The sequence below is a fragment of the Leucoraja erinacea genome, chromosome 14, assembly GCF_028641065.1.
Source record: "Leucoraja erinacea ecotype New England chromosome 14, Leri_hhj_1, whole genome shotgun sequence".
Taxonomy (NCBI): Eukaryota; Metazoa; Chordata; class Chondrichthyes; order Rajiformes; family Rajidae; genus Leucoraja; species Leucoraja erinaceus.
This window is the reverse complement of record NC_073390.1, coordinates 25,128,061-25,400,999: the sequence shown is the minus strand read 5'-3', so window position 1 is coordinate 25,400,999 and position 272,939 is coordinate 25,128,061. Positions and strand designations below refer to the sequence as shown.

At 44.7% G+C, this 272,939-nt stretch overlaps 3 protein-coding genes across 7 annotated transcripts in view; 1 reads left to right on the top strand and 2 right to left on the bottom strand.

Moving 5' to 3' along the window:
• Positions 1–107,089: 107,089 nt before the first annotated feature.
• Positions 107,090–205,524, top strand: tp63 (tumor protein p63). Of its 3 annotated transcripts, XM_055645874.1 has the most exons (13): positions 134,848–135,036; positions 158,715–158,759; positions 161,609–161,860; positions 186,347–186,533; positions 187,461–187,576; positions 187,959–188,068; positions 188,643–188,779; positions 189,260–189,342; positions 190,037–190,161; positions 198,109–198,257; positions 199,884–200,025; positions 201,823–201,916; positions 203,294–205,524. In XM_055645874.1, the coding sequence occupies exons 1-13, from the start codon at positions 134,995–134,997 to the stop codon at positions 203,588–203,590; spliced, it is 1,779 nt and encodes a 592-aa protein (XP_055501849.1). In that variant the 5' UTR covers positions 134,848–134,994; the 3' UTR covers positions 203,591–205,524. The 3 variants fall into 3 exon arrangements, with proteins under 3 accessions (XP_055501851.1, XP_055501850.1, XP_055501849.1); XM_055645875.1 differs by lacking the exon at positions 158,715–158,759 and having other exon boundaries at positions 134,847–135,036; XM_055645876.1 differs by lacking the exons at positions 134,848–135,036; positions 198,109–198,257; positions 199,884–200,025; positions 201,823–201,916; positions 203,294–205,524 and adding exons at positions 107,090–107,211; positions 115,276–115,408; positions 193,170–196,562.
• Positions 205,525–206,572: 1,048 nt separating this feature from the next.
• p3h2 (prolyl 3-hydroxylase 2) lies at positions 206,573–249,271 on the bottom strand. Of its 3 annotated transcripts, none has more exons than XM_055645871.1 (15): positions 248,737–249,271; positions 219,907–220,059; positions 219,319–219,505; positions 216,829–216,960; positions 216,224–216,363; positions 215,497–215,586; positions 214,019–214,071; positions 213,296–213,388; positions 212,748–212,877; positions 211,835–211,930; positions 211,337–211,487; positions 210,637–210,757; positions 209,005–209,080; positions 208,569–208,709; positions 206,573–207,552 (listed from the first exon to the last, which is right to left on the bottom strand). In XM_055645871.1, exons 1-15 carry the CDS (start codon positions 249,130–249,132, stop codon positions 207,460–207,462), a joined length of 2,052 nt encoding a protein of 683 aa, XP_055501846.1. In that variant the 5' UTR covers positions 249,133–249,271; the 3' UTR covers positions 206,573–207,459. The 3 variants fall into 3 exon arrangements, with proteins under 3 accessions (XP_055501846.1, XP_055501847.1, XP_055501848.1); XM_055645872.1 differs by having other exon boundaries at positions 210,637–210,754; XM_055645873.1 differs by lacking the exon at positions 248,737–249,271 and adding an exon at positions 236,312–236,529.
• Positions 249,272–272,467: 23,196 nt separating this feature from the next.
• LOC129703435 (claudin-1-like) overlaps positions 272,468–272,939 on the bottom strand; it is an 18,208-nt gene continuing 17,736 nt past the window's right edge. The window contains exon 5 of the mRNA XM_055645870.1: positions 272,468–272,939. This exon is cut by the window's right edge and continues 1,054 nt beyond it. The gene's annotated coding sequence lies outside the window, so the exon portion shown is untranslated.

Here is a 272,939-nt window from a genome sequence, read left to right as displayed (position 1 = left end):
TATTTGTTGAGTTTCATTAATAGTTGAAATATAGATCAGGTTGCAGGAAGGACTGCAGATGCTGGTTTAAACCGAAGATAGACACCAAAAGCTGGAGTAACTCAGTGGGACAGGCAGCATCTCTGGAGAGAAGGAATGGGTGACGTTTTGGGTCGACACCCTTCTTCAGACTTTGATTCAGATTTCTCCAGAAATTGGTTTACTCTCGTTTGATCATGAACCAGAGTTTTAGTGGTGGAACAAAGCACAGGAACCAGGGATTTGGGGGTAGAAGAGAGCAGTGAAACCAGTTCCCTAGTGGGTAGAAGGGAGTGTATAAATCAGGACCCAGTTAACCAGAAACTGTCCATCAAAATTTCTGGAGCCAGAGAGGAGATTCCGTTCTGTATCCTTCCTTAAATATGGACACCAAAACTGTACAATGTACTCCAGGTGGAGTCTCACCAGTGCACTGTAAATTTGCATCAACATTTCCCAGTATATATACTTTACACCCCCTACAATAAAGAAAATCCATTCAACTTGCTAATTACCTACTCCGTCAACATTTTAAATGGGCTTGGATTCTTATGTACCTTGTACTAGAATATTTTGCAACTTCACTCATTTTAAATACTGTAATAATCTTTTTTTGTTCTTCCTTCCTGATTGGACACAGTAAGCTTCCCCAGACCTATTCCATCTGCCGACCTCTTGTCTACCTGCTTACCTTACATGTATCCTTTGACAGGCCCGTTTCTCCTCACATCTTTGTATCATCAACAACATGGCTGAATCAGCTTCCAACTCATCCAAATGTGTTTCATAACCAACAGGAGCAAGCCCTGCCGCCCATATTCAAATGTTAGCCGAATATAGGGAGGGTTTAAAATTGTGTAAAATACTCCACCAGAGTCTTTTACACAAAGGACCAAAATAACCCAGCATCTGAATTGTAAGTAGTTCTTCCTCGGGTGTATTGGTGTGTATGGTTACATTCCATTTCTTTGGCAGTCCTTCAAGTTCAAAGATGACTTGTTATCACTCAAGTTCCGTGGACTCTGAGCTTGCTGATGTTAATAAGGCACCTGAACTGAAGACTCATCCATGGATGAAGCAACAATTCCACTGCCAATTATGAGGAGGTTCTTTGTGTTATTGTGCAAAAGGATGAGGTCAGTGGATAGGTGAGAGCCTGAACCATCGATCCATCGATGGTTGCATCGATCCATTTGCCTGAGCTTGGCCCGTATCCCTCTAAACATCAGTCAGGTTGGTTAAATGCAATGTAGACACAAAGAACAACTGATACTAAGGGCATGTTTCCACTGCAGGTGGACATTTCCTACACATCTATTGTATCAACACATCTCATAAGTACACAGAGGTACTTAGGAGGGGTAATAAACACTGTAGAAACTGCAGATGCTGGTCTACACAAAGGGACAAAAAGTGCTGGAGTAATTCAGCGGGTCAGGCAACATCTCTGGAGAACTCCAGCACTGTCTCAATCTGAAAAAGGTCCCAACCCAAAATATCACCAATCCATGCCTGAGTTACCCTAGTACTTTGTGTTCTGGTTAAATGCAATGCTCTTTTTGCAAATCTGAACTGGTTTTCTTTTATCCACACTTGCTCAAATGACTATTATGCTCACTACTGATCAACTGCTGGCAAATGGGATGAGCATATATGGGTACAATGGTTTGCAGGGAAATGGTGGGCCGAATGGCCTGTTTTTGCTCTGTAACATTCTGTGATTCTATTAATTCTGTACATGATTATTGTTTCCAGCCAATCCCCATGACTGGGGCTTCACTGACAGACCTGAGAGTGTTCACTCTGTCTCATTGTAATTTTTTGAACCAAACTAGCGATTATAATATTTCCATCGCTGTCTCTTCCATTAGAGCTATAGCAGGCGTGGAATTTTATGGTAGAAACTTTACCTACTTTCACATTAAGGCACCAACAAATGTAAGCAGAACTCAGTGTCCTGATTTACAAACATCCAAATGCAAGGTAAGACGAATAAGGCTAAGTCCACAACCACAAACTTCCAACTAGACAAACCAGTAAAAGAATAAAAGACTTCTGATGCAACTTTTATGACCTTGATGTTCCAAATAATATTATCAATGAAATAGTTCTGGAAGTGAAGTCACCATTATAATGCAGGAAATGTGGCAATCAGTTCACCCACACAAATTCCCAGCAGTGTGATTAATGCCCAGTAAATCTGGTTATAGTCAGTTATGATCATGAGCTAGTTTGCTAGGCTTTGGCCAATGTGCTCACTGATGTAATGTTAATCTGTGGCAACTTGAACTACAATTTGGAGTACTGCTACTGTAGATTGCCCTGTGTATCAATGCATACAACTTCCACAGGTTTGACTGGTAGTTCACAAGAGGAGCAGGCCATAGGGTCATGCAGATTTAGATTAGTCTATTGCTGCTTACACCAGGACACAATGACATTCCTTGTTTAGTATTCCATCTGATGTACCACCAACAACCTGCACAATTGCAGCAAAACCACCCTATTTTTACAATCCAACCCGTTTGCAATGCGAACACAACAAAAACCATTATTCAATGTATCTGCCACTTTGTTTCTTTGTTGTTACTGATACACCAGCCTCATTCACTGGTATTAGTCAATTATTGCCATGTCTACAGGGATATGGTGAAAAACATTGCATGCTATCCAGTCAACTATAGGGTGATTTCACCAAAGGTCAAATGAGCGTAGATCCCCCCTCACGTGACCGAAAATTTTAACTGGAGGACATCTCTCAGTTTGGTACATGTAAGTGAATGGGGAAACACGCACATTCCCACCCGTTAAAAACATGGAAAACGGCCGATTTTTGAGCTGAAATTTTCTGTGCTAGTCGGGGTGACCGTGAAGCACAGCGACCTAAATTTTCAGGAAAAAAAGGATAGAAAGTAAGGTAATTACAAGAGGGAACTGAAGGTAGAAAGCGGCGGAAGTGAACAGCTGACAATTGCCGTGGTGATTTAAAGATCCAAAATATCGGGAATTATCGCGTTTGCTCGCTGAATTTCATCAAAAGTAAGGCATTATTAACTTACTTTTGATGAAATTCAGCGAGCAAACGCGATAATTCCCGATATTTTGGATCTTAAAATCACCACGGCAATTGTCAGCTGTTCACTTCCGCCGCTTTCTACCTTCAGTTCCCTCTTGTAATTACCTCACTTTCTATCTTTTTTTTTGCCTGAAAATTTAGGTCGCTGTGCTTCACGGTCACCCCGACTAGCACAGAAAATGTCAGCTCAAAAATCGGCCGTTTTCCATGTTTTTAACGGGTGGGAAAGTGCGTGTTTCCCCATTCACTAACATGTACCAAACTGAGAGATGTCCTCCAGTTAAAATTTTCGGTCACGTGAGGGGGGATCTACGCTCATTTGACCTTTGGTGAAATCACCCTATACATGCATACAATCAAGCCACACACAACTCCAGCCCCCAGACAACCTTGATCCACTGCAATTTGCCTCGGACTCAGCATCCACATCTACAACTGGGTGCTTGACCTCCTGACCCATAGACCACAATCAATAAAGCTTTCCAAGGATTCACCCTCATGAAGGATCTTCTTACGTTGGTTTTAGAAACTGAGATCTTCTGGGACCTGGTGGCTTGTGAAGCTACTCTGTTCTTCTTCATTTAGAAACAAGCAGAGAATGACTATTTCCGCAGAGACCGCTCCCTCCTTAACTCCCTGGTCAATTCATGGCAGATGCGTGGCAGATGCAGTATAATATAGATAAATGTAAGGTTATCCACTTTGGTGGCAAAAATAATGGGGCAGGTTATTATCTCAATGGGGTTAGGTTAGGTAAGGGGGAGGTACAGCGAGACCTGGGTGTCCTTGTACACCGGTCACTGAAAGTTGGCTTACAGGTACAGCAGGCAGTGAAGAAAGCTAATGGAATGTTGGCCTTCATAACAAGAGGATTTCAGTATAGGAGTCGAGAGGTTATTCTGCAGTTGTATAGGGCTATGGTAAGACCACATCTGGAGTATTGTGTACAATTTTGGTCTCCTAATTTGAGGAAGGACATCCTTGTGATTGAGGCAGTGCAGCGTAGGTTCACGAGATTGATCCCTGGGATGGCGGGACTGTCATATGAGGAAAGATTGAAAAGACTAAGCTTGTATTCACTGGAGTTTAGAAGGATGAGGGGGAATCTTATAGAAACATATAAAATTATAACAGGACTGGACAGGCTAGATGCAGGAAAAATGTTCCCAATGTTGGGCGAGTCCAGAACCAGGGGCCACAGTGTTAGAATAAAGGGGAGGCCATTTAGGACTGAGGTGAGAAAAAACTTTTCAACCCAGAGAGTTGTGAATTTGTGGAATTCCCTGCCACAGAGGGCAGTGGAGGCCAAATCACTGGATGGATTTAAGAGAGAGTTAAATAGAGCTCTAGGGGCTGGTGGAATCAAGGGATATGGGGAGAAGGCAGGCACGGGTTACTGATTGGGGACGAAGTTACCCAGGCGCTGTACTCTAGTTACGAGATGCTGTATTCTAGTTTGCACTTTGCTTCACCCATGACAGAGGAATAGACAGATCAGTGTGGGAATGGGAAGGGGAATTAAAGTGGCTGTTAGCCAGGAGATCCCAATGGCTACTGTGGACAGAGAGCAGATGCTCGACTAAGCAGATACCTAGTCTGCTTTAGGTCTCACTGTAGAATGAGGAGGCCACATCAAGTGCATGGAATGCAATAGATGGGCTGAGGGTTTCTTTATCTGTATTGCATGGCTCCACGCTAATTAGTTCACTAAACCAGCAGTGGAACTTGTGGCAGAGGGCCAAACTAAATAAATGCTTTGGTACTGTTTCTAAGCAGCAGGATTTAGCTGGCAAAATATCGAGCTGAGGCAGCAAAAATCCTGGAAGCGAGCCCATTGGTTAATTGTATAGCAACATCCAAGGATTACTGCACAGCCCCACAAAGGAGAAGTGAAGCATTTGCCAAAGGGCGTTAAAGCGACGGCCAGAATTCTCAGCACCTGGGGAAAAGTTAGGAAGGAGATTAAGGATCAAAGAAAAATAAGACAGGTTGTGAAACCCCTTTAATAATAAAAATTGATAACCCTTTTTATTTAAAATACTGCAGACTAGGTAACTGAACTAAAATAAGTATGAAATATGACCAATAAATAATTTGCTTGCAAGTATTGTACAGTGATGTGAACTGCTTCAGCATATATTGGTGGATTGAGATTAAATGATGCGTGTGTTGCTGAAGTATACTTGAGCAGTGCCCAAAATGAACTATTACATCAACTGTATTTCCATTGAGTTGTGTGGCTGGTTTGTTAACTTCTACTTAGGCTAATACCCAAAGGCCAATTTCAAACATATTGACAAGTAATTTCTTTCAAATGGAAACAAAGATTCTTTCAGAGATAGATGACGAGTTGAGAAAAACAAGAGGGCAATGACCCTTTCGGAGCTGGCCTGTAAGATACAATCTCATGGTTTCTGGTATTTTTCCATGTAATCGGTGAAAGACGAGGCGGTTCTGTGCTGAGTCTCCTTCTGAGCACTATTTCAGCATCAGGTCAGAGTCAACACAATAATACAACCCCTTGATACAATTTCAGACTGAATCAAGTGGTTCCATAGTTTAGTTTAGTTTAGTTTAGTTTAGTTTAGTTTAGTTTAGTTTGGAGATACTGCGCGGAACAGGCCTTTTACCCCACCGAGTCCGCACCGACCAGCAATCCCTGCACATTGACACTACTCTACACATACAAGGGACAATTTTGTTTTACATTTATACCAAGCCAATTAACCTACAACACTGTACGTCTTTGAAGATCTCGGAGAAAACCCACGCAGGTCACGGGGAGAGCGTACAAACTCCATACAAATAAGCACCCGTAGTCAGGATTGAACTCGGGTCTCTGGTGCTGTAAGGCAGTAGCTCCACGTCTATGCCACAGTGCCACCCAAGTTGTCTGCCGCCCAGTTGTGTGTCAAATCTATCTATCTCAGTCCTGAATATATAGTCAGAGGCTGCTATCAAATCCGGTTTAGAATCAGAGAGTCCTAATGCTCTACAGCATTGAAACAGAGCCCTCGGCTCTGTATCTGCGTGTGTGGAGAAAGTTGTCCCTCGGGTCCCTTTTAAATCTTTCCCCTCTTACCATAAGCCTATGACTTCCCATTTTCAGGTGAAAAGACTGTGGCCATTCACGTTGTCATGCCATTTATAATTTTCTAAATCTCTTCATGGTCATCTCTCAGCCTCCTGTGCTCCATGGAATAAAGTCCCAGCCTTCCAGCCTCTCCTTATAATTCGAACCCTACTTACCTGCTAACATCCTCATAAATCTTCTTGAATTCTTTCCTGTTTAATGACATATTTTCTACAGCAGGACATAGAACAGTACAGCACAGGAACCAGCTTTTTGGGCCACAATGTCTGTGGTGAATACGGTGTTAAATTATCTCCTCTGCCTGCACATGATGCATATCCCTGCATATCTATATGTCTATCTGAGTCTCTTAAGTGTCAGTATGGTATCTGTTTCCACCACCACCCGTGGCATCACGCTCTAGGCTCCACCACTCTCTGTGACAACTGTACGCAGTATTGCAAATATGGTATTTTCCACGGTTGTGGTTTCCTTGCTTTTCCTTGCAGCCCTTCTTTTGCAGAGTAATAGCCAACTCTCAGTCTTCTGGCACCTCACCCGTGGCTTTTGATTACAGGCTGAAAGGATACTTTTGCCCTCTGGCTAGCATCACCACTAAACTTGCCTTTTTTGTTTGTGGTTGTAGGATGAGTAATGCGCCAATGCCCTTCAGGGATTATAAATCTACAGTGGAACACACAGAAATATGCACTTGGCACTTCTGGGAACAAAAAAACAGGATCATCATCTTCCATGACAGATTGAACAGATTAATGCTAGCAACAAGAATTGTTATTGAACCTTTTGCTCAAACAAAACAATTCAGATATCAAAAGAACTTGATTGCATGAGGCATCCGGACATGATCAAAATAATCAACTGCATTTAATGCTGTGTAGTATAATTCTACATATTAACATTCACAATGATGAAGTATTTTACATATTCATAAAGTGTGCAATGATAGAACTTGCAGAGGGATATTTACCCCATATTACCCAATAAACGTGCTGTGGGGGGTGGTGGTGGAGGCAGATACAATAATGTTTCTTAAGTGATTTTAGGACAGGCATATACATATGATGGGAGAAAATGCATTATGTGCAATTGGTCTTGGCATCATGTTTGGTACAGACATTGTGGGCAGAATGGCCTGTTCTTGTGCTACACTGTTCCATGTTCTATATTGATAAACAGGTTATTTTGGGAGGTTGTGGCTTTAACACGGGTGTCATCTGCAAGTCAGAAGGCCAGATACTTGACACTCTGCAAGCCAGTTAAACCAGCTTGTTGAATGCCAAGCTGGAGCAAGCAAACACCAAGTGTTAGTAAGTGCACTTTTCCCTGGTGTCACCTCACTGTTCCACAATTTTCCATTTAGCTGGACCTTGTAGTGCTCCCAGTTCTTCATAGAATGGTTCTTTCATAAAAACATCTTTGACTACAAGTCAAAGTCACAAGTGTGCTGGAAGCCTGCAGGAAACGTACATGATGGGATGATCCACGTTGATCCCCCAAGCAGACTGTCAAAGTCATTTGGCAGAATGAAGCATTGCCAGGACAAACACCAAGACATCTCACTAGAGGGGAACCCTCATTGTCAAATACACAGCCTGCACAGCCAGAGCCTTACTCACACAGCACGCTGCCCTCGAGATGGCTGGGATGTGGATGAGATGATCTTTCACATCCTTGTGGATTATACAGTACATTTGGGAAGAAGGGCAGCATAGTGCGGCAGAGGTAGAGTTGCTGCCTTACAGCGCCAGAAACCTGAGTTCAATCCTGACCAAGGGTGCTGTCTGTATAGTGTTTGTACATTCTCCCTGTGATTTTGCCGGGTGCTCCAGTGTCCGCCCACATCCCAAAAACTTGCAGGTTTGTAGGTTAATTAGTGTCCGTGAATTGTCCCCAGTGTCTGGGATAGAACTGGTGTTGGTTGATTGCTGGTTGGCATGGAATCGGTGGGCCGAAGGGCTTTTTTGCACACTGTATCGCCCAACTAAACTCTGAAGGAGGCCTAGAAAAGGCTGCAATTATCCTTATCGGGGTTTTCCCCAAGTGGCTTGGTAACAGAGGATTCTATGATTTCCAGGCTGTTCACGGAATCGCCAAGACATACATGAACTACTGCTGGAAGATCAACTTTAGTCTGGCTGAAATTTGTTAATCTTAACATTTGTGGGTAAGTAACTGGCAGATTTCAGTGCTTGAGTACGTGCTGAGGGTTGCACTAAAACTTGGTGCAACCACCACCAAGGGTTCGTGGGTTAGACTTCACCATTCAACAGTGACTTATATGGTCTTGTCGCCAATGATCACTAAGAGCAGGGTCCTTTATAGCAGCTTCTCAAATGCTTCACAGGTGCAGTTTATGGAGGAAACATGAGTGATGCTGATGCATTAGAAACTGGAACAGTACAGCACAGCACAGCACAGCACAAGAACAGGCCCTTCAGCCCATGATGTCTGTGCCAACTATGATGTCAATTTAAACTGTACATATGCCTACATGCAGTCTCTATCCCTCAATTCCTTGCCTGTTTATGTGTTTGTCTAAATGCCCTTCAATGTTGCTGTTATGACTATTTCCACCATTTCCTCTGACAGCATTCTTGGTATTAAGAAAACTTGCCATCTAAATCTCTGTTAAACTTTCTATTTGTTTAAACTTCTTAAACTTTATATGAAAATGTATTCAATTGATAATACAAATATATACAATATACAAAATAGGACGTACATGGTAAATGGTAGGGAATTGAAGAATACAGTTGAACAGAGGGATCTGGCTATAACTTTACATAGTTCCTTGAAGGTGGAATCTCATATAGATAGGGTGGTAAAGAAAGCTTTTGGTATGCTAGCCTTTATAAATCAGAGCATTGAGTATAGAAGCTGGGATGTAATGTTAAAATTATACAAGGCATTGGTGAGACCAAATCTGGAGTATGGTGTACAATTTTGGTCACCCAATTATAGGAAGGATGTCAACAAAATAGAGAGAGTACAGAGGAGATTTACTAGAATGTTGCCTGGGTTTCAACAACTAAGTTACAGAGATAGGTTGAATAAGTTAGGTCTTTATTCTCTGGAGCGCAGAAGGTTAAGGGGTGACCTGATAGAGGTCTTTAAAATGATGAGAGGGATAGACAGAGTTGATGTGGACAAGCTTTTCCCTTTGAGAACAGGGAAGATTCAAACAAGAGGACATGACTTCAGAATTAAGGGACAGAAGTTTAGGGGTAATATGAGGGGGAACTTCTTTACTCAGAGAGTGGTAGCGGTGTGGAATCAGCTTCCAGTGGAAGTGGTGGAGGCAGGTTCATTGGTATCATTGAAAAATAAATTGGATAGGCATATGGATGAGAAGGGAATGGAGGGTTATGGTATGAGTGCAGGCAGGTGGGACTAAGGGGAAAAAAATTTTGTTCGGCACGGACTTGTAGGGCCGAGATGGCCTGTTTCCATGCTGTAATTGTTATATGGTTATATATAAAAAGATTGATCCATTCAAAATGTCCTTATAAATCCCAATCAATAGTTAAAGATAATTCTTGATTGGTACGGGTGTCAGGGGTTGTAGGGAGAATGGGGTTGAGAGGGAAGGATAGATCAGCCACTATTGAATGGTGGAGTAGACTCGATGGGCCGAATTGTCTAATTCTGCTCCTATAATTTATGAATTTATGATAATCTAGCCAGCCTGCAATTAAAGTACATAATGCTGACCTAGCAACCAACAGCCACATCCAGATTAAAAATTCACTACGATTTTCTGTATTGGCATCAGAAGTTATTTACATATTGACAGAGAAAAGATAATCATTGCCTACACACTGCTATCCAGTTCATAAAACATATGGAGATATTCAGCATGTCACATGATATCTGTAGAAAGAGGAACAATTAACTCCAGAAAGGTTAAGTCTATTTCATGCTCCATACAAACTGGCTGACTTGTATCTGCAAAACTTTGCATTTGCATTCCTGAATTCATCACGTCTTGACTCAGTGCAATTATTTTCACAATTTATACAACACTTAGATACCATAATGGTAGAAGCCAGCAAAACCACTGGTAATAATTGTCCAGTTCTGATGAAGGATGAGTGATACATTTTGGGAAGTTAAACCAGGGGAAGACTGTGAACATAGAAAACATACAAAAATAGGTGCAGGAGTAGGCCATTCGGCCCTTCGAGCCTGCACCGCCATTCGATATGATCATGGCTGATCATCCAACTCAGTATCCCATCCCTGCCTTCTCTCCATACCCCCTGATCCCTTTAGCCACAAGGGCCACAGCTAACTCCCTCTTAAATATAGCCAATGAACTGGCCTCAACTACCTTCTGTGGCAGAGAATTCCACAGATTCACCACTCTCTGTGTAAAAAATGATTTTCTCATCTCGGTCCTAAAAGACTTCCCTCGTATCCTTAAACTGTGTGACCCCTAGTTCTGGACTTCCCCAACATCGGGAATAATCTTCCTGCATCTAGCCTGTCCAACCCCTTAAGAATTTTGTACGTTTCTATAAGATCCCCCCTCAATCTTCTAAATTCTAGCGTGCGCAAGCCGAGTCTATCCAGTCTTTCGTCATATGAAAATCCAGCCATCCCAGGAATCAGTCTGGTGAACCTTCTATGTACTCCCTCTATGGCAAGAATGTCTTTCCTCAGATTAGGAGACCAAAACTGTACGCAATACTCCAGGTGTGGTCTCACCAAGACCCTGTAGAACTGCAGTAGAACCTCCCTGCTCCTATACTCAAATCCTTTTGCTATGAATGCTAACATACCATTTGCTTTCTTCACTGCCTGCTGCACCTGCATTCCTACTTTCAATGACTGGTGCACCATGACACCCAGGTCTCGTTGAATCTCCCCTTTTCCTAATCGGCCACCATTCAGATAATAGTCTACTTTCCTGTTTTGGCCACCAAAGTGGATAACCTCACATTTATCCACATTATACTGCATTTGCCATGCATTTGCCCACTCACCCAACCTATCCAAGTCACCTTGTAGCCTCCTAGCATCCTCCTCACAGCTAACACTGACCCCCAGCTTCGTGTCATCTGCAAACTTGGAGATGTTGCATTCAATTCCCTCATCCAAATCATTAATATATATTGTAAACAGCTGGGGTCCCAGCACTGAGCCTTGCGGTATCCCACTAGTCACTGCCTGCCATTCTGAAAAGGACCCGTTTACTCCTACTCTTTGCTTCCTGTCTGCCAGCCAGTTCTCTATCTTAAAAACAGCAGCAATAGTCAGCCCGGGGCAATTACGTTGAAAGTCGCAGAGGAGCAGCAGCCAGACCAACAAGTGAATGGATTGGCTGAAGGAAGGCTTTCTCCTAGGGTGGGAAGTCAGGGGCACTGCTGGAGTCACTGACCACTACACCTCTGGGAACTGTGTCCAGATGCAGCTCCTCAAGGACCGAGTTAGGGAACTGGAGCAGCAGCTGGATGCCCTGCGGTCCATCTGGGATGATGAAAGCTTCCTGGACAGGACCTACAGTCAGATCATCTCTCTAAGAGTGGAGGAGGTGCGAAGGGTAGAGACGGAAAGAAAGGGGATGAAGAAAGTGCAGGAGGCCTCGATGGAAGTACCTCTTGTGAACACGTACACCTTTTTGGGAGCTGTCGGGGCAGACGACACTTCCAGTCCGAGCGGCGGACAGCTCTGTGACTCGAATCCTAGCGCTGAGACTCGACCAGCGTGACCAATGTCAGGCAGAGCCTTAGTGGTGGTGTTAATATTGTCCAAAATAAAGCTATTATAAAATGGAGGATCTTTGCATCTGCGGGGCCTGCTTGGTCAATTTCTGCGTAAAGATGCAAGCTGCAAGCCAGCACCAGCCAGTCTGAACCCTAAGTTGATATGCAGGATGGGGAAAGATCCAGATGTCCTCTCTATTGTTAAAACGTATGAGGACTTCGCAGAAGAGCTCAAAGGTGTAGCAGATGCATTAGCAGGATTGACTGACAGCAGAAGGGTTGTAAATATTGTTAATAATGTTGCAAGGTGTTTGTGTTACAGTTTGATGATTGGCTGAAATGTGAAGCCCTGTTTGAATTGTTTATACTCCCCGGGAGAATGTTGTATTATGTGATTAATTGGCTTCCTTCCAGAAGTTTCTGTGTAATGGGGTGCTTTGTAATTGGGTTAGGAAACTGTCAATAACACTTTAATGTAATCGATATCTATGATTGGTTTGTAGTTCTGTAATTCTGCCCCACATTCGATGCGCAATGAGGATGGATCAGTTAGCAATCTTGTTGTGCAAGGCCCCTTGGGCAACAGTGACCATAATATGGTGGAATTCTGCATTAGGATGGAGAGTGACACGATTAATTATACTTAAAGGGTTGACAGTGGAGATGTAATGGCAAAGATTTAAAGACCGTATGGATGAACTCCAGAAATTGTTCATCCCTGTCTGGCGAAAAAATAAAACTGGGAAGGCGGCTCATCTGTGGCTGTCGAGGGTAGTCAAGGATAGTGTTAAATCCAAGGATGAGGCATATAAATCGTCCAGAAGAAGCAACAAACCAGACTGGGAGAAATTTAGAACTCAACAGAGGAGGACAAAAGGGTTAATTCAGACGGGTAAAACGCAGGGATGAAAGGGCTTGCAGGGAATATAAAAACTGACTGTAAAAGTTTATTTTGGTATGTAAAAAGGAAAAGATTAGTGAAGAAGAATGTAGGTCCCCTACTGTCAGAGACAGGTGAATTTATAATGGGAACCAAAGAAATGGCAGAACAGTTAAACGAGTACTTTGGTTCTGTCTTCACTAAGGAAGACACAAACAATCACCCTGAAATACTAGGGGACCGAGGATCTAGTGGGAGGGAGGAGCTGAAGGGAATCCACATTGGTCAGAAAATGGTGTTAGATAAACTGTTGGAACTGAAGGCCTGATGGTCTACATCCCAGAGTACTCAAGGAGGTGGCCCTAGAAATCGTGGATGCAATGGTGATCATTTTCCAATGTTCTCTCGACTCTGGATCAGTTCCTGTGGACTGCAGGGTAGCCAATGTAACTCCACTTTTTAAGAAAGGAGGGAGAGAGAAATGAGGGATTATAGATCAGTTACCCATATCGATAGTGGAGAAGATGCTGGAGTCGATTATTAAAGATGTTAAAACAGCGCATTTGGAAAGCTGTGATTGGATAGGTCAAAGTCAGCATGGATTTATGAAGGGGAAATCATGCTTAACTAATCTTTTGGAATTTTTTGAGGATGTAGAATGGATAAGGGAGAGCCAGTGGATGTGGTGTATCTGAATCCTAAAAAAGCCTTTGACAAGGTCCCTCGCAAGAGATTAGTATGCAAAATTAGAGCACATGGTATTGGGGGTACGGTATTGACATGGATAGAGAACTGGTTGGCAGACAGGAAGCAAAGAGTAGGAACTTACGGGTCCTTTTCATGGTAGGCAGTGACTAGTGGGGTGCTGCAAGGCTCGGTGCTGGGACCCCAGATATTTACAATATATATTAACGATTTAGACGAGGCAATTAAATGTAACATCTCTAAGTTTGCTGATGGCACAAAGCTGAGATGCAGTGTGAGCTGCGAGAAGGATGCTAAGAGGCTGCAGGGTGACTTGGATAGGTTGGGTGAGTGGGCAGAAGCATGGCAGATGCAGTATAATGTGGATAAATGTGAGGTTATCCTCTTTGGTGGCAAGAAAAGGAAGGTAGATTATTATCTGAATGGTGTCAGATTAGGAGAAGGGGAGGTGCAATGAGACCTGGGCACGCTTGTACTTCAGTTACTGAAAGTAAGCATGCAGTGGCGCCATGCTGGACTAGCAGTCGCAACACTTAGCACCGCTGCTGAAAATTCGCGATTTTTCGCGTTAAAATCGGGTCTGGAGGTCGGGACCGATTCAAAAACTTACCGGAGTCCCTGGACGTCGCGCTGATGATGTCATCAGTAAGCGCTGTGAATTAAACGGAGGTTAGAAGCTTTTAAATGAAAAAAACGTCTCCAGCTCAGAGCCCTCAGAGGACGGTCTCAAAATACCTGCTGAAAAGCCAGAAACCTGAAGAACTGACCTCTGAAGTGGTTTCTGTAATGGATACAAGATCCAAGACTGAGATGGCTACTAAGGAGAAAAATGAACTGGTGGAGATAAAGAATTCGGTAAGAGAACTGAGAAAGGATATTGAGGCTGGAAATTCAAAAATGATGGAAAATATGATGTTGAACATGAATGCCGGCAATCAAAAAGTTATTGGCATTTTAAAAAAACGAATTGATGATGTGCAAGAAGAGTTAACGGGGAGAATTGATAAAGTGGAAGAAGATTCCACGAAGAAGTTTGAGGCTGTGCATGAAACTGTTTCTTCATATCTAACTGCAATGAGAGACATGGAATCATCTATGGTACAAATGTCTGAAGATATGCAGAGAATGAAGCTAGAACAAGGCAGCCTCAAGTGTCAATTGGCGAAAGTCTCGGATAAATGCCTCGATCTCGAACCTCACTCAAGACGCAAACATTTAAGAATACTGGGAGTAACAGAGGGAGCAGAGGGAAACAACCCCCGTGAGTTTACTGCCAACTTAATCAAACATGTACTCAATTTACCCGTGGAACCGAAAATTGAAGTGGCACATCGAGTACCCAGATTTAAGTCAAGATCACAAGTAGGTCCAGCCCACCCACAACGAATCATAGTCAAACTTCAGGACATTTCAGCACTGGAAGAGCTGATGAAAAAAATCAAACATGGAGTGAAAATGACGTTTGCAAACGATTCTATCAAACTTTTCAGGGATTATCCCTATGAGATCGTGCAAAAGAGAAAACAGTTCTCACAGACAAGACAGATTCACCAAGGAGTTCAAGATGTCAGGTATGGCGTTTTTTTATCCAGCCAGGATGTGAATTACTTACAAGGGAAAGGAGAAATCATTTATCAACCCGGAGTCAGCGTACAAATATGCCCAAGAGATTGTGGCAGAAACAGATGATTAATTAATGCAGCGGGACGGTATGGACAAATTCTGTCTCTTTATTAGTTCACAGAAAACGCCCGAAGATAAGGGAAGAAACACCATTCTCTAAAAGTCTAAAATGGAGGAGAATCTCCATGTGCGCTGGTCTAGACACCTTATCTCTCTCGGACACTTTGGAATTTAACTCAAGGACACTCTTTGTTCAAAATGAAGGAAAGACTGATTAACAAGGCAGCAACGAACAGGAGAGCCGAATGTGGAAAACATCACAAGGACAAATGGCAGTTTTAATATCTTAAAATAGTTTCACAAAACATAGAGAATTAACAATAATTAACAATAATTAACAACACTAATATAGAAATAGAAATGGAAACTAACCAGAACTATATAATGGGGCTAAATGTAATAATGTTTTAAAAAGACAGACTATCCCGTATATAGAGGGAGACAGTTAAGCAGGGATAAAGAAATAACAAATAACAAATTTTAGAACTAACGTAGATAATATCATAAGTTTTAGTGCTATGTGCTTCGGGTGGGGAAGGGAGGAGAATCAGGCACCTGACATAGTCCCAGGAGCCTGATTCTGGTTAACCCTTTCAGCCGACAGCTGACTATTATCGAAGGTATAACTATAACTATAAATAGTTAGCAGATAAAAGTGTTAGATATATAAGTTTCACAGTAGCTGAACATACGATTTGATAAGTCTTATTGAAATATATATATATAGTGTAATTGGGTGAAATACAACTGATTTTGAAAAGGTCCCGCCCTCCTATGCTAAGAGTAATAAAGGGAGCGGAGCTAATTGTATAACATCAACATTGGAAGTCAAATTGATATCAAACCCCACAGCCGTGTGGGACACTCATTACAGTGTCGACCACTCTAGACACTGTAATTTCACTTGTTCCATTTTTTTAAAATCACAATATGTCATAAATATGTGGGTTGTTTTTTTAAGGACAATCGCAAAAGGGATCTACCAAAGGAAGTCAGTAACATAAACGTTCCCAAAATATCCAGAGTCCTGAGGTATGGATGCACCATAATAATTAAGGATATTAAAATCAGCGAAAATGCAAGACGATAAACAAAAGAAAATGGGAGGAATCACATTCTGTAGCTGGAACATAAGGGATATTAATGAACCAATCAAAAGGGGCAAGATACTAGCTCAGTTGAAATCATACAACACGGACATTACTTTTTTTTTACAAGAAACGCATCTTAAACACCAAGATCAGATGAGATTGAGGGCGAATTGGATAGGCCAAACATATCACTCTTCACACACCTCGAAATCCAGAGGTACCGCAATTATTATTTGCAAAGGAATACCATTTAAATCAAAGAACATTATATCAGATAAGGAAGGGAGATATCTTATAGTTACAGGAGAGATCCATGCTACGCCAATCACCTTGGTAAATATATATGCGCCCAATTTTGATAATCCCCAATTTTTTAATAAAACTTGAATACAATCGCAGAGTTAAACTACCAAAATGTTATAATTGGAGGCTTCAATTGTGTTTTAGACCCATACTTAGATAAATCGATGCAAAAACAGAGAGGTATTATGAAATCTAAAACTAGTGAACTCTTAAATACATACACAAAAAATACAAACATAACAGACGTTTGGAGGATCGCGAATCCGACTGGAAGGGAATACTTGTTTTATTCAATGGTACACAAAACATACTCACGTATAGATTATTTCCTAGTGGATACAAAACTAATCCCTTATACTATGAACTCTAAATATCACACCAATACGATTTCACCTCACTCCCCGCTAACTTTCTTTTTAAAACTGGAAGGAATGTCTACAAATAAATCGTTTTGGAGGTTTAACTCGCAAATGTTAAAAGACCCACAAGGGAGTATATATCTAAAAAAACAGATGGACTTATTTTTTGAGATAAACGATACACCAGACATATCGCCCACTTTACTATGGGAATCCTTCAAAGCATTTATTAGAGGAATCATTATCTCATACCAAGCTTTTCAAAACAAAAAGAATAAGAACGAACAAAGACAATTAGAAGAACAAATCAGACAACTAGATATAGATAATGCTAAAGATCCAACTATGGATAAACATAATAAAATATTAATATTGAAATTTAAACTAAATAAGTTATTATCAGATAAAGTTATAAGACTATTCCAAATTACAAAACAGGAACACTTTGAATTCGGGGATAAACCCCACAAACTTCTGGCACGCCAACTGAAAAAACGGGAAAAAGACCAAGCAATTTTAAAGATTAAATCAGATAGAGGGGAATTATTAACACTACCCAATGATATCAATAAAAGTTTTGCTCAATTTTACCAGAATTTATACACATCCAAAACGCTAACAGACAATAATAAAGTTTCAGAGTTCCTGGACAATTGTAATCTTCCAAAACTAGAATTGAAGGAACAAGAGGAACTGGGAGCACAAATTACATCTAAGGAAATAGAAGACACAATAAACACACAAAAAAATGGAAAAACACCAGGACCAGACGGATTCAGTAATGAATTTTATAAAAGTTTTTACGAAATAGTTACACCACGTTTACAGAAAATCTATACATATGCTTTTAAAGAACAAATCCTACCTGAAACACTAGCAGAATCAGCGATTACATTAATACTTAAAAAAGATAAAGACATAGAAGAACCAGGCTCATACAGAGCTATTGCATTGTTAAATACGGACCAAAAAATATTAGCGAAAACACTAGCTAGAAGACTAAGTAAATATGTTAGTAAATTAATAAACGAGGATCAGACGGGATTTATACCCAAGAGACACTCATTTAATAACCTGAGACGCCTGCTTAACATAATGCATTCACACAAACCTCAAGAACAAGAGTTATCAATCATTTCATTGGACGCAGAAAAAGCATTTGATCAAGTAGAATGGGATTATATGATTAAAGTATTGCAAAAATTTCAAATGGGAGAGAATTTCATCGCATGGATAAAATTATTATATAACAAACCTACGGCAAGAATATTAACTAATAATATACTATCTACGAAATTCCAATTATCAAGGGGCAATAGACAAGGATGTTCATTATCACCACTGTTATTTGCTCTGGTAATTGAACCATTAGCCGAAAAAATCAGAACACACCCGGATATTTACGGTTATAATACAAAATATTCAAATAACATAATATCTTTATATGCAGACGATGTACTATTGTACATCACAAAACCCCAAATTAGTATACCAAACATACTAAATCTAATTGAGGACTTTGGATCTTTCTCATGATACAGAATAAATTGGAACAAAAGTGAAATTATGTCAATAAAACCAAAAGACTCAAGACATCTCTTAAAATTCCCCTTTAAAATAGCCACAGAAAAATTTAAATATTTGGGAATTGAAATTACTAGAAACTATCATGCTATGTTTAATGCCAATTATAGTCCCTTACTTAAGAAACTAAATACTCTAATCAAATTCTGGAAAACGCTCCCGATGTCTTTAATAGGTCAAATAAATGCTATAAAAATGATCTTTCTACCACAAATCCTATACCTATTTCAATCAATCCCTATATATCTTCCAAAAAGGTTTTTCAAAAAACTGGACTCAGACATTACAAATTTTATATGGGACTATAAATCTCACAGAATACAAAGAACACACCTGAGTAAACCCAAAGAGCTGGGTGGTCTAGCATTCCCTAACTTTATGTACTATAATTGGGCAGTAAATATTAAAAATATGATTCACCTGCTGGACATCTCTGCCCAGCAGGTGGACTGGATTGTAATGGAGACAGAGGACTGAACTCCGTGCAATATAGGAGCGACTCTCCTCTCACCAATGAATCTGAATAACAAAAATTACAATAAAAATCCAATTATACATAGCACAATTAGAACTTGGAAACAAATAAAACAGAATCTAAAATTAAGAAATCTATCTCTTTTATCGCCAATAGTCAATAATCCGTCGTTTAAACCTTCTACTATAGATAAATCATTTACACAATGGGAAAGAATGGGAATCAAAACGTTCGGAGACTTGTATGAATTTGGAAAATTATTATCATTTCAACAATTACAACTGAAATATAATTTGAGAAATAATCAATATTTTAAATATCTTCAAATCCGTGACTATCTGAAAAAATACACAAAAGACTATCATAACATGCCGCCAGACTTACTGGACGAAGCAATGAAGACAAAGGCCGAATCAGCAAACCTAATATCATACTTATATAACACTATTTTAAATATAGAAATACCTACAACTGACGGTATTAGAAGAGACTGGGAACAAGAACTAGCTATAAAAATTTCAAACGAGAGCTGGGATAAACACTTACTATATGTGCATAAATGCTCGATCAACGTACGACATACTCTAATTCAATTCAAAACATTACATAGACTGTACTATTTAAAAACCAAAATAAATAAACTTTTCCCTAACGTTTCACCCATTTGTGATAAATGTCATTCTCATGAAGCTACCATAGCGCACTCTTTTGTTTTTTGTATAAAAATCCAAAAATTCTGGAACAAAATATTTGAAATTTTCGCAACATTATTTAAAATAAAACTGATACCAAAAGCAGAATGGATTATTTTTGGAATAACGGAAGGTAGCCCTGAACTAAACGTGTTTCAAAAGAATTTATTTAATTACGGGCTAATAATGGGAAAAAAGCTTATACTCAAATTCTGGAAAAACGCTCCTATACCAACAATAAAAATGTGGATTTCAAACATGTTCGAAACATTACACCTGGAAGATATGAGACTCCTCCTCGCAGGCAAAGCAGACCACTTCCAAAAGACTGCATTTATGAGCTTACTAGAAGCATAAGGTGCAACAGTAATTTAAAAAATAAATGGTGCCAGGATCTGGTAACGGGGGGTGAAAAATATGGTTGGTATATCCCTTTTTGCGGAATTTTTTATAATAGAGCGATTGTTTCTCTTTCTTTCTTTCTTTTCTAGGGTCTATTTCTTAACTTTCTTCTCTAACTCTCTCTCTAATGGGCTCTCTTTTTCCAACACTTTCCTGCACTTTCACGACTCTTTCTCACTTTCCTTACTTATTTTATTTCTATCTTTCTTAAAGCTCAAAAAGTGAAGGGGTACAACAAATGTAATGAGATATATGTGGTGTGTATTACTGTAAATTATTGTACTTCTAATAAAAATAAAAATAAATTTAAAAAAAAGAAAGTAAGCATGCAGGTACAGCAGGCGGTGAAGAAAGCTAATGGCTAAAGTTGGCCTTCATTTCAAGAAGAATTGAGTTTAGGAGCTAGGAGGTCCTACTGCGGTTGTACAGGGCCCTGGTGAGACTGCAACTGGAGTATTGTGTGTAATTTTGGTCTCCTAATTTGAGGAAGGACATTATTGCTATTGAGGAAGTGCAGCCTAGGTTCACCATGTTAATTCCCGGGATGGCAGGACTGGCATATGATGAAAGAATGGGTCGACTGGGCTTGTATTCACTGGAATTTAGAAGGATGAGAGGGAATCTTATAGAAGCATATAAAATTCTTAAAGGATTGGACAGGGATGCAGGAAAAATGTTCCCGCTGTTGGAGGAGTCCAGAACCAGGGGTCACAGTTTAAGAATAAGGGGTAGTCCATTTAGGACTGAGAGGAAAAACTTTTTCACCCAGAGAGTTGTGAATCTGTGGAATTCTCTGCCACAGAAGGCAGTGGAGGCCAATTCACTGGACGTTTTCCAGAGAAAGTTTGATTTAGCTCTTAGGGCTAAAGGAATCAAGGAAGATGGGGGAAAAAAGGCAGAACGGGGTACTGATTTTGAATGATCAGCCATGATCATATTGAATGGCGGCAGTGCTGGCTCGAAGGGCCAAATGGCCTACTCCTGCACCTATTTTCTATGTTTCTATGTTTCTAGAAGTAACAGTGCATATTTCCCTGAAAATGGCAACACAAGTTGATTGGTCGGTGTAGAATTTGTATGACATGCTTGCCTTTATTGGACAGGGCTCGACTACAAGAATTGGGACATCATGTTAAAGTTGTACATGACACTGGTGAGACTGCCCCTGGAAACCATGTGCCATTCCGACCTCCAGGGAGGATGTGATTAATCTAGAGGGTGTGCAGAAAAGATTCACAAGTTGTCGCAATAACTAATGGTCTTCAGATACAGGGAGAGACTGGATAGTTTGGGATTGATTGCCCTGGAACGAAGGAGGTGGAGGGGTGACCTTACACTGGTTTATAAAATCTTGATGGGAATAGATAAGGTGGATGGTCAGTCTTTTTCCAGGGCTATGGGTGTGTAAGACTAGAGGGCATAGGTTTAAAATGAGAGGGCAAAGAATTAAAAGGAATTTGAGGGGCAACTTTTTCATGCAGAGGTTAGTGATACATGGACCAAGTTGCCAGATAAAGTAGTTGAGGCACATACAATTACAATATAATTACACGTACTTGGTTAGGAAAGATTTTGATAGAGATCAGGCAAGCATGACCAAAAGGGACTAGCTCAGGAAGATACCTTGTGCAGCGTTAATGAGTTTGGTCCAAGGGACTATTACTGTGCTGTGCAATTCGATGACCTGAATCATTAATTGCTTCTCTTTCCATGGATGCTGCCTGACCTATTGAGTGTTTCCAGCATATTCTATTTTATTACCGTATATTACCTGCGCTTTAACTGTTGAAGTGTGAGATTCCACGTGCCTCAACCTGTTGCTTTAGCACTTCCTGGAAGGATTCATAATTCTGCTAGGTTCCACTGGCATGCATTGCCATTAATTCATTGCACAGGTTTAATATAATTAGCCAAAGGAAGAATACTCTTCAACTTTGCATCTCATTATCCTTCCTTAGCAGGAAGAATAGTTGAACCACCATCCAACAGTGACTTATACAGGCATCTCAGAATCCTATTCCATACACACTGCTGGCTTTATGAGGCTGGCTACCCTCTGCCTGACCCCTGGTGGGAATGTGTCTACAGTATGTGGATAGGGTTGTGCCTGATGTCATTGTCTAGTTGGACTACCATCTTCTGCACCTAGTGTAAGATGAGTGCCTCTTGTGATGATGGATGGCAGATGCAATGGATGAGATAAATTTGGCTCAGGGAGTTGTCACATCGTGGACAGCTGGGTGGTGAATCAGCCAGGTGTCTCGGGTTTAAAGAGCACCCTCAGCAGTCATAAACAATCTAACTTGAGCTGAGAACTTATTACAATAGTGAGTGCATTACACACTGCTTGGGAATGTGGTAAAAACAAAACAAACACACTACCCACACTCTTCACTTCTTTGAAAGCCGGGCAGCTGCTGAAACGATCGACAGTTGGCAGCACTAGGCGTATTTCTCACTGTGACATAGTGTTTAACCGCCTAGGAGGGGGCACATGGTTGTGTAATGGGTGTCTATCATCTATCAGTTGTTTCAGACGCTCTGTCCTACTTGCAACAGCTCTGCTGATGTCTGGGGGAGCGATGCCAGCCAGTAGGTAGATGTTGTTTATGTCCGTAGATCGGAAGCAACCAGTGATGCAGTGGCAGCTGGCATTCAAGGATGAGTCGATCTTCTTTGCATGTGTAGATCTCTCCCAGCAGCAGCCGTATTCTGCAGCAGAGAAGCAGGTATTCTGCAGCAGAGAAGCAGAGTGCTAAGGCTGTAGTACGTACTGCTGTTGGGTTGGCACCCCATTTGGTGGAGGTGAGTTTGTTCAATATGTTGTTGCGGGTGCCCACCTTTGCTTTAGTTTTCTCCACATGTGCCTTGAATGTTAAGCAGCGGTAGAGTGTGACTCCAAGGTAGACTGGGTTTGGGCAATGTGTTAGTGGGAATCTAGACCATATGACGTGTAGTTGATGGTTAACCTCTTGGTTCCTCAGGTGGCATGCAAAGACCTGTGTTTTCGATGGCAGCTGGTTTTCTTCATAGTATGAAGATAAACCGGTGATTGCCTCTGTCAGCGTTGTCTCAACATCTTGGAAGTGTGTACTCTGTGCTGTTATACAGAGATCACCAGCATAGATGAAACGCTTAGTTACCAGGTCAGTTGGCTGGTCATTGGTGTAGATGTTGGACAGGATCGGTGTCAAACCACTTCCTTGAGGGATGGTAGAGAGATGGGTCTATAATTCTTCGCCTCAGAGGCGTCCTTCCCTGGCTTCAGTAGTGCGATTACTCAAGTCTGGCGCCAAAGCTTTGGGATTGTCAGATTACGGAGCATGAGTTGCAGAAATTTAGAAGCCACTCTCGTGTCTGTGGTCCAAAGTGCTTGATTTGCTCAGTGGGCATGTCATCGATCCCTACTGTTTTCCCATCTGTAAGAGTTGCGATACCAGCATCTAGCCCTTCTGTCGTGAGTGGTTTTATGAAGACCCGGTCTCTGGTGTATTTAGTGCGATCTAGTTTTTGCTTCCTGGTGGACTTGGTAGCTTTGAAATTCAGTAGTAGCTGATGTGCAATTTGGTTGGCTGTGATGTTGCAGTATTGTTTAGCCTTCATGGGGTCACTACTGAGTTTACGGCCAAGAGACCGTGCCTTTCTGCTGTTATTTGTCATGTCAGTCAACTCCAACAGGTTCTGCCATGATTTGCTATGTTCAGCGGCGATGGCTGACATCAGCTGTTCTCCTGTGACAGTGGTCTCATCGGCAAATTGATCAACTTGGAATTGCTTCTTGTATTCCTCATACAGTGCTGCACTCTCTGGTGTGAGGTCAGGCAACCACATGGGATGTTCTTTCTAGATGTATCTTTGACCAGGTTGACAAAGCTGCTGTAGGCTTCTGTTGATGGCTCTGGTGATGACACTGCATCAAGACCCTCTGAGGCCTTTCTAATCAGCCTTTTTGTAGTTGAAGCTTCTTCGACATGGAGCAGTGGTGGGAGTGACTGTTGCTCTGACTTGGATACCGATTGGGTGATGTTGTTTCTTCGATATTGGATCTAGCATGATCATGTTACATAGTCCCATTATGTTTTCGCTGACAAATGCGAGGTCTGGATTGTATCCCCATTTCCATCAGCCACTATTGAATGAGCTAGGCAGTTTTGCGTCATGGACCAAACTCATTTTGTTAGTTTCCACCCATTCTTCTACAGATACTCCATCTGCATTGGTCTCTTTGTAGCTCCATTGTGTGCTGTGGCTGTTGAAATCACCAATTATCACCCATGGTTTGTTGTGGGGATTGTCTTGTGGGTCTTTAAACTTAAAGGCTGTGCCTGGTGGTTTGTACACTGATGTGATGATAACATTACTGAGTTCCAGAGTTAGGATTTCAATGTTATCCTCTTCAGACTTTGTGGTGGTATTGATGTCTATAACATCCTTAATAAAGATTGCACTACCATATTTCTCATGGGGTCTTTCGATTACCATGGTCATTCCTGGGATCTGGGGACGGTTGTGCTGGGGTCCCCGGTGTGTTTCTTGCAGACACAAGACACCACATTGGATATCTTTGCAAATACTTGCGATTAGATTTTGTTTCACAGTAGAAAAGCCTTCGATGTTCCCAGATATAACGGTCAGTGCCGGTCTTGAAAAAGACCCGCGTTGGTGACACTGACTAACATTGCAATCTTGAATCATTGTGAGTCTTTACAGCTGTGTGAGAGCGCTAATAGCACGAAGGTGGTAGTAGAATTAGCAAGTTACATGGAGCATACATGGAACTTGACAGGGGTCGTGACGTGAACGCTTCTACTATTACAGATGCTGAAAATCTGAAATATAAAAAAACATTGAAAACATTCAGCTGGTTAAGCAGCAGCTATGTAAATAGCTCGTTCTAAGCTCTCCCCAGACTAGTTTCAGTCAATAAAATACTGAATGAGGCACTTGAGTAACTAAACTTTATTTTGGATAAAACAACAGTTCCCCTCTACAATACCTAACCACCCCGTGTTCAATCCTTGTATCTGCTTGGCCAAGTCCTTCTAGTCTCGTGCAAGCAGAGACACTCCAAAATGTCACGCAGTCCCAAGCGCTCTTCCAGAAAATTGACAAAGGACCTCATGGGGGCTGCCTTTTGTAAGTCCCCGAAACTTGAGGGGCCAAACTACATGGAGATGGTCTCTGTACAGTCCAATAACATATATCGATTACAACAGTATATGACAGACAGTTCCCTAACCCAATAGCATAGTAACTAATACATTGTATCTGGCAAAGCTTCGAGAAGGAAGTTAACATAGATGAATAATGCAACATGTGCCTTGGGATTCAGACAACCCAGCCAAAGCTTAACATTTCAACCAATCAATAACTAACCAAGTAAGGCTTTGCAACATTATTTACACTATGTATATAACCATATAACAATTACGGCACGGAAAAAGGCCATCTCGGCCCTACAAGTCCATGCCGAACATATCTGGTTTGCATCGACCCAGTCAGTTCCATGCATTTTACACCTCATTGTCAGAATACTGCAGATGTCCCATTCTTTCTCTGCAGCTCTTCTCTGGAACACAGACATACTGGCACCATTCAAAAGCTTGTCTCAGCTCTGCAAAGGCATATTTAACTTGACCAAAATGACCTAGCAGTACACAAGCCCGTACTCAATTTTAATACCATGGCTGCTCCAATTTAGCCAGGATTAACATTCCTTTCTTTTATCATATACTAGACCAAGTGCAGACCCGTTGGGTCTGTTCCCCCAACGTGTGGTTTGGGGGGGGGGGAGGCGGCATGCAGCGTCACACACTAACTACCCCCCCCCCCCGCCCGCACTCACGCTAATGGAGGGGAGGAGGGGGCAGAGAGAGAGAGAGAGAGAGAGAGAGAGAGAGAGAGAGAGGAGAGAGAGAGAGAGAGAGGGGGGGAGAGGGGGGGGGGGGAGAGAGGGGGGGGGAGAGGGGGGGAGAGAGGGGGGGAGGAGAGCGGGGACAATAGATGAGAGGGGGGGGAGGAGGAGGGGGGGGGGGGGAGAGGGAGAGGAGGGGGGGAGGGGGAGGGGGGGAGAGAGGGGAGGGGAGGAGAGGAGAGGGGAGGAGAGGAGGAGGAGGGGGAGGATAGGGAGATGGAGGGGAGGAGAGGAGGGGAGGAGGGAGGGGAGGGGGAGGGAGAAGGGGAGGGGGGGGGGGAGAGGGAGGGGGAGGGGGGGAAGAGGGAGGGGGGGGGAGAGGGAGAGAGGAGAGAGGGGGGGGGAGAGGGGTGAGAGGATAGGTGAGAGAGAGGGGGGAGAGTAGAGGGGGGGAAGAGGAGGATGGGGAGAGGAGGGGGGAGAGGAGGGGGGGGAGAGGGGGGAGGGGGGAAGAGGGAGAGGAGAAGGGGGAAGAGGAGAAGGGGGGGAACAGGGGGGGAGAGGGGGGGGGAGGAGGGGGGGGGGAGGGGGGGGGGGGGGGGGGGGGGGGAAGAGAGAGAGTGCCTTTTTACTTCAACCCAAACCCAAACAACTATTTGCAGGCAGTGCTTTTTTACCTCTAACCATATTTTCATTTTCAAATCAAATTAAGGGTACTCACAGTGCTGTCAGTGTCATTCAAAGCTCTGATTGAGGCACACCACTTGTAGAGGCTGGTTGAGGCACACCACTTGCAGAGACTGATTGAGGCACGCCACTTCCTGGTTTTATAGTCGCTCCCCCTCCATCCAGCAGGGGCAGCAGAGAGAATGGAGAATGTTGTAAAAACATTAATATCTCTGTCAATTTTCATCGACGGGAAAAATCCTCGGCACACACGCGATGGAGGGGGCCTCTGAGCGAGGTGGCCAAAAATGACGGCCGTAGGTGGCGGCGTACTCTCAGAAACCGCAGCACAGAAAGCCGAAACTGATCAAGAACAGAATTTTAGTAATATAGATGATAAACCATCATTTATGATAATCAAATAATCAGATATACATGGGTGACTATTACATTATCAATCTATTAACAACAACAAGATGATGATGTCTCTTCCCAGAATCTCATCAAGCTTCCTGCGTTTACGTGGGCTAACTCCATGATTTCTGTCTGATGAGTCTTCACCTCCCGAGTTTGCATGGGCGCGAATCCCATCCTTGTCAATCTTTCCATACTTTATCCATAGTTGAACCTATAATTCCTAAGAAAACTTGGGATGAAGTAAGTTACCATTCATGCCCATACATTCATCTGCTGTACCATTAATATTCTGTCAGTCACAAGCCCTTTTTCTATTTACTTATCACTATTATATTCCATAATATAATCTCTCCTATCCTAGGATCAACATTAGTCAGCACTCTCTGTATTCACAAAATGTTCTTCAATGTATATCTGATGATGGTTTCTCATATAAATTTCAGCTGGGTTCAGTCCAGATTTCCCTCCAGGCGTGACTCTTATTCAAGGCAAACCATGAGGAATGTTTCAATTCAACCAAATTCAGCCTCAGCCTTCAATTTAATATTTTGAGTTTCAGGGTCCATCTCACCCTTCTCATTCCACAGCTTGTGGTCGATAACACAATTCATTCCTATTCCTGTGGAATTCCCAGCTGTTCAAATGTAATCAATTAATTTCCATAGGTTGTAGATTATTATAAAGATTAATATATTAGAATGACGAATCCAGGGACAATTTCCTTACACCTTGATAATAGGAGCCGCTTTACTATCAAGGGTTAGACAAATTTAGATTCACCGGTCAAATACATTGACTCTGACGCAAGTACCCATTCCCTCAATACTCCTTCTAATTCAATAAGACTTCTCTTCCAGTAACTCTTTCTTAGTACGTTGAATAGGTTCACAAACAATAGAGGTTCTTCCTTATAACTAATTTCCTCTTACCACTGAGTAACTTTTAGTATTGACCTTCTGAGGGGAACTTATTATCTAAACTTTCAGTATACCTCATCATTCTACATCACACCATAAGTCCCCAGGGAATTTCCTAACTTCTGATATCCGCTTGGGTCCCTTTCTTGATAGCTACTAAATAGTTCCGTCCCATCTTCGATTATCCTCCTATGGGTGAGACAAGAGAAGAATGCCAAGTCAACAATCAATTCTCTAATTATTTTAAGACTACATCCCAATCAATTTATTTTTAATAACTAAATTTAGGCGCAAAGTAAGTATCCCGCCCCTGAACCACAGAGGAGTATTCATTTTCAAATTACTAAATTCAATTTTTCAAATCGGAGCTTGCCCCAATAGTCTTCAGAGGTTGTCTGTATTTTTAGAAAGTGTTGGATGTTGTTCTTTTCTTTTCCCTTCACTGGTGTCAAATGTTATGTTATATTAAAGTTGGGCACTAGGGTAGGTATCTTCTTCTTCTTTCTCGATGTTAGTTCCAAAGGAGTTGGAATACCGAGGAGCAGCCTCCTTTGTTTGTTGGCCTTCCCCAGATGGTATGTTAAAGGGTCAGGACTGTATCACTTCTTCTTTGTTGTTGGTCTTTGTCTCTAGGGAGATACCTGGATGGAGATAACAGCTACACATCCTACCTGAGCTGTGTCTTCTGCCCGTTCTTAAGGGTCCACACACTCTGTTACCTCACTCTCCAGATAGTGGTATGTTGTAGGTGACACTGTCCTGGAGGCACAACAACTTTGTAACAAGTTATTACAATGGCTCCTATCCCTACTCCTGTACCTCCTGCGCAAATAATTCATTTCTTCTTTCCCTAGTGCCAATCTGAGTTCCCTTCAGTTATTTCCCTTCTTGACACCAGCTACTGTGTTCCTTTTCTTAATTTCCTTATTGCCGCTTGATTTCTCTTCCAGTCTGCTATATTCTGTCTTCTGGATGGGCACTCCTTACTCCAATGACCTAATTGTGTACAGTTGTGACAAGCTCATCAATTTACAGTGTTCTTTGCTTTAAGGTGTTTTCTTGGGCAGTTATAAGATTGTTTACAATTTTCTCTCATGTGATCTTCAGTTTTCACTATGATAGTACATCCAATTCATTCATTCTGGTAAATTACTTAAGGGGATTCTAGTGTAGTGGTCATAGAAACATAGACATAGAAACATAGAAAATAGGTGCAGGAGTAGGCCATTCAGCCCTTCGAGCCTGCACCGCCATTCAATATGATCATGGCTGATCATCCAACTCAGTATCCTGTACCTGCCTTCTCTCCATACCCCCTGATCCCTTTGGCCACAAGGGCCACATCTAACTCCCACTTAAATATAGCCAATGAACTGGCCTCAGCTACCTCCTGTGGCAGAGAATTCCAGAGATTCACCACTCTCTGAGTGAAAAATGTTTTCCTCATCTCTGTCCTAAAAGACTTCCCCCTTATCCTTTAACTGTGACCCCTTGTTCTGGACTTCCCCAACATCGGGAGCAATCTTCCTGCATCGAGCCTGTCCAACCCCTTAAGAATTTTGTAAGTTTCTATAAGATCCCCCCTCGATCTTCTAAATTCCAGCGAATACAAGCCGAGTCTATCCAGCCTTTCTTCATATGAAAGTCCTGACATCCCAGGAATCAGTCTGATGAACCTTCTCTGTACTCCCTCTATGGCAAGAATGTATTTCCTCAGGTTAGGAGACCAAAACTATACCCAATACTCCAGGTGTGGTCTCACCAAGACCCTGTTATATTTCCAAGACCTCAATTCCTGGACAGGTTGGTAAGTCAGGACTGAGAAAATGGGTTGGTTTGAGTAAACGGTGTGTGACTTCTTGGTTCCAGCTCGTTCTCTGTCTCTCGGCTCCCAGTAGCCTCTTGCATTGAAGGATCTCCTGTAATTCCTGGGTTCTCAGATATTTCTATATCCTCTAGGATCCCAAATTTCCTCATATTCCTGGAAACTCTTTCCGTGACCCCTCTCTCTCACTCGCTCCCTTGTCGGACAGCTCGACTCCAGTGTCCCATTCCCCCACAAGTGTAACATTGATTAGGCAATGTGGTTGAATTTCTTTTACCCCTTGCTTCCAGTGGAATGGGTTCTAAATTGGAAGCATAATTGGAATAATAATCTGGGTAGTTTGGGACTCTAATTTCTCCCATTCCATTCTTTGCCAACATTTGAGTTCTCCATGGTCCTGAGCCAGAGCTTGGTCCCTCCTTCTTGACCATATGTTCAGTTTCTCTTTTAGTTACAGGATAATTTTCCTGTTTCATACCATCCTGGCCATTTGACTGGTGCGGTTTTCAGACCAGTCCCTGTTATCAGTCTTAATTGAGTCAACCACTGTAGTGGGAAGACAATTCAATAAGATGGTACAATACTGTGGGGAACTTGCTCCATTTTGATAGTTTAAGTCACCTGATTGGTCCATGTATAATTTTGAGAAACGTTCTAAATATTCATCTGCTCCTTCCCCCTTTTCTGGTTCTATCTCCAGAATTCGTGCTAAATCACTTGGCTTTTGAAAAGTGTTTGCCAGGGCCGTTAAAATGGCCTCTTCTCTTGCACTATCATCCACTATTATGTTTGCCAATGCTTCATATGTTGGGTTTTCTAGGGCTACTAGACATTTGGTGTTTTCAGCTGGAGTAATTATTTGTTGTATAGCCTCCCATAGGTCTTGGGAATATGCATGATATACACGCATTGCGGTTCTTAAATAGTCTATAAAGGCAGCAGGTGACTTCTTTCTATCAGGGATTTTGTTTAGTACTGCTATTATTTCATGAGGCTTCCATGGAGTATAGACATCTGTGGTACGAAGATTGTTTACACCTACTGCGCTGGTCGAATCAAAGGCTGTATTCAGCACTTCCCTAACTAGGAACTGTCTATTGGATATCTGTTCAATTTGGAAACTTTCGGTTACATCAAAATCTATCTCGGTATCTTCAATTACTGTCTCACCCTTAGATGAATCTTCCCATTTGCTAGGGGGTGCCCGATACTGTCCAAATAAGTTGTTCCTCTTTCTCACTGCTCGTATAATCTATCTAGGTTGCGGCTCACAGAAATATTCTGGCAGTTGCACTATATCTATCATACCTTCCTTTTCTTGAAACACCGGGGCTAACCTCTTCGTTCTACTCTGGGTGCCGTAAGCTACTGGACAATCTATTAATGGTGGAGTAGATAGAGTCAAATAATCTGGCACCCCAGTCTCTGCTATCGGTAGAGTATGGTCATATGTAGAATCTGCAGAAGTCGTGTTAGGTTCTGCAGACCTAAAATCTTTATTACGGACATCTTTATTAGAACTTATTATGTTCTAAGCTCCCCCCCGGTCTAGTTACAATCAATAAAATATTGAATCAAGCACTTGAGCAACTAAACTTTATTTTGGATAACACTACAACAGTTCCCCTATACAATACCTAACCACTGCGGGTTTGATCCTTGTACCTGCTTGGCCAGGCCCTTCTATCCTTGTGCAAGCAGAGACACTCCAAAAGGTCATGCAGTCCCAAGCGCTCTTCCAGAAGATCGACAAAGGACTTCATGGGGGCTACCTTTCATAGGTCCCCGAACTTTGAAGGGCCGAACTACATGGAGGTGGACTCTGTACAGTCCAATTGCATATATCAATCACAACAGTACATGATAGACAGTTCCCTAACCCAATAACATAGCAACGAATACATTGTATCTTGCAAGGCATACTGACACCAATCAGCAGCTTGTCTCAGTTCTGCAAAGGCACATTCAACTTGACCAAAATGGCCTAGCAGTACACAAGCCCTTACTCAATTTTAATATCATGGCTGCTCCAATTTAGCCAGGAATAACATCTACATGAAAGATATATTATCTCCCTCCATTCCCCACCCCTATTCTTGAAACACATTTGTTTTCTCATCTTTCCAATTCTGATTACTCCACCTTTCTCTCTCTAGATGTTTCCTGACGTGAAAATTCCTTATCCCCAACATTTCTTTTCTGCTACCAAACTGAAACTTGCCCATCATTTCTACACTCTCTACCACTAGATTTTGTCCATACAGAACTGCCTTTATGTTCCATTACCTTATTCATAGCTAAGCACATAACTATGATCGTGTTAAATTGACAGGTGCAATGAAAGCCATTGCTTCTTTGCTTGATTAATTGATTGAAAGGAATTAATTACAGGTCCATATAAACCTAGAGGATGAAAACACCAAAATCACGAACTACTTCTTCTCATATATGGCATTCATCTTGAGACAGGAAGTGTAAGTGAGAATAAGCAAACACCAATGATGAAGATGGAACAGGGTTACACTAAACAGTATCGTCTCAACTATACAGATGAATGAATGGTTTTCTCAAAGCAACATGCTAGATCCAATCATCCACAGCTTCTTCATTAATAATTTTCTTCCACCAAAATTTCAGAAATTGGGATATTTGATCATGATTAGCGATGTTCAATTTCTTCCAACTTTTACACAGAGAGTGGAACGCACCTGAATGTGCAGATAATGGAGATAAACACATGAATAGGCAGGTAATTGAGGAATATGGAGCACATGCAGGTAGAAGAGATTGGTTTAAGTAGGCATTGTGTTCAGCACTACCACTATGGGCTCGGGTTTGTCCCTGTGATGTGTTGTTTTATGTTCTAATAATACCACACCCTACTCGCTGGTCACTTTGCCAATTGCTCCTCATCCCAATTCCTCAATTTTCTGATTGGCAAACCCCTAGGTCTCCTGAATTCTCTGATTATTAACTCCATTAAACTCTCCCAAGGATCTGATCTCCACCCTCTATCAAACTAAGCACTGAAGTCACCCCACGCCTGGCTTTCATTCTTTGATGGCCTCTTTGAGGAAAAACCCGTGGCTTTGGCCCAACCAAGGCCTGAATAACCTTCCATTGCAGGCTCCTTCACCCACCCAAACTCTTCCTGAGTTCCAGACTGCACTACTCCATTCACCACGCTCTTCACTGATTGGGTAGTGTCTAAAGCCTTGGATCATTACTGGTTTGTAGGCACAGAGATGCTATCATAACAGAGATGGCGACTGGAGCGCAACCCCCAATATTAGGATCACAATGTCTCGGCCATTTAGTACAACAATTTTTTTTTTTTCGTGTGTATATTTTACCAACAGAAGCACTATGTCACTATTCCACGTGCAGTCATCTCATTGTCAAGACATATTATATGTTACTAGACAACACACGAGAGGACTTCAGAAGGCAAAGAATGAAAACTGGGACTTCGCTCTAATTCTTTTGGATTTTGCACTGAAAAATATCTGTTATTTACATACAAAGGTTTAATCCAACACAAGGAAGGACCACAACCATTTCTGACCTGAGTTAATAAGCTTTTCATTGTGCCTAGGTCCATGTGACAGTAAACTAAATTCGTCAAGCACAGATAATGTAAAAATACTTAGAAATATGTATTAAACAGTAAATTCATACAACTAATAAAGGGAACCAACTTACATATTTTCTGTTTATAAATGTTCTGAATGTTTTGCAATTGTGTCATGTTTTCCTGATGGCAGCAAATATTAACTTGCTGTCGAGAGTCCACCCTTCTTTATTAGTGGCACAGTCAAAGCTTTCTGTTTTTTGTCCTGTGTTTCTCCAACACCCCACATAAGCCCGGGTAACAGAGCAGTGGCAGGAGTAATCTGAGTTGATAGCGCTTAGGCTGACATCAGCATTCTCAGCATGATCTAGGGCTCTAACCTGGGACTTTCCTGGCTGGACAGATCACCCAATTATAGTTCTGACCACTGATGAATGCCAGGATATCACTTACATTATTATCTAACGCTGATCTGTTCACTATCCTCTTTCATTGAGACATTTTCCTCGAAGAGAGTCAGATGATATCTGGGTGTCAATTGAGTTATTGTACTGGAAAGAAGCAAGTTTCATGCAGATGATGAACCCAACGATTATTTGCTATTGATAGCATTGGTTTATTATTGTCATGCGTACCAAGACACATTGAAAAACATTTTTTACATACGATCTACACAAATCATACCATTCATGAGTACCATAGGTAGTGCAAAAAAGAAAATAAACAGTACAGAATATAGTGTTACAGTTATAGAGTTACAAATGCAAGGGCCGTAAATGAGGTAGAGTGGAATATCGAGAGTTCATCCTCAGCTTGGATGAGTGATCTGTTCAAAGATCTGATAACAATGGGGAAGAAGCTGGTCTTAAATCTGGTGGTATGTGCTTTCACACTTTTGCGTCTTCTGCCCAATGAAAGAGGGGAAAAGAGAGGACAATCGGTGTGTAAATGGTCCTTGATTATGTTGCCTACTTTCCCGAGACATCATAACTCAGCCATTTCTTGCTGTCTAGGGCACAGCAGTTCCCAAACCAAGCTATAATGCATTCTATTGTGCATGTGTAGAAATTGGTAAATCATTGGAGACATGAAACAACAGTCAAGAATGGTTAATTCGCACATGTACCAAAAATCTCTATACCTATAAAAGTCTCATCTTGTATGTGTGTGTGTGTATGTGTTTTTATATTTCCGCCAAAACGCTATGCAGTAACACTTAAATTTTTATATATTCTGACACATTTTTCCCCTCTACGCAGTGATCATGTTCACTTAAGATTTGATGTTATATTTCTTATTGGTGATTAAAGTTAAAAAAAAAAGACAAGACTGCCTTTTAAACCGACTTTCACACACAGATTCTTCAACCAGCTTCGACTTATCACTTCACAATGAGGTGGGTGGGCACGATGGCTCAGGTTGGTATCCGCTTCACACACAGAATATTCCTCCGGCTTCTAGCGACGTCAGGGGGAGGGCCGCATTTCCAGAACATTCCTCAAATGGTCGAGCTGCTTCATTCAGACTGCTTGATGCCCGTGCGTGGCCTCGCTCAGGGTCCTCGCCGGTCCACGCCCGCCCGCGGCCTCGTTCGGGTCTTCGGGCCCATGCCCGCCAGCGGCCTCGTTCGGATCCTCGGGTCCACACCCGCTTGCAGCCTCCCTCGCTCCCTCCCTCCCACAGCACCATGCTCCCTCTTCACCGCAGCTCATTCCCTCCCTCCCACACTTCCCATTGCGGTCCAAATATGATTTGAAAGTAATACGGCCAACTCTCAACACAGTGGTAAAGGAATTCAATCCCACTTACAGACCAGTTTCTAAAGTTATTCAAGGTCATTCTACAACTTCACATTCCTGACAACAGCATAGACCATAGAGACTTCAATGCACATAGTTCTGAAATTTGCACTGAGCAAGAGAAGGACCAAATTGCAAAGCCATAATGTTATCCCTTCCACCCCACAACCCCCCCGCCCAAACACCCCTCCCCCACCCCACACACCCCCCTCCCACCACCCCACAATCCTCCCCCCCCCCCACACACACTTCTCTGCCCCCCACACTCCCCCGCTTTGCGTTGGGGGAACGGGTTGCGTTGGGGGAACAGGTGAGTGGTGGAATATTGCATTGGGGGAGCACTTGATCTAGTGGACCAATGAAATACTTACCTGCAACAGCATTAAGGTCTGTAAACACAGTACTCATAGATAACACAATTAACAAAAAGTTAAATAAATTAAAAACCCTGATATTAGTGCAAAACAAAAGACCAAAGTCCCTCATGCAACCAAGACAGTTCATAGTTCAGATGGTGTTTGTCGTGTTCAAGAGCTTGATGGTTGTCAGGAAGAAACTGTTCCTGGAGGACACCGTTTTCAGACACTTGTACCTTCTTCTTGATGGCAGGAATGAAATGAGACCATGGCCATGGTGGTGTAGGTCCTTGATGTTGCAGGTTGCCTTCTTGAGGCAGCGTTTCCAATAGAGTCCTTCAATGGTGGGGAGGTCAGTACCCTTGACGGACCAGGCAGAATCTGCCAGTTTTGGTAATCTCCTTTGATCCTGGCTGTACAAGTTGCCAAACCAAGCCGTGATGCAACCAGTCAATATGGTCTCTGCAGTTCAAGCAAGTGTCAACATGCCAAATCTCCTCAATCTTCTAAGAAAGTAGAGACATTAATGGGGTTTCTTTATGATTGCATCTACATGCTAGGCCCAAACCAGATCTTGAGAGATATGCACGCCTAGGAACTTGAGGTTATTGACTCTCTCCACCACTGATCCCTCGATGAAGACAGGTTTGTGCACACTCGACTTTTATCTTCTTAAGTTATCAATCAGCTCCTTGCACTTACTGATTTTGAGAGCAAGATTGTTGTTCGGGCACCATTCAATTAGAAATATAGAAATTAGGTGCAGGAGTAGGTCATTCGGCCATTCGAGCCTGCACCGCCATTCAATATGATCATGGCTGATCATACAACTCAGTATCCCGTACCTGCCTTCTCTCCATACCCTCTGATCCCCTTAGCCACAAGGGCCACATCTAACTCCATCTTAAATATAGCCAATGAACTGGCCTCGACTACCCTCTGTGGCATAGAGTTCCAGAGATTCACCACTCTCTGTGTGAAAAAAGTTCTTCTCATCTCGGTTTTAAAGGATTTCCCCCTTATCCTTAAGCTGTGACCCCTTGTCCTGGACTTCCCCAACATCGGGAACAATCTTCCTGCATCTAGCCTGTCCAACCCCTTAAGAATTTTGTAAGTTTCTATAAGATCCCCTCTCAATCCCCTAAATTCTAGAGAGTATAAACCAAGTCTATCCAGTCTTTCTTCATAAGACAGTCCTGACATCCCAGGAATCAGTCTGGTGAACCTTCTCTGAACTCCCTCTATGGCAATAATGTCCTTCCTCAGATTTGGAGACCAAAACTGTACGCAATATTCCAGGTGTGGTCTCACCAAGACCCTGTACAACTGCAGTAGAACCTCCCTGCTCCTATACTCAAATCCTTTTGCTATGAAAGCTAACATACCATTCGCTTTCTTCACTGCCTGCTGCACCTGCATGCCTACTTTCAATGACTGGTGTACCATGACACCCAGGTCTCGCCTCTGCATCTCCCCTTTTCCTAGTCGGCCACCATTTAGATAATAGTCTGCTTTCCTGTTTTTGCCACCAAAATGGATAACCTCACATTTATCCACATTATACTGCATCTGCCAAACATTTGCCCACTCACCCAGCCTATCCAAGTCACCTTGCAGTCTCCTAGCATCCTCCTCACAGCTAACACTGCCCCCTAGCTTAGTGTCATCCGCAAACTTGGAGATATTTCCTTCAATTCCCTCATCCATATATATTGTATTAATATATATTGTAAATAGCTGGGGTCCCAGCACTGAGCCTTGCGGTACCCCACTAGCCACTGCCTGCCATTGTGAAAAGGACCCGTTTACTCCTACGCTTTGCTTCCTGTTTGCCAGCCAGTTCTCTATCCACATCAATACTGAACCCCCAATGCCATGTGCTTTAAGTTTGTATACTAATCTCTTATGTGGGACTTAGATAATCAATCTCCCTTCTCTACTCTGACTCATCATTACCCATAATTCATCCAATAACAGTAATATTGTCAGTGAATTTAAAGATGGAACTATATCGTAGATATAGAGTGAGTAGAACAGGGGACTGAGCATACAGTCATGATATGCTGATGATTATTGAGGTGGAAGTGTTATTGCTAATTCGTATCAATTGTAGTTTGTTGATTAGGATGTCCACGATCCAGTTGCAAAGGCATATACAGAGTCCCAGTTCCCTGAGCTTGGTAACAAGTTTGTGGGGGGGGGGGGGGGGGTGATAGTGTTGAATGCCGAGCTGTAGATGATGAACAACAGCCTGAAGTATGTGTTCTCATTGTCCAAACGGTCCAGCGCAGAGAGAAGAGCCAGCATGATCGAATCTTCCGTTGATCCATTGTGGCGGCAAAAAATCTTTAGTGGGTCTAGGTTCTTGATAATGTTGGAGTTGATATGCAGCTTAATTAACCACTCAAATCACTGAGGCACGTCACCTTCCTCTTCTTGGGCACCAGTGTTATTGATGCCCTTTTAAAGCAGGTGGGAACCTCAGACCTCTGCAATGGGAGGTTGAAGTTCACAAAAACTCCAGACAGTTCGTCTGTGTTCAAGAAGGAACTGCAGATGCTGGAAAATCGAAGGTCCACAAAAATGCTGGAGAAACTCAGCGGGTGCAGCAGCATCTATGGAGCGAAGGAAATAAGCAACGTTTCGGGCCGAAACCCTTCTTCAGACCCTGACAGTTCGTCTGCAGGTTTTGAATATGTGACCAGGTACTCCATCAGTTCCAGTCACTTTCCGAAGGTTCACCCTCATGTAGGATATTCAGATATCAGCCTCGGTGACTGAGATTACAGGAGGCTATGGGGAACCGAGACGGCACTTGAGTTCCCTTTTGAAACGTGTGTAGAATACATTGAGCTCGCACAAATTAGCTTTTTTGATGGCCTTATTGAGCTTGCACCTGGACTTCCAGTATGAATCTGCGCCACCAGACTGGAGATATGGTCCTCAGAAGATTACAGACGTCTTGGTTCATCCAAGGATTCTGGTTGGAAAACATTCAGATGGTTTTGGTGGGATCACACTTCCCCACACATTTTCTTGTGGTCAGTAACAACCGTGGTGTATTCGGTCAGGTCTTTTACCAGGTCTGTGAACATCACTCAGGCTATGAACTCGAAGCAATCTCAAGTCGTTCCTCTACCTACCCTGACCATTTCTGTGGGGTTCTTACTGCTGGAGCTATGCCTTTCCATCACTGCGTATAAGCAGGAAGAAGGAGCACAGCCAGATAGGCTGATTTCCTAAAGTGAGGGCTTGGGGCAGAGCATAGGCTGTGATGGAATGATGATGGAATAGCTGTGCGAGGAAGTTTGGAAATACGTTTTTAATTTGAAGTCCCCAGCTATGATAGGGAAGGCATTAGGGTACACTGTCTGTTGTTTGGTGACCACGGCATGCAGCCATTTCAGCGCTAGATGAATGTCTGCCTGGGAAGGGATGCCAAAAATCTTTGGCCTTCTGAGGAAGTAGAGGCATTAGTGTGCTTTCTTGGCCATAGCATCAACATAGCTGGTCCAGAATAAAATGTTCATGATGTTTACATCATGGAACTTGAAGTTCTTGATCATCTGCACTTCAGCATCATTGATACAGACTGTTACATGTATTCTATCCCGCTACCTGAAGTCGATGACTAGTTCTTTTGTTCTGCTGACATTGAGAGAGAAGATGTTGTCTTGGTACTATGCTACTAAGTTCTCTATCGCTTCCTGTATTCTCATCAGCCATTGTTTGAGATCCGTCCTGTAAAACTTTGAGTCTATAACAAATTTGAGGTGTAACTGCTGTGTGAAGAAAAAACATTTTCTGTACATGGACAATACGTAGACCCTTTCTATGAATATATAAATGTATCTGCCACAGGTATGCCCCCAGGGAAATATTTTTAAGGTGAGGGTGAAAAGATTTAATAGGAACCTGAGGCGCAACCATTTTACACACACGTTGGTAGGTATATGAAACGAGCTGCAGGAAGAGGTAGTTGAGGCAGGAATTATCACAACCTTCAAGAAACATTTAGCCAGGTACATATATAGGATAGGTTTAGAGAGATACTAGACCAAGTCCCTGTCACATGGGAGGCCTGGTTCCCCCAAAGCAACCCGTTCCCCCAGCGCAATATTCCACCACTCACCCCAGCTGTGCAGGTCGGCTCTCCCGCATTTTAAACCAAAATAAAATGCAATTGCACAAACATTTTTTTAATTCTTTAATGTGATGTAGGTGCCACTGACAAGGCCATCTTTTGTTATCCAAATCTAATCATTAAACTTTCAATTTATAGAACAATTAAAAGTATTTATAATCACATATGTGCTGTGTTAGGCTGGCAGATTCTTCCCCTGAAGGACATTTGCTGCCAAGGACTCAAGTGTCCTGGGATAGCAACAATGTAGCGGGTTGGGCTACAATCTCATTGTGACATCATAGTTGGGAAATCCTTCCCAAAGTGGGATTTTGTGATGTTATAAATGTTAATATCTTGTAAAATATAACATCAAACTGAACAAAACTTGACACAAACCACAACAAGACAATTGTGAGTAAGGTAGTGCAAAAAGAATTAGTGCTATCGTGTACCGTTTTGGCGTAGTTCTGGAATCACTCAAACAGACATGCACGCCACTCACGCACAGGCACACGCATGCACACATAGAAACAAACAAGATGAGAGTTTTAGAGATAGATAGATAGATAGATAGATAGATAGATAGATAGATAGATAGATAGATAGATAGATAGATAGATAGATAGATAGATAGATAGATAGATAGATCAAAAATAGGCAGGTGGAACTAGTGTATATGGGGCAAGTTGGTCGGCATGGGAAAGTTGGGCTGAAGAGCCTGATTCCACTCTGTATGATGCTATGAGGTAATTGGGGATAATGTGGTTCAGTAGGGTTTAGCCCTTGTACTGGCTCCTTCACAACTTGCTGCAGACCCAATCTACCACCATCTTTGGTTGTTATCTAGCCATTTTTTATTGAAGAGCATTGAAGGACCCTGACGTGAGTATATCCTTAGCCCTTGCTACTCTTAGCTCCTCTTCAAAATTAGGAGTGGGGAGTGACACTAAGTAACAATCAGGCTTTCTGGATCATGTTGGACCATGTAATCCCGTGTCCACAATGAGGACTTAAAGGGTTACTTCCTCTTGTTTGCATACCATCACGCCACCACTCTATTGGTACGACAATGCCAAGCTGTTGTGTACACAGTTCTTCTGTTTCACACAATAGGATACTCATGAAGAGGACTCTGCAACATCATTCCGGCTGGAATTAAGCTTTCAAATGATTGAATTTGGTGCCTCGATCAGTTCTGGGCGGTCGGTCCTATTTTACCCTTTTGTTGTTATAACATAATAGTGTGATACAATGGAGATACAAAAAACTGCAAATGCTGGAACCTTAAGCGAAAAAAAACAAAGAAACTCTGCAGATCAGGGAGCATCTGTGGAGGAAATGGATGTTGTTTCAGACTGAAGAAGGGTCCCGACTCGAAACGTTGTCTGCCCATTCCCTCCAAAAGTACTGCATAACTCACTGAGTTTTTCAACACTTTTGTATATTGCTTGAGTATGATAAAATTAGTGGAATCAACTATATTCGTCACATATAAGGTCTGATGATGACTGATCAATAGCAGACTTGTAAAAGGAATAAGCAGATTATTCAACCCCTTGTACAATTATCTGTTTGAATAAATGTTCTTGTGACCACTAGATATGTTTTTTTTAATTCAAAGTTATGGATCATATTTACTACAATGAAGTTTGAACTTTGCACTATTTGTTACTCCAGGGCTCTGGGTCGCAAATCTGATCACTTACTGTAATCAATGGACCACTTCAATCACTGGGCCATTGATTACCACTGAACCACATCTTAGGAAGATTGTGTAAAAGAAATGCATATTTATCCATACATATATTAATTTAGTATTCATCATATTTAAATGACGAAACAAGATGACATCATTTGTGGCTGAACTTTAAAATTCATGGTGTGATTTGATCAGCTTTTGATATGAAGTGGAACTGATAGGGTTGGAATGGATAAAATATTTCTGTGGTTGAAGACGTGGGGGCAGTGTAAGAAAGTTAGAGTTCAGGAATAAGGTCAGCAAAGTTTTCTACACACAGATGGTAGGTTCGGAATATCCCTACTTACTTTTCTGTAATTATCAATCCTACAAACAATAATTGATGCTCATAGACTTGAGATTAATATATTTTTCATAACTGAAGATAATAAGCGATAAAGAATAAGCGCAGGTTTATGAAATTAAATGACAGATCGGATGTGTCTCAGTCAATAGCAGAATAGGCCTGAAAAGCTGAATAATCTGCTCTTATCTTCTATCTATCATCTATCTATCTATCTATCTATCTATCTATCTATCTATCTATCTATCTATCTATCTATCTATCTATCTATCTATCTATCTATCTATCTATCTATCTATCTATCTATCTATCTATCTATCTATCTATCTATCTATCTATCTATCTATCTATCTATCTATCTATCTATCTATCGTTGAGGCCAGTTCATTGGCTATATTTAAGAGGGAGTTAGATGTGGCCCTTGTGGCTACAGGGATCAGGGGGTATGGAGAGAAGGCATGAACAGGATACTGAGTTGGATGATCAGCCATGATCATATTGAATGGCGAATGGTGCAGGCTCGAAGGGCCGAATGGCCTACTCCTGCACTTAATTTCTATGTTTCTATGTGTCCCTCTCCTCACCCCTCTCCCTCTGCCACCCATCTCTCTCTCCCCCCCCCCCCATCCCTCTCTACCATCACCCCCTTCCCTCTCTACCACCACCCCCGTCCCGCTCTACCACCACCCTCTTCCCTCTACCCCTCTGTCCCTCTTTCACCACTCCCCCTGCCCATCCCTCCCCACTCTTCCACTTCTACCCCCTTACCCCACGCCTCTCCCACCCCCACCCATCTCTCTTCCCCTCCCTTCCCCTCTCTCCCCCACCCCTTCCCCTACCCCTCTGTCCCTCATCCACCACTCCCCCGTCCCTCTTCTACCACTCCCGCTACCCCTCTACCCCTCCCTCCCTCCCCACTCTTCCACTTCTCTCCCACTCTCTCCTCCCCCCTCTCCTCACCCCTCTCCCATCCCTCTCTACCCCACCCCCTTCCCTCTCTCCCCCCACACCCTTCCCCTATCCCTCTGTCCCTCTTCCATCACTCCCGCTACCCCTCTCCTCGTCCCTCCCCACTCTTTCCCCTCTTTCCCCCCCCACCCCTCTCCCCATCCCTCCCTCCTCCGCTCCCTCCCCATCCCTCCTCCCCCAAAGCTCTCTCCCCATCCCTCACCCCCTACCCCGCTCTCCTTTCCCTCCCAAATCTATCCCGTTTCCTCCTCCTCCCTCCCCTCTTCTCACCCCCCCGCAAACGCCGTTCGCAAACGCCGTTGGGGAAACAGATGTCACAATGCCCAATGCTCAAAGGCATTGTTGCCATAGAGGGAGTACAGAGAAGGTTCACCAATGGAGAGAGTACAGAGGAGATTTACTAGAATGTTGCCAGGGTTTCATCAACTAAGTTACAGAGAAAGGTTGAACAAGTTAGGGCTTTATTCTTTGGAGCGCAGAAGGTTAAGGGGGGACTTGATAGAGGTCTTTAAAATGATGAGAGGGATAGACAGAGTTGACGTGGATAAGCTTTTCCCACTGAGAGGAGGGAAGATTCAAACAAGAGGACATGACTTGAGAATTAAGGGACAGAAGTTTAGGGGTAACATGAGGGGGAACTTCTTTACTCAGAGAGTGGTAGCTGTGTGGAATGAGCTTCCAGTGAAGGTGGTGGAGGCAGGTTTGTTTTTATAATTTAAAAATAAATTGGATAGTTATACGGACGGGAAAGGAATGGAAGGTTATGGTCTGAGCGCAGGTATATGGGACTAGGGGAGAATACGTGTTCGGCACGGACTAGAAGGGTGGAGATGGCCTGTTTCCGTGCTGTAATTGTTATATGGTTATATGGTTAAGGTTCACCAGACTGATTCCTGGGATGTCAGGACTTTCATATGAAGAAAGACTGGATAGACTCGGCTTGTACTCGCTAGATTTTAGAAGATTGAGGGAGGATCTTATAGAAACTCCTGATTACATTTTGTCGTATTTATGTAGACATTTTTAATCAAATCCTTCTCCCCCCCCCCCCCCAATATTTTCAAAAAAAAATCTGGGCGTCTCACCCATAGAATCAGTGCTCCCCCTCCCCCTCCCCCCCCCCGCAAACGCTGTTGGGGAAACAGACCCAACGGGTCTGCACTTGGTGTAGTTATTATATAAAAGTCTGTGGCTGCCGCCTGCCGTCCGTCCGTCCGGCTGTCGGCTGCCTTTCTTCCTTTTGATTTGCTGCTCCTTCCTATCAGCTTCCAACACACTTCAAAACAAAGTTGCAAGACAGGAACACTCTGAACTTTTCACCTCAATGGGATATCACAGCAAGTGCTTCAACAGGAGGGGGAGGGCCAATTGGTATTGCAATTGGAACTGCTGCAGCAGGCAGGGTAGGTGAAATTTGATTTTTTTTTCAATCCACTGCTGAGGGAGGCAGGGGAGAGCTGGAATCTTACATTTGGGAACGGGTTCAGTTCCATTGGAGGAGAGGTGCATGGTGGGATATTGGGTTGGGGGATCACACCATTGGGGGAGCAGACCCAACAGGTCTGCACTTGGTCTAGTTCCTTTTAAAACTCTGCTACTGATGATTGAAAACTGATAGTAAAAAAATCAAAGCAGATAATAGAAAAGGGTCAAAGATATATTTGATATGTGCAAGAGAAAAATAAGAGAGGATGAGAAAGTTATTTGAGTGTATAACATTATTAGAGAAGATGAGAAAGTTAAAGAGTCGTATTTATTGAAATGAAAATATAATCAGTGGCTTTTCAGGTCAGGTGGGACACAGGAGGCTGGACATGTTATTTCCAAAGTGGAAGAGATGACTCAGAAAAGGAGCTGAGTTAACAGATGGGGAAGGCCAAACAGCATTACCACTCTTCTCATTTTAGCCGAAAGTATCTATGAGCCCGATAGCCATAAACAGTATCTACAACATCAGAATCACGCGTCATCAGAAACAGATCTTGTGTTAATGAAGGTATGAGAAAAATAAATGGCGATGTAGTCTTATATTGCCAAACCCGAGCCACATTACAAATGTCCATTTTCACCAGTTATTTTAGTGAATCACGTCTTGTGGGGAAAATTACATACTTACTTCACTTCAATGCATGACTTGAAAGAGCAGGTGCAGAAGTGATTAGTACAGAGGAACTTTCTGGGATGAGGAAAGATGGAGGAGGCTCAAATGCAACATATGCCACATGAACAGGTTTGGGCCACACAATCTGCTTCTGTGCTGCATATGCTGGGTAATCACAAGTAAAAGAGTTGAAATAATTTACAAAGAAATAAATTCAAAAAAGCTGCATTGCCATTGCAAAACAAGGAGGGTGTTATTTATGAGTAGTGCATAGCAGGATTTAGAATAATTAAGGAATCGTACATTGCTAAGCTTCCTGACAGTGAAAACCTTGAAGTTATGCCCTCATGTGTCTATGCTCTTCAAAAAGAATACTTCTTTCAATAGCAATTATAGGAAACATCACTATGTACACTATGTACCAGTGCAAAATCAATTACATATGAACATATGAAAGTGGATCTAGAGAAAACCATAAAACCCTTTAAACCTGCTCAGCCATTCATCAAGATCATAGCTGGCGTGTTATACGAATAACGAGTGAGAGCTGGAGGAACAAATATGCTGGCAGATTATGGAAAGGTGTAAACCTATGATTTTGACTTCCATGATTCTAACTTCCCCGATATTGACTGGGGTTCACCAAATTTCCACCAACTGCAATATTTTTGTTTTTAAATGTTACCAAAGATGAATAGGAATATGACCATCATTATTTAAACTGCTTACTGCTCATATATTGGGAATAGTAGAGCATTTGATGACAAGTCAGCTCCACCAGTCAATAACATAATCAAGTCGAAGATAGACACAAAAAGCTGAAGTAATTCAGCAGGTCAGGCATCATCTCTGGAGAAAAGGAATAGGTGACATTTTGGATCGGATCCCTTCTTCAGACTGAGAGTCAGGGGAAAGCAAAATGAGAGATATAGAACAAATAAATGAAAGATATGGGAAAAAGGAACGATGATAAAGGAAACAGTCCATTTTTGGCTGTAGACTAGGTGATAACGAGTTACTGTATACAGACAATGAAGCTCAACAGGGAGGCAGTGAAATTAGTATGATGACAAGGGTGATGGAGGGACGGAGAGAGAGGGGATGCAGGGGTTTTTGGTTAGAGACATCAATATTCATACCGCTGGGCTGTAAGCTGCCCAAGCGAAATATGAGGTGCTGTTCCATCAATTTGCATTTGGCCTCACTCTGACAATGGAAGCAGCCCATGACAAAATATGGGAATAGGAAGGGGAGTTAAATTGCTTGACAACCGGGAGATCACTTAGACCAAGGCGGACGGAGAGAATGTGTTCAGCGAAATGATATGTGGGGGTTGCTGGACAGAGTCGAGGGAGGAGGTATAGGGACAGGGGTTACATCATCTATGGTAGAAGAGGGGAACCCCATAACTCGTTATCATCTAACCCACGGCCAACGATGGAATAAATCATTATCACCTCGCCCACAGCCAACAATGGACGGTTTCCTTGATCATTACATTTTTGCATATCTTTCATTTGTTCTATGGCTCTCTATATAACTGTCTAGATCTCGTTTCCCTTTCACCTGACTCTCAGCCTGAAGAAGGGACTCCACCCAAAACATCATCTATCCTTTTCTCCAGAGATGCTGCCTGACCCGCTGAGTTACTCCAGATTTTTGTGTCTATCAGCGGTTTAAACGAGCATCAGCAGCTTCTTCCTCCATATAATCGTCATGTTTATTGTCATATACACAAATATGGTGTGATACAGTACAGAGAGATGGCTTGGGGCAAGATAAATCCTTGTGTACAGGTCCAAGAAGAAAATCCATTCTCATACACCTCTCTACCAAGAGAGCAGAAGGCGACTGGCAGTTAATAAAAAATAGTGGAATTAAGAAATTAAACCAAGAAGGAGCATTTAAGAGCAGGAAAATTTGGGTGTCAGTTTTTTCCCCATAGGCATTATGATTAGGGCACTTCATGCGGGTTTCTCTGACTGATATAACAAGACACTGGGAGTAAAGAGAGAATCTGGAAGTATTTACTGATAAAGCCATGTTTGTATCTTGGATAAACTCAAAATGTTTCTCTAGGATTTCTACATTCTCCTGAAGAAAGTTGAGAAGCCTTCAAACTGGTTATTATAACTTGTTACAGGGCCATGTGCTATTTGAGTTAGAGTTGATTCATGTTTCCAGCACCTTGCTCCTTCTTCTCCGTGTTCAATTTGCAGATATTGTACCAGCAGGGGTAACAGTGGTGGGTATCACTTTTAAATAACTCCACTGCTCTGGCATGCAATTGGAGATCTTTTTCACATGACGGGATACCCAAAGTTTGCTCTGAATTCTGATAGTCTGGGTTTGGTCATGAGCATGGCATGCTCTTAGTATTATCAGCTGCCAAAATGCATGATGGGTAGGACTTTTTCTTTCTGCCATGGGTGCATTACCTAAATAGATACAGATTTGTCCATTGATGCAATATTTTCCATTGAATTAAATAAGTGAATTGTTATGTATTTATTCAAGATTATGGAATTCCAGCAAGTGTTTCTGTTTATAAGAGGTATAAATGTGCGGTGCAAGCAACTTTTATTTGTGCTACTTATCATTCTAACCAAGGCACAAAGCTGTAAACCACACTGTAAAAGGTTTAGTAATATCAAGGCTTTGCAAAATTCCCCCAAGGTGTCCCTGCACTACATGCTGAAGCCTCATTGGAAGATACATCAACTTTTGATTGCCAATTGACAAAACAGGCAAGAAGAACAGTCATCTTGAGCAGGGGAAGAATGTGAAAAACATGATGTAAGCAACTATTAACCTTTATCACAAAAGCTGAAGAGTGAATTGATGAACCAGCCATTGCCAAAGTTGTGCTCAAGTAAACAAATGTCATTAGTACTGAAATTATGAAGAGGGATTGAGATATCCAATGACCAGTGCCTGATGAAAATATTGCCCGAATCAGAAACTAAGTGTGATTGGCCAGATGGAGATTGGGTACAACCCATAAACAGGGGTTTAAAAAATCCAAGGGCACATCCCCTGCTACATTTAAGTTTGCATCTGTCATGTGTAAGAAAGAATTGGCAAGATGAATATCCAGGCTCCTTCGTTTTCATCTGCACAGTACTTCCCGGAAACCCCCTTCCAACAGTGAGTTCATTTTAATGATATTATTTGTCAGAGTTATTACGAGATGCAATGTTAACAGAAGCATAGAGTTTGCCGTATGCAGGATATGTGCACGCAATGTCAGAAAATGTATGGCTGTTTCGAAGGCCAAATGAGAGATATTTCAGATTTTGCAGGCATTGGCCAAGTACCTATCAGATAGTTCATTGACAAGACATAGCTGAAAGCAAGCAATATTAGTAGAGCTATTTTTCATACAGAATTTGAAAGTTAATTAAATGTTTCAACGGACGATAAATCAGATTTGTCTAGATGATTTCTATAGGTTTATAGAAAAGCAAGGTGAGAATACTTCAAGAGTTAAAGTAAATACAAATCCCGAGTGAAATGAGAAAGGTCTGCCGTCAGGACATGCCATGCCCTTCGATGCTGACTGAGCACAGCGCAAGTACATTGCTTTCTCTTTTATCTCTTGTCCTTGCCACGATTCGGCATGAAGGTAATGGCTACAGTACCATCCAAAGATCCCCCACAGTTCCACTTTAAACGTATCCCTAACCCAGGGCCTCTGAGGGGAATTTTATCAGCGGGTACAAAGTTTTGTATATTTTGGTAGGAAATCATTAAATGATACATTTCTCTCACTCTGCTATCAAAACAGTTCCTCAGACTATCCACGTGTTTCCATTTCCAATGTGTTGCAGTGATGTTACACATGTTTGGCACTTCAAAGCTGATTAGTTGTTATAACAGTTATTTGAAATGTGTCAAAACTTAAAAAACAAAATCAAACTAATATAAGGTAATCAAAGCCATGCATTTGGGCTTGGAGAGGTATATGAATCAGCAGCATCCCTTATTAAAGTTAATAATTAGATACTGCCTTTTCATTTAGATTTATTTTTACTTGTTCATTTTACTTAATTTCTAAATACTTTTCTTGAACAAATGGGACATGGACATGAATGGCAGCTATGAACGTGCATGGATGGAGGTGAATGGGAAAAAATGTGAAGGATTCCTGAACGTTTGTTGTATGATAGCTCTAAACCAGGCTAAAGTTTAATTAGAAATATATGGCTGTGCAAGGAAACACCACTCAGCCCATCGGGTCTATTCTACCTGTATGAAAACAAATGTTTCAATTACACATGCAGCATTGCAATTTTTTCTATTTAGATATTTATCCATTCTTTCTTGAAAATTCCTCTGAATCTGGTTTACTATTCACATCAGAGCTGGATGCAGAATCCAATCATAATTTTCTCTCTAGTTTGCAAACAAAAATAACTGTTTCCTCTGGTTACTGAACCTTCTGCTTTTTCGTTATTAACTAAAATCTTTCATGATTTCCACATTTGTTACAGTACTTCCTGCAATGGACAATTAATCTTCCTTGCCAATAGTTTTGGTTGCATCTTTGAGAACAGCACCAGCAAAAATATAAAAATAATTAGAATTAGACGGTATAAATGAACGAAAGATATTTTAACCCAACATCCCTCTAAATAAAAAAGAAACATGATTTAACCTAGCTTTCTTTATTACAGCTTACAAAGTTTATTTAAATTATTAATATAAAAGGGTGATTATCAATGGCACTCTTTTCTCTTTTTTAAAATAAAGTTTAACTAAATCTGTAACTGAATATCTTGCATATATTAGGTTACTGGAAATCACCGAGCTGTGAGTAATAAGTGTGGAATATACAGCAGTAGCTATGAGAGTACATGGTTAGGGTCAGTTTCTTTCACAACCAGTATCGAGTGAAAATTCCTATTTGAAACGTGTGCTTACGTTATCAATAAGATGGAGTGAATCTTCTTATCAAAATATATGATATCAATTGAAAACAGAAATAATATACTTTGAAATGAAGCTGGTAAGCAGGATCTGCCTGAAGCTGGGAGGCCAAATGGCGATTATGGGATTTCTGTTGGACTGATCGATTAAAAATTCTTAAACCGGGAAATGCAAAAAAATTAAGAGCTTCATTCAAAAGCCACTTTGTGGTTGTTTAAGGTTTTTGGTAACAGGCAAAGGTTATGGAGTTAGTCAGAATACCAATAAAATATAAAGTGTTTTAACGTTCTTTAATTGACGTGTCTTGGCATCCAGCAGTATTCTGCTATTCAATATGAACGAGGGGACTGTGTTCAATTATGTTTCTGTGTTGTCAATATGAGCCTGACGTGGTTATTAAGATGGTAAATTAGCAGATTATTCCAGTTATTTGTTCAGTGCATGCAGTTATGGCCGCCACACCATAAGAAAGGTGGTGGTTGTGCCAGGGAGAGTGTTTTTGGCACAGGATGTTGGCTGGAATGGCTGGTCGTGTTACGGTGAGAATGGCTGAAAAATAGCTGATAGAATTTAATCCAGATAAATGTGAGGTGATGTATTTGGGAGTACTAGCAAGGCAGGATATACAGTGCTGAAGAAGGAACTGCAGATGCTGGAAAATTGAAGGTACACAAAAAAGCTGGAGAAACTCAGCGGGTGCAGCAGCATCTATGGAGTGAAGGAAATAGGAAATATACAGTGCATTCAGAAAGTATTCAGACCCCTTCACTTTTTCCACATTGTTACGTTACAGCCTTAATCTAAAATGGATTAAAAAAAAAATGTTATCATCAATCTACACACAACACCCCATAATAAAAAAGCAAAAACAGGTGTTTAGAAATTTTTGCAAAGTAATTAAAAATAAATAACTAAAATATCACATTTACATAAGTATTCAGACCCTTTACTCAGTACTTTGTTGAGGCATCTTTGGCAGCTATTATAGCCGCGTTTTCTTGGGTATGACGCTACTAGCTTGGCACACCTGTATTTGGGTAATTTCTCCCATTCTTCTTTGCAGATCCTCTCAAGCTCTGTCAGGTTGGATGGGGAGCTTTGATGCACAGCTATTTTCAGGATCCTCCAGAGATGTTCGATCGGGTACAAGTCCGGGCTCTGGCTGGGCCACTCAAGGACATTCACAGACATGTCACAAAGCTACTCCTGCGTTGTCTTGGCTATGTGCTTAGGGCCGTTGTCCTGTTGGAAGGTGAACCTCCGGCCCTAGTCTGCGGTCCAGAACGCTCTGGAGCAGGTTTTCATCAAAGATCTCTCTGTACCTTGCTCCGTTCATCTTTCCCTCGATTCTGATTAGTCTCCCAGTTCCTGCCACTGAAAAAAAATCCCCACAGCATGATGCTGCCACCACCATGCTTCACTGTACGTATGGCATTGGCCAGGTGATGAGCGGTGCCTGGTTTCCTCCAGACGTGACGCTTGGCATTCAGGCCAGAGAATCTTGTTTCTCATGCCTTTTGGCAAACTCCAAGCGGGCTGCCATGTGCCTTTTGCTGAGGAGTGGCATCTGTCTGGCCACTCTACCATAAAGGCCTGATCGGTGGAGTGCTGCAGATATAGTTGTCCTTCTGGAAGGTTCTCCCATCTCCACAGAGGAACTCTGGAGCTCTGTCAGAGCGACCATCGGGTTCTTGGTCACTTCCCTGACCAGGGCGCTTCTCCCCTGATTGCTCAGTTTGGCCGGGCAGCCAACTCTATGAAGAGTCCTGGTGGTTCCAAAGTTCTTCCATTTAAGAATGACGGAGGCCACTGCGCTCTTTGGGACCTGCAATGCTGCAGAAATTGTATTATACCCTTTGCCAGATCTGTGCCTCGACACAATCCTGGCTCGGAGGTCTACAGACAATTCCTTCGTCCTCATGGCTTGGTTTTTGCTCTGACATGCATTGTCAACTGTGGGACCTTATATAGACAAGTGTGTGCCTTTCCAAATCATGTCCAATCAATTAAATTTACCACTGGTGGACTCCAATCACGTTGTAGAAACATCTCAAGGATAATCAATGGAAACAGGATGAACCTAAGCTAAATTTTGAGTGTCATAGCACAGGATGGGACGATTCGCTGCAGCCTCCGGATGTCGTGCTTGGTGGCTGACCCAAACCAGACCATATGTAAATGTGATATTTCAGTTATTACTTTATAATTACTTTGCAAAATTTCTAAACACTTGTTTTCGCTTCTTCATTCTGAGGTATTGTGTGTAGATTGAAGATAAAAAAAATGAATTTAATCCATTTTAAAGTAAGGTTGTAACGTAACAAAATGTGGAAAAAGTGAAGGCGTCTGAATACTTTCTGAATGCACTATATCCCATTAATGGTAAGGTACTAAGGAGTGTTGAGGAGCAATGGTACGTTGGTGTGCAAATTCAAAGGTCCTTAAAGTTGCAGACGGCATTGAATTAATTAATTAATACATTTTTGGCCAAGTATATACACATACGAGGAATTTGCTTGGTGCACTGCTCGCAAGTAACAAGACATTAAGAATGACAATTAAGAATGACACATAAAACATTAATTATAAAGCATTATCGTTTAAACATGTGAATGAAATAAAATACCAGAGCACAAGGAGGCTACAGATTTTAGTTATTGAGTAGAGCTACCACTCGTGAAAAAAAGCTGTTTTTATGTCTGGCTATGGCAGCTTTGACAGTTCAGAGTCACCTTCCAAAGTGTTTGTTACCAGGGTGAGAGGGGTCAGAGATGATCTTACCCGCTCACTTCCTGGCCCTTGCAGTGTACAGTTCGTCAATGGCGGGGGGGGGGGAAGGTTGCAGCCAACAACCTTTTCAGCTGATCGGACGATTCGCTGCAGCCTCCGGATGTCGTGCTTGGTGGCTGAGCCAAACCAGACCATAATGGAGAAGGTGAGCACAGATTCTACGATGGCATTATAGAATTGGACCATCATTGCCTATGGCAGATTGTGCTTCGTCAGCTGCTGCAGGAAGTACATCCTCTGTTGTGCCTTTTTGACTGTGGAGTCGGTGGTGGCCCCCCATTTAAGGTCCTTGGAGATGATGGTTCCAAGTAACTTAAAACACTCCACAGATGCGACTGTGGTGTTGTTGATGGTGAGTGGGGTGAGTGGGAGCTTTCCTAAAGTCTACTATCAATTCCACTGTCTTAAGAGCGTTGAGCTCCAGGTTGTTACGAATGCACCAAGTCAAGTCAAGTCACATTTATTTATATAGCACATTTAAAAAACAACTCTCGTTGACCAAAGTGCTTTACATTTGTTATAAGAATAGCATACACAAGCAAGCTACATACATATAATCAAATAGCCCTCGCTCAGAGGACGTCAGGAAAGGCTTGGGAGAACAGATACGTTTTTAGTCTAGACTTAAAGGAGTTGATGGAGGGGGCAGTTCTGATGGGGGAGGGGGATGCTGTTCCACAGTCTAGGAGCTGCAACCGCAAAGGCGCAGTCACCCCTGAGCTTAAGCCTAGACCGCGGGACATTCAGCAACCCCGAGTCGGCCGATCTGAGGGAGCCAGTGGAGAGAGGCCAGGATCGGGGTGATGTGGTCCCTTTTTCGGGTGCCCGTCAGGAGTCTCGCTGCGGTGTTTTGGACCAGTTGCAGGCGGGACAGGGAAGATTGGCTGATGCCAGTGTAAAGGGAGTTGCAGTAATCTAGGCACCAGGACATCAACTGAGCCACTTCCTGTTTGTAGGCAGATTCCTCCCCATCCTGGATCAGTCCAATCAGGGTGGTGTCGTCCACAAACTTGAGAGGAGACTGTGGAGGTGCAGTCGTTGGTGTAGAGGGAGTAAAGGAGGGAGAGTACGCAGCTTTACGGTGCTCCTATGCTGAGGGTCTGCGGTTCAGAGATGTCCTTTCCCAGCCTCACATGCTGCTTCCTGTCTGTCAGGAAGCTAGTGATCCACTGACAGACGGGTTCAGGCACAGTCAAATTGGAGAGTTTGGAGTGTAGTAGCTCTGGCACCATGGTGTTGAATGCAGAGCTAAAATCAACAAACAAAATCCTTGCATAGGTCCCCTGGCGGTCTAGGTGCTGGAGGATGAAGTGCAGACCTAGGTTGACTGTTAAGACGTTATATGGGATACCAGCCTTCATTAATCAGGGCATTGAATTAAAGAGCAGGAAGGTTATATCTTAATTTTATAAAACATTGGTTGGATCTCAGCTGGAGTATTTCCATTCACCACACTATAGCAAGAATGTAATAGTGCTGGAGAGATAGGGTATATTTCAGGAAACCTTTACCCTAATCAAAGGTAGATAAAACTGGAGGACATAGATTTATGGTTCAGGATGAACTTTGAGAGAATCTGGGGGAGATCTTTTTTACCAGTGGTGTGTACTTGGAATGAACCAGGTTCAAGAACAGCTTTTTCACTACTGTTATCATACTCCTTAACAGAAGTCTTACAAGCTAAAGATGTACTGTATCCCCGATATTACAATCTGCTTCGCCACAGCACTTGTACTTTCTCTGTAATGTACTCTATTCTGTACTCTGTTTATTTCCTCTTTTGCTCTAGGTATGTTGTTCTCATGTATGGTATGATATATTGGTACATGTGACAATAATATATAAATACCAGTAATCACACAATGCTGTATTTACATCAGTGTAAAGAGAGGAAATTATTCAGAACAGTTATAATTTCTAAAAGAGTCGCAAGGAAAACTGCAATGAAGTGAGACCAAAGATAACATCCTGCTGAAAGGTTTGCTGATGACTTTGGTTTAGGTAGTTGCTGAGTTTTTATAACAGACTAATAATGCTCTTATGAAGTCATAAATTAACATTTGGAAACAAATTAACAGAATATCGCTGAATAAATGCAATATGTTGACTCCTTCCAATAGAACCAGGAACATAGTTTTGAGAGAGAAGCTGTTTCACAGGAGTGCCTGGAACTCGGGGATCAGATTTTCAAAATGCGGCCATTGGGACAGAGACAAGATTTTTTTTTTATTCAGACGGTTGTGCATTTTTTGAATTCTCCTGAGTAACTGAGTACATTCAAAACTAAGAGCAAAATACTAAGGGACATGGGGACTGGACAGAAATGTGGAGCTCTGGTAGAACATTAGCCTCGATATTCTTAAACTTTAGAATATTCTTGAGGAGCTATTTTATTGCTCAATCGTGCATTTAACTGTGGTAATAGCAAATTATTAAGATTCATATGTAATGTCTGGATTAAAAATATTAATACCATCAAAGTACTTCAATCAAAAATTAGTTCACTGATCACAAACACCATGTATGGAAATGGGGAAACCAATTTAAAGGTAGGAAATTTTTGATTTAATATAGGTAGAGAAATTCCCATCTCTATTTTTAGAAACATTGTCTAAACATAGAAATGCAAAAAAATAGAAACAAGAGGCCATTTGGTCTTTCAAAGCTGCACTACCATTCAATACTATAATTGCTGATCATTTATCCAATTGCATGCCCCTGCTCGTTCCCCACATCTCCATTTGGATCTAGAAATGTATCTATCTCCTCAAAATTATTCAGCGACTTTGCTTCTACAGCCTTGCTGTGAAGCAAATTCCAGACTCACCACTGTCCAAGTCTCATTTCAGTTCTAAATTTTACACTATACCCTGAGACTTTGACATTAATATAGTCTCTCTGGCTCTGACAGAATTTCATACATTTTTATTTGATTTCCTCTCATTTTCTAAACTATAGTAAACACAAACCTAATTTCACCTCATACAGCAGCCCTGTCATTCTAGGAATCAGTCTGATGAACCTTTTCTACACTTCAGTGTTGATGTCCTAAAAGGTCTTGGGATTCAAGTCCATAGCTTTTTGAAAGTGGAGATACAAGTAGATAGAGTGGTAAAGAAGGTGCATTACATGCTCATCTTCATCCATTGAGCATTAGAATCAGAAAGTCATGTTGTGACTTTATAACATTTTGGTTTGGCTATAATTTGGAATATTGTTTACAGTTCTGATTACACAATTACAGGAAGGACATGGGGGTTTTGGAGAGAATTCAGAAGAGATTTAACAGAATGGTGCATAGCTTATAAGGTATTAGCTAAAATAAGTTAGATTAACTTGGATTTTCTCTCTGGTGCATCAGAGGTTGAGGGGAGGATAGACGTATATATACAATTCGGAGGCATAGATGGGGCAGACAGGAATAACTTTTTCCCTCATGGTGGAAATATCAAAGTCTATAGGAAATAGCTTTATGGTGAGAGGGTCAAAGTTTAATGGAGAAATGTGGGACAAGGTTTTTAAACAGTGGTGAATGCCTAGAGTGCAGATAGTGGTGGAGATAGATATAATAGTGGCATTTAAGAGGCTTTTACATAGATAGGGTGATTTCACCAAAGGTCAAATGAGCGTAGATCCCCCCTCACGTGACCGAAAATTTTAACTGGAGGACATCTCTCAGTTTGGTACATGTAAGTGAATGGGGAAACACGCACTTTCCCACCCGTTAAAAACATGGAAAACGGCCGATTTTTGAGCTAGTCGGGGTGACCGTGAAGCACAGCGACCTAAATTTTCAGGCAAAAAAAAAGATAGAAAGTGAGGTAATTACAAGAGGGAACTGAAGGTAGAAAGCGGCGGAAGTGAACAGCTGACAATTGCCGTGGTGATTTTAAGATCCAAAATATCGGGAATTATCGCGTTTGCTCGCTGAATTTCATCAAAAGTAAGTTAATAATGCCTTACTTTTGATGAAAATTTTGATTACTTTAAATTTCAGCTAAAAAATCGGCCGTTTTCCATGTTTTTAACGGGTGGGAAAGTGCGTGTTTCCCCATTCACTTACATGTACCAAACTGAGAGATGTCCTCCAGTTAAAATTTTCGGTCACGTGAGGGGGGATCTACGCTCATTTGACCTTTGGTGAAATCACCCTATACATGGTTATCCAGGCAATGGATAAATGCGAATCACGTCCTCCCCTCCCCCACACATACAATTTTAAGACATTTGATGAATACATGAATAGGAAATTTTGAGGGCTATGGGCCCAACATGGGCAAATGGGACGTCCAGAATACCAACTTGGTCAGCATGGACAAGTTGGACCAAAGGGCCTGTTTCTCTGCTGTGATGCATATGTAATATAAATGCCAGCGCCCCTTGAGGCCAAAAGCAGAAGCTGGCAAATGTGCCTGTGCCTCGTGACTGAGGTCAGGTGACCTCATGGTTGTTCAGATCATAGAATCTTTGGTTCAGATTAAATCCTTCTTACAAGATAGCGGATGTGTATTCGTTGTGCTAGTCACAACAGGGCCTTACAGCAGACATTACACCCGCCATATTAGTCTTTTCCCATTCTTTTCCTGGGGCACTCAAGTCAGAAAACACAATGTGGTATGTTTATGGACACGCTTCCAACTCTTTAAATACCAACTCTGTGTCTGTTCTGAGCTGAATTAACTGATCTCTCCCATGAGTGAGCACCCGGTTGAGTGGTTCCTCTAGCTCAACGTCCGCTGGCGAACCCGGCTCCTGCCGGACGAGCGGCCCGCAATCTCCACGGCCAATGTTGAAGGAGGCGTCGATGAGAGGGAGCGAGGGCGAGCCTGGCGCCGATCAGACGAGCCGGCGCAATGGCTGCGCTGCCCCAATGCAATTCCCTACCGACCCGCCAGCCTGTGCTGCAGCATCTTCAGGCTCGGAGAACACGGCATGGGACAGCAAGCGGCAGCCACCTCCACCTCCACCCTTTGCCGGCTGTCCGCTGCGGGAGACGACCAACGGCGCTGTCACCCACCGATGGGAGCGCCCCCACGCCCCCGCTTCAAACTTCCCGCCACTCGGCAGCGCCTCGTGCGCAGGCGCGTTCCATCGAGAGTGCGGGTGAGTGTGAGGGAGGGCGGGTGCGCGCGCCGTGTCGGCGACATCAGCCTACTTCCCTCATGCCATTCACCTCCCACTCCCCGCATACCTTTCACCTCCCCTTCTCCCTTCACCCCTCCCCATAACCTCCCCCTCATACCCTTCCCCTCCACCCACATGTCTTTGCCCCTCCCTCATGCCCCTCCACCCACCCCCGCACCTCCCCATTGCCCGTTCCACCTGCCCCCTCCATCTCTTCCATTACTGATTCTCGCCTCCTTAATCTCCACCCTTTGCCTCTTCTCCCTCTTCCATCTTACCCCCTTTCTGTTTTCATTCATTTATCTGATATTCATAAAATGCTCTCTTAGACCAAATACAACATTATTTCTGTCCAAAATCTTTGAAGAAATATACTTCATTTTGGCTACATTAAGATAATGAGAGCTCAGGTGATCTGTCGGTCTCAATACCACACTTACTGCCGTAAGTATTTTAAAACTTACATCACTTGTTGACTTTGGTGCACAAAAATAAGGGAACAAGGTACCTTAAATATATATATATATATTTTTTTTAAATGCCCCCCATTTTCTATAAATAAGGTCAATGAGTTTAGGTTTTTACTAAACTATTTTGCCAATGTTTGAAATATGATCTCTGAAGTTTGATGCTGGTCCAGGAATCCCTTGGGCATGCAGTAGAATTTAACTTATTCAATTACCACCATATGTAGAAGACCTGTCTTGTTTTGGCACATGTATTTGCATTTGTGAGTTATGGAAGCTTGTGTGTGAATAGGTGGGACCTGGTGACTCCAGTCCTTCCACTCTCAACAAGGCACGAGTAGGAGCGTGGTTGAAGATTCCATTTGCTTAGATAAGAGCAAATCTCATCTAAGATGAATACTCAAAGTTAAATTTAATTAAAAGATAAAATAATCTGCTTGATTTACATACATATCAGTAGCCAATCCATTAAAAATCTGCACCTCTGATGCCCCATAGCTGCAATGTGTATCATCAACAAAATACACATAAGCTACTCCAACATCACCCCCAAAACATAACGCTTCATTACCAAGGAGGAAAATGCCAAATAGAAGCACCACCACCTGAAGGTTCCTTTCCGGTTGTGCACTGTCCTGCTGAAGAAATACATTTAATCCTTTATTGCTTTATTTATTGTTATGAAATCTAAACCCTGAAATCACTTCTCAAAAGATATTATGAAGTATCAGGGGTTCAAGAAGTGATTCCACGAAGGATGCTGATATCCCAATGAGTGAAAAGATTAACTTGGTCCAACATTATTTAATTGGTCCAAGATGTTTCATGACCATTTTGAACAATATCACTGAATTTTGATAATGTTCTTTATCCCTTATTTATTTTGTCCCCATTTATCTCTGTCATGGTCCTTAGATTTTTGCCTTCTGCACTGGATTTTCACATTCTTTACTAAATAGTAAATTCTCACCACAAACAGAAACTTAAAACCAGGAATAATAATTGCAGCAGAGAAAGGCTGCCAACTATGGATTTGTTCATGTGAGCAAACAAAATATTTTTTCCCTTATTGCAGAAGTGACTGCAATTGTAAAACAATGCACATCACAGTAATGCACGTATGATACATTATTTTTGTACTTACTGAGCAATTGTGTAATTAAAAAAACTAAATTCTGTACAAAAAGTGCAGGAAACTCTCAGTAGGTCAGGCAGTACCTGCTCTTTCCAAAGAAATTCATGCAACATTAAAGTAACTAGATGAAAGAGGGCATAGAAATGGCCGATGGAGTTAAACAGACAAGTGGAAAATGATGTTAAACCAGGCCGGACATACAAAGTGAATGCCAAGGCCCTGGAGAATGTTGTTGTAAACAGAGACCTTGAGCTGCTCTGACAGTGGGGACAGCATTGAAGACGACTTACGGTATGCCTGGCTGAGGCACTGAGCATTGCAGTTGGGAATTCTGGTTGCAATTGTTGAAATCATTGGTTAGGCTGCAGTTGTTGCTTTCCTATGAGAGGCCCACCTCTCCTGGTTGTCACCTGTGTTCTATATTCTGTTTAGTGGGTGTAAGAGGATACCTGGGAAAGAGCTGAACCCTGGGGAACTTTGCTTGTTTATGGTGCATATTAATATCCTAGAAGTAAATGTAGATGGTAGATTCATAAGGATGCATTGTGGTGTTATTGAGAAAGAGGAAGGTTGTCTAAGGCTACAGCAGGATATAGATAGGTTGGAATGTTGGGTAAGGCATTAGCAGATGGTATTCAGTTTCGAGATACAGCATGGAAAAGGGATCTTCGGCCCATTGAGTTTATGCTGACCATCGGTCACCCTTTGACACTAGTTCTATATAGGGTGATTTCACCAAAGGTCAAATGAGCGTAGATCCCCCCTCACGTGACCGAAAATTTTAACTGGAGGACATATGTCACATCGGCACATGTTAGTGAATGGGGAAACACGCACTTTCCCACCCGTTAAAAACATGGAAAACGGCCGAGTTTTGAGCTGAAATTTTCTGTGCTAATCGGGGTGACCGTGAAGCACAGCGACCTAAATTTTCAGGCAAAAAAAAAGATAGAAAGTAAGGTAATTACAAGAGGGAACTGAAGGTGGAAAACAGCGGAAGTGAACAGCCGACATTTGCCGTGGAGATTTAATGATCCAAAATATCGGGAATTATCGCGTTTGCTCGCTGAATTTCATCAAAAGTAAGGCATCATTAACTTACTTTTGATTAAATTCAGCGAGCTTCACGGTCACCCCGACTAGCACAGAAAATTTAAAACCTCCAGTTAAAATTTTCGGTCACGTGAGGGGGGACCTACGCTCATTTGACATTTGGTGAAATCACCCTATTATCCCACTTTTTCATCCACTCCTTACGTTAGGTACAATTTTACAGTGGCCAATTAACCTACACATCTGCATGTTCTTGGCATGTGGAAATAAACTGGAGCATCTGGAGGAAACCCATGTGGTCATAGGAAGAACATGCAAACTCTATGCAGACAGCGCCCAAAGTCAGGATCGAATCCCAGTCTCTGGTGCAGCTCGACCATCCTAAATTTAATACTGACAAGCATGGGGTAACCAAAGTATGTGACGATGGAAGACCGGAATATGCCCCGTTAGGCCCCACAGGTCTTCCAGGGGACTGAGTTGAAGCTTGGGGTGGCGAGGTCTGTCTGTGCCGAAGGAGCCTCAGCAGTGGTGGTGATGGGAGCTTCTGCGGCGGCAGCGGGAGACTCGGCAGCGGGTGACTCGGCAGACTTGGTGCCTCACGGTCGATGAGCATGATGGTGGAGGGGAAAACAATGGGGGCGTGGTGGGGGACTGCCTTGAAGAACAATGGGGACCCGGACTGGGGGACCACTATGAGGGACAGTGTGTGTGTGGGGGGGGGAGGGGGGGCACTCTAGTTTAGAATCCTCTGCCTAGGGGATAAGTCTGTTTTTGTTTGTTCATTTGTTCTGGTGAAGGTGCTGTGCACACGGCAGCCAGCCAACTGTCTCTTGTCTTTTTTCTTTTCACTTTTAAAGTCAAGTTTTTGTATGCCTTGTGTGTTGTGACTGTCGGCAGCCCAATTTCCCTCCGGGGATGAATAAAGTTTTATCATATTTAATCGTAATACATTTTAGGAAGCCCAATAGGAGTAGGACTTATACAAATCATTGTTGATATTCAGAGGGAGCTAGGGTTTCCATTCCGTCTGTCTGTCTGTTTTTAGAAAAAACGCTACCCTATATCACTATGATTTTTGGCCATCTTACTCGCAGTCCTCCGTTGAGGCAGCCCAGAGGATTTATGAATGTTTAAAAGATCTTGAGATCAGCTGATTGGTCCTCTCACCTGTCATTCACCACGATGAAGGTAACGCCCCTTCTGGGCGGGCCAGGAGTATAAAGCCCAAATGGTATGAAGTTGCATTTGAATTTGGTGGCCTGCATTCTGCTTGAAATGGTATGAAATTGCATTTGAATTTGGTGGCCAGCATTCTGCTTGAAATGGTATGAAATTGCATTTGAATTTGGTGGCCAGCACTCTGCTTGAAATGGTATGGAATTGCATTTGAATATGGTGGCCTGCACTCTGCTTGAAATGGTATGAAATTGATTTAAATTTGGTGGCCTGCACTCAGCTTTAAATTGTATGAAATTGCATTTGAACATGGGACCCAACGGGCCCCACTTAATCTAGTAGTTCCCTAAAATTAGCAACACAGGCCGATATGTTGGTGGAGAAGGCAAATGGTTGGGTATAGAATATAAGAGACTCCCCCTAGTCCTTACCATTCACCCCATCGGTCGTCGCATACGACACACAATCCTCCCAAATTTTCGCCACCTCCAATGGAATCCCAACACTAGTCACATCTTCCCATATCTACCCCTTTCCGCCTTCCACAGGGACCGTTCCCTCCGCAACTCCCTGGTTAACTCATTCCTTCCCACCCAAACCACCCCCTCCCCAGGTATATTCCCCTGCAACCGCAAAAGATGCAACACCTGTCCCTATACCTCCTCCCGTGACTCTGTCCAGGGACCCAGACAGTCCTTTCAGGTTAGGCAGAGGTTCACTTGCACCTCCTCCAATCTCATCTGCGGTATCCGTTGTTCAAGATGTGGACTGTTATACATCGGCGATCGTTTCGCTGACCACCTTCGCTCAGTCCACCTGAACCAACCTGATCTCCCGGTTGCTAAACACATTAATTCTTCTACCCATTCCCACACTGACCTTTCTGTCCTAGGTCTCCTCCTTTATCGGAGTGAGGCTAAACGCAAATTGGAGGAACCGAATCTCATAATTTGCTTGGAAATCTTACAGCCCAATGGTATGGATATTAATTTCTCTAACTTCAGCATTCCCTCTCTATCCCTCCTCCTGCCAAGTTGCACCAGCTTCTCATTTTCTAACAGCTAACAATTGCCTGTTTCCTGCATCATCGTAGATAGACATAAAATGCTCAAGAATCTGGATAATGCTGGAGAAACTCAGCAGGTGAGGCGGCATCTATGGAGAGAAGGAATGGGTGATGTCTCTGGTCGAGATGCTGCCTGTCCCGCTGAATGACTCCAGCATTTTGTGTTAATCTTCGATTTTAAACCAGCATCAGCAGTTCTTTCCTACACATCCTTTATCATCGTTAGTTTTTTGCATGTCTTTCATTCATGGTTCTTTATCTCTCTACATCATAGCCTATATCTCTCATTTCCCTTATCCCTAACTAATCTGCAGAAAGGTATCGACCTGAAACGTCACCCATTCCTTCTGCCCAGACTGCCTGTCCCGCTGATATACTCCAGCCTTTTGTGTCTGTTTGATTTAAACCAGCATCTGTAGCTCCTTCCTACACAAGAGGTGGAATGTTATGTTCCAACATTTCAAAACATTGGTCTTGCTACTCTTAAAGTACGGTGTGCAGTTCTGGCCTTGCACAAGAGAGTGTAGAGGAGATTCACCAAGATGTCTGGTTTGGAAGACTTTAGGTAGACACAAAGTGCTGGAGTAACTCTGAGGGTCAGGCAGCATCTCTGGAGAAAAAGGATGGGTAACAATTTGGGTTTGGACCCTTCTTCAGACTGAAAATAGGGGGTGGGGGATGTATGGGGTTACAAACTGCTGTGTTACAAACTACCCAAGTGAAATATGAGGTGCTGTCCCTTCCAATTTATATGTAGCCTCACTCTGCCAGAGTGGTAGAATTATCAAAAACCCAAGATAGGGGCATTAAAAAAAACCCCAAAGAGGAAATGGGTTTTTGGTGACAGGAAGGAATTAAAAAATAAACTTGAGAGATACATTTATTCATAGAGCGTGGTTGATTTCAGGAACATGCCAGAGGAGGTGTGGAATCAGATACAATTACTATGTTTATAGGGTATTTAGACACACTTAAATAGGTAGAGCACTAAGGAAGCATTCTTACGGAGGCAAATGGGATTAGGATAGATAAGGCAAATGGTTTGCATGAACATGGTCGACTGCGGGATCCATTTGTGTACTGTATGACTCTTCAGATTAACAAAACAGTAGTAACAGTTTAATAAGTGTTTTTGTATATCTGAAGATGGAGAGGAAAGGTGCAGGGAAGTACTCGTAATGCTGCCTTCTAAATATTTTAAGCAGCATGCACATCTGGTTTACTAAATGTTGACTAAAAGCAAAAACTTTGAATTTACTTCTTTGCTCATAACTATTTCTAAGAAAACAAATAAAACTGCAAATTCTGATACCTGAAGCAAACAGAAATGCTAACAGAACTCGGCCAGTCAAGCACCATTTGTGAAAGAGAAAGCGGTTAACTTTTAATTTCTGATGCAGGGTCTGACTTGAAACATTAACTTGTTTCTCTTTCCGCAAATGTTGCTTGACCAGTTTAGTTCTCCCAGAATTTCTATTTTTGTTGGACAAATATTTCAAGGCAATTTAAAGCAATATTATTTATGCAGCACAAGGCTTAGATATGAGAAAACTGTGATTTACTGTATATGTCAGAATTAGTCCACAGGAAATAAGTACGGTGAATAGTGATTTTTTGGAATGGCATTACTTGATTGTGAAGTTGCCTGGGTTGAGTACATGACGTTTTAAACAGACGGTGTGCCAGTGATGTTGATAAATGTCTGCACCTGAGTTGCAGGCAGATGGAGTCATAGAGCTATAGATCTGTACAACACAGAAACTGGTCTTTTGCTGACCGTGTCCATGCCAATGTTTTTGCCCATCTACACTAATCCCCTTTTCTGTATTAGACCTTTATGTCTTTCCTATTTAAAGGCCTTTATTAACTGTATCTTGAATGTAACGATGGTATCTGACTTCCTCTGGCAATGAGTTCCAGATATCAAACACTTTTTTAAAAAAAAGTAAAAATATCTCCTCAAATCTCTGTTAAAACTCCTTTTGCTCACCTTAAAAGTTGCATCCTCTAGCTTTTGATGCAGGTTGATACCAACTGATATTAACAGTTCTGGAAAAGCTGGAAGGAAAAATATGCTAGAGTAAGAGACGGCAGCTAAATATGATGTCCAAATTATGAGGATGTAAGAATTATAAGAATGTAAGTCAGTGTACTTAACTCAATGAAAGATCATTCCGCAACATACCAAGTTGAGATCATTTTCACATTTTGTCAATTGAGACTGGCTTGGGGCTTAAAGTGACATTGACGGTGATTTCATTTTGGGTCGCGCCTAGTGAGTGGAAATATTTTTTTCTTGGTCAGAAATGAAAAAATGTTTTTCTGGGATGTTACTGTGTAGATTCTGGAAGGCAGGTGGGAAATGGTGTTATTTCTAAGTTTGATGAATAAAAAAAAAAAAAAAAAAAAAATCTGATCCTGCCCAAATTTAAAAAAAATATATATTTCTCTTTATATTCTGACTGTATTCCAGCTATGCTCTCTCTTCGGGAGATACAGGAACAGCCCAGAGATTAGCTGTTTTGAAGATGGGTGTGTTTAAAATGGCAGTTTTCCAATGGTCCTGTACTATAATCCCTTATTTCATACAATAGACAATAGGTGTAGGAGTCAGCCATTTGGCCCTTCGAGCTAGCACCGCCAAGAAGTGACACAAAAGTCTGTGTAATCCCATAAAGGCAAAGGGCCCTCTGGGCCCATTGCACTATTCTTTAGGGGCAGGTGCTGCTTGACAGTGATTCCAACTGAAGGGTGAGCCTTTTTGGCAGAGGAGTGTCTTACTTTTAAAATGAAAATAACTTGTTTTACTACATGGTGCTTTGCTGTAGGGAAGAGTTCATCTCATTTCCATCACAGTGGAATCACTTTTTTATAGCAGAAGTGTTGAGTGTTTTGTAGCCGTGATTAAAACCCTGTTGAAACTTCTTGCTTCCCGAAGCCAAGGCTTCAAGAGCATAATCAGTCTAAAATCCCACAAAAGGAAATTTCATGTTTCCATATACAGACAAGGACACCATTTAGTCTGTAAAATATTTGCCAGCCCACAGAGCAATCCCATTCATTTTTCTGGAAATCTATCCTCCCCACATTCCCACCAATTCTACCACCCACCTTCACTAGTGGCAATTTTCTGTAACCAACTCTCTTATCAACCAGCACATCTCTGGTTTTGTGGAGCAAACCGGAGCACACATAGGGAACTGGAACATGCAGAAACAGAGAGTGTGCAACTCAATGAAGTCAGCACCAGAGATCAGAATTGAACCCAGGTAGCTGGAGCTGCGAGGAAGCAACTCTACTGGTGTGACACTGCTAATTTCAATTTTATTGTGCTTTTAGTTTGTTTACGTTAACATGGTTGCTGGAATGTGTACAGGGAAGTGAAATACAGATTCTAAGGTGTTGAACCAATATGGTCCAGGCAATAAATAATAATAATAATAAGCTACTTCCCTCAGAATTGTTTGAGATGTGGGCGATGCTGGTTACATCAGTAGACAGGAGATCCCTTGTTCATGTTTACCTATTGTGTGGTCTGGTATTGATGTTGAGAACTCGTTGGCCTACTCTCTTTCAACTGTAGTCACTGTGCCTCATCTTGGATATGTTTGTTATGCCTTGGAGGTGAAGTAGAAATCTAGAACAGTGGCTGAAAATTACGATTCTATTAGTGCAAGTATTTCAGACTGTTTCTTCTTTGTGAAACAGCTCTCCAAATTTAGGTGCATGTTCCAAAGAGTTCACAAGTAAACATTTTAGAGTCAATGGAATTACAACCACTGGAGTAATTGAAAAGTTAAACAGTAAGTGTTCCCTTAATGGTGAAAGATAAGGGCAACAAGTGCAATTACATAAGAGATTGTAGATTCTGGCATCTGGAGCAAAAAAAACAAACTGCACCAGGAACTCAGTGGGTAATGCAGCACCTGGGGAGACAGAGGGATGGTTGACATTTCGGGTGAGACCCTGCAGATCTGAAAGGTTAACCATCCCTGTTGTCTAATAAGGCCAATGAAAAAGTCCACAAGGGAGTTTAGTCAAAAAAGGTTAATGCAAAGCCATTTGGCGAACAGGTTTGAAATATGCTTTGTTGGGAGACAGAGGGTAAGTGCTATGGGTTGTTCTTATGATTTGAAGCCTTTGACTACCGGTGTACCACAGTAACCTATGCTGCGACCTTTGCTGTAAGCTTTATTGATGCAGTTGTGATTAGTGAATTCACATGAAGTGAAGATTGGTCATGTTGATAGTGAACAGGGCATCGGGTAGTCAAGGAGGAACACACAGAATACTTGCCTTCATAAACTTGTATGGAACATTTAGGATCATCGAGAGTGTGGTGCAACACTATGAACCATTAGAGAGGCCATAATTGGAATACTTTGTACATTCTGGTTGACACAGTATAACAAGAACATAATTGCACAGGGGTGAAGGTTGACCAGGATGTCTGCTGAGAGGAAGCATTTCAGCTAAGGAGATTCTGGTTAAGCTGGGTTGTTACTTGTATTGGAGGAGGAGTGGGAAGGGAGGTGTACATGATTGGGTTGCACAAAATTGAGAGGCAGAGATGGGCACGGATAGTGAGAAACATTTTTTTTCCCCCTGAGCAGAGATGCCTATCACCAGAAGAGAAAAGTTTGTTAAGGGGTATGAGGTTTAGAGGGGGATTTGAGGTTTAATTTTGTTTACTCCGAGTGTGATTGTAACCTGGAACACATGCCTGATGGGGTGGTGGAGGAAAGAGCTCTCGCTTAATTAAAAAATTACATGCGTATTTGAAATACCATGACATAGGAGACCTGATGTCAGATGAAAGCTCTCTAGGATTCTAAAGTTGAGGCAAGACTCTTCTACTCAAACCCCCTTTCAATTAAGCACTTCATACAGATTTGCCTTTCAAGTTCCTGGTGTACCTGCCTGTTTATTATTCCTACTAAAGGAAGATTATCTCACATTTTTCAACATTATAGTCTATTGGTCATGTCAGTGGCCATTACCTGACCTTCTTTGTCCCCTCAAGCCTGACCACACTGCCATTAGGTTTGTATACTCAGCAGACCTGAATATTCATCCAAATCATTGATATAGATGGTGAATACTTGGATCCTGACACCAATCCCTGTGACATCCGGTGGTCATAGTCTCCTAACTTGAAAATATCAGTAGTGAATTGGAGCTGCCAATTTATTTTGGATATGACATTTGATGGTAAGGCCACCATTTATTGTCCTTGACATGGGTAATGTGTTATCTATACAGTGAGGATATCACCACAAAACTGATATGGGGAGTTCTGATTTGTTTATTTACAAGCAGTGATAAAGATTGGAAATACATTTCCAAGTCGGGATAATGTGCAACTTGAACATGACTTACTTTTCATCTACTGCCTTCGATGTTCAGCGTTATCTTGGGTGTCACAGAGCTAATAACATGCTGTGGTTTGATTTGTACTTATCCAATCATGTGAAATCTAATTATTTAGTCATTTAAGATATTGAGAGTCTACCATGTTAGATGTTGAATGTTTTGGTGTGTTTTGGTCTTTTTCTATTTGCCCTCCCAAATTATCTTCTGATAACATAAAGCTTTGTGGCATTGAAGGCTGTTTAATATACAGTTTTTGTGAACTAACTATTGGGTGAGGTCATAAAAAGTTTAATTGCTATTTAGGCTGCACGTCAGATCTCAGATGATGGCTGACATTTCTGTGCCTTTGGAGATTCTAGAAGCTTCATTGGTCAAAATTCAGTAAAAATGGGGATGTTCTGATCTTCTCCGGCTTCCCCCTGTCTCCCCCTCCTCCCCAGCTCTCTGCCACAACCTCACCTTCATCCCTGAAATGAAGTAATCCATTTCATGGTGTCACTGTTGTTGTTTTATCAAATTAATCTGGTAATGTATCTCGTAAGGCTTTAGTAATTTAGCTCACTTATGACATATTATACCATGACTTCATTGTGAACAATGCTATGAAATGCTCAGCAGAGATGTATTCCATATTTGTCATTTAAAATTTGAAGTTTGGAACATTACATACTGTATATCTGATTGGTTGCTATTTCAAATTGAACTGAAATCTCTAAATTGTGCTTGGCAATAGAACTAAAAGCAAGAAGCCAAAACTGCCAGTATGTTAAAGAAAATGAACCAATCACCAAATGTCCTTGATTCTAGATAATTCGAAGGTATGACATAAGAAAACAACTAAACGCAGTGAGTGGTTGGGATCTGACATACCATTAATATAGTGGCGATCTTCACAGTCTTGAAATACAAATATAAAGTGTTATTACATACTATGGTTTTACCTGTTACACCTTCTTAAAAGGCCAAGTCTGACCATGTCATCCAAGATGATGTGGAACATCTTGGTGATCTGGACCTTTGCAGTATTCAACAGTAACACATTAATTTTACAAATGTATTGATCATAAAAATGGAAATGGTAATCTTTTCAATGGAAATGTTTTTCTACGAAATAAAGTTTTTAATTGTGTAAGCAATAGTGGAAACAGATTTAATAGGATCTTCTACAGGGAATATCATAATACTTTGATAAAGAAAGACATTGTAGGTAGAATGGGAAAGAGCAGGGTAAGGGGGCTAATCAGGTTGTTCTTTGAAGCCTGTAATATTCAACGCGCTAAATGGCTACTTCAGCATTGTACTATTCAATGGCTATGTTAGATTATTTGCAGCATTCTTATGGTTTCACTAAGTTGAAATCTTGTGATGGGTACTAAACGTTATTTTACCTATGTGTATTATTTTCCCTGGCTCTCTTAAAATTTTCAGATATTAGTCCCAGCAACATCTAAAACTTGCATTTAATGCTTTGGGCTATTTCAATATATTGATGCAAAATCACCAAAAACATTTTTTCTGAGAGAACAATAGCAAAACTTCAATAATCTGTTAGTTCCAAAATCTCAATATTTCCCTTACAAACACGCTGACACAATTCCTACGCTCCATATAAACTCACCAGGGCCCTTGCCCCATGCTCCATATAAACTCGCCATGCCCATGGTCCCATGCTCCATCTAAACTCATCAGGGCCCTGGCCCCACGCTCTATGTAAACTCACCAGGGTTCATCCCACACTCCAAATAAACTCACCAGGGTCCACACCACGCTCCACATAAATTCGCCAGGGTCATGGTCCTATGCTCCAAATAAACTTAGCAGGGCCTATGCTCCAAATAAACTCACCGGGACCTGTCCCATGCTCCATATAAACTCCCTGAGGCCTAGTCCTACACTCCTTATAATTCGCCAGCATCCCTTTCCCATGTTGCATATAAACACGGTGGACTCAATTCCTTACCAACTTACCAGGATCTCATGTCTACACTTTGTATAAACACATGGAATCTGTTTTCCATGCTCTCTTGAAATTTGCTTGGTTTACTGAAAAAAAAAAAATGCTACTGTGGTTGAGATGCTGCCTTACAACACCAGAAACCTGGGTTCAGTCCTGGCCATGGATGATGTATGTATGGAGTTTGTACATTCTCCCTGTGACCTTGTGAATTTCCTTGGGTGCTTCGGTTTCCTCCTACATTCCAAAGATGTGCAGGTTTGTATGTTAATTAGCTTCCGTAAATTATCCCTATTGTGTAGGATAGAGCTAGTGTACAGGTGATTGTTGGTTGGCACGATTTTGGTAGGTCGAAGGGCCTATTTCTACACTGGATCTCTAAACTAAACTACTGTGCAACATGTAAAATCTAGTGAATTTAAAGTGGAGTAGTCTTAATGGAAGTAATATTCAATAGTCTGCAAAATCTGCCACCATCAAAGTTCCAAAGAGTACCAAAATGTAAAAGTTCTGCAGTATTGCGAGTTTCTTAGAAGCATGTGCTTGAGTTATTGAATTACATTTTTATGGTTTGGACTGTGTGTAGTGGAATTTAATACTCGGGTGAGTACATTTCAAACACATTAACTGTGAAAAGGAGGGGGCATTCAGCCCGCAAACCTGATTCAAATTTCAATAAAATCTTGCTGATCCGATCAGTACCTAAAATCCACATTCTGGCCTACATATGGCAATCTTCAGGAATCCTTGCTAATTAACTTCTGTCTTGGAAATCTCTGTTCCAACGAGGAAGATGGTGTCGAAGACTCTAAACAAATTGCCTAATCACCTTAAATGGGGAACCCTTTATTTTTGTGGGCCCCAGTTCTAGATTCTTCCACAAGAGGAGGCATTCTCTCCACATGCACTATCAGGTGTATATTAGGTAGATTGGCAGCGTGGCATAAGCACATTTGTGATCATTTGAAATCCTGTACTGATCTCAAGAAATAGTTAATTTCAAACTCAAGACAAAGAAGAGGAAGGGGTGTAACTTGGTATACTGTATAAAGATTCCAGGTGCACAGCAGTATGAATTATCTCAACTAATTGCAACCGGAGGGGGTTTGGATAATAGGTGTGGTTCTGTGTAAACAAAATTAGGAAGGCACCACTCAGGTTTGCAGGTTGATTTATACAAGGCAAAAATCTGGAATATAGTCCACATTCTGCCAATGAAAGGCAAAAAAAACTGCGTAATTAAACTTTAGTTCTCCTCTGAATAAAATTACCTCATCTTGAATTGAGGAGAGGTGTCACACTATATCTGTTGCCTTCTTATGCACACATTTTTCCCTTGGATGTGAGTCAGTTATTGTAGTTATCATAAAAGGAATTTTATATTAAATTCAATGGCAAGGATAAATATGAGGGGCTGCATTCAAATTAGAGAAGGAATATTTAGGATAGATGAGACATTCCAGGTGAGTGATCAACAAATAGATTTCCTGGAAGAGGTATGGAGATAGGAAGCTGGATTTGGCCCTGCATTGTGAGGAAAAGGAGGGATCCTCATTCCTCTAGATGGATGAGCTTAAAAAATAAATGCAGGAATAGCCTATTCTGCCATTTATAGCTGATCTTCCATAGTTAGCCTATCCCCATATCCTTTGATTCCCACAGTACAGAAATAGGCTCTTCCGGTCACAAAGTCTGTGCTATAGACAATAGGTGCAGGAGTAGGCCACTCGGCCCTTCGAGCAAGCACTGCCATTCAATGTGATCATGGCTGATCATCCCCAATCAGTACCATCCGACCATCTGTTCCATCTGATCCGACCACCTGTTTACACCAATCCAGCCACTCTACCAATACACAAGGGGAATTTTACAGTGGCCAATTAACCTACCAACTTTCACATCATTGGGATATAGGAAACACAGGAGTGCTCACAGGAGTACACTATCACAGGATAACATGTAAACCCCACACAGGCAGCACCCGAGGTCAGAATTCAATCCAGGTCTCTGGCGTTGTGAGGAGGTGACTACTAGCTGCATAATTGTGCTGCCCAGGTTCTTCCTGTCTGCTTTAAATAAACATAGTGCATCAGCTTCCAGAACCATCTAGGATAGAGAATTCTAACGAATCACAACTTGATGGCAAAACCCATAACAGCAGAAGAATTTTGGAGTCAATGAATGAATAAGTTTATTGGCCAAGTATTCACATACAAGGAATTTGCCTTGGTGCTCCGCCCGCAAGTGACAACATGACATAGTGACAGTTAAGGATATATACATAAAACATTAAACATTAATAATAAAACATTATTGATTAAGGATGTGAATTAAATGAAATACCAGAGCAAAAGGAGGCTATAGATCTATGGTTATTGAGTAGAGCTACTACTCGTGGAAAAAAGCTGTTTTTATGTTTGGCTGTGGCAGCTTTGACAGTCCGGAGTCGCCATCCAGAGAAAAGTGATTCAAAGAGTTTGTGGCCAGGGTGAGAGGGGTCAGAGATGATCCTACCCGCTCCCTTCCTAGCCCTTGTAGTGTACAGTTCGTCATTGGAGGGAAGGTTGCAGCCAATAACCTTCTCAGCTGATCGGATGATTCGCTGCAGCCTCCTGGTGACGTGCTTGGTGGCTGAGCCAAAGCAGACCATGATGGAGAAGGTGAGGACAGACTCTACGATGGCAGTATAGAATTGGTGGTAGATTGTGCTTCCTCAGCTGCCGCGGGAAGTACATCCTCTGTTGTGCCTTTTTGGCTGTGGAGTCGATGGTAGCCACCCACTTAAGGTCTTTGGAGATGATTGATCCCAGGACGTAAAAGTTTCCACAGATGTGACTGTGGTGTTGTTGATGGCGAGGGGAGGGGGAGCTCCCCTAAAGTCTACAATCAATTCCACTGTCTTAAGAGCATTGAGCTCCAGGTTGTTGCAATGGCACCAGGACGCCAGCTGTGACACTTCCTGTCTGTAGGCAGATTCCTCCCCGTCCTGGATCAGTCCAATCAGGGGTGTGTTGTCCACAAACTTGAGAAGTTTGACAGAGGAGTCAGTGGAAGTGCAGTCATTGGTGTAGAGAGAGTAGAGGAGAGGGGAGAGTACGCAGCCTTGCGGTGCTCCTATGCTGAGGGTTTGCGGGTCCGAGATGTGCATTCCCAGCCTCACGTGCTGCTTCCTGTCTGTCAGGAAGCTGGTGATCCACCGACAGAGGGGTTCAGGCACAGTCAACTCGGAAAGTTTGGAGTGTAGTAGCTATGGCACAATGGTGTTGTTCAACAAACAAAATCCTCGCGTAGGTCCCCTGGCGGACTAGATGCTGGAGGATGAAGTGCAGGCCCAGGTTGACTGTGTCATCAACAGATCTATTGCCCCGATATGCAAACTGCAGAGGGTCCATTCGTGATATTTTTCAGCTTGGCCAGCACAGTCCTTTCAAGGGTCTTCATGACTACAGAGGTCAATGTGTCAGGCCTGTAGTCATCAAGACCAGTAATACTTGCCTTTTTGGGTACAGTGACAATAGTAGAGACTTTGAAGCAGTACAGGTTTGAGGGACGTTGAAAATGTCTGTGAAGACTGGTGCCAGTTGTTCGGAACAGAGCTTGAGAGTAGAGGGGGAAAGATTGTCCATATATCCATAGATCCTTAACAATGCCCAGAGAGTAGTAACTCAAGTTGGTAGAATGGTAAAGAAGGTGCTTCATATGTTCACCTTCATAAGTCAGGGCATTGAGTATAACAGTGCGTAAGTTATGATGCTGCTCCATAAAATGTTTTGGTTAGGCCACATTTTGATTATTGCAAGCAGTTCTGGTCGCCCCATTACAGGAAAGATATGGATGTTTTGGAAAGCATGCAGAAGTAGTTTACTAGAATGTTCCCTGGATTAGGGGGTATTAACTACAAGGAGAGGTTGGATAAACTTGGATTGTTTTCTGTGGAGTGTCGGAGGTTGAGAAAAGACCTGATGGAGGTGTATAAAATGACGAAGCATCGGCGGACACACCCTTTTTCTAAGGGTGGAAGTGTCAGATGCTAGAGAGCATAGATTTGAGGTAAAAGGGGCAATGTTTAAAGGAGAAGTGCCAGGCAAGTTTTTTTGCACAGGCAGGTGGGTACCTGGAAAGTGCCGCCAGAGGTTGTGATGGAGGCAGATATGATACTGACATTTAAGATGATTTTAGATAGGCACATGGATATGCAGAGAATGGAGGGATATGGATCATGAGCAGGCAGATGAGATTAGTTTATCTTGGCATTGTGTCGGCACATATATTGTGGGCTGAAGGGCCTGTCTGGAGCTGTACTTTTCTATGTTCTATATTCTGGATTGAAATTTCTCTTCATCTCAGTCCTAAATGCTGTAACCCTTATTGTCAAACTATGCAGCCAGACTTGGACTAGGGAAAACGGGAAACATTTATCCTCATTATCTAGTCTGACAAGCCTTGGAATAATTTGGCAATATTCAGTAAAATTTCCCCTCGTCCTCTAAAGTGGAGAGAATGCCAGCCCAGTAAACTCCTCATACTGCAACCAGCTACCCCACAACTCAGATAGCAAATCTTTGCTGTACTCTATTATGACTACATCTTTCTTCGGTAAAAAGACAAAAACTGTACATAATACTCCAGGTTTGATCTTACCAAGGCCCTATACAATTGCAATTTGCCTTTTTTTCTCCTGTAATCAAATCCGCTCATAATAAAGGCTAACATACTATTTGCATTCCTATTCCCTTTCTGCATCTGCATGTTGCTTTTCATTGACTTCAATACCTAGGTCCTTTTGAAAACCAGCATTCCACTGTTCAATTGCTAATTTGGACTGCCCATTCTATACACAATGCAAAATCCCCTATGATTATTAATTTACCCTTGCAACTTGCACCTCCAAAGTCCTCCATTACCACTGCTGCGTGGGGGTTAGTAGAGAACTTACAACAGTGTTTGTGTCTTTTGCTATTTCTTAGTTCCCTCTTTTTGCATCTGTTTGGAGTATCATTGAACAGAGAGACTTTCGGGTACATTACAAACACATAGACCCAAGACACACAACATAATTTACATAAACATCCATCACATCGCTGCTGTGATGGAAGGCCTAATAAACTTAAAATGCCAGAGTTAAAGCCCACGCAGTGAGTTGTACAGGTTTAGGGACCCGCTCCAGGGCTCTCCCAACCCCGCAACCGGGCGGGGGGAAGTTTCCTGAAAGCTGCAATACAAGTAGAAAAGATGGTGAAGAAATATGGTAGGCTTGCCACGCCGGGTGGTGCGAGGTCGCACACCGGGTTTTCATTGCAGTTAGGCCCCGCTCCAGGAGCTCTTTCGGGCGGGGGGAAGTCGCCGTTAGCCCTGAAAAGCGGTTATTACCTGCCGTTGTCACTGTAGCCGCCGCAGCAGCAGCAGCAGCAGCGAGGCTCCTAAAGTGAAAAGCGGTTTTGTTTGTGGAGGCCGCTCCTCGTTGTGGCCCCAACGACAACGGAAACCCGACTCTCCAGTGCAGGGAGAGAAAGAAAAGACCCCATCCCCACACACACACCCCAACAAAAAATACACATAAACACAGCCGTCGCACAGACTGCGCTGCTGGAGTAAACCGGGTGAAAACATTTAGTGAAAAGTATAGATCCAAGTAAAGGGTCATTAAAGATATGAGATAGATGGGAGGTCTGGTCCACACTCGAGCTGATGAGAGGATCGTTCAGTTGCCCGATAATATCTGGGACTGGACGATGGTCGGCAAACACTATTGGAAGAATATGATTTGTGCAGAAAAGATTCATGAGCACCTGGATACATAATATGCTCAAGCAGAGTCTAATGGTGAATGTGGTTTTTCGGATTGGAGGCATGTGACTAGTGGTTTGCCACAGGAATTGGCACCGGGCCCATTGTTCATCATTTATTTAAATGATTTGGATGAGAATGTACAAGGCATGGTTAGTCTGTTTGCAGATGACACTAAAATAGGTGGTATTGTAGACAGTGAAGAAAGATATCAACAATTACAATCCTGATTCGCTGGGTAAGTAGGCCAAGGAATGGCAAATGGTGTTTGATTCAGATAAGAATTATTATAAAAATGAAGGTTACGGCCCTGGTGAGTGTTATAGGACCTAGGAGTACAAATATATAGTTCCCTGAAAATGACCTCAAGTTGACAGGAGGGGAAGAAGGCATTTGGCACGCTGGCCTTCATCAGTCAGGGCATTGAGATAGGAGTTGGGACATTATATTGAAATAGTACAAGATGTTGATGAGGCTGCATTTGGACTATTGTGTACAGTTGTGATTACTCTGCTATAGGAAAGATGTCATTAAGCTGGAAAGAGTGCAAAGAAATTTACAAGAATGTTGCCAGGACTCGATGGCCTGAGTTAAAGGAAGAGGTTGGCAGGTTTGAACATTATTCCTTGGAGCATAGAAGACTGAGGGGTCATTGTGAATGCATACAGTTTTTTCCTCGAAAGGGAATCAAAAACTAGAGGGCACAGGTTTAAGGTGAGAGGAAGGTTTTAATAAGAATCAGAGAATAAGAGAGGGTGGGTTTCTTAAATGTGTATATTTTAATGCTAGGAGCATTGTAAGAAAAGTGGATGAACTTAGAGCCTGGATTGACACCTGGAAGTATGATGTTGTGGCGATCAGTGAAACATGGTTGCAAGAGGGCTGTGATTGGAAACTAAATATTCCAGGATTTCGTTGCTTCAGGTGTGATAGAATTGGAGGGGCAAGAGGTGGAGGTGTTGCATTGCTTATCAGGGAAGATATTACAGCAGTGCTTTGGCAGGATAGATTAGAGGGCTCGTCTAGAGAGGCTATTTGGGTGGAACTGAGAAATGGGAAAGGGGTAGCAACACTTATAGGGGTGTATTATAGACCGCCAAATGGGGAGCGAGAATTGGAAGAGCAAATATGTAAGGAGATTGCAGATATTAGTAGTAAGCACAAGGTAGTGATTGTGGGAGATTTCAATTTTCCACACATAGACTGGGAAACACATTCTGTAAATGGGCTGGATGGGTTGGAGTTTGTAAAATGTGTGCAGGATAGTTTTTTGCAACAATACATAGAAGTACCTACTAGAGAAGGGGCGGTACTGGACCTCCTGTTAGGAAATGAGATGGGTCAGGTGGCAGAGGTATGCGTTGGGGAACAGTTCGGGTCCAGTGATCACAATACCATTAGTTTCAATATAATTATGGAGAGGGACAAAACTGGACCCAGGGTTGAGATTTTTGATTGGAGAAAGGCTAACTTTGAGGAGATGCGAAAGGATTTAAAAGGAGTAAATTGGGACAGTTTGTTTTATGGGAAAGATGTGGAAGAGAAATGGAGTACATTTAAAGGTGAAATTTTAAGAGTACAGAATCTTTATGTCCCTGTTCGGTTGAAAGGAAATCGTAGAAATTGTAAAGAGCCATGGTTTTCAAGGGAAATTGGACACTTGGTTCGGAAAAAGAGGGAGATCTACAATAATTATAGGCAGCATGCAGTAAATGAGGTGCTTGAGGAGTATAAGGAATGTAAAAAGAATCTTAAGAAAAAAATTAGAAAAGCTAAAAGAAGATATGAGGTTGCTTTGGCAAGTAAGGTAAAAGTAAATCCGAAGGGTTTCTACCGCTGTATTAATAGCAAAAGGATAACGAGGGATAAAATTGGTCCATTAGAGAGTCAGAGTGGACAACTATCTGCAGAGCCAAAAGAGATGGGGGAGATATTGAACAGTTTCTTTTCTTCGGTATTCACCAAGGAGAAGGATATTGAATTATGTGAGGTAAGGGAAACAAGTAGAGTAGCTATGGAAACTATGAGGATCAAAGAAGAGGAAGTACTGACACTTTTGAGAAATATAAAAGTGGATAAGTCTCCAGGTCCGGACAGGATATTCCCTAGGACATTGAGGGAAGTTAGTGTAGAAATAGCAGGGGCTATGGCAGAAATATTTCAAATGTCATTAGAAACGGGAATAGTGCCGGAGGATTGGCGTACTGCGCATGTTGTTCCATTGTTTAAAAAGGGGTCTAAGAGTAAACCTAGCAATTATAGACCTGTTAGTTTGACGTCAGTGGTCGGCAAATTAATGGAAAGAATACTTAGAGATAATATATATAAGCATCTGGATAAACAGGGTCTGATTAGGAACAGTCAACATGGATTTGTGCCTGGAAGGTCATGTTTAACTAATCTTCTTGAATTTTTTGAAGATGTTACTCGGGAAATTGATGAGGGTAAAGCAGTGGATGTTGTGTATATGGACTTCAGTAAGGCCTTTGACAAGGTTCCTCATGGAAGGTTGGTTAAGAAGGTTCAATGGTTGGGTATTAATGGTGGAGTAGCAAGATGGATTCAACAGTGGCTGAATGGGAGATGCCAGAGAGTAATGGTGGATGGTTGTTTGTCAGGTTGGAGGCCAGTGACGAGTGGGGTGCCACAGGGATCTGTGTTGGGTCCACTGTTGTTTGTCATGTACATCAATGATCTGGATGATGGTGTGGTAAATTGGATTAGTAAGTATGCAGATGATACTAAGATAGGTGGGGTTGCGGGTAATGAAGTAGAGTTTCAAAGTCTACAGAGAGATTTATGCCAGTTGGAAGAGTGGGCTGAAAGATGGCAGATGGAGTTTAATGCTGATAATTGTGAGGTGCTACATCTTGGCAGGACAAATCAAAATAGGACGTACATGGTAAAGGGTAGGGAATTGAAGAATGTAGGTGAACCGAGGGATCTGGGAATAACTGTGCACAGTTCCCTGAAAGTGGAATCTCATGTAGATAGGGTGGTAAAGAAAGCTTTTGGTGTGCTGGCCTTTATAAATCAGAGCATTGAGTATAGAAGTTAGGATGTAATGTGTAAAATTGTACAAGGCATTGGTGAGGCCAATTCTGGAGTATGGTGTACAATTCAAAATAGGAATGGTAAATGGTCGCCTAATTATAGGAAGGATGTCAACAAAATAGAGAGAGTACAGAGGAGATTTACTAGAATGTTGCCTGGGTTTCAGCAACTAAGTTACAGAGAAAGGTTAAAATTGAACAAGTTAGGGCTTTATTCTTTGGAGCGCAGAAGGTTAAGGGGGGACTTGATAGAGGTTTTTAAAATGATGAGAGGGATAGACAGAGTTGACGTGGAAAAGCTTTTCCCACTGAGAGTAGGGAAGATTCAAACAAGGGGACATGACTGGAGAATTAAGGGACTGAAGTTTAGGCGTAACATGAGGGGGAACTTCTTTACTCAGAGAGTGGTAGCTGTGTGGAATGAGCTTCCAGTGAGTAGGGTAGTGGAGGCAGGTTCGTTTGACATTAAAATTAAATTGGATAGTTATATGGATGGGAAGGGGGAACCTCTTTACTCAGAGAGTGGTAGCTGTGTGGAATGAGCTTCCAGTGAAGGTAGTGGAGGCAGGTTCGTTTTTATCATTTAAAAATAAATTGGATAGTTATATGGATGGGAAGGGAATGGAGGGTTATGGTCTGAGCGCAGGTATATGGGACTAGGGGAGATTATGTGTTCGGCACGGACTAGAAGGGTCAAGATGGCCTGTTTCCGTGCTGTAATTGTTATATGGTTATATGGTTAACCTGATGGGCAACTTTTTCACATTGACATTTTTCACAAACCTATTGAAAGAGCTGCCAGAGGAAGTAGTTCCCATGTGTTCTTTGAAAAGAGCACTGGATGAAAACTCCACCTCCTTGGAGAACCTGTAAAAGTCGTTGAGGCGGGTATAATAACATTTAAGAGACATTTAGACAGGCACGTGGAGAGGAAAGGTTTGGAGGAATATAGACCAAATGTGGGAAAGTGGGATTAGTTATCAGAATTGGTGAATGTATAGAATAATTCATTGTAAGCTCTTTGTTATGCTGTTCTGTTTACATTTTGATTAATTCTTGAGATTGGGCATCAGTAGTAAAAAAATGTTTGCATGTTCCTAATCTGTGGACTGGGACAGTTGGGCTGCTGCTGGAAGATTTCAGGAAGTAAGGAAGCCATGGAATCTTACAGCACAGAAGGAAACCCTTCAGGCTTTTGAAAGAGCTGTCCAATTGTGTTCCAGAGAATTACCAGAATGTTAGAGAAACCCAACAAATTCATTGACATCTTTCCAGCGAGCAGCAGCAGCAGCTTTCCTTGTCATTGATCTTCCCTCACTACTCTAATTGCTTTTCCAGCTTGACAAGTCAAATCAGCACTGAACTCCTGCTAAAACAGCCAACTAAATCCCACATGCCCTTTGAAAAGAGCACTGGATGAAAAATCCACCTCCTTGGATCACCTGAAGATGGGCAAAACAACTGGTGCCAGTGCAGTTGTTCATGGTTAAACTTGAATTCATTCAGCCCAGCTCACTTTGCCTGCACTTTCAAAAATGCCTTCTTGCCATTAAATTGCTGTTGAAGTGTGGTCTCTGCAATTTTGTTTGGTTGAACATAGGATCCAAGTTGGATTCGGAAGGTTCTACCAAGCAGAATGAGATCAATTGTCAGCTATATTTTGCCAATATTAGGTAATGGAAAGATTGATCAAGGACAAGAAAAAATAACCTATTCTTTAAATAATGCCATAGGATTTTTCACCTGTGCAGACTGACATGCTTAATATTTCATTAATAAATTACCGCTTTGCACTCTGCTTTAATCCCTCAGCAACAAGGTTCAGTTAGGATTGGAGCTTAAGGGCAAATTGCAATCTTGGTTGAAAACGAAAAGTTTAGGCATTCAGGAGAATTATTACTACACATATCCATGACTCCTACCAAAGCTCTTAATAACTTTGAACATGTTTTTGTCTCCTCTTAGACTTCCCTACTGTGCAGGTCCAGCTCTTGTTTGTCCCACCAAAATGCAACACTTGCATTTATGTGAATTAAACTCCATCTCCATTCCTCGGCCCAGTTCATCGAGATCCTGCTGTGATCTTGAGTAATCCTCATTATCCATTATGTCAACAAAATATCAAATTTATACAACACTATTTCCCAGTCACAAAACCATGTGGACTATTCCTTGTCTTTTCAAACGCTGGTAGATCCTAACTCTCAGAATCCTCTCCAATAACTTGCCAACCACTAATGTAAAATAATTCCAAAGATTAATTATCCTTTCTCAGGTGAAATTTGTCCTCTTTAAAAAAAAATATATATCTATATTACTAAAAGTCTGATCTTAACCGCTTTTGGCCCACTGTGCTGCGATTTCCGAGAGAACGCCGCCACCAACGGCCGTCATTTTTGGCCAACTCGCTCAGAGCCCCCCTCCGCCTTTCGGAAACCGGAGGATTTTTTCCATCGATGAAAAATCAGAGAGATATTAATGTTTGTTTTTAAATTGCCATTCTCTCTGCTGCCCCTGCTGGTGGGAGGGGGGAGGGACTATAAAACCCGGAAGTGGTGTGCCTCACTCAGTCTCTGCAACATGGAGGAAGCCTGAGGGTCATGTTTCTCTGAGCTGTAAATAACACTGAACACGTGTCTACTCAACTGAGAGTACCCTTAATGTGGTTCTAAAATGCTTGCAAAAAGTGTCTATTGTTTCTAAAATGCTTGCAGAAAGTGTCTCTATTGGTTCTAAAATGCTAGCAAAAAGTGTATTTTTGGTTCTAAAATGGTTGCAAAAAGTATGTATTGGTTCTAAAATGTTTACAAAAAGTGTCACTATTGGTTCTAAAATGTTTACAAAAAGCTTGCAAAAAGTGTCTATTGGTTCTAAAATGCTTGCAAAAAGTGTCTATTGGTTCTAAAATGCTTGCAAAAAGTGTCTCTTTTGGTTCTAAAATGGTTCCATAAAGTGTCTCTATCTATATTACTAAAAGTCTGATCTTGACCGCTTTTGGCCCACTGTGCTGCGATTTCCGAGAGAACGCTGCCCCCTGCGGCCGTCATTTTTGGCCACCTCACTCAGAGCCCCCCTCCGCCTTCCGGGACCGGTGGATTTTTCCCATCGATGATAAATCAGAGCGATATTAATGTTTTTTTTTAATTTCCATTCTCTCTGCTGCCCCTGCTGGTGGCAGGGGGGAGGGACTATACAACCTGGAAGTGTCGTCCCTCACTCAGTCTCTGCCAGACCCAGGAAGCGAGAGGGTCACGGCTCTCTGAGCTGCGAATGACACCGAACGCATCCCCTGGATGCGGCTGTAAATTGGCTGCAGCCCAATTGTTTGCCTCGACTTTTTAACAAGTTTGTGTTCACAAAATGAATTTTGGTTGTCAGGTGGCTGCAGCCCAATTGTTTGCCTCGCCTTTTTAACAAGTTTGTGTTCACAAAATGAACTTTGGTTCTCAGGTGACTGCAGCCCAATTGTTTGCCTTGGCTTGGCTTTTGAAATCGTTACCACAGTTGGATGCCAGCCCAAGAATCCATTCGGCCCACAATGTCTATACTAGCCCTCTGGAAACCAGTACCTTCGGCCTGCAACACCCATACTAGCGCAACACAGTCCCCGCACTGGCGAGCAATATTGGAATTGGTGGAGAGGTGGAATATTGCGTTGGTGACCAGCCCTCCCATGTGATGCTGGGACCCAACGGGTCCCACTTAGTCTAGTGTATATATACAGTATATATCTTCATTTGGTTGCATTTCTTAACTGCTTCTGGAACATGTATACCTTTCCTTAAACAAGGAGACCAAAATTGCATGTGACCTTGGAAACTTTTCCGATCAAACTTGCTTCCGTTAAAACCATTTTGCTGTTTTCATGCCTACAGAATATTTTTGATTCTTTTTTCTGGTTCCCTCTTTGCTATTTATTTCTTAGTTTTCATTTCTGTTATGAGCTACCTGAGATTACACTGGTTTTTATTTGTGTTATCAACCAAGCACAGGTCTTATTTATATTTTCCTGATGTAATTTGTTCTCTTGTTTTAGTCATCCAGGGAGCTCCATCTTAAATGTTATTACTCTTCTCCCTCTTGTGAATATACTAAAACTATAACTGAAGCATCTCCATTTTAAGACCTCCCATTGTTCAGTCAAATTTTTGCTAGCCAACTTTTGATTCTCACCCTATTGACTGTTCAATTTCTCCAATTGTTTTTAGTTTAGAGTAGTCTCTAATCTTTGAACAGGTACACGCATAGGAATTGGTCAGAGGGATATGGGTGAAATGCTGGCAAATGGGATTAGCTCAGGAATACACCCTAGGTTAGCATAGACAAGTTGGTCTGAAGGGTCTGTTTCCGTGCTATGTAACTATGACTTTATTCCATATAGGTATTATTAATACAATGCCATGGAAATCAATTTAAACTACCGATGCTGCAATCTGAAATTAAAATGAGAAATGTTGGAAGAACTCAACTAGTCAAGCAGCATCTGTGGAAAGAGAAATCAGTTACAATTTCAGATGAAAGATCTTTCATCATGGACCTGAAACTTTAACCAGTTTTTCATTCCACAGATGCTGCTTGGTTGACAAAATTCTTCCAACTTTCCTGTTTTTGTTTATGATATTATGTTTCCTTGATGCGCCACCATAGTATAATGTGTTAAGTCGTACACAGGGCAAGATACAACACATATTTATTTAAGTCCACTTGCATCATTGGTCTGCAGGACATTACAGTAACTAGCAGCTACTCTGACTGAATTACGTAAGCAAGATCTTGGTAATATAAATCGCATATTAGGTGGAGCAACTACTAACAAGTACTACAATTGATTAGTAGGAAATAACCAATCTACATCTTTCCTAGTAGAAACAAAATAAAGCATAGATACGTGGAAACATAGTGGCTAAACAATACAGCAGCCGAAACGTTAATAACACATATGGGGAAGTATAAATGGTTACACAAAATCGCCATATTTAATGGATGGCCTGGTGACCCTTCCGGCACGTGTGCGGTATGACTCCCTATCTCCTCCTTTCACCAGTGAAGTGACTGGGGAGGGGACAAGGGATGTGACCAGGGACGGCACTGGGGACCCGCCGGGTATAGGTGGTGAAGCAGGCGAGCTGGGCGCTGAACGCCGTGGAGAGGCCGCGGAGGACACAGTCTCTGGTAGTGGAGCAGCCGGCCCGATAGTGGGAGGGTATACAAAACGCGAGACCTCTGCACGCGGAGTCTCAGGATGTGGTTTCGTCACGGGAAGGAGATGTTGACGGTTGCGTCTGTAAATAGCCGCATCTGCGCTAACCAGATAGGAGCGCGGACCTTCGGCAGGGCTGTGGATGTGACCCAGAAGGCCATAGCCTTTGTTGATCTGGAGGCGAACAACCTGTCCACTGGAGAGAGGTTTAAGTGGCTTACTGGACTTGTCGAAAAAACGTTTTTGTGCATCGCGCTTGAATTGTAGTTGTTTCTGGACTGCGGGCGGAGAACGGCCCTGTGGCTGCAGTAGCTGCTGGGGTACAGGCAGGGCAGCACGGGTTTGACGAGACATCAGTCGTTGGACTGGGGAACCCAGTATGGGATCCCTGGTAATGCTCCTTAAATTGAGCAGGTCCAGGTAGACGTCAGATTTAGCAAGGTAAGAATGCTCCATTAGTTGTTTAGCGCTTCAGTTGGACTGCGGAAACTCAGGGCTGCTGGTGATATGTTGAAAGTCCCAGCAAAGTTTTTGAAAAGCTGACTGGTGAACTGACTGCCGTTGTCTGATAAAAGGTGTGCAGGGGAACCGTGCATGGAAAAATGGCATTGCAACTTCTGGATAACTGCTTCAGATATGATGGTTTGGAGTAGATCAATGTCAAACCAGCCCGAATAAGAGTCGACAAGAACCAGATAGTGCTTCCCATGCCATTAGAATATGTTGGTGGCTACCGTGGACCACGCTAGAGGAGGAACCGGTTGCGGCAGTAAGGGCTGCTTCTGCTGGTATGGCGTCAGGCTTTTGCAGATGGCGCAGACTTCAGTTTTGTGACATATGTACTTGGTCATACCAGGCCTGTAAAACGTGCTCTGTGCCCGTTGTAAGGTTGCCTCCACACCGGGGCGGCCCCTGTGGACGGCGTCGAAGTACTTGTCCCGGAGGACAACTAGGACAACTGCCTTGTGGCCCTTGACTATAATGCCGCCTGTAACACCAGTTCGTCATGAACCAGGAAGTATGGACTGATGGCAAGTGGGGTGCTGTATTGTTTATCCGGCCAGCCACGCTGGATTATGTTTCAGACCAAAATCTTCCTTTTTGGTCTGAAACATAATCAAGAAGGTTCTCTTGAACTTTTCCCCTCTTTGCTCCTTAGATAATGGATATCCCAATCTGTATTTGAATAGTTGAAGTTTTCTATTAACACCTCTCTAGAGCTCACCGACTCTCCACCCATTTATTTATTCCTATAATCCTATTTCAATCCTTGCTATACTGTACTCTGCAGTGTGACCTGTGACATTCCACAATGTGAAATGAAATGTCCAGAAGTGAGCATCAGGACTGGATTAACTCTCAACAGCAAATTTATAAAGACTGATCACTATGTTAAAAAACTCAACGAGCTGCTTTTAGATCAGATTCATCAACATTTTGGCGTTGGAAGACCTGAGACAGGAAGTTTTGGAAAGGGAATTTTTTGTTAATTACTCTGGATGATAAAATACTAAAGTTTATTTCAACCATACTGGAATCAATGAAAATTGCAATTGTGAGCAAGTACGTAAATCTGTAGACAGAACTAATCCCACTTAAATCGCTTGTAGTGTAATGCAATCATTGAAAAGACTTCTGCAGACATTTAAACATGTATTTACATGTATCTATCACTCAGTGGGCAAGTTCTTTTTGTTGTTTATCTTGAATTGTTTAACTTCATTAAACATCTTGAATGGAGTCAATGGCTTTCTCTTCCTGTATAAAATGAGAGTGGGTTTGGATTTTGTTCTCCTGTTGAGCTGTGGCAAGCCCTAACACGAGCCTCCTTGCAATCCCTAGCTCGTGTATGAAATGCTGCAAATCAGCCTACTGTGCTGAAGTTTTTGAATGGGACCTTGAGTTATTCACAGGAGCTAAGATTGTTTCTGCATTGAGGAAGTTAAGGTAGGCTACAGACAAAGCTGCCTGTAGTGTAAGAGAACAATTTAAACAACATTGGAAGTGCTGACTTAAGTGGGAAATATGCTTTCAAATAATTAATTATTATTATGCTGGAGCTGCTGTTTCTGACACCAGCAATTGGATCTTGAGCATCTTTAATATTGAACTTGGTTGATTGATTGGTATCCTGAAAATATGAGGAAATGACAGCTTCGGGCAGTGTGGTATCACAATGACAGTGTTTCTAAGGTTTACTTTACAAGGCTAATGTACCTTTCCATACCCTGTTAGCATAGAAAATTGGTGCAGGAGTAGGCCATTCGGCCCTTCGAGCCAACACCGCCATTCAATATGATCATGGCTGATCATCCAAAATCAGAACCTCGTTCCTGCTTTCTCCCCATATTGCTTGATTCTATTAGCCCTAAGAGCTACCCACTCTCTCTTGAAAACATTCAGTGAATTAGCCTCCACTGCCCTCTGTGACAGAGAATACCACAATGTTTATAGCGTCCCCATAAGATGGGACTGTGATAATGTGGTGTTATGTAGATCTGTGTAGCCATTTAAGAGAAAAAGTCCTTTCAGTTACTGGTGCTGAATATACAGGGAATGGGTAACATGCTCATAAAGTCCCCAAAGCTCCAGAAAAATGAATGCAATTTATAGCTGAATGAGTTCACTAACAAATGTTGAGAGAAAAATATGATGAAAGGCTTCAGGCAAATCAGCGAACTTCCTAGCCTTCTGTGCCACCAACACTGCACATCTCGTATGTGTATGTGACAAATAAACTTGACTTGACACAACGGCAACAACGACAAATGTGTAGGTAGTGCCTTCAATGCAGCACAATCTTTTCAGGGACTTCACAGAAACATTGTCATATGGTATGGTTATAGTCCCTTTGGCCCACCAAGTCCATGCCAGCCCATTTGCCCTAATTTAGGGAGATTAAATTACAGGGAGAATTTGTGGGCAGTGGGTTCCCGACACTACAAGTACTGCAACCTCCAAATAGGTTCTGAATCATATAGACTTCGGGCATCATTTTTAACTTATTATTGCCGCTATTATTGTTCATTTATTTGTCTGTTTATTTATGCAGTGTTACTTCGCTTTGCATCATTGAAATAAAATACAATGTTGCAGAAGAGGTTCACCAGGCTGTAGCTGGGATAGAGAAGAGGTTAGACAAATTTGGACTGTTTCCTCTGGAGCATCAGAGGCTGAGGGATGATCTGATAGATGTTTATAAAATTATGAAAGGCATAGATAGAGGAGACAGTCAGTACTTTTACCGCAGGATGGAAATGACAAAGAATAGAAGGTATAGCTTTACGGTGAGAGAGGGGGAGTTTAAAGAGGATTTGAGGCAGGGTTTATTTGTACAGAGAGTGGTACAGAGAACACCCTGCTGGGGGAGATGGTGAATGCAGATTTTATTGCAACTTTGGGAGGCATTTAGATAGGCATATGAATAGCCAGGGAATGGAGAAATATAGATCATGTGCTGGCAGGTGGGATTTGTTTAATTTGTTATGTTCAGTGTAGACATTGCAGGGCGGAGGGCCAGTTTCTATTCTGTGCTATTTTATATGTTATGTTTTACTGTTTTGAAATTGATTTTATGTTCATTTACACATAATGTTCTGGTGAGTGAAAAATGCTTGCAATTGAGCAGCGTAATTGTGCCCGAGTAAAATAGAGCTTGAAACAAGTGACCGTTCCACTGAGCATGTTACCTGCCTCCTACACATACCATTAAATGGCTGATGAAGATCTTGGGCCAATGAAGTGTTAATTTTAGTGACCTTGGCCATTGCTTGTGTTGATGCTTATCCAACGCTGCCATGCTGATTTCAAGCCTTGCCAGTTGAGGAGTCAGATTCCACATATTTGTATGTTGCTGATATATCAAAAGCTGTAAATAGCACTTCATATTTTAGCTCTTTTAAATTATCAGTATAATGATCAGCTGCTTTCTGTAGGTGTATGTTATTTTTTTAGTTGTAAATTAATCACTAAGAATGTGAAATGATATTAATATCTTAGAAACATACAAACATAGAAATTAGGTGCAGGAGTAGGCCATTCGGCCCTTCGAGCCTGCACCGCCATTCAATATGATCATGGCTGATCATCCAACTCAGTGTCCCGTACCTGCCTTCTCTCCATACCCTCTGATCCCCTTAGCCACAAGGGCCACATCTAACTCCCTCTTAAATTTAGCCAATGAACTGGCCTCAACTACCCTCTGTGGCAGAGAGTTCCAGAGATTCACCACTCTCTGTGTGAAAAAAGTTCTTCTCATCTCGGTTTTAAAGGATTCCCCCTTATCCTTAAGCTGTGAACCCTTGTCCTGGACTTCCCCAACATCGGGAGCAATCTTCCTGCATCTAGCCTGTCCAACCCCTTAAGAATTTTGTAAGTTTCTATAAGATCCCCTCTCAATCTCCTAAATTCTAGAGAGTATAAACCAAGTCTATCCAGTCTTTCTTCACAAGACAGTCCTGACATCCCAGGAATCAGTCTGGTGAACCTTCTCTGCACTCCCTCCATGGCAATAATGTCCTTCCTCAGATTTGGAGACCAAAACTGTACGCAATACTCCAGGTGTGGTCTCACCAAGACCTTGTACAACTGCAGTAGAACCTCCCTGCTCCTATACTCAAATCCTTTTGCTATGAAAGCTAACATACCATTCGCTTTCTTCACTGCCTGCTGCACCTGCATGCCTACTTTCAATGACTGGTGTACCATGACACCCAGGTCTCGCTGCATCTCCCCTTATTTCATGAAACTCTGCCTTTATGCAGAGATGTGCAGTGTGTAAGATGAATAACTGAAAATTGTGTATTACCCTGTATTATCAAAGTTTCTCAGCAGAATTGGTCACTTCACTGTGAAGCTGTTGGATTAGTAATCTGGGTGTCTGATCCAACATTAGCTCTAGCCCGCTGTAACAATGCTAAATTTAAATAGTTTGTTAAATAGATCCTTATGAGGAACTAGCATTGGTAGTGATGACCTCAGAAGACTTGTAAAAAATAGAAGCAAGGAACTACAGGTGCTGATTTATATGTTTTTTTATAAAGGCAGGAAGTGCGGGATTAACTCAGCAGGCCAGGCAGCATCTCTGGGGAACGTGGATAGGTCACCTATCCATGTTCTCTAGGGATGCTGCCAATCCCGCTAAGTTACTCCACTACTTGTTTATACTTGTAAAAATATATCTGTTTCAGGGAAAGATATCAGCCTTTCTGAACGTCTGTACTAAGGGTTACTGACAAATGACAATGTGGTCGACTCTTAATTGTCCTCTGATACACGCAGTCAATGCCACCTCCAGTTTAAATTCCATTTGGAATATTTTGGAGGACCAAGAAACCAAGAACCAAGAATAAGAATCCAATGAGAATGATTACAAATGAGAATCCAATACCTGCAAGAAGAGCTGCAACTGGAATGTTTTGGGTATATATGTTTCATCAAGGGGTAAATTATAATAAGTCAGAGTGAGAATCGGGCAGAATGTTGAAAGGTCGAACGTGAGGTAAGAAGTAGATTAGGAATGCGAGTGCAGATTATTAGCTAGCATTACCAAAATGAATCCGATGCTGTCTATAAGCACAAAAATAATATTTGGAGATGTAAACTTGAAACTGCCAACTTGTTATAAAAATCCAGATCAACTAAAGGGCCTGTCCCATTTATGCGACCTTTACAGGCGACTGCTGGCACCCGTGATAGGTTGCCGAAATTTTCAACATGTTGAAAATTCAGCGGCGACCAGAAAGACGCTACGGCTCTTTGGAGACCTCTCACGACCCCTCGTGACCTCTCACGACCATATAGCCTGTGGTCTCCTATGGTCGTGAGAGGTCGCCAAAGAATCGTAGTGTCTTTCTGGTCGCCGCTGAATTTTCAACGTCAAAAATTTTAGCGACCTATCATGGGTGCCGGCAGTCGCATGTAAAGGTCGCGTAAGTGGGACAGGCCCTTAACATTCTAAGGAAAGAAAATCCGGCCTTTCCAAAATCTGGTATTGCTATTTATTATTGTCACGTTGCAGAGATAAACCTTGTTTGCATGCCACCTAACCAGATTATTCCATACTTATGCAATGAGACCATACTTGTTTAACAGGTAGCCAGAAAGAAAACAAAATGTAGTAAATATAGTGTCATAGTGCAAAAATAATGTGCAGAGGAACCAACGTGATAGTATTGAAGATTAGGAACACATCCTTATCTTATGGAAGGTTCAAAGTGCCTGATAATAGTGGGGAAGAAGCTGTTCTTAATTACAGTATCTTCAAGCGTTTGTATCATCTACCCAATGGCTATTGGAGAAAATCATCAATGAGGTAAATGATCAGCCATGGCCTTACTAAATGTAAGGTAGCATGAGGGTTTAAATGATTTGCTCTGCTTTTATTTGTGCTTGTGTCCCTAATGCCTTTCTTAACGTATTATGGCTTGGACGATGCAGGTTACCATTCAAAATTTAAACTTGATCTAAAACTTAGCAGTGTGGTAAATAGTTATGAGGGTAGTGATAGACAGAGTGGGTTAATCAACAGGAATTTTAAGGTACTTTGCAAATGAAGTTTAACAGTGGAAGTTTGAAGATGTGTTTGGTAAGAAATTTGAATAAAACAATATACATAGGTGAATTTCATGGGTCACCAGACAGTAGGGTGGTTTTAAAACAGAAAAGTTGTGGATTATTTTTGTAGTCATTGAATACAGAGCAGAGATTATTATGATTGGATGAGTTGGGCTGAATGGCCTGTTGCCATGCTATATGATTCTAAAACCTGCACATGACCACAAGAAAACTTTTCTTGCATTTCTTTTGAGATATTACCTTCTCTGTAGCTTAAAACTAACTTTAAAAATTTTCCTTCCCACTTCATGGTGGCGCAGCAGTAGAGTTGCTGCCTTACAGCACCGGAGACCCGGGTTCGATCCCAACGATGGGTGCTGTCTGTATGGAGTTTGTACGTTTCCCTGTGACCGTGTTGGTTTTCTCCAAGCTCTTCGGTTTCCTCCCACACACCAAAGACGTACAGGTTTGTAGGTTAATTGGCTTGGTATAAGTGTAAATTGTTCCTAGTGTGTGTAGGATAGCGTTAATATGCGGGGAGCGCTGGGCGGTGTAAACTCGGTGGTCCGAAGGGCCTGTTTCCATGCTGTATCTCTGAACTAAACTAAACTTCAGATGATAGGTCCCAGACCTGATAATTTAACTCTTTCTTTTTTCCATAGATGCTTTTACCATATCTGCTGAGTGGTTGCCACATTTTCAATTTCTAGAACATCATACTCGTTCGCAGAAATCTAATTGTTCATTGACATATTTGATACTTTACCGATCATTTCCAACATAAAACCTGAGCAGTAACTGAAAGTGAGCACTTTGCAGTTTAGCTTTTTCATTCCTGATGGCACTAAAATAAAATGTCCTCTGGGTGATGTGTCCTCACTGGTGGCAGTGGCAAGTTGATTAGAGTTCATGTGGGGTCAGGTTACAATGTGTGATGTGATAATTTTATAATGTTTGAGATTGGCCACACACAGGGTAGTTAGGGTGAGGCTGTTGCATGGAATGTGCAGCAGCAGAGTCCAGTCCCCTCCCTGGTCTCAATGCCAGGGCTTCAGAAAGAAGCGGGCTCATTTTCCTGACATTCCTTGTTCCAGGTTTAATTTTATAACTTTCGCTACCAACCTCCTCCAACATCAAACAGCAAAACACGAGGGAAAAGCACAAATGTTGCTAGTTCTCAATTGATAAAATAACTTTAATAATTGATCCTTAAACTGTTCGTTTCTGTGCATCTTCCTCACAATATATCTTTCCAGTAATTTTTATTTTTATTTTTTTATTTTAAAGAGGTACTGTATTATAATATTGGAAGGAAATTATCAGCTTCACGGAAAACAACTCTTCACCTGATTTGTTTTCATTCCATATTTATTTTCTTTCAAATTAAATTCACCCTTCATTCGCCATTTTTCCATGGGGAATACTACGCTGGGCTGTGTCATACTGTTACATGAACTTGATAGTAGGACAGTTAATTGAGGCAATTTCTCAGCACTGAAGTAAGGGGGAAAAGAAGCTCCCTGTTAATAATCACAATTCAATAATCCAGCCTGGAAATTCATTGTGGGTCCGGTCATCTCAGTTTGGTCTGCTCCCACAAAAGGAATGGAAAGTTGTACCGGTTCTAGGGTAAACAAGGTGTACCTACAGGAAGTGATAAAATTGTTCACGTTGTATAGAATGTACGGCATGCTCTGTTTTAAGGACTTGCATTCATTTAATTACCTAAACAGAAAAGTTTCCTGATTAGAATTATATTTTATGTTTTGGCTAAATCACATATCAATTACTGAACTAACCCTCAAAGTACATCGCAGTGTTGATGTGCTTTTATTCTGTTTTGTTGTCTGCTGTACAAAATCTCGACGGCAGGTTTCAATATCGATTTTTCCAATTCAAATAATTGGCTAGGAGTGGTCGAATAATGGTGTGCTGGAGATTGCAGGATACTCTGGCATCTTCCAAAATGCAATTAAACCTTTTGAACAAGTAGCAGCATTCCCTGCCCTCTTAGTAAGGGATAGAAATTTTAGGGGATATGGACGTATTTGATGTTGTAACATATATATATATTTGATGGAGGGGACTGAATGAGATTAGTAACGTTCAAATTTTGAATCTTTTGTCTCATCTTTATTGGCTTCTGAGTCGGGTGTGCTGAATGACCGAATTATTCCTGAGAAACAATAAATCAGATTGGGGATCACATTTAGCTCTTAAAAAGTGAATTAAAAGTTAGTAGTTTTAAAAAATAACTAATTTCAACATTTTATACAATTCAATCTTGCGTTTGCGACAAGTGAGTCATTTGCATTCAGACCCACATGCATTAGTGTAGCCAATTGCATTGGTCATATTAGGCTCCATATTCTTTAAGAAATGTTGTTATTTCTGTAGTTATCCATTTGCCCCCCCCCCCCAATACCACAATGACATGCAACAAAATTATAATACAGTATCTCAACTCTTTTTACACGTTGCAATGAATGCAATTTCTAATATTTCTTTCCACTTCCAAACAAAAATGTGGTTGGATTATTCAGCGTATGATCAACCTCGGTGAGAACAAGTGCAGGCTTGGCGATCGCTTCGTACAACACCTCCACACAGTTTGCAATAACCAATCTGATCTCCCAGTGGCTCAGTACTTCAACTCCCCCTCCCATTCTGAATCTGACCTTTCTCTCCTGGGCCTCCTCTAGCAACTTTCTCTCCTGGGCCTCCTCCAGAGTGAGACCCACCGCATATTGGAGGAACAGCTCCTCATATTTCGCTTGGGTAGTTTACACCCCAGCGGTATGCACATTGACTTCTTCAAATTCAGGTAGTCCTTGCTTTCCCCCCCTCCCCCCCCCCCCCCCCCCCCCCCCCCCCCAACTCTTCCACAGCCTATTGTCTCTGCCTCGTCCTTTCCCCCCCCCCCCCCCCCCCCCCCCCCCCCACATCAGTCTGTAGAAGGGTCTTGACCCGAAATGTCGCCTGTTCCTTCGCTCCATAGATGCTGCCTCACCCGCTGATTTTCTCCAGCTTTTTTCCTCTACCAACGGTGTCCCACCACTGGCCACATCTTCCCAGCTCCTCCCCTGTCGGCTTTCTGCAGAGACCGCTCCCTCCGTAACTCCCTGGTCAATTCGTCCCTTCCCACCCAAACCACACTCTCCTGGCACTTTCCCTTGCAACCGCAGGAAATGCTACACTTGTCGCTTTACCTCCCCCCTTGACTCCATTCAAGGACCCAAGCAGTCTTTCAAGGTGCGGAAGAGGTTCACCTGCACCTCCTCCAACTTCATCTATTGCATCCGCTGCTCTAGGTGTCAGCTGCTCTACATCGGTGAGGCCAAACGTAGGCTTGGCGATCGCTTCGCCCAACACCTCTGCTCAGTTTGCAATAAATAACCTGATCTCCTGGTGGCTCAGCACTTCAACTACCCCTCCCATTCTGAATCCGACCTTTCTGTCCTGGGCCTCCTCCATGGCCAGAGTGAGGCCCACCATAAATTGGAGGAGCAGCACCTCATATTTCGCTAGGGCAGTTTACACCCCAGTGGTATGAACATTGACTTCTCAAATTTCAAGTAGTCCCTGCTTTCTTCTCCCCTTCCCAGCTCTCCCTCAGCCCACTGTCTCTGCCTCTTCCTTTCTTCTTCCCACCGCCCCACCCTCACATCAGTCTGAAGAAGGGTTTCAACCTTAAACGTCGCCTATTTCCTTCGCTCCATAGATACTACCTCACCCGCTGAGTTTCTCCAGCATTTTTGTCTACTCATTCACACAAGTTCTGTTATCCCACTTTCCTCACCCACTCCCAACACATTAGGGGCAATTTTACAGAGACGAGTTAACCTACAAAGCCGATGCGTCTTTGGGATGTGGGAGGAAACCCACACGTTTGCAGGGAGAATGTGCAAATTCAACACACACACAGTGCCCGAGGACCGGATTGAACACAGATCTCTGGTGTGTGAGGCAGCAAGCCCACCAGCTGTGCCACTATATTTTGTTTTCCAACACATAAAAAATTATACGTTGATAACTTTGGTTACTAAAAAAAAGAAACTATCCCTTTTCAGTCATAAATCTCTAAGTGACGCTATGTCCCCCTTTACAGCTACTGTATGTTTTAATTCAGTTCAAGATGTGCTGGCCAGAGTTGTGCACATGTGCAAGGCGACCGGCCGTGCCGGCGCATGAAGAGCGGGTGGAGACCTGACGGCCCGGACACGGATACGAATGGCGGGCGGAGATGGAGAATAACAGAGATAGAGAGGGGTGCCCGTTCTGATTGAACGATAGATGTCCCGGGTGCTTGCCAAGCCGGGCAAAATAGCATGGTTTTTAGGTTGCCCGGCGGGTCCTTAGGTCACCATTGGCACCCGGGCAACCGTTAATTTCAAGCCCTGATTAAGTATGGCATTCTAACTAGGCGCTGTTACTAAGGACCTGCCCTCAGTCACATCCACTTGAATATTCAAAATAACTGTACCACTGAACAGCACTGATGTCCACAAACATTCTGTTGGTCAGGCAGCACATGTGGAGGGAAATGGGCAGTCGACGTTTTGAGTTAGAACCCTTCATCTGGACGGAAAGACTAGTGGGGAGATAGCCTTTATAAAGATGGCCAGTTTCAAGGTTCTGTATCTTTTGCTCTATGGGAGCAGGGAGAAGAAGGAATGACGGGTTGATTATGTCGGTTGTTTTTCTGATGCAGCGTGAAATGTAGATGGAGTCAAAGATAGCGAGTCTGGTCTGTATGATGGACTGTGTTACATCTGCAACTTCCTGCAATCTCTTGCAGTCTTGGGTGGGTTGGGGCTAGAGAAGGCAAGCAATAGATGGATTCATGGGAGGAACAATTGATTAGCAAAATGAAGCAGGTGTGGAAGGATGGAAATCGTGACATGGGGTGGGAGGTAATAGTGGAAGCAAAGGGCTGCAGTTAATGGAATCTGATAGAAAAGGAAGGTGAAGAGTATAATTATATAATGGAGGCCTTGTGGGTAGATGGGAACACTGGGAGGAGTGTATGGATGATGGACAGTTGGAATGAGTGGGAGACAGGATAGAACCTGGGTGATAGGAGACTGAGGTATGGGATTGAAAGGAAATGTGTAAGAGCTCCTGAGTAGATAGAAGCAGAGAGAAATGATCTGAGGAGGATCAAATTACTATAAATTGGAGAATTTGGCATATGTGCCATTGGGCTGTAGACTATCCATAAGTTCAAAAGTGATAGGAGCATAATTGGTCCATTCGGCCCATCAAGTCTGCTTCGCCATTCATTCATGGCTGACCTATCCCTCCTTTAACCCCATTCTCATGTGTTCTCCCTACAACCCCTGACACCCGTACTAATCAATCCAGGCGGGAAATTAAGTCTCGTTTTTCCAGTTTGCGATTGGCCTCGCTCTGGCAGTGGAGGAGTCCAAGATCAGATGAGCTTTGATGGCGATCTGGAGAGATTCTTGGCTTTGGGTGCGAGGTCAATATCATACCTGAATATAAAGAGCTCCATTGTTTAATTGCCTGTTATCCAGACCCCACAAAAAAAATTGTTGCTTTGTTGAGACTCGAGAATGTGTTTAACATACATGAATTGCAAAGAAATTTGTGACCTTCAGGGGCGAGAGCAAAGACTTCGAGCACGGGATAAAGTTTGTACTTGGTCTTGTTTGAGATGCTCATTAAACTTGATTTGGCATTGGTTCTTGTTTCTTTTGTGACCTATCAGCTGAGACAGCTGTAAATCTCTTGAATTGAGGAACTGTAACTGCATCATTATGAGCCCAGTCCCTGCCTGATGATATTCTTCTATTGACACTATCTGGAAAATGTGTTTTGCTGAAGCTACAAACAGTTCTTTATTACAGTGTCTTTAAAAGTTGTAATTGCTGCGTACTGAATACTGACAAGACAGCATGTAGCTTCGGATTATTGAGATGGTTTTTGCAGTGCAATGGAATACTTCTGTTTGGGATTTGTATAGGGTCAAATTGCCAAGCTCAAAACATCTCTAGTGTAAATTGTTGTTGAGGGTAGGGCTGGGCTGATCATGTTACAGTACTAGCACCTTCCAAATTACACGGCTCTCTGGAACTGCTGCCCTGTGCTGTGGAAAATGATATATGAAAGGAATTTACACTGAGCAGCATTCAGACCATGCAGGAGCAGTGCCATTAAATCATTTTTTTTTCTGTCAGTGGTCTTCATTGTTCTATTGTTAAAAGATATTGTCCCCCAATACATCCTTCAGATGGGAGCCTCCATGAAACTGAAGGCATGCGTGCCTCACCGCAGAATCATGTGTGACGTGCTATGTCTGAAACAATGTCTACAGTTGTAAGATGGTTTTGCTTGGCTGTCAGTATGTATCTTGGGCAGTTATTTCTCCATTTATATTATTGGGGAACATGGATAAAGGTCAATCGTGCCGGATATGCTTGAAAGGATAAGTAACTTTGGTGATCATAATCTTTCAAGCTTGAGCCTTAATTTTCCAGACTGTAGGAGGGAAAACTAACATACGTTAGGAGCTCTGCCATTTTTAATTCCTTTAAAGAATTAAGGAGGAAAGTGGCATAAAGGCCATGACAAGCATTTTTTCTCTTTCATGTACTTATCCTTTTGAATACTACAATTGAATCTACTTCCATTACCTATCTTGATTTCACTCACTGGGCTAAAAAGGAATATTTCCTTGTGCCTGTTCTTTAACCAATCGCCTTCATCCTGTGTCCACTGGTTCTTGACTCATCCGCCAATAAGAACAGTTTCTCTGTCTACTGTACCCGTCCAATGATTCAATAATCCTTTATTATTTCCTTCATAATTTTAAATGCCTCTATCAAATCTCCTCACAATTCTCTTTGCTTTAAGCAGAACAGTTCCAACATATTCAGTCAAGCTATGTAACTGGTATTATTTTAGTAGATCTCTTCAAAATGCCTCTGAAATTTCACTTCTTTCCTAAAATGTGGTGCCCAGAACTGGACACAACATTTACATCTTAATCACTTGTACAGATTCATCATGATGACATATGTGGGTCCTGTTGTCATAATTTAACCAAGACGTTGTGTTGAGCAATATTCTTGGCAGCAGGGGTTGGCTGGATTGTTTTTCAGGAGCGGTGGAAGCTGACCTGAGAGTGGTATATAATATTATGAGAGAGATTGATAGGATAAATGGTAAAAATATGTTTTCTTTGGTGGGAGTGTGAAAGCCATGTGGGCATGGGTGTAAAATAAGAAGTAGAAGCTTTAGAGGGTGTCTGAGGAAGATTATTTTCACACTGAAGGTGATTGGAGTCTGGAAATTGCTGCTGGAAGACATGGTGGAGGCAGAGACTCTTGCAATATTTAAACAGTATCATGCCACGTACTTGAGATGCCAAGGTGTACATGGCTAGGAACCTAAAGCAGGTGGGATTAGTGTTACAATGGGCACAGGGACATGGTGTGCCAAAGGAATGCTTTCTTTGCTCTATGACTCCATAACTGTACTACTGAGTGTGACTTGCTTCCATTCATGGATTTTAAGGTGAGACCAACTGCAAATTTCCATTGACGGGGCAAGATGTGCTTGATGGAATGGGCAGGGTAGTCTGTGAGCTAGGATTCTTTTCCTGACATTTATGCATCTTCTCTGAGCTTCTAACGTACTGGGGTTTACTACTATCCTGAATGCTGCTTTGGTATTTTATGTGATCATGGGCCTGGGATTTCTTAGTGGTGATATTTATGGCTCTGGGAGGCTTTGAGCATATCCTAGAATCGTTTCTGTTCTGTTAAGGATAATCTCACCTGATGACAAAATTAGGGTCACAGTCTCAATATATAGGCTGGATGATTTAGCACTGAGATGAGGAGAAATCTTTGTGCATAGGGCGCTGGAATGCTCAACACTCGTGCTCTGGGGGCTTCTTTCAAAACTGGAGCATTTTTGGATATAAAGTGAATCGAGGGATATGGGAAAGCTGCAGGGAAATGGTGATCTGGTAAAAGATCAGACATTTTTATAGTGGAAAAGGTGTCTCAAAAGGCCAATAGCTTATTCCTGTTCCTAATTTTTAAATGCTTATGCACTGATATTGGAACTTTTTTTGTTGATCATTTTCAAGCTACAATGTGTAAATTGATTTCATTTGTATGTTAAGATCAATTAGTTCATTTTAGTAATGAAAGGGAAGCCTGTGCAAGATCATGAGCTGAGCAGAGAAAATTGGGAGCACCTGTTATTCTGCCAGAAATGGTTAAGAGATTAGTTGATCAGAGCTCATGACCTGCATCTGGCAGTAAGGAGGGAGCACAGGGACGGTAAGATAACTTTGGATGACAAGGCAAGACCAGTTAAGAAAGCATATGTAAGGTTTAGGATGATGAAATCAGGCTTTGCTTTTGAGGAATCTAAAGAAGACAGGAATTAAATCGTAGGGAATTAGGAGGGTCAGAAGGGGCCATGAAATGCCATTCGCAAGCCAGATTGAAGAAGCCTTTTAAAAAAAAAAAAAAATTAAAGTTTAGGGTAATCTTCAAAATTTCAGTCTGAAGAAGGCTCGACCCAAAACGTCACCTATTCCTTTGCTCCATAGATGCTGCCTCACCTGCTGAGTTTCTCCAGCATTTTTGTCTACCTTCGATTTTTCAAGCATCTGCAGTTCTTTCTTAAACATTCAAATTTAGGGGGTGACAAGGGAGAGAGTAGGACAACTGTCCTGCAGCCAATTTAAATGAGCATGACACTGCTGTCACAGGCTTCATCAGTACGTTTAAGGATTGTGTGCCATAGAAGACAATCCGAGAGTACTTAAAATGGAAACCATGGATGAACCATAAGCTCCACTCTTCCAGTGAAGTACAAGTCTGTGGCATTAAAGTCAAACAATCCCAATCTACGTATGAAATCCTTATACGACCTTTGCAAAGCCATCAACAATGAAAAATAAAGTAATCAAGACCAAACAAGGGAAAAACCCAGAATAACCTCTTGATACCTTTATGATAAGTTTGCATATCATAAAATGAAGGTTGACAAAAATGCTGGAGAAACTCAGCGGGTGGGGCAGCATCTATGGAGCAAAGGAATAGGTGACGTTTCGGGTCGAGACCCTTCTTCAGACTGATGTGGGGGTGGGGGGGGGGGGAGAAGAAGAAAGGAAGATGCAGAGACAGTGGGCTGTGGGAGAGCAGGGAAGGGGGGAGAAAGCAAGGACTACCTGAAATTGGAGAAGTCAATGTTCATACCACTGGGGTGTAAACTACCCAAGCAAAATATGAGGTGCTGCTCCTCCAATTTGCAGTGGGACTCACTCTGGCCATGGAGGAGGCACAGGCCAGAAAGGTCAGATACGGAATGGGAGCGGGAGTTGAAGTGCTGAGCCACCGGGAGATCGGGTTCGTTAATGCAAACTGTGTGGAGGTATTGTACGAAGCGATCGCCAAGCCTGCACTTGTTCTCACCGAGGTTGATCATGCGCTGAATAATCCAACCAGATTTTTGTTTGGAAGTGCTCCCCCACCCCCACATCAGTCTGAAGAACGGTCTCGACCCGAAACGTCACCTATTCCTTTGCTTCATAGATGCTGCTTCACCTGCTGAGTTTCTCCAGCATTTTTGTCTACCTTCGATTTTTCCAGCATCTGCAGTTCTTTCTTAAACATTTCATAAAGTGAAGTTGGGCAGTATTGCATTCCTGCCTGATGATCTCAGTGTTTTATACAGAAAGGCAATAGATTGGTGTCACAAGCTCAGATAGCCTCAGGGATACCTGTACCTGCAGTCACTCTTTAACCTCTATTCCATTCCCAGTTTCCTGCCTGATTTAAGAAGATCACAATCACCTGAAGCCAAAGAAAGGCAATGTAGCATGTCATAATTACCACCACTGGTGTCTTTAACACACACCATCATGACACCATTCGTTAGCTATAGCATCCTCCTCTGCACCAGGATCCTTGACTTCCTGACCCAAACACCATCCTTTTTCTTCTTCCCCACAGTTAACAGCCTCTTGAATGGACCTCATAAGCTAAGTATGTATTCTGGATGCCATTTCTATTTAGATACAGCCTTTGTATTTCATTTATCTGTGCACTCTGTAACACTATATTGATTTTGATTATATTCATGTGTGCATGTTTTACCTCGAAAGCAAGCAATACAAAGTTTTAAACTATCTCGATACGTGTCAATAATAACCCAAACCTAAGTTAAGAATAAAGGAGATAAATTAGTACCTTGCCTTCATCTTATTGTACTGTCAAAGGATGCAGCAGATATCGATCACATACAGATATGGGCAGATAAATGGCAGATGGAATTTAATCTGGGCAAGGTTAAGCTGTTGCATTTTGGGAGGTTAAATGTAAGGCAAAGGTACAGAGTTAATGGCAGGACCCTTAACTGCATTGATGTACAAAGGGATCTTAGGATGCAAGTTCATAGCTCCCTGAAAGTAGCAATACAAAAAAAAATAGATTGGTAAAGAGGACAAATGTTACATCTGCCTTCATTGGTCGAGCCTTTGAGGATAAGAGTCAGGAAGTCACATCGGTTTTATAAAACTTTTATTAAGCTGCATTTGGAATCTTGTGTGCACTTCAGTTTACCCAAATTACAGGAAGGATGTGGAGGTTTTGCAGTGCTTTACTTGGATGCTGCCTGGAGTTGGGTTTATTTGCTACAAGGTGAGTTGGACAAACTTGGATTGTTTTAGCTGGAGTGCTGGAAGTTGAAGGGAGACCTGATGCAAATATATACAATTATGAAAGGCATAGATAGAGTAGGCAGTCAGATCCGTTTCCCCACGGTGGAAATGTCAGAAATTAGAGGGCATAGATTTGAGGTAAAAAAACCAAGTTTAAAGGAGATGTACGGGACAAGTTTTTTTAGTCTTGAGTATTGGAATTAAGTTCTGGAAGCAGATGTGAGCTTGGCATTAATGAGGATTTTAGATTGGCATGAATTGCAAGGAATTGCGGGATATAAAGCATGGATAAGCAGAAGTTTTAGATTAATTTGGCATCATGTTCAGCACAAACATAGTACAGACAGAACAGTACAGCATATAATCCATATCTCTCCATCCCTGAATGTCCATGTGCCTATTCATACGTTATTTAAATGCCACTATCTTACCTGACTCTAATCACTACCCCTGGCAGCGCATTCCAGGCACTCATCACGCAATGTGTAAAAAGAAATTGCCCCGCACATCTACTTTAAACTTTACCTCTTGCACCTTAAAGCCATGGCCACCAGTATTTTATATTTCTATCCTGAGAGAAAGATTCTGACTGTCTACCCAATCTGTCTCTCATAATTTTATATACTTTCATCAGGTCCCCTCAACTTCTGGAATTCCAGAGAAAACAATCCAAGTCTGCCCAACCACTCCTTATGGCTAATACTCCATAATCCAAGCATAATTCTGGTAAACCTCCTTGGCACCATTTCTAAAGCCTCCACATCCTTCCTTTAATAGAGGGAGCAGAACTGCATCCAATAGACCATATACGGCCTAACAGTCTTATAAAGCTGCATTATGACTTCCTGACTCTTGCACTCATCGTGGGCCAGCGGGCCTGTTAGTGTGCTGTACTGTTATATGAACTATCTTACTGTCAGTAACTTCCTGCACTGAGTAGATTAACAAAAAGTTTAGGTATACAGTCATGAGTTGTCCCTGTTGCTGAACAGGAGAGTATTCCACTGTCAATGGTTTGCCATTTCCGAGTGAGATAATGGTCCATGGTTTTTTTGTCCTTTAAGGTGGTGAAAAGTATTTGCCTTAAAGAACATGAAAGAGTATAATGTATCCAAAAGACCATGCTGAAGGATATCAATAGGCCATTCTTGTCTAAAGATTGTGAGCCCCTGCTTGGTGCATTTTGGGAACTTTACGAACAGTGAATGTAGATTGGAGATGAATCATTGGGTCTGAATTGCATTAACACTGAGGGTAGGAATGGTGCTTATTGATGACGTGTGCTTAAATTACCGATTTATAAGTGAGTGTTTTGGTTAAGGGAGGAGATATGCAAGCATGCTTTGCTCCCTGAGAACAGAAAGACTCCATTTAGGTCATTAACTCCACGCTTGCTGTTTGCACGGTCTTATTGCAAAACATTACTCTTGATATTTTTCCTAACTTGTCACTATACAGTTTTTTGTTGAATAAATGGAAGCCCCCAGAGCCTCTCTAAATATATTGCTTGAATATATGAAAATGCAACAGAAAACTCTTTCATCACTACCTTTTAAATCGGGGATGCAAAGAGAGTGCATTTTTTAGGTACAATTACTTTTTCTTTTATGAATGTGTTTGTCATTGTTCACTGTTTAAAATGTTCCATCTCAGACTAGTTAGGGCTGTATTGTCTGTGGGTAGGTTCAGAGTTGGTGGCATCTGCAGCAAGATCCAATCAGTGGCAGTAGCAAAAAATAAAGCAGCTTACAACTGCACAGCTGTTGGCCGAACCTTCAGAGGCTGCAGCTGACACTGTCTGAGACCACTCGCAGTGAGATGGACCAGCTAGCCACCACATCTTCACACAGTATCTTAAGGTATGGGTATGATGAAATTGAGGAAGGAGAGAAAGGTTCATTTGTTTTGTTCCAGCAGTTCTTTTCAGCCCATTTGGTAATACTGTGCATGTTTACACTAAAGCCTGTTTGACAAAACTTGGCTTGCAGTGGTACTTTGTGAATGAGAGTTAATATAAAATTTAAATACTAACATATTTGTAAGATGTTGCTTAAAACCTCCAGAGCAAATCTTCAAACCCCATCATATTGTGTGAGATTGTGTTTAAAAGTTTAACTGGAGTTGAGGATTTCTCTGCTCCATTCTGAGTTCTATTCATAAGATAGCCTATCGGGAATCAGGGGTGGAGATTCAAATTATCTTTTAATAGAACAACTTGGGTGTAGACTTTAAGTAAATTTTTAAAACATGCAATATTAATGTGGGTCAGGGCGACCCATGTCAGGCCCAGGTGGTAGGAATGTGAGCCAAGGTTGTGGGTGCGATGTGGCAGGTCAGCTTGAGGTAGAGGGCACTTGCGGTCACATTGGTGGAGTACTGCTCGGGGCTCTGGGCATAATGGGCAGGGTTGTATTTGTCCGGAATGCCAGGCCATGATGGTGCCAGGGTGCAGGACTCCACTGAACAACTGATCAGTAAACTGGAATGTGAAGGTCTGGTTTTCACCTTTTAGTTAATCTTGAATTATACTGTATTAAACGCACTGTAAGTATACTATTTTAAATTTAGATGCTGTAAAAATAGTTGAGTGGAGATGCAGGTTATTAGTGTATTAAAATTCTAACCCATGTAAATTAGCTGAGGTATTTATGAAATAGGTGCCCTGTTTTTAGTGAAATATGAAATAAGAGTTTTGCTGTATGTCACAATTTATCTTGAGCGCATACTTGTCTTACTGAAGTGCATGAACTGAGTCGTCAGGATGATTCATGCAGATGAGCAGTAATTTCCGACAGTTATTAGTTGTGCTAACAGACAGGCTGGTACAGAGGGCATGAATAATTTGCTGGGATAAAGAAATTTCTCTGAGTGTTTTAGGAAATATGTAAATGTTTTTCTGTTCTCCTTCGTGTATTGTGAATAAATATAGCAAGTAAATACTGAGCTTGTGGATGTCTCACTTCCAGAGGGACTGAACCTTGTAGCCATGAATAACTTAACAACTTAAATTGTAGAGCAAAGCTGCCAGTCAAGTAGTGGGAAAGACATTAAAATATTAGAATTAATTTGAAATGTAGCAATCTGAAAATATCTATATTTCATATGAGAACCTCTTGCAGTTCAGCTTTTAAGAAATGCATCATAAATTTCAGCAAGTCTGAACTGTAATGATTCTGGAGTAGTTTCGATTTCTTCAATAGATTTAAGGTGCAGAGAAAATTCATGGTGAAAGTCAGGTTTTATCCCATGTTGGTATGCATCAGAGGGTTAGGTTTCATGCAAGGGAAGCTGAGGGTAGGACTGGAAAGGAAGGGAAATTCCAGCGGCCAGTGGAGGGGCACATTTCATTCAGAACACCGGCCGACTCATGGATTGACAGATGTACTGAGCACCACAGGGCACTGACACACCAACAATCGCCCATGACTTATTACTGAAGTGGCAGATTCCAACTGCAGATTCTTCTGACCAACGCATTCCTATCATAGGGTTGTGACTTCTCCAGAAAGCATTTATTTAGTTATTTATTCTCCCTTTGTGTAGACAGAAGTTACCAGCTGGAGTGGAGTTCCACTGGGATTATTCTTGAGTACAGGCAGAATTACACCGTGATCAATTCCCAGCTGGAGTACTGTTTCCTGGGATGATAAAGGCATAGAGCAGGGAAATATGCCTGAGCCCACCAGGTCCATGCCGACCCTCGTCACACATTTATGTTAATCCCATTGTAATCCTATCTCCATTAATTGCAAGCACAGTATCCCGTACTCTATAGATCTCTATTTTGAATGAACATAACACTCCATAGCCTTACAGAATTAAGAATTCCAAAGATTCACCATTTCTCTGAGTGAAGACATTGCTTCACTTCTAAATTCTAAACACTGCGCCAATTCAAAACTGTTCCCTGGTCCTGGACTGCACAGCCAGGGGATATTTGCTTCTCTGCATTTAATTTATCAATCCCTTTAAGAATGCTGAACGCCTCAATGGAATCTCCTGAAGTCTAGAGAATACAGGCTGTCAAATTATCCTCCTATTTTTTGATATTATAATTGCATTTGCCGTTTTCCCTCAATTCATTCTACTTGTTTATGTTCTCATAAAACCTCTTTGCATCCTCTTTTTATGACATACTATTAGTAGGGCACAGAAACAGGCCCTGCGGCCCTCAATGTCTGTGCCGAACATAATGCCGACCAATTCTTAGGTGCCTGCACATAATCCATATCCCTCCATTCCCTGCATATCCATGTGCCTATCCAAAAGTTTCTTAAACACCAGCATTGTATCTGTCTTCACACCACCACTAACAGCACATTCCAGACATTCGCCACCCTCTGTGTAAATAAAATAAATGCCCCGCACATCTCCTTTAAACTCTACCCCTCTCACCTTAAAGCTATGCCTTCTAGTATTTGATATTTCCATCCAGGAAATGTCAAAGGGAAATAGTGTTCACATGTACCCAATCCCTCTTGGTAAGAGGTTCCAGGTTTGGGAAATGCTGTTGGTAGTAGTTTAAAAGAAGAATCATTTTCTAATTTTGCAATTTGAGGACTTAAAATCATGATCCCGTGTTCTGGATTCCCCCTTACGAGGAAATTATTTTTATATTTAGACAATAGGTGCAGGAGTAGGCCATATGGCCCTTCGAGCCAGCACCGCCATTCAATGTGATTATGGCTGATCATCCCCAATCAGTAACCCGTTCCTGCCTTCTCCCCATAACCCCTGACTCCGCTATTTTTAAGAGCCCTATCTAGCTCTCTCTTGAAAGCATCCAGAGAACCTGCCTCCACCGCCCTCCGAGGCAGACTTTACTCTTATTTACTCTTTATATTTTAAACACCGAGGTTGGACTCACTGGCCTGTAGTTCCCTAAGGTCCATAGAATTGTAGCACAGTACAGCATGGAAACAAGCCTTTCAGGTCAACTTGTCCATGCTGACCGAGTTGCTTAACTGAGCTAGTCGCTCTTGGCCTGCACCTGACCCACATCCTTCCAAACCTTTCCTATTGATGTACCTGTCTAAATTTATTTTAAATATCATAATTGCACCTCCCTTTCTTCCTTCCGCAGCAATTTAGCAACCCTCCAGCTTTTAAGTACCTCTCCCTTGGCTAAGGATGATTCAAAAATCTCTGCAATTTCTTTCCTCATTTCCCACAATCTCCCACAAGGTCCTGGGGATTTATCCACCTTAATATGCCTTAAGACCTCCAGGATATCCTCTTCTGTAATGTGGATATGTTCCATTACTTACTTACTTACTGACTGCCTATTATGCCTCCTGACATGTAGGGCAGCAATGAAGATTCTCCACGCAGTAGTGTTAATTCCTTCAGTTGCTATTTCTGTAGCATATTTGTTTTACGAGACGGGGTTGTTAGCCCTGTGCTCAACCTCCAACTTGGAGGACCAGTGGATCGCTCTTTGTCTCGCCTCTATCCTTCGACCTGTCGAGCATGGGAGACCCTAACAGGAGACGAATCTCCCGCTGGCATAGCTCTAGGGGCCACTGAGACACACAAGCTCCCCGACCACGATAAGGTTGTAATCCAACAGGGAGATGTTCCATTACATCACTATTCATTTCCCTTCATTCCTTAACCTTTATGACCTTCTTCACAGTACATATAATTGATAAATATTTATTTAACACATCCCCCATCTCCTTGTGGATGCATACAGAGATGACCACAATGATCCTAAAGGGAATGCATTATTTCCCTAGTTACCATTTTTGTTCTAAATATATTTATAGAATCTCATAGAATTATGTCAAAGCCATCTCGTGCCTTCCTGATTTCCCTATTAAGTAGGGAGGATTATTCCCCTCCGTCCCTCCTCTACAGGAGATCTAATGGGCCAGAAGCATACTCTCTGTTACCCTTTTTAAGGACTTGTCTCTGCAAAGATAATCACTGTTAAGTTTTAAAGTGAATAATTATGAATGTATTTCCTAATTTCTTTTTTTCCTTTCTCTTTTATCCCTCTGCAGATTGGTAGATCCAGCGGCTCATTTTTCCTTGCTAGAGAACTGTTGTCATTCCACCATGTCGCAAAATTCACAGTCCAGTGACCTGCGTAACCAGGATTGGTTCAATCAGATCTTTGACATGGCACAGTGAGTAATTGAAGTATTACCCGGAGGACTTTAAGTATGGAGAGTGTTGCATGTTCCCTCAAACAAAATCAAAAGTTCTTGCTGGCGACGACTATCTCATGACATGCATCCCTACTAAGTTTTTTTCTGTATGCTTAGTTCCCAGTTTCATAACTTGCCTAGAAATTTGGATTAATAACAATGCTGCAAGAACTGAGATCTGAGACCTCTGTGCACTACAGGATCAACAGGTTACCAGAGAGATTAAAGTATTGGGAAGGAAACAGCAATGACTAAATAAAGGTGAATGGAGTTTAATCTGCGGAAGAAATAGAAGTAAGGAAAATGGAAAAGAACAGATTTCGAGAGGGGAAAAATTTTATAATGATTAAATATTGAAGGCTACGTGATATTTAGAGACAGGAGGGAACAAAAAGAGTTGAGGGTTGTCTCTGTTATTTAATAATGAGCAGAGCAAGAGATAGCCTAAATTCAGGAAGCCAAGATATATAAGCAGTTTACTGTGTAAAGTGTAGGTCTTATTAAAAGCAGGATAATAGCAAGTTTAAAGACAATCAGAGAAGGTTTACAAGAATTTTAACCAGAAAGGTGGTTTGTTTTAGAGTCAAGAGAGTCAAGAGTCAATTTAATTGTCATTTGGACCCCTGGAGGTCCAAACGAAATGCCGTTTCTGCAGCCATACATTACACACAAATAGACCCCAGACACAACATAATTACATTTAACATAAACATCCATCACATAACTGTGATGGAAGGCCAAAAAAAAAAACTTATCTCTCCACTGCACTCTCCCCCCCCCCCAGAGTCAAAGTCAAAGCCCCCGGCTGGCGATGGCGATTGTCCCGCGGCCATTGAAGCCACGCCGGGTGGTGCGAGGTCGCACACCGGGTCTTGGTGTTGGAGCCCCCGGCGTGCGCTCGCAAAGTCCCGCGGCCGTTCCAGCCGCGCGGGGCAATGGTGTTAGGCCCCGCTCCAGGAGCTCTTCGACCCCGCAACTCGGGCGGGGGAAGTCGCCGTTGCAGGAGCCCCGAAAAGCGGTCTCCCTCCAGGGATCCGCGGGCTCCCGGTTCCCGCCGTCCGCAGACCCGCAGCAGCAGCCTCCGACTCAGCAGCAGCAGCAGCAGCGCTCCTCCACCGCTCCACCCGCTCCGGTCTCGGCCAGCTCAGCAACAGCAACGGTGAGTCGGCACCAGAGCCCCCGGCTTCTTCCCGTTGGAGGCCGCTCCTCGTTGCGGCCCCAACGACATCTGAGACCCGACGAGAAAAGGTCGGGTCTCCAGTGCAGGGAGAGATTCAAAAGTTTCCCCCCCCCCCCCACCCCACCCCCCCCCCCCCCCCCCCACACACACACCCAACATAATATAACAAAAACTAATAAAAACTACATAAAAACACAGACAAAAAATAATAAAAACGCGGACAGGCTGCAGAGGCCGCTGCTGGCCAGAGCCGCGCCGCCTACTAAATGGAAATTTGGACATGCTGGGCTTGTGTCGGTTGGCGTTTATAAGAGAGATGACTTGATTGAAACTTATAAAGTCCTGCAAGGTCATGTGAAGGCAAATGTGGAGAGCACATTTCTGGACATTCTGGAATTCATGGCCTTGACTTAAAAATAAAGAATTATCTATCCAAGAGAAATGAGACAAACTAATCTTCTTAGGGTCATAAGTCCTTGGAAATCCTTTGCTCAAAGGTTGATAGAAGAAGGGTTTAGAATAATTTACAGACAGAAGTAGGTACATTTGTGATGAGTAAAAATGAAAAGGGCTCCTGGGAAAGCAAAGTTGAGATTACATTCAGATCATCCACAAATGAAGAAGCAGACAGGAGGGCCAAGCCATCTACTCATGCTCCTAACTCCTAAATGGATACAGTGGTCAAATTGTATGGTACAATGAAGGCTGGTTATCACAAAGATATTCAGAGAATGATTCTGGTTAATCTGACATCTCAGTTAATACGAAGCCTCTAGTTTCAAGCCCGTCACTGTTCATTGGCACCACTAAAATGTCACAATAAGTTCTGTCTCCACCATCTTTTAATGCAGTTTGTTTCAAATGAACTACTTTCACGAAATTACTTTTTTCTCTTTTGAGCTCTATAATTTTACTCGAGTCAAAAAGCACTCAAGAAGGTGCCATATGAAAGATTACTGCACAAAGTCGAGCAGATAAGATAGCAACATTTAGAAGACATCTAGACGAGACACTTGAACAGGCAACGAATTGAGGGATCTAAAGCACATGCATCACAATTGGCACACACAGGAACTGAACCAACCTATCAACAACTAGAGAGCGGTCCTGAGCCACTATCTACCTCATTGGAGACCCCTGGACTATCTTTAACTGGACTTTACTGCACTTTATCTTGCACTAAATGTTATGCCCTTTATGATGTATCTGTGTACTGTGGATGTCTCAATTGTAATCATGTATTGTCTTTCCATTGACTGGATAGCACGCAACAAAGCTTTTCACTGTACCTCGGTACATGTGACAATAAACTAAACTAAACACATGGCGGGCCGAAGGGCCTTTTCCTATGCTGTATGTTTCTATTTTTTCAAACTAAAAATTAATAGTGTTAGGGGTAATATTAACATATAAAGTGTTTGAATGATTAACTTAGCAGTAATTTTGGTTATCAAACGGTACTTGTGAAGGGCCACGTGGTCACCATTGGGTCATAACTATTTATGACCCATGTTAATGGCTTAGGTAAAATAATGAGTGTACTGCAACCAGATTTACTTACAATACAAAGATAGGTGGGAAAGCAGATTAAGATGTGAACAATCTGCAGAGAGGAAGGTTAAGTACCAATGTAAAAAAAATAGGCACATGACATATGATCTGGGGAAATTAGGTTCTTAATTTTGACACTTTCTCTGCCATTAGATAACAACATGCCTTTTTTTTTAACCCAGGCACCAGTTTCTTGGACTAACGCCATATCCCCTGATTTTCTAAGCAACCAAACAATTTATTCACATACACTTTTGTGGTTTCGAATGGGCTCTACTGTCTTGTTTCTAAACAAATCTCTAGGATCTTTTTAGATCTATCTATTTTTGTACATTTTAGTTTCTTTCCTCATTTCCTTATTTGACTTGATTATTTGCATATTTTTTGCAGCGTTGTACACGTGGTACTTTCTAAAGGTTATTCTACAAACCCACAACATCCAGAGATTGGGACATTTGAAGTATATGGAGGAGCTTTATATCTACATTTGGAGGGCCACAATTTTTCTTTGTTAGAATGTAAAGTCATGCAACTGTGTCCGCCTTAAGTACTACCCACTACTCGTTGGTTTAACTTCAAGTAATATTGTCTTTACACCAGCTGAAAACTCTTCCTCTAGAGATGTCTCTTGGTGTCTTGTTTATCTGCTTTATAGATCGCATGGGATCCAAGGAGAGATAACTGAATGGATAGCAAATTGGCTCCATGGAAGGAAGCAGAGGGTGATGGTGGAAGGTTGCTTCTCGGACTGGAGGCCTGTGACTAGTGGCGTGCGTCAGGGTTCGCTGCTGGGCCCGTTACTGTTTTATGTCATCTACATCATTGATTTCAATGAGAACATACAGGACAAGATTAGCAAGTTTGCTGATGATACAAAAGTGGGTAGTTTTGCAGAAAGTGAAGATTGTTGTGAAAGATTGCAGCAGGATCTGGATCGATTGGCAGGTGGGCTGAGGAATGGTTGATGGAATTTAATACAGAGAAGTGTGAGATGTTGCATTTTAGGACATCTAACAAGGGTAGAACCTACACAGTGAATGGTTGGCCTCTGGGGAGTGTTGTAGAGCAGAGGGATCTAGGAGTGCATGTGCATGGTTCCTTGAAGGTCGAATCGCAGGTAGATAACATGGTCAAAAAGGCTTTTGGCACATTGGCCTTCATCAGTCAGAGTATTGAGTATAGACGTTGGGAAGTCATGTTGCAATTGTATATGACATTGATGATACCGCATTTAGAATATTGTGTTCAGATATGGGCACCATGTTATAGGAAAGATATTGTCAAGCTTGAAAGGGTTCAGAGAAGATTTACGAGGATGTTGCCAGGACTAGAGGGCGTGAGCTATAGGTAGAGGTTGAGTAGGCTGGGTCTCTATTGCTTGGAGAACAAGACGATGAGGGCTGATCTTATAGAGGTGTATAAAATCATGAGAGGGATGCATAGAGTCTCTTGCCCAGAGTACGGGGATCGAGGACCAGAGGGCATAGGTTATTGGTGAAGGGGAAACGATTTAATAGGAATCTGAGGGGTAACTTTTTCACACAAGGGTGTGTGGAATATAGACTAAGCTGCCAGAGGAGGTAGTTGAGGCTGGGACTATCCCAAAGTTTAAAAACAGTTCGACAGGTACATGGATAGGACAGGTTTGGAGGGATATGGACCAAGCGCTGGCAGGTGGGACTAGTGTAGCTGGGACATGTTGGGCCGAAGGGTTTATTTCCACACTGTATCACTCTATGACTCTATGCTAAGTCCAACTGACTTGTGATCACATTCACCTTTTCTGTTGACGTTGTTCCACTTGGATGTTAACATGTTACTCAGATTCCAATTCATGGCTCTTGGTTAGAAACCTCTATTTTTATATCTCTTATACTAAAATAGCAAGGCTGTATTAATGTCTAATCATAAGAATAAAAACATTGAAGCTCTAGGGGATTATTGCTTTAACCGAAATTGAGTTTTGTTTTTGTTTTCATCTTTCCTAACCTTCATATCTGTCTTATGGACTGAGTTGTGGAAGGGAGATATCAATTTGTGAATTGCTACTGCTCTAAGCTATAATGTAAAAGAAAACTAGCTTCAGCGTATTTCTCTGAATTTGATGCCTTGCATACCATTTTATTTGGTCTGCCAGCATCCGATGGATTTGGGATCAGGGTTGGAATTTCCCAGTTGGATTTGTGGCAGGTTGACATCAATTAGGAATGCTGTGGCATGATGCCTGCCTCATAGCAGAGACCTGTGATCATAACCACTATGTCCTGGCTGTTTATCCAGAATTCCCACAATCCCTGGACTTTCAGCTGTTATGTGCATGTTGGGCTAAGTGTGTGCACTGTTCCCTAATGTCAAAATTGTATTTTCCATTAGAAGCAAACTTTTATCTCAGCAAGTCATCTGTTGCTCTGCTTCTTGATATACATTGTTGAACAGGTTTAATATAATTCCATGACGGGATTCCACACTGGCCCACTGAGATTCTGTGGATTTTCTTTACATCATAGTGGGAGTGAACCTGAAACAGTCTAGTATTGCAAAGATCACTGGATCACCACCGCAAGCATTGGCTAACAAGGTTCAGAATAAGAGGTTAGGGACGCTGAATCTTTAGTAATTTCACATCTTTGCCTTTATTATGGTATCTGGCTGTCCCATTGCATTCCCTTCCTCAGCCCCTGTTTCGCAGAATAGTCTGAGGGGCCCTTCCCTTTTTGAACAGAGGCCTAACCAGTCTTTCTCAACCCTCAACAATGGCTGCAATCCTTGCACTAAATACATTCTTCAGTTCCACTCACTTTCTCCAGGTCACAGGTGTAACTGTGGGAACCTATAAGAACCACAAGCTGTGCTTGATCTAATGTTGAGTTTGTGGAATGGTTTGTGTTCCAGTCGTACTTGAGCCTTTGCTTTTTGTCTTTTGCTGGCAATTTCTGAATTGCTGCTTTCATTTTTATATGGTTATCTCTGATTCTTGCATTTCTCGACCCTTTGCCATCATTTCAGGGAATAGATTTGTACAAAGTTTAGACATCTCCCACAAATGTCATTGCTATATGGCAGAGAGGTGTAAAGCATAGAAACAGGCCATTCAGCCCAACTCATCCATCATAACAATGATGTCCATCAATGCTAATCCCATCTGCCTGCATTCGGACTGTATCCCTCTACTACTTTCCTATGCAGAGGTCTACAAGAAGTCCAGATACGACCTTGGTATCATCAAAAAGGCCAAAAGGGACTTTTGCTCCAAACTTGAAGATGAGACGGATGTTTGGCAACTGTGGCGGGGCTTGAATGCCATCACCTCCTACAAGGCGAAATCAGGAGCAGCTCAAATGTCAGCGAACCATCACTCCCTGATGAGCTCAATGCGTTCTACGCATGCTTTGATAGGGAGAACACTGATGTGCCTTCCCGAGCCCCCATTCGCCGTGATAGTGTTTCAGTCACAGAGGCCGACGTCAGAAGATCCTTCAGAGGGGTGAACCCTTGGAAAACGTCTGCACCTGATGGTATACCCGGTCGTGTTCTCAAAACCTGTGCAGATCAACTGTCTGGAGTTTTTGCCAACATTTTCAACCTTCCACTTTCTGGGGTCTGAGGATCCCACCTGCTTTAAAAGGTCATCAATAATACCGGTGCCCAAGAAGAGCAAGGTGATGTGCCTCAACGACTATCGACCAGTGGCACTAACGTCTGGTGATGAAGTGCTTTGAGAGGTTGATCATAGCGCATATCAACTCCTACCTCAACAAGAACCTCGACCCACTGCAGTACGCTTACCGCCACAACAGGTCAACGGTGGATGCAATCTCACTGGCTCTCCACTCCACTCTGGACCACTTGGACAACAAAAACTCGTATGTCAGGCTGTTGTTCATAGACTGCAGCTTGGCGTTTAATACCATCATTCCCTCCAAGCTGGTTACCAAGCTCACGGATCTGGGTCTCTGCACATCCCTCTACAATTGGATCGTCGACTTCCTCATCCACAGACCACAGTGTCCATATTGGTGGAAATGTGTCATCCTCGATAACAATCAGCACGGGAGCACCTCAAGGCTGCTTGCTCAGCCCCCTGCTGTACTCACTCTATACTTATGACTGTGTAGGCTGGGCATCATCAAGTTCGCCAATTACACCACTGTTGTGGGACGAATCACTGATGTAATGAGTCAGAGTATAGAAGTGAGATCGAACGATTGACCAAATGGTGCCAGCACAATAACCTGGCTCTCAACACCAGCAAAACCAAGAAACTGATTGTGGACTTTGGAAGGGGTAGGATAGGGACCCACAATCCCGTTTATATCAATGGGACGATGGTGGAAAGGGTCAAGAACTTCAAATTCCTGGGCGTACATATATGTGAAGATCTTTCATGATCCCAGCACACTGATGCAATTATAATGAAGGCACATCAGCGCCCCTACTTCCTGAGATGATTACGGAGATTCGTATGTCAAGGAGGACTCTCTCGAACTTCTACAGGTGCACAGTAGAGAGCAAACTGACTGGCTGCATCGTGGCTTGGTTCGGTAACTTGAACGTCCAGGAGCGGAAAATAATGCGGAAAGTTGTGACCACTGCCCAGTCCATCATCTGCTCTGACCTCCCCACCATCGAAGGGATGTATCGCAGTCGCTGCCTCAAAGGCTGCCAGCAAAGACCCACACCATCCTGGCCACACACTCATCTCTCCTTTGCCATCGGGAAGAAGGTACAGGAGCTTGAAATCTGGAACATCCAGGTTCAGGAACAGCTTCTTCCCCACAGCCATCAGGCTATTAAACACGACATCAAACAAGGTCTGAACACGACATCAAACAATAACAGCCTATTGCATTTTATCTGTTTATTTATTGTGTATATATATGAACTTTTATCTCCTGTTCTGTATTATGTTTACATAATCTGTTGTGCTGCAGCAAGCAAGAATTTCATTGTCCTATCTGGGACACATGACAATAAAACTCTCTTGACTCTAGACTTGACTATCCAAGATGTGTCCAAACACTTTTCCATAGTATGCAGGCAGAGAAGATTAATTTAACTTGGCATGATGTTCGGCACAGACATTGTGGGCTAAAAGGTTGCTCTTGTGCTGTGCTGTTTTATGTTCTAATGTGGCTGCGATCTAGAGCACATTACCTGCAAATGTGATGGAGGCAGCCTCCATGTTGGTCTTCAAGAGGGAATTGGATACATTTATGTTGAGAGGGAGAAGGGGCAGGGGTGGAATTAGTGAGTTGCTCTTGAAAAGGCATGATAGACTTGATAACATTCTGTGAGGTGTTGTAATTATGCAGGCCGGTTTTAAACATTCAGCCAATTGACCTATCGTTCAGCGATGAGCCACACGAAGGGGTGCCCGGGAATAGGATCGAGATCAGCATGGATATGGTGCGCATGCAAGATGTGGAGCCGGTGAATCCAATGTGGGTGAGTACAAACTGTAGAGTTGCTAGTGTTATGAATGAATTATGCAACAGTGTGGAGTGGAAATTTCCCCTGGCTAGGGTTTTGAAAGCCAGGGATTATTGTCTCAAAAATAGGGCTCAGCCATTGAGAGCAGAAGAAAACAAAAATGTCTTCACCCAGAAGGTACTGAATCATTGGAGGGTGTCACACACGGTGTAAATCTTTGGAATTCAAGACCCAAGGGGGCTGTGGAGATTCACTTGCTGAGTATATTCAGTCAGAGGTTTTTGGATGTTTAGGTTATCAAGGGATGTGAGGATGGTGCAGGAGGCTAGAGCTCAGATGAAAGGTTCAACTGTGATATTGAAGAATAGAACAGCCATGGTGATGTGACTGGCTGTCTCTGCTTCTGTTCAACAGGGAGACAGCTATGGTAGGTGGTCTGGGTGACAGCACGGTGGGATATCTGGATCGGGGTGATGCTGGGCTGTCTGTGTCAGGGTGACAGTTTATTGGGCTGTCTGGGTCAGGGAGGTGGTATGATGGGTTGCATGGGTCAGGGAAACGACACGGTCTGTCTGGTTCATAATGAATGTGAAAAGATGAAAGGTGAAATGGCTACCAATATTAAACTCACTTCCACCTATGAGAACTGGTCTATTCTCGGAGTGGCTGTCCTCTTTGAACAGCGTTCTTGGTTTTCCTGATGTCCACTAGGGGTCCACAACAGTAGTAGCCAAGCCACTCGGAGTGACTGGCCGGCAGGAGATAGAGCCGGAGAGTTGAGTTTCAAATGGATCACGTCAAGAATAGAAACAGCCTCTGTGTCAGGCCAGCGTTTATCAACTGATGCAGTCTTTCAGAGACGTCACTGATTAACATTAACTTTCTATACCATTTTATTGTTTCTTTATTGAAGGTAATACAATCTAAATCAGAATAAAAATAATAGGCAATGGGAATTAGTTACCAAATCAAAACACCAATTCACAAGATTCAGATTATTAATTGCTGGGAATGTTTACACCAGTCCTGAGATCAGCTAACGGGTTTAGAAACATAGAAAAGAGGTGCAGGAGGCCATTCGGCCCTTCGAGCCAGCACCGCCATTCATTGTGATCATGGCTGATCATCCCCTATCAATAACCCGTGCCTGCCTTCTCCCCATATCCCTTGACTCCACTAGCCCCTAGAGCTCTATCTAACACTCTTAAATCCATCCAGTGACTTGGCCTCCACTGCCCTCTGTTACAGGGAATTCCATAAATTCACAACTATCTGGGTGAAAATGTTTTTTCTCACCTCGGTCTTAAATGACCTCCTCTTTATTCTAAGACTGTGGCCCCTGGTTCTGGACCCGCCCAACATTGGGAACATTTTTCCTGCATCTAGCTTGTCCAGTCCTTTTATAATTTTATATGTTTCTGTAAGATCCCCCTCATCCTTTTAAACTCCAGTGAATACAAGCCTAGTCTTTTCAATCTTTCCTCGTATGACAGTCCCGCCATCCCAGGGATCAATCTCGTGAACCTACGCTGCACTGCATCAATCACAAGGAATGTCCTTCCTCAAATTAGGAGACCAAAACTTTACACAATACTACAGATGTGGTCTCACCAGAGCCCTATACAACTGCAGAAGAACCTCGTTACTCCTGTACTGAAATCCTCGTTATGAAGGCCAGCATTCCATTAGCTTTCTTCACTGCCTACTGTACCTGTAAGCCAACTTTCAGTGACTGGTGTACAAGGACACCCAGGTCTCGCTGCACCTCCCCCTTTCCTAACCTACCCCCTTGTTTTTGCCGCCGAAGTGGATAACCTCACATTTATCTATATTATACTGCATCTGCCACGCGTCTGCCCACTCACTCAACCTGTCCAGGTCACCCTGCAACCTCCTAACATCCTCTTCACAGCTCACACTGCCAGTCAGTTTTGTGTCATCCACAAACTTGCTCCTAATTCCCTCTTCCAAATCATTAATATATATGGTAAACAGTTGTGGCCCCAACACCGAGCCTTGCGGCACTCCACTCGCCACTGCCTGCGATTCTGAAAAGGACCCGTTCACTCCTACTCTTTGCTTCCAGTCTGCCAACCAATTTTCTATCCATGTCAACACCCTACCCCCAATACCATGTGCTCTAATTTAGTCACCAGTCTCCCGTGCAAGACCTTATCAAAGGCTTTCTGAAAGTCTAGATACACGACATCCACTGGCACCTCTTCATCCATTTTACTTGTCACATCCTCAAAAAATTCCAGAAGATTGGTTAAGCATGATTTCCCTATCATAAATCCATGTTGACTTGGACTAATTCTTTTACTGCTATCCAAATGCCCCATTATTACCTCTTTAATAACTGACTCCAGATTATTAATTGCTGGGAATGTTTACACCAGTCCTGAGATCAGCTAACGGGTTTAGAAACATAGAAAAGAGGTGCAGGATGAAAATTGGCCATTCGGCCCCCTTCGAGCTTCGTACTTCATCTTTTCATAGATAGAAGTTTTGTTTTCATAGAAGGTTTGATAGAATATAGAACAGTGCAGCACAAGACAAGCCCTTCAGCCCACAGTGTCCATGTCAAACATGACGCCCAGACCATCTCTTGCCTTCCTGTGCATAATCCCTCCATTCCTGTGCATAATCCCTCCATAGTGCAAAAGCCCTCCATACATATCTGTGTCACAACCCCAATCCTGGCCCTCTGTATTCCAGGCACTCAGTCAGCTTTCACCCTTCGAGCAGCACCGCCATTCAATGTGATCATGGCTGATCATCCCCAATCAGTACCCTGTTCCTGCCTGCTCCCCATATCCCCTGACTGCTATTTTTAAGAGCCCTATCTAGCTCTTTCTTGAAAGCATCCAGAGAACCTGTCTCCACCGCCCTCCGAGGCAGAGAATTCCGCAGACTCACCACGCTCTGTTGGAAAAAGTGTTTCCTCGTCTCCGTTCTAAATGGCTTACTACTTATTCTTAAACAGTGGCCCCTGGTTCTGGTCTCCCCCAACATCGGGAACATGTTTCCTGCCTCTAGCGTGTCCAAGCCATTAACAATCTTATATGTTTCAACGAGATATCCTCTCATCCTTCTAAACGCCAGAGTGTACAAGCCCAGCTGCTCCATTCTCTCAGCATATGACAGTCCCGCCATCCTGGGAATTAACCTCGTAAACCAACGCTGCATTCCCTCAATAGCAAGAATGTCCTTCCGCAAATTAGGGGACCAAAACTGCACACAATTGCCTCATTGCCGCACCTGAAAATCTCTGTGTGTCTGTTATTCCTGTATGTATGTGCCCCACTGTCACCATCCTGCTACTCCTGAGCTGTTTGAGGTATCGATGCTGCTTGTCCTGTTATCATTTCAGATACTGAACTTGACCATTACTCTCTGAACCATTTCTGCTGTAAACTGCAATAACTATCTAGTATTTCCTCAACTGCTTGGTAGAATGATGATTGAATTGTACAGATTTTACTTTAAGAGTGACGGAGAGATGAACCCTAGAAATACTCAGCAGGTTAGATATTGTAATGTGCAGAAAGTAAAAGAGATAATGTTTCAGAAATGAATGTGGGAAACAATCTTCAATGTCCTTACCAGGTAATAAAGCTGCAAAGCACACAACAGGCCCTTCAGCCCAACTCATTCATGCTGACTGCAGTTTATTTATAATTATGTAATTGTTCTGCATTAGACCGATCCCTCTACCCCACTCCTATACAAATGTTTTCTGAATGTTGTAATTGTACCTGCCTCCACCACTTCCTCTGGCAGCTCGTTCCATATATCCACTGCCCTCTGAGTGAAATATTTGTCCTTGGCTTTCCTTTAACTTTCTTCCCTCTCACCACTTGTTCTAGACATGACCTGAGAAAAAGACTCTGACTATCTACCCTATCTGTTCCTCATAAATCTCCATATAATCATCCCTCAGCCACGTACGTTCCAGTGACAACAAACCCAGCCCAATCAATCTGCTCTAACAATATTGGTTATGGTTTATTGTTGACAAATGTTGCAAGATATAAAAATGGTTATAGTGTAATAGTATTACAGTTATAAAGAAAATACAGATGTTAATAAAACTACAAGGTTTGTAATTAGGAAGGTTGGTAAATTGGTGCTGCACCCATAGTTCATAAGAGCCTCATGGTAGTCTGATAACAGCAGGGAAGAAGCTATTCCTGAATCTGGTGGGATGTTAAAAACATTTGTTCTAGACTCCCACACTCTTGGAAAAAGTCTCTGTCCATCTATCCTATCTATATTCCTCATAAACCATCATAAAGTCATCCCTCGGGTGATGCCCGACAGGAAGAGAAGATGGAATGACGAGGTGCGTGGGGTGATGTTTATGTTGGAATAATATGATAATTTGCCTCGTCCAGGACTTTCATCTGATTGTCCAGAACACTAGATGTTATTTCTATTATACTGCACTTTTTATTCACTGTTTTTAGGTGTTAATTAGTATATTATACATTTCTCGTAAACCAGGCAAGTTTACCAGAGAATGGGAACTCTGGGCCCAGTGCGTTTCAAGGGGATGTGGGATGCATCATTCATGAGCCAGATGCCAAACATAGTGTTTTTGAATAATCGTATAGCAGTTATCAGTTTGTCTGTAATTGATAGAGTTAAAGGAAGAAAAATATTTCTTCACTTTCCCTTCATTGATCTGAAACATTCACTGTTTATCTTTCTACAGATACACTCCATATCAGTGCCTCAACGTCTTCTTTTATTTCAGTCTTTCCAGCACCCGCTGCTTATTAATTTTCATTTACTGAATCCGTCAATGATTTAAACATTAGTTCTATTTCTTTTTACACAGAGTGTGCCTTGTCTATTGAGGAGCTATAGCATTTTCTGCTTTTAGTATTTTGATTTGTTCTGTGCAGTGCTATTTGAATTGTTTTTACTGATATGGTTCAGATAAAGTGCCTCATAAGAACATTTTATAATCCTTGTTGCGGTATCACTAAGTTGAAAGAAAGTATGTTCATGGGTTCGAGGAGCAGAATTAGGCCATTCGGCCCATCAAGTCTACTCGACCATTCAATCATGGCTGATCTACCTTTTCCTCTCAACCCCATTCTCCTGCCTTCACAACTGACCCTTGACACCCTTACGAATCAATAAATGATGTTCTGAACTTAGTCTGAGTTAGGATATCTTAGTTGTTTTCTCTTCTATGTTGTGGCCATCCTTTGAGATTTTCTTTTTTCCATCTTTTTGTGCTTTAAGTGAATGTAGAATTGTGTGCTTGTTTGATTTGTGGAATTCCATCCCCAGGGACTTGGGATAGTTGTCAGTGAAATTAGATTGTCATCACAACAGCGTGCCATTATCTTGGAGATGAGAGGTAACTGTATCGGCCCTCTACATACCAAATGCTCCCCATTTTGTTAGGCAATATTTTGTTAGGCAATATTTTCTAATAGACTTTTTTGATCCTGCACTTGAGGAGTTGAGACTAGGTTTCACGTAGTGGATTTGGAGAATAGATAGCATTGCCCAGACATAATCTCTGCCAAGCAGTCTTGCTTTGAACCCTTATTTTTATATTTGTATTTTAACTGCTTGTTTGTTTTATTAATGGAAGCTACCATGGAATCATCTTGTAATACACCCAGCAGTGCCTCCACAGGCAAAACTGTGCAATCACAGTATGCTTACATTATCAGCTGTCATTAGAAATGTGGCTATAGCAATCTGTAAGGTAAATTGATAGGAAGGACATATAGATATGAGAATTTTAATCTGCTTTAAAATAGATAGAAATTTTGATTCTGTACTAGAGCAGGCATTGAAAGATCAGGAAAAGGAAAGTGGCTGTTAACGTTGCATTGGAGCAGTGGTCACAGATTCAGGGTGTGAAGGGCAAGTTTAAGATTGCCAGCACAAACCATTTTTGGACGTGGTGTGGTCAGCAGCTGTAACAGACCTCTAGGAAGTGTGATTGAGGCCAATTACTTGGCTGGTGTAAGAAACAGTAAAATACTCCAGTGGAGAGAGGGTGGGATAGGTATCCTGCAGCAGCAGATTAGAATGGCCTGATGAGCCTTAATTTGAAATTACATGATTTCTGATTAAAGAGCCGGATGTCTATCCAGAAAAGTGGTTTTGCAGCAGTTCCACTTAACTATATGCAAGTGCTTTGAGTTGGATTGTACCCTGGTAATCAGGAATGATACACTCGTGTGTCTGGTCCTTGTGGATTTTTAATTAACTTTTTAAGTTGCCCTGGGGTTAGAAACGATTTGGCTGCATATATAAGAGGGTTAGTTTGCGAAACTCAACTGTGTTTCATATACTTGAGATTGGCCTTTTGGCAATGGCCATGCATCGAGCAAACACCAGCCCTTCAATGGAATTAAGATTGTAATCTGATTATCACAATGAAAAATTGTGTTGGAATAAAGTTTCTGTTTTACTGGTGTTAACAGGCAAAAGGACTTTAATAAAGTGTCTATCTGTCAAATATAACGTGGCTTTCATCAGCTCCAAGCCTCACGCCCTCTTGTGGGTGGGTGTTCAGTGTTTGTATTGCCCATCCACTGCTGAGCTTTAGTGAAAAACATTTTTGTGGCTGACCACTGTTCACACTAATTATTCCAGTTTCATCCTTTGGTAAATGTCCTTTGTGATTCTCCTCTGTGCTGACATGACTGAGATGTTAGCCCATTAATATGAAAATATGTCCTCACCAGCTGTGGCACTGAACTTTTCACTTCTTTAATTCAGTATTTGTAGCTAGCTAGCAACACCCAACCTGGGTAGGTGATGTTTTGGGTCAGAACCCTTCTTGATCTGAAACGGCACCTATCCATGTTCTCTAGAGATGCTGCCTGACCTGCTGTGTTACTCCGGCGCATTGTGTGCTTTTGTGAACTGTGTACATCCACAGTTCTTTGTTTTTTACATAATACCTAACCTATTGCCCCAGAGCCTAACTGAAGGATAAAACAATAGAAAAAGGTCCTTAAATAATGTAGATTTGCCTCCAATTATAAATTATGCCCTTGTGGTAGATGAATGTCCCAGTTTTCCCCAGTTAATCTATTTGCCATTGAAGGACCAAAGTCTGTTTAAGAACATATTATTCAGTATCAGAGTCTAGACATTGTATTTGTCATAACTAAGTTTGTTAAGCTGTATTGTAAAGTTCAGTTATCAAAAGTACAGAATGACTTTGTGCATTAGGTATTGCAGTGCTTAACTGCTGCTTATTGTTGCATACCAGGTAGAGGCTTTGACAAAAGTAGGCTATTCATTGAAGAAGACAATAATTCATAATAAAGATCCAAAACTGTGTTGCTATGGATTGCTTAATGGGATGGGTGAGGGAGATATGCAGTGTCAGCAGTCTGCAGCAATATGTAGGTGGAAACATGCCCTCAGGGCTCGCATTCCCCAGGCCTTCGTCTTCTGAACTATGATTCACAGAGAAACGGGGATTTCAGAATGAAGGCACAGTAATGTAACATAAAAGGGGAACAGTCTGGAAAAAATGTTGTACTTAGTTTGAACAAAGGGAAAACGGGGAGTGAAAAGCTCTGCATTTTCGAGCTGCCTCAGCACCTTTGCACAGCGAAGCCGTATTTATAACGCAAGACGATATTTATAATGTGAGACAATAATTATTTCATGTTAAAACAACCACAGCTGATGGTAGAATTAAATTCAGCTGAGAAAATTGATCCCTTCTTAGTTTTGTCAAAATCCAAAAACTGAATTTGCTCAGATCAAATTGGGGAAATTCTTTGAGAATAATATATGGAACTGATAGTTTAAAAGGACAAAATGAGACAAATAGGACCAGACTCAGGTAGGCACTTGTTCGGTATGGATGAGTTGGACTGAAGGGTCTGCTTCCATTCTCTGTGACTCTAATGATAATTTGCTCATGATACTTGTTAGAGAAAAAAGATGTACTGTAGCTTAGAAAAATATACTCTTCCATTTCAGCAAAGTGTTGTTTGTTCCTAGCTTTTGGAATATTTTTTTTACAGTAAAACAAAATGTGGTCTAATTTCTGTAATCATCAGGTGCTCAGGATTCTAAAGTTGCAAAATTACCACTTAAGTTCTGAGTAAAGTTTGAAAGATCTTAGTGTGCAAGAGAACAGCAGAGTCTGTCTATGTGGGTGTGCCAGCACAGGACTCCTCATTTGAATACAGCTTGCATCGGCAGGGTTTAGTGATGTGGGAGGTGATTGCTTTTGTAGCATTTGTTTAATCTGAAATGCCTTTTTTACTAGCTTGAGGCACAGAATTCTGACAACACCTGCCTATCTGGGAGCTGAACTGTGTCTGTGGCATTTGTCAGATATTCTTAAATATCCCAGTTTGTAGGGGTGAGGAGTGCAAATAACACGAAAGAATTCAGCATAAACAGTGGCAACTGCAACAAAAAGGAATGAGGAGAAATATAATAATGCACTTACAGCAAATGGCTGATCCCCTGGTTCAGATCTGAAGATAATTCCAAAAGTGTTTTTCAAAAAAATCTTTTTTTAACGTGTCCCCAGTTAAGTTGCAATGCTGCCACTCCCTTGATTAATCCCAATTAAATGTTTTGCTTATTGAAAGAGAAGTGAAATTCTCTTTGTGTGAAACATTACTTTCAATACTCAATAGATGTTGCAGTGATTCATAAACTCATGGTTTCCATTTTATTTTTGGTAACCAAAATGAATTTCTTCCTGCAATGTACAGTTACTGTTTGCCGATAAAATGTAGAAACAAAGAACCCAGATGCTGGTTTATACCATAGATAGATTCAAAGGTCCGAACCCAAAACATCGCCCATCCTTTTTCTCCAGAGTTGCAGCCTGACCCACTGAGTTACCCCAGTACTCTTTGCTGACCTGTTTTTGTTGTGTGTCCTAGCTGATTTCACCAAACGCTGTCAGTGAGAGCAGTGATAGCAGGATATCTTCTGGAGATTTTTTGGTCTCGGCTTTCTGAGGTGGCTGATGAGGCCAGTGTGGGGACTGCTCTGCCAAAGGTAGGCAGGCAGGTGATGCTGGCGGGATGGACAGATGGGTTGAATAAGGTGGTTCGCTCTTCCTGTCACACATGTAGAATCATGTGGGCTCCATGTATGTAGCCTTGACGTTCCCACTGCCATCCTAACTGCTCTACTTTGAGCAAGTCATGATCCAGGAGTCAAGGAGCATTTTGGCATTTCTCCAGGGCACGCCCTTCAATAGTTTCCTCTGTCAAACTGGGAATCTCAGTGCTTGAGCTGAATAGAATGTCTGCTTTTGGAGTTGGGTGCCGGGGAAGTGAACACGATGATCTTCCAACTTAGCTGACTGAATATAACGATGGCTTCAGTACCAGGGATGCTGTCTTGGGTCAGCTCACTGGCATTGGTGAGATATACATCTAGGTGGGGAATTTTGCAAGTAGCATTAGTGGTACTTCTCCATTCACATGACCTAGTGCTGTATGCAGTGCAGGTCTCAGAAACATGTAGCAGGGCAGGAATCACTGCTGCCTGGTAGACGATGGGTTTTATGTCCAGTCTGAGGTCTTGTTGTTCAGAAATCTTTCTCAATCAACCCAAGGATGTACTGGTGGGGAGTGATGGGGAGTTTCATGCCAGTCTGACATTACAAAGTGCTGCTTCTCAAGATGTGGGAAACAACCCATGTTTATCCCGATCACACGGTGAACTTTGATCGAAGGGCGGCGGTGCTGCGGTAGAGTTGCTGACTTACAGCGCCAGAGACCCGGGTTCAATCTTGACTACGGGTACTGTCTGTACGTAGTTTGTACGTTCTCCCCGTGGGGTTTCTCCGAGATCTTCGCTTTCCTCCCACACTTCAAAGACGTTGAGGTTTGTAGGTTAATTGGCATGGTATATTAAAAAAATTAATTGTTCCTAGTGTGTGTAGGGTAGTGTTAATGTGCGTGGATCACTGGTCGGTGCGGGCTCGGTGGGCCGAAGGGTCACCGCGCTGTATCTCTAAACTAAACAAGACAGTGTTGTCATACAGCACTGAAACAGGCCTTTCTGCCTAACTCATCCATACTGACCAAGATGTTCCATCTAAGCTAGTCTAATTTGCTCGCATTTGGCTTATATGCTTCTAAACCTTTTCTGTTCATGTACCTGTCCAAATGTCTTAAATGTTGTCATTGTACTGCCTCAGCCATATTCTCTGGTGATGTGGTGCAGCAGGAGCAGATTGGTATTTTCATGGAAATGTTGAATCATTTCCTCAGGGAAAGCATAGACTTGGAGCTTGGAGCTCAGCCTCTGAGCATACACGACCACACATGCTGCCTGATCTTCACATACTGAGCTTTTGGTAAGCTTGGTTATGGTGTAGTTGCCATTTTCTCCGAGGGAATTTGTTGGAAGTGGGAAAGACTGAGAAAATGTCAGAAAATTGATGCAACAGCTCCCTGTGGTTATGAAAACATGCACGGTCAACTTCCAATGCACAATATGAAGTTCCAGACCTGAAATGTCAGGACTTTCATAGATAATCCCAAAAGTGACATACTTGAACTTTGCTCTGCGATCATAGCTGGGGGGCTCAAACATATTGAGCACCGTGAGATATGATTGGTAAGTTATGATCAATTTACAGAGCAAGTCATTGAGTCATACAGTACAGATGCAGCTCCTTTGGCCCAACATGCCATGCTGACCCTTTTGCCTATGAGTTCCAATTTCATTTGCCAGCATGCTGAAACTCCCTGGTGACTTGAACACTTGTTTGAAAAGGGAAGCCTAGTACTCTTCCATTGGTACCTGCTTTTAAGTGATGAATTGAATGGGATGATGGAGTTGCAACAGCCTCCATACACCTAAACAACAATTGCGAAAGGTCTCCTATAACTGCTAACTATGACAATTTGTGTCAGAGTAGAAATGGCAGATTGTAAATAACACTACAGCCTGTTGGAATTTAAAATGATAATAACACAACTCTGTCAAGAACTGAAGACCCTTCAGCATTAAATGGGTAGGTGATGCATTCATATGATGCGCAGCATCAAACCATCAAATCAATTCTAAGTAAATCAGATGATAGCTTGATTAATGAAATAACATACTTGTATTCGTACTTTGTCTCAAGGTATCCTAAAGTCCTGAGCAGTGTGACTTTTGTTCATAAATTTACATGTACTGAATAATGCTGAGGTGTATTTTGTGCAGGTCAGTCTCTCAGTAACTCTTCTGTCCTTGTAACCACGTCCTGTCACTCCCCCTTCCGGTGCTGCTTGCGGCCTGTAGCAAAGGAAAGGAGGCTCAAATAATTCGTACTGATTTCTACACATGCTCTGTAGAAAGTATCATATTGAAATGTATCACAGCTTGGATTGGCCACAGTTCTGCCTGAGACAGCAAGCAATTGCCGAGAGCTGTGGACGCTGTGCAGTCCATCGCAAGTCAGCCTCCCACCCCCACTCTCCACACCTCCATTGACCATCTACACTTCGCGCAACCTCGGGATAGCAGCCAATAAAATCAAGGACCATTTACACCCTGATCATTCCCTCTTCCCTCCTCTCTCTTTGAATAAATGATACAACAGCTTGAAATCATGCACTAACAGACTTTCCATAAAGTCCTTCCATAAACTAATGGTGTACTAGACCTTCCATAAACTAATGGTGTGTTCCCAATCTCCCAATTTACATTTTCCTTTTTTAATCTGCACGTTCTCTAGGGCTGTAATCCTGTAGCACTATATACTGCACTCTGGTTATTTCTTCTTGCAATACTTGTCATTGGTTTCATTTTACTTGTGTATAGTATCATTTCACTGGTTAGCCATCAAACAAAGCTTTTCAATTTATCCCAATACACATGACACTATTAAACCAATACCACGGTATAAACTGAGTGTCCGACTTTGGAGGAAAACAAGCCAGTTTATTGTCCTTCCCCCCCCCCCCCACTGAGCTCAATGCTGACTTGCCTCCCCCCCCCCCCCCCCCCTCTCGCCCAAGAGAGAAAAGAAAATATTTGCAGGAAATGATCTTTTCCTGAAGGATCAAGCTTTACCGTAAATGGTTTGTTTTACCGTAAATCCATGCTGACCCCTTTGTCCATCTATACAAATCACATTTGCCCGTGTTTGGTCCAATTCCTCTACTCCATGCCTATTTAAGTGTCAGTCTAAATGCTTCATAAATGCAGCAATTATATCTGATTCCATCACATCCTCTGGTAACACGTTCCAGATATTAACCACTCTGCATTTAAATAAAAACATACCCCTCAAATCTCCATTAAAACTCCTTCCTCTCACCTTTAAATCTATGTCCTCTTATCTTTGCTGTTCCTATCATGGCAAACTGCTTTTGACCATGAGGCTTTTCTATGTCTTTCATCATGTTTTATACCCATCAGGTTAACCCTTAGCCTTCACTCCAAAGGTGTTGGCACTGGTCCACATGGTACACCACTAGTCACAAATTTCCAGTCAGATAAACACCCATCCACCTGCAGCCTAACATCAAGAACGTTTTGGATCCAATTAGCCTGCTTGTACTAGGTCCCATGTGCCTCAACTGTCTAGATCAGTTGGAATCCTGGAATTCCTTCCCAACATCACTCGTAGCACATTCATCACAAACACAGCAGTTGTTCAATATTGGAAATAAATAGTTTTCTCTCTCTCCCAGTCTGACAAAGGGTCTCAGACCTGAAACATTAACTGTTTCTGTTCCCACAGATGCTCCCGAACCTGCTGAACATTTCCAGCATTTTCTGTTTTTATTACGGATTTTCATCAGCTGCAAGTTTTTGTGTTTAATAAACACTGGGTTGGCCAATAATGTCCGGGTCCCCAAAAAATCTCCTTAAAATTTCAGATTTGGTAGATGTAATCCATTCTTTACAGATCTGTGCAGGCTCCCACTGATAACTATTCAGTTTGATATGGTGTTCAGTCATTCCAGCCTTAATTATAGACTAGCAATAGATGGCTAACAATGCGCTTAAAGAAGGGTAATATATACAATTTTCCAACCAAAAGGAGTGGTCCCAGAATTATGAGAGACTCATACTCAGAGTATCTATCATTCCTCCACCTACTCCCTTTACCCTGGCATGGATGCCATCTGGATCTTTATCATTACTATAGTGTTTACATTAATGTTAATACCATCCTAATTCAGTGTTTCTTCCAGTTGGGTGTTCAGATGTAATTTTTCCTTTGCTGTTAAGGTTGGTGCAAAAAAAAGAAAAAGAAAAAAGAATTTGGAGTCGTCCAGCAAAGAAACTGACCTTTGGCTGGCTGGGTCTTAGCCAGTCATCGAATACCGTTTTCCAGCACTTGGTTGTTAACAATATACCAAACCTCATCTTAATGCTTCTTGGGTTGTGAGAGTTCCTGAATCCTCCTGGAATTCAACCACCATCTGGGTGAAATAATTCTTCAAAATTCGTCAAATCTTTTGCCCCTTACCTTAAACCTTTGTTTTGTATATTTAAACGAGCTTACCACTGTCCAGTCAACCTCTGTCATTCATATTACAAATGCTCTCTCTGCTGCAAGGAATACTAGCCTCTCCTCACAACTGAAAGCAACATCCTGATGAATCTGCTTTGAATCCTTTGTAGAAACCAGGAACTCCAGATGCTGGTTTGCATAAAAAGGAGCAATTTGTGTTCTTTAGCATCATTTACATCCTTTTAAAGGTGTGGTGACCATAACTGTCCAGCAGTGATCCCACCAATGTTTTATATTGTTGTACCATAACATCACTGCTCTTATATTCTATGCCTCAGTTAATGAAGGCGGTTATCCTATATGCCTTGCATTTCATTTGGTTTAATGCTCGAGAACAAGCTGCGATTATAAAAGGTACAACATTGCAAAACATAGAAACATAGAAATTAGGTGCAGGAGTAGGCCATTCGGCCTTTCGAGCCTGCACCACCATTCAATATGATCATGGCTGATCATCCAACTCAGTATCCCGTACCTGCCTTCTCTCCATACCCCTTGATTCCCTTAGCCACAAGGGCCACATCTAACTCCCTCTTAAATATAGCCAATGAACTGGCCTCAACTACCCTCTGTGGCAGAGAGTTCCAGAGATTCACCACTCTCTGTGTGAAAAAAGTTCTTCTCATCTCGGTTTTAAAGGATTCCCCCTTATCCTTAAGCTGTGACCCCTTGTCCTGGAAAAGTGTTCTTGTTTTCCTGCTCAAGGAATTAACCCTTCCACAGAACCCTTCATCAACTATCTCTGCCACCTCTGTTAGACCCTCCTTTTAGTCTCTGTTTTGGACTGAGGTTTTGAGCACCCCTCTTGATGTTTCATGCTTTGGTAATGTGCCTCGCCATAGACCTAGGTATATTTCTACAGTTGAATGACTACGACCCCCTCATCACTCATCCCTTCATCCTTCACCCTGAAGGTATGCGGTCCAGTATCAGTTGGACCCCGAGTCAAAGTTGGCAGAATTTGGTTGAGGATATTGTCATCCAGGAGGTGGATTCAAATCCATCCTTCTGAATAAAACTCCATATGAAAATTACTAACCTAACCCCAGCACTGTCAGTTGGGGATGATTGCTCTGGCTCATTAATGTGATGTGGAAAGACATCTTAATTGAGCCTGATATTGTGGGAGCTGAGAGAGGGACACCAGTTAGAATGCCCTAATCCTCAACCTGCTGCATATTGTAAAATGTCGGCACCTCCTGATTGCAACCTTCATTTAACCACACATGAAAAGGAGAATGAACTAATGACAGTGAATTGAAATGCAACATGCTGATATAAAAGTGGTTCCACTTTCCACACTCGCTGGTCATGATGTCCACAGTCATCCCATTACCTAGTGCAGGTACAAGGGACTTTGATGATGCGAGGTGAGAAATATCATCCTTTTACCACTGGGCATTGAATAAAAGACTATGAATGAAGGTCGCACTCAATCGAGCTGCAGACTTGGACTCCTGCCATGCTTAAGCATCTTTGTATAGTTTCCAGTGCAGTCTAATCGTATATTATTCTAAGGTAGACAAAAATGCTGGAGAAACTCGGCGGGTGAGGCAGTATTTATGGAGCAAAGGAAATAGGCAACGTTTCGGGTCGAGACCCTTCAGTATATTACTCATAAACTTTTGGGATCTAAAGGACAAAGAAAAGGTCAAAATTGCTTTGACAAAGGGGTGGTATCTGTAGAGAGGGAAATAGATAACATCAGTAGTATTTCCACTGAACTGGAAAACTATTATGAGGCGGGGAAGGGGTGTGGGGAGAAAAGAGAGCAAGAGTAGAATTGTTTGGAGGGCAAGAGATTTTAAATGATGGAATGATAAATAGGATAAGTCAGAAAATAAAAATCCATATAGAAAAGGTTTCAATAAATAATTATCAGAATTTACCATGCATAGTCTCTCAGTCCTGCAGCTCTGACTGTGAGTCACTTCCTCAGCCCTGCCCTTCCAATAGTAGGGTGTGCACTTATCACTGTACCTCTGACAGTATAACACTCACTCAACAATGCCTCTTTAATAGTCTGACCAGTGCTTAATGTTATCCCTTAGAGTGTGACGCACCCTCATATATCTCTGACATTGCAGCTGCAATTGGCACCATACAAAGGCAGTAGCTTAGGTTCGATGCTCAAGTCTCTGAAGTAGATAGTGTACAGAGTATGTTTCCTTCTGTCTCTCCTCATGAAAATGGCCTTCCGAAGGTAGTCATTCACCCCTCTGAGTATCAGTAAGATGATTGTCGATCATGACAATCACGATTGTTGTTGAGTTTATATCACTGCTTCATGTGTAATTTACAGGAGCAGGGCATTGGGATTGTGCTTCTGCTGATTCTTTGAAATGTTTATCTAATTTGTCTGTCCTCTCTCTTTTTCCTCATAGATCTACTGTTTTTTTCCTTAAAATATTTGTCAACACTCTTGGCAGTTCCTGTTGCATCTGCTTTCACCATCATTCATGCATCTCAATCCAAATCACAGCCACTCACTACTAAAATTCTCGAATCCCTCTGCTGTCTCAAGCAATCATCTTAAACCTCTAGTCACCAACCTCCAGCTTCTGAAAGTATTTTTCTGCATCTACAGTATCTGAATTTAACACCTCCATTAAAATAATCTTTGAACCATCTGAGGTTAAGCACAGGAGTGATTATTTTGTGTGTGATTATTTGGTTTGTACTGCATTGCAAGTCGATGTGAATGTGTAAATTTCAGCTTGCTGTGAATTCTGCTGCTGCATTAAAAGGATGGGAGTGCAGAATAAAGGGAGTGCCTCCAGCCTACATTTTTGACAGATTAACTAACTGCAGCAGCACAACCGTGCAGGGGAACACCCATGAGCAGATGCTTTTGTTGGAACTGTCTCTGTCTTCAATGGAGTGTAGGACCAACAAGGAGGGGTACAGTCCAGCAGGGTCACAGGTAGTTCCAGGGATAAACTACTAAAACCCGCAAATGCAACTGTGGAATGTAACTGCTTGTTTGTCGATGATTTGAGTAAATATAAGTGCTTGGGTATGACATTAGCCGATGCATTCAGTTCTGACTGGAGATATGGTAAACCTTGCCTGTGCCGCTCACACAGTGGGTGCTAAGTGTACAGTATACCTCAGTGAGTGAATACATGCCTTGGACTTCTGAATAACTTAAGGTATAAGAGCACAGGTCAGAAGCTGGACTCTACTATGTTTACTCCTCAGGGCTGGAGTTCCAGAATTTAGGATGAGGAGATTCAATGTCTTTAATTTAAAGATATTGAACCTTGAATCAATTCTTCAGTGCATAGCTCTTGTCCTGTTTGGACATTGGATCTGTATGGGTCAAGTGCATGTGCCTTCCATTGAAAGACTTGCTGACTTTCATTGCGGTGAGATATATTTACTGCAGCGAAGGTGAGAACAGAAAGCAACAAGTAACAGGTTCAGTCCTGATCATTGTTGGGAAAACGACCAGCAAATTCTTAGATCTGACCATTCAGACTAACCAAGAATTTGCAATGTTAAGTACTTCTGTGTATGCCTCCCTCCCCATGAGCTGTGCCTTGCTTGCTGTCTCTCCATTTTCATTCTTTAGTGGCCACAGCTGAATGGGCTGCTTCCAAATGGACCAAATATGCGGCTTTATACCCTACAACACAGTGTTACGCCTCTTGGTGCTGGGATCTTGCTTTGCTTCACTTGCATCTTAGTTAGAAACCAATTCCTGGATTCATGAAAACTGAAAATTCTGGACATATTCAACCGACCAGACTGCAAATGTGGAGAGAGGAAGATAATTAGTGGGTCATTTTGATGGCCCTTCATTAGAACTGTCTTAAACATTGGAATATTTTAGTTTTTTTCTACACTTTTTTTACAATATAGGTTGGGGTTGTATTAAAGGAAGTCCTAAATTAATGTAACCTTTTTTCTGAGTTTCTGTAGTCAGCAAACTGGTGTGTGTGAAAGACAGAGACGCTGTGCACACCCTGTACACACCACATAGCCTTTGATTGACCTTGTAAATGACTTTGCCACATTAGAAACCAGCAATTAAAAATTGCATAGTAGTTGGGAGCTCCCCATTTGGCTAAAATTATCTTAACAATTCAAGCAAGGGAGTTGATCATCGTCTCACTGCATTGGTCCTTTACACTTTTATTTCTCAGTGTCACTTTCTCATGGACTGCTCTTTGAATAGCCCAGGGCTCTCTCTCAGCCCAGAGTTAGTCCAGGCTTCTTGCTGTGCTTATTCCATAAAGTTATATTTCCACAAACCCTTCCTGATATCATCCATCCCCTCCATCAATGTTCAGCACTTGCTTCATCAGTTAACAACAACATCTTGTATGCTTGGTGCCAAATATGCAATCTACTTCCTGTGAATTGTGTATTTGTTGACTGTGAAGTAGATGGTTAGTTAGCTCTAAGTCGGCCACATTGCACCATTGGTACCTCTTTATTTTTGAGCTTTGGTGTTCAATTTCCTATAACACAAGCAAACGTTTCAAGGAAAGGGGGAATAGCCCCAGACCCTTGCCCACTATGGATGGAAATAACCTTGATGAAGATTGAAGGACTATGAAAGGTCTGGACGTTGTGATGGTTTTACAGAGAAATACAGCAATAGAATGTTTTCAGGTGCTCATTTTTATTTCCCTACTTGTGATTTTGAAACTATTGTGGATGACTCATTTCTTGCAGAACATTTCATCTTCAACTCATTATGGTGTCACCTTCCTGTCTCAGAGTCATCTTTACAATTCAACATGTTTTGGGGGCTTGTGGCTTTTCAATATTTTATTGAGATTATCGCTTTTTTGTCTTCACCATTCACTGGTCCCAGATGTGTGCCACTTTGCAGCTGAGGTGTGCAGCTTCTGCCACAACCTACCATGTTCCCTGCTGCCTGTTCTGTTCACCAGCAGCTCAGCGATGTGGCTGAGTTCTAGAACTAATGTCACTGTGCCCTTCCACACTGTGTCTCACCACTTCTCTCACATCCACTCCTTTTATCACTGAGCCCTGGATAATCCAGATTCCAGTTTCTAGTTTATGAAATCGTGCAGCAGCTTAATTGAGAATGTTTAAATTTGAACACGACGAGGCTACAGCCAATCATAAATTATAAAGCTGGGGGCCAATTCAAACTGATGAGCTGCAATGTGTGTGTGTGTGGAAGATAACCTGTTTTCATATTGCTGCTATGTAAGATAGATCCACAGTTCATTAAAATTGAATTAAAGTGGAAAATGTTTATAATATCCAAAAAAACTTAATTGCAGTCAGCATGTTAATAAGTTCTAACAGTTGAAAAGGATGATGCAATGAAGGGGTTAATATACACATTATCCCTGACTGATCAGTTTGAGTTAAGGAATTGCTGATTTAAATGACTCCAAGTTCTAGCTCGTGTCTTTTACCTTTTCACTTGACGGCCATAGTTGTACACCTGTATATTACTCCTTAATTGTGCCTGAACCACATTACGGCTAACCAGGTTTACAATAAGTATCTCCAGAGCAAGCTTCAGTAAATGTACTAAGTGCCTGGAGTAGGGCAGAGAGCAGAGGTCACTGTGTTGTTATTGTTGTCAATTAGCTGGTTGATTGTACAGAAGCGGGAGGTGAGGCGGGAAGGAGCACTGCTACAGTGGGGAGCTGTGATTTTGCTAATTAACAGCTGCACTTATTGTCAAAGATCTCCTCCTATTAACCTCCCCACTCCAATCTAGTTACAAATGACAGGGAAACATCCTAAAGTCACGTTGATAATAAATAAGCAGCAACGATAATTAATCTTCATGAAGGGAAAGAGAAAGTTTGGGAAAAGTAGGAAGTAAGGAAAATAATAGTGGGGGAGAGGCTGATATGTAGATTAGCTACTGGAGAATTCCATTGGTGTAAGTTTAAAAGTTTCAGGTGGAACTTTGGGAAAGATTGGCTGGCAGCTGGTGTGGAGATCCCACCCCTTTGCACTTTACCTGTTCAACCAGGTCTGGATATAAGAGAATCTGCTTTAAAAACACACACACTCACTCAATCTGAAGTAAAGGACCCACCATATACATAGCACAAATCTGGAGCCAGGGGACGGCACAGAGGTGCTCATCAACATAGCTGCAAACATGCTGTACCTAGAGAATGCAGCCCAGTCACAGTACAGTGAGGTAAGTAGATTAACAAGTATACAAACCTCGCATCCACCGCTTCAGGACCTCTACAGATTGGCTCCTAGTATGATTTATTCGGCAAGTTATCCTTCATAAGGGCCACCTCGGAGTAAAGCTTCCAGACTCTGCACCACAGTTGAATTAATTACATTTGTGATTTTCTAAATAGAAATATTTAAATAATTTAACTAATATCTTAAATAAACTAGATTAAATCACAACTGTCACTTTGAGCAGCCAAGTTCAAGATTAGCAACTATTAAGAATGACAACTTTACAGATTGCTGGAGTTAATTTATTTATTGAAACATCTTTATCAAAACCCTGAGATAGTTCCGAGAATAGAATGAAAAGTTGCAATTATGTTGTGATTGTAATAGGGCTGACATTCAAAATCCTATACTTGACTGTCATTTCTAGTCTTTGGATTATGGGTAGGGAAGAACTTGACGTTTTAGTTCTATTAATGTTGGAAACTACTAGACAACGTCATTGTCTTGAAGAATTTTGTGTAAATGTTTATGTTTTGTGATGGCAGGTAATGGATTGAAGTACGTACAAAATTATGTGCTGTACAATGGCAGCTGACCTTTACGAACTGTGTTGTCGGTAACTCATTGATTCGTACAAACCTTTTCAAAATGTTCATCCAGTGTTTCAAAGTAGTCCAGGTGAATGGGTTGAAAATGTGCAAATGTCTGTTGCGAGGGAAGTGCACTGGAAATGACCAGTGAAGAGGGAAATGTGACGCTTGAAGGTGTGGGTTAACTTATTAATAATGCAGGAATCTTAGTCAAATTGTTATCTCTTGAAAGAGAAGCTGTCTTCTTCAAATGAAACAAAAGTATGCGGTCTCCCCAAATCACGGAGTAGTCCCGATTACGTTCAGCTGCCAAAAGACAGCCTCAAAATAACATGTTCAGTTTCCTGGACTGTTTATTTGAAGCTCAAACACTGCTAATTTTCAACATTTTTGGGGGGATAAATGGAATTGTTTACATGCCATTTCTGCACGCATACGACCCTGTTGTTTTTTCGCTTGATTCTTTCCTTTCTTAAAGTACACAAGCTTTAGAATTGAATTGTCAAATCTGTGTATGGGGAAATCACAGTCGATGGTAATCCAGCAGAAAGTACTTGTCCATCGTCATAACACAGCTATTCACTCAGGGGGGACACAACTTACTGATGTGTTACACCCTTCTTAAATGTTTCATGTGTAAAGGTGACAATGAGAACTCACTGAATTCTTTAATCCTGCAAAAGCAAAAGCAAGTAAGGACGGATACTGAGAAACTGATGAAGAATCTTTAAATTCATTTATGAATCTCTACCTTTTTTTGCAATTTATGGTTATGTGCATAACTTGATGAAAATTCCAAGTCATTATTGAACAGAATTGCTAAATTATTAAATAATTTGAATTGTGAGGCAGTCACACCAAAATGGAAAATTTGAAATAAAAAATATTAAGTGAATTTTCATCTGCAACTTTGTTCTTGAAATTTTTGCTAAACTCCTCCATTATTGGAAGAATTAAATATGTAAGGAAAAATTGCCTGCAAGATCTAATGCATTCTTCTTTCGGGCATTTATCAGGAAGGGGTTGCATCGAGGAAGGTTTGCATTAGGAAGCTTCTCCAAGTAAGAATTCTGTTCGGAAAGATTTGTAACATATGAGCAAGGACACACAAGTGTGCTCCAAATCAGTAAGCAATATGAAGGAAATATTATGTAGAAGCAGTTAAGATGAAGTTCTTCAGCAGAGCAGACCTTCAGGGGTTTGGCTCACAAACCAGCTGACTGAGACCACAACTTGGATGCCGCTAATTTGCATGTGCATCCTTAGATATGCAACAGTCTATCTTTGACAAAGAGCCTGGGCCATAAATGATATGATTTATTCATTCTTGACTAGACAGATCGTTTTATTTTATGAAACTAATGGCTGCAGGGAGCTGCAACGAGTGAGAGATCTTTCCAAACTGTGGAGACTTTAGGAGAAGCTGCTTTATCGATTTAAATAATATATCAGTATCTTCAGATGCAAACCATGGTCCTGAGGTATAATAAATGTATAGACAAGAGCAAAGATGCCATATAATCACGTTGGTGAAATGTCAATAACACTATTTTACTGGTGCTTTTTAAACACTCTGCATTAGGCATGGATCTTCGCTCAGCCTCTGCATGGAGTTAACTGAGCAGTTGAGGCCTGGGTTCCTGATGTGCTCTGGATTTCCAACACATTGGCAATTACAAACTAGCTGAGAGAGGTTGAGTATTCTACTTAATTGCAGTGTTCAATCAGGCTAAAGAGAACAAAGTTAAACCCTCGCCTAGGCTGCATGTTGCTGCTCTTTAATGTTGATCAAAGCACTGTCATACGAGTCTAGGGAAGTAATTTATGGGGGTTAGTAATTCCCCACCTGTCCAGTGTCTCTGACAGCCCTTATGGGAATGCAGTGCAAAGGTTATCAGAACTTATGGTAGTTGTGAATCAAGTACTAGGTAAAACCCTGGTCCTTCCATAAAGTACTTTTAGCAGGCTAGTTATAGTGATCATGGAAAGGTACAAAGTGCTGGACTAACTCAGTGGATCAGGCAGCATCCCTTCTTTAGTAGTGTCCCTGTTGGTCGCAATTGAATTGTATAAAGTTATTTTTCAATTTGCTGTTGACAGACCTGTAATGGATTGAGGGGTGGAGTTGGCAATGCCATGCCGAGGACAGATGTAGGGGGAAAAGAGTGACAGTTAAACCAACTAGAGATCGGAGCGTCTTGCATCAGTAGTGGGAACATAATTAGAAGGGATTTTGAGAAACAAGATTTATTTTTGCTTAGCAAAGGAAGAACTGAATAGAGATAGTCAGCACCTTCTCAACACTGATGATCCTCAGATTTGTGTTACCTGCTCCTCTCCCTGCACGCCCATGGCTGTATGGCCAAGAATAACACCAATTCAATCTTTGTTCACCACTTTGCCGGCTGGATATATGGAACAATGACGAGACAAAGTACAGGAAATAGATCCAAAAACTGTGTCATGGAGTCAGGACAACTTCCTGGCCATTAACAGCAGCAAGACAAGAGAATTGTTTATTCATCTAAGGAAGTGGGAAGAGGTGAACACAAACCTGGCCTCATCAACAACTGCTGTAGAGATGGTAAGCAGCTTCAAAGTCCTCAGCATCCACATCACCAGCAACCTAACCTGGTCCCTTCACATTGATGCAGTGATCAAGAAAGCAGATCAGCTTTATCTTGGGCGCCTGTGAAGATTCAACATGTCCACAATGATTCTCTTGAACTACTACAGATGCGGGATGGAAAGTATTCTGGTGGAATGCATCTCAGCTTGCTTTGGCAACTGCTGTGCTCTTGACTGCCTGAACCTGCAGAGAGCAGTGAATGCAGCTTAGTCCATCACAAGCTCATCGCTTCCTTCTATCCAGTGCATGTTCACAGTGTATTGCACCAGGAAGGCTGGAAGTTAAGTTCCATCTGCCATTTATTCTCCCAGTTGAATTATGTTGTTTTGTGAAGCGATCTTCTTCACTGTCCACATTATTATCAAGAGTAGTTGGTATCTAGACTGAAGAGCCAGGGGAGGTAGAGGCAGGAACAGTAATGACATTTCAGAGGCATCTGGACAGGTACTAGAATGAGCAAGGCCTTGCGGGTTATAGAATTAATACACGCAAGTGAGATTTACGTAGGCAAGCTGGTCAGCATGGACACGTGGGCCAAAGGGTCCGTTTCTATGCTGTATATCTGTATGATCCACATCACTTAGTGTACTTCCCATTTGTAAGTGCTCTGGGGATGAACATTAAAGCAGACGGGCCTCTCTCTGTGTGATCCACGTCACAAAGCAAATAGAGAAAAATTATATCTTAAAGACCATATCTGGCGAAATTGGTTTGTGCAGTCGCACTTTTGTTTTGAGAGGTGTGGCTCCTAACATTTCAGATCTTGCCAGTGCGCCTAAAGCTGCTGAAAGCAAAATAAAGAAACTTGCATTCATGAATTGCCCTTTGCAGTCCTTTCAGGATGTTCCAAAGCACTTGACATTTCTAAAGTAGAATCAGGAACAATAACAACAAACAAGAGGCATCTGGACAGATTCTGAATGAGCAGGGCAGAGATGGTGGCGTGGGATTGTTATAGATCATGATGATCAGCATAGATACAATGGGCCGAAGGGCCTGTATCTACGCTTCCAAAGGGAGTGTAGATGGTACTAACATGCAGATGAGATGTTAAACCTCGATCTCATCAGCCATTTTGGGTACAAACAACAGATTTCCTGGCACTGTTATTTAAAGCATCCCTTATCCTAGTGATCGGGGGAACATATATGTCTCAATATAACCAAAACTAAATTAATATCACATTGCCTTTTGTAGCAAACTATCTCAATTTCCCTGTGTATTTTATAATAAACCAATAAACCAATCCCAATAGTAATGCATTAAAATGTCACCCTAGGCTTTTGTAATCTGGTCTTTCGATACTTGCTTGGACCTAGAAGAGTTGAAAGCAGTACCACAGAGCAACAAAGATAACGGAGCAAGTATTGTTCCAAATAATATTTTAGATTTTGAAATATTTGCAATGATTGTTGCTGTGTTTAATATCCAAACCCTTGACCAAGTAGTTTGGTTGCTTTGAAGGCTCTTTTAGTGAGTGAAGCTTTGGCACGCCTGTCAGATTAAACCTTTCCTTCTTTCCTTTTTTTTATTGCCATTCATTCTATTTTGGTGCCCTTGTGATATTTAAAAGCAGTTAAGATTGCTGGATACAAAAACGGCGAGAGGACCAGACCACATCTGGCACTGAATAGCGGCTCATGGCCCCAGCCAATCTGTTCCAATACAGCTCCAATACTGGCATCTATCTGACAATGTGAAAAGTTGTCCATTTATGACCTGTTCACAAAAAGCAGGTTTTTCTCCTTACAGTCGAGGCAAAAAAATTGATTAGAGTTGCCTCACAGTTGCTTTCTGTATGGAGGTAATACTTTTATACTTCATAAACCAGCTCACCAAAATTGTTTTGTTTCTTTAAAAAAAAAAGGCTGTTTCACATTATCACCGTTTCACATTATCTTTCTCATTCTCTTGTGTGCTTGTGTGTGTGTGTGTGTGTGTGTGTGTGTATATGCTTGACCTATATCCCTCTGCAGCATCTGCCTCTTTCTCGAAGCTCATTCTCCCTCCCAGTTTTGTATCATTGGCAACCTTGATGTCACAGAATATTTCACTAGAACCTGGGCCCAGTACCGATCATTGACATACTACCGGAATAGGCTGCCAATTTGAAAAATACCAGATTGGTCCCACTTTGTTTTTTGTGCTTTAACCAATCATCCATGCTCAGTGATGAAGTCCACCCGTATTATATTACAAGCCTTTCTATGTCATTTCATGCATTTTGAAAAATAAGATGTAATATATCTGCTGATTCCTCCTCTTATCTTGCGATTTACATTCTCAAATAAAATTAATTTGTCAAACACTTTTATTGAAATCATGCGAACTCTTGTCGAATATTATTTCTCTCCCCTCTGAGGAGTTGGTAAATTTGCTACTTTCAATTGCACATGACCTGTTATAAAAATTAGGGAATTTTGGATAATCCTCATGAATCCATTGCTCCCTCTGCATGTCCTGGTGTAGTGTCTGCGATGTAGGCTCACCAGGCTTGAGGTTCTTTCAAATGTTGGTCTCCTGAATTTCTCAGGTGCTTTTTCTGGACTACTGTCAATATGCCATTTATTTTATTCATAGGTAAACCCTTTAGTTATCGTTTCCATTTTGAGATGGAGGGCGAAGCGTTGGGATGACAGCAGAGGGTCTGTGCAGCTTTAAAAATTAGGTGATTTGGTTAGAAAGTTGTAAAGTAAAGGTTGAGGAATAGATATACCTGGCAACCCAGTGTCCCTGGCCGTAACGCTGTTGACTGTCTACACGAATCCCTGGGGCAACCCAAATTCCTTAAAAACAGCAACTGGTGATATATTTGACGTTTATGGGAGCTGCATATATTACCCTTGAGCATGAGCAAGTGAGGCTTGCATTCAGGAAAGGTTAGGAACAACTGGTTTAAACTCCTGTTCCTGGTACATCTTTTGTGAAAATGTATATAAAGTTTTGTTTAATGCCTCAACTATATTGGCCTAGGTAACACCTGCACGAGACATGCAAACCTAGACTAAACTCTGGTGCTCTAAATCAACTTTTGCTGTCTCTGAACATTGCTCTCTAAATCTTTGTTCAGAAGCTATAGTTCTTAAAGAAGTTGTTTTCTTCATGAAGCATTGTGGTGGGTGGATTTTCTTGTTGCATGTGGTGTGAATGTGTACAGGAATGCCTGGTTGGTTACAGCCGTCCTCTTGTCATGCTCTGAGCAAACCTGCACAATGGTATTTCTCTTAACTCCACTTCTGGGGACTACTCCCATTGCTGATCATTGGGTAGATTGGTGCAGGTAGCAAGGGAGGACGGGGTGGAACAGTGTCACTTTTAATTTAACCCTGTATTGTTGCTCATTCAATCACTGAGAAAAGACTCGGTTCAAATAGGCTACTCCAAAATGGCACAAAGTGCATGATGCCTTCATAGAACATACGACAAGAACAGACCCGTCAGCTCATGATGATTGTACTGACTATGATGCCAAATACAACTGATCCCATTTGCCAACACATGAATCCCTCCAATACCGGAATATTCATGTGCCTGTTGAAAAGCCTACGAAGCATCACTATCACATCAGCTTCTACCCTTCTCCTCGTCAGCACGTTCCAGGCTGCTACCACTCTCTGTACCAAAAAAAACTTGTGTCTCACATTTCCTTTAAACCTTCTCTTTCTCACCTATCTATGCCACTGATAATTTTATAAACTTCTATCAGGCCTCCCCTCAGTCTCTGATGCTCTAGAGAAACCAATCCAAGTTTGTACAATCTCTCCTCATAGCCAATACTGTTTAAACCAGGCAGCATTCTTGTGAACCTTTTCTGCACCCTCGTCACAGCCTCCACATCCTTTCTACAAACCAGAACTGCACACAATACTCCCAATGTGCCTTTAGGGTCCAGTTCTCCATTTAATGGGATGCATGTGACCGACCAGTGTATATAACTGCATACACCTCTCTGAACCACCTATGGTTTATCTTGAACCCTTTTCCCCAACACTTTTTCACATGGTTAATTGCAGAAATTGAGTATTGTAACTGAATATTTGAAAATGCCATGCTCTATGCTAACCAACAACTTGTATATAACCAACAACTTGTATATAATGGAGCTGGCGATCTTGTGACTTTAGAGATATCAAAGTCGTGAGCGATTAAATATTTCTCAGAAAGCCTTGATACATCATTGTGGGAGCTGTGTCCTATTCCAACTAAAACCATATTCTGATGAAACGTGCATTTGAGTAATTAGTGAAATATCGTTTCCCACAAAGTTCCTTGTTTGTTTGCAGCACTGCAGGCAAACAGCTATACTTGCTTGCCTCATTAATGGATCTCTGTCCCCCAAGGTTCTGAAAAAGTGCTGTAGGGTTAAGCCCAGCATTATGATAAGATGCTGATAGTTTCCCAATTGCACAATGCATGTACTGATATGTGGTGGTCTGTGATTACTTGCTTACTGTTGGCTAGATCTGAAATATTTTGGAAAAACCAAATGCTGAACTCTTCGTCAGTGAACATATGAAACTCAAAAGAGATTCATGACAGTTACACACCCAAAACTGTACTCGTTGTCTATATGGACTTCAGCAAGGCATTTGATAATGTGTGGTAGACTGCTCTGAAATGTTAGATCACATGGGATCAAGGAGAGCTTGAAGACTGGATAGAGAATTGGCTTCATTGAAGTATGCGGATGGTGATGGTGGAAGATTGTTTTTCAAACTGAAGGCCTGTGATTAGTGGTGTACCTTAGGAATTGGACCCATTGCTGTTGTTTATCTCAACGAATTGGGTGTGAATGTAGAAGGAATGATTGGTAAGTTTGCAGATGACACTAAATTAGGTGGGATTGTAGATAGTGATGATGGTTATCAAAATTACAGCTTGATCAGTTAGGCAAGTGGGCCGAGGAATGGTTAATGGAGTTTAACGCAGATAAGTGTAAGATGTTGCAATTTTTGGAAGTGAAACCAAGGCAGGACCTTCACAGTGAATGGCAGCACCCTGGGGAGTGTTGGAGAGCAGAGAATTTAGAGGTGCAGGTACATAGTTCCTGAAAGTGGTGTCACAGGTAGATACGGGGGGTCAAGAAAGCTTTTGGCACATTGGCCTTCATCAGTCAGGGTATTGAGTATAGGATGTTATGTTACATGTGTAGGAAGGAACTGCAGATGCTTGCTTAAACCGAAGATAGACACAAAAAAGGTGGTGTAACTGCAGGTCAGACAGCATCTCTGGGGAAAATGAACAGGTGACATTTGGGGTCGAGACCATTCTTCAGATTGTGAATGTCAGACTGTGAACTGTTATGTTACAGTTGTACAAGATGTTGGTGAGGCCGCATTTGGAGTATTGTGTTCAGTTTTGGTTACCCGGATAGGAATAGTATAGGAAGGATGTTGTTTAGCTCTAAAGAATGCAGCAAAGGTTTACGAGGATGTTGCAAGGACTTGAGGCCAGAGCTAATAGAAGAGATTGGGAAAACTTTATTCCTTGGGGCACATGAGCCTAAGGGGTGATGTTTTAGAGGTGTTTAAGATCACAAGACGAAGAGACAGGATGAATTATCCAGGCTAGGGGAATCAAGAACGAGGGGACTTGGGTTTATGGTGAGAGGGGAAAGAGTTAATGGGAACCTGAAGGACAACTTTTTCACACAGGTAGGTATTTGAAATGAGCTGTCAGAGGAGGTAATTGAGGTAACTACTATAACAACATTTAAAAGACATTTGGACATGTATATGGATAGGAATGATTTAGAGGGAAATGGGCCAAATGCAGGCAGGTGGGAATAATGTATGGGGCATCGTGGTTGGCATGGGAAAGTTGGGCTGAAGGGCCTGTTTCCATGCTGTATGACTCAATGGCTATGTCTGAAACCAACTGATACCAGACATAACATAGGGATTAAATATGTGGTATATCACTGAGATGATATGATGCTGTGAATAAGGGAGGAAGAAGCAGGAAATATCTGAGAGCTTCAGGTTATGTGACAACCTGTAAATCGGGTTAGATGGCCTTGTTGCATTCAGATTTTATTTTACTTACCTGACATGATAAAATTGTAGCATTAATCATAGTTGGCTGACTTAATGAATGACCAAGTATTAAAGATCCTGAAATAATCCCTGTTGTTAATGTGCATGATGTGGCATTACTGGTAATACGCACATTTATAGGTGCCCAAATTTATGTTGGAAGTGGCATTGCTATTGTAACATCACTTCTTACTATCATGACTTGAGAACTTTGAATATTTCCAGCGTATTCCTTTCAGATCATCTTTCATCAAATAAAGGTCTCTGGGCTTTCCAGTGGGCAGATTGTCCTGAGCATCGTTAAATTCTATTCTTACTTTTCAAATGTGTCCATCTCCCTGCCCTACTGTACCTCTGCAAACCCTTCCAGCCACTAGAGTCCCTGAATCTAAATTGTTACCAGAGGCAGCAGTGCTGTATGCCTTTGAAGCACTAAGCACTGGAGTTCCTATCCTAATCTCACTATCGCTCACTTATTTTAGCTAATTCCTTATAATCTACCTCCAACCCCTCAATTTCAACTCTTTATTGATCACATTCCTGTGAGGCACCATGGAGCATTTTACCCTGTTGAGGTGTTGATCATGAAATAATATTGTTAGGCCTATATTTATTCTTCAAGCAGTATTTTAAAAAGATCAATGGACATTGCTGTGTTTGGGAATTATTATACCCAAATTGGCTGCTGTATTTCCAAGATAATAGTTGTGATTTTACTTTAACACGTGTTACTTTGGCAGTACTGTGAACAGGAACAGCCTGAGTTTGCAAAAGGCAAGTTTGTTCCTTCAGGTTGGCGTTTTAGCCTCGGAGCCCATACTCTGCCTGTCTACGTGAGGGTCATGCTGTGTGTTGGACAGTGCAGTAGACAGGATTGGTTCCTTGACATCATGGAACATTTGGAGATCTCACTGCCCTTTTTTTTTCAATTAATATTTTTTTTAATTCCAGCTTTTCATATATTCTTGACATTCTTTGCAGTCCCTGAGTTTGACCTTTAAGGATTTTTTATTTTTTTTGTTTTGCTTTTGTAATCCTGGGTGTAAGAAGTAGAATGATTCATGGGGACAGGTGGTGGGGCTGAAAAATGATGATTATTCAGCCTGAGGCCAGTTTGTTGACTAAGTCTGTTTCATAGGCTAAACTGACTGAGTGTTCCACTTCATTTCATGTTGTGTTCATACTTTCCTTTACTTGGGAGTGTACAATTCAGGGCACACAACTGATTGGTGAGACTTGTGTTTCTTGTGAACCAGTTGTGGTTTTGAGGGAAGCAGAACAAGGTGTGTCAGGTGCATGCATGCAAGTTGTAATACACAAAGTTCACCAGTGAGCCCAGACACCGAGACTTGGACAAAGCTGTAAAAGATGCTTTCCCGTGATTAGAGACTGTCAGCAGTCAGCAAAAGGGCTGAAAATGAGTACGTGTTCCCATTCCAGGCTGGGAAATTAACAGTGCAGTGGGCTCGAAAGGAGGTGTGGAGGAAAGGACCACATCCAGATCTGGTCAAGAACCTACCTGCCAATCAGACCCGTACTAATGTGAATTGGAGAAATTTTACTTTAAACAAAGTGTTTTTTTCAAACAAATGTAACTTTATTTTCAACTCATTAGTACCATGTATATCAATTGTTGTCCTACAAAACTTCCATAAATTGACTTTCATCCATAAATACTGTTTTGGCTGACTATTTTTTGATTAAAGAAGTCCTGTTATGCTGAAACAGTTTTGTACAACTGATTTTATCTAATCCTTTTACCTTTCTATATCCCGAAAGCACATAATTCATTCCAGTGAGAATATGTGTAAGAAGGAACTGCAGATGCTAATTTAAACCGAAGATAGACAGAAAAAGCTGGAGTAACTCAGCGGGACAGGAGGCATCTCTGGAGAGAAGGAATGTGTGACGTTTCTGGTCGAGACCCTTCTTCAGACGTTAGGGATAAATACATAATCCTCTGAAATTTCCGCCACCTCCAACGGGATCCCACCACTAGCCACATTTTCCCATCTCCACTCTTTTCTGCCTTCCGCAGAGACCTTTCCCTTGGCAACACCCTGGTTAACTCATCCTTTCCCACCCAAACTACCCCTTCCCCAGGTACCTTCTCCTGCAACCGCAGAAGGTGCAGCATCTGTCGCTAGCCCTCCTCCCTCGACTCTGTTCAGGGACCCTCGATTTGTTACTAACACCTATGTGTGAGAGAGAGAGAGAGAAGCGAGTGTCGCCAAACTTCTGAATTCTCTGGGGTGGAACCCTCTCCAAGACAGACGTGAAGCTCACCATTTGACCTGTTTTTACAAAATGTTAAATGGTCAGCTCGACATAGACTACAAGATCTACACCAAACCCAAACCAATTAGGAGCAGACGAGGGCATTCGATCCAATTTGTGATCTCAGCTACAAAGACAGATGTATCCTCTCCATCCACAAGTCCAACCTCGGCAGTTTTGGGGACAGAGCCTTCTCCAGCACAGCTCCCAGGCTCTGGACCTCCCTCCCCCAACTGATCCACTCTTCCGTGTCCCTCACCATCTTCCAGTCCCGCCTCAAAACCCATCTCTTCACCTCTGCCTATCCTTAGCCCCACGTCCCCCTCCCTTTTCATCTGTGCATTAAGTGTTTTGAATTGAATTCTGTCTTTACTTTGTGTACTAGTCATGTCTCTACTATTTATTTCATTCCCCTTACATGTTTTTCCTCTACCTGCTAAATTTTTGTAAGGTATCCTTGAGACTCTTGAAAGGCGCCCATAAATAAAATGTATTATTATTATTTTTATGTATACAGCAATTCGTTCTTACCCCGCACAATTAAAGCATGGAATAATCTCCACCCAACTATCGTTACTCAACCAGATGCAACTAAATTTAAAGTAGCTCTTTCTTCCCAATAACCCTTTCTGGCTTAAGCCCTCCCTTCACCACCTCCAGGTTAAATTCCATTTGGAATATTTTGGAGGACCAAGAAACCAAGAACCAAGAACCCTGACACTCCTTTCAGGTTAGGCAGAGGGTCACTTACACCTCCTCCAACCTCACCTGCTGTATCCGTTGTTCAGGATGTGGACTCCTATGCATCGGCGAGACCAAACGCAGACTGGGCGATCGTTTTGCAGAACACCTTCGCTAACCTGATCCAACCTGATCTCCTGGTTGCTGGACACTTTAATTCTCCTTCCCATTCCTACACAGACCTTGTGTTCAAGAAGGAACTGCAGATGCTGGAAGATCGAAGGTACACAAAATTGCTGGAGAAACTCAGCGGGTGCAGCAGCATCTATGGAGCGAAGGAAATGGGCGACGTTTCAGCCCGAAACGTCACCTATTTCCTTCGCTCCATAGATGCTGCTGCACCCGCTGAGTTTCTCCAGCAATTTTGTGTACCTACACAGACCTTTCTGTCCTCGGTCTCCTCCATTGTCACAGTGAAGCTAAACGCAAATTGGAGGAACAACATCTCATATTTTGCTTGGGCAGCTTACAGCCCAATGGTATGAATATTGTTTTCTCTCACTTCAGGTAGCCGCGACATTCCCTCTCTCTCTATCCCTCCCCCACCCAAGTGGCACTAGCTTCTCATTTTCACCCTACAAACAGCTTACAGTGGCCTGTTTCCTTTATCATCGTTACTTTTTTGCATATCTTTCATTCATTATCCCTCCACATCACCGTCTATATTTCCCATTTCCCTTATCTCTAACAGTCTGAAGAAGGGTCTCGACCGGAAACATCACCCATTCCGTCTCTCCAGAGATTCTGCCTGTCCCGCTGAGTTACTCCAGCTTTCTGTGTCCATCTCCAGTGAGAATATGTCTGGTCTAAAACTCATGGAATGAGGGAGTTGGGGAACGTAGGAACAACCTTCCTATTTTCCTGCTGTTGTTACCTCCAGTGTAGCAAATGCCCATCTGTGGGTCTAGCCAGGCTGAGTGGGCTTGGTTGTGGCTCTCTCAGCAAGTGAACATTGACCATCTCATTGAGACAGATGAAAATTTGAGTTCTGATGAAGGTCTTTGATCTGAAATATTGATTGTTTCTCTCTCCTGCCTATTGAGTATTTCCAGCATTGTCTGCTTAATATCAGATTTTCATAATCTGCAGGTTTTTTTCCCATTTTCATTTTCAGGGGTGTTGCAGCTTGAAATCATTTATGAATGTCGCACAATAGAGATGTAGAGTCATACAGCACGGTAACAGGTCCTGGGCCTACACATCCATGCTGACCAAGATGCCTCCATCTCCACCAGTTCTATTTGTCTGCATTTGGCCCGTATCCCTCTAAATCATTCCTATCCATGTACCTATCCATCCCTGTCCAAATATATTTTAAATGTTGTTATTGTAACTGCTTCAAATACTTAATCTGCAAGTACTTTCCATATGCCCACTGCCCACAGTATAACACTGTTTCCCTCAGTTTCCTGTTAAATATTAAATCTTTCCCCTCTCATCTTAAACCTTATGTCCTTTATTCCTTCTTGATTCCCCCTTGATTCCCCTACCCTACGTAAAAGATTCTGTGCATTTACCCAGTCTATTTTTGTCATGATTTTGTATAGCTCTATAAGATCATCCCCCAACGATTCACTTTCCTAATATAGAGAGAAGGAACAGGCACATTTGGTAGATGGGAGTTCAAAATTTAAGAACTAATTCTGTTCAACATATTGCATTTGCATTTAGGCCCCATGAGTTTAAAACCAATGCAGGCGACACTTCTCCTGAAGTTGAGGAAAGCTTAGAGCCATGAAAGATGTCGTGACTCCAGCGGTTAAGAAAATATACTTGTTCCTTGATAAATCCAGCCCAATTGACCAGAAATGGCAACACCAGGACCCACCAACCTGCTGGCAGAGCCCCTGGATCACCTGCTCGCACTATCAAATCCACGTGCTAGCTGGTGTTATTCTTGCAGTTTATGTCATGTTATTTCATCTCTTAAAGTGGTTTAAAATTTACAGACATACACATTACAAGTGGCTTTGTGAGCAGTTCTAGTCACCTCATTACAGGAGGGAGGTTTTTAAGGGTGCAGAAGACACTCACCTGGATGCTGCCTGGATTAGAGGGTGTTAGCTATCAGGAGAGGTTGGAACATTTTTATTTTTTCTCTACAACATTGGAGCTATGGGAAGACGGTATAAATATATAAAATTATGAGTGGCTTAGATCGAGTAGACAATCAGAATATTTTTCTCAGGGTAGAAATATCAAAGACTAGAGGCATAGGTTTAAGTTCAGAGGGGGATAGTTTAAAGGAGATGTGTGGGGCACGTTGTTTTACACAGAGTGGTGGTGCCTAGAACAGCTGTTAGGGGTGGTGGTGGAGTTAGATATGATAGTAGAGTTTAAAAGACATGTTGGAAAAATGCAGGGATAAGATCTTATGTAGGCAGAAGACATTAGTTAAATTTGGCATAGTGTTCGGCATGGACATTGTGGGCCAAAGGTCCTGTTCCAGTACTGTACTGTTTTGTGCTACATGATTTTGTTCGGCCCTAATGGCTGCCGTGAACCTCCCTCTGTTGACTTGGGTCCACTTGCAGTGTTCGTAAAGCCAACAGTTTTAAACCTGGGTTTTATGATGGACGGTGATTTTAAATTAGATAAACAAATAGGCGCAGTGGTTAAGTCCAGCTTCTTTCACCTAAGGAAGCTGGCAATGGTGAAGCCCATTCTCGAGCGGCAGCATTTTGAAACAGTAATTCACGCCTTTATTTCATCTCGGCTGGATTACTGTAACGCGCTCTACTCTGGAGTCTCACGAGCTTTGTTGGCTCGTCTCCAGTTGGTCCAAAATGCTGCCGCTCGCCTTTTAACCGGAACTCGAAAGAGGGAGCACATTACGCCAATTTTGGCCTCCCTTCACTGGCTCCCAGTGCACTTTCGAGTTCATTTTAAAGTTCTTTTATTTGTTTTTAAATCATTGAATGGCCTCGCCCCGCCTTACCTCTCTGAGCTGCTCCACCTATATGCTCCTACCCGGTGCCTCAGGTCAGCGGATCAGCTGCTCCTTGAGGTACCAAGGTCTAAGCGGAAGCTCAGAGGGGATAGAGCCTTTTCTGTTGCTGCCCCGGCACTCTGGAACACCTTGCCGCTGCAGATCAGACAGGCCCCTTCACTATCCATCTTTAAATCCTCCCTAAAAACTCACTTTTATTCACTGTCTTTCGACACTGGCTGAGACATTGTTCCTGTTTTAGTGCTTTTAAATGTCTTTTAATTTTTACTGTTTTTATAGTCCTGTCGTCTTAATGGTTTTAGTAATTTGTAATAACTTTTTGTTGACTTCCCATGTACAGCACTTTGTGGTAACTGATGTTGTCTAAAAGCATTTTATAAATAAAGTTATTATTATTATTATTATGATGTACAATGACCAGCTTACGTTAATCATGCAATGACACTCAATCATCTACTGTTCAGAACTGGAGCAGAAGCAAATCAATGTTGAGAACGAGGGACTACCGAAATAAAACAGCAGCATTTATTCCATGGGAAGGAAGGCGTGTCATGTTATTTAATCTCTAAAGTGGTTTTAAAATTGCTGACATACACATTACAAGTGTCTTTGGGGTTAGTGTGTATTAAGTCGTCCTTTGTTAAAAATCTGGGTGTTAGCTGGTTTGGGGTTAGGGTTAACTTGTGTTCTTACGTGACCGACTGTTAAAGTCCCACCAGTAGATCAAATTAGAGCAGGAATAAAATCTTAAAATATAAGAAATAAGAGCAGGTTTGCCCCCTCAAATTTGTTCCACCTTTCAGTAAGATCATAACTGATCCAATCATGGCTTCAATATCACTTTTCCATTCCCTCCCCAATGCACTCTTGACGCCCCTGGAGTTTAAACACCTGAAAGTCTTTCCTTGAATATATTCAATAACTCTTCCTCCACTGTCCTCTGCATAGACCTAAAGATTCTCGGCTCCCTGAAAGAAGTTCATTCTCATTCCTGAATGAAAGGGCCAATCACATCTTCCTGATACAATGCCTGTAAGAAATGTATGCAGTTCTTCATGTCTGCTCTCAACAGCACGCTGTAATATTGCAAAAAGCATCACTGGTTGTAGACTCCAATACCTCTTGCAATAACAGACATTTCCACAGACTTCCTAACTACTTACTAGACCTTTACATTGACATTTTGTGTAATGCACTCAAACCCACAAATCTCTGTCCTGCAATAATTCATAGTCTCATTCTGTTTCAATAATAATTTGAATTAATAATAATAATCTTTCCTCATTCCAATATCTCACATTTTTCCATTTTATCTTCTGCCTGCCAACATCCTGCCCGCTGACGTAACCTGTCCATATTCTGGTCTGAAAAACTGACCCGACCCAGAATGTCACCTATCCATCTTTCCCAGAGATCTGCTTGACCCCTATTACTCCAACACTCTGTCCCCTTTTGACTATATTCCTTGTGTTCTCCTCATCAGTTGCTAACCCACCCTTTGTTTTGCATCATCAGAAAATTAAGTCCCTTCATCAACATCGATTATAAATAGTTGAGACCCCAGCACTGACCCCTTTGGCATCTCGCTATAAACTGATTCCTTATCTAAAATTTGAATCCTGAACCTATTTATCCTGACTCTGTTAGTCAGCCAATTCCCTCTCCATAGTTATATATTAGTGCAGTTCCTATTTTTACAATGCTCAACATGGAAATAAGACGATTAGCCCACCATGCTCTTGCCAGCTTTGTTTTATAATATTAATGCTAATCCTATTCCCATTCTGTAGCCTTTGCTGTGACATTTCAAGTGCCCATCTAAACACTACTTCCTCAAACCCCCCCCCCCCCCCCCCAGGTTTCCGGGCTCTCCAGTTATAGACACTTTGGATAGGATACAAAGTGAAAAACGTTTCCCCTTATCCTCCACATAAATGTTAATGCCTCTGCCTTTCAAGTCTCTCCTTGCAACTGAAGTCTCTCCTTGCAGTTGAACACTCTGGCAACATCCTGGTGAAACTCTTCTACAGCCTTTCCAGCCCTCTTGTAGCATGCAACTAAAACGCTGGCAAATTGTTAAACATTATTTCTCTTTCATAAAACCATCCTGGCTGTGTGATTGACTGCTGTAATAATAATTTCTAGCCTTTCCCAGCGACAGGTTTCAAACTGATTGATGAAGTTTCCTTTTTTTTGCTTCTTTATATAGTTTCATTTGCAGTTTCTATGCTATCTCTCTGAAACCAAGGAATTTTGGCAGTTACCAATCAATGAAAATTCCATGTTCTGTAGAGGATCTAGTTCAGTTGTTTTTCATGATTCATTGTGAAACTAATTGTTTTTATTTAAAAACTGAATATTACCCAAGTTTCTTAGGGTTTTTTTTTTATATATCTAATTTTACTGAGGAATCCTTCCTTTGAAGGGCTAAATAGGAACAAAATTTAGAACCTTCCACTGAAGATGATATGGCCTGAGATACCTGCAGAGGATCAGTCCTTGCCCATTCTGTGTCATTGACAGACTATTCACCAAGAAAAAGAATTCAGACGCACAGGCATCCAACAGCAAAGTATTTTAAAGTATAGTTCCCACTGTTGGAAATAGGATAGATTTGGCCTCACATTTTGGTCGCAGGTCATGGACTTCATTACAGCTGGCTAGATCACTGATCAAAATAAATTTAACCTCAGGGAATTTAAATATCAAAGGGTGAATGTAGCTCAGATCCCAAATGTTGGAGAACATACTCTCAAGAGCTAGTCTAGTGGTCAGAAAAATGTACAAAATTGCTTGTGCTGTAGATTGTGAGGTTCCAATTCCGATATCCAGCATATTATGTTTTGAGTAAGAAGGAACTGCAGATGCTGGCTTAAACCGAAGATAGACACACAAAGCTGGAGTAACGCAGCGGACCAGTGGAGAGAAGGAATGGGTGACGTTTCGGGTCGAGTGTCTATATTATGTTTTGATGTTGTGATGGCTGTTTGCGCCATACCAACTGGTTCGGAAAGTGTCTTGGCTTTTGTGCATGAGGTTCGTTAAATATTTGGTTACATTTTCCTGTCATGATTTTGTCACTTTTTAAGTTTTTGATTTCTATCCTTCTAGAATCCTTATAAGGATTTTAGAATCCTTCTACTTGGGTCTTGGTCCTGCTCCTAGGTCCCTGGTCCATGATTCCTGCTGTGACACATTTCAGCGGTATACCCTCATCCCTGACCTTCATAGCTCAGATGGGAACCAACACGTACTAGGCACAGCTCACATCATTGTGCTGGCTGCACTTCACCATGCCGGCTGCACTTTAAATAATACTGGTTATTGTGAAGAGGTCTTATCTCTCAGTTCTGTGTTCAGATTGTATAGTTCAGTAAAGGAAATTGACAGTTTTAGCAAGTGCCTTCCAGGCTCAGTTGCTTCATGACCTTCTGTGAATTCACTACAAGATACAGGATACATTTATTTGTCACGTATACCAATTGGTACAGTGAAATGTGTGGTCGCTCAGGAACCTGTGAATGTGGCAATGCAAGAGCAACTTCCCTAATGGCACTAACATACAGTGACCTAACAGAATTATGGAAGTGAATCAAAAATCGGCTCTGGAGATCTAATTATGTCTGGGGTTTATCACCTTTTGATGGTCGGGTACGATGCCTGTCTCTCTCCATGCTGGGGTTTGGAAGGTACAACATTTCTTTTAACACTGAACTATGAGCAGCCACAGGAACCTCGATCAGTAAACACCTCAATTTCCAAGCCTCCCAGCTTGGGGCTCAACCAAATAAATAGGTAATTGACTAAACATCCTTCCCTCCACCCCCCCCCCCCCCCCAATCTTCCTGTGCCCCATTTGGACTGGCATCCATTTCTCCCCTCCGTCTTGCATCCATTTCTCCCCTCCGTCTCCCCTTTCACCTGCATTATCGTATCACCTCTGGCATATGTCCGACCATCTACCTATCAAATCTCCTCACTTATATCACTTGCCAGGCTTTATTCTGCCCCTCCTCTCTTCCAGCTTTCCATTCACCCCCCCCCCACCACTACCACAAGAAGGGTCCTGACCCGAAATGTCACCAATGCATGTTCTGCAGAGATGCTGCCTGACCCACTGAGTTATTCGAGCACTGTCTTTTTTTGTACATCAACATCTGCAGCTCTTTGTTTCTTCTTATCTACATTCTTTTATTTACGATCTTTCTGCTTAGTTCTTCAGAGACTATAACTCACTTGCAATCTAATTGCTCCTCCTGTTTAAAAAGAACTGTGTGTGGACTAAGAATTACGTTTGTGACCATCCTTGTCTGCACGGCTCTGTACAGTAGTGCTGTCGTTTTTGCTATACTCTATCTGTAGTGCTATGTAGTGATGATTAATCACCGTAGTTAAAAGGTAATAGTGAAAATTGTTTCCGGTGGTAGAATGCCATGAAGGAAAAAATGGAGTGTATTAAATCTCAGAAGTTAATTAACCTGACATTTTGTCAAAGGAATGCTACTGAGCATGGTGCCGTCACTGCATTCTGACATTCTGTCTCTGTATCAAAACTGGGTTTCTTGTGCCCAGTAACATATGGTGAGCTGCCTTTCATGGTGGACCTTTGTCCCTTGGATGGAGCATGGGTGGCTGGGCAGATTGCTCCATTTGTAGAGAATTAACCACATGCTGTGAAAACCATGAATGAGTAGATAAAGGAGCTTGTGAAGCTTAAAAGAAAGTTGAGGAATATGCGCTAGCAGTTGCATGTAAAGGTCGCGAAGTGGGACAGACCCTTTAGCTGCTTGCACTGGGAATGTTTGATTTTTATTCTCTGTGTAAGGCATGTGGCAGTCTAGATTGTTAATGCTATTTGTGTATTATTATCATGTTTGCATGCAAAGAGAAAATGATCAGAGTGCAGAATATAGTGTTACAGCATTATAGCATTACATTTACAGAGAAAGTGTAGATAAAAAATAGTGCATTGTTCACAATGAGGTAAATTGGGAGATCAGGACTACACCCTAGCTTATGAGAGAACTGTTCTGTAGTTTTATAATAGCGGGGAAGAAGCTGTTGTTGAATCTGGTGGTATGTGCTTTCAAACTTTTCAATCTTCTGCTCAACAGGAGAGGGTAGAAGATAGGATCACCGAGATGAAAACGGTCATTGGTTCTTCTGGCTGCTTTCTCGAGGCAGTGTGAAGTATAGATTTGGAGCGGTGTTGGTGGTGGTGTTAGTTTGTGTGGACTGAGCTGTGTCCACAACAGCCTGTAATTTCAATTTCTTGCAGCCAAAGGCAGAGCTTTTGCCAAACCAAGCTGTGATGCATCCCGGTAGGATGCTTTCTACAGTACATCTGCAGAAACTGGTAAGAGTCTTGGAGACATGCCAAACTATTCTGAGGAAGTAGGGAATTGGTGTGCTTTCCTGTCATCGCTTGCACCTTCCATTTCCAATGTGGCCCTCTAGCATGGTGTGGTTTCCCCCACCTTCACTGCCTCCCACAATGTCTAACCCCTCTCCAAACCAAAACCAAAACGTGCATTTAAAAAAAAAATATTGTGGGTTTGGACTGTAAAGAGAATGTAATTCTGTCCTTAAGAATTAACAAAATTCCACTTGGCACATGCAGTTTATTCCATTAATTGTTTAGGTGTCACACAGCACGTGGCTCTGAAAAGATTAGCCACGGTTTAATGAAGAATATGTTCAGTTCCCCCTCCCGTTCCAAAACATACCCTTAACCTTCAGCAGGAACAGTCAATGCAATGGCTCTTTCTGGACTTTGTGAGTGGTGTTTCCAAGGCACATGATCATTTTAGGTGTGCGTCTCTTACCTGAAAGTTCACCACCTGCTGAGGTAATGCAAGAGCGACAGCTGCACAGGCACTCAACGTTATGATGGGTGTAGACAGATTAATAGGTGTTTGGAGAGTGAGTGGGAGACAGCAGCCATCTGAGGAATGTGTGCATTGGAATGAGTATGGTGGTGTTAAATGTGTGCAGTGCCTCACTGAGATTTACCGCAGTTTGATTGGGGATTAGTAAAAGAAGCAATGTTATGGAACAATGCAGAATAACTGTGTCATGTCCAGCTATAGTTTCTAGGGACAGGACCCGTATGGGGGAGATATGGATTGCAATGACTGCATTAAAAAAGGGCAAGGCTTTAATTTTTTTTACCATTGTTTCAACCAGATTTTTTTGCTAGGTTTTTGCCATCCACACAAGAGGTACCTAAATCTCTTACCCTTCCTATCTCCTTAATACATTTTAGTACTTGATCAAATCTTTAGTTATCTGTACTACTGCACTGTCAATTTATTGGGCTCAACGTCAAATTTTATTTTGATAATTAAAAAAAGAAAATGTTAGAAATACAAATGAGTGTGAAAGTTAATTTATCAGGTTGATGGTCTTCATCTTCCATCTGATAAAAGGTGACTGTCGTGAAATGTTACCTCTGTGTCTCTCTCCACTCATGCTGCCTGTGCTGCCGATGTTTCCAGCATTCTGTTTTTTGATTTCCAGTAGCTGCAGTAATCTGATTTTGAAGATATTAACATGAACCATCCTCAGACATTGTTTTGTTAGGGGTACAAATAATTGATTAATTTCCAAAGTGGTGTAGCATTTGAAGATTTGTTACCCTGTCTGCTTACTGAGCATTCTTATGAGACTCAGAGTTATGCAGCCCTTCAACTCAATTCATCCATGCTGAGCAAGATGGCTCATTGAAGCTAGTCCCATTTGGGGCCTTTCCCCACCCCCACCTCAATTTTTTAGCTTTCACCACAAAAACGATCAGTCTAAAGAAGGGTCCCGACACGAGACATCCTCTGCTGTTTCCTTCCACAGATGCTGTCTGACCTGCTGAGTTCCTCCAGCATTTTCGTTTTGCTCAAGAGTCCCGTATTTGCAGTCTCTTGTGCCTTGGTTCTATATTACACTTGACTAATCAAAATTCAGAATTTTAACCATTGATACGATACCTAAATCATGTTAAATTGCAAAATTTGGACCACATGACAAATTTGTAATGGACGAAATAATAGAAAGGTTGTTAGTTTAAAACTGGGCAAGAGTCATGGAGTGATGAACACCAGGGGCGTGGGCAAAACCATTCACGTGGACAATGTTAAAGAGGTGCAGCACTGTCTGGTCATTTTTCAGAAAAGATACTAAACAGAGGCTCTGTCTGCTCACCTGGCTAGATGTGAATAATCCCAGAAGAATATTTTGAAATACTGGAGTTTTTCCTCGGTGTCCAGGACAATTTTCCTTGACCAACAACGCAAAACATTATTTATCTGTTAGCAAATTAGTTGCTGTGTTCACTGCTTTTAAATCATTAACTAAACGTCAAAAGTACTTCAATATAAAGCATTTACAAGATTTCTAGTTTGTGAAAGGTGGTAGTTAAATGAAAGTCATCTTGTATCAGTGTAAACATTATTCTGAAATATTTCATTGCATCTTTTTTATGGTGATCTTGCGAGATGCCACCTTGCTGCAAAATTCTGTTTAAGGAATTTTTTTTTAAGTAGTTTCTCTGATAGTGCACATGGCCTTACAGATCCCCAAGAGACATCCATCGGTTCAACATATTATCAACATTTGTCTGCTGTTCAGGTCTTTCTGGGGGATTGTTTCATTACCTGAGAAGTTTCAGAGAGAACTGAACCCTGAAATTATCAGCGAACCTCCCACTTCTGACTGTGATGGTGAAAAGGTCATTTTTAAAGCTGCTGAAAATGTGGGCCGAGTATGCTGCTCCAAGTAGCCGAGGAACATTGTGACAGTGTCCTGGCTAAGACAGTTTGGCCCCAACAATCACATTTGTCTTCCTCGACGTACAGTGTGACTGTAGCCAGTGGAATGATTTCCCTTTGATGCTCATTAACCTCATTAACACACGAACATTACATTAGGTTAAATACAATTTTAATGTCAAGCTCAGTTCTAATTTCACCTCTACGATTTATTGAGACTTTGGTAGTTTTCCACCCTGCTGGCATTCTTGGGGTTTGTTCCTGGATGGTAATTGTGTCGTGTGTAATAGGTCAGGCTATCGGCTCGCAGATGGAATACATTTCTGCAGCTCCTGACTACCCACAGCCAGTGACACATTCACTTGAATAAAAGTTAAATTATATTTTCAAACTTGGAAATCTCTGCTCTACGTGGTGGTTATATACCGAGAAAATGGCTGTGCCTTCTTGAGGATGGGAGTCGTTATATTGGTGGGAAAACTCGAGCTAGTGTTAGTAAGGACAGAGTTGATAATGGGTGGGCAGGGCATGGTGAGAATAAATTGTGGGGAGCAGAGTCTTGGACAATGATAGACTTCATGTTAAACAGTGTTTTAGATTATTTTCCATGCTGAGGTATTTTCAACATACACGCATTCAGAAATAATGGTTGCTCTGTTTGAAATAATTTTAAATTCTGTTCTTTTTCTTTGACATTCAGTATTCACCACCGGCTGGACAGCATCTTTCAACTGACGGGTGGAAGGTGCGTAAGGGGGTGGGGCTAGGTTTTTCATTGTCTGACTTAGTCATTTGTGTAAAATATCAGAAGGTTGATGAATCAGAATTGAGAAGCAAAATAAAAAAACAGGATAGATTGGTGCAGTGATGTAATTGAGCTAATGTGTGTGATGCTGTGAGTGTTTGCATGGTTATGCTCCAGGCTCAGCCATCAACCACTTTACTGAGCACAAATGTTTTGCTCAGCACCACCACCGCTCTAGGAAGGGTGCAGGCCAGTGTGACGAGGACGCTGTAAGGGCAGGTGAAGCGCAGTGTGTGGATTGAGACCGAGATAAGGTTGTTTGCTCTAGTAGAGGATTCCAAGGGGAAATGTAATTGAGCTATGTTGGTAATGGGGGCTTGGATAGGTGGGATCCTGTTTCTTTAGTGGTGATGTCAGTGTCTGGAGGGCATAGATAGATTAATGGATGGATTAGAAGGAATTAGTGGAAGGATTAAAGGGGAGTCCGGACAATTTATGTTGCATCCAAAAAGTGTGGGTGCTCAAACCCACGTAATCAGATGGTACTTGATGAATACTTGAAGAGTCGTCACCTATGAAGCTATGGATCAAGTACTGAAAGTGATCTCCTTTGGCTACAGTAGACATAATGGTGCAATTGGCATTTTGCCATACTAGTATAGTATTCACTAGTAATATATTTGCTATACTAAGCCTATGAATAGATGTATGCAGTCCCAGTGATATTTAAAATGGGATGGGCACAAAGCGCTGGAGTAATTCCACGGGTCAGGCAGTCTGAAGAAGGGTCTCGACCCGTAACATCACCCATCCTTTTCCCCCAGAGATGCTGCCTGACCCACTGAGTTATTCCAGCACTTTGTGTCATTATTTATAATAAACCAGCATCTGCAGTTCCTTGTTTCTATATCTAAAATGCGATTGGATAATCTTGCTAATATCCATTGTTGATTAATCAAGTCACCTCAATAGTTCAGTTTGTATCCATATTCTGTAGGTTATTTCCCAGAAGAGTCACCTTCTAGTTTAACATACAATAAGCAGCTTGTTGGGTGCTGAGGTACATCTGCTGTAAGGCTCTGGCTCACTTAAGGCATGAAGAGTCGATGACTATTATTGCAGCTGTAATTTGAGAATTTACATTTACCAGACGATGATCTCTTGTATAAAGAGACGTTTAACGTCTTTAGTCAAAGACTACTGTTGCAGGGAGGGTCCCGAGTTTTTTTAGATGGTTACTGTCGACTTGGATGGAGGTGGATGACTGAGCCTGCAGTTGACCATGCTTGCTGCTGTTTTATATAGTAGTACTACACATCACATTTGTGCAGGGAGCATTACCTGGAGATTTGTTTAAGAAAGAAGTGCAGATACTGGAAAAACCTGGAGATTTTGTTATTTCTCCATTTTGTAAACGGATACATTCTTTAGCTGTAAAATATTTACTAAATCAAATATCCCGTTAATGCAGTAAAGGAGCCGGATTGTCTGAGGAGCCATAGGTTCTGGTTTTGTTCTCTGAAGGCAGGTGCATGGTACAAAGGTATTATTTGCACCATTGGGTTGTAAGGGTTGAAGTTAGATGTCTGTTTATTGGTATCATTGTTCTTGCTGATTAACTGCACTGATCCTTCTATACCAATGCTATGTGAGGAACTGTATAATCTACAATAATGCATGAAGGCAAATTTTCTTTCCTCGGGATGTTTTATCCAAGTCCTTTATTAGACATCACAGAGAATCATTTCATTGCCTGACTAGTTAAATTGAACCAGTTGTTGTTTCTACACATAGGAGAGCTGAGGGAAGCAACACAATGAAACAATTTTGTATTAAACAGAGTGATAAAACTGGGGTAGTAAGGAAAAATGTTTTTGATATAAGCTGTTATTGATAGGTGTCAAAGGAAAGGCTGGCACAAATCACAGCTGCTCCACGCAGAAACTGTGCTTAATATGTCTGTCAAATATTTTGCTGTAGTATTTATGTGTCATTGTACTTTAATAGGTGCCTATCGACCATGATTACGTCGCAGTTTATCTGCTTGTGAGGTGTGGTGGGCAAAAGTGATGAATGCATTTCAGTGTAGAAATTTCCAGATGCCAAATTTTCCTTGTATGCCCATAAATTGCATGGAATATACAACAGAACAGTACACCACAAGAACAGGCCCTTCAGCCCACATTGTCTGCGCCAAATATGATGCCAAGACAATCTGCCTTATCTGCCTGCTAGTAATCCATTTGCCTATGATATGAATAAAAGACAGCTTTAAACTTAGCAGGGAATGCTCAGCAGTCAATCAGCATCTGAGAAGGCGATTACAGTTGCTGATCATTCATCAAAGTTGATTGGTACTAAGGTTCAGGCTAGTTGACCAAATGGCTTTGGATTTTGAACCATGCATTTGCAACAGAGACATCTGAGCAACAATTCCATTCTGCCCCATCTGCCTGCTTTGCCTCAGTAGGAGTAATCTTTCATCAGAAAACAGAGCAAACATTTTCAGCATTGTAAACTGCAGAATGGAAGGTTTGATCAGTGGAGCTGTTTAACTCTTGTTAGAGCAAGCGATTATTTCTGCTAAGATGCTTCATAATAGTGCTTTTAATTGCTTCATAATAACTTGTGCGTTGGTGAATGAAATGTTTGAATTTTGAATACCGTATCTTAGGTGGTTAGATTGTGATTTATTTGGCTGATGCTCTTTATGCACTGTAAAAAATATATATAAATTCAGTTTCCAAAAAATATTGTTGTGGATATCCTGATCAGTCATTAAACACAGGATGTGCTGATGTGAATATTACTAATGCCAAGTTCTCTCTCTTTCTCTTTATCCCCTGCAGCCTCAGTTTACGAACTTGGGGCTCCTCAACAGTATGGAGCAACAGATACCGAACGGATCATCCTCCACCAGCCCCTACAACAACGACCACACTCCCAGCATCACAGCACCCTCGCCATATGCTCAGCCCAGCTCCACCTTCGAGGCTCTCTCACCATCACCAGCCATCCCATCAAACACAGATTACCCAGGCCCACATGGGTTTGATGTGTCATTCCAGCAATCCAGCACAGCCAAGTCTGCCACATGGACAGTAAGTTATCTCAACCAACAATTTCCTGGTACATGCACTGAATTTGATGTTCACCATATATATGACAGCTTTAATAGCATCCAAGTCAGTGGGTAAGCTTTGGTTTCTAATATTGAAAAATACATCTGCCTTGAAGGTTTGGTCAAGTTTGTGAAATGGGCAAAAAAGGAAAAATGGTGTTTATTATTTTAAGATGATACATTTTGGAAGGTAGGAACAGGGGCTGGGATTAATCAATAGAAGAAGCTGATAAGTATGGAGAGACAGAACCAAGTGTTTACTTGTTTTACAAGTGTCAATGCAAGATTCAGATCAGTGCATTGTCATATCCACCAGAGTGCAATGAGATTCCATGTTCGCAACAACCGATTCCAGCTGAAATTTATAACTTGGAAATATTGAAGAGAGAACAAAGAAGCAATGATAGGTTTGTGCATAATCTTGTTATACCATACTTGGAGCTTTGAGGTTACCTCCAGCCATGTGTGAGTGAAATGGTACAGAGTTACATGGGATAATGGTGTTTTCTTACAGTAGAAGAGGGAAAAGGAGTGGCAGTTTCCAAAGCCGAAGCATTTTGCTAATATGAATAGGAAGGAAATTCCTGCTTTGTAGAGAGAATAGAAAGGATCAATACTCAAAATGTTTATTTGTTTTGAGTATTACGACCTCGCTTTGGGAAAAGCTTTTTAATTGATTCATCTTTGGCCTGCCTGGTTTGTCATATAACCAGTGGTATCAGACAGGCCATTTGTACCTTCCCCTATGCAATCACTTTCGTAATGTGATCATGAGCTAACTGGTCAGTAAGCATTCGGAATAATGTAATCCCTGATGATAGTATGGTCCAGATTCACAGTCAGTAGCACAGCAAAGGCATTTGCAATGCCTGTTTATGTGTTTACAAGATGTATGGTTGTTACTGGCAAGGCCACAACATGTAGTCTCTCTAATGTGCCTAGAACCATTCCTGGCATTGGTTACCATCGGGCATCAGTTAAGCTGTGTCCTTGGTGTCCAGATGACATTTAAGGGCGCTCACAGACAGGAACATGGACATTTCCATTACTTTAAAATAGACATTTTAAAATATAATGATTTTTATTATGGCGTATATTTTTAAATAGGTAATTAGAGCCAGATGTTGAAACGGTGACTAAACATTATGAACTCAGTTGGACCTTGTGTAATAAGCACAACATTATCAGGCCAGCGAGTTCAAACGGAAAGTGCTGAAAACATTCAGCAGGTCAGGCAGCATCTATGGAAAGAGAAACAGTAAATGTTTCCGGTCACAAACCCTTTGTCAGAACAGTGCAGTTGTTCAGAAATACTTCGATTTTTAACGCTGCTGGGCTTCCTTGATTCCAGGGTAAAATGCTGCAAACACAGCACCCTGTGGAGATGAGAAGAAATGACCCACAACAATTGCTGATCCTCTTGAGTAGTGAAAGCAATTGACAATAGTTTCACCATTTTTGCAACTACCGTAATTCTGCTCAAGCAAAAATAATTTTTATTCATCAGAACCGGTGAGCCGTCAAACCACATGAGAAACAGCAATATCAAACAGAACCAGATTAAATGTAATAAAAAGGAACAGCAGGCGTTGGTTTAAACCAAAGATAGCCACAAAATGCTGGAGTAACTCAGCAGGTCTGGCGGCATCTCTGGATAGGTGATGTTTCGGATTGGGACCCTTTTTCAGAACCACATCAAACATGTTTTCAGTTAAATTCTGGTGCTCACGTTCTTTAAAGATCGGTGCATGTTAGGGAAAAGGCATTGAAAAAGACAGATGGTTTGTGGATATAACAATGAGTGATGTTGAATCAGTGGACGTAGTTGAGCATTTCATAAATACAATGAAATGACATGAAATGCCGATGGAAAGATAAAAATGAATGGAAAGCTCAAGTCTTTTGCAGCATCATTGGAATTGCTGTAATGTGATGTGATTACAAAATTAGAGATACTGGAAATCCTTAGCAAGTTAGCATTGATTTCTAGAATTTAGGAGATTGAGAGGGGATCTTATAGAAACTTACAAAATTCTTGAGGGGTTGGACAGGCTAGATGCAGGAAGATTGTTCCCGATGTTGGGGAAGTCCAGGACAAGGGGTCACAGCTTAAGGATAAGGGGGAAATCCTTTAAAACCGAGATGAGGAGAACTTTTTTCACACAGAGAGTGGTGAATCTCTGGAACTCTCTGCCACAGAGGGTAGTTGAGGCCAGTTCATTGGCTATATTTAAGAGGGAGTTAAATGTGGCCCTTGTGGCCAAGGGGATCAGAGGGTATGGAGAGAAGGCAGGTACGGGATACTGAGTTGGATGATCAGCCATGATCATATTGAATGGTGGTGCAGGCTCGAAGGGCCGAATGGCCTACTCCTGCACCTAATTTCTATGTTTCTATGATGTCAAATAAACTAGAATGAATGGGATTGATCACTGGACTTCCATCCGAATGATCAGCATTTGAAGAAAGTTGAACCCTTAAATCTGTTTCCTTTTCCACTTAGAGGTAGAATGTTTCCAGTGTCTGAGGATTCAAGGATAGAAAAGTTTAAAGGATTGAGAAAAGGGAATAAAAGAAACTTCCTGACTCACAACCATGAGTCCGTGGGATTAGAGTCATAGAGCTGTACAGCATGGAAACGGACCATGGGCTGGTCTTATGTCTGCATTTGTCTTGGCTCTTACTAAACAGCGAACTCAAATTTATAATATACTTGGATTTATTTGGAGTGTACCGTGTTTATGGTCTAAAGGAATTGTGTATTGTTTCAATTAAAAATGCTTTGGGATAACATAACATATGACAGAGACATCACAAATGGACAAAGTACCGAAGAATTTAATTTTGATTCTGTTCTCTGTGTGCCAATGGTATATCAGTCGTTGCGTGGCAGACAGTACTCTGGTTTACTGCTGTCACATTGGTTGTGAATTGATGAGAACACTTTCGGAATCAGTGCAGCTGGTTCGATGAGCTGGGGTTTTGAACCTTCATAACCCTGTAGGAAATAGCTTGGCTCTTTGTTCTCCATTGATTCTAAACTGGGATGCCCAGGAATGATTCTGCTTTAGACTATTCTGTCTTGCTCTGTGTGAGTGGCTAACCCTCTCTCCCCAGGACACCATATTTGAGTCCAGACTTTATAGTTTTCATTCAAATACTTGAGCTAAAGCAAGATGCAGCATGCACAGAACATCTGCTACCAGCCCATTCAACATGTGACGAGGCACAAACTTGTTTCTGTGCCAAGACCTGTTATGACTTGTTTTTCACATCAAGTACTTCTAAACATCAGGCACAGTACCTGGGATTCTATAGATTTCACAATGTTTTGGAATGCCTGTGCACTGAGGAAAAACCTCTTTAATGGAAATCAGAAAAGGTTGAAAATTAATCAATTGCAACACATTTACAGTATCGCTCCATAGCATGAAACGGGGGATTCCTTTGGCCCACTCTATCCATACTGATCAAGTTGTCACACTGTATACAGCATGGAAACCAGCCCTTCGGCCCAAATAATTCATACTTAGTAAATTTGCGAATGAAACAAAAAATATTGCTATGGTGGTAGTACACAAGGTTATCTCTGGTTATAAAAGGATCTGATCAACTGGGCCAATGAACTGAGAATGGCAGATGGAGTTTAGTTTATTATTTGAAGAGGACCTCTGGGATACACTTTTCACACACAGGTTGGTGAGTTGATGGAACACGATGCCAGCGCAAATGTTAGATCCAAGTATTTGCCACAATATGCATGTACAGTAAAGTACATGTGCAATGAAAATCTTGTTTCCAACAGTTTTACACACAAAACATAAATTATCCATAACTTATACATGACAGACAGTGAAGATAAAAAGATGCAAAAACAAATCAGTAATGCTAAATGCAATTAGAAAACAAGTCTAGATAGTACAAGAGGTGGTCTGTAGTGTTCCCTTGGGTTAGGGCTGTGCAGGCTGGGTTCAAGAACCTGATGGTTGTCGGAAAGTAGCTCTTTCTGAACCTGGTGGTGTAGGACTTTGGGCTTCTGTACCTCCTGCCTGAAGGTAGCAGCGAAAAGAGAGCATGACCCTGATAGTGAGGATCCTTGATGATAAATGCTGCCTTCTTGAGGCAGCGCTTCATGTAGATGCTTTTGATGGAAGAGAGGGCTTTAACCGAGCAGAGAAACACTCCATTGGATTGTGTACCGTAAATCTTCTGAAACCTGGTGCTCCCATTAAAAGACAGGACCACTTGCTTCGAGAAATGTAATTAACAGATAGAATCTTTGTTTGTCATGCAAGCAGGAACTACCTACTCGCATCCCATTTTCTTGCTGTTCCTTCACCCCTGTAATATTTTCCTTTGTGCCCCTCCAGACTGAGGTTTACAACTTTTAGGCAAAAGCAACAATGCCCAGGGATGTTCTTTGGGTGTCGCTCACCACCATTCTTTCCAGATTGTGAGCTCTCCCTCCAATTGTACTTTAAACCCTATGTGGTTACACTGAAACATAGAAAATAGGTGCAGGAGTAGGCCATTCGGCCCTTCGAGCCTGCACCGCCATGCAACATGATCATGGCTGATCATCCAACTCAGTATCCTGTACCTGCCTTTTCTCCATACCCCCTGATCCCTTTAGCCACAAGGGCCACATCTAACCCTCTTAAATGGAGACACAAGAGACTACGAATGCTGGAATCTTGAGCAAAAAAACCCAAACTGCTGGAGGAGCTCACCAGGTCAGGCAGCATCTGTGGAGGGAAATTAGCATACATTGTTCCGGGTCAGGACCCCTGACTCCTCACATCAGTTTGTCAGCTCACACATCCAGTGCAGAGTCCTAACTTCAGAAACCACACTATAACACCATGGACATGAGATAGGTACTGGGTACCATGTGGCTTTGGCATCCCTGTGCCCTAAGTTATGTGGTAAACATATCTTGCATCCAATTTAATATCCCTTGTTTTACCTGAAGCAAAAATGATCACTTTGACTGAAGCGGCACTTAAATGTTAAATATAGCTGAAAAAACTGTAACCGAAGGGCAAGAGTTTTGAATAAATAAAAGAATGGCATTATTTATTCAAAATTCTTTCCCTTTGGTTGCTGATTCTCAGCTATATTTAAGTACTGCTTCAGTCAAAGTGATCATTTTTGCCCTTTCCCCTTACCTCTGTGAACCGGTGTTGTTTTTTTCCAGACACCAGGCAGGTGTGTGTGTTTTTTATAGTTTGAAAGAAAGGCTCTATCTGCCTGACACATGAAACAGATTTCAGACTTTGCAGGACATGACACTACTTGCAAGCTATGCAAGAGAGGCAAGACCAGAGGCGCCGGAGAGCCTACCAACGCGTCCGTTTGTGTTGTAACTTGCCTGTGTCTATCGCCCACAGCGTGAGTCTGGGCGAGGGAAGCTACCTCCATTCCAAAAACCTACCTGATCAAACCTGTCCTGCCCTGGCTGAGAAACTTTGAAGTAAACAGGAAAAATTACTCACCATAGTCATGTGGCTTACTGGAAGATTGGAGCATTGATAATCCAGTAAATGTTCCAAAGAAAACCCATCATTGCCACCAATGACGTTTCTGTGTGATACTGATCTTTGCAAACATTCTGGGGTCTTTCCTACTGATAGGTTTGCGTCTACAGGTTTTTTTTTTGGAAGATATTCTTTATTTTAAAATAAATTGCAAGTATTTATGGTGTGTCCAGGTCACTATTTTAAGTGTACGACATCTTTTTCTATTTGTTCATATCAGCAACACATCAACTTTTTCTTCACAAACATTCCATGACCGACAAGTCCAAGAGGGTTTTACACGGTTCCAAATGCTCATTGTATAAAGGTGGAAGGTCCTCCTCCTGTGGCCACTCTCTTTGGAGCCCTAACTGGCCTGTACCCAGCTTCAGAGCATTTCTGAGCAGAGAGCATAAATGTGCCAGTCTGCCACATTTGGTTGTGGTCAGCTGGCATCAGAAGATAGCACGTTCAGAGAAACCAGAAGCAACTCAATCGCCTTGCTGGTCGTCTAGCAGCAGTCATTGTTTGTCTCGGGATGCAAACCTATGAACATATCATGGGGCAGAGTCCTGCTCAGGATAGTTCCATAAACACCATGTTTCCCTTTCCAGACTCTCTAGACAAACTAACAATCCCAAAGGAGATGTATAACGGTCTCATCCCCTGCGCAACTGTCTCGAGGACAGCATGTGACGACGCTGTGTATGAAGGACCTTACAAGAGGAGCCTTTTACACCATCAGCCAACTTGGGTCCTGGTGCTTGTTTGAAACTTCTGGTGACAAGGCATTGCATGAGATCACAGGGTGCTCATGGAATGTTTAGTTTAGAGATACAGCATAGAAACAGGCTCTTCAGCCCACCGAGTCCACGCCGACCAGCGATCACCCGTGCACTGGTTCTATCCTACACACGAGGGACAATTTAACAGAAGCCAATTAACCTACAACCTGCATGTTTTGGAATGTGGGAGGAAATTGAAGCAACAGAGAAAACCCATGCCGGTCACAGGGAGAACATACAAACTCCATATGCTCAGCACCTGTAGTCTGTTTCGAACCCAGAGCTGTAAAGCAGCAACTCTACCTCTGTGCTGCTGTGCTGCCCCTAATATTTGAATGTCTGACTCGAGATCCACATTCTATTTTTCTTGTAGGCCTCCAGAGAATTCCTGGGTCATTAGGGTAGGGGCCATGCTAGCTCCATTTTTCTCACCCCTTCTCAGGAGGTGTGTTACAGAGCATCTCTGCAGATGAGATTCATTTTGGATCTGCAAGCCAAGTGTGTGACTGCTTCAACAGAGAAGTGGGGAATGAGTTGCACCAGTACTGTACAGCAACAACAAGAGCATCTGGCCCCTGACAACCTGTTTCTTCCCCACCATTGAGAGGAAGCAGATCATCATTCCCACATTCTCAGTTTCTGCTTTGTTGGCTTTGAGCTGCACCCATTTTTTTTTATGCTGCCTTGGTAACTGCACTCCCTCCCAGCACCCTCACAAAATCATCTTCAGCTGCAGGGTGTGCTGCAGGACTGGATGTTCCTGCCTTGTTTCCAGCTGTCATTTCAACCTTGGCCTTGTAAACTTTCGAAAACACTCCCAAGCTTAGAAGTTCTGAAGAATAAAAGTCTCACCTTTGCCTTTTAAATCCAGATGTCTATTGTATGACTTGCTTGACTGTGGATGGTTTAAGTCTAATCACTAATATTCAAAACAAGCAAGGAACCAGAAATACAAGTATTGCCATTGGATCAGATGTGACTGTGCTTACTTTCCTACACTTTAGGGATTATTTAATATTTTAACAGGCTATTTTCTCATGTCATGTTTTCCTAACTGACTGGATACATACATGAACCTAACTCTTTGTCCTTCACGTACTAATTGCCCAGTTCACAGCCTTCAGTTCAATAATTTCGCTTTATCTCCAGCATTTGCCCATAACATACCCAGAATAAGTTGTCACCATGCCGGCACTGTGGCTGCCTCGGACTGAGGGATGGTAGGGACTGAGGGAGCATTACACTTTTTTTTTCCAGTATAAATATGGCATGTATTTCCCTCAGCAACATAAATCATTCTTTCCCAAGTTTACGGCAGTGCTGATTACACAACAAACAGGCATATTAACATGAAGCAGAGAATTATTATAATCTGTGATCACTCTCCTCCCCTTCATACCCTCAATCGTGCAGCCTCCCCAGGAGGATCTGTAGATCAGTGCATCTGAATTTAAAGGTTTACTGATGTGCGGATTGAAGGTGTTTGGGGACTCAGACGGTCAAGCTCTGCGTGGAGCTGTTGACAGCCCCCCCGCGCACCCCCCCCCCCCCCCCCCCCCCCAACCGTGGCAGGGCACTTTGCGAAGGGAAGTACTGTGGGAGCGCTGCACCACAGGAGGGACAGTACTGAAGGAGCGCCACACTGGGAGGTTTGCAACGACTGCTTTTGGTCAGAGCCAGTTTCTTCTCGGTGGAACCGCTGATCGTTTAATACCACGGACTTCAATATTGCAGTGGAGGCCAAGTCACTGGATGGATTTAAGAGAGAGTTAGATAGAGCTCTAGGGCCAGTGGAGTCAAGGGATATTGGGAGAAGGCAGGCACGGGTTATTGATAGGGGACGATCAGCCATGATCACAATGAATGGCGGTGTTGGCTCGAAGGGCCGAATGGCCTCCGCCTGCACCTATTTTCTATGTTTCTATGTTGCTTTTTGAGTGGGTCTATTAACCACAAACAACAAATCAATGTTAACTTAAACATTTTCTCTGAGGCAATATGGCTAATTAACCTTGTGTGACAGAATTCCACAAATTCGCCACCATCTGAATAATTTCTCCTCGTCAGTGCTAAACGTTCTTCTCCACATTCAGAGACCGCAATGCCCGGCTCTACACTCCCAGCCTGGGGAAGGATCGTGTCGCAATGTTGTGTCTTTTGATGAGATTTCCTCTCATTCTTCTAATCTGGATTTGATTGCTGGTGACGATCTCTCCTTGTGTGGCCGTCTGCTATATCTGTGATAGAATCAAAAAGCTCAGATAGAATCACTCAGCAGGTCAGGCAGCATCTCTGGAGAAAAGGAATAGGTGACGTATCGGGTCGAAAGCCTCCTACCTGGGACTGCTCTGGGGAACCTTTGTACTTCCTGGATGGCAAGTTCAGGTTGAAACACTAGCCTACCATTCCATGGTACAATGTGTTTTGAATTTGTAGTATAGATCTGTACTAAATAACAAATTATATTTAAGAACTGCACTTGTTAACCTAGCAGGGCAATTTCTACCATCTCAGCCAACGTTGTTGCCGACTTACAGAAAGTTTGGATGACAGACAGTTCTCAGAAACTTGCGTGACCTGGGGAGTGTTTACACTTAAAGAGAATCGATTCCCTGGTCAGAGGAAGATGATGGGGCAATTTCTGTGGTCCAGCACCACTCAGCTCCCAAGCGAGCCAGATTAGAGTTCCAACCTGTGTATTCTTCTTTAGTTCAGCATATGGGAATTGCAGAGTACTCCAGATGTGGTCTCACCAAGGTTGTGTATAGATGTAGTAAGCTTGCTGCACCGTATCCTGTGACACCTGGTAGAAAAACAGAAAGTGCTAGAGGAACTCAGCGGGTCAGGCAGCATCTGTGGAAGGAATGACAATAGACAAAGGAGTAGGCCATTCGGCCCTTCGAGTCAGCACCGCCATTCAATGTGATCATGGCTGATCATCCACAATTAATACCCCGTTCCTGCCTTCTCTCTATATCCCTTAACTTCGCTATCTAACTCTCTTGAAAGCATCCAGAGAACCAGCCTCATGGACAGATGATGTTACGGGTAAGGACCCTTGGGACGTGGAAATTGAATGAGAAACAGAGTATGCTTAACTAGAACTTGTACCAAACTAATCCCATAATAGCTCTCTCAGTCAAGACCCACACGCATGTCCTGACCACTAATAAGGCAGTTCCATGCACTTAGGAAGCTAACTCTTCAGAGAATGAAAATGCCAGCAACTGTCTGATGTGCTGTTACTGCTTTGTTGCTCCTGCCATTGAGTTGGAGACTGCAATCAGGGTTGTTGCTGAGTCGCCCACTTTCTCAGCACTTGCAACTGGTAAACCGGTCTGTAGCCACAGGGAACTGAGCAAGTTGGAGTTGGGTGAATTCAGAAGCTTTCTCCATAACACCACCTCCTGGATTGAGTTTGCATTGCAACAGTTTCGCACAGCTATTTCCCTACAGACATAAAGGCATTTTTGTGGTCATTTCTAAGCAATGTTAGTTATTTTTTAATGTAGCCAAAATAATAACATTACAAGCACAGTAATACCAACATTTAAAAGACATTTGAACAGGTACATCGATAGAGATGTTTAGAGGGATACGGCTCAAACACAGACAAATGGGCCGAATGGAGATGTGGTATGGAAGGTTGGGCTGAGGGGGCAGTTTCCATGCTGTATGACTATGACTAATGCCATATTTTTAATGATATGTGGATCCAAAAGGTTTTGATCAGAGAGAATGGTAATGTCAGGTAGAGATCAAGGGTCTTTATTGTATTCAGTTTTTGTAATTTGCCAGCAAAGTCAGCATTTCATGGCCATTCTTTTCATTCATTTCATGGCCATTCCCTGACAACATTGTATAAATTGCTTCCTTGAACCATTTCAGTTCTTCTAAAGAAGCTACACCCCAGGACTGATGGGTGAGGGAGTTCCCCGGTGACTAGGATTATGTTAGATTTCCATTTTCATGGGCATTCTGCCTATGTCTTATGGTTGGAGGTTTGAGGGCTGTTATAGATAAGTATAGATAAGAAACAAACAAATGAATTATACAGGAATACAATCGATATTCCCGCAGCTCAGCTCTTGCTCTCCCTCCCCCCTTTCATAACAAGGACAGAGTCCCCCTTGTCTTCACCTTCTACCCCATCAACCGTCGCATACAGCAAATAATCGTCCGACATTTTTCGCCACCTCCAACGGGATTCCACTACTTGCCACATCTTCCCATCTCCACCCCTTTCAGCTTTCTGCAGAGACCGTTCCCTCCGCAACTCCCTGGTCAACTCGTCCCTTCCCACCTAAACCACCCCCTCCACAGGTACGTTCCCCTGCAACCGCAGGAGATGCAACACCTGTCCCATTACCTCAACTCCATGCAAGGACCCCGACAGTCTTTTCAGTGGAGGCAGAGGTTCATTTGCACCTCCTCCAACCTCATCTATTATATCCACTGTTCCAGGTGACAACTCCTGTATATCGGCTAGACCAGGCACGGTGATAGTTTCGCTGAACACCTCCGCTCAGTCCACCTAAACCTACCAGATCTCCCGGTTGCTCAGCACTTTAACTCCCCCTCCAATTCCCAATCTGACCATTCTGCCCTGGGCCTCTTCCATTGGCAGAATGAGACCGAGCGCAAATTGGAGGAACAGCACATCATATTTCGCTTGGTTAGCTTACACCCCAGCAGTATGAACATTGACTTCTCTACCTTGAAGTAGTCCTTGCTTTCCCTCTCTCTCGATCCCCTCCCCCTTCCCAGTTCACCTACTAGTCTTACTGTCTCCGATTACATTTTATCTCTGTACACCCATTCGCCTGACATCAGTCTGAAGAAAGGTCTCGGCCCAAAACGTCTCTCCAGAGATGTTGCCTGTCTCGCTGATTTACTCCGGCATTTTGTGTCTACTAAATGAATAGCATAGATGGCACAGAACACAGCTAGTTTATGGTAGTGGTGGAGGAAATTAATATTCAGGTTGACTCAATATTTATTTAAACTCAGTTCCTTTATGAGATAAGAGTTGGTCACAACATAATGTTCAGCACAGGCACTGTGGGCAAGAAGGCCTGTTCCTGTGCTGTACTGTTGTTCTATGTGGTCCTGGATAGTGTCAAATTTCTGGTGTCGTTGGAACTATACTCATCCAGGCCAGTGCAATATATTCCAGTGCTTGCTGCAGACAATACAGCATCTGTACTGCTTTTGAAGGTCCAGTTGAGTTCCTGATCATTGGTGATCCTGGGGGTATTGTGATGGGAGAATCAGTGATGGTAATGTCTTAATAGCCAAGTAGTTTAGATTAGTATGTGTAGGTGTTAGAGTAGGTGTTTAGATTTAGATTTTCTAAACACAATGTTACTTGCCACTTGCCATAGATAAGCTGCGAGTTGGTGTTTACCCATTCAGTTCCGAGGCCACCATCGGAAAGAAGTGAGGAGTCATGCTTGTCCTTAGCCAGTAATATTCCATAAAACGGCATCACTGAAAGAGCAGACACTGGGAGCTGTAGATGTTGGTTTACAAAAGCATTCACAAATAGCCGCCAAAAATTTGAGAATTAAAAATGATTTTCAGGATTTGTGTGAAAAATTAATAATCTCTAAATGTTTACGGAGAACTGAGCTAATTTATCAAGAACAACAATCTCAGGCTGCAGGTTCACAGCAGGCCACTTAGAATAGCTTTGGAAACAGACAAAGCTATCATTTTCATAGATAATCGTACAACAATACCTTACCAAATAACTTAGCATTCATTTCTACTTAATTACACAGCATTTAAACATTCACTTTCTCTTCAGCCTACAAGCAATTGGAATTTCTTGCATTTAAATTGCACACCCATGGGGATATTACTGTCGAGAGAGTATATAACTTCACACAAGCACCTCGTTAGTTATAATATGACTCAATGAGGAAAAAGGGTTCACCTTATTGAAACGTGATACAGGCAAATTTCTAGCAATGCAAAACCTCCGTAACGTGGGTGTAAATTATTCTCGTTATTTATTAGTTGCTGTTAATGGGTCCAAGCTAATAAAAGACATGGGAGAAATTAAATATAATTTTTGTCTTTCCATTGCTATCAATCCATGAGTAATAAAACTAACAAGGTGAAATATGTTGTAAGCGTGGAGAGATTTGAGCGGTGTTCAGAGGGAACCAGGCATCTTTACACAAAAAACATTAAAAGTTAATAAGATAAACAAGGATCTGCAAATACTAGTTTAAAAAAAAAAGACATAAAGTGATGGAGTTCATGTCTCCAGTTAGGAAAACAGTACATTGCCGTATAGTGTAAGAGGATTTGTGGACAGGAATGAGGAAGTCTTGTTTTAATTAAATACAACCCTAGTGAAATTGCAACTGCAATATTGTGTATAGGTCTCCCTCACTACATATTGTAGGGTTTATCTACAATTGGGTGAGTGCAGTGAAGCTATACCAAATCACTTTTTGGGATGGCGTGTTTGCTCTTCTGAGCAAAGATGAAGCTGACTGGGCCATTAGCTCTTTTTAGAAGAATGAGGGGTGATCTTATTGAAATATATAAGAAGTGTTGAATGGTATAAATAAAGGCACGTGCTGATAGTTGGGGAAAGAGAAGTGGAACTAACAACAGAAGATGGGATGCGATTGATAGAAGTAATCAGATGATGCGTTCTAATGAGATGGGACAGTGAAACAAATAAGAAAGGTGGGGATGAGCGAAGTAGGGAATCGTGGAAGGAGTGGCTCCTGCAGAAAGAAAGATGGGGATGGCAAGATGTGACTGGCAGTGGGGATTATGTTGTAGCTGGCGTAAATGTTGAAGAATCATGTGCTGGATGCAAAGGCTGGTGGGGTGAAAGCTGAGGAGCTGGGGCACTCTATCCCTGTTCTGTTTGCGGGGAGGCAGGTTGAGAACAGATGTGCCGGAAATTAAGTTGTGGGAAGCTGGACCATCAGTCACAGTGCGGGGGGAAGTTCATTTCCTGAAGGAGGAGGACAGTTCCAAGGTCCTGGAGTGGAAGATTAATCGCGGACAAATGCGATGATCCATGATCTAGAAAGAAACAAAACGAGCCTCAAGGTCTTCCTGATGGGGAATGGAAATGCATTGGGAGTGGGCATCTGTGATGAAGATGAGTGCAGTGGGCCGAGGAATTGGAAGTTGTTGAAGAACATGCGAGATGCTCTAGATGCTGGTATGAAGGGACTGGATAAATGGGGAGACAAAATAGAGTCTTGATATGAGAAGATGAGTTCAGTGGCGTAAGAGCAGACTGCCAGGGCTGGTGTGGGAGTTGGAGTTGGAGATGAAGTGGGTGGGGAGGTGGTGTGACATGGCATGGTCAGAGGCAGGGGGGGAGCTGTGGCACCTAGCAGCATTCGGGGTCCTGTTCTGGGGAGCAGTGAGATTGGGGTGGGCATTGGATCCAGGGAGATGACGTTTCCCTTGGCTACCACTACCATCTGTGTGGAGTTTGCCTGTTCTCCCGTTGACCGTGTTGATTTTCCCAGGGTTCTCCAATTTCTACCATTTCCCAAAGACCTGCGGGTTGGTAGCTTAATTGTCATCTGCAAATTGCTTCAACTCTGCTGGTGAGTGGAAGAATCTGGAGGTAATTGACGGGAATGTAAGGAGAATAAATTACAGAGAACATGTACTGGGAACAAGGACTGGACAAGCTAGATGCAGGAAAAATGTTCCCAATGTTGGGCGAGTCCAGAACCAGGGGCCACGGTCTTAGAATAAAAGGGAGACCATTTAAGACTGAGGTGAGAAAAAACTTTTTCACCCAGAGAGTTGTGAATTTGTGGAATTCTCTGCGACAGAGGGCAGTGGAGGCCAAATCACTGAATGGATTTAAGAGAGAGTTAGATAGAGCTCTAGGGGCTAGTGGAATCAAGGGATATGGGGAGAAGGCAGGTATGGGTTATTGATTGGGGACGATTAGCCATGATCACAATGAATGGCAGTGCTGGCTCGAAGGGCCGAATGGCCTCCTCCTGTACCTATTTTCTATGTTTCTATAAATGGGATTGCTATCTGGGATGGCATAAACGCCACATGAACAAGTCAAAGACCAATTCATCTTTGGATATGAAGAGATTTGAGCACGTGTAGGTGCTGAAATGTGACAGTCAGGTGAGAGATCACCATGATGTTACTGACTGGAACAGAAGGAGTGAGGGATGAATGGCTTGCCAGCTGAGTGTTATGCTCTGCTCTGTTGCAGTTATGCTGCCCCAGATATCTACCACAACATTTGTATTCTGCCCCATCCATAGTCACATTTTATTTTATTTACTTCTGTAAACCTTCAAAAAGTATCTTTTTGAATAGCTTTCCACGATAACGAACCTCTGCTTTCGTGAACTAAATAAGCGAGTTTGGTTTTCTGAAAAACGCTAGGAATGATGGGTTTTGTCAAGGTCACAAGCGATAAAAGCTCGGCAGCTGTGCTACGGCATGGACACAGACCTGGGCCTCATCCGTGTCTCCGACGCCACAATTGCTGCCGAACTGCCACTGGACCATCCCCGTCCCCTCCTGAGTGCCCCCAGAGCACGGTAGTGGCGCCCACAGCCTTCGCAGAGAAGTAGCGCTAAATCCAGCTCAACTCTACCGGTCTCACCGGGTTAACCTACCAGCCCTGCCTGGACTGACGGGACACCAGCCCGGAGCTGTGCAGTTAGCGCTGCTTCTCCGCGCTGGCTGTAAGTCTGGTGCCGTAATTTCCGTAAGTCCAGGAAGGGCTGTAGGTTAACCCGGCGAGACAGGCAGAGTTGAGCTCGACTTAGCGCTGCTTCTCCACGCTGGCTGTGGGTCTGGGGGCGCCACTCCCGTCTGACTCCCGACGTCTCTGGTTGCCCAGGGGGTGGGGGGGGGGGACGGGGTTGGGGGGGGAGAGAGGGTCAGGGTCCAGTGGCGGTTTGGCAGCGATTGCGGCGGCAGAGACCCGGGATCGATCCTGGCTGCAAATGAGGTGCAGGTCTGTGTCCATACCGTGGCAAGGCTGTCGAGAGTGATTTTCGCTTGTGACCTAGGACCTGAGTCGCAATACGAACTTGCTTATTGCTTTACTGTTATTGATTCCAAATTTTCAAAAGTTGGTAATTAACATGTTCACCTTTGCAATAAATGTCATTATGTGCTCAGCTACCAAGCTAACTTGTGTCTGCTCTTGCATGCAAATAATTGCATTGGCAGGCTTCACAAAGAGCATTTAATCAGAGATTAACCTGAAACCAGCACTTTCAGACATTCAAGTGAAGAGTTGTTAGCTCACTGATCCTTTGTGTGCAAACTTTGAGGCCCATTCTGTGACAAGAGTGGTCATATCAAGCCTGTACAAAGCTTTTATATTGCAGAATATGTTTGCACACCAACTCTTGCTAACAGTGTGGAGCAGATTAAAGAAAACAAGTTTTTTTTTGATGTTATACTCTTTTTAAAAACTTGGTTGGTGTTTACTCATGGAATAAAATTTATTGTAAACTTCAAGTTTCAATTAATATCAGCTTATTTCTAAAATGACTGGAGAACCCAACAAGTATGTTGTAAGTTGAAACACCTTCTCACAAATCTTCCACAAAGTATATAGAATTATGAGAGGTACAGATGGGTAGATAGTCTTTTTCCCCCAAGGTGGAAATATTAGATATTAAAGCACATGGATTTAAGATGAGAATGGGAATGTTTAAAAGAGATTTATGAGACATTGCTAGGTGCCTGGAACGTGCTGCCAGAGGAAGTGGTGGAGTAGATACTATAGGAAGGATTAAGAGGCATTAGACAGACACATGAGCAGATAAAAATGGAAGGAAATAGACAATGTGCAGGCAGATGTGCAGTTAAATGAACAGTGTAGATATCAAGGGCTGAAGGACCTGTTTATGTGCTGTACTGTTCTATGTTCTAGCCATGGGCCATGGCAAAGGCAAACTTTAGATTCTTTAGGATGTGCCCCAGCCTTGGTGATGTGTATGAGCTGTGTTCATGAGTGTGCAATGTGTGTTTCATTCTTTTGTTTGCCTTGGTTAGATTAACACTTCACCTGGTATCAGTGCTACCTGTCCTCAACATTCCAGCCCTCCCGTTTCAGTCTTTCCGGGACTGGATTTGTGTTCATTTGAAGGGGTGCTGGGGGAGCTTCCCAGGAACATAAGTGTCCTCATGAGTTTAAGCAATGAGCATTATCTGCCATGGGAATCTCCAGAGCTTTAACATCAAAGAATGAAAAGTAAATTTCATCATGAAGTCTGGATTTCCAGCAGAAGGGGTGAAGTTTGGGGCTGGCTTGTCTTCCCAGGGATTGGGAGACTAAAATCCTATAATTTAACTTCAAGAATTTGAACTTGTTTAAACATCTCAGCAGCGTTTAAAGACTACTTGGAAGTGTGGTTAAAGGACAACGACCTGCAGACCAAGTGCTGGAGGATGTGATTCAGCAGTTGACTCGTGGTGCTCGGGTACTATGGGCTGAATGGCCTTCTGAAATGTAAATGTTCGGTGATTCTGTGACTAATGGCCATAATTAAACTTAAGTAATACTCCATTAGGTTCACTGATGGCCACAAGGGAAATAAACCAAGTAGCTTTGCAGATCAGGACCATGTGTAACTGATTCCACACCAAGCATAGTGTGACAGTTCCCCTCTTAAACATCCCTCGGTTACCCCAGGGTTTATGCTTCCCTCGACACCCAGGGAGGGGCAATAAATGCCAGTTTTGCCAGCCTGTATGTGGAACTGTTTTAAATGATGCGAAAAGACAGTTGGGAAATGTAGGAAGTTGAGAAATAATAGAAACCTTCTTAGAGGCTTATGTGAAAAGCCCTCTTGCTTTTCTCTGCCCCCCCCCCCCTCCTTCCTCTGTCTCTCCACCATCCGCTCCAGCATACCTCTGTAACCTATACTAGAGCCCACCTCCGTCCCCCAGCCCACCCCTCGTGCCAACCCTGTTCTCTACCATTCTGCCCCATTTACTCCACATACCTTCTCCCTACCCCCCCACTCTCTTGTCTGTGACTATTTCACCGTGAATAAACGGCTGTATTTGGCTGCAGTTGAAGTTTGGGTGGCTTCTGCATTCCTCATTATGTTGGAAGCGTGGCTGGAACGTGGCCAGACCTCAGGGTGAGGCTTTGCCTGAAGCAGGGGGTGTGTACTCAGCAGCCAACTGTTAACTCTGTGTGTACCGCACTGGAAATAGATGGCTGTTTTTTATCGACTGGCACTTGTTTTGCCTGCAGAACCTGTGGAGCACCTTCGCCAGAAGGACTGCAGCGGGTTGCAAATTGGCTCAAAGCCTTCTTCCTGAGGACTATTCTGGATCGGCAATAAACGTTGGCCACCATGCCAACAATGCTCAAATCCTGAAAAATATTGAAATAAACAAGACCTGGCAAGTTTATCTCTGAGCAAGTTTGCCAGTCCTTCTAACAAAACCATGGCTTCTTCCAGCCACTTCCCTGACTTCTGTTACTTCTCCCCAGCTGCTGATGTCCTGGAGCTGGCTTCTCTGCTGAGCCACTTGCAATGAACGGTCAGTGGACAGCCCAGTAGTGGGATGGACAAGACCAGGGCATGGGGGGAACCCACAGCCCACAGCACTCCCAGGCTGCCTGGCATGGCACCATGTGTGCTCTCAACCTTTCCATAGATTTACCGAGTTGCTGATACTGTCCCCATTATCAGCACAATGAATAAAACGCTATCAGGATACAGCCTGAATTACAAAACCAAACATTGTTTGAGGGACTTAGTGAAATGCACAAAACTTAATCCCCTTACTTGTCTTAGTTCCCTTTCCTCTCTCTCCACAACATTCCTCTTGCTTTCCAGAGATAGATTTCATAGCAGCTCCCCCCTTCTGATCAATACTGTGAAAACAAGTCACACACCTGTGGGTGTGAACTTGTGTTACGCACTGGCTGAAAGCCCCTGCTGTTCTGCTCTGCTGAAAGCAGTCAATGGAATGTACCTGTGTTGTTTGTTTGTTTTCTTAACGGGGTCTGTGAATAAGCCAAAGTCTCAACAAATAGACTCTTTCTGGTCTGTGTTTCGGTGCAGATGTCCTGCCATAACTTTGAAGGGATCCCATTGTGAGCCCTGTAGCCCACTTTCACCAGAGAACGTAAGGAGGAGCAGGAATGGAAGCAGGAGAATTCATTGTGCGTGCTCTGCCATCACTGTGACTGTAGATGGTCTTTTGCCTCAGCACCACCTTCCTGTATTAATTAGAAGGACATAAAGTGCTGGAGTAACTCAGCGGGTCAGGCAGTATCTCTGGAGAACATGGATAGGTGATGTTTCAGGTCGGGATCCTTCTTCGGACTGAAGAAGAGTGCCGACCCGAAACATCACCTATCCATGTTCTGCAGAGGTGCCGCCCAAAGAAGCACTTTGTGTCCTTTGTAAACCGGCATCTGCAGTTCCTTGTTTCTACTTCCTATTCATGTTTCTTGATTCCTATATTATCCAAATAGTTATGACTCTGTCTTGCCCTGACCTTGCTCACTACATCGCCTGTCTACATCCTCTGAAGCTTCTCTGCAGTCTCCTCGCAAACAGTTTTGCATCACAGTGGATGTGGATGTCTTTCACTTTATTATATGATTGTGAATAGCTGGGGCCATCAGCATCAACCCCTTCAGCAGCTCCAGTCGTTTTTGGAAAGTTCAAATACACCACCCAACACAGTTGCTTTTATCTACTTTCAACTCCAAGATATCAACATATTTCACTTTCATAAATCCAATCTTGTTTATTATTTTCCTATCGCCATTTCCTTGGTAATAAATTCTGCCATTTTCCTTATTACTGATGTTGAGCGTACTGCTCTTTTTCCTCTATATTTGCACATCACCTGCTACCTTCCAGTCGGTGGGAGCCATTCTAGGATCTGTGACAGTCTGACGGGTGGCAACCATGCCTCCACTGTTTTCATGATTGCCTTCAGATCCCACAGATGCAGGTCGTTCAGTCCTGGAGATCAGTCAGCCTTCAAGCTCATTAGTTTCTCCTCCATCATATTTGTTAGGCAATGCAAATGTCTTTGACCTAATTCATTCCAGACCTGTTATACTTCAGTATTTCCAGGAAATCTTCTGTGCCAGGTCTGTTATGACAGGCAAAGTGTTTGTTTAATTTCTCTACCATTTCCTTATTCCATAGTTGTTTTTTCCCCATCTGATTCTGAGTGGCAAAACAAGGTTGCCCTTTTCTGTTGCTTAACCCAATATTGCCTTCCTCAAGGACTTGCGAATGAGTGGGTAATTCATATTTGATCAAAAAGGTTCTTAGTGATGTATGTTTGTGAGTGAGTGAAGTATGGCTATAGCTAAAAGGGATTGTTGTTTTAACTTTAGAAATCTTTCAGGAGTTTGAATCTAGGGTCAAATTGTCCTTCAGAACACACACAGACACAGACGCACACGCACACAGACGCACACAGACACACACAGACACACACTGACACAGACACACACTGACACACAATGACACACACACACACAGCCACTAAATTAGTTTAAAGTACGACTTTCTAATCTGATTAGCAGTCTCACTAACTTTTCCTTGTTGGAGACTATGTAAATGGGAGTGTTTGCTGTGTGCAGCTGTTTGGGAGTGCAGTATTACCAGTGTTTAGCAATTCTTGCCCTGAGGGTTTGGCATGTGCATTAATTCTTTTGTGGTTGGTTTAATGGACATATCCTGTCGCGTGGATACTGACAAGTTAGCCGTGTCCAAGACCCACCTGTCTGATGTCAGCACCTGGGAGTATCAAGAACGCTGCAGCTTTGAAGTAATTTATCGAGAGACTGACAGCTGGCAGCAGCTGTGAGCTCAGTAGAAAAGAGCTAAATGCTCTGAGGGCATCTGATCCAACATCAGCACAATTGTTCAGCATTTTTTTGGAGGAACACACCTTGACTGGCGGCGCATTGCACAAGAAGGCAGGTGTTAGCTGACAGGAGTTGGCACACACACATGCGCACAGGCAGAACTTGCAGACAAAAGCGTTTTCTGTAACCCAGTGTCAAAGGGCATGAGGTGCTTGTGACCAGGGTCTGAGGAAAGCAGGGGATCAGAAACTGAGGGGGCAAATGAATTAGCAGGGGGTTGGAAACTGAATAACACAGAGGTACAGTAAATAAACAGAACAAAATAACAAAGTCCTGCCGTTTGAATCCTGATAATGGGACTAACAAGGGACAAGTAGTGCTACTGCCCCACAAAGGCCTAGAGCACACATGGAGTGGTAGGCAATGTAGGGAGATAGTCATAGAAACTTAGTCAGGGAATTGGATTTTCTGGGAGTTGGTGAGATTCTATGACACAACAAGGCTGCTGTCTGTGTTCTATGATTATCTGGAAATGTGATAAAGATTGCAGAGGTCTGAGGTGGCCAAATCTCGGTGCTCTTGTCCATGGCAATCAAATGGCTGGTGCACAGGTGCAGCAAATAATAAGGATAGGTTTTCATTTATCGCTGGGGAATTGTACACAAAGTATTGAGGTGACACTACAGTTACCTGGGGCATGAGCAGACCACCTATCAGTCGAGTTACTGAGGAAAAATATTAATAAGTTGGAGGTAATTCTGAAGCCTGGAATGGGCAGATGAGGAAAGGTTGGACACTGGAGGCATGTATCTACTAGTGTTTAAAAGAGTGAGAATGGATTTATGTGAAAGTAGCAACTGACCAGTTGCATTTATTTGGGGCAGTGGCCTGAGAGCAAGCCAGAAGGGTAAAAGCACGGGAGGAAATGGGATGGAAAACTGCATGACTGAGTATAAGAAATTAAAGATGGCGGAAGATACAATTACGGGAAAGCCGGAAACAGTCCATAGTCCATAAATCCTGCAGATTTGTCCTGTCTGTGGTCATCGTCAGATTACAGAGCACCCATGTACAGACTATTCACGTGCCAGACAATAATGATATCCAACAGGAGAAAACCCCGAAAGTGATCTGTGACACATTAGTAATATGAGAATATAGCCACTTCCCTCAATTAATGCCCTGAGCAATGTTACTGCCCGTTTAGCTAATACCATGAGTGGGATGAATACTATAAACGGTCAACATGGAAAGTCTGCAAATATAAAGTTCTCTTTTTGCATTGGCATTGTTTAGAAAAGTTCTCAACGGATTTAACCCGTTATCCTTCCAGTCACGGCAATTTGTTGCATCTCTGGACTGAAGGTTTTCAGCAAAGAAAATGAACTGATTTTACAAAACATTAATTAAAAAGCAAAACATTCAGCTCTATTTTAAACGCATCTCAGTCTGTGAAAGTAATTTAATTTGAATTATGTAATGTTAAATTTGGTGACTTTAAATCATTTATGTAGCCCAAGTCCTTTCACAGCCTTTCACTCAGTCACGAGCCGGTGACTGGATTCCTCAGCGTTGAATGAAAATCTGAAGTACATCTGCACAAGTAAACAAGTGACACCGCTCAGAGAGCAGTGTTAGACCCTTGTTTAGTAAAAGATTATGGAACAAGCAAACCATAATGAGGTCAAACTGAGGTATAGAATTACAGGCACAGCCAGTAGAGCAAGAAACTTTTATCGGCACAACAACTAATCTCATCCTTGCCGACAGACCCAAGTGTGGCCATGCATTTATTGGTGAATGTTATTGAGTCAGCACAATAAATGCAGGGTGCTATGGTGTTACAATTGAAGCACCGCTCCTTGCCTGTGTGTATCATTGGACAAAACTGATGTTAACTAGTGTTAAAGAGGGAACTGCAGATGCTGGAGAATCGAAGGTTACACAGAAAAGCTGGAGAAACTCAGCGGGTGCAGCAGCATCTATGGAGCGAAGGAAATAGGCAACGTTTCGGGCCGAAACCCTTCTTCAGACGGATGTTAACTAGTTGTCCACAACATGCACAGGTAGCTTGGGTAACTCGTGCACTTGACCAGCGTGTCACTACTCTGCGGAACTGGCAAGTTGTCAGGTGTTGGACCCAGTCCGGAAGCCATAACTCTGTGACCAGTTCCTGCCAATGCTTTGTGATTCCGCAGCAGAGTTTGTGTCTGGAAGAGGCTGAGGGCAAAGTTGAACCATGTTTTTACTTACTAATCCACGATGTGGACCATGCAGGTAATGCCAGATTTACTGTCTATCTCTCATTGCTCCTGAATTTAGAAGTTAACTATATTATGGGTCTTGATTACTGTGATAGATTTACCACCCTCAGTGCTGGCCTTGTTCTCATTTGTCTATGCCCTGTGAAGTTGTGCTTTTAAAACTGGTTAGCCTTGGCCAGAGATTACATTTTTTTACGTTCAAAACAGAAACATTCAATATGTTTACTCAATGGCAGTCCGACCAATTTGAATACTATTATTGCCAACACATCTGACCCATACTTGTGTAGCTCAGTTACAAGTTGGCATTGCCAACAGTGTCAAACATGTGGCATCCATGTGGTCATAGAATTGGCTGTGGAGGTTTACACTCGCCAGATCTCTGAATGAGTTGGTATGTTAATACAAACCAGCTACATGATTAAATCGATGCACAGCAGGCCACAATTAGAGTCATACAGTGTGGAATCATGTCCTTCAGCCCAACGTGCCTATGCCAACCAACATGCCCCATACACTAGTCCCACCTGCCCCTATCCCTCTAAGCCTATCCTATCCATATAACTGTTCAAATTTCTCTTAAACATTATGTTAGTATATGCCTCAACTACCTCGTCCAGCAGCACATTCCATATACTCACCAAGCTTTTGTGTGAATGCTATAATCTGGAGCAAAAACAAACCATTGGAGGAACTCCACTGGCTCCAGTATCTATGGAGGCAAAACATTTCTGGTCAGAACCCTACATCAGAATTAATTCAAGGTTTGAGCTCAGTTTTCTTAGTATTTTCACACCTCCTGCCACCCTTTCATGTGTGAACCACACTAGATCCTAAATGTAATAAAAATGAACTGCAAATGCTGCTTAATACCAAAGATAGACACCCAATGATCTCCAGAGATGCTGCCTGCCCTATGCTGAGTTACTCCAGCACTTTGCATCTATCTTTAGATCCTGAATATGTTGTTTTGCCACACTCACGCTCCCTGGATCATTCCAAGCCGGGGTAGAGTAACCACAGTTACAATAGAGAATAGACAATAGCTGCAGGAGTAGGCCATTCGGCCCTTCGAGCCAGCACCGCCATTCAATGTGATCATGGCTGATCATCCACATTCAGTACCCCGTTCCTGCCTTCTACCCATATCCCCTGACTCCGCTATCTTTAAGAGCCCTATCTAGCTCTCTCACTATCCAGAGAACCGGCCTCCACTGCTCTCCGAGGCAGAGAATTCCACACTCACAACTCTCTGTGTGAAAAAGTGTTTCCTCGTCTCAGTTCTAAAAGACTTGCCCCTTATTCTTAAACTGTGGCCACTGGTTCTGGACCATGACTGAAACATTCTACACCTCTACCCCCTCGCACTCACAGACAGAGAACCCTAAGAAAACACCAGCTGCTGTGATGGATTTCTGCAATTGAGAGGTGAAGCATTGATTGAATGCACAGGAGACGGGGAAGGTCAACCACGCGATGCTGACAGTGGGTATATCAGTGACTGGGATGCAGCCTCACTATCAGGCAACCTCACCCCTCCCCAAGCTTCTGCCGCCACGTGCACTCGCCGGGAGCTTCTGCCACTCGTAATGAAACAGTACTACTTCACATGAAGAAAGTTGTTACTCCACTTCATCCTGTGTCTTTATACTAATCCTTTACTCCGACAGACTCTGCTTCTGTACACAAGCTTCCAGACAAGCTCATCCGTAGCTTGCAGTGTGTGGAACCTAAACACATTGATAGAGTTATCTGAGTTCCTGGTGAAATTGATTATTGACACTGTATGTGCTTGTTACGTTTCAGCTCAAATACAATGAAGAATGTAGAACAGTAAACATAGAAACAGATGCTTCGGCCCATAATGTCTGTGCCTATAAGAACTTTGAACAGTGCAATGGAATTTATAAACTCTTGTACTTTTTGAAATATTGTGTACTAATGCAAGCTGGTGTGATTATCATTTGTGCTCATTCAGCAACAACGTCGGAGATTTGGCGAATAAGCTGCTGTCGGTGCTCCTCAATGACCCACCCCTGTCGTTCTCCTTTCCTGCAGTATTCTCCAGAGCTGAAGAAGTTGTACTGTCAGATTGCCAAGACGTGCCCCATCCAGATCAAAGTGATGACGCAGCCACCACAAGGAGCTGTGATCCGAGCCATGCCAGTATACAAGAAGGCGGAACATGTCACGGAGGTGGTGAAACGTTGCCCGAACCATGAGCTCAGCAGGGAGTTCAATGATGGTAATGCCCTGACCGAGTCTTTAAATCAGCTTCTGAGAGGTGTTTGCGAATGTTAGGTCATTCAGAATGGCACGCACTAGAATGTCTGGAACTTCCAATCACATCCGTTACTTGCACGTCATGAGGAGACCAGACGATGGAGTGCTACTGCAGAAACACACCACCTCATAGGCCAAACATTGGCAATACTCACATAGGGACCACTGTTCATCCAGTAAGTTCCCTTCTCAATAGGTTCAGTCGCACCAAAGCAAATAGGTCATAGAGTGACTGCTGCTTCAGAACTCGAGGTGGGGCAGAAAATAGTGAAAGGTTTCCAATTCATGATAAATTTTGATGCCAGTGACTCCTTACTATCAGGTCTGCTCTCCACATGGAGTCACACAATTCATTTTGGGAATATTGAGATTGTGACATTATATGCTGCACGTACGAGCCCACAATGTTGTGGGTGTAATCATTGGACACTGAGCAGAAAGTAGTTGATGCTTCGATATTATGTCCAGACTAACTCAAGTGCTTACGAAGAGTTTCCAATAGGAAATCAGGCTTGACTGTAGCTGCAGCCAGCGTTTAACCAGTTTGTACAACTACACTGAGGAGCAGCCTTCTGATCCGTTGAATGCACGGAGCATGCTGGCTGCATGCATTGGAGCCACTCCTAAGGCTGTTCTGGCTCTCACCTTAGGCTCTTATTATATCAGGGCAGTTGTAGATTTAATTTTCGCAAACTGTTTATTGAGGGGAAAATATTAAGGAGGAGCCTTGTGCCACATAAGAGCTAATGGAGGGCTATAGACTGCGGAATGATGTACATGATGTTAACCAGGTGCATGTATGTATGGCAGAGTGAAAGGGTATCGGGGTGTTTTAAATGACTGAATTATTTCCCTTTGTTCCCTTTCAACTGGAGTGTTGTTCTTACAGGTCAAGTGGCCCCACCCAGCCACCTGATCCGAGTGGAGGGGAGCAGCCATGCTCAGTACGTGGAGGATCCCATCACGGGGCGGCAGAGCGTCATGGTGCCCTATGAGCCTCCGCAGGTGAGGAACCCTCCATCCCAGCCTGGGCCATCGCCGCAGTGATGAAGCAGCCCTACTGCTTATATGCTGACACTCGGACTAAGCTGTACATAGTATTGGTGATAATTAACCTTTAGCACCAATTTGAATTTGGTTCCAAGAAAAATTGCCAGATTATGTCAGACAGTTAATCTGCTACAGTCAGTTTTTTACCTTGCTGGTAAAGTTAACAAATGCATTAAACAAGTAGTCACGTCAACGGCTCTCACGGCGTGGTGTGAGCGGGAAGGCTGTAAAGAGATTGAAGCAGCTTCAGTGTTAGACGGAGTTCAGTGTGACCAAGCTTCACCATCGTGTTGCTGGAGTGTAAGACTCACACCTCTCTGTTTTCCTCTTGCTCCAGGTCGGCACAGAGTTCACCACCATTCTGTACAACTTCATGTGTAACAGCAGCTGTGTGGGGGGAATGAATCGCCGGCCCATCCTCATCATCGTCACCCTGGAGAACAGGGAGTAAGTAGATCCACTCCTCCTCCCTTGGCTTGTAAAACCTTCCCGTAAGAGTCGGCTTTTTCAAATCTCACCTGCGCGCTCTCGGTTAGCTTCGTGCTTCCCAGTCGTTGTGAGAGTGCAAGACTGGAAAAGGGCAGGTGAGCAAGAGGAGGGCTGACAGCACTGTTCTGGGTTTTATTGCTACCCGTCACGTTCTCAGTAACACTGCAGAAGTGTAATAGTGAGTTACCTGCTGACCATAGGCCGGGGGAGGGGTGGCTGATCCTGGCAAGCACACCAGGCAGAAGGAAAGCTCCCCAGGGAGTGCCCTACTCAATGAACAAAGCATTGAAGGAGCTTCTGCTGGCTGTGTGCACTGCTTGTCCTCTGCTTCTATAAACAGCAGCATTGTGCATTCATGTTGTGCCTCTAGCCCAGTAAAATATCCCTGGTGCTGGATGTGAGCAACATCAGATACTCCAGGCATCTGTAACCAGAGGTCTTGCCAGTGTCTTGGCTCCTCTGTACAACCGTTGAATTGTATTTGCTTGGAGAGCCTTGTTGTAATGTTCACGTCTTGTTCTCGTTTATCCAGTGGCCAGGTGCTGGGACGCCGCTGCTTTGAAGCCCGTATCTGTGCTTGCCCTGGCCGTGACCGTAAGGCAGATGAGGACAGCATCCGCAAGCAGCAAGTGACCGAAGGGGTAAAGGGCGTTGACAGCACCAAGCGGCGTAAGTAAAATTGGATTGTGTAGCATTGGCCTCTCACGGTTCACTAGAGTCTGCTTCAGGCACAGACCATTGTGTGGACAGGGCCGGGATTCTCTAACATGTTGTTCAGAGGAGGCTAGTACAGAATATTCTACTCACCCCCACTCCTTGGGATGGTTCCCTATGGTCAATACCTTCTGAAAACCCTGGCTACAGAAATATCGGCTTACTACTGTATACAACTCTATCTGTCGTGAGCACAAGGGGTCAAGCTGTCACGTTTATCCTAAGGTTGCACATTTCCTCAGAGCTGCCCAACTTTGCTGCTGAGAATGTGGCAGTTAGGGCAGGGACCATGAACGGTGCCCCTCCCCTGCCATTACAGCTGGGGGCTTGATATGACCGATTAAACTTCCTGAGGAGCTGCAGACAGATGATACTGATGTGTGTATGTGTGCTGATGGTAGCACTTAGTGAAGCTCCTTGTAATCTCTCTTGCAGTCCGTCATGTGAACCAGGGCATCCAGGTGGCCTCCATCAGTAAGAAACGGCGGCCAGGAGAAGAGGAGCTCTTCTATTTACCAGTAGGTTCCATTTCTTTGACGTCATTCTGATCTGTGTGTGATCCATTCACCTTAATTCAATCGGACATGCCAAACACTTTCCGAAGAATGTGTGCTGGTTCACTTTTGAAAATGAAAAATAGCAGTTTTCTCCTGGGATATCCCCAACAATCTTTGTGCTTCCATTTTATCATCGTATTTGTCTTGAGATGTTTTACCTCAGCTGAATCAGGCACCAAGTCACAGTCATGCAGCCCAGAATCAGGCCCTTCAGCCCACCATGTCTGTGTCGACTGTTATATTTATAGCCTTTTTATATCCATTCTTTTCCAGAATTCTCCAGTTCCAATTGTGTTCCACAAAATCTCCTATATGTGTTCTCTAGAGTCTATAGACTCCCTGCCCCATGGCAGTTGCTGCAACCATTCAGCAAGGTGCTCCACCACTTTCCCAGCCTATGTTCTCTACACAGCTCTACTCTTCCGTCTGGTCTTTGCCCTGAACCCGCTGGGTTTTGTTACTGCCAGTCACGTTTTGTTGCTGCCCTGAACCCGCTGCTCTGCTGTGGCTGCACCTCTCTGTGCTATTGCTGACCCTCTCCTCCAGCACCATCCCTGAAACCAAACACTTTGATACATTTTGGATGATGAGGCCTGTGTGACTGCCAGTGAACTTTGTTGTCGGAGCTGATTGTTGCATACTTTTTGATTTACAGATAAAAGGACGGGACACTTATGAAATGTTGCTGAAAATTAAGGAGTCACTGGAACTGATGCAGCAGTTGCCACAGCACACCATCGAGAGCTACCGGCAGCAGCAGCAACTTTTGCTGCAGAAACAGTAAGTTATTAGAGCATCACAGCCTCAAGGCTTTATACAGACTAACAGCTGACAGCAGGCTGATGCTGGTCATCATAGCAGGCATGGGTATATCCATCGTTGGCTCATAACTCAGTGCCTTAAAACCTCTGAGAGTTTCTTGCTGAGGCAAATTCACTGAGGCAATCCATTTCCTACATTCACTGTGGGGATCGGGGACCTCCAGCGTGCAATAGGCCCCACATAAAATGTGGAGTCACAAGCAAACTCAAAGACTAGGCAATGGCGAGAGGCAAGACCAGAAGAACTGAGAAGCAGAATATCAAGTCAAGAGTGTTTTATTGTCATATGTTCCAGACATAATAATGAAACTCAATGCTCCCCAAGTCTATGTAGTTCAGATCTTATTTGTAGTGTTTACTATTCTATTAGTTGTAGGGAGGAAGCTGTTCCTGAACCTGAATGTTACAGTTTTCAGATTCCTGTACGTTCTTCCGGATGGCAGGAGTGAAATGAGACCTGGGTGGTGTGGGTCTCTGATGCTACTGGCTGCTTTCCTGTAGAGGCGAAACAACATGTTAGAAGAACTCAGCAGGTCAGGCAGCATTGTGGAGGGAATGGACAGGCGACATTTCAGGTCTGGTCTGAAGAAGCTCCCAACTCAACGTTGCTTGACCCGCTGAGTTCCTCCTGCACTTTGTGATTTGTTTGAGATTCCAGCATCTGCAGTTTCTTGTGTCTACATACAGATGCATCTCTTGTCTTGGAAAGGTGGTGGGAATATTTTGTTTCAATATTCAGAAATTCCTGAAAGGTTTGAGTAGCCAGCCCCCACCTCCACTGCAGCAGCTTTGTAACTGTGTGAGACGAATGTTTAAAAAGTATAGGGCATGCCACAATTACAGTTCCTTATCTCAGCACAGAATTAATCTACAGGCACTGGGCCATTACGTTTGGTTATGGGAAATCTGGGCCTACTTGTTTCACTTTAGATTTTAGAGGTATAGCGTGGAAAATGGCCCGTCGGTGCACTGAGACGTGCCAACTAGCAATCACCCTGTACATTAGCACTATCCTACACACTAGGGACAATTTACAGAAGCCAATTCATCTACAAACCTGTATATCTTGTGGGAGTAAACCTACATGGTCACAGGAAGAATGTACAAAATCTGTACAGACTTGGATTAGATTAGATTTGTTTATTGTCATATTTCCTGTAGACATTACCTTTGGTCAGGATCAAACTCATCTCCAGAGTTGTAAGGCAGCAACTCTACCGCTGTGCCGCCCTATGTGCAGGAAAGGCCAGAAGGAAGAATAATCTTGATTCACAAAAGGAGTTAAGAGTGTATTTGATCATTAGTGTTGAGAGCATCATCACTTTAAACTCCTACGGGATTAAAACAAAGTGTTTGGAGAAAGGTCGGCATTCCATGAATTGTTAGTGCCTGAAACCATTAATACTGGCTACCAATTCAGAATTAGATAATTGTCCAGCTCTCTGTGGAACTGTAACTTTATTAAGATGCTGCCCATCATCAAGCAGAACTCAATCTAATCTTCATGCAACAAAATCTTGTGGGATGTGGGTTGGTTAGGGGGTGTGAACTAGCCTTGTCCTTAGTGCGTGGTCATCAAAGCTTCCCCTCCTCTCACTGCCTTTTCCCTAATGGCTCCTGCAATGCAAGTACAACCGCATTCACTCGAGCTTTTGAGCAGTTGGCGTTCCTGTGGTTGAAGGAGGCAATTTAAATCGATGAGATTTATCTTTAGAATCATACAATTGTGTCTGTCAAATCTTCACTTGTAAAGATGACAAAATGCTGCAGTGTGCTGCTGTGAGTGCCTTATCTCCACCATCAAGTGTCTGATTTCCTTTTGTTTACTGGTTTAAGTAGCTGGTTGCTGCTCAGGCTATTTCTTCTGTATTGTCACTTTTTCTTTGATCTCTCCTCCATGATCATGACGAGTTGCTGTGTGTGAGAGAGACTGTTGTCTGCTACTGTTGAAACGCTGCCACACTGTTTTCTGTGGTGGGTTTGCTGTCTCCTATCAATCAAATGGAAGGGGCAAAGATTTACAAGGCTGTTGGCAGGGCTGAGAAATTGCAGTAAGAAGAGGGAATGTCTGGGTGAGCGATAGTTTCCTTGGAGCAAAGGGACAGTGCGATTTAGTGAATGATATACAATTATGAGGTGCTCAGACAGGTCTTTCGTCCCAATTCGTCCATGTCAAACAAGATGCCCCATCTAAGCTAGTCCCATTTGCCTGCATTTGGCCCACCTTTCCTATCCGTGTATCTGCACAATGTGTCTTAAATGCTATTAAAGTACCTGTCTCAACTACCTCCTCTGACAATTTATTCCATATACCCACTGCCCTCTGAGTGAAAAGGTTGCCCCTCAGGTTTTTATTAGTTCTTGGTTGGCAAAGGTTAATTGGTCCAAAGGGCCTGTATCTATCCTGTTACTTGTTTGACTAATATTTATTGCCCTATCTTCATCAATCAATTGTGCATCATAAGCCAGATTCTTCAGCAAGGCCAAGACAGTTCACTGCCCTGGTTTGTTCTGAAGGGCTCAGACATTGTATTTCCTTTTCTCATCTACTTGTGACATTTGCAGGTCCAGGCATACATGATGATCCAACATGCGGCTAACCTCATCCAAACATAGACTCCTCTCAGGGCCCAGCAATGTGATCACCCTGTCGCTCCTGATTGATATTGGGTGAAACCAGGGAGTTTGCAGAGAGTGGATGAAGTGAGGATTCTACAACTTAAAACCCTAACTTCTTGCTGTCCTGTGCTGTTATCTGGTAGTTTCACTGCACTCGGAGTTTCTTGAGACTTGAATCCCTCATTCAAAACTGTGCAAGTAAATCAGCTGGAACTGATACCCTGTTCCCAAAGATATCGTCATGGTCATGGATGTGGGCAGGTCTAGGGCTCGGAGGTTCCACTCTGTCGATCCTTATCTATGTTTTCTTTTGTCTCTCTCTTTCTCTCTCCGGTTCCCTCTCTCCAGTCTGTTCAAGGCCTGCTTTCAAAATGAACACATGGAGCCAAACACTGGCAAAAGGCTGTTGGTGATGGAGAACACGCCCGCTTGCATACAGACAGAGAACAGCTTACACAACCTCGACAAAGGGGGGTGGAACGAAGCAGCTCTAGCTCAAACATTCCACTACATGTAGAAAGACCGTTGTCGGAGAACTGAGCTGGAGTGTTTGGAAGAGACACATTCCACAGCGAGTAACCCAGCTCAACTTCACTGATGGGTGATATGTCTGCCTTCCCAGTCTCTACCCAGTTGCTGCTGTCCATCCATCAGCGCTTGTTACCAGTTTCAATGTTCAACATCTGCGGCTATTTCTGTAGCCCCCTCAACTGGTGTGGAATTGACTTCCGGTCCAGTGAGTGCGCGCCACTTAGTGATTGCTTCTGTAACAAAATGCCAGGTGGTTATGGTTCTGGATTAGCAGGGCAGAGGCCACAAATTCATATCCGTGCAGTTAAACACTACAAGTTGGATACGTCACAGCCTGGCTTTCCTCACTGGTCAGGGAAGCAGTGTTCTGGAGCAAACTCCCAAATTGCACAGCAAAGGCCACCTGCCACCCAAACTCTTAAAGTCTTCAGCATAAACCTGGGCATTAGGCAGCAAATGTTACCTTGCCAGTTTTGTTCACACACTAAAGAAAGCCAGTACTTTTAACTAAAGGGTGTGTACTGTTTGTAAGGTTATGGAATTGGGCGAGTCTTGTGAAAATATCTCTGGCTGTTCCTTCTGAAGCTACCTGAAATGTATCATCCCAACTTGGTGACTTTGCTCACGTGTTTCAGTTGAGGTGGGTTGGAAAGGGAACACCTGCTGAGTGTAATTTTCAGCAATGTCCGAGAGACATGTACAATTATGACAACATTGGTGAAGTTGTGGAGTTGCTACATGCTGTGTCTATAAAATCACACAGTTCACAAATGGGTCCTTTGGTCCACCATCTCTATGCTGACCACCTGGTCATCTACACTAATCCCATGTACCCACATTAAGATCATATCTTTCTTCACCTCACCTTAAGTGCCTGACCATTTCCTCTGGTGCACATTGCAGGTATCAACCACTCTTAGAGTAAAAGACAGATTATCCCTCGGGTTGTATTTAGCCTCCTTTCGCAGTGACTATATTTCCCACTGTGTTTGAACTCTGGCTCTCTGCCTCACTAGTGGAGTACCGTAACCTTTCACACATACTTGGACATTGGCACTCAGTTGTAAACAAGCTAGTTGTAAATGACATCCCTGAAACTACCTTCTCTGCAGAGCCACCCAGGCTTCTCCCTTTGACTTCAGAGTTAATTAGCCTCTCTCAGCAAGATCTGCAAAGGAATCTTTTGTCCAGGTTACCACATGATTTGTTCCCGAATAAAGGCCACATTACACAAGAGCGACACAAGACAAAGATCACCCACTGATCCCCAATAAAATTGTGCCTCAGATTTCTCCAGGAATCTTTCCTTTTCCTTGCAAGTTGCTGATAAAAAGTGGAGAAAACTCTCCGGGAATGGATTCAGCAAACAAACAAAATGTGAACCAGTGCTTTAATATTTGTTGCAGGGTGGTAAACATCTTCACCTGGATCTTTGGCCACTCTACTGTGACTGTCTGTGACTGCCTCTGGAATTTTAACAATATCCCTGACTGTCTATTATGTAACAAATATGTGAACTGTCCAATTCGGTTCCAATGTACAAACATTTTAAATCCTTTGTGCTGATTGTATTTTATCTTCAAATTGGCCATGAAAGCCATTCAGATGCATTGCTGCGCTTTGTGTTGCTATTTCAATGTAATTAATAACTTGGTCAGAACTTCAGTTCTTGAGATCATTGAGCAAATTGTGTATTGCAGCTGAAGGGCCTGTTTCCCTGCTCCGTTTCTGATTCTAGCTGTCGCACCCTGTTGTTAGGCTGGACCAGTTACCTTCTCTTCATCATGTTTTGGCCCAAGTGGCAAGAGCTCGCCTTATGGCAGAAATTCCAGTTTTATTGGAGATGTTTTTTGATTTTATTGCACATTCTTTTTGTAATATTTTGCTTTTGACAGTGTTTCAGTTCATGCCTAATATCCAGCAATGAGATCAAGCACTTGGCTGCTCACTTAACGTCATTCAGCCTTAATGGTATTCTGTCCATCCACATCAAAGTGTAAATGTGCCTGCTGTAAATATAAATTAGGTGGTCTGGACATGATGTTGGCAGCCTTCATTCTGGAACTGGCTGCACACATAGCTGCAGCAAAGATTGTAGTGGTGACTCCAGCAAACTGGTTCCTGCAAATCCATGTTCTTGGCATTGACTTCTCTGTGTTAATTTATTTTTAAGTTTATCCTGTTGTATATTTTTTTCCAGTTACTTTTGTCCCTTAGATAGCTAATGCATTTTTCTGAAGTTAGTCCTTGGGCATTATTCAATGTGATACAAGGTGGTCCCTCACTCCATATGGTGTGACTAGCACGGGAATGTTACACAGTGTTGACTTGTTTTACACCAAATCCAGAGCCCATTGGATGAAAATGTGTCCCTTTTGATAACTGGCCCATGAATATCTGCTGCCTGTGCCCTGGGCTCCCTCTTGTGGGGCACAGGCAAACAGCAACTTGTGTCCTTGTCCTGGGCTAGAACACTTATCCGCTACCTGTGGATGCCTGAACCAGTGGAATAAAACAGAGTTCACCTGTAAAGTAAATGAGCAAAAGCAAAGCATAGCTTGCAGCCACGTGTCATTTTCTTATTTAATAAAATATTTTGTCACGCAAGAGGTGCTGTTAGTATTTGGTGTGTGGGAGTAAAATACTGCAGATGCTGGAAATCTGAAATAAAAATAGAGAATGCTGGAAACACTCAGCAGGTCAGGCAGCATCCGTGGAAAGAGGAAAAATAAGATTAATGATTCAGTTCTGACAAGTCATCAAGCTGAAACAATAACTCTCTCTGTCCAGATTGTCCCCGAGCTGCTGGTTGTAGTGTTCTGTGTTTTATAGTAGGGATCCTTTCACCACCAGAGACTGTTTAACCAATCATTTTACTTCAGCTGGCTGGCCCAAGTGTGGAACTATAATGTCGGCCAAATATGTTCCTGACTGAAGGAGTGTTTGCAGTTTGATTGTCGGCACTCTTGTGTGTTGCTAGAATGATGCTGAAACCTTTGCTAGATACTTTAAATAAATGGGGTAAAGAGGCTCTGTGTGGAGTGTTTCTTGGTCCTCCTGCTGTGAGGAAGCATCTGGCATTGCTGGGGAGGCAGCAGAGGCAGAGAGCAGGTCCATACCCTGGAGCCAGGAGCCTTGTGGAGGATGTGGCTGCAGTCCTCATGGGGTAGACCAGCAACGTTCCTTCTTGTTAACTTTACTAAAACATAACATGGAGGAAGATTATCATTGCATTGAGAGAAACAGCATGGAAACAGGCCTTCAGCCCCACTCGTCCATGCTGACCAAGATGCACCATCCAATCTAGTCACATCTGCTTGTGTTTGGCCCATATCCCTCCAAATTTGGCCTTTCCATGTACCCATCTAAATGTCTTTCAGATGTTGTTCTAGTATCTATCTCAGTTGGCAGCTCATTCATTTTATCCACCACCCTTTGAGTGAAAAGTTGTCTCTCAATTTTGTATTAAATCTTTCCTTTCTTACCTGAAACCTATGCCCTCTGGTTTTTGATTCCACTGCCCTGGATAAAAGACTGTGCATTCACCTTATCTATCCCCCTCATGATTTTATACGGCCTCCTGCACTCTAAGGAATAAAGTCCTAACCTGCCTAACCTTTCCATATAGCTCAGGCCCTCAAGTCATACCTGGCATCCTTCTCTCCTGGGTTTTTCTCCTTAAATCTAGAAACTACTGTCTCGTTCCTATTACGCTCCGTGCACTGTGCACACACACTATGCCCTTGTGTGGTTAATTGTATGTATTGCTTGCCTTTTGGTTAAATTGGAAGGAATTCCAACAACGCTCTCCTCTTGCCTACTTTTGACCCATCTCTGAGAACCTCTGACTATCCCCAGGGAGTGTGAAGCACTCCACCTTCCCAAATCATCGCGGATGCATGTGTCAGCAATGTCAGAAGCGACGCCTTCCAAATGCGACGGCGAGCCAAGTTATCTCGGCAGGCAGAGGTTAAACATGTTATTGAAGAACAGGGGCATTCTCCCAGTGTCGTGGTCTGCTACTCATCCTGGGTCAACCCCAGAAACAGGCGATGGGCCATTCCTCCTGCTGCTTGAGTTTACAAACTAGTGCCACACTGGCAGCGGAGGTGTATATAAATATTTCTGAGGTACAGTACACATTGCAAGTGTTTCTTTAAACGTGAGCTGAACCATTGAAGTAATTAGTGTAGGAGGTACATTCCAACTTCCCTCTCTGGTCACCTGGAACCTTGTCATTCCCAGAGGCACGCTGCTGGTGTCCAGGATGACCAAGGGGAGGGAGGTGAATAAAAGGAGTCTAATTCAAGTGGAGATTATTGTATGCGCAAGTACAGTGAGGTACAGGTGCAATAGAAACCTTGCCCGCCAGATTGCTCACAACACACTGGTCAATTAGATGTTTGAGACACCAGAGATTGCAGATGCTGAAATAAGAAGCATTAACACAAACAGCTAGAGGAACTCGGAGGGCAGGCGGCATCTGTAAGGCCGTGTGTGGGATGGTTGACATTTTGGGTCTGGACCCTGCACCAACATTGCATGATCTTTGGGAGGACCTGTGTATGTGGATGCAAGGTGCACCTTGATGCACTCTGTGGAGAGTTGGGAAGAAATATTGGTGGGGCGGGTGGTGCCTCATGCTGGCCCTGGGTTCAGTGTTGTGAGTGAACATGTTCACTGTGTCCTCTGGGTAAAGAGATGTTGAAATGGGGATTGTGTTGCAGTGATTTATTATTCCCCTCTTCACCTTCAGGCCATCGATGCAGTCACAGCAATCCTTCGGGCCTTCACCCCCGCCGATGAACAAGATGCACAGCATGGGGAACAAGCTGCCTTCGGTCAGCCAGCTCATCAGCCCCCAACGCAACACACTCTCACAGGCCGCCATGCCGGGCAACATGGGTAAGTGCCATCTTCACATTCCTTCCCGTGCTCACCTGCCTCACCCTCCCTGGCCAAAGGGCATCCCTCTTCTCCATCTCCTCCCATCTCCAGCACCAACTCCACCCTAATCTCTCAGGACCACACTGCCCTCTAGCTCGTCTGTCCATTTCTGAATTGCCAAACTTTGTTGTTGGCCTGGCTAGGAGCTGTTTCCAATTGGTCCCCCTCTGCGCCAGAACATATTCACATTGTCAATGGGTGTATCCTGGTGTCGGCTCCATCCAATTTTCACTCTGTGCATTCCTTCTCCCTCCTCTGTGGGAGGCACAATGGCGCAGCAGTAGCGCTTCTGCCTCGACGACCTTGGTTCGATCCTGGCTCTGGGTGCTGTCTGTATGAAGTTCATCCATTCCCCCTGTGACCTCATGGGTTTGTTCCAGATGCTCTTGTTTTCTCCCACAGTCCAAAGAAGTGCATATTTTGGGTTAATTGCCTTCTGTAAATTGTCACCAGTATGTAGGAATAACAAGTGTGATCACTGGTCGGCGCGGACTCGATGGGCCAAAGGGCCTGTTTCCGTGCTGTATCTCTAAACTAAACAAAGGATAGGGGACCTTGCACTGGGATAGGGATAGTGGGGCGGACAGGTGCCGCTCTTTTACCAGGCTAAGCGTTGAACTGCCTAGTATTTGCGATTAGTCAGTGAGCCAGTGTTCAGGGCCTTAAGTGAAGGTTCCATTTTCAGATATCGAGTCACGTTGGGACAGTTGAAGGTGATACCTTGAGTGGCAGAATAGTCGTTGACACTTTCCCTCCGACTCTGGCACAGTGATGGCTGCTGATCAGGGCTACACCTCGACCAGAACTCATCTCCAGCACCGCGGCAGGGAAGGGGGTGGGACGAGGAGTGAGGCGGGCCTTTGTGGGAATATCTCCTGTGGCCGTGATAGCTCAACCCAGTACCCCTGGCACCGTGGACAGTGGAAGAGTTCAAGGAATCCAGGTCTGCCCTTTGGAGCCATGCCACAGGCTCTAGCAGCTGGTGTGTTAGGCAGGAGAGGAGAGGGCGGCAAAGGATCCGTTTCCTCCCTCCCCCTTCTCCTTCTGCTGCCTTATTCCCTTCCTACAGGGAGGAGTCTAAGACTAGAAGCCATAACCCCAAAATAAAAGGACAAATCTTTAGGAAGGAGATGAGGAGGAATTTAATTAGCCTATCTGTGAATTCATTGCCACAGACGGTTGTGGAGGCCAAGTCATTGGGTATTTTTAAGGCAGATACTTGATTGGTAAGGGTGTCAGAGGTTACGGGGAGAAGACAGGAGAATGGGGTTGAGAGGGAAAAATAGATCAGCCGTGATTGAATGGCAGAGTAGACTTGATGGGCCAAATGGCCTACTTCTGCTCCTATGACATGATCTTACATCCACCCCAGTGTCCCTCCTTGTGTACCCCTCCTCCTTCCTTCCTTTCCTCTTGCCCTCTCCGCTATGTTGCTGCCCTGCCAACTGGTGTTTGTTCCCTCATTCACTCACTCACTTTGTGAGGTGGAGGCTGGCGGGGTGAGCCAGTGCCACGATTGGGTGGGTGTGCGTGCGAGTGTGTGAGTCTGCACATGCGTTCTGACCAGATGTTGTGTGTCCTCAGTGCCTCAGATGATGAGCATCCCAATGCAGATGAACGGAGAGATGAACGGCCTGAGCCCCACGCAAGGCTTGACCTCGCCGATGGCCTCCACGTCCCACTGCACGCCCCCCCCGCCGTACCCATCGGACAACAGCATCTCCAGGTCAGAGGTGGTGACTCGATTCATGACTTCCTCTTTATGCTGCGTTGGTGGTGGGGTGCCTCTCGCTCTGTGTGTACCATCCCTGCAAACGGCTTCCCAAACCCTCACGCCAGCTCCCAGTCGCCTCACCTTGCATACAGCTTGGAAACAGGCCCGTTGGCCCAACTTGCCCATGCTGACCAACATGCCTCATCTACACCGAGTTCACCCACCTGCATTTGGCCCATATCCTTCTAAACCTTTCCTATCCATGTACTGTACCTGTCCAAATGATTTTTAAATGTCATGATAGTATCTGTCTCAACTACCACCTCTGGCCGCTCGTTCCATACAGCCTCCAAGTTTTGTGTGAAAAAGTTGCCTCTTGGGTTCCTATTAAATCCTTTCCTCTCACACCTTTAGTCTATGTCCTCGTTCTCAATTCCCCTACTCGGAGTAAAAGACTATGCCAGCTCTCCTCCACCCTATCTATTCCCCTCATGATCTTATACACCTCTATAAGATCACCCTGCAGCCTCCTGCGCTGAAAGGAATGAAGCCATAGTATCGAGCCCAAGCTCTCCAATCTTGGCAACATCCTCGTAAATCTTCTCGGCACTCTTTCCAGCTAAACAGCATCTGAGTAACTCTCCTGGATTACAAGCAATTAAAAGAGCTCTCTCTGCTTCTCCTGGCCTTGACTGCAGCCTGTTCCCAAGGTCCCACCATACCCACAATGCAGCCATAGCCCTCTCACCATCCTGGTTGGAGCAGCTGGAATCTTAAGGGTCAACTCAACCTGAAGTTGGTAGTTCTGTGGATCACAGTGTGGATATGGAGAACCATGTGATCTGTTGAAGTTGTTGCACTGTGACCCAGAGCCAGCATTTAGATTGTGTGAAGCCTCTTCCCATCCCAGCGCTCTGTGAGTGTGATCCATTGAAGCCACCTCCACCCTTCCCCACCTCTCCACACCAGCCTCCGCCGCCAGAACCCTGCCCTCTTCAAACTCGGCTTTGTTGATCCTCCAGCTGTGGGTGCTGCTCACAGCTTGCCGCCCATGGTGAGCGAGGGTGGAGGAAAGCTCAGTGCAGAGTGACAGGCTGCCAGAGCCCTGGGTTGCAGGGGGACTACTGTAACGCTGGGACACTGTAGGACTGACCAGTGGAGGAGAGCTGGCCAACTCCTGGCTGCGGGAGGGGCTGCAGCAACACCATTGCCTGTAGTCTCCATGGTCTCCAGTCTGATGCCGTTGCCCTGTGAATCACAGGTCTAGGGTTGAAGTCAAATTTGGACATTGAGAGGTAATTCCCCAGTGAGGGTGTCTGTAATTAATTCAGAGTGGTACAGCACATAAACACCCATATCCTGTGGCTCCATGCAAAGATTGTTCTTTAAGGGACCCCATTCTCTTCATAGTTACTCTTTCAGCCTTACTGCACTTACAGAATCTCTCAGGATTGCTTGTTCACGTATCTGCCCAAGCTCCCCACGTTCGCTCACCGCCCCGTGCGATACTGAGGGAGCACTGCAGTGTAACAGGAGCTCTCTCTGCCCACCCCCCCCCCCCTGGGTTCACCCCATCATCATAGGTGCCCGCACTGTTCCCTGGGTGTGACATTGTTCCAGTGTTTCCTACAGTGCCGCCTCCTTGGCCGAGAAGCCCCCCCTCCCCGTGGCTCTAAGCTCACACACTGCAGACGCGCCTCTGCTTTGTGTTTCTGTCTGGCTTGCTGCCTGGTTCTGGGACGGTTTGGTGAGTTGTGAAGGAGCCTGAGAACACGCAGTGCTAATCAATCTTATCCTCTCTGCCGACAGTTTCCTGGCCAGAGCCGGATGTGCATCATGTTTGGAGTATTTCACCACCCAGGGGCTGATGAATATTTACCAGATCGAGCATTTTACCATGGATGTGAGTATCTGGCTCTCATCTCTCTGGGTTTCATCAAGCTGCTGCCTTTATAACCTTGGTATCAACTAAAAGGTGGTGCGAGTGTGGGTCAGATCAAGCTCCTCAATATCTTGACTGTGGCTGGGAAAGTAATGTAATTGTTTACTGTCATTTGGGAGCCCCTGTGGGCCTTGGATCTCGGACAAGGTGCGTGCAGAGACGAGTGCAGGAAGTCCCCCATGCCGATGGGAGAGTCCTTCCCATCTTTACTCTGTTTGACTAGGGAGCAGGCCCCGGCTCTCCTTACAGGTGATCTAACTGTCTCCCTCTGCCAGCTCCACCAAGGACCAGCCAAAGTTCAGAGTGTGAAGTCGGTGTTTGTTTGGGGAAACTAACTGGAGTTTGAAAGGATGAGGATGGACCTCATTGAAGCATCCCCAAATAGTGAAAGGCCTGGATAGAGGGGATGTGGAGAGGAAGTTTCCACTACTGGGAGGGTCTAGGACCAGAGGCCACAGCCACAGAATAAAGTGACGTACCTTTAGAATGGAGAATTAGTCAGATGATGGTAAATCTGTGCAATTCATTGCCACAGATGGCTGTGGAGGCCAAGTCATGGGTATTTTTAAGGCAGAGATTGACAGACTTAAGATTAATAAGGGTGTCAGGGCTTATGGGGAGAAGGCAAAGAATGGGGTTGAGAGAGGATAGATCACCTGTGATTGAATGGTGGAGTAGACTCGAATGGACTAGTTCTGCTCCTACTGTATATCATGAACATGAAATGGATACAATGCTGAGATAAAAAAAATAAAAAAAATAAACTTTATTCATGATAAAATAGACCTACAGAAGAAGAACTGTGCAAAATTCCTCCAACATTCTCTACGACTAATGCATTCATTAGCGTTATATTTGGTAGTGTTCCCAAAAATCATAATTTTACCCGGCACCCTTGCCACTCATGTGGCCCCTTGGGGTGATATCCCTTCCCTTGCCAATGCTGAGACATGGAGGGATTTGGTGCACAGTCCATTAGTTAGTCCATGCAGGCAGGTGTATCCTTGTCACTTGAGTCACCTCGAGCCTTGGTAAAGGATAAGGCAGGATTCTGTGTAAATGGGAAAGGTGTATTTAAAGGGAAATGTTGGATTATCATTCAGTGAACAGAGCCCAGGGTCTGGACTTCATTCATCGTTTAAGGTGTTGGAGCAGAGATCTCGAGTTTGAATTCGGTACGGTTTGGACAGTCTGCCAACGCTGACCAAGTCTCCGGCTCAGCCTGTCCAAGTTATTGGCCTGAACACGGCATGGGCAACATTCCACGTCAGAGCCTCTCTCTGTTTGAGTTGCTGCCTGTCAATAACTAATGCTGTCCTTTTCTCAACCCCGATTCAGGATCTGATCAGCCTCAAGATCCCAGATCAGTACCGCCACGCCATCTGGAAAGGAATACTTGACCACAGACAGTCTCTGGACTTCACCAACGCCCCCCAACTCCTGAGAAACAGCAGCAGTGCTTCTACCGCCAGCCTGGGCTCCCAGAACGAGACGCGCGGTGAGCGAGTCATCGACGCTGTCCGCTTCACCCTGCGCCAGACCATCTCTTTCCCTCCCCGCGACGACTGGAATGACTTTGGGTTTGATGTGGACGGGCGCCGCAGTAAACAGCGGATCAAGGAAGAGGGAGAGTGATGGGAATTCCACTTCCCCGCCCAAGAGACAATCTTCCTAACCCTTCACTGACCACGCTGTTGGAGCACAATGTCTATACTCTGAGTATTCTCACACTATTCGTATCGGTTGCACTTAACCTAGTTTTGTTTTATATCTTTATTTTACATTTTTTGTCTTACGCCCAAACTGCCCATTTTCGGTAGCTGTATCAAAGCTTATAGGGTGCTCAAGGGGCTATGTGGGATTTATAACAGCTGTACTTATGCATCTCTTCCTGTTTAGAACGGATCACCCTCCTCAGCTGAGCGTGCCTGCACTGTGAGGGGGTAGAGGGAGTGCTTAAGGGGCAGAGGGAGTGCGGACAGGCTGGGCAAAGGACCCTCCTCCCTTCCTCGCTGCACCGGTCCTTACTTGCACTTGGTAACTGACCCCAGGGTATTTCACACCAGGGTTGAGATTGGGTAGCTGTAACTTGCCGCTGTAACGGTGAAGGAGGGTGTTACAGCCCCTCCTTGTTGCTATTTACGGCAATGACCGTCTCAGTACATCAGGGCATGACCTGCTCAATGCCTGTGAACGGTTAGTTTAGTCCCAGCCCTGCAGTGGTATCCAGCTCACCCGTTTACTATTTAAACCTGCCGCTGGCTTGCTGCTGGTTAATGGCAGCTCAACACTGCCTGGCTTCCAATGGTCCTCCTGGCCGATTGCTCGCTTGCTGTCAGTGAGCGAGCTGGTCCTGGTTATTTGGTTAAAGCTGGCCCTCTGGTGCGGGCAGAGTGAGTGGGAACGCATCACTGCGGGATGCCTGCACGTCCCAGGCTGTGCTGACGGGAGCTGTGAAGAGGCAAGGAAATGGAAGTTGCCCCACTTGTCGCTGACAGCCTGAATTAAATTAGCCAACACTTTGACACGTTGTCACTGGGTAGACGGTGACTGGCCTGGCCCGGCCCAGCCTGACCTAGCATGAGTGAGACGGTGACTAGCCCGGCCTGGACTGGTGTGGGTGGGACGCTGATCATTAAACTCGTTAAAGCTTTGACTGAAGTCACCACGTGTATCGTGACTGTTTACATACTGTGTGTTGTTCTCCTACTTGAACTGGTGCTGGGTGATCTGAGTGTTGCATCCGTTTCATCTGAGAGTCCTAGATTTCAATGTTAATTTTGTATTCATCTGGATGTTTTGCTGCAGACTGTCCTATTGGTGAACTGTGAGCAGCTTGGTGCTATTGGCGGGAGTAGGGGTCATCTTGTGGGAATTCCTCTAACTCTGAAGTGGGGTGATGTCTGCAACAGCCACACTCTGCCATGCAGAGACCATTCTTTTTCACCAATTCACAATTGTTCCAAACCTGTAGATGTAGAATGGAAAGATAATCCTTGTAGACAGTTGCTGTTTAATATCCAGTAACTCGAAAACAATCTCTGGCAAATTTTGGCCAATTCTACAGCACTTTCCTCTGGCAATCCTCAGTAAATGATTAATGTGTACAATCCAGCAGCACTGCCTGCCTGCCATGGGCTGTGTGACTACACAAATCCCACAATTTGTGTGTGTGGGAGGGGGGAGGGGGGGGGTGCAGTATCAGTCACATAGAGCCAGCCACTAGGCTCAGTAATTCGCTCGGGTGCTGAGCGCTGGTGCCATCCTCTGCCACTTGCAGCTGAGCCACTTGCAGCTGAGGCAGTGAACAGTGTGAAATGCATTCTGTGCCAGGAGAGGGAGAGACCAGAGAGCATGGGTTCTGTAGAGTGAGTGTGGCTGTGACAGACTCTGACAGAGTGGCAGACAATGAAATGAGATCTGCTGAAATTTAAATGGGGTTTCCTGCCGTGTATTTCAGAATATTGAACTATCTGGTCAGTCTTCATTTCATGTTGTAAATATCTCTGGAGCTTTTTGACAGGCTTTTTTGAAAAAATAAATATATGTTTGCGGTGGTCCAACCATAATTGTAAAGATGGTCAACAGTGTGTGCACCAACATTGGCAGGTTGGAAACTCAGCCTCGGCTACTGTTCCTGGTGATTGCGGTTACACTATCCATTGTGGCAAGTGGCGGCAGCTGAGTCCGTTTGCAGTGAGGTTGCCATGGGGCTGAGTGTTTAACTAATTGCAGCAACCCAGGACAGGAGAGGGGAGGTGAGGGGAGGGGGGCAAAGGGCAGGGGAGGAGAGGAGATGGCAGGATGGTAGCAGGTTGAGAGTAGTGTTTGAAAATGGTATTTGTATTTCAACCTGTGTATCTTTGTCACCATGTGTTGGATTTGATGCACTTTAGAGCGCTTCTTGTATAAAGTTCCACCGCAACTCTTATTTTTCTTTTGCAGTATTAAGCATTCAATTAAAGATTTCTCAAGATACTGGTGACTGTGTCATTTCAGTTTTTATGTCCAGAAGACAGAACAGTTCACAGCAAAACCTCCATTCGTGATCAGATGCTGTAATCGTGCTCCCTCACCGCTGAATGCTGCCTTTATGTTGCAGCTGTACACACCATCGCGGTGTGGAGGTGAACTGAACCATCCATCCATCCTTAAGGACTCCCAATACAGAAAGGGGTAAACCACCCTCCCTCCCCAACTGTCTCTAACCCCCACTGCACCCGTACAACCATGGGGTGCAGCTGATCTGAGACCTGTCTAAGCCAGGCCAGGCTGGATCATTAGTAGTTGAAATAGGGGTGAATAAATATTTAAGGAACAGAACGTTGTGGGAAAAAGGTGCAGGGGTGGAGTCGTGGCCAGCATAGATCAGCCATGATTGAATTAAGCAGCGAGGCAGGCTCTCAGCCCCGAGGACTCCTTGCCCGGTTACATTCTCTGCGTTTGGAACCCATCCATCTCCTTGTCAGCGCCGTGGAAACAGGAATGTCATAAGCTGTTTATTGCACAACTGAGGTCTTCACAGGCAGCTGAACTCTTATTGACAAAATCAAGTGTCTCACCTTTCATTAAAAAAAATTGCATTGTCAAATAGAAAAAAAAATAGAATAATTCATGGACGAAACACGTTTCACAAAGATAATAAAATTTAATAGTATCTATAAAATAATCATTTTATAAATAACGATTTTTAACCACAATATTATAGTTTCCTGTGCAGCATGTAAACACAAAGCACCCGCAGTAAATCAAACCACAAGTTTTGAACACACCGAAATAATACACCCGATATTTGAACAGTGAAGCCCCTGTCCAGGACATCAGTGCAGAAACAGAAAGTTCAGCTGTACAGTTCACTTCACACAGGTGGGCACCACCACATGAGGACTGATAAACACACAATGACCCAAGTGAAGCTCCCTCTGTACCGTCCTAACATACTCTCGGGGTCAAACACAGAGCGACGCTCCCTCCACTGTTCCATCACACATTCCAAGGGTCAGACACACAGTGAAACTCCCGCCGCACAGACCCATCACACACTCCTGGCACAGTTTGGTTAGTGACGGAGAGTAGCTCTAGGCAGCTGTGTGTGTCCAGTGGGGACGGCTCTCTGGAGCTGCGGGAGTGGGTAAGATGCCGCCATCTACCGTTGGTGGGGCAATGGAGAGGGATCCTTCAACCAGGCTCAGCAGGCAGCAGGCCCACCTTAGGACCGACCCCAGACTAGGCCCAGATCCACAAAGACCCGGCCGACCACAGACCCAAGCATACCCGGGAACCAGGCCTATCCGGGGACCTGGCCTACCAAAGGCCCAGGCCTTCCCGGGGACCAGGCCTATACAAGGCCCAACCTCCAGTGGGAGACAGCCGGTGCGGTTCAACTGGAAGACAATAACTGTTAGTAAAAATCTGTGAACAAATTAAATTAGCATTTATAGAGCACATTAGAACATTCTATGGGGTTGCTGGGAATTTAAATAAATACATTATAGACTGAAGATTCACAGTTCGTCCCGTGGGTTTACTTCAACTCTGCCGTCCAGTTGCTGCTGAAGTGAAATCAGCTCCATCGCCTCGTCCGCCTTTATCCGTTCCTGCAGCAAAACAGAGCCACAGTCACCCAGCACCGACACAGGCCATTAACGCCCAACCCCTTCACACTGACCAAGGTGACCCATCTACACGTCCCACATGCCCGCGTTTGGCCCATATCCCTCTAAAGCTGTCCTATCCATGTACCTGTTGAGATGTCTTTTAAATGTTGCATTCTATGACCCTCCTCCCCCGTCACCACTTCTCTCCCTTCCATCCTCCTCCAACGCCCTCCTCTCCCCCCGCACTCCTCCCATCCCTTCCTCCCTTAATCCCTTCCTGTGGATAGGGTGAACTGTTTTAAATACCTGAAAGTCCACATCTCCGAGGATATGACATGGGCATCACACGCCTCAGCACTCAGTGAGTAAGGCAAGGCAGCACCTCAGGCAATTGAGGAAATTCAGAGTGTCTCCGAGGATCCTCCAGTGCTTCTACGCAGCGGCGGTGGAAAGCATCTTGTCCGGGAACATTACCATCTGGTTTGGGAATTGCTCTTCCAAGGACAAGAAGGCTCTGCAGAGAGTAGTGCGTTCGGCCGAACGCACTATGGGAACTTCACTTGCCCCCCTGCAGGAACTATACATCAGGAGGTGCAACTCCAGAGCCAACAATATCATGAGAGACCCCTTCCACCCCTGCAACGGACTGTTCCAGCTGCTACGGTCAGGCAAACGCCTCCGTTGCCATGCGGTGAGAACGGAGAGGTTGAGAAGGAGTTTCTTCCCAGAGGCCATTCGGACTGTAAATGCCTATCTCACCAGGGACTAACTCTACTGAACGTTTTTCCTTCCATTATTTATTATGTCAAAGAATATGTGTGTTATGATTGTGTTTATAGTTTGTTTGGTTGTTTGTCTTTTGCACAAAGTCCGCGAGCATTGCCACTTTTCATTTCACTGCACATCTCGTATGTGTATGTGACGAATAAACTTGACTTGACTTGACTTCAATCTCCTCTCCCCAACCCCCGCACTCCTCCCCTCCCTCCTCTTCCCTCCCTCCATGAGGGCCTCACCTGCTCTCGGAAGTGTGGGTCGAGGGTGAACCACAGTGCAACGGCACAGCGCTGCCCGCGGGTCACGGCCATCACCCCATGGGGGTTCTCCCCTCCCGACGAGAAGCCCACCATCCGGCCGCAGCGAGGTTTCACCGCCGCCTGGGGGAAAGAGTTGGTCCCGAAGGATTGGGGTTTAGAGTTAGACTGGGGGGAGAGGGAGTGCAGCAGACAATCCGGGGGAGGAGGGGGGAGTCGGATCAGGTTGGAGGGGGCGAGGTGTTTAGGGGGAATTGTAAGGGGTGGGTCGGAATGAGGGGTGGGGTTCGTGTTGAGGTGATGGGGAGTGGGTTGATCAGGTCGGGGGGGGGGGGGGGGGGGGGGGAATCGTTTTTATCCGGTGGAGATTCAGATCAGAGCGGCGGTTTGGATCGGGGGGGGGGATCTCACAACTCACTGTGACAGTCTTGGCGTCGGGCTCCGTGAAAATAAACTCCCCGCCGTCAAAATCACCGTTCAGGTAGAGAATGGCGCTGCGGGAGACACACAGTTATTCAGGGGCCGGGGTAGTGATGGGGGGTTGTGTGGGGAGGGGTGGTTAGTGAGGGGGTGGTGGGGGTGAGTGAGGGTGATTGCTCCCTGAGCCACGTGCGAGTTAGCAGAGGATCAAGAAGGTTAATGTGGTAAGAGTTGAATGTGTGGCTCAAAGATTGGCGTGGGAGAAGTGGATTTGAATTTCCTGCACATTGGCACCAGTATTGGGGAAGGTGGGATATGTTCTGATAGCACAGACGCCACTGGAATCCGGCTGGGAGCAGTGTCCTGACAAACCATATAACCAGTGCCATAGATGGGGCTTTATACTAAATAGTGAGGTAGTGGGATCATCAAATTGGAAATGCATGGCTGAAGTTAAAGGGAAAGAGAGCGCGGGAGAGGTTACCAAAGTTTCCAAATTAAGAAATGGGGCAGAAAGCTTAGAAAGGGATGAGTCTAACGTCAGACAAAATGAGGACCAGTGAGAAGAGGGGTGGTGAATACTGAACGAAAGGTGTTATATTTGAATGCACTCAGTATAGGATACAAAGGTGGATGAGCTTAGAGTGAGGTTAGAAATCAGTAGGTACGATGTTGAGGGCACCAGGGAGACGTGGCTGAAGAAGAATCGGAGCTGGGAGTTGAATACTCAAGGTTATACGATTATCAAAAAGACAGACAAGTGGGCAGAGAGCAAATAAAATTTGCAAGGGGTGACAGGATCAGAAGATGCTGAATCCTTGTTGGTGGAGCTAAGAAACTGCAAGGGTAAACATACCCTGATGGGAGTTATTTATAGGCCTCCGATCAGTAGCCAGGTTATAGGGTACAAATTACATCAGGAGATACAATCGGCATGTAAGAAAGGCAATATTACAGTGATCATGTGGGATTTCAATACGCAGGTAGACTGATTAAATCAGGTTGGTGCTGGGTCCCAAGAGAGAGAATTTGTAAAATGCCTACGAGATGGCATTTATTTCAAGAGAGCTGGAATAGCAAAGCAGAGGTGTAATATGGGCAATGGTCAGACTGCATTTAGAGTATTGTGAGCAGTTTTGGGCCCCATATCTGAGGAGCGATGTGCTGACGTTGGAGAGGTTCCAGAGGAGATTTACGAGAATGATCCCAGGAATTAATGGGTTAACATGTGATGAATGTTTGACGTCATTGGGCCTGCACTCGCTGGAGTTTAGAAGGATGAGGGGGCACCTCATTGAAACTTACCAGATAGAGTCGACATGGAGAGGATGTTTCCACTTGTGGGAGAGTCTAGGAAAGGAGGGCATAGCCTCAGAATAAAAGAACGTATCTTCAGAAAGATGAGCAGGACTTATACAGAGGGTGATGAATCTGTGGAATTCATTGCCACAGACGGCTGTGGGGGCTGTCATTGGGTATTTTTAAGGCACAGATTGACAGATTCTTGATTATTATCGGTGTCAGGGGTTATGGGGAGAAGGCAGGAGAATGGGTTTGAGAAGGAAAGATAGATCAGCCATGATTGAAGATGGGGTAGATGCAATGGGCCGAATGGCCTGTGCTGTGGTACCTGTAGTCACGGTGGGTGTAAGCAGGCGGCTCCTTCCAGCACACCTGGGCATCAGGGTCCAGTAGGCAGTTGTCGGCATGGATCGGGTGGCTCAGATCATTACGATTATCCTGCTGACCTGCTAGTCACAGGGAAGGGGCTGTGAGGGTGGGGAGTAACGGCACCAGCTGTGACCCCCTCCCCCACAGCACCCTCCCCACCACAGCCCCCTCCCCCACACAGCCCCCTCCCCCACCACAGCCCCCCCTCTCCCCCACAGCCCCCCTCCACCACAGCCCCCTCCCCCACAGCCCCCTCCCCCCCACAGCCCCCTCCCCACCACAGCCCCCCTCCCCCCCACAGCCCCCCCCTCCCCACCACAGCCCCCTCTCCCCCACAGCCCCCCCTCCCCCACAGCCCCCTCCCCCCAGCCCAGCCCCCCCCCACAGCCCACAGCCCCCTCCCCCCCACAACACCCCTCCCCGCCACAGCCCCCTCCATCCACAGCCCCCCTCCCCCACCCACAGCCCCCTCCCCCACAGCCCCCTCCACCACAGCCCCCTCCCCCCCCCACAGCCCCCATCCCCACCACAGCCCCCCCCCCCCCCCGCAGCCCCCTCCCCACCACAGCCCCCTCCATCCACAGACCCCTCCCCCACAGCCCCCTCCATCCACAGGCCCCTCCCCGCCACAACACCCCTCGCTCCCCCCTGCGACTCACCTTCGATGGCAGTGCGACACACCAGGTGTGTGTAAGAGAAGTAGAGGGTGGAGTTGAGCATGAAGTAGGCCTGGATGATGGCCCGAGCCCTCTCGCTCGCCTCGTAGAACAGCGTCGCCCCCCGCAGCGAGATACGCCCCTCAACCCCGTACTGGAGAGAGACGGGGGCATTAATGAGGAATGTGGGGTAACCTGCCTCCCTCCATGCCCCCTTTCCATCTGCCCACTTCCCCCACCCCCCCCCCCCCCCCCCAGGGCTATGGGTCTGATTTCCCCCCCCCCCACACCACTCACCATGAGTGCTCTGTAAACGGCGTTGTGGGACCTGCCCCCCTCCCTTTGTCCCATTCCCCCTCGCCCTTCCCCAACCCCCCCGGGCAGTAGTTCTAACTCCCCACTCTGCTCACCATCAAGGCTTTGCAAACACTAGTGTGCGACCTGCCCTCTCCCCCTCTCCCCAGCGGTGGGTCTAACCCCCCCCCCCCCCACACCGCCCACCGTCAGGGCTCTGTAAACGGTAGCTCCCTCGAAGCGCTCGTTGGGTGTGTGAGGCGACATCTTGCCCCGATACCCGTCGCCCGCCGTGGTGATGCTCTGTGGAGGCAGAGATAGTGAGGGGGGTGTTAGCGATCACACGCGACCCCCATCTGCAGAGCAGGTGGGCCGAGGAATGGGCCGACCAATGCAATTTAATGCAGGTACATGTAAGGTGTGGTATTTGGAACATTGACAGTGAACGGCAGGGCCCTGGAGAGTGTCGAAGAACAGAGGGATCCAGGAGTTCAGGCGCATAGTCTCCTGAAAGTGGATCACGGGCAGATAGGGTGGAAAAAGTAAGTTATTCCCTTTATCCTGTATCTGTTCACTGCGGACAGCTCGATTGTAATCATGTGTAGTCTTTTTGCTGATTGCATAGCTCGCAACAAAAAAGCTTTTCATTGTACCTTGGTACACATGACAATAAACTGGACTGAACTCAAAACAATAAGGCTTTCGGCCTTCATCAGTCAGGGCATTGACCATAGAAGTTGGAACGTTATGTTCACCGTTATATATGATCGGTGATGCCACATTTGGAATATTGTGCTCAGTTTTGGTCACCCTGCTACAGGAAGGATGCTGTTAAGCTGGAAAAAGCGCAGAGAAGATTTACGAGGATGTTGCCAGGACTCGAGGGCTTGAGCTATAGGGAGTGGATGGGCAGGCTGGGATTTTATTCCTTGGAGCGCAGGAGGATGAGGGGTGATCTTATAAAGGTGTATATAAATAGTAGGGGAATCGACATGACGGGGGTGAGGTTGGGGGGGAGGGGGAGCGGGGGTGGTTGGAGGGGAGGGGAGGGGTGCGGAGTGAAGAGTTTGGGGGGGGGCCTTGAGGGGGTTAGGGGTGAGGTGAGGGGGGGGAGACTCACGTTGGCCACGAGGAAGAGCTGCTGACACTCGATGGGGGTGATGACGTGGTCCATTAACACCCTCTGGCTGCCGTTCATCTGCCGCGAGTCGCTCACCACCCTCGCCCCACTGTAGGGCACCGCGCCCCCTGTGTGCGGGGGGGAGAGACTGTCAGTGGGTATGGGAACCCCCCCACCTTTGCATTCCACCCCTACCACACCAAGCCCCCCCCACCCCCCCCCTCTCCTGGGCACCCTGTGGGGTTTAGGGGGCGTGTGTATCTGCGCGGATGGGGCACCAGCCCTTACCCCCCCAACCCCCCCCCCCCCCCCCCCCCCCCCCGGACCCCCAGCCATGAGGAGAGGCGTTCAGTAGACCTGCCCACCCAGACCACCCCCACCCGCAGACCTGATCAGACCCAGCCCCCCCGGCCAGAGTGGACACTGCCATCCCCTGGCCAGAGTGGACATCAGCCCCCCCAAGGGGGCCAGAGAGAAAACACAGACCCTCCCCCTCCCCCACAGCCAGTGGTCACCCGGACCCCCGCCAGCCGCCGCTGCCCCACCTTTCCCGCTGCTCGGGCTCGCTCGCTCTCTCCGCCCGTTTCCGCTGCATCACCGGCATCACTGGGGCTCTCAGGGTCTCCACCCCCGTCGTCCGCCTGGGTCAGAGGGCAGGGAGCAGGGATCAGTGGCTGAAACCCCCTCCCCACACAGCATCACCCCCCCCCCCACCCCACACTCTCACTGATCCCTCAACCCACCCTTATCACTCATCCCCAACAACCTTAATCCCCCACCCCACCGCAGCCCCTCACCCCAGTCTGATCCCTGATCACTGTCTGACCCCTCATCCAGTCTGACCCCTCACCCCAATCTGACCCCTCACCTCAGTCTGACCCCTCACCCCAGTCTGATCCCTGATCGCAGTCTGACCCCTCATCGCAGTCTGACCCCTCACCCCAGTCTGACCCCTCACCCCACTCTGACCCCTCACCCCACTCTGACCCCTCACCCCCCACCTGACCCCTCACCCCACGTCTCAAACCCCCCACAACCCTCCCCCCCACTACTCAAACCCCATTTCACCCCCCATTTGCCCCCCCATCTGGGAGGGAGTGACACGGAGCCCCAGCCTCGGTCGGTGCAACACGGGGTCGGTGCAGCGTGGGGTCGGTGCAGCGTGGGGTCGGTGCAGCGTGGGGTCGGTGCAACACGGGGTCGGTGCAGCGTGGGGTCGGTGCGGAGCGGGGTGAATCAATACTGGGGGCGGTGGCGGCTTTCTCTCCCACCTGCCGGAAATCTCCAGCTCCTCTTCCAGCTCCCCGGACACGGTCCAGCTAACCTGCAGACAAACAAACTCCGTTCAGACCTGTTCACCAGGGACGGTCCTCACACTTCCACCACTCAAACACAACACAACATTGTAAGCACACAGCAGCCACAGATCGACACAAAGTGTTGAAGTAACTCAACCGGTCAGGCAGCATCTCTGGACAACGTGAAAACAGTCGGGCAGGAGCCATCAGGTTCAGGAACAGCCACTTACCTACAACCATCAGGCACTTGAACCTGCTCAACCCTAACCCTTACCCAAGGAAAAACTACAGACCACCTCATGCACTACCGGGGACTTGTTTTCTAATTGTGTTTTTGCACTAATGTCTTGATATTGTTGCCATTTTTTTCATTTTCCCCGCATAGAATATCCCGTGTGGTTTATGTATGATGGGTTTGGTGGTTCCCTGAGTCTCTGCAGCCATAACAGTTTCCCTGCCTTGGTCCCGGAATTCACGAGAGATTGTGTTTGGAAGGAACTGTAGATGCTGGTTTATACCGAAGATAGACACAAAATGCTGGAGTAACTCAGCAGGTCAGGCAGCATTTCTGGAGAAAAGGACCAGGTGACGTTTCGGGTTAGAACTCTTCTTCGGACTCAGGCTTGGGTAGAGTGGATGTGGAGAGGATGTTTCCACTAGTGGGAGAGTCTAGGGGGCATAGCCTCAGAATTAAAGGACGTTCTTTTAGGAAGGAGATAATGAAGAATTTATTTCGTCAGAGGGTGGTGAATCTGTGGAATTCTTTGACCAGAAGGCTGTGGAGGCAAAGTCAGTGGATATTTTTAAGGCAGAGATAGATAGATTCTTGATTAGAACGGGTGTCAGAGGAGGTAGGTAGAAGGCGGGCGAATGGGGCTAGGAGGGAGAGATGGATCAGCCATGATTGAATAGCGGGGTAGACGATGTGTCAGATGGCCTAATTCAGCTCCTATCACATTCACACCACAGACTGGGCTGTCTCTGCCCCGCAGTCCCAGGCACGGCCACGGGGTGGCAGCGGTGCCCCCTGCAGTCCTGGGCACAGCCACAGGGTGGCAGCGGAAGCCCACGGCCGGAGACATAACTCGGGGGCTGCGGGAAGTGCCGTCGGGTCGGGCAGCTTCTGTGTGGAGATGGGTCGGTGATTGGGATCAGCGTCCCCTGTCTGTACCCCGACCTGCCCGGTGTTCTGCCGTGTGACACCAGACTGTGGGCAGAGACCCGGGGAGAGGAATCCATTGACCACTCCATGGCCCCCTACTGACCCCTCCATGACCCCCTATCCACCACTAATCCAATCCCCCTACCACAGAACCCTCCACTACCATCCCCACCCACTGCCCTCCCCCCACCGGCCGTCCACCCCATCCATCACTGCCCCTCTCTCCCCCAACACCCACCCTCCCTCCTCTGCTGTCACCCCCCTCCCCCCCGGAGGGGTGCCCACCTACCGGGTCGATGTAGGCAAAGCCTTGTTCGGTGCTGGCTGCCTGGAGTACCTCCTTCTCCAGCCGGTACCTCTCCATGTAGTCCAGTATATCCTGGAGGGAGAATACACCGTCACTCGTGACTCAGCAGGACCACACAGCTGTGGGCCACATCTGTCTCCATACACCTGTGGGCCACGTCTGGACAGCTGGTCCCATACAGCTGTGGGCCACATCTGGGCAGCTGCCCCCCACAGGCAGACGTGGCCCACAGCTGGAGAGTGGACTGAACCTTGAGGGGAGGGGTGGGGGTGAGATTGAGAGGGGGGTGAGCGGGAAGCATTGGGGGACCTGGAGCCGGGGAGAGAGGTAGGACAGGGTCACTGGGAGCAGGCAGCTATTCCTGGGTCAGTACATGGCCTGCAGAGGGGCAGCACAGTGGTGCATTGGTACAGTTGCTGCCTTACAGTGCCAGGGACCTAGGTTTGGCCCTGACCACGGCTACTGTTGTATGGAGTTTGTACGTTCATCGTGTGATCGTGTGGGTTTCCCCCGGGTGCTCTGGTTTCCTCCCTCCCTCCAAGGACGTACAGGTTTGTAGGTAATTTGGCTTCAGTTAATATTGGCATTGGGGAGTGTGCTGCCTGCTGGGGTCCTGGGGGTGAGGTGGGGGTGAGGGGAACTGTCCCGTCGCCACCTGAGGGCAGGGCGGTGCGGTAGGGTTTGCATGGGGGAGGGGAGTGTGACTGACCTGCCGCGGCCCTGGGGTTGGCTCGCCTCTGGCCCTCAGCTCCAGCCGGTAATACGCGGTGTTGTCCAACATGTCAGGGTCTCCAGGACGCAGCAGCAGGTAGGACGTGCTGGCAGCCAGAGCCCCCCCATAGTCACCCACTGCAGGGAGGGAGAGAGAGGGGGTCAGTGGCCCCGGGTCCCAACACCCCCCCCCCCCCCCCCACCCCTGGTCTCCACCCCCCCCCCACCTAGAGCCCCTATTGTAGTCATCCATAGGGAGGGGGCTCTCAAGAGAGAGGGGTCAGTGTGTGGCCCTGGACCCCCTATTTCCCTCCCCTGGCCGCCTGCTCTCCCAAACCCCACCCCCCCCCCAACCTCCAGGGATCGCGCATAGTTGGCGGGGGAGGGGCATCAGTTTGTGGTCCTGAACTGCCCCACCGGCCCCCAGCCCACTCCCATCACCCTTCCCCTCCCCTCTCTCCCTCCCCGCATCCCCACCTATCCCCCCCCTCACATTCCCTCGCTCCCCTTCCCTCCTTCCCACCCCTCATTCCTTTCCCGTCCCACCCACCCACCCTTGCTCCCCCCCCTCTCCCACCCTCGCTCCCCCCCGGGGACACTCACCCCTGTAGTAGGAGTACTGCAGGAAGTCATGGTGCAGGGGCAGGTAGTTGTGGATGGGCGAGAGGCGGCCAGCGCGGGTGGACAGCTGCCGCACACAGTCGTGTTCACACAGCAGCACCTGCAGGTAGTGACCTGAGGGCACACATCGTCACACACAGTCCTGTCGCAGAGTCTATTATACAGACCCACCAACCCTCCCCTCACCCTCCCACACACAGTCTTGTTCACACAGCTGCACCTGGACATAGTGGGCAGGGGGTTTCAGGGCAGGACACACACACACGCACGCACGCATGCACACACGCACACACACACACACACATGCACGCACGCACGCACACACGCTCACACGCTCACACACACACACACACACACTGACCTTCCAGCTCCCATCCATACTAACCACACTCCTGCGTCACCAACAACTCCCTCACGAACACCCCCACCCCTCTTCCCACTCCTCCACCCAATGCTCCCCATCCATCACCATCTATAAACTCATGCCCACCTCACCCCTCCCTTACACCCACCCCCTGGCCTCATTCACCTTCTCCCATCCTCACCACCATCCAGCTTTGGTCAGCCTGATGGGACAGAGCTATACATCTGGAAACAGGCCCTTCAGCCTACCTTGTCGATGCTGACCAAGTTGACATATTGGTCCCTTTGTTTGCATTTGGCCCACATTCCCCTAAACACTTACTGTGAATACATCTGTCCAAATATATTTTAAAAGTTGTACTTGCATCCATTTCTACAGCTTTCTCTGGCAGCTTATTCCAAATATGGACGACCCTCTGAGTGAAAAAGTTGCCCCTGAGGTCTCTTTTATATCTCTCCCCTCTCATCTTAAGCCTGTGCCCTCTAGTTTAAGAATCCTCTACCCTGGGAGAAAAAAGACTGTGAGCATTCACTACATCCATGCCACTCATGATCGTGTATACCTCAATAAGGTCACCCCTCATCCTCCTACTCTCTAAAGGCAAATCTGCCTGTCCAAACTCTCCCTTTAACTCAAGCCCCCAAGCCCAGGTAATTTCCTGGTGAATCTTTTGTTCACCATTTCCAATTCAATGATATCCTTCCTATAGCTGGGCAGGAGAACCACACACAATGTGGTCTCACCAACGACATGTACAGCTGCAACATGACAAATAAATTGAATCTTGAATCTTGAATCTTGAATCTTGATGTCCCACCTATCTCTGGAATAAATCAGTTTTATATCAATGCCCTTCCCAATGAAGGCCAGAGTGCCAAACGCCTTCTTCACTACCTTATCCACCTGACTCGCCACTTCCATACAACTGTTCACTCTGTTCACCAACACTCTCCAGGACTCTACCACTTACAGTGTAAGTCTTGCCCTGGTCTGAGTAATGAAGAACAGTGGGGCCTTGGAGTACATCCATAAATATTTGAAGATGGCAATGCAGGTATATGATGTGCATGACCCAAGACCAGTGGTGTGCTGCAGAGATCGGAATTTACCGGTCTGTATTTAAAGCAAGGACTTGTATGAGATCATAGGTGGCATGATGAGTAAGTGTGCAGTTGACAACATAACATTCTTCGCTGCCCAGCCCCCCACCTGTTGTCTCAGGTCAACTGGGAAGATGGGCAAGGGAGTGGCAGATGGGGTTTAATTCAGACATGTGAGAAGTAGGGGAGTTATGGGAAGTGAAGGCAGGGCAGGACAACAAAGTGACACAAACCACCTCCCCAAGCCAACAACGGCCCAAAGAGGTCATTTGTGGCTGCCCCTGATTGATCCTGGGCTTTTCTCACCTCCGACCCTTCACCTCCCCACCCCCTATTTTAAGACGGAAGAGGATCCTACCTGAAATATCACCCATCGTTTTTCTCCAGAGATGCTGCCTGACCCACTGAGTTACTCTGCACTTTGTGTCTATCTCTGGAATAAATCAGCATCTGCAGTTCTTTGGTTCTGCAGTCTGGGGTGTGTAGCAAAACAGAGTAACTAGGGGTAAAAACATCATTCCCTGAAAATATCAACGCAGGTGGACAGGATGATGAAGGTTTATTCTGGGCTTCATTAACGAGGCACTGAGTACAGGAGTTGGGATGTCCTTGTTACAACCGTACAAGTAGATGGTGAGACCACACTTGGATATGTTCTGGTCACCCAGCTACAGGAAGGATGGCATTAATCTAGTTAGATGAAAGAAAATTCTCAAAGATGCAACTGAGATTGGAGGGCTTGAGTTATAGGAGAGACACGATGGGGCTTGGACTTGAAGAAGGGTCCAACCCAAACCGTCATCTGTCCATTCCCCCCACAGATGCTGCCTGACTTGCTGACATTGTGTTTTGCTTAGGATTCCAGCATCTGCAGTGTCTAGTATGCCTGTGCAGACATCTTGGTCAGCATGGACATGTTGGGCTGAAGGGCCTGTTTCCGTGCTGGATTGTCCCTGTACACTCTGACTGCCCCATGAGGGAGTTCACGGCTGGAAACACCGGTTCTACCTGCGATGATTTCGTACAGGTGCAGCCCTCGATGCTGCTCAATGTCTTCAATCTCCTGTGGCCCCTGGCACAAGGCACGGCATTCCGTCTCCGCCTCCCAGAACTGTCGCATGGCCTCCTCGAACGCACTGATGGCCAGCGAATACTGCTCCTCGTCATAATGCTTCAGCCCCTTGTCGAAGGCCTCCTGGCAACAGACGTTACAACTCACATACTGGCAACAGGTCAATGACAACACAGGACTGCTTTCCAAATGTAGCAGCCCTCTGATCTGAGCCGGTCTTTACTGCCTGACCAAGTCCATATTGAGATGGTGACCAACTCGGACCATGTGAAGATCATGTCCATCCCTACCCATGTGGAGATGTCCATCCCTGCCATGTGGAGATGTTCATTCAGCGTGTGGCTCTCCCAGAACAGATCCATGCCACTGCAGTGGGTGCCCAGTCCCCAAGTGTTGCACCACGAGTACAGACCACTACTGCCGCATGTCAACATTCCCCGCATGCACCCAGCAGACAGGAGAGCCCAGCATCTGCCCCAGCCCACCAACACGTCCCACCCCTGAGGACTCACACACCCTCTTACCATGTAGGGCCGTGCTTCCAGGTCGATGAAGTGAGACTCCCCGACGCCCTCCATCTGCTTGTAACGTTCCAGGCTCTGCCTCATCTCCATGTGCTCGGGATTTGCCAGGAAGAAGGTGTGGGCGGCTGCTGCAGCCTTGGCCGGCTCATTCAGCTGGAAGAGGTCAAGGGTACGGCCGCATTAGTCATATAACAATTACAGCACGGAAACAGGCCATCTCGACCCTTCTAGTCCGTGCCGACAAAATGCTAAAGGCATGACTAGAGGCAACACTAGTCGTGGGCAGGCTGTCGACTAGTGTTGCCTCAGCTCAATGATACTTTATTCACATGTACCTAGGTACAGTGAAATACTTTGTTTTTGCATACAATCTTGTAAATCATACAGCGGACCTCACCCGGGCAGTACGCAAAGAGTCGCCACATTTCTGGCGCAGCCAAAGTTACAAAAGCTCTTGATTCAATCACAACGGCAAAGCAGACCGCACCTGGTCACTGCCGGGTCCCCCACACCTGGTCACGGGGGCCACCCCCGCCCCGCCCCGCCGGGTCCCTCTTTGCTCTTGGTACGCCCCCTCCCTCCCGGTTGCTCCCACCGGCCTGTCCACCAGCAGGGCGAGTCTGTCATCATCCATACCAGGATGGTGAGGTACAGCTACAGTGAAAATATGTACCTGCACTCCAAGATCACTCTGCTCTACAACACTCTCCAGGGCTCTGCCATTCACTGTGAAGGTCCTGCCCAGGTTTGATGCAAAAATGCTGCAGCGCGCAATTATCTGTATAAAAACTCCATTAATCATTCCTCAGCCCATCAGGATCCCACTATCATTTTTGATAAGCATCTTCACCTCCATCCACCTCCAGATTCAGGGACAGTTTTGACCCAGTTTCTTCCCAGCTGTTATCAGGCAACTGACCATCCTACCAACAACTAGAGTAAGTAAGTAAGTAAATAAGTTTTATTTATATAGCACGTTTTAAGTCAACTCGCATTGACATCAAAGTGCTTTACATAAAATAGATAATGTTTCCATACAAACCATAGAAAAAGGTTAAAAACATAAAGAAAACGGGCACAACACATTAAGAGTTCAACACCAACGTCCCCCCACAGCAGAATCAAAAATCTCCACTGTGGGGAAAGACACCAGAAAGAGAGCTACTATACCTCATTGGAGACCCTTGGACTATCTTTGGTCGGACTTTACTGGGTTTATATTGGACTAAACATTATTCACATGATTCCCATTATCATGTATCTGTATTCTGCGGATGGCTCAATTGTAATCATATATTGCCTTTGCGCTGACTGGTTAGCATTGTACCTCGGTACACATAACAATAAAATAAATAAAGTAACTAATGTTATCTGAAAACTTACTAATCATGCCATGTACCATTCTCATCCAAATCCCTTCCAGAACAGCGTAGCGCGATGAACATCAGAGCTTGCGGAATCCCATGTAGACAACGTCTATGGCCTTGACCTCATCAACTTTCTCGATGCTTCTTCAAAAACCTCTATCGAGGTTGTGAGACACAACATCCCCTGACTCTCCCAAATCAACCACGCCGCAAGTCCAGTAACTTTCTTCCCACAGATGATATTTTATTGCTCCTAATTCTGAAGCTTTAACTGAATGGTGAGATTGGAATTTGGATCTCTGGATGACGAGTCCAGGTTTAGAAATCACTGATGCAGCAACGTGTTCACTGTCCCACCAAGAGCCCCCAAGGTTGGGAGATCTGTGCTTGCACCAGGCTGACCCGTCAGAGCGGCTGCGACAGCTGGTCAGAGGACCAGGGTTTATGGTCCTCATGGTGACCATCACTGCCTGGGGGGTCAAAGACGGGGCCAAAGGTCAACGTGAGCCAACGGAGATGCAGGCTGTTCACTGGGAAACTGCAACAGAGGGGGGAGAGGGGCTGCGTTTGGACGAGTGAGTTTGAGTTTAGCATGGCGACTGTAGCAGGCTATCTCAGGCCAGAACAGCAACTGGCTGGCATTCCCCCAGTGCCAACGCCAACACTGACTCAAGGTTGAAACCGCATGCAAGCTTTAACCTGAGGATCAACCTACTTCTCCTGTTTGCAGTAGCAAGTTATTCTTGGCTGGGAAGGGTTCGCAGAGATAAACAATTCCTGCAACCCATCTCACACGGGTCCTTCACTCACACACCGCAAGAGTGAGAGAAATTCCAGCAAACCCCTGGAGATCGCAACACTGGTGGGCCCAGCTACACAGCCCACAGACAAGGATTCACGGGGGGGGGGGGGGGGGGGGGGGGGGGGGGGGGGGGGGGGTTACACAGAGGGTGTGGGGGCCTAGAACATGCTGCCATGGGTGGTGGTGGGGGCAGATATGGCAGTGGTGTTGAAGAGGCTTTTAGATAGGCGCATGGATAGTCATACAGCGTGGAGACAGACCCTTCAGCCTAACTTGCCTATGCTGACCAATATGCCCCATCTTCACTAGTCCCACCTGCCTGCGTTTGACATTAACCAAACCTATCCTAACCCAGAGACTGGCGAGGTACATATCCCCACCCCCTCATCCCCACCCCCTCACCGTGATCCCCCCCTTCATCCCCCTGTGATCCCCATCCCCCTCATTCCCAGACTCACCCATTGCACCCCTTTATCCCCACCCCTCATTCCCACCCCCCCCCCTCATCGCCCCCCCTCACCCCTTCATCCCCACCCCCTCCCCCTCATCCTGATCCCCACCCCCATCACCCTCATCGCCCACCCTCACCCCTTCATCCCCACCCCTCCCCCTCATCCTGATCCCCACCCTATCACCCCTCATCGCCACCGTTCACCCCTTCATCCCCACCCCCTCCCCGTTCCGGTTGAATGCGGCAATGCCTTGGCTCGGCGTGGGGTTTCCACGGCAACAGGAGATCATTAGGTAATTCCTAAAGAAGGAACTGGCCTGGAGAAGTTTCCACAGCCGACATTCCCGAGCGGTGGGTCTGGGATTAACCCTTCCCCACCCTTGCCTGTTCCAGGCCAGGCACAGTTCCTGGCCCCACCGTGCCCCTCTCCCCGCCCACTCCAGCACTGACAGACACCCTCCCACTCACGGCCAGTGGGGACAAGACACCTCCCCAACACCCCCCCCCCCCCCCCCCCACACCCCCTCCCAATCGTTCCCTGAACCCCCTTGTCCCAGGCACACCGGCGATCCGGGAATCTGGAGCTGGAATGACTCAGCGGGGTCAGGCAGCATCTCCAAAGTGCTTCAGAACTCCGGTTGTGTTTCCCAGTCAGAACCACGTGGGTAGCGCCAGGGTACTCCGGTTTCCTCCCACATCCCAACATGTGCCGGGTGGGTGGGTGGGTTAATGGGCCTCTGTGAATTACCCCTGGTGTATAGAGAGTGGTGAAATCTGGGGCGAGATGATGAGAGTGTAGGATTGGTGCAGACGGGTAGCACAGACCTGATGGGCTGAAGGGCCTGCTTCCATGCTGTATGGGTCAATGGACTGAGTGGAGAGAGGGGCTGATGAGTGTTGGCTACTAATTTCCCTGGGACGGGAGGAGATGATGAGGGAGGGGAGACCCTACGATGGGGTCGGTGCCCGGGGGGGGGGGGGGGGAGATGATGAAACTTCTGTAGAAGTTTGTCCACATCTGGACATTGTGAATATCAACAACAGGGTGACACAGTGGCACCGCGGGTGGGGCTGCTGCCTCACAGTGCCAGAGACCCGGGTTCGATCCTGACTGCGGGTGCTGTCTGTACAGAGTTTGTACATTTTCCCTGTGACCACATGGGTTTTTTCAGTGTGCTTCGGTTTCCTCAGACACTCCAAAGACGTACGGGTTTGAAGGTTAATTGGTTTGAAGGAGAAGTTGTCTCTCGTGTATAGTATGGTGCAAGTGTCAGCTAGTGTAGTATGGTCAGTGCGGATTTGGTGGGCTGAAGGGCCTGTTTCTGTGCTGGATCTCTAAACTCTAAAGCTGGAACACACCAGCTGTAATGCCCCTGTCCCACTTAGGAAACCTGAACAGGAACCTCTGGAGACTTTGCCAGGTTTTTGTCAGTCTCCCTATCTGCTTCCACTGCCTGCAACCTCCGGCAACCACCTGCAACTTCCGGGAACCACACGGAAACCTTGGGTGGGGCGCAAAGTCTCCAGAGGTTTCTGTTCAGGTTTCCTAAGAGGGACAGGGGCATAACTGTGACAGTGAGATGGGAGCTGGAACTCCCTGGATTTCACAGGAGATTTCACGGGAGCGGAGGGACCGCAGTCTCTCCGGGCCGCTACAAGCCAGGCTCTCTCTGTGCCTGGCGGGCCAGTGGTGGAGAGCCCCCCTTCCGGGCCAGATGTGTGCCCGAGGTGTGTTGGATGAGAAACTGGAATGGGTCCAGTGCGGGCACAGTCCATACCCACTGCTGATCCACGCCCTGAAAACCTATCATGGGCACGGCACTGCAAGGGTACCTGTACGGTCCTGGTCACCCTGCTGTAGGATGGATGCCACTAAACTGGAGTGAGTGCAGAGAAGATGCACGAGGATGTTGCCAGGACTCGAGGGCCTGAGATACAGGGAGAGTTGGGCATGTTAGGGCTTTATTCCTTGGAGCGCAGGTGGCTGAGGGGTGATCTTATAGAGGTGTTTAAAATAATGGGGGAAATTGATAGGGTGAATGCACGGAGCCTTTGAGCCAGAGTAGGGGAATGAAGAACCAGAGGACATAGGTTTAAGGCGAGAGGGGAAAGCTTTCATATGAAACTGAGGAGCAACTTTTCGCACAAAGGGTAGTGGATATATTGGACAAACTGCCACAGGAAATAGTTGAGGCAGATACGATAAAAGACAGTCATACAGCGTAGTAAACTAACCCTTCAGCTCAACTTTCCCACACTGTCCAACATGTCCCATCTACACTCGTCCCACCTGCCTGCATTTCGCCCATATCCCTCTAAACCTGTCCTATCCATGTACCCGTCCAAAAATGTCTTAAACGTTGTGATAGTACATTTGGACAGGTACATGGATAGGAGAGGGTTTGGTGGTTATGGGTCAACTGTGGGTAAATGAAACTAGCTTAAATGGGACACCTTGGTCAGCATGGACGTTTGGGGCCGTAGGGCCCGTTTCCATGCTGTTCGACTGTGCGTGCTTTGTGTCCAGTTCCCTGCCCCATGGCTGTAACACTCTGTCCACTCTCCCGTGTAGCTGCCTCTGTGTGCCAGGCCTTGGTGAACCTGTCACCCACTTTCGTTGACCTGCTCCTGCTCCCTGCAGCTGGTCCACTAAGAGACAGAGAGGAGTGAGGCTGCAGGCAGGGAGTGTTTCCAGCACAGCTCGGCCGGTGAAAGAGAGTTGTGTGGGACATTCAGTCGCTGCCGTTCCAACACATACTTCACATTCCTGGCATGCAGCTTCTCAGAAACCATGCCACTTGTGAAACACCTTCCTGTACAAGTTCACATCAAAACAGGCAGCCGCGCTCGCCTCTACAAGGGAGCAGCCTGTGGATATATAGCGAGGACTGGCATGCTGACTGCCCGATGAATGAGGGCTTTGACGGGAGAGGCAGGGACACCCATCACATCCTGCTACCACTCTCTATGAGCTCAGGAAACTGCTAACACTGTCTCACTCGCTCCTTTCACTACACAGAGCCACACTGAGTTTGTACTCTAGCTCCTTGTTGAATGAAAGAGATCGGAACACAGGGGCAGTGCCAGGCAGCGGCTGTGGTGTACGGCACTAACTCCGGGCTGCAGGCACTGGGTATGATCTCCGGCCAGCACTGCCCACATCACAGGGAGACGGGAGTTAGAGTCCTTTCACAACCCCCTCTGCATGTTTTCCAGCAAGATCTGGTGATACTTGAAATTGACTATTGACTGGGGAGTTCAAAGATTATAAGATCTTTGGTTTTCACTGGGCCATCTTCAGACAGAGACGTGTGTAGGAAGGAACTGCAGGCCGAAAATTAACACACAATGCTGGAGTAACTCAGCGGGACAGGCAGCATCTCTGGAGAGAAGGAATGGGTGATGTTTCGGGTCAAGACCTTCTTCAGTGAGAGTCAGGGGTGAGTGAAACTAGAGGTATGGAAGGATGCACAGAGAATGTGAGGTGCGTAAATGACAGATCAAAGCAGACAACGAGGCTCATTGTCACCTTCCCCTCAGTCAACATTGAACCATTCTACATTTCCTGATTATCGGCTGCTTTGATTTGTCGTTTTCACACCTTACCGTTCCACATCTCTAGGTTCCCTCTCCCCTGACTCTCAGTCCGAAGAAGGGTCTCGACCCAAAACATCACCCATTCCTTCTCATATGTACCGAAACGGAACAATTCAATTCTCACTTGCTCAGCATAACAGGTCTGTAAAAACAGTACTCAATAGATAACATAATAAACAGAAATTAAATAAAACCCCAAATATTTCAAAGAATAACTGAGCCCAAAGTCGCCAGTGCAAGTCTAAAGGTAGATAAAAAATGCTGGAGAAACTCAGCGGGTGAGGCATTTTCCAGCCAGCATTTCTCCAGCATTTTTGTCTACTTTCGATTTTTCCAGCATCTGCAGTTCTTTCTTAAACAGAACAAGTCTGAAGGTTAGTTTGGAATGTCCAAATTAGTGAGACCGATGCCGATGCCATGATGCAAGGCAGTACTGGGCAGCACTGGGCAGGGATAGGCAGCACTGGGCAGGGATAGGCAGCACTGGGCAGGGATAGGCAGCACTGGGCAGGGAAGCACTGTGCAGGGATGGGCTACACTGGCCAATGTACCATGGTCCTCGGTGCAAGTGCTGGGGATGGGGCTACAGGGAGTGACCGACAATGACCACTGGCCCAGCAGTCTCTGACTGGGGTTTTGCCACAGGATGTTCCCGACCGTCTGATGGCGAAGAGCCGGGTCGCGGGGGGAGGGGAGGTGCTGGCGATTCACAGTGGAATGTATGAATACGAACACGAACATGCAAACATATGCCAGCGTGTGTGGACATGGAACTAGTGATGGAAATGGGTTTTAGGAATTAGGGGCAAGCTAAGGTCCATGAGGCTGAGGTTGGGAAGGAAGGGAGCAGAGAATTTTTATTATGTAAGAGTACAAGAATGCATAACTTGTTTATGGTGTATTTGTAATACAGTTTATTGTGTATTATGTCATAGCTGCTTTCTAGCAACTCTCTCTCTCTTTCTCTCTCTGTGTTGCCTGCAGCCATCATCTGCTTCGGTGGGGGAAGCAGGTCGGTGATTGGTCACAATGCCCCTCGGAGACTGTGTTTGTTTGACTACCGAGTGACCAGCGCATTAGGTAATTGGACAGAATGCCCTTGAAGGCAGCGGCTGATTGGATGGGAGGAAATCGATTCGTTGATTGGACGGGAAATTTAAGGGAAGCTGGTCAGTGATTGGTCACAGCGCCCCGCAGCGACTGTATCTGATTGGTCGCCGAGTGACCAGCATATTATGTGATTGGACACAATGCCTTTGGAGACAACGGCTAATTGGACGCGAGGAGACTGATTTGTTGAATGAACAGGAATTTTAAGGGAAGCTGGTCGGTGATTGGTCGCAACCCCCTTAGAGACAGTGGTTGATTGGTCGGCAAATAATTGGGCACAACAAATTAACAAATAGGAAAACAAATAATTCAGAACTCCGATTTAAATCGGAAGAATGTCATGCCAGATCTGCAGTAATGATACTAGTATCTGCTCTAGTATCTTTGATCTGCAGTTCTTTCCTATTGAAGAAGAACCCTGGCCCAAAACAACTCCTAATCCATTCCCTCCACAGATGCTGCCTAGCCCACTGAGTGCATCCAGCACTGTGTTTTTTATTTAACTCTGAAATTGAAGATAGACATAAAGATAGCAAGAATTTCATTGTCCGATCTGGGACACATGACAATAAACTCTCTTGAATCTCTTGAATCTTGAATCTAAAGCTGGGGTAACTCAGCAGGACAGGCAGCGACTCTGGAGAGAAGACCCTTCTTCAGACTGAACTGAACTCTCATCGGTGAGAGTACGTGATTGTCTGAAGAAGGGTCTCAACCCGAAATGCCAAACACTCCCCAGAGCCACCGCCCGTCCCGCTGAGCCACCCCAGCCCCCCGTATCCACCTTCAATTCCAGAGCCAAACAAAAAACACAGAGTGCTGGAGGACCAGGTGGCATCCATGGAGGGAACAGACCAGGAGCCGCCACGGGCCAGGCCCCCCCCCCCAACAGGAAGGAACTACAGATGCAGCCGTCCCTGCAAAACACCAAATGAGTCTGGGAATGCCGAGGCGAGTGGGTGAGAGAGAGGAAATGAGAGAGCGAGAGAGAGACGAGATGGGGAGCGGGAGAGAGAGCGCACGAGACAGAAAGGGAGGGAGGGAGAGAGTGAAAGACAGAGACACAGCGAGAGAGGGAGAGAGACGAGGGATGAGGGATGGGAGGAGAGAGGAGAGAGAGAGAGAGCGAGAGAGCTAGAGAATAATAAAATAACGTGGGTGAATGACTTTAACTGCACACCAGAAGCCCGTGCCCGTACGCCTTCCCCCTGCGTACCCCCCCCCCCCCCCCCCCAGATAGGTGCAGTGTGTGAGCACACACTGCTGTGAATAAATAGCAGCCAGTGTACACCCCGGCAACAGCTGATGTCAACATCTGGATGTCTGTCCTCCTGCTGGTCGGCCATTGCAACTGATGAATCACTCCATGCGAGCTGCAGGAAAATGATCCCCCTCCTCTGCCTGTACACGATCCATATCGCTCCATTCCCTACATATACATATGCCTATCTAAAAGCTTAAACACCACTATCGTATCTGCCTCCACCACCACTCTCAGTGTAAAAAAAACATGCCGCTCACATCTCCATTAAACTTTGCCCCTCACCTTCAAGCTATGTTCACTTGTATTACATATTCCCACTCTGCAGGAACAGGTTCTGACAGTATGCAATGTCTATGCTTCCCACAATTTTATATACTTCTATCAGGTCGCCTCTCAACCTCTGGTGTTCCAGGGGAAACTTCAAGTTGCCCAAACTCCTCCTGCAGCTAATACCCCCTAATGAAGGTGGCATTTTGATAAACCTCCTCTGCACCCTCTCCACATCGCTCCTACAAACTGAACACACACCTCCCCACATCAACACTCATTGCTAAAGGGACAGCACAGTGGCACAATGGTAGAGTTGCTGCCTCATAGCAACAGAGACCCCGGATCGATCCTGACCACGGATGGTGTCTGTACGGAGTTTGCTCGTATGACCGTGTGGGTTTTCTCCAAGTGCTCCAGTTTCCTTCCACATCCTAAAGACGTGCATGTTTGCAGGTTAATTGGCTTGTGTAAATTGTAAATTGTCCCTAGTGTGTAGGATAGTGCCTGTATATGGGATGATTGCTGGTCGGCGCGGACCTGGTGGGCTGAAGGGCCTATTTCTACGCTATATCTCTAAAGTGCGGGGTGGAGAGACAGACCGCTCTTCCCTCTCCACAGGGCAGTGTGGAGTCAATGGGCCGAACGGCCCCTATACAGGGTCAAATTTCCCCGAGCCCCCTGATCTGAAGGCCTGAGGGGGAGAGCATGAGGGAGGGAGTGGGCTGGGGTCAAACACGAGGCAGTGCTAATGTTCCTGGAGCAGAGATCAAGAGGGCAGGGTTCCCACAGGGACTGCCGCTGGTTTATGGAGCCGGCATACCCAGCCACACACAGTCTGAACAATCAGCCTAGTGTGGCAGCAAATTAGCCCAACTTTCCACTGCCACACGCACATTAGGAATCATTCCTTTACGGAAACATTGCTTTTGAAGCTGCCTCCGTGGACAGGCTCACCGTGAACTGCAGGCTCGCTACAGGCCGCAGCACAAGGGTCCTGTTGTTGCCGCCTGGCCTAGAGGACAGAGAGAAGCCTGCATCTCCGGGTGCATCGCTGGGCCAGACTTGCATCTCCAAACTCCAGCACCCAGGAGGCAGGCCACCCCCCTGCCACAGCATCCTCGACTGCCTCACCCACACGGCAGCACAGTGGCGCAGAGGTACAGTTGCTGCCTTACAGCAGAGACTTAGGTTCGATCCCGACTATATGTGATGTCTGTACAGCTCTTGTACGTTCTCCCTGTGACCGTGTGGGTTTTCTCCGGAGGCTCCAGTTTCCTCCCACATCCCAAAGACGGATGGGTTTGTAGGTTAACTGGCTTTGGTAAAAATTGTAAATTGTCCTTCGTGTGTGGGACGGTGCTAGTGTATAGAATGATCGCTGGTCGGCATGGATTTGGTGGGCCGAAGGGTTCTCTAAAACTCTCTGTATCTCTAAAACCAAACATTTAAACTGGACCAGAGACAGTGAAATCAGTAACAATATTCCCTCCACATGAACTCTCCACACGGTGCCCCTCGAGGATACGTTCTCTGACCCCCACTAAACTCCCTATACACTCACGACTGTGTGGCCAAATTCAGCTCCGACTCCATCTACTAGTTTGCAGATTACACCACTTATGGGGGGGGGGGAATCACAAATAATGAGACGGAGTACAGTAAGGAGACAGAAAAGCTAGTGAAGACACAAAGTGCTGGAGTAACAGCTGGTCGAGCAGCATCCCTGGAGAACATGGATAGGTAAATGTTTCTGGTTGGGACCCTTCTTCAGACGGATTGTAGCAGGGCTGGGAAAGCTGGAAGAGAGGAGGGGCTGGGCAAAGCCTGACCTGCCGATATCAACTTTGTGTTTTGCTCAAAATTCCAGCATCTGCAGTTATCTTGTGTCTGAAAAGTTTTATAACCTTTAAAATTATCAAGTTTTGCAACATGACTTCCTGACTTGTACTCGGTTGATTGAGAGCCGCCACCTCATGCCCACAGGACTGTGGAGGGTCCCCATGTCCCCACTGTCCCGAGCCACAAGTTCCAGACCCTATCCCCTACTCCATTCTTAAAGGTGCGTCCTTTAGTTCCGAGGCTGTGGCCATTGGTCCTAGATTCTCCCACCGGTGGAAACATCCTCATCACATCCACTCTATTGAGGCCTTTCACTATTCGCTAAGTTTCCATGAAGTAAGGAGGCTCTGCACATAGGCCCAGTCCTCTCTGCCTGCGCCGTGTGAGGTAGCTGTCAAATGAGGGAGAGGGGAGCCGGCAATGAGAAACAGCTGGCCGTTTATTTACTGGGAAACGGCGTGCAGCAGGGCAGGAGCAAACAGCAGGGTGTGTGACAGCAAGCCGCCTGCTCCTTAAGCAGCGGGCCACCAGGGATCTCCACACAATACTGTCATAACTGGTTATGGGGCTCATGCCGACACTTCACCCTGTGCTCCATCCCCCTTCCCTCTTGCCCCCCCATCGCTGCACCTTTCGTACACTCTCCCCCCACCCCCGCCACACATGCCCCATTAAGGCGGCACAGTGTTGTGGGACGTATCACTGATGGGGATGAGTCAGAGTATAGAAGAGAGATCGAGCAACTGTCCATATGGTGCCAGCACAATAACCTGGCCCTCAACAACAGCAAAACCAAGGAACTGATTGTGGATTGGAAGGAGCCCTGGTTCGGACCTGACTACAGGTGTCTGTGCGGAGTTTCTACATTCTCCCCGTGACCGCGTGGGTTTTCTTTGGGAGCTCCGGTTTCCATCCAAATTATAAAGACATACAGATTTATAGGTTAATTGGCTTCTGTAAATTGTCCCTAGTGTGTAGGATAGAACTAGTGTACGGGTGATCACTGGTCGGCGCTGACCTGTTGGGCCAAAGGGCCTGTTTCCACGCTATATCTCGAAACTAAAATAAATCACTTAACCTCTTGTGCAAGTTCCACTCTTCCCCCCCCCCCAACCATCCTGGCATCACTGCCCTGGCTGCCCACAGTGTGATCCACGAAACCACACACAACATGGTGAAGCTCTAGCTGTCCTTGCAGCTGGAGCTCGATTAGCAGGAAACATGTTCCCGATGTTGGGGGAGTGCAGAACCAGGTGCCACAGTTTAAGAATAAGTGGTAAGCCATTTAGAACGGAGATGAGGAAACACTTTTTCACACAGAGAGTAATGAGTCTGTGGAATTCTCTACCTCAGAGGCCGGTGGAGGCCGGTTCTCTGGATACTTTCGAGAGCTAGATAGAGCTCTTAAAGATAGCGGTCAGAGGATATGGGGAGAAGGCAGAAACTGGGTACAGATTGTGGATGATCAACCATGATCACATTGAATGGCAGTGCTTGCTCTAAGGGCCAAATGGCCTACTCCTGCACCTATTGTCTATTGAGTGGTTGATTTAGTTTAGTTTATTTTATAGTTTGGAGATACAACATCTCTAACCTCTAAGCCACTGTGCCACATTGTGAATCTTGAACCAGGCCACTCATAAACACACTGCAGACTAAGTCTGGATGATGCCTCAGATTACAACATAATCAAGGCTCATTCTTCTCAACATGGATCATTCCATCTTCTCCCCTCTCCTGTCGAGCAGAAGATACAAAGTTTGAAAGCACGAATCACCAGATTCAGGAACTGCTTCTTCCCCGCTGTTATCAGACTACCGAACAGTCCTCCCATTAGCTAGGGTATAGTTACAATCTTCCAACCTACATCATTGTGGCCCTTGCACTTTTTTTATCTGTACTTTCTCTGTAATTGTAATGCTGTAACACTGTAACAATATATTCTGCAGTATTTTTCTCTTTGCACAAACTGTTCTACTTGTATAGTTTGATTATACTCATGTAGAGTATGATTTGACTGGATAGCACGCAAGCCTTTTCACTGTATCCCGGTACACACGACAATAATAAATCAACTCCAACATCTCTCCAGACAAGTGGCCAGGAATAGCAGTGGATGCCATTGCCCAATCTGTACCGAGAGTGGACACTGGACATTTGGTCCATTTGTGGGGCGGGGACGGGGGGGGTGGAGAGGGGGGTGAAAGGGTGGGATGGGCAGGGGGTGGAGGGTCAGAGGGGAAGTGGGCGGGGAGGGGGGACGGGCGGGGGTCGGGAGTGGACTGATCGCAGGTCTGTCTCACGCTACATGACCAATGTTGAAACAAGCCCGACATCACCTGGTTACTGACTCAGCAACGACCAGGCAGGCGGTGACATGGATGATTGCAGTCACGTACCAGGAAAAAAGTGTGTGTCTGTCTGTCTGTCTGTCTGTCTAGATAAACAACTTGGTCAGAATGGGCAAGTTAGGCCAAAGAGCCCTTTTAGAGTCTGAGCTACACATCATGGAAACAGGCTCTTCAGCCCAAATTGCCTCACACAAGCTAGTCCTACCTGCCTGTGCCTGGTCCATACTCCTCCATTTCTCAGCTGGTGACAGACTGTATGGGCTCAGCACGTGACCACCCCATCCCACCATTGGCTGCCTTAAACCTTGAGCCCATTGTACGCCCTGAACAGCGAGGTTATTGGCCCCACTGAACGGCAAACCCATTGGCTGCCTGCCACCACATTGCTGTGTACCCCTGAAACTCATCCATTGTCACATCTCCATCGATTCCCCATCACTTTGTGTGGTCACATGCCCGGGTAGCTCTCAGTGGCCAATTAACCCACCATTCAGCACGTCTTTAGGATGTGGGAAGAAACCAGAGCACCCGGATGAAGCCCATGCGATCACAGGGAGAACATGCAAACGCCACACAGACAGCATCTGTGGTCAGGATCGAACTCAGGTCTCTGGTATTGTGAGGCTATGGCGATCTTCCAACTGACCTCATTGCAGACCTGAGACTTTTTCTCTGGAACTGTTATGCTTTAATGCTAGACACTATATTCTCCATTTTGGTACTTTTCTCTTTGCACTCCCTGTTGTACTTATATATGGTTTGATGGTACTCTTGTGTGCAGTATGACATGACTGTAAACAAAAGCTTTTCACTGTGTCTCAGTAAGGTGACAATAATAAACCACTCCAGTACCAACACCAGCTCCCGGGCACTGCCCACTGCCAGCCATTGTCTCCTTTACCCAATAACCACTGTAAACCACAGCACAACTGCGCAATGATTAATTACTGTGTAGTTGAAGGCGCGACACAAATGCCAGTGGTTCACTTGCTGAGCCTGTTGCATGCACACTTCACTGTGCTCCCCATCCCTCTCCCTCTCCCTCTCCAACCACCACACTCGGCATGAGTGCACTGGCGTGATTTCCTGGGAGCAAGAACGTTCTTGTAAAGCTGCACAGTTAGCAATCCGAGTGCATTTGCTCAATGGGTGGAAAACCCTGTCATAGCAGGCTGGGAGCAAACCGGCAACATCTGCTGGAGAAACTGCTCCAACAGTGGCTGCTCGCAGCTGTACAGACTCACCTGCATCACACGCAAGGGGGCTCCCACATTGATGAGAGAGGCATCTCGCCTGTGCCAGGCATGGCCGGGCGTCCAGAATAACATTATAGAGTCAGAGCTGGTTTTGGGGACAATCCCCATCAACATGTCCACAACTGACCGAGACACGAGACTCTGTGGAACCACACTGACCATCACTTCCTCCTGCCTAGTGTTACTGGGCTCACTGTAACCCCTCGAGCCATACAGTACCGACACAGGCCCATCTGCCCAACTCATCCATGATGACATAGATGCCCCATCTACACCAGCCCCATTTGCCAAGTGCCCCTTAAATGGAGATTGCAGGAACTGCATATGCTGGAATCTTGAGCCAAACACAAAGTGCTGGAGGAATTCAGCAACTGTGGAGGGAGTGGACAGATGACGTTTCAGGTCAGACCTACAGGGTAGACACAAATGGCGGGCACTGAGAGACACATCACCCTTGAGTGGCCACACACGAGTCAAGGACGCGTCTTGTCCACTGAATCACTTGAGCCAATTTACGGTGGACCCACTCTCCTTCAGAGCCCAGTGTTAGTCCAGGCAAGGACGTCTCCTCACGCATGGGCTTCACATCCCAGCCCCGAGTCAACAGGTTCAAACCCGAGCAGAGCCCTTTCCTTGACGCTCCGAGAGGAATCCTACATGATTCTGAAAACAGCAGACATGTCTCAACGCACTGCAGGGCGGTGGCGACTTTTAGTTAAATTGAGCTTCGTGTCTAAATAATAAACATTCCGCCAGCTCAGAACACTCTGCAGGGAAAGCGGAGACGAGCCCACACCTGGGGTATTGTGGTCAGGCATGGTCACCCTGCTATAGGGAGGATGTTGTTATACTGGAATGGGCACAGAGAAGATTTACAAGGATGTTGTCAGGATGTGAGGGCCTGAGCTACAGGGAGAGGTTAGACAGGCTAGGACTTTATTCCTTGGAGTGCAGGAGTCTGAAGGGTGATGTTATAGCCGTGTATAAAATCATGAGATCGATAGGGTAAATGTACAGTCTTCTACCCAGAATAGATGAACCAAGAACCAGAGGACATACATTGAAAGTGAGAGGGGCAAGATTTAATAGGAACCTGAGGGGTATCTTTTTCATACAAAGGATGGCAGGTATATGGAACGAGCTGCCAGAGGAGGTAGTTGAGGCAGGTTTCATAGCAATTTTTAAGACGCTTGGAGAGGTACATGGATACGAAAAGTTTCGAGGGATATGGGCTAAATGCGGGCAAAAGGGATTAGCTTAGATAGGGCATTTTAGTCAGCATGGCCGGGCTTGTGATCAGTGGTGAGTGGGAAGCTGCTGATAATCCTAGTGGGGAGTGTGTGTGTGTGTGTGTGTGTGTGTGTGTGTGTGTGTGTGTGTGTGTGTGTGTGTGTGTGCGTGTGTGCGTGTGTGTGTGTGTGTGTGTGTGTGTGTGTGTGTGTGTGTGTGTGTGTGTGTGTGTGTGCGTGTACGCTTGTGTGAGGGGGCACGTTACTGATCAGGGAGCAGTGTGGCCTGGCCGTAACTACAACACGTTTGTTTACATGTGCAGAGCTGGCCTGGTGATGGCACACAGGTCAATAACACTTACAGTAAAGGCCAGTGAATAAAAGCACAGATTAAAACCATAGAACAATCCAACACGAGGAACAGGCCCTTCGGCCCACACTGTCGATGCCAAACATGTTGCCGACTAATGGTTCTTTATTATCACATGTACAGACGTACAATGAAATTTCTTCCAATGCATACAGTTAAGTAAAATATTGCCATACCTAAGCCCAATCCCCAATTAGTACAAACTACATGGGAATAGTCCACTGAGACCACATGCAAGCATCGACAGGTTATAGTGCATTTTCAAACTCCAGTCTCCTGGAGCGGCACCCTATCCAGGTGATCTCCAAACCAACATAATCCTGCCCGCAGGTAATCCATATCCCACCATCCCAGCATATCCATGTGCCTATACAAAAGCCTCTTACGCACCTCTAGTATATCTGCCTCCACCACCACTCCTGGCATCATGTTCCAAGCACTCACCACCCTCTGTAAAAAACCTGCCCCGCACATCTCCTTTAAACTTTACCCCTCTCACCTTGAAGCTGTGCCCTCTGGTCTTTGATTTCTCCACAGTGGGAAATGAAAAACTGACTGTGTATCTATATGTGCCGCTCATCGTTTTACATACAAGCTCATCTGTTTCCATGGAACCTCATATTCAGACAATTTGATTGGATTTGACTGGTTAATCTGGAGTCTGGCAACCTGTGGTGTTGGGAGCAAGCCCAGCACAAGGACATGTGTGTGTGTGTGTGGAAATGAGTGAGTGTCTCTCTCATTGTTTCTATCTATCTTACTATTCTTTTTTTTTTTCAATTTAAAAACGTTATTAGCTGTCTCTCTCTCTCCCTCTCTGTCTCTGCCTCTCCGCCTCTCTCTGTCTCTGACTCTACTCCTTTGTATTGCCCCCTCTGTCTCTCTTTCTGGCTCCCCCCCTCTCTGTCACTGGAGCCACCACAGCTGCTAACCCCATCAACAGTCAGTGTGTGACTGTGGTGCCGGAGCGCGTTGCCAGGATCGGAAGCTGGGAGCATTCCTCATCCTCGCACAATTCCTGTACAGCAGAGATTCAGCGGACAGTTCTCTTCGTGGGGCGGGGGGGCTGCAACCACACACCGACTGCTGCCCGCCGCACGCACGGGTCAGGGGGAGGAGTGCTGTCTGTGTGTGAGTCGGAGGGGGGGGGGGGGTCCAATGAAGCCCCAGTCGGGGGGAAATGAAGCCCCAGTCGTGTGGGGATCAGAAGGGGGGGGGGGGAGGGGCGGGGAGAGGGGGAGCCCAGTTACACTGCGCCGGGGAGTGGTGTAACCCACACCGCCTCTCCCGGGGCCACTCAGCTGCTGAAGCCGTCAGCAGCCCGGGCGCCGGCCCAGTGCAGGAAATACCAGAGTGTGCAGCCCGAGCCCAGTCCCAGAGTCAGCACCGCCCCCCCCCCCCCCACGTCTCACCACCGTGCATAGCATCCCACCCCTCACAGATCCCGGCTCCTGAAACCCCGCCGCTCACCTTGGTCCTAGTCTCAGAGCCTCTGCCCCCCCCCCCCCCCCCCCGTGTAGAGCATCAACACACCCCCACCCCCAGTCCCCGGCTACAGACCCCGCACTCTAGTCCCAGTGTCCGTCCGTCCCCCCACGTCCCGGTTCCATCATCGTGTAAAGCAATCCCCACCCCGCACAGACACCGGCTCCAGCAAAGATCGTACAGCAGAGGATCTTTGGGCTCCAGACCTGCCTCTCACGCTAACCCTGGACGCAGAGTCGCCACTAACAACAGGGGGTGGGGAGATTTACATCCGAGCCCCCTCCTTCAGACCGCCCATAGGGGCATCAGTGGAGGTGGGACAGACTTGGACTGTTTTCACTGGAGCTCTGGACGTTGAGGGGAAACCTGATAGAGGTATATAAAATCAGGAGAGGCGTAGATATAGAGGACATAGGTTGAAATGAGAGGGGAAGTGTTTAATAGGAAATAAGAATAAGGGGTAGGCCATTTAGAACGGAGACGAGGAAACACTTTTTCTCACATAGAGTTGTGAGTCTGGAATTCTCTGCCTCAGAGGGCGGTGGAGGCAGGTTCGCTGGATGCTTTCAAGAGAGAGCTAGATAGGGCTCTTGAAAATAGCGGAGTCAGGGGATGTGAGGAGAACGGGGTACTGATTGGGGATGATTAGCCATGATCACATTGAATGGTGGTGCTGGCTCGAAGGGCCGAATGGCCTACTCCTGCACCTTTTGTCCATTGTCTATTGAAATTATGGGGCAACTTTTTCCACACAGAGGGTTGTGGATATATAGACCAGCTGCCAGCGGAGGTAGTTGAGGCAGGTACTATATATTATGGGCCACGTGTGGGCAGGTGGGACTGGTGTAGATGGGGCACCTTGGTCGCCATGGATGAGTTGGGCCGAAGGGCCTGTTTCCGTGCCGTACGACTGTGGTCAGGGGAGAAGTGTTTTGGCCATTGGAGAGGCTGGATTTGTTAATATTTAAGTTGAGAAGATTAATGGAAGGCAGAGTGAAGCTGTTGAGTCGGGGCGGTTTTGCTAATATAAACAGAGAGAAACTGTTTACTATGAGCAAGGCTTGGAGATGAGTTCATGGAATGATGCGGGGGGGGGGGGGGGGGTTATGCAAGGTCTTCAGGGGTCAAACGACGGTGGGCAGAAGGGGCAAGCGCTGTACAGATAATGCAAATGTCCAGGAGAGGAGGGAGTGTCGGGTTGGAGAGGGGCCAGCACTGACGACGGGCCGAACGGCCTTCCCTCAGTAACAGAGCTGTCACAGCAGCAATGTTGTGGGGAGATGCGCTTCTGCTGATGTCTGTATCCCTGCATTGGTACTGCGGGAGGGGGTGGGGGCACGCTGCAGGAGTGTCTGTGTGTGGTTTGCACATATTTTAAATGCATCTGTCGTACCTGCCTCATGAATTTACTCTAGTGAGATCTCCCTCCCAACCATGCCAGCAGCCCCACACGGGGCCACTCGAGTGTCCGTGGGCTCAGGGGGAGAGTGGGAGGGGCTCCGTATCTGGGACTGGGGGGCTCCGTGTGGGGGGACACGGGGGGGGGGGGGGAGGGAACACGGGAGGGAACACGGGAGGGGATCCATGTGGGACCCAGTATCTACCTCAGGAGGCAGAGGCAGGGGCGGGGAGGACAACTTGCCCATGCCGACCAAGATGCCCCATCTACACATCCCATCTGCTTGTGTTTGACCCACATCCCTCTAAACCTTCCCTATCCATGTACCTGTCCAAATATTTTATTTTAGTTGCAATAGCACCTGCCTCAACGATTTCCTCTGGCAGCTCATTCCATATTCCTAATACTCCGTGCAAAATAAAATGCCCCTCAGATTCCTATTAAATCCTTCCCCTCTCACCTTGTTTTTATATAAAACATATCAGAAGTAGGTAAAACTAGAGGACATGGATACAGGGCAAGGGGAGATTGGGTGGGGGGGGGGGGGGACGGGGAGACTGACTATTCCCTGGGGCTCAGTGCAGGGGGAGAGTAGGGGGAGAGACAGTGACAGTGACCAGGATGTTTCCAGACAAGTACTTGAAGTGCCCAGGTATAGATAGTGATGGTGGGAAATGGGTTGGGGAGTGAGAGGTGCCCAGTGATTGAGCTGTGCCACATGTAGCGAGTCTGTGAGAGTGGGAGCGAGGAGCACGGGAAGGAGGCGAGGACAGGGTCACGTGGTGGGACGGGGCTGGTTCTGTCTCTGTCTCTGTGGCTGACACCGTGCCAGTAACACTGGGCTGTGGTTTTGCTCAGACTGGGCGAGGCGTAGGAAACACGCTGCAAGTGTTTGGGCAGGATGTGTGGATAATGTACCACTGTTGGAGATAGGGAGGAGGGGTGAACTAACTCATTAGGCGTGCAAACCCCAATGACTAACTGGTTCCAGGCTCCGCACAGGAGAGGCGTCAGTCAATGATGGACTGGGTAGCCACCAAAGGCCGGCAGCTGCCTCCTACGCCAGAGCTCCTGAGATCGTGCGGGGTCAACATTCTCAACACCTCGACTATTAAACTTCACGCTGCGTTTAGATGTTTAGATACTTCCATATTAGATGCAATGGTAGAGAATGGTCCTGACCTCCTATCTGTCTCGTTGGAGACCTTTTAACTATCTTTAATCAGACTTTATTGGACTGCAATGTGATATCTGTGCACTAAATGTCGTACCGTTTGTAATGTATCTGTGCACTGTGGGCGGCTTCATCATATTCATGTATAGTCTATCCTTTGACTGGATAGCACACAAACTACGGGCGTGGGACGGAGAAGTGGATAAGGTTAGGAATAACCAACCAACAAACTAACCAACCTTGATCTCAAATCACAGGGAAATGGGTAAGACAGGCCAATAGCATCAGCAAGTAATCCAGGGACAGGCCATTCAGCCCATCAGTGTTATACTGGCTCCACATCAACTAATCTAGCCAGTCCCACCCCGCAACATCCCTGCAAATTCAGGATCCATGGACAGCCAATGTTTCAGACTGGAGAAGGGTCCGGGCCGGAAACGTCGTCTACCCATTCCCTCCACAGATGCTGCCTGACCCGCTGGGTTATTCCAGCACTTTGTTCCTTTGATATATGCCACGTCTCCCTCCCTTTGACCCTCCCACTTCTCGTGCTTGTCCCTGTCAACAGCGGAAAGGCAGTTTGCCACAACTCCCGAGCTAGCAATTACTCCACGTTAGCAGACAGCTGAAGTCTCATAACCTTCCCCCAAAATACTCGGACTTGTACTATAAACATGTTCACAAGCTATTTATAGAAATGTGACACAAACAGCTTCATCCTTTACAAATATTTGGATTTTCAGCAAAGAATTTAGCAAATACCGTCAGAAGGCAGAAAGGAGCTCTCAGTAAGGTTAGTGTCAGAGAGGGCGAGGAAGGTTTACCAGAATACTGCCTGCATTGCGGTGCGTTAGTTAGAAGGAACGTTTGGATAGACTTGGGATGTTTTCTCTACATATTTATAGTATTGGAGGCTGAGAGGGAGCTGGTGGAAGTATTTAGAATTATGAGAGGCACACTTAGGGTAGATAGTCAGAAGTTTACTCCCCAGGGTGGAAATGTCAAACACCAGAGAACATAGCTTTCTCTGCCTTCTTGGATTTGACATTTCCATTCAACTTTACCCCTCTCATGCAAAGTAAAGTCTGAAGAAGGATCTCAACCCGAAATATCACAATTCCTCCTCTCCAGAGATGCTGCCCGCCTCGCTGAGTTACTCCAGCATTATATTCTTACAGTGGCTTGCAAAAGTATTCATACCCCTTGAACTTTTCCACATTTTGTCACGTTACAACCACAAACATAAATGTATTTTATTGGGATTTTATGTGATAGACCAACACAAAGTGGCGCATAATTGTGAAGTGGAAGGAAAATGATACATGGTTTTCAAATTTTTTTACAAATAAAAAACTGAAAAGTGTGGCATGCAAAAGTATTCAGCCCCCTTTACTCTGATACCCCTAAATAAAATTCAGTGCAACCAATTGCCTTCAGAAGTCACCTAATTAGCAAATAGAGTCCACTTGTGTGTAATCTAACCTCAGTATATATACAGCTGTTCCGTGAAGGCCTCGGAGGTTTGTTAGAGAACATTAGTGAACAAACAGCATCATGAAGCCCAAGGAACACACCAGACAGGTCAGGGATAAAGTTGTGGAGAAGTTTAAAGCAGGGTTAGGTTATAAAAAAATATCCCAAGGTTTGAACATCTCACGGAGCACTGTTCAATCCATCATCTGAAAATGGAAAGAGTATGGCACAACTGCAAACCTACCAAGAAATGGCCGTCCACCTAAACTGACAGGCCGGGCAAGGAGAGCATTGATCAGAGAAGCAGCCAAGGTAACTCTGGAGGAGCTGCAGAGATCCACAGCTCAGGTGGGAGAATCTGTCCACAGGACAACTATTAGTCGTGCACTCCACAAATCGGGCCTTTATGGAAGAGTGGCAAGAAGAAAGCCATTGTTGAAAAAAAGCCATAAGAAGTCCCATTTTGCAGTTTGCCACAAGCCATGTGGGGGACACAGCAAACATGTGGAGGAAGGTGCTCTGGTCAGATGAGACCAAAATTAAAGTTTTTGGCCTAAATGCAAAACGCTATGTGTGGCGGAAAACTAACACTGCACATCGCCCTGAACACACCACCCCCACTGTGAAACATGGTGGTGGCAGCATCATGCTGTGGGGATGCTTTTCTTCAGCAGGTACAGGGAAGCTGGTCAGAGTTGATGGGAAGATGGATGGAGCCAAATACAGGGCAATCTTGGAAGAAAACCTGTTAGAGTCTGCAAAAGACTTGAGACTGGGGCGGAGGTTCACCTTCCAGCAGGACAACGACCCTAAACATACAGCCAGAGCTACAATGGAATGGTTTAGATCAAAGCATATTGATGTGTTAGAATGGCCCAGTCAAAGTCCAGACCTAAATCCAATTGAGAATCTCTGACAAGACTTGAAAATTGCTGTTCACAGATGCTCTCCATCCAATCTGACTGAGCTTGAGCTATTTTGCAAAGAAGAATGGGCAAATATTTCAGTCTCTAGATGTGCAAAGCTGATAGAGACATACCCCAAAAGACTTGCAGCTGTAATTGCAGCGAAAGGTGGTTCTACAAAGTATTGACTCAGGGGGGCTGAATACTTTGCACGCCACACTTTTCAGTTTTTTATTTGTAAAAAAAATTGAAAACCATGTATCATTTTCCTTCCACTTCACAATTATGCACCACTTTGTGTTGGTCAATAAAATACATTTACGTCTGTGGTTGTAACGTGACAAAATGTGGAAAAGGGGTATGAACCCTTTTGCAAGCCACTGTATCTTCGGGGTAAAGTTTAATGGATACTAGACCAAGTGGGAACCGTTGGCCCCCGTTCCCCCAACGCAATATTCCATCACTCACCCATTCCCCAATGCAACCCGTTCCCCCAACGAAATATTCCACCACTCACCCATAGCCCCCAACTGCGCAGGCACAGCTCATTTCCCCTCATCCCCCAGCGCTCCTTCCCCCTCCTCTTCACGCCCCATCTTCCCCCACCACCCCTCCTCCCCCCCCCCCCCCCCCCCCCCCCCCCAACTCCCTCCCTCTCCTTACAACAATGTTACAAATCTCTCATTGGACCGTGAGTCCTGTTTGTGTTAACATTGTCAGTAACCCCCCTCCCCTCCCTACCCCATGTGGGACCCGTTGGGCCTCGTTCCCGCAACGCAATACTCTGGTCTGGAGCGGAGAGGGAGGGAAGAGTGCGGCTCCGGACCCAGTCCGTGTGTGTGTCCGTGTATGTGTCCAGCCGCGCTCCGGGCCCTGGGCCGTGGTTCGAGCTCTATGTGTATTGTACACTGTACACAGAGGGTGGTGAGTGCCTGGAACACACTGCTGGAGGTTGTGGTGGACGCAGATACAATAGTGGTATTTAATAGTCTTTTGAGTAGACAGGAGTAACCATGGATAGACAGGTATACACCACTTGTAGGCACAAGCCAGGATAACTTGACATGGTGGGCCAAAGGGCCTGTGCCTGGGCTGCACTGTTAAATCAGTCAGGGAACTGAAGACAAGTGAACGGTTTTTCTTGGGTAGCTGAATGAGAAATGCAGAGGGAGAGAGGTAACCATAGCAACCTGCGTGGAGCTGAACCGACGGCCTGAACTTCCGGGAAACGCCAGCGTGTGTTTTTCCACGAAAGCTGTTTCCCAACTGTTACCCAGCGAGAGATTTACACTCGGAAGCTAAGGGGAAAACTTCAAATCCGGTTTCTTGGCAACGGCTGGGAGAGAAGATGTGACCTCACAGGGAGCAGCAGATCTGGGGATTGGAAGCAGCTCTTCCCAGATCGTGGAATGCCAAATAGTTTGCTCCAAGTTGTGGATGATGATCGATTACAGAATTCTAAACGCGTTGCACAATTTCAGAGGAATGCAGATGCTTCTGGTGCGAGGCAACCAGCCAAGATACAACTCTGTTCAAAACTAGATGGAAATGAACGACTTTGTGTCCTTCCTTGTGTCACCCCTGGAGACTCTGGTCCCTCCACAGCGACCCCAGGTCCCTCCTGCTCCGGCAAATACGTGGAGAGGAAGACACCGTTTAACGTTGCTGAACCCCGGGAACATGAAACAAGGGGACGTGAGGGAGGGTGTGGGTTACAAGGGGGCAGGAAGCGGGGAGGAGGGACAGACACTTGGGACACAAGCCCCCCTTCATTGTCATAATTTCCTGGTCCACACCTCTGGACACCCGCTCACATCGAACACTGGGGTAGAGTTGCTATCTCCCTGTGACCGCGTGGGATTTCTCTGGGTGCTCCGGTTTCCTCCCTGACTTGCTGGTTAATTGGCTTCGGTAAATTTGTAAATTGTCATTAGCGTGTCGTGCGAACGAGTGTGGCCGTTGGTGGGCGCGGAGTCGGTGGGTGGAAGGGCCTGCCGGGACGGGTGGGTGAGGATCAGGGAGCGGGGACAGGCAAACATACCCACCGGCACCGCTGGTTCCCTGCAACGAGGGCAACGTTTAAATGGAGAGAAAGAAAAGCCAGACCTTCCCTCCCGATCCCACCGGGAGGATTAATGAGTTTACAAAGCTGGATACTCAGCGGGGAAGTGGGGAAGCCAGAGGAGATGAGCAACATCTGGAAAGTTACGTGCAGCTGCTCACAACCGCACAAACACAACGCAATCCGTCATCGGAAGGGGGTGGCGTGGACGGGGGGGGGGGGGGGGGGGGGGGCGGGATGGGGGGGGCGGAGATGGGGGGGGGGGGGCGGAGATGGGGGAGGCCGATGGACGGGGGGGGGGGAGCGATGGACGGGGGGGGGGCAGAGGGACGGGGGGGGGCAGAGGGACGGGGGGGGCAGAAGGTCGGGGGGGGGGGGGCAGAGGGACGGGGGGGGGGGGCAGAAGGTCGGGGGGGGGCAGAGGGACGGGGGGGGCAGAGGGACGGGGGGGCAGAGGGACGGGGGGGGCAGAGGGACGGGGGGGGGCAGAAGGTCGGGGGGGGCAGAGGGACGGGGGGGGGGCAGAGGGACGGGGGGGCGAGAGATGGGGGAAGGCCGATGGACGGGGGGGGGGCAGAGGGACGGGGGGGGGGGGACAGAGGGGGGGGGGGGGGGCAGAGGGACGGGGGGGGGCAGAGGGACGGGGGGGGAGGGACGGGGGGGGCAGAGGGGGGGGGGGGCAGAGGGACGGGGGGGGGGCAGAGGGAGGGGGGGGGGGGCAGAGGGACGAGGGGGGGGGGCAGAAGGTCGGGGGGGGCAGAGGGACGGGGGGGGCAGAGGGACGGGGGGGGCAGAGGGACGGGGGGGGGCAGAAGGACGGGGGGGGCAGAAGGTCGGGGGGGGGGCAGAGGGACGGGGGGGCAGAAGGACGGGGGGGGCAGGGACGGGGGGGGCAGGGGGGGGGGGGGGGGGGGGGCAGAGGGACGGGGGGGCAGAAGGACGGGGGGGCAGAAGGTCGGGGGGGGGCAGAGGGACGGGGGGGGGGAGGGGACGGGGGGGGGGCGAGAGATGGGGAAGGCCGATGGACGGGGGGGGCAGAGGGGGGGGGGGGGGCAGAGGGACGGGGGGGGGGGGAGAGGGAGGGGGGGGGGGAGGGGGGGGGGGGGCAGGGGGGGGGGGGGGGGGGGGGGGGGGGGGGGGGGGGGGGGGGGGGGGGGGGGGGGTGGGGGGGGGGGGGGGGGCAGAGGGGGGGGGGGGGGGGGGACCAGAGGGGGGGGGGGGGGGGGCAGAGGGACGGGGGGGGGGGGACCGGGGGGGGGGCGAGAGATGGGGGAAGGCCGATTGACGGGGGGGGGGGGGGGAGAAGGACGTGGGGGGGGGGCCAGAAGATGACGGGGGGGGGGGGCAGAGGGACGGGGGGGGGGTAACGAGAGATGGGGGGGGCCGATGTACGGGGGGAGACTCCGGCGGGGGAACAACACCTCAGCAGAGACGCAGGGACACCGGGATCTTAGAATGGACAAAGATCAGGTGCAGGTTGTCCCTGGCACTTTGTGTGCTCGACACGTCCTCACGGCCGGGTAAGACCACCGCCTTAATCAATGCAAATAACTGACTTTGAGCATGTCGTGGGCAGTTGTGGTAGCAATGGGGGCAGAGGGGCAGAGACGGGAAAAGGGTGCAAGGCCAGGGAGCAGTGGCCGGCATAGGGGGAGAGCAGAAGGCGGCCGCGGAAGGCCCTACAGCAGCCGGGTGAGCGAGCACAGCCTGCGACAAATGCGCGGAGCGACAGTGGAAATAGCCGACCTCTACAGCTACTTCATCCATCCTGTGCCGCCAGGACACCGGGCCTTGACGTGAGGAAATAAGTAAGTGGGCAAGCCAACTTTACCGAAGCCAATTAACCTACGAGTCTGCACTTCCCGGGCAAGGATGGACGCTTCAGAAACATGGTAGTTACATGATGCACCCGACCGTGGTGACTCTGCGGGCTCTTCCAGAGATAGAATTGTGTTGTACTATTGTACACAACTATTGTACTCGTGTATGGTTTGATTTGACTGGATAGCACGCATGGCAAGCTTCCACTGTATCTCTGTACAGTTGACAATAAAACAATGACTAAAACCAAAGATATGATGTCCACTGTAGGAAATGTAGAACACGGCGCTTTGGCTTCGCTCACCTTTGTCAACCTGTCCCGGACTCACCCCCACCGAAATAGAAGTGACCTCGAGTATATTCAGTGTGCATTGGAACATAGAACACAGCCCTTCGGCCCTTAATTTCTGTAACCAACATGATGCCAGGCTAAACTAACTGATCCCTATCCCTCCATTCCCTGTATACCCACGTGCCTATCCACATCTCTTAAACACCACTATCGTATCTTCCTCCACCACCACCCGGCAGCGCGCACCAGGCTCCCACCGGTCCTTTTGTGTAAAACACTTTGCCCTGCACATCTCCTGAAAACTGTTCCCCGCTCACTTTAAAGCTATGTGCTCCAGTACTTGAAATTTCCATCCTGGGGAAAGGTTTCTGAATGTCTATGTTTGTGGCATTTATGGGACGGCCTCGTCTGTGGAACTGCTTCCATCAGAGACAGCTCCTGTAACAGGGGCTTTAAACAAATCGCACACATGCCAGCCAATGTTGCCATGGTGCACGGACTGAGGAAGAGGGAACGCCAGGACATGACACAGGCCACCGAGGTAGCTAACACCCGCTTTATACAAGGTAGATACAAATGCTGGAGAAACTCAGCTGGTGAGGTAGCATCTCTGGAGCGAAGGAATATGTGACGTTTAGGGTCGAGACCTTTGTTCAGACTTTATACAAGGCGCTTTAAAGACACAGTTTGCATTTACGAGGCACCATTTACTATCTGGGCATGAGAAGGTTCACAGCCAGTTGTTTGCTTTATGGGTAGTGTCTGCAGTAAACACGACAGCTCATTTATACACAGCGATGTCCCCCCCGGGGAGTTATCGGCCAGCCCAGCGGATGTTCTTCAGTGACCGACACAGATGGTTCAGTGTCTGCAGGAAGCACCAACCTCACCCGTAACACATGGGAGGGGGGTCGGAAACTCACGGGAGCGGTGGGCTGGCGGGCCGGTGAACGAGAAGTGGGGGGTGGGGTGGAGGGAGAGTGGAGGCTTCCCACACTCACACACGGAGCCGTGTGAAAGGGGCCCGGGGTCTGAGGGCACGAGGTCAAGGGGTCGGACTAATGGAGAACGCTGCTGACAACACAACCTTCCTGCTCCTATTTATAGAGGAATCAGGGACAAAAAACACACAGAGCTGCCATGTCAAACACTGGCAAACCCCAGATAGATTCCAGGGTCAGCCCTGGTCTCACACCAGGAAGGATGTCAAGAGTTCGTAGCAAAGCCAGAATGGGTGAGCAATGAAAGGTCTCAGTCATGTGTAGACTCGGGCTATTTACGTTGCAGGGGAGGGGAGTACGAGACCGAGAGCATGTTCACAATCCTGTGGTGGAACAAACAACGAGAAGTTGTTGCAAGAGACGTACAACATTGACTTCGGGTGATCACACCAGAGGCAAAGGCAGAGAGTGGAGAGACAGCGCTTCAGGAGACCCTTCACAAAGAGGGCTGGGCCGAGCACTGAAGGGGAAACCTTGTAAAAGTCCGGGTGGAAGAGCAAGGCAATAGGGGAGATAAACACAAAATGCTGGAGTAACTCAGTCAGGCAGCATCTCTGGAGAAAATGAATGGGTGACGTATCGTTTCGGGTCGGGACCCTTCGTCAGAGATGCTGCCTGATCCACTCAGTTACTCAAGCATTTTGGTTCTATTTTCGGTATAAACCAGCATCTGCAGTTCCTTCCTACACAAGATAAAAGGGGACCTAGGAGGGTGCTCGTTCGGAGACGGGGCTAGACTCAATGGGCCAAATGGCCGCCACCCACTGCACCCATCGACTCCAGCAGCAATATTGGTGGCAACTCCACACCTCCCTGTATGCCAACATCTCCAGCACAACACAACCCCTCTTGCCCAACACCCCCCACCCGGGGCGCTCTGCCTCCCTCGGGTCATGGGGTACATGTACCACCCCGTCTCACTGACCCTAAGCCCCGCTCCCGGGACAGTCCCGTCATCACCCCGTCCACCTACACGCCCGGAGACACAATGATAAACGGAGCGGGGGCGGGTGCCCGGTAACCGGTATCTCAGTGACCTGTCGCCCGCATCCCCCGGTAACCGGTTCCCCTGGTACCCGGTGATCGCTGTCCCAGGTAGATGAGGTCTTGCCGCCTGCTGACCCTCCGCCCACTGACCCGGTGACCCTCCGCCCGCTGACCCGGTGCCCGGTGACCCTCCGCCCACTGACCCGGTGACCCTCCGCCCACTGACCCGGTGACCCTCCGCCCACTGACCCGGTGACCCTCCGCCCACTGACCCGGTGACCCTCCGCCCACTGACCCGGTACCCGGTGCCCCGGTGACCCCTCACCTTGTAGTAGGCCAGCTGCAGGTAGTTGTAGGGGCCGCGCCGCTCGAACTCGAGCTCCAGGTCGCGGTTGGCCCGGTGCAGCGACGCGGGGCCCAGGCCTCGCTGGCCGCACACATCGATGCAGCGGGCCCGGCGCAGCACGGAGCCCACCACCCGCGGCCCGGCCGTCTCCACACCGTGCCGGGCGGCGCAAGCCAGCCTGCAGCCCACCTGCAGCCGCCGCCGCTCCCGGTAGCTGTGCGCCGCCCCCTCCATGGCCCGCACCACCGCCGGCCAGTCGCTGTCATAGTAAGCCCTCACCCCGTCCTCGTACAGCTCGTCGAAGGGCGTCAGATGCCCCCAGGCCGCCACCAGCCCGCAACACAGCGCCCAGAGAGCCGACACCATGGACACCATCTCCCTCTGCCTCACTCAGTCCCTTTCACTCTCCCCCCGTCCCACTCACTCCTCGCCACCCTCGCTCAATCCCACTCACCCTCTCTGACTCACTCTTTCTCACTCTCACACTCTCTCTTCCTCTCCCACACTTCCTCTCTCTAACTCTCCTCTCTCTCTTTCTCCCTCACTCTCTCTTTCTCCCTCAGTCTCTCTCTCTTTCTCCCTCACTCTCTCTCTTTCTCTCTCAGTCTCTCTCTTTCTCTTTCTTTCTCTCACCGTCTCTCCCTCTCTTTCTCCCCCTCCGTGTCCGTCTCTGTCCGCCTGTCTCTCTCACACACAGTGTCTCCCTCCTTCCTACTCTCTCAATGCGTGTATCTTTCTTTCACCGTCTCTCTCCCGCTGTCTGTCAGCCTCTGTGTGTGTGTCTCTCCACACTGAATGCAACCGCATCCCACACTTAGCAGCAGCCCAAAACAAGAGAGCTCCAATGCACGGATAGTCCCAGCCCTTGCAATCACTTCCAGATATGCAGCCACAAACTGACCGCTGGAGACACTAGGAACTGCAGACGCTGGAAACTTGCAAAACACAACATTCGGGAGTGAAACAGCAGATCAATCAGCATCTCTTTGAGATGCACACAAACCACTGTAGATGCTGGATAACCTCTCTTGAGAACATTAATGGGTGACATTTTGGGTAAGGAGTCAAGGACCCTTCTTCAGATTGATGGAGAAGCTGGAGAGGTGGAGATGGGGCAACGCCAGGCAAGTGATAGGTAGATAGACACAAAATGCTGGAGTAACTCAACGGGACAGGCAGCATCTCTGGAGAGAAGGAATGGGCGATGTTTCGAGTCGAGATTCTTCTTCAGACTGATTACTCCAGCATTTTGTGTCTATCTTCGGTTTAAACCAGCATCTCCAGTTCCTTCCTACATAAGTGATAGGTGGATACAGCTGAGATGGGAGGGGTGATTGGCAGATGGGTGGAATAAGTGACAAAGGCTGGAGGTGAAGAGAAGACAAAAGGGTGTCAGCTGAGGAGAGAAGGGGAGCGAAATGTAAACATGTGAGGGAGGGAAATGGGTGGAAGGGGACGGGGAGGGCAAAAGGTGGGGATACAAGGGAAATGGAGGACTCAGGGATGGGAGATGAGCTTACGGAGGAGGGGAAAGGAGCCAGGTGACTGGGGATTGGGAGAAGGTGGGAGAAATGTGTGTGCATTGGGGTGGGGGAAGAGAAGAGGAGGCTTATGTCCATAAGACATACAGTGCCCTCCATTATTTTTGGGACTACCATTTATTTATTTGCCTCTGTACTTGACAATTTGAGATTTGTAATAGAAAAAAAATTACATGAAGTTAAAGTGCACATTGTCAGGTTTTAATAAAGGCCATTTTTACACATTTTGGTTTCACCATGTAGAAATTACAGCAGTGTTTATACATAGTCTCCCTATTTCAAGGCACCATAATGTTTGGGACACAGCAATGTCATGTAAATGAAAGTAGTCATGTTTAGTATTTTGTTACATCCCTTTTGCATGCAATGACTGCTTGAAGTCTGCGATTCATGGACATCACCAGTTGCTGGGTGTCTTCTCTGGTGATGCTCTGCCAGACCTATATTGCAGCCATCTTTTGCCAATGCTTGTTTTGGGGACTAGTCCCCTTCAGTTTTCACTTCAGCATATAAAAGGCATGCTCAATTGGGTTCAGATCAGATGATTGACTTGGCCACTCAAGAATTTACCATTTTTTAGCTTTCAAAAACTCCTTTGTTGCTTTAGCAGTATGTTTGGGATCATTGTCTTGCTGTAGAATGAAATGCCTGCAAATGAGTTTTGAACCATTTGTTTGAACTTGAGCAGATAGGATGTGTCTATACACTTCAAAATTCATTATGCTACTACCATCAGCAGTTGTATCATCAATGAAGATAAGTGAGCCAATACCTTCAGCAACCATTCATGCCCAGGCCATAACACCCCACCACTGTGTTTCACAGATGAGGTGGTATGTTTTGGATCTTGGGCAGTTCCTTCTCTCCTCCATATTTTGCTCTTGCCATCACTTTGATATAAGTTACTCTTCGTCTCATCTGTCCACAATACCCTTTTTCCAGAACTGTGGTTGCTCTTTTAAGTACTTCTTGGCAAACTGTAACTTGGCATCCTATTTTTGAGGCTAACCAGTGGTTTGCATCCTGCAGTGTAGCCTCTGTATTTCTGTTCATGAAGTCTTCTGCGGACAGTGGTCATTGACAAATCCACAACTGACTCCTGAAGAGTGGTCATTGACAAATCCACAACTGACTCCTGAAGAGTGTTTCTGATCTGTTGGACAGATGTTGGGGATTTTTTATTTATTATACAGAGAATTCTTCTGTCATCAGCTGTGGAGGTCTTCCTTGGCCTGCCAGTCCCTTTGTGATTAGTAAGCTCACCAGTGCTCACTTTCTTCTTAATGATGTTCCAAACAGTTGATTTTGGTAAGCTTAAGGTTTGGCTGATGTCTTTAACAGTTTTATTCTTGTTTCTCAGTCTCGTAATGGCTTCTTTGACTTTCATTGGCACAACTTTGGTCCTCATGTTGATATACAACAATAAAAGTTTCCAAAGGTGATGGAAAGATTGGAGGAAAGACTAGATGCTGAGAGCTCTCTTATACCTGCATTAAGGAGGCATTTAAACACACCTGAGCAAGTACAAACTTCAGTGATGCCATGTGTCCCAAACATTATGGTGCCCAGAAATGGGGGGACTATATATAAACACAGCTGTAATTTCTATATAATGAAACTAAAATGTATAAAAATGGCCTTTATTAAAATCTGACAATGTGCACATTAACACCATGTGATTTTTTTTATTACAAATCTCAATTCACAGAGGCAAATAAATAAATGACGGGTTTTTGTCCTAATTATTATGGAGGGCACTGTCGGAGCAGAATTAGGTCATTTTGGCCCTACTCTGCCATTCAATCAACCACATTTTCCTGCTTTCTCCCTGTAACCTTTGACCTCCTTACGAATCAGAACAGGGACAGGGGGGTATTATTGGAGTTGGAGAATTGAAGGCTAAATAAACCTTTCGAGCAACTTCAGCAACTTCTGTTAAGGAGGGGTAGAAATGGTGGATATTTCGTATGGAGACCATGCATCAGGACTCCGTACTCCCCTAACACTGTGGTGTTGCTCCAGATTCCAACATTTGCCGTCTGTCTCTTGGAACTTCCAGATGTGCAGGCTGGTGAGGGGGATTTACTGGGGTAGTTGCTGCTGTCTGAAGCCAGAGTGGGAGTAGGGAAACACTGCCAGTGGAGGGTCTGAGATACAGTGGAGAGTCCAGGATAGACTGGGGAGAGAGGGCAGGGGAACTGTCTCTCGGGTTTTATTCAGTGTAAACCAGCCAGCCTGGCAACACAAGGAACTGCAGGTGCTGGAATCTTCAGTAAAACACAAAGTGCTGGATGAACTCAGTGGGTCAGGCAGCATCTGTGGAAGGATTGGACAGGTGATGTTTCTGGTTGGGACACTTCTTCAGAGTAAGGGGGAGAAAAGTGAGTTATTTTTTAATCCATGTTTGTACCCCCCCCTTGTGCCTCAGGCACCAGTTGACCTGCAGTGGGGTGGGGACTGGTGAGAGGGAGATGGACCTTGGAACAATGGTGTACGGGCGGGGTGGCATGTGGAACGAGCAGCCAGAGGACATAGCAGTACAATTACATTGTTTAAAAGATATTTAGACAGATACATGGTGAGGAATGATTGAGAGGGTCATGTGCCTCAGCGTGGATGAGATGACCTGTAGGTCCGTTCCCATGTTGTTCTACAACAAGGAGATAGAGAATCTAGTGACATGGCGTCTGGACAATCATCTCTCCCTCAGTGTTAGCAAGATAAAGAAGTTAGTTATCGGGTTCAGGAAGTGTGGCGTACATGCCCCAATCAGCATCAATAGTGCTGAAATGGAAATGGCCGAGAGAATCAAGTTCCTTGGCATTAGTATTACCAACTATCTGTCATGGACCAACCACATTTAAGCGGCAGCCAAGAAAACCTCTACTTCCCGAGGAGACTGAGGAAATCTAGCAACCAATTCTGCAACAACACTTACAAAGCACACTGTCAGGTTGCACCACAGCTTGAGTAAGGAACAGCTCTGCCCCAAACTGTGAAAAAGTGCAGAGAGTTGTGGATGTAGCCCAGTCCATCACACGGACCAGACTTCCCACCATTGACGCCATCTACACTTCATGCTACTTTGGGAAAGCAACCAACATAATCAAAGAGTTGTCCACCTGGTCATTCCCTCTTCTACCTGCTCCTGTCGGGCAGAAGGTACGGAAGCTTGAAAACTTCCACCAGTCTCAGAAACAGCTTCTTCTCCTCCGTTATCAGGCTTCTGAACAGCCCTTCCATAAGCGAGGGTACTGTTCGATTCACCTCTACCCCATTGTGGACATTGGACTCTGTCTCTGGAACTGATGCGCTAAAATACTGAGAATATATGTTGCACTTAGTATCTTCCCATTTGCTCTATCCTTTAGTTTGGCTTGATTGTATTTATGCAATGGTATTATCTGATCTGTTTGGAGAGCATGTAAAACAAAGCTTTTCACTGTACCTTGGTACACGTGCCAATAATAAACCTATATCTCAGACTGACTCTGACGCATTAGACTGTAGTGTATCACCCTCTCCACTCTAGATTGTTTACTGCACAGTGAAGTGCAGGTACAATGAAAGGTTTTGCTCGCAGGCACGTAACCTCAGACAACACAAAAAAATACATTCTATGTTAGTTACTCATAAAATTCTGAAAGAAACAAGACTGTGCAAAGATAGGATTGCTACATGAACTATTCAGGTCTATCCCCAATTAACTAATTATGTAAGATAATACACATAATTGTAAATTACTTCACTCTCCTAGTCTTATACAAGATGCATCACCATGAGGTAGAAACAAAGAACTGCAGATGCTGGTTTACAATAAAAAGACACAAAGTGCTGGAATAACTCGGTGGGTCAAGCAGCATCTCTGGAGAACATGCATAGGCAATATTTTGGGTCTGGCCTCTTCTTCAGATCTGTTCCTGGTCTGCACCTCGGGGGGAAAGTTGTGAAGTGCATCACACTGAGGCAAGGAGAGGAAGTTGGAAGGGTGAGAGTGGTCACAAAAGATTGCAGACACTGGACACTGAGCAAAACACAATATGTTGGAGTAACTCAGCAGGTCAGGCAGCATCTGTGGAGGGAATGGACAGACAATATTTCAGGTTGGGACTCTTCTTCAGAACTAATGGAGCAGTGGAGAGAAAGTTGGAAAAGAGAGGTGGGGTATGGCAAGGCCTGGCAAGTGATGGGTGGACACAGGTGAGAAGGGTTAATAAGAAGATGGATGGAATAAGTGACAAAGGCTTTGAAGAACAGGAGAGCAGCAGGAATCACAGAGGGGGAGCAATGAGAGAGGTTCTCGCAAAACTTCCATTGGAGATAGGATGAGAACGTCGTTAAAGTATTGAGGAGATTTTGCAGGGGACGGTAAAATGGACATACAAGACTGCGGAGGGGAATAAATAGGTTGAATGCACAGTCTTTTACCCAGGGTAGACAATCTAGAACCAGAGGGCATATAACCATATAACCATATAACAATTACAGCGCGGAAACAGGCCATCTCGACCCTTCTAGTCCGTGCCGAACACGTATTCTCCCCTAGTCCCATATACCTGCACTCAGACCATAACCCTCCATTCCTTTCCCGTCCATATAACTATCTAATTTATTTTTAAATGATAAAAACGAACCTGCCTCCACCACCTTCACTGGAAGCTCATTCCACATAGCCACCACTCTCTGAGTAAAGAAGTTCCCCCTCATGTTACCCCTAAACTTCTGTCCCTTAATTCTCAAGTCATGTCCCCTTGTTTGAATCTTCCCTACTCTCAGTGGGAAAAGCTTATCCACGTCAACTCTGTCTATCCCTCTCATCATTTCAAAGACCTCTATCAAGTCCCCCCCTTAACCTTCTGCGCTCCAAAGAATAAAGCCCTAACTTGTTCAACCTTTCTCTGTAACTTAGTTGCTGAAACCCAGGCAACCTTCTAGTAAATCTCCTCTGTACTCTCTCTATTTTGTTGACATCCTTCCTATAATTAGGCGACCAAAATAGTACACCATACTCCAGAATTGGCCTCACCAATGCCTTGTACAATTTTAACATTACATCCCAACTTCTATGCTCAATGCTCTGATTTATAAAGGCCAGCACACTAAAAGATTTCTTTACCACCCTATCTACATGAGATTCCACTTTCAGGGAACTGTGCACAGTTATTCCCAGGTCCCTCTGTTCACCTGCATTCTTCAATTCCCTACCATTTACCATGTACGTCCTATTTTGATTTGTCCTGCCAAAATGTAGCACCTCACACTTATCAGCATTAAACTCCATCTGCCATCTTTCAGCCCACTCTTCCAACTGGCATAAATCTCTCTGTAGACTTTGAAAATCTACTTCATTATCCACAACCCCACCTATCTTAGTATAGGTTGAAGGTGAGGGGAAAAATTGAATAGGAACCTGAGCAGCAACTTTTTCATGCACAAGGTGGTGGGTATACGGAACGAGCTGCCAGAGGAGGTTGTTGAGGCAGATACTATAACACCATTTAAAAGACATCTGGACAGGTGCAGAGGGATATGGGCCAAACATGGACAAATGAAAGTAATGTAGATGGGCACATTTGGCGTCATGTATGAGTTGGGCCGAATGGTCTGTTTCTATGCTGTATGTGCCTGTGCAGAGTTCCCAGAGCCACCATCTCAGAGACCCCGAGGGGTGGGGTCAGGGGCAGCGCTGGGGGTGGGGGGGAGAGGAGCAGCGCTGGGAGGTAGGGGGGCAGCCCTGGGTGGAGAGTACAGACTCCAGGAAATAAAACATAAACCTGCCTGGAGCTGGAGACCATCGGCTGGGACCTGGACACAGGGAGGACCACGGCTCCCTCTGGTGGGCCAGACTGGTGTCCACAGTAGAGGGAGCTGTCCCTGGCAATCCTTCCACCAACCCTGGTGCCATTGGCCACCACCCCAGGGACCAGGGTGTGGAAACCCCCCACTCTACCACTGAGGCCAGGGAGTGGAGATGTTTACCTCTGTGTGAGACAGTTATCCCAGTGTGTGACCGTTACTCCAGTATGAGATGCTACTCCAGTAATAACATGGATAGGCAATATTTTAGGCAATATAGGCAATGGATAGCCAGTGTGAGATGTTACTCTCATGTGAGATGTTACTCCAGCAAGACAGTTACTCCAGTGTGAGATGTTAATCCAGTGTGACATGTCACTCCAGTATGAGATGCTACTCCAGTAAATACATGGGTAGGCAATATTTTAGGCAATATAGGCAATGGATAGCCAGTGTGAGATGGTTACTCCAGTGTGAGATGTTACTCCAGTGTGAGATGTTACTTCAGTGTGAGATGGTTGAATCCAAGTGGGGACCTTATGTTGCAGGTGTAGATACATGGAAGACCACATCTAGAGTTCTGTGGAGAGTCATTGATCTCTACAGCTCAGAATCAGGCCCTTTGGGGAACCTTATCAATGACCACTGTTGGCATACTGAGCTCATCCCATTTGCCTCTATTTGGCCCATATCCCTCTAAACCTTTCCTACCCATTATATCTGTCCAAAAGTCGTAATTGTATCCATTTCCATAGCTTCCTCCGGCACCTTGTCACCCTGTCCCAAGGGCCTAGGAGTGATGTTCACCCCCATGTGAGACTGTTCCTCTAGTGTGAGACAGTTACTCTAGTATGAGACAGTGAGAGATGTTACTCCAGTAAGATGGTTACTCCAGTGTGAGACAGTGGAGTACTGTCTACCCTCTGAGGCGACGATCTCACTCAGAGGGTAGAGTACAGACTATCCCCTGAGTGGAAAGGTTGCCCTAGAGATTCCTCTTAAATCCCTCCCCTCTAGTTTATGCCCTCTAGTTTTAGAATCTTCTACCCTGGTAAAATGACTGTAAGCGTTCACTTTATATATGTCCCTGATGATCAAGTACACCTCAGTAAGGTCACTCCTCAGTCTCCTACGCTCCAAAGATAAAGGTCCCAGCTTATTGAACCTCTCCCTGTAACTCCAGCCTGCGAACCCAGGTTACATCCTCCTGAATCTCTACTGCACTCTCCCCAATACAGCGTGCAGTGTTGGCCTCCTATTTGAGGAAACGCGTCAGTGCTTTTGGAGCAGTTCAGAGAAACTTTGCTGGACTGACAGCCAGAAACGGCGATGAGTTTGGAGGAAAGGTTTATCAGACTGGGCTTGTCTCTGCTGGAGCTGAGAGGAGTGACAGGGAATGTAATTGAAACTGCATGAGAGGATGGGTGTGGAGAGGCCATTTCCTGGAGGAGAGAGAGAGGGGGTGGAGACGGAGATGTGTGGAGGAGGGAGGGGAAGGAAAAGGGGGGAGGGGGGGGCAGAGAGGGGAAGGGGAGACACAGGGAGTGCTACAGGCGGAGAAGGAGGGAGAGGAGCAGGGGGTGGAGGAGGGAGAGAGGAGGCAGCGATCACATACAGACTGAATGAATGCCTGGAATGGGAGGGAGCAGCCCTGCAGTGGGAGAGGGGATGCCAGCAGAGGGAGCCCTGGGTCTTCCCCCTTCGCTGCAAACACATTCAGGGAAGGTCCCGACCCAAAACATCACCTATCCATGCTCATCACCTATCCATGCTGCCTGACCCGCTGAGTTACTCCGGCACTTTGTGGGTCTACCTTTCGGGAAAGGTTAAACAGGCTAGGACTTTAAATCTTGGAGTGCAGGAGATGAAGGGGTGATCTTATAGAGATGTATAAAATCGTGATGGGGATATATAGGGTGATGGAGTCCTTTACCCAGGGTAGGGGAATCAAGAACCAGAAGACATAAGTTTAAAATGAGAGGGGAAAGACTTAATAGGAACCTGAGGGGCAACTTTTTCACATAGAGAGTGGTGGGTATGTGGAACGAGCTGCCAGAGGAGGAGGTTGAGGCAGGTGCTATAACAACATTTGACAGACACTTGGACAGGTATATGGAGAGGTCATGAAGTTGTGTATTACAGAAACAGGCCCTTCGACCCTGATTATCATCCAGATTAATGTCGAAGCCAAACGGAAGTGGACCAGCACCGATCCCCGTGGCAACCACTGGCCACATGTCTCTAATCAGGAAAACCACTCTGTGATCCTTCCATCAAGACAATTTTGTATCCAATTGGATAGCTCACCCTCACACATGTGGAAATGAGCATTTTGGTTGCCATGCATGAGTTGGGCTGAAGGGCCTGTTTCCGTGATGAATGAGTCTCCACCTCTCCTTATAACTCATGTCCTCCAGACCCAGTAACACCCTCGTATCTTTATTTCACTTTTTTCCAGTCTAATGAAATTCTTCTTATAGCAGTGTGACCAGAACTTACCAATGCATTGTGCAGCACTGTCCATCGGGTGGCGCCGTGAACTGGCTGCCTCGCCAGCAGCTGTTCGTCCTTTCGACTTTTACTATGTCTAAAAGTGTGTTTTAGTGGGGTTGGGGGGCTGGTGTCGGGGAATAGGGGAAACTGCTTTTTTAGTCACTTACCTTGGTGGAATGCAACGTTTCTCCTAGTTGTATTTTCACCCTCCCTCGCAGCCTAACAGCTTGGATTGGTGCGGCCTCTCCCGGAGTCAGGCCCAGAGCTTCAGCAGCGGGCGCAGGGTGGACTTTCCATCGCAGTGCCGGGCGATCCCTTGCCGGGGATCGCCAGAAGAAGTGCTCCAATCGCTGGCCCGCGGACTACATCGTGAACCGAGGTCTGCGGAGATTCTAGCCGCGGGCACGGCGTGGACTTTCCATCGCCAAGTCTGTGATCCCTCGCTGGGGATCGCCGGAGAAAAGCTCCGACCGCCGGCCTGCAGCCTATAACATCGTGAAGCCGCGGTCTCCGGTAGGAAGTGGCCGATTTCGGGACCTCCAAGCCGCGGAGTGTCTGTCTGTCCCGACGTCGGAGTTTTGAGCATCCCGTCGAGAGGGCCTGTAAATCGGGCCGGCCATACCGGCGACTACAGAGGGTTCATGGCCCCGACCAAGGATGAACAAAGGAGGAGGATTGACTGATCGTTATTGCCTCCCACCACAGTGAAGAATGTTGATTCCACTGTGGTGGATGTTCATGTTATATTCTATTGTGTATTGTGCTCTTTTTGATTGTGTGGCTGCATGGTAAATAAAATTCCACTGCCCCTTAATTGGTGCATGTGGCAATAAATATGGACTTGAATTTAAACATGACGTACTGTACTCAATACCCCGATCGATAAAGGCTGGTGTGCCAAACCATCTTCTCCACCATCCTATATACCCGTGCCTCCACTTACAAGGAACTATGTACCTGCACCCACATGTATCTCTGTCTGACACCATTGCTTGCGAGTCCGGCACTAGTTTTTCTGAGCAAAATTCAACACCTTGCATCGCTCTCTTGGTCATTTCTTGTCCCATTGGCCCAGTTGTTCAACATCCCATTGTAATCAAATAATCTTCTCTGTCCACTTCATCACCAATTGTAGTGTCATCCGTAAACGTACTAACTGTGCCGCCTCATTCACATCCACATCATTACAATACAATACGGTTTTATTCGTCACATTGCACATAAAGTGCAAGTGAAATGAATTTACCAGCAGCGGTACAATGGTAAAGAACACACAATACACAATTAAAATTTAACACAAACATCCACCACAGCATTCATCACTGTGGTGGAAGGCACAAAATTTGGCCAGTCCTCCTCCATTTTGCCCCGTGGTCGGGACCTCAACCCTCCGCCGCCGTCGCTGCGGGCGTCCAGTTGTGCAGACAAGGTAAAGGTAAGTCCAGCTTCAAGATAGTGTAGGCCGCAGTATAACTAACAAACTACAATGGACTTAGCACTGTGCCACATCCCTTATTACAGGCCTCCAGTCTGAAAAGCAACCTTCTGCCACCATCCTACCTTCAGCCAATGTTGTTTCTATTTGGCTAATTCACCCTGGATCCCAAGTTTCCCAGCCTGCCATGCAGTCAGAATAACAACCTGTGTTGGTGGTGATTAGACACACCCCGTGACGGATGTAATTTGCAGTGACCCCGCGACGTGGAATAGCCCTCCAGCCCAGCCTGCCATGCAGTCAGAATAACAACCTGTGTTGGTGGTGATGGACACACCCCGTGACGGATGTAATTTGCAGTGACCCCGCGACGTGGAATAGCCTGGTCTTTCCACCCAGGACTCTGGATTTGCCTGGAACGTTGGTCAGAATGACAGTGGTGTGTAGGTCAGATCCTGGAGACCAGTCTGACCCAGCGGAAAATACTCATGACAAACTCTGTCACCAGATACCAACGCGAATGATGTCACCCTTGGACTGGACTTCCTACATAAATCCATGGATAGGTTCCCAATCCCACAAGCGGTCAGGGAGGTCCCCACTCTGGTGGCCATTGGAGGCCATGACCTGTGGACTAAGATGAGAGGTTACCTCATCCTTCCTCTCATTTTCACCCAGGTACTCCAACACCTAAACCCAGCAACCCCATCAACTCAACAGGTTCTAGCCCTCACCCACATCCCAGGGACAACTTTCAGCTGTGATTAATCCGGCGACTGCATGTCTTTGCCATGATATTGCCTTCAATTCCCTCATCCAGATCATCAATATATATTAATGATTCTGGGATGAGGGAATTGAAGGCAATATCTCCAAGTTTGCGGATGACACTAAGCTGGGGGGCAGTGTTAGCTGTGAGGAGGATGCTAGGAGACTGCAAGGTGACTTGGACAGTGACATTATCTAAATGGGGACCTAGGGGAGATCTGGGTGTCATGGTGCACCAGTCATTGCTAGGCATGCAGGTGCAGCAGGCAGTGAAGGATGAATGGTATGTTAGCTTTCATAGCAAAAGGATTTGAGTATAGGAGCAGGGAGGTTCTACTGCAGTTGTACAGGGTCTTGGTGAGACCACACCTGGAGTATTGCGTACAGTTTTGGTCTCCAAATCTGGGGAAGGACATTATTGCCATAGAGGGAGTGCAGAGAAGATTCACCAGACTGATTCCTGGGATGTCAGGACTGTCTTATTAAGAAAGACTGGATAGACTTGGTTTATACTCTCTAGAATTTAGGAGATTGAGAGGGGATCTTATAGAAACTTATAAAATTCTTATGGGGTTGGACAGGCTAGATGCAGGAAGATTGTTCCGATGTTGGGGACAAGGGGTCACAGCTTAAGGATAAAGGGGAAATCCTTTAAAACCGAGATGAGAAGAACTTTTTTCACACATTGAATCTTTTGAACTCTCAACCAGAGGGTAGTCGAGGCAGTTCATTGGCTAATTTAAGAGGGAGTTAGATGTGGCCCTTGTGGCTAAGGGGATCACGGTAAGGGATCTGAGTTGGATGATCAGCCAACATATTGAATGGCTGTGCAGGCTTAGGGCCGAATGGCCTACTCCTGCACCTAATTTCTATGTTTCTATGTTCTATGTTTCTTTGGAATGTGGGAGGAAGCCAGAGCTCCTGGCGAAACCCACGCAGTTCTGGGGGTTTGGGTTTTTGGGAATCTGACATGAACTCAGAGTTTTGAAATCTTATGTGGGAGACTCTTTTTTTATGTCAGTAATCTTCAACTTCAAACCACATTGGTCCCAGAGGAAAGGAAACTGGCAAAGACTTACGAAGTGTGGGAAGGAACTGCAGATGCTGGTTTATACTGAAGAAAGACACAGAGTGGCGGAGTAAACCAGTGGGTCAGGCAACACGCTGAAGAACATGGAAAGGCGATGTTTCGGATTGGAACCCTTCTTCAGACTGGGGAGGTTTTGTTGGTCTGCTCCTCCTGCCCTGACATGCTCCGCTGGCTGTTTGATCTGACTAAAGACGTCACCAGGAGACTGTTTACGGGCTTGCTGTGAGCATGTTGCAAGCTGTCAGCCGCTGATCGAGGCAGTGGGTGAAGCAGGGTGGGGATTGTGAGATGGCTTCCACTGCTGGTGAATGTTTGTTGACAATTCCCCACTCCAGACTCACAGCTCTGTGTGATTTGATCCAGAGACACACTCGGCCATTGTTAATGAGCTGTGTCTGAGGCTCCCACTCGCCCAGCTATGAGGGGAGATACTCATAGTCCACAGGAAGGGGGGAGGGGAAAAGAGGTGGATGGGGGGAAAGTAGTAGGTGGAGGGGGGAGAGTAGGGGGAGGGGGAGGGGGGGGGGGGGAGTGGGGGGGGGGGGGGGGAGTGGTGGGGGAATGTGGGGGAGCGGGGGGTAACAGAGTAATCCTAACCCTAACCCTAGAGAATGGCTGCACCCTTGTTGATTCAGCCTGAAGCTTCCTTTAACACTGCCTTTCTGGGTAAGAAGAATAACCTCATCCTAACCCTAACCAAAACACAAAGTGCTGGAGGAACTCAGGTGGTTAGGCCGCATCTGTGGAATGAAATGGACAGATGACAATTCGGGTTGGAACCCGTCTTCAGATGCTTCACACCTTGTATTGATTGAAAGACACAGCATGGAAACAGGCCCTTCTTCCCACCGAGTCCACGCCGACCATCGATCACCCGTTGTACAGTATGTTATCCCACCTTTGCATCCACTCCCTACACACTAGGGGCAACTTACAGAGGCCCATTAACTCGCATGTCTTTGGGATGTGAAAAGAAACTGGAATATCCGGAGGAAACCTGCGTGGTTAAAGGGAGAACATGCAAACTCCACACAGACAGCCTCCCAAGGTGAGGATCGAACACAGGTCTTTGGAGCTGTGTTTTGCTCAAGATTCCAGCACTGCAGTTGCTTGTGTCTCTAACCCTAACCCCAGTTCTAAACCCATACTAACCAAACCAACGCCCCATACTACCCATACCCTAACTATCCTGACTTAATGAAGGGCATGAGCAGATGGAGCAATGTTTCAGGCTGGGAGATCCACAGTAAGCCATTCCTCATTGTTCTTTGCATCAATTCATTAGAAAACTATAAGCTCAACTCAGCCCCTTGTCATCAACTCCACCCATCTGCCAATCACCCAACCACCACCTCACCTGTATCCACCCATCACTTGACAGGCTTTGTTTCGCCCCCACCTCTCCATTCATAATTGCTCCCCCCCTACTACACCTCTACAAGAAGGGCCTCGACTCGAAAAGTCGTCTGTCCATTTCCCTCCACAGATGTTGCCTGTCCAGCATTTTGTATTTTGAGCAATAATTTGTCAGTGGGACAGAAGTCCAACAATTAGGAAGGCAAAAAAGGAATTAGCCCAACAAAGTCATAAACAGGTCCATACAAGCAAGGGCAGGGTGTGAGGAAGTGCACCAAGAAATGTACAGATGATGTTCTTCGTGAGACTGTTGTAGTAGGGGAGAGAAAGCTGTAAAGGAGAGCGAGGGCAGGGTGTGAGCAAGTGCACCAAACCAGGAGAAGGTGACGTTTAATACAATCAGGCCAAGGTGACATTGAAACCAGATGTGATCAGATGTGATGCAGCCTGTTAGAGATAAATACTGCAGTGAGCAAGCGATGAGCAGGGCCAATCCCCAGGACAGGAGGAGCACATCAGCGCATTAGAAGAGAGTTTGGGTAAGGGAGGGCAGACTCACGAATACTGAGCAGTAAAGGAGGGGAAGGAAGTGGGGAACAATGGACCAGATTGACCAGTACCAGTATAATCGGGAATAATTCCTATTATGGCAAAGTGATAAGGTGATGGTGAATAGTCTGCGGCTTACAACATGGAAAGATGACTTGGCCAACCTCAATGAATCTTTCTTAGTAACATTAGACAATAGACAATAGGTGCAGGAGTGGGCCATTCTTCCCTTCGAGCCAGCACCACCATTCAATGTGATCATGGCTGATCATCCCCAATCAGTAATCCGTTCCTGCCTTCTCCCTATATACCCTGACTCCGCTATCTTTAAGAGCCCTATCTAGCTCTCTCTTGAAAGTATCCAGATAACTGGCCTCCACCGCACTCTGATGCAGAGAATTCCATAGACTCACCACTCTCTGTGTAAAAAAGTGTTTCCTCGTCTCCGTTCTAAATGGCTTACCCCTTATTCTTAAACTGTGACCCCTGGTCTGGACTCCCCCAACATGTTTCCTGCCTTTAGCGTGTCCAAACCCTTAATAATTTTATATGTTTCAATAAGATAACAAAGCATAGACAAAGGGAAGACAGGGAATTTAGACACAAAAAGCTGCAGTAACACAACGGGATAGGCAGCATCACTGGAGAGAAGGAATGGGTGACGTTTCGGGTCGAGACCCTTCTTCAGACTGGTTAGGGACAAGGGAAACGAGAAATATACTGTAGATGGTGATTTGGAGAGATAATGAACAATGAATGAAAGATATGCAAAAACGTAACAATAACAAAGGAAACCGGCCATTGTAAGCTGTTTGTAGGGGTGAAAATGAGAAGCTAGTGTGCCTTGGGTGGGGGCAGGATAGAGAGAGACGGAATGCAGGGGCTACCTGAAGTGAGAGAAATCAAATTTCATACCACTGGGTTGTAAACTGCTCAAGCGAAATATGAGATGCTGTTCCTCTAATTTGCGTTTAGCCTCACTCTGACAATGGAGGAGACCGAAGATAGAAAGGTCTGTGTGGGAATGGGAAGGAGAATTAAAGTGTCCAGCAACCGGGAGATCAGGTTGGTTCACACGGGCTGAGTGAAGGTGTTCCGTGAAACGATCGCCGTCTGCTATTGGTCTTGCCGATATATAAGAGCCCACATCTTGAACAACGGATGGAGTAGATGAGGTTGGAGGAGGTGCAAGTGAACCTCTGCCTAATCTGAAAGGACTGTTGGGGTCCCTGGACAGAGTTGAGGGAGGAGGACTAGGGACAGTTGTTGCATCTTCTGCTGCAGGGGAAGGTACCTGGGGAGGGGATTGGTTTGGGTAGGAAGGGATGGATTAACCAGGGTGTTGTGGAGGTTACGGTCTCTGCAGAAGGTGGAAAGGGGTGGAGATGGGAAAATGTGGCTAGTGGTGGGATCCCGTTGAAAGTGGTGGAAATTTCGGAGGATTACGTGCTGCATGCAACAGCTGATGGGTGAAAGGTGAGGACTAGGGGGACTCTGTCTTTGTTGCGACTAGGGAGAGGGGGCGCAAGGGTGGTACCAAGTAGACACGAGCGAGGGCCTCATGAATGATGAGACAGAGATTTCCGAACTCTTTAAATCTGTCCATGATACCGCCGTCGTTGGATGAATAATAGGTGATGATGAATCAGAGTACAGGGGGGAGATCGGTAAACTGACTGCTTGGTGCCAGAACAACAATCTTGTTCTCAGTGCTAGCTTTAAGAAGAGAAGGCCACTAATCCATGAACATGTCTTTATCGGTGGGACAGCAGTGGAGAGAGTCAAATACTTCAAGATCCTGGGCGTACATATCTCTAAGATCTGTCCTGGGCCCAGCGCATTGACGTAGTCACAAATTTGCACATCAATGCCTCTACTTCCTTTGAAGATGGACCTACTTTCATACAACCATCAGCTGCTTGATGCTAAACCCTATTCTTACCTCAGCACCAGAACACTACGGACCACCTCTTGCACTACTGCGGTCTTGTTATCTTCCTAATTGTTTTGGAGTAATGTCTTTATTTTTGCACAATCATATTTATTTTTACTGTTTTGCAAAATTCTGTTTGTAACTAAGGTGTAAACTGTGTTTTTGGGTGTTGTGATGTTTGTTCTATGTTTGTGTGTGTTGTCTGGGTCTATGCGGCTGTGTTGCAAGGCTTTTATTATACTGATATATCCTAGTTAATAATGGAATATTTTATTAAGTAAAGATTAATTTGGGTTTTGGGTTCTGAGTAAATGAAAGCTTTGAAATTGTGTTCTGTAGAAGGGCTGGGTAATCAGGAAATTGGTGGCCAGCATTCAAACTGCATCCAAGCTGCTACCTGTTGTGCCTAAGCAAAAGATATTGACAATGGTGAGAGGGGATGTACTTGCTGAGAAGGTTCTGGCTTCTGTAAACACAAGCCTTGGGAGAGGATGAGCTTCCTGAGAAATTGGTATTCTCTGCTAGCAGAAACTTCTGTGGGCAACTGATAAGGATGCTTACATTGTTTAAGAAGGTACTGCAGATGATAGACCTTTGACTAACTTCCCGTTATTTTGGGTTTCGTAACTAAAGTTTGTGATCGATATAACCATAGCATAAGAGGTCTTGTATTAATGACAAGCATGCTTTGAATGGGTAGAGCTGTGATTGATATGTTAGACATCATTGCTGCCATTCTATATGAACTTGTGATTATGTTTCCAAAACAGTATAAAAAGATGCTGTATGTCTTCATTCATTAGAGTAATGGCCTGGGAGGAGTTAAGTATCTGCTGTATGCTTGACTTTATATCTCCTAGCACTCTCTAGCTAAATGATCATTAAAGCTTGTATTGGTTTTACCCAACTTATTGTAAGTTGTCTGTTTTAAGAAAATGAACCTTAACATTGGCGTAGTCGGCAGGATTTCACTGGGACCATCAACAGACGACTGAGTAAGAGGCCATAGTTTGTCCGGGATCTGATGGGGTGGATAAAAAGTGTACTATTCGGACCCCTTGAGACCGACCTTCCGAAGAAGCTCCCGGGAAAACTTGCGTCCTTCGTAGTAGGTTGATCAGGTGCCCTGCTGAAATCCTTGATACAGACAACGGTAAGACCAATTGTGCATATTTTTAAGAAGGAATTGAGCGGTTTCTCTCTCTTTTTTAATCTCTTTTTTCCCTTTCTCTCTCTCTCTCTCTCTGTCTCTCTATCTTTTTGTTTTCTCTTCTCACTCTCTACAAAGGGCTCGTCGGCCTTGTTGAGATCTGTGGTTTGTCGGGTTGAGATACAGGGGACGAGGTGTGCGCCTGGCTTGTTGAGACATCCGAGGAGTGGCGGGTTGAGAAATAAGCGTTTTTTTTTTAAAGTATTAAGAAGTCTGCCAAGTTGAGAAACTGGGGTCTCGATTAGCGTGTCTGCCTGGTTGAGATACTTGGGGCGTTGTTTTTTTTTTAAAAGAGTTGAGAAGTCTGATTTATCTTTCTCTCTTTCTCGTTCTCTCTCTATTTATCTATCTATGGGGAATAATCTGGATAAAAGTTACAGGGGAACACCTGTGCAACATGTGTAATTTGAATCCTAAAAGTAACAAACACTATAGAATATTAAGTTATAAGCTAACCAAATGTTTGGGAGATGAATCTTAGCCGGTTGAAGGAAAATGGAATGTAGAAACTTAAAAAGGAAAAAAAAAGGAAAAAGAAAAAGGCGCTGAAACGATATAACCCCGGGGACTCCTTGTCTGACTTAAGCAACCCTGTTTATAAAAGATGGAACAAATTTGATGGGGAAATGAGGAACAAAGGGAAAATAATTATGGAAACAAAAGGGCAATGCCATTGATTCCACTATGGGACTCTGGATCACACCCCTTTTGGACAAATTTGTGTAATTTATGTTTTTCTGTCTGTTATTTTATTTTATATGTACTCCCTTATTCATGCTGGTGAGAAGGAAAACTATAGAGATACACAGTACAATTTAAAAACCTAATTGTGATGCCCATTTTCCTTTGTGAAAATTCAATGCTAATTTAGTAAATGTGTGAAATGGGAGGCAAGCTTACGTATTTGGGTGTATCAACGTTTTAAGAGTTAGAATGATTTCCTTGAGGTGTGTATTACTGTGTTTTACTTTTGAGTGATAATGTTATTGTTTAAAGTGTGAATATCTGTGAGGTAGCGTATTGTATGTGTGGCAACTTGTGAGTGAATGTCACAGGAAAAAAGTTATAAAATAAGTAAGTTTAAAGATTGTTACGTGTTTGTGGACCCGTTGGATTAATGCTGATTTAATCCTACACTTCAGATGAAATCGGATTTCATTGAATGAGCTTGCTCTTTTATGTAGTGTGTGTCTCTTTAAGATGTCAGTAGCTGTGTGGAGGTGGAGACACAAGGTTAATTTTAATTCCTTTGGCCTTTGCAAATGTGTTAGCAATCAATGAAAATTAAGTTCATTCGTTATTTTCTCTTCTCTTTCAATAGAGGAGAGATTAAAAAATGTAGGTTTTTTACAAGGTTGTCTGTTTTGTCTTATTGGTGATTTAAGTGTTTTCTCCCTATTTTTTAATCTTTTGAATTGAGAAAAAAAAAGAGACAATATCTCAGTCCTAAATGGCCTACCCCTTATTCTTAAAGGGACTGGTTTCACGTTTCTAGAATGCTACTTGTGCCAAAAGAGCTAGTGCTAGCATATCAGTTATTGATCATCCATGTTATTAATTTGGATTTTAAAAAAGGAGCAATACTTTTATTGTTAAATTGGTTAGTAAGTGGTGATGACATAACATTGCAGGGTGTAGGGTGACTGAGACAGAATTTGGCAGTTGGAGCATAATGTAGAAACATATATATTTTCATTTAGGGAGGAAGAATTGAAAATAAGAGTATCTAAACTTTGGAATGTAACTCTGCAAGGGGATTTGTGTGTCCTTGTAGTTGAATAATGGAGCCAACGTGCTGGTTTAAAAAAAAACCCAGTACGTTATTATTTGGCTGAAGATAGCCAGGGGCAAAGTGCCTGTAAAGAATGAAAAGTACAAAATTACATAAATGTACAAAGTACATTAAGAATATCTTAAATAATGTTCTTTCTAATGCGGTCTCTTAGAATGCAAATGAGGAACTAGGTTTCCTGTTTCCTGTCTTAAATGTGTGGAAGGAAGCCTGTGTTTTGTGCTAGTTCATTACATCAGACCATAGTTTGAGAGAAATTATTATGGGGAGTAAATGTTGAGATAATTGCAGTGCCAAATGGAAAATGAGTGTAGGCTGCAGATCAACATAGATAGATACATTTCACAGGACCCTTCCTCTAGCCATAAAATAGAGAGTACTACTTAGCACTGATTGATTGCTTTACCTACTGGGTAACGGTATTTCCATGCTAAGATAGAACGGCTAGAATTGTGATGAATATTATCAAAGAGATAATATTTAGGTAAGGGGTCCCTCTTTAGAGTGATCAGGGTAAATGTTTCACAGGAAAGGTGATGAAAGGGACTCTGCCTTGTCAGTAGTTAAAGAGTGATTTCATATCTTCCACTAATTGCAGAGTTTTGGATTAGTGGAGGAAATGAATAGGACACTAAAAAGTTTAAGTGAAGTCTTGACTGAGACTGGACGGGAATGGGTTAAGGTATTCAGCTATTTTGATGATTCAGAACAACCCCAGCTAGAGAGACAGGGTTAAAACCTTTTGAATTGATAACAGGATAAGCTGTGAAATTATGAACTTACCTACAGGTCCTCAGCGATGAATTAATTATGTATGCACAGCAATTAACCCATGCCTTGCCAGGTCTGCATTCCCAGGTATAAGAGTCACAGAAGCCACTATCCATTGAACACAGGAATGAGTCCATACTATCAGACTACGTACTGATATGGTACTGCGATCAGAAAAAATTGGGACTGTGTTGAAAGGGACTGTAGCAGATGCTACCAACAACATCAATTGCAGTGAAGAGGATACATCTGATTGACTTTAAACAGTTCGGAGAACCAAGAAAGGACAATGGGGCTATTGACTCTCTTTTATATTCTGGGGTTGGCCCATATAGACTGGACTTGGGGGGAATAATCTGTTTTTGTTTATGAGTTTTGAATTTGCCCTTCGTAATAATAAGTGTATGCTGGTTGTGTATGCACATCCCATATAATGGCGAGGAAGGAATACCTCTCATAACAATACTCCTTAACCTTACTGAGATTCTGGCCTTGCACTGTTTTCACAATAAAACAGCAACTAATGGGTGCCTTCAGAATGGCAAAGTCAAGGACCGATATTAAAAGAATGGTATGTGGCCTCTTTTAAGACAGGATGGAAGGTAAATGAGACCAGGGTTTGGGAAAAATACCATGGCTTAAATTAGTGAATTGCCCCAGAGCCCAGTTAATACTACCTGTTATTGTGACAGAAGAAGCAACGGAGTATACTTGAGTAACAGCACCTGCACCAAGGTTAGTGCTAATGGCTGCTGAGTCCAATAAATGGGACGTATTTTGTATGTGGATTCCGGGCATACCTATGGTTACCTGGTTCGTACCTGGGGATGAGAAGAACTGGGAAAGGTTGATTAGGTCAACCTACAACTGAAGGGGAAGCTGTTATTTGGCCTTTGTTGTTCCTCACGTGAGAGCTGTGTAACATCTAACTGAATTGTATAATCCCGATGAGGGCTGAGTGAAGTAGATCAGAGCCAGAGCAATTCCGGATGATTGCTTTCCCAATGTATGGGACAGCCGACATCACAGGAATTGATTAATACGTCCCCTGGATTGAGAAATTGTTTAATTAAATGGTGGATGTCTTTACCTACAAGTAAAAGACCCTTTCATCCATTATGGCTGAAATGGATGCACTTTGTCGTATATCACTATAGGATAATAGGAAGGACTTGTGCTATTATAGGGTGTGAATGCTGCACTTACATTCTCGATGAATCCTCTAAGATTGCAGATTTAGCAGCACATATCACCAGAGAAATTAAGAAGATTACAGAGGTTGGAGAAGAGATGCATAACTTTAATAAAAGTGGAGAATGGTGGCCATTTAGTATGTTTGGAGGAATATGGGGAATGATAATTCACTATGGATCCATTGGACTGTTGATTGTTGTATTAATTTATGTATTGAATTGTCTGAAGCCTTTACCATGTACTAACCAAGGACTGCAGTGTTACCATTTATATGATAAATAGGAGGGAATGATATATCCTAATTAATATAATGATATATCCTAGTCAAACCGCATCCAAGCTGCTTCCTGTTGTGCCCAAGCAAAATATGACAATGGTGAGAGGGGATGTACTTGCTGAGAAGGTTCTGGCTTCTGTAAACACAAGCCTTGGGAGAGCATGAGCTTCCTGAGAAATTGGTATTCTCTACTAGCAGAAACTTCTGTGGGCAACTGATAAGGACCCTTACCTTGTTTAAGAAGGTACTGCAGTTGATAGACCTTTGACTAATTTCCTGTTATTTGGGGTTTCGTAACTAAAGTTTGTGATCGATATAAGCATAGCATAAGAGGTCTTGTATTAATGACAAGCATGCTTTGAATGGGTAGAGCTGTGATTGATATGTTAGACGTCATTGTTGCCATTCTATATGAACATGTGACTGTGTTTCCAAAACAGTATAAAAAGATGCTGTATGTCTTCATTCATTAGAGTGATGGCCTAGGAGGATTTAAGTATCTGCTGTATGCTTGACTTTGTATCTCCTAGCATTCTCTAGCTAAATGATAATTAAAGCTTGTATTGGTTTTACCCAACTTATTGTAAGTTGTCTGTTTTAAGAAAATGAACCTTAACAATACCTCACCACATTTTTGCACATGACAATAAATTCCACTTGACTTTCTCTCATCTGAAATCACCAGTTCAGCCTCTTTCGAGATCGGGAATTGAAGCAAAACACTGTAGGTGCTGGAAATCTGAAACAAACAGAAAGTGATGGGACACACACAACAGGTCAGGCAGAGGCTGGAGGGAGCGAGGATCAGAGATATTGTTTCAAAATTTGTTGAGCTGATAAAAGGTCACCGCCGCTTGCCACCATATCCCTCCACTGAAGCTTTGTGTGTTCAGCTGTAGAGAGATGGGGAACAGTAGCGGCCGGGACAGTTCAGCTGTAGTGTCAACTATGGAGGTCATCTGTGGTCTGGGCAAAGCATGCCAAACAACTCAAACTCATGAGAATGAGAAGTGTCAGCTCGAAGGTTTGGAACAATCGAGAATTATGCCACGGATGATTGGGTTAATGTACGATGAGCATTTAGAGTTTAGAAGGATGAGGGGGAACCTCATTGAAACTTACCAAATGGTGAAAGGCCTGGGTAGAGTGAATGTGGAGAGGATGTTTCCACTAGTTGGAAAGTCTAGAACCAGAGCCCAGCCTCAGAATAAAAGGAGATACCTTTCGAAAGGAGATGAGGAGGAATTTCTTTAGTCAGAGGTGGTAAGTCTGTGAAATTCATAGCTTCAGAGGCCAAGTCATAGGGTACATTTAAAGTGGAGATTGATAGGTTTTGTGATTAGTAACGGTGACAAAGGACATGAGGAGAAGGCAGGAGAATGGGGCTGGGAGGAAAAAATAGATCAGCCATGATTGAATGGTAGACTCGATGGGCCGAATGGACTAATTTTACTGCTACTTCTTATATATTCTGAAAACGTATTCACAAAGAGTCAGACACAAGCTGTGGTATAAATGGGGACATTTATTGTAAAATCCATTGAACAAGCAAAATATAAAAGCCAACGGCCTGGCAGCATCGACAGAAGGGAGGGTTTATAGAGAACCATGAGATGTCTGAGGCAGGGGTGAAGTTGGAAGTGTCTGCACTCACAGCTGGCAGCTGAGTGAGCGGGCACACTGGCAGTGTGGCGGCATCTTACCGCAGGGATACACCGCAGTGGCAGTCAGCATTTGTTTAGTTTGTTGAAAAAGTTGACGGATTCTAAACACTTTTGAAGTAACAGAAAGAATTCAGGGAGAATCTTTTGGACCAGATGTGACTGTAACGTACACTGAGTGTTGAACCAGCCGCATTGACCGATCATTAAGTGTCTGCGACTCAATGCAGAAACAATTGTTTGTGTGTGAACCGCCAGTCCACGGATCCTCCCGCTGGCTGTCTGTACCAGGATGTTTCAGTGTCACTCATGTCTT

Bases quoted from the DNA above. Each gene is read 5' to 3' on its own strand.
- tp63 (XM_055645874.1), top strand. From the start codon at position 134,995: ATGCTGTACCTAGAGAATGCAGCCCAGTCACAGTACAGTGAG. The intron at 187,577-187,958 runs GTGAGGAACCCT...CTCTTGCTCCAG, and splicing joins TGCCCTATGAGCCTCCGCAG to GTCGGCACAGAGTTCACCAC. The intron at 189,343-190,036 runs GTAGGTTCCATT...TTTGATTTACAG, and splicing joins AGGAGCTCTTCTATTTACCA to ATAAAAGGACGGGACACTTA.
- p3h2 (XM_055645871.1), bottom strand. From the start codon at position 249,132: ATGGTGTCCATGGTGTCGGCTCTCTGGGCGCTGTGTTGCGGGCTGGTG. The intron at 220,060-248,736 runs GTGAGGGGTCAC...GACCTCTTCCAG, and splicing joins TGCAGCTGGCCTACTACAAG to CTGAATGAGCCGGCCAAGGC. The intron at 216,364-216,828 runs GTGAGTGTCCCC...CCCTCCCTGCAG, and splicing joins GCAGTACTCCTACTACAGGG to TGGGTGACTATGGGGGGGCT.